The sequence below is a fragment of the Phacochoerus africanus genome, chromosome 2 (assembly GCF_016906955.1).
Source record: "Phacochoerus africanus isolate WHEZ1 chromosome 2, ROS_Pafr_v1, whole genome shotgun sequence".
In the NCBI taxonomy this organism is placed as follows: Eukaryota; Metazoa; Chordata; class Mammalia; order Artiodactyla; family Suidae; genus Phacochoerus; species Phacochoerus africanus.
In genome coordinates this window covers 173,414,988-173,703,345 of record NC_062545.1, presented here as the reverse complement: position 1 = coordinate 173,703,345, position 288,358 = coordinate 173,414,988, and the positions used below count along the sequence as shown (strand labels likewise).

General features: G+C 35.1%; 1 non-coding gene across 1 annotated transcript; it reads right to left on the bottom strand.

Annotated features, from left to right (window-relative positions):
• Positions 1-210,914: 210,914 nt before the first annotated feature.
• LOC125121815 (U6 spliceosomal RNA) lies at positions 210,915-211,021 on the bottom strand. Its single transcript, XR_007133666.1, has one exon. It is a non-coding gene; the product is annotated as a U6 spliceosomal RNA (small nuclear RNA).
• Between the last annotated feature and the right edge of the window lie 77,337 nt (positions 211,022-288,358).

The window sequence follows — 288,358 nt, the reverse complement described above, 5'->3', positions numbered from 1 at the left end:
TTAATCAAAGCTTACATACCTTTCTTATTAAGAAATATTATCAATAAATTTAAAGGATATTATTATTATTAACAAAATGGTGATATTCAGTTTGGAAAGTAAAAGGAACTAAAATCAGCTAAATAAGAGCATAAAATATTGTTAAATTGATATATCTAAAATCTAAATCACAGACAATTCAGAGTTTAAAACAGAAGATATTTCAGCCACAAGATAGCAAATTACGAAAGAAAAATGGGGAGTTCCCATTGTGGCGTAGAGGAAACGAATCTGACTAGGAACCATGAGGTTGTGGGTTTGATGCCTGGCCTTGCTCAGTGGGTTAAGGATCCAGCATTGCTGTGAGCTGTGGTGTAGTTCACAGATGCGGCTCGGATCTGATGTTGCTGTGGCTGTGGCATAGGCTGGCAGCTGTAGCTCCAATTCAACCCCTAGCAAAAGCGTGTAATTCTCAAATAAGGAGTAGATGAGTACATTCTTATATGTTAGTATTAAAAATTTTGTATGAATATGAAAACAAATGGTAACATTATAAAAAATAGAAACTGATTCACATCAAATCTAGATACAAAATAATCTATACAAACAAAAGAAAAAGACGTAAATAATTTTATTGGGAGTTCCCGTCGTGGCGCAGTGGTTAATGAATCCGACTAGGAACCATGAGGTTTCGGGTTCAGTCCCTGCCCTTGCTCAGTGGGTTAACGATCCGGCGTTGCCGTGAGCTGTGGTGTAGGTTGCAGATGCGGCTCGGATCCCGCGTTGCTGTGGCTCTGGTGTAGGCCGGTGGCTACAGCTCCGATTGGACCCCTAGCCTGGGAACCTCCATATGCCGCGGGATCGGCCCAAAGAAATAGCAAAAAGACAAAAAAAAAATAATAATAATTTTATTGAACTGTTTCCTATAATATTCAACGCACAAATTCTTTTGAAATATTTAAGAAACATAGATTTTACTATTTATGCTTTCTAGATCAAATAAATAAAGTGGAATTTTGTTCTATCAATTTTGAATATATAATAGAATCCTGGTTCAACCCTGAATGAAAACAGCATAAAAATTCTAAGCTTATAAAAATTGAATATACATATATATAAATTATAACTAAAATAAAAAATTTTAAATCATACACATAATAAAATAATAAATCTATCCACATAAAGTTTAAAACAATCAAAATTAAACTATATGGTTTAGGAATGCATATACAGCTAATAAAAGTACAAAGAAAACCTAGAAAATGAGAAGCAGAACATCTCTGCAGTTTCATAAAGATGAAATTAATTGACCTGTGCTATTATTCACAATATAATTATTTATATACACACATATTTGCATATATATATGGAAAGAGTATGCATATCTCTTGTGTTTTCTATTGTACGATAAATACAGAGAGAGAGAAAGAGGAAGGGAGGGAGCAGAACACTTAAGAATCTGCCTGCAGGTGCTCCACTCCACACAGTGCAGGCTCTGTTCCCATTCTAATTGTGACCTTTCCCATTATAGCCTACATTTCACTCTCAGATCTGACAGGCACTAGAGCAGGATGACAAAGAGCATGAACTCTTGAGGATTTCCTGCCTCCGATATCTCTGATATTTATTTATTTGTGGGGGTAGAAAAATAAATAAATACATAAATAGAAAAATAATTGATTCATGAATCATAAGATTAAGGCAATAAGAGCAGAGGCTCTGGAGCCAGTCTGCCTGGATTCATATCTTGGCTTAACTACTGATTGATCATGTCCACAGAGAAGTTACATAACTAGTAAGTGTCTCGTTTTTCTTATTTTCAAAATAAAAATAATTAAAATACCTACCTCAAAGGTTCATTCTGTGGGTTCCAAAAACTAGCATACCGATGCATTTATAACAGTCCTAGAGACAGATAAAAATTACCTGCATTTTAAACAATAATGCGCACAGATATTCTGTGGAAATCTCTAATTATAGAAATGAAGAACAGAAACTGAAGCTCATAGTGCTACAGACATATTTGTATCTCTTTATTTTCATATTTCAGGAAATTTAAGCTACTCTTTATGAAATTATTTGAGATCAGTGGTTGATCTCAATATAATAATTTTAAAATTTATATTATAAAATATATAACATATTTAACATGTATATTAAAATATATATTAATATATATTGGCATATATATTTAGCATATATAACATATATAGTTATAATTTTATTGTGATGGATATGAATATAGATTTTAGCCAATAAAAGGTACACATATATATATAATGAGCTAAGAGGACTACATGTGGGTACACTACACAATGTTAGTTTTGTTCGCAAGTAATTACCACAAAGTGATAAAATTATTCTCTTTTGGTTAAATTATTCTGATACTATGAGGAAGAGGACATTCTGCTTATCATAGTTCTCATTTCTGTGAAAAAAGAGGAAGAGTGATTTCAAATACAGCTTTTCTGCATCTTCAAGTCCAAGCTATATTCATCCTAAAGTTCCCTGGTATAGAAGTTTATTATTACCAACTTAAGTATGCCACATAATATCAAAAATGAGGCAACAAAACAAAAACAAAAGGTGTGTAATTAACTAAAGACCTCATTTATTTTGGCCATTGTTTACACAATACTATTCAATAAGAAATTACCTGGAGTGTTAAATAGCCAGCGTATAAGCAGTGCAGAACCTGTGCACCACAGCTCTTTGATATGCAAACTAAAGCCATATTTCTAGAAAGCCAGCACTGAGCAAACATGGAGATTGGCACATTAAAATGTTCCCTTACTTACAGCATTTTAATTAAAGCAAGTTCAGGGGAGAAATCTCATTTTCACAGGCATCAGTCATCTGTAAAATCCCTAGCTTTTGCCAATGCAAATTACTTCTTAAACATACATGCCAAAGATAGGTAAAGTGTAAGAAGTTTCCCAGTAGTTACAGAAGAATTCTCTGATGGTTCAGGGATGAGTAATTTTAATTCTTGAAATGTATTTTTCTAAATTACTAATTTCTCATTTATTTCTATCTAATTTCAGAATTACTAGTGCACAAGATTGTTTTGTGAATCTCTCCTTCAGTTGCTCCAAAACATTATGACATGGTAGAAAGAAAAAAAAAGTCCACCAGGTTATTGCAAAGATTTGGAGTCATGGAAATGGGAAGACATTTGGGAGAAGCAAATAAGAAAAAAGAAAACTCTTAGGCAATCCAACTCTTTATTGAATAAAAGTGGGTGTCTTTAATTTGGTTCAAATGATCTGAATTCATTAAGAAAAATTAAGAAGGCCTTCACAGAGACTTAAAAGCAATGCTCCTTACTGCAGAATGAAATATAAATACACATCCAACCACTCTTCCCTAAATTAGAAATTAGAAATTTATAGATGTTAAGTGGAAAGTTTAATGCCTTGCAGCCCTCAGTATCATCAACATTGGTCAGTTAATAAATAACAGAAAAGTGGACACTTGGATCCGTCATGCCTTTACACTAGCAGTGTTCGTTGCCAGACATGTTTTTCACTTCTTTTATTTGTAACAATCTTGATAAAATTTTACTCACCCTTTGTGATGCTGTGATTTATAATAAATATATATATTTGGTCTTCCTCTTCTTTATGGCACAGAAAACTCTCCTGGTCCTAAAACCCTTGGAATTTCTTATGTGAGGTGACTTTTAGAAATCCCCCAGGTGAGCAAAGGATGGGCTAGTTGCCAGGAGAATCAACCAGGTGATTAGCGATTTGGAACTCTCAGTGCCCTGCTCCCGCTCCTTCCCCCTGGCTTGCTGAGAAGGGAGAAAGAATTGGAGATTATGGAGAATTAATTCATCACCAGTGGCCAGTGATTTTATCAGTCATACCTATGTACTAAAGCCTCCATTAAAGACCCAAAGGACTGGGTTCAGAGAGAGCTTCTAGGGTGATGAACATAAGGAAGTACTGGGAGTATGGCATGCTTGGAGAAGGTATGAAAGCTCCACATCCCTTTTGCTATTGCTTGCCCCATGCATCTCTTCCATTGGGCTGTTCTTTAGTTATTTTTTCTTTCTTGTTTTATTATTTAATTTTTTTCCGCTATACAGAATGGGGACCAAGTTCCTCTTACATGTATACATTTCCCCCCCCCACTGTTTGTTCTGTTGCAATATAAGTATCAAGACATAGTTCTCAATGCTACTCAGCAGGATCTCCTTGTAAATCCATTCCAAGTTGTATCCGATAACCCCAAGGTCCCGATCCCTCCCTCTTCCTCCCTCTCCCCCTGGGGCGGCCACAAGTCTATTCTCTATGTCCATGATTTTCTTTTCTGGGGGAAGGTTCATTTGTGTTGTATATTAGATTCCAGTTATAAGTGATATCATATGGCATTTGTCTTTGTCTTTCTGGCTCATTTCACTCAGGATGAGATTCTCTATCTCCATCCATGTTGCTGCAAATGGCATTATGTCATTCTTTTTGATGGCTGAATAGTATTCCATTGTATATATATACTACATCTTCCTAATCCAATCCTCTGTTGATGGACATTTGGATTGTTTCCATATCTTGGCTATTGTGAATAGTGCTGCAATGAACATGTGGGTGCACGTGTCTCTTTTAAGTAGAGTTCTGTCCGGATATATGCCCAAGAGTGGGATTGTGGGGTCATGTGGAAGTTCTATGCATAGATTTCTAAGGTATCTCCAAACTGTTCTCCATAGTGGCTGTACCAGTTTACATTCCCACCAACAGTGTAGGAGGGTTCCCTTTTCTCCACAGCCCCTCCAGCACTTGTTATTTGTGGACTTCTTAATGATGGCCATTCTGACTGGTGTGAGGTGGTAATTCATGGTAGTTTTGATTTGCATTTCTCTAATACTCAGGGATCTTGAGCATTTTTTCATGTTTGCTGGCCATCTGTATATCTTCCTTGGAGAACAGTCTATTCAGGTCTTTTGCCCATTTTTCCACTGGGTTGTTGGCTTTTGTGCTGTTGAGTTGTATCAGTTGCTTATATATTCTAGAGATTAAGCCCTTGTCTGTTGCATCATTTGAAACTATTTTCTCCCATTCTGAAAGTTGTCTTGTTTTCTTTTGGGTTTCCTTTGCTGTGCAAAAGCTTTTCAGTTTCATTAGTTCCAATTGGCTTATTTTTGCCCTTATTTCTGTTGATTTGGGATACTGACCTGAGAAAATACTACGAGGTTGATGTCAGAGAGTGTTTTGCTTCTGTTCTCTTCTAGGAGTTTGATGGTGTCCTGTCATATATTTAAGTCTTTCAGCCATTTCGAGTGTATTTTTATGTATGGCGTGAAGGTGTGTTCTAATTTAATTGCTTTGCATGCAGCTGTCCAGGTTTCCCAGCAATGCTTGCTAAATAGACTTTCTTGTTCCCATTTTATGTTCTTGTCTCCCTTGTCAAAGATTAATTGACCATAGGTGTCAGGGTTTATTTCTGAGTTCTCTATTCTATTCCATTTGTCTTTACGTCTGTTTGATACCTGTACCACACTGTTTTGATGACTGTGGCTTTGTAGTATTTCTTGAAGTTTGGGAGAGTTGTGCCCCCTGCTTGGTTTTTGTTTCTCAGGATTGCTTTGGTGATTCTGGGTCTTTTGTGGTTCCATATAAATTTTTGGATTGTTTGTTCTAGTTCTGTGAAAAATGTCATGGGTAGTTGGATAGGGATTGCATTGAATCTGTAGATTGCTTTGGGTAAGCATGGCCATTTTTACAATATTGATTTTTCCAATCCAGGAACATGGAATATCTTTCCATTTCTTTACATCTTCTTTGATTTCTTTGATTAAAGTTTTATAGTTCTCAGCATATAATTCCTTTACCTCCTTGGTCAGGTGAATTCCGAGGTACTTGATTTTGTGAGGTGCAATTTTAAAAGGTATCATATTTTTGTATTCTTTTTCTAATGTTTCATTGCTGGTATACAGAAATGCAACTGACTTCTGAATGTTAATCTTATATCCTGCTACTTTGCTGAGTTTATTAATCAGTTCAAGGAGTTTTTGGGTTGAGTCCTTAGGGTTTTCTATGTATAGTTTCATGTCATCTGCATACAGTGACAGTTTGATCTCTTCTCTTCCTATTTGGATGCCTTTTATTTCTTTAGTTTGTCTGATTGCTGTGGCTAGGACTTCCAAAACTATGTTGAAGAGCAGTGGTGAGAGTGGGCATCCCTGTCTTGTTCCAGATTTGAGTGAGAAGGCTTACAGTTTTTCCCCATTGAGTATTATATTTGCTGTGGGTTTATCATAAATGGCTTTGATTATGTTCAGGAATGTTCCCTCTATACCCACTTTGGTGAGGGTCTTGATCATGAATGGATGTTGGACTTTGTCAAATGCTTTTTCTGCATCTACTGAGATGATCATATGGTTTTTGACTTTTCTTTTGTTAATGTGGTGTATGGCATTGATTAATTTGTGCATGTTGAACCATCCTTGTGAACCTGGGATGAAGCCTACCTGGTCAAGGTGTATGATCTTTTTGATATGTTGTTGGATTTGGTTGGCTAAGATTCTGTTGAGGATTTTTGCATCTGTATTCATCAAAGATGTTGTCTGATAGTTTTCTTTTGTGGTGTTATCTTTGTCTGGTTTTGGAATTAGGGTGATGGCGGCATCATAGAATGTCTTTGGGAGTATTCCTTCTTCTTCAACCTTTTGAAAGCGTTTAAGGAGGATGGGCACCAGATCCTCTTTATATGTTTGGTAGAATTCGCCTGTGAAGCCATCTGGTCCTGGACTTTTATTTGTAGGGAGTGTTTTTATACCATCTTCAAATTCATTTCTAGTGATCGTTCTGTTCAGTTGGTTTGTGGGTTTTTTTTTTTTTTTGTCTTTTTGCTATTTCGTGGGCTGCTCCTGTGGCATTTGGAGGTTCCCAGGCTAGGGGTCCAATCAGAGCTGTAGCTGCCAGCCTATGCCAGAGGCTACACAGCAACGCAGGATCCAAGCGCCGTCTGCAACCTACACCACAGCTCACGGCAATGCCAGATCCTTAACCCACTGAGCAAGGGCAGGGACCGAACCCGCAACCTCATGATTCCTAGTCAGATTTGTTAACCACTGCGCCACGATGGGAACTCCCTGGTTTGTTTCTTCTTGATTCAGTTTCTGCAGGCTGTAAGATTCTAGAAAATTGTCCATTTCTTCCAGATTGTCAAATTTGTTGGCATATAGTTGTTCATAGTATTCTCTTATGGTTTTTTTGTATTTCTGCAGTATCCATTGTGAAACCTTTTTCATTTCTAATTTTGTTTATTTGGGTTCTTTCTTTCCTCTTCTTAGTGAGTCTAGCCAGGGGTTTGTCAATTTTATTTACCTTTTCAAAGAACCAGATCTTAGTTTTATTAACTTTCTCTATTGTTTTTTGACTCTCTATTTTATTGATTTCCTCTCTGATCTTTATGATTTCCTTCCTTCTGCTGACTTTAGGTCTTTTTTGTTCTTCTTTTTCTAATTCGTTTAGGTGGAAGGTTAAGTTGTCAATTTGAGATCTTTCTTATTTTTTGAGGGAGGCCTGTATTGCTATGAATTTCCCTCTGAGCACTGCTTTTGTCATTATCGTTTGTCTCAAGGTATTTTTTAAATTCCTTCTTAATTTCCTCATTGACCCATTGGTTTTTTAGTAGCCTGTTGTTTAGTCTCCATGTAGTAGGTTTTTTCTCATTTCTTTTCCTGTGGTTGATGTCTAGTTTCATACCATTTTGGACAGAGAAGATACTTGAAATAATTTCTATACTTTTAAATTTGTTGAGGTTAGCTTTCTGTCCCAATACGTGGTTGATTCTTGAGAATGTCCCATGAGCATTTGAGAAGAATGTGTATTCTGATTTTTTTGGATGTAGTGTCCTGAAGATGTAAATTAAGTCTAACTTTTCTATTGTTTCCTTTAGGATCTCTGTTGCTTTACTGGTTTTCTGTCTAGAGGATCTGTCCATTGGTGTGAGTGGGGTATTAAAGTCTCCTGCTATGATTGTATTTCCATCAGTATCTCCATTTATGTCTGTTAATATTTGTTCTATGTATCTGGGTATTCCTGTATTTGGGGCATATATGTTGATGATGGTAATATCCACTTCTTGAATGGATCCCTTAATCATTAATTAGTGTCCTTCTTTGTCTTTCTCTATGTCTTTTGTTTTAAAGTCTATTTTGTCTGATATGAGTATTGCAACTCCTGCTTTCCTGTCATGTCTATTGGCATGAAATATTTTTTCCCACCCCTTCACTTTCAATCTATATGTATCCTTTGTCCTAAGGTGAGGTTCTTGTAGGCAGCATATTGAAGGTTTTTGCCTTTTTATCCACTCAGCCACTCTATGTCTTTTGACCGGAGCATTCAGTCCATTGACATTTAAGGTGATAATTGATAGATGATTGTTTATTGTCATTTCAGATCTTGTGTTCCAGTTGATTCTATGGTTCTCCATTCTTCCTTTCTTTTTTTGGTTGGATGGTCTCCAGTTGTTTTCAGCTTGAGTGGGTTTTTTTGTTTGTTTTTTTGTTTTTTTCATTTTTGTGAATGTAATGTTTGGTTTTGGTTTGTGGGTGCCCTGTTTTTTAAGTATGCTAACCACTTCCTATAATTGTGTGTTTTAGCCTGATGGTCCTATAGGTTCAAACCCTTCATTACTATGCTATAACTAAGAAGAGAAACAAAAAAAAAATTTTTTTAACAAAGAGTCTATTAATTTCCTTATTTCCCTTGCCCACATTTTATGATTTTGATGACTTTTTTCTTTTTAATTTTATTTTGTTTGAAACATATTCATGATTAAATCTGTATGCTGGCTTATTTGAGTGACTGCTCTCTGACTGTGGTTTCCTCAACCCTTTCTTTTTGGTTTAGAGAAGCCCTTTCAATATTTCTTTTAGCCTGGGTTTTGTATTGCTATATTCTTTGAGTTTTTGTTTGTTGGAAAATATTTTTATCTCCCCTTCTATTTTAAATGATATTCTTGCTGGATAGAGCATTCCAGGTTGCATATTTTTTCCTTTAATACTTTAAATATCTCTTGCCATTCCCTCCTGGCCTGTAGAGGTTCTGTAGAGAAATCAGCTGATAATCTTATGGGGGTTCCCTCATAGGTAACATTCTGCTTTTCTCTTGCTGCCTTTAGGATCCTCTCTTTATCACTAACTTTTGCCATTTTTATTATAATGTGTCTTGGTGTGGGTCTATTTGGGTTCAGTTTGTTTGGGGTCCTCTGTGCTTCCTGTATCTTGAACTCAGTATCCTTTAGATTTGGGAAGTTTCCCGTGATAATTTCTTCAAATATATTTTCCATCCCCTTATCTTTTTCTACTCCTTCTGGAATTCCTATTATGCGTATATTGGCCCGCTTTATATTATCCCATAAGTCTCTTATATTGCTTTCCTGTTTTTTCATTTGGTTTTCTGTCTGCTATCCTGATTGGGTGATTTCCATTATTCTATCTTCAACATCACTAATTTGTTCTTCTGCATTATTTATTCTGATTTTTACTGCCCTTAGTTCAGTTTGTATCTCTGCCAATGAATGTTCTAGTTTTTCTTGGCTCCTCCTTATATTTTCTAGTTCCTTTCTGAGGGTGTCTGCATTACTGTTCATATCTTCTCTTAATTCCTTCAGTATTTTCACTATTTCTCTTTTGAACTCCAGGTCTGTCAGACTGCAGAGATCTGTTTCATTGTTGACTGTTTTAGGTGAGTTCTCCTGTTGGTTTGACTGGGGGTGTTTTCTCAGCTTCTTCATCTTGCTTGTTGTTTTCTTTTTTCTTGTTGGAGTTGTACTCCCCATGGCTGGGCAGGGTTTGCCTGGGCACTGCTATGGAATGTTTCCTGAGGGCTGGCATTGTTGGTTGGTCTTCTTTGAGGCAGTGTGGCTTTTTATGAGGGTGGGCGGGGCTGACAGGGTCTCACTGAAGCAAAGGAGGACTTCCTGAGGTCAGACAGGACTGGGAGGTCTGCACTGAGATGGAAGCAGATTTCATGTGGCCAGGCAGAGCTTGCTCTGGTGTTTTGGGCTGTGGGGCTCTTCCAGGTGGCTGGTGGTGCTGGGCAGCTGTTCCACAAGAGTGCAGAACTCCCCCTCCCCCAAGGGTGGGATCAGATAAATGGGCTACTGAGAACCCAAGGAGCTCTTCTCCAGGGCAGCTGAATTGGGAGGACTGCCTTGGGATGTAGTCAGATGTTGCACAGCCGGGCCGAGCTTGTTCTAGTTTTTCTGGGCTGGGGGGGCTCTTGCAGGGGGCTGGCAGTGCTGGGCAGCTGTTCCACAGGAGTGCAGCACCCCCTGAGGGCGGAAGCAGCTATCTAGGCCGCTGAGAATCCTAGGGGCTTTTCCCCAGGGCAGCTGAATTGGGAGGACCACCTTGGAATGGAGGCAGATGTTGCATGGCCAGGCCGAGCTTGTTCTAGCTTTTCCAGGGGGCTGGAGGTGCTGGGTGCTGCTCCACAGGGGTGTAGTCCCTCCAGGTGGCAGGCAGGCCAGGGAAGGGAAAGCCCCTGCAGTGGTCGGCTTCCTGAAAATGGTGAGGCCATCTCTCTGGGATGGCAGACAGTCTCAGGTCTGGCGTGTAAGCATGGGGGAGGGGTGGGGGGACTGCACTGGGAAGAACAGCTTTCTGATAGCTGGCAGGCAAGTGAGCTTGCTGTGGTGTGGGGAGTATTCTATGGCAACCCACCCCTTCTCCTCTACCCTCCCAACACTGGCGCCTTGTCTCTCCTGTAGATCCAGCTCTTCTGTCAGGTTCCCTCTGATGTGGATTTCTGCTCCCCAGCCCTTAGTGTATTGCTCCCTCCACCCGTGATGCTACGCTTTCTAGACTCCCAGGCAGTCTCTGTCCTGCCAATCTGACAGACTGCTTCCTAGACCCCCGGGGAGGTCTCTTCCCTGCAAACCCAACTGACTGGTTCCTAGTTCCCCAAGCAGTCTCAGCACTGCCCACCCCAGACCATTCCTGGGGACTAACCTCTGGAGCTGAGGTCTCAGTGCCCAGTCCTCACGCAAGCACCTCCGTTTTTGGTGACTATGCCAGTAGTTCAGATGATCTGTTTGGTTCTCACTCTGCTCTTCAGATCTCAGACTTATTGCTGTACTCTTCTCTGCATCTGGAGATCCCTCTGATTCGGTTGATATTTCCGTCGAGTAGGTGAATTTCCAGTGTGTGGGATCCCTTTCTCCTTCACAGTTCCCTTTCAGGAGTGCCTGTCCAGCCCCAATTCCCCTTCTCTAACTCTCCTCTTTTCTCTTGTTTTACCCAGTTATGTCTTGCCATTATTGGAGTTTAGGTTCTTCCACCAGCGATTATTGCTGTTCTGTGCAAGTTCTTTCACCTGTAGATGTGTTTTGTTTTTGTTGTGTTTGTGGGAGAGAGCGAGTATGTCCACCTACTCTTCTGCCATCTTGTCTCTCCCCTCCTTAGTTATAACCTTTTATAGTAAAGTGATAATTTGCTAAGTAAAATGTTTCTTCAAATTCCATGAGCTGCTTTAGCAAATTAATGGAACAAAAGGAGGGGGTCTTGGAATCTCCAATTTATAGCCATTGGGGTCAGAATTACAGGTAATAATTTGGACTTGGAATTGGCATTGGAAGTGGAAGGGGAAGGGGCAGTGTTTTAGGACTGAGTCCTCAACTTCTAGGATTTGATGTTATCTCCAGGGAGATAGTGTCAACATTGAGTTAAATGGTGGGACACCCAGCTACTATTGCAGAATTATTGGTGATATGGGAAAAAAACTCCCTCCCTCCACATTAGAATGTGTGTCAGATCATTAATTGGTGTCAGAATTGGAATTGGTGTTTAGAAGTGGGATGGGGTGCAGAAATTTACCCTTCAAGGTACTTATTAGACTATAGAGGCTCGGTAAGTGTTTAGTTCATATCTTAAGAGACTGTGTAAACCTAGCACCTAGCACAACACCTGTAATATTTTGGATATTCAGTACACGTTAGGTGGATGAAGGTGCAGCTCAGATATCTACCTTATTTCTGAGTACCATGCTACTTTCACCTGCAAATTACTTCTACCTTTTCTAAACAAATGTAACAATTGTGTCTATTCTAAATTTAAACTATACCATCTTAGTGAATAAACGATGTGGAATCCATCCTCTTGCCATGTATCACTATATCCTGAGCTACTTGAGAATAAGATAGGCCTTAATCTTAGTACCTATCACAATTCCAGTAACATGATAGATTTTTCAACAAATTTCAAATTAAAATGCAAAAGAATTTTGGAAGAAAGAGTTGATTCTGGGATGATGATGGCGTAGGAAGCAATGGGAATCTGTCTCCCTACCTTGACAAAAATTGCAGTGACAAAATTTGTCTAATGCAACTATTTTGGAACTCTGGAATCTATTAAAGGCTTGCAACTTCCAGGGGAAGACTTTGACAGTTGCAATTAACTTTGTTCAATTTCAGCTCTTAGCAGAAGCACCTACCACCAGCCCCCAGGCAGGGAGCCAAGACTAGGTTCCTGATACAGCCTGCATACAACTTTCAGGAGCCAAAGTGGGCAAAAATAACCCTGTCCTCCAAATAGCAGAGATCTGAGCTCTGTATAGCTGATTTCTGCTGCCGATTGCAGAGATTGAGACAATGAAGCTGAAGACCATTATTGTTGAACCTCTCTATTGTTGCAAATATCTCCCACTCCAGCTGAAAGATTTCCAGGAGATTTAAGGGGCTGGTGTCTTTCTTCACTTTATTTTTCTCTTTTCCCTGTTTTAGGAGTCTTATGTTTTGAAAGGACACTTAAAAACATCAGCACATATGGGGAAAATTAGAAAATTGACTGTGCATTCCTAGGGAAAGGCTCAGAAAGGTATATCTCAGGTTGACCCTTGGTACAGAGAGCCCAAAATAATCAAATGAAGCAAGACAAAACAATAACAAAACCCAGAAAACTCTGGCGGGGGGGAGATGATTTCCAGAGTAATCACATTCAGCTTTCAACAACAAAAATCATAAGGCAGAAAAAGAAACAATATAATATGGTTGATTCAAATCATTTCTGGAAAAATACTGATGGCCAATTTACCAAACAAATTCTTTTTTGTCTTTTTAGGGCCACACCTATGGCATATGGAGGTTCCCAGGTTAGGCATCTAGTCGGAGCTGTTGCTGCTGACCTATACCAGAGCCACAGCAACACCAGACGCAGGCCGCGTCTGCAATCTACACCTCAGTTCATGGCAACACCAGATCCTTAACTGACTGAGCTAGGCCAGGGATTGAACCCACAACCTCAAGGTTCCTAGTCGGATTTGTTTCCACTGTGCCATGACAGGAACTCCCCAAACAAAATTTTAAAACAACCATCTTAAAGGTGCTCAAAGAACTACTGGAAGATGTAGAGAAATAAAGAAGACATTGTATGAATGAAGCGGAAATATCAAGAAAGAGAGAGAAAATCTAAAAAGATACCAAAAGAGAAATTCTGGAGTTGAAATGTATGGTAACTTAAACAAAAAATGCACAAAAGCAATTCAAAGCCAACACTATTCAATGGGGAAAGGACAATCTTTTCAATAAATGGTACTAGGAAAACAGAATATCCATATACAAAAGAAAGAAGTTGGACCTAACATCATATATAAAAATTAATTCAAAATGAATCAAAGACTCAAATATAATAACTAAAACAATAAAACTCTTAGAAGAAAACATAGGGCAAAGCTTCAGATCGTTGGATTTGGCAATGATTATTTGGATATGAAAACAAATGTAGAGGTAACAAAAGAAAAAACAGACAAATTGGACTTCATAAAATTAAAATATTTGTGCCTCAAAAGATGATCAGCAGAGTAAAGAGTTAACTGAAGAAATGGGAGAAAATATCTGCAAAACATATACCTGATAAAGAATTAATATCCATAAGATATACAGATCTCCCAAAGCTCAATAAGAACAACAAAAAACCTGATTAAAAAATATGAAAAGATCTTGAATAGGCATTTCTCTAAAGAGGATATATGGCCACAAACATATGAAAAGATGCTCAATATCACTAACTGTTAAAGAAACGCAAATCAAAACTGCCTCATGTCCAACAGGATGGTTAATATTGAACAGACAAACAGAAAACAGCAAGCTTTAGGATGGACGTGGGGAAACTGGAACTCATGCTACATGGTTGGTGTGAATGTAAAACTGTGAAAAAGTGTGACAATTTTTCAAAAAATTAGAAGTAGAATTACCATATGATCTAGCATTCCCCTTCTAGATATACATACAAAAGATTCGAAAATAGGGTCTTGAAGAGACATTTGTACACTCATGTTTGTATCAGCATCATTCACAATAACTAAAACACAGAAGTAACCCAACTGTCCATTGACTGATGAATGAATAAGCAAAATATGGTATTTAAATACAATGGAATATTATTGAGCTCTAAAAATGAAGGATATTCTGCAATATGTTATAACGTAGATGAAACCTGAAGATGTTATGCTAAATGAAGTTAAGTAAGTAACAAAAAGATAATACTTTATGATTCCACAGATATGAAGAACTTAGTCAAAATTACAGAGACAAAAAGTACTATGGAGGTTGCCAGGGACTAAGGGGAAGGTAAAATGGAGAATTATTGTTTAATGAGTGTAAGTTTGTTTTGCAAGATGAAAATAGTTACAGAGATGGACAGGGGTGATGGTTGTACAGCATTGAGACTGTATATAATACAGTACATTTAAAAATGGCTAAGAAGGTAAATTTTATGTTATGTGTATTTTACCACAATTAAACTTTTAAAAATATTCCAAATATCTTTTCAGCAACAAATATATGAAAACAATTCAAAGAATGTTATCCACATATGTACTTGCATGGGAAAGTGAGCAGTCTGAAAAAGAAATGGCAACCACAATTCCATTTACAATAGCATTAAAAATAATAAAATAATAATAAAATAATTAGGAAACTAAGCTAACTTGAAGAACTAGAGCTGAAAGACTATACAGTGAAAACTACAAATCATTGCTGACAGAGATTAAGAGGAGACCCAAATTAAAGACACATTTCCAGCCACCTCAGGAAAATATTATGTGTAAATCAAAACAAAATGAGTACTCTCTTCAGTTTTTTTATTGTTTCCCATTCACTAAAAACATATAGCTCCCTCTATATAATAACTAAATAGTTATACAGAAGTTAATCAAATATGCCTCAATATTGTTAATTAAAATCTGTATTTATAATCTACATATACTAAAAACAATCCATCTCTTTTCTTCTAATGCAGTTAATTTAAGGCAATTCTGTTAATTGCATCATTTGATATTAAATGCATATTTAATACAAAATATAAAAACTAGTAATTAAAATAACTTTATTTGAGTATTTTACAAGAAATATCATATTTCTGCACATGAATATAATCAATATAAATGACATCAACATCAATAGCATAACATCAATAATATATACACTTATTGAAATTTTAAATATTACTAATTTAGATTTGAAATGAAAATGAAGTTTCTTTTAAGAATTCCTTTTTCCCCTATAATATTTTACTTTTCAAATAATTTCCTGTCCATATATGTTTAATGAATTTTGTGTATATAAAATTTTAATAATTAAATAGCATTATGTCTTATATCAATGACTTAAATTAAAACACAACAGATATACAATGCTTTCCTTATGAAAATGACATGTAAATTAGGGAAGAATTTAAGAGATAATGTGACAAACTAAATAATCCACACTTCCAATACATTTTTTGGAGAAGCTGTTGGATTGCAGTGAAAATGGCCCAACAATCTTCAAAATAAATACAATATCTACAGTATAGTGCTAATAATAGGAGTAGAATTGAATTACAAACATGTAAAAATGAACATTTTTATCAGTGTCTTTAGATAACATTAAAAGGCATGACAGGATGGCCTATAAAAAGAGTCTGGCATTTTATTAGTGTCTAATCTGACTACCACCCACAGCTACAATCTGCAACTCTTGTGCTTATCCAAGGAAACTCAAGTTGAACAAAACTTCATGTATGTACTTTCTTAGCCCTCCAGGCCTCCATTCTCTCAAACCTCCTCCCACACAGATACTTCATCAAATGTTTCTCTCCCCTCTAATCCTGCACCACCTCTACATTGAACACATTCTATTGAAATCCACTGTTGGTTCCACCAGAAAGTAATTCCTACAAGCCAGGACAATATGGAATTATAAATGTATTCTTAATTACCACATAGACTTGGTCACATAGCAATGAAAGTATGAACTCAAGGGGTCCATTTCATAAATATAAAAATGAAAAAAAACACATGAGAGGAGTTCCCGTCGTGGCGCAGTGGTTAATGAATCCGACTAGGAACCATGAGGTTGCAGGTTCGGTCCCTGCCCTTGCTCAGTGGGTTAACGATCCGGTGTTGCTGTGAGCTGTGGTGTAGGTTGCAGACGCGGCTCGGATCCCGCGTTGCTGTGGCTCTGGCGTAGGCCGGTGGCTACAGCTCCGATTGGACCCCTAGCCTGGGAATCTCCATATGCCCGGGGAGCGGCCCAAGAAATAGCAACAACAACAACAATAACAACAACAACAAAAAAAAGACCAAAAAAAAAAACCCCAAACAAACAAACAAACAAAACACATGAGACATGGAAGCTTCATACATTTTTTTCTTCTTAATAGGATGTCACAAACTGTAGAATTAAATGACTTGAAGACATGGTGAGACGTGATTTCATGTATGATTTTCAATGTGCTATTATTGTTCATAGACACAAATTTGTATGAATGTGATCACCTTATGCAGACTGTTTAAACAAGGCATTCTATAGAAGCTCTAACACATCACATATGTATTAGTAAAGGATATAAAGAATAGTTTCAAGGCTACTAATAACAAAATGCAGAGAAATGCTAGTTATAATTTGGTGGATCATCTCAAGTCTCCCTTGAGCTCTTTAGCTACAGAATATTAGCCAGGAGCCTAGGGTTGGCTCTAGCCAGTGGCAAGGAACCACATTCTTCCCTGAAGTGGCTGCTATCCATTACTTAAGCTGGCTGTGTAACAGGTGTACATGTTGCAATGGTGGGTGTTTACTCAAATTTCTGTCTGATTGATATTGTGGATAACACTTTTATTGGCTGCTTTTTACTGACCAGGGCTCTTGTTAGAGCAGTTTCCATAGAGACTTTCTTGCTTTTTGTAGAGAATGGGAAGTAAATACTTGACTTATACTGAACTTAGGCAAATAATTTTTAAGTGTAAATGCTTTCAGTTTCCTACAACTGTGCAAGAACATGTTCTATCTCTTTCAACATATGTATCTGAACATATACTGCCCTAAACGTCACGACAGAGGGAGCAACTACCAAGCACTGGTAGGTACAGGCAACTGCATCCCTGATTTAACACATAGACACCTCTTTCTTCTACTCTTGTCCCCCTCCTTACATAAAGCTTACACAAATTCACTAGACTTTTTCCTATAATACTTTGAAATCTGAGCTTAGAATTCATAAAATGCCCCTAAAATATCTTTAAAATATCAATGTATTCTAATGTTCTAATATTTAAGGCAAAGCAGATTTTAGTCAATATTTGAAGTTTGCATTTTTCCCTACGCTAAAGACAGCTATCAATAATTATGCAGTGAAACAACACCTTCTTCTGTCTTTTAGTATTTTAAGGACAAATTTACACATTAAGTTACTGGCAGCTCATTTTGAGCTCTGTCTTCTGTACCTCTCATCAGATGTATAGCAGGATTTATCTAACTACTTTTGTAAAAGCAATATTAGACAAATATTTATGCTTATGAAAGTATAAGTAAAACTTTAAATTTGTACAAAATCATTTTGGTGGAACTACAGGTGAAGTTGATTATTTCTGTACTACAAAAACTAGGAAAACTTTAAAGATGCTAAAATGGAAAAATCTTTTTTTTTTCTTTTTAGGGCCACACTCATGGCATATGGAGGTTCCCAGGCTAGGGGTCGAATCAGAGTTGTAACTACTGGCCACAACCACAGCCACAGCAACGAGGGATCTATGTCCTACATCACAGCTCACAGCAATGACAGATCCTTAACCCAGTGAGCAAGGCCAGGGATCAAACCTGCACATCCTCATGAATACTAGTCAGATTTGATTCCGCTGAGCCACAACAGCAACTCCTAAAATAGAAAAATCTTGTATAGAGTGAACATAATTTCCATAGGACAGATTTTCTTATTGGTATTTATCCACATAATATAATGAGACATACGGGTAAAAATAAAGCTCTGCAACCAGTCTGTGATATTAGCAGTTCAGTCTCAGAACAATAGTTAAAATTTTTTCAGTTAAATATTAAAGTGTCGATTGACATAATGTTAACATGCTTTAACAATAAAAATTTTATTTCTCTTGTTATTTTCTAGTGATTATCTACCAAGTGACTTTTGTGAGATTGTTTTCATATGCTAGAAGTTTCACATTGAAAATACATTATCCATGTGCAGCTGATGAAAGTGTATAAGCCCCATTAAGGTTTAAATATCATTTGTCCATTGATTTTTGCATATAACTGTGAGGCACTTTGGTTTTAGCACCTGTTAAATTGGCCTCAGTTTCTCTACAGCAGAGATTACAGCAACCAGATGCTTCTTTTGGTTTACAATATCCACTGAAGGCACCCAAGTTGATACTGGATTTGAAGTAATATACACAATCACACATGTATACAAAAATGCACAAAAAGCACGTATGCTATTGTGCACATATATATGAACATATATGCATGCATGTTCCACAAACAACATGTACACAAATCTGTATACACACTCTGCATACTCCACTAGTTTCAAAAAAATCTTATGTCAATTTCAACGAATTAGAGTCATAGATATCCATGTAACATGTTCTGAGGGAAGCAGGTAGGAGAAGAAAATTTGGAGTAGTTTCCCTTGGGGGGTCTAGATTTTTAAAAAGTGCGTCATGGTTTCATTTATTTGTAATAGAGCTGGATATCTTACATATTAACATTGACATTTTTATCACATATCGTGAACATTAAAAACACTGTTATTGCTGGAGTTCCCGTCGTGGCACAGTAGAAACGAATCCGACTAGGAACCATGAGGTTGCAGGTTCGATCCCTGGCCTTGCTCAGTGGGTTAAGGATCCAGCGTTGCCCTGAGCTGTGGCATAGGTCTCAGGCTCGGCTAGGATCTGGCATCGCTGTGGCTGTGGTGTAGGCCGGCAGCTATAGCTCCAATCGGACCCCTAGCCTGGGAATCTCCACATGCCGCAGGTACAGCCCTAAAAAGCAAAAAATAAAATAAAATAAAATAAAATAAAATAAAATAAAATAAAATAAAATAAAATAAAATAAAATAAAATAAAATAAAATAAAATAAATAAAATAAAATAAAATAAAATAAAATAATAAAATATAAAACAGTGTTATTGCAAATTGTCTAAAAGTTTATGTGAATATTGTTGGTAATATTAACTAGTAATATTAGTTCACATCTTTCATAGTCTCCTGAAAAAAAAAACAAAAACAAAAACAAAACAGTTGCTCACAAAGACTGGCCAACTTGGCTGGCATTCTGTATTTGTTGCTATGGCAGAGTGAATTCTATGTTAGCTCTAGTAATTTAATTTTTTTTTAGGGTGACACCCAGCTAGGGGTTAAATCGAGCTGCACCTGCTGGCCTACACCACAGCCACAGCAACACCAGATCCTAGCTGAGCCTGAGACCTATGCCACAGCTCAGCCATGCTGTGACCCAGTGAGCAAAGCCAAGGATTGAAACTGCATCCTTATGGATACTAGTTGGAGTCAACCTGCTGAGCCACAGTTGGAACTCCCCAGTTTGGGTAATTTTAGACAACATATTTCATTTTTCCCTAGTCCATCTGTACATCTGATGTAACTAGAGAGCTGTTCATCAGGTACTTAAAAAGAGATTACTTAATATGTTGTTGCACACTCAGAAGGAATTTGAATCAGTCATTCAATACCCAATTCTTCTACCTCGACCTCTGGGTAAGACTACAGTACTGCACCTCCCAAGTCAACCTTCATGTCCAGACATAGAAGATTTTAGAATTTAAAGAAGACCCACAGATTTCCTCCTTTTCCAGAAAAGTCCCATCCCTCTCCCTCCTACCTCACCACAAGATTACAAAAATAATACCTATAAGTAGAAAAAGGGACCTGTACCAAGAAAAAGAAGAATTGGTTTACGCTTTCCCTCAGAAGGCTACAAAAGTAACCCCATTGTGTCTTATATACCCATTAACCTCAGCCCAACACTAGAAATCTAAGCATGAAGATACTGTTCAACTAAAAGAATATTTAAATGATTTCAATTGTCTAAGTGAACTGATTATCATTAAATTTTAAAGGTGTTTTTTATACTTGTCACGCGACATGTTTCTGCAATATTTTCTTAGCCTCTTTGCTGAAAACTCTGTCTTGTCCTGCTTTACTTTACCCCATCTTCCTGCTTGAAAAACAGTCACAGTGCTGGTGAATGATTTAAGCTTAAGCACAAAGACCTAAAGGCATAAGTTATTCATATGGTCAGCTGAATGAGGACATAATGCATTGGTCTAGGCACTCTGGACCTGTGCGGATTGGCATGTCATTTGCACAGCATGATACGTCCTCCTAAGAATAAAAGAAAGAGGAGCCTCATGGCCCCAAGGGGTTTATGAGGGGTCGTTAGCAGGATATGCATTAGCAAGGAGAACTGAGGTGCAAGTGTAGATTTGCAGATGGCTGCCTGGTAAGGTAATTAAATTTAAAGTCTTGATCAGATCTAAGTTTTCTTTTTTTTTCTTTAGGTGAAATTCTTTTTTTTTCCCTTCTTCCAGTTTTATTGAGATGTAATTGCCATACATAATTACATAAGTTAGTATACAGCATAATGATTTGACTTATATACTTCATGAAATGATTATCAGAAAAAGTTTGTTTAATATGCATCATCTCATACACATACAAAATAAAGGAAAAAGAAAAATGTTTTCCTTGTGATGAGAACTCTTAGAATTTACTCTGCTAACCACTTATAACCCAGCAATATTAATTACATCAAACAGGTTGTACATTATATTTTTAATAGTTTATAACTGTAAGTTTGTCTTTTTTTAACCACCTTCATCCAAATCCCCCCTCCCCAATGCCTGTTTCTGATAACCACAAATCTGATCTCTTTTCCATGAGTTTGTTTTTTTACTATCTTATGTGTTTCTGTTAGGAGTCCCATTATGTCTGGTGGTCTCTCTCATTTCATGCTATTGCCATCTGTATATAATACTGCCAGACACATTAAATCATTGGAAGTTTTGATATTATAATATTCTAGTTTTATTATTTCTTCTTCATATATATGCTTTGTTATTTTTATTAAAAATCCTCTTTATGATTTTTTTCTTTTTTTATCTCAGGTAGCACTCATACAGAAATTGTAGAGATTTGATTTTCCTTTTTTCTTTTTAACAAGTTTCAGAATTATTTAAAGTTTCCTTAGAATCTGCCAAATGAAATTTCATGTCTTTACTTTTTTTTCTTTTTAGAGTGTCATTATTAAATTGTGTATTCATTTTACGTGTTTCCAGCACTTACACGTACTTATATAGAGTATGTATATGTATACATGTATGACTGTATATATTTATATATAACTAATATTTTATATTTATATATAAATATATATAAATAAATAGGGATATTTATTGCTTAATTTTTGGAAGTTGACTCCTGAATCCTTTTGAAATGTCAGTTTTTATAGTTTTATGATTTTTTGATATCACATTATATTCCAAGCTCATCTTTTTTATTTCCCATCCTGTATTTGCAATTAGCAATTTATTCAAGGAGCCTGGTTCTGTCAGTGGAAACTAGTATTTTGAGACTCTATTCTGAGTACTCAATGTTATCAGGTTCATCACTGTTTCTAGGTCTTTTTTGGGAAGAGCTATGAAATATTGTTAAAGATTAAATATACCATGAGTTTATATCAAGACTTATAATACACAAGTAGGATTATATAAAGTGTTTATTTAACTTCATTAATCTTGAATTCCTATCTCCTCTCAAAAATGTTGAAAATGCTATTCTCAATAACACTAATCTAACTAGTCATTAGCTTTATTACAAAATATATATACACTACAGTCTCAAAATAACAGTATCAACATTCTCACAAACAAGATTTTTATTAAATATGGGAGGATTATTTTTTCAATTTATTTGTTTCTAGTAATATCCCACTAATAATTGTATACAGTTTAACAGTATACTTTATTTTATTTTTAATAATATAAATTTATTATTTTCTGACTAAAGTACAATGAGTTTTAAATCTTCTAAACAACCATGAAAAAATTCAAGAAAATAAAATACAAATGGGGAAATTTAACTATTACATTTCTTCTGCTTTGTACTAACCTATGCCAGGTTTAGAAAACAAACAAACAAAACTTTGAAGTATTACTAAAACACTAACTGAAGCATTTTACCATAAATCTAATAAATACATGCATTTCAAGTTTCCTCTACTAGAATTTTGCTAAGATCAGTGTAATTGTTAATAACATTTTATAATAGAGCATAAGGAGCACATGTTATTAGATGGGATCCTTGCCCCTTATCTTCAGATTTACATCAGAATAAAGCTGACAATTCTGCCAGACTCTGAACCCATAGGGCCCCCATCCCAGTCCCTGGAAGCAAAGACTATACCCTGTCACACAGCTTCGTACAAATTGTCTTAAAATAAAGTCTAAGTTTTATTACTTTTCAATAAGAAATGGTCAGTTATTTGGTAAATACTAAAGGAGTTCTAGGAATTTGTTTTATGACTTTGTTTACCAAACACATTGTATAAGAACTGCCCAATATTCCTTGAGAATTTGGTCCACAAATTCACTTAATGGTTTGGAAATTTAAAACCTGAAAAAGAAAGAAGATGTAGGGAATCCCTAACCCAAACATGTTGTAATTACCAAAGGGACATACTCACATACTAAAAAGGTTTGCTCATAGAAGGCACAAACTATGAAAGGGATATTCTTTTTTAATAAAAGCAAAAAAATTCTTTGTTTTGTGTGCACCATATCTAAGGTAAAATTAGACTTTAATGCACTGTTTACTCCTATGACTAAAATAATATTTTTTAAATTGAAAATAAGAATTTAATTTGTCTTACTATATACTTCCCAGTCATTAACTGAGACACAACTATGAAAGATTGAAATTGTCTTAAAAGGGATTGTGACAGCAGTTATCAAAGCAATATTCAAGCATGATTTCAAGGATGCTTTTAGCTTTAGAGTTAGACTTCTTTGTCAAAAATCTATTTTAAATCTCTGGGAATAGTTCTTTTCGAAGTCATGTGCCACCAGCTCAATATGAAGTAAGATTCTTTCATTTTAGTTCACTTTTTTTTTTTTTTTGGCTTTTTAGGGCCACATTCATGGCATATGGAAGTTCCCAAGCTAGGAGTGGAATTGGAGCTGCAGCTGCTGGCCTATACCACAGCCACAGCAATGCTGAATCTGAGCTGCATCTGCGACCTACACCACAGCTCATGGCAATGCTGGATCCTTAGCCCACTGAGCAGGTCCAGGGATCAAACTTGAGTCCTCATGCTTACTAGTTGGGTTCATTATTGCCGAGCCACAGTGGGAACTCCTATTTCAGTTTACTTTCAATTCTTAAGGAAGGTTTTCTTTAAAAAAATCCATTTTAGTTTTTCTTTTGAATAATGTAAAATATTTATATAATTCCAAGTTCAAATACATAAAACAAAACATATTCAGTGATGGCTAGCATATGTATCTCATCTACACTATGATCATAACTAGGCAAATAAATACGAAACTGTATAAATAACAGTTGTCTTGGAAAAGTAATTTAATAAAGTTCACCAAAAACTAATAGTCTAAACAGAGATTTTTTTTTTCTTTTCACATTCACACTTGTGGGATATGCAAGTTCCTAGGCTAGAGGTCAAATTGGCCCACACCACAACCACAGCAACACAACTGCTAGTGGCAATGCTGGATCCTTAACCCACTAAGCAAGGCCAGGGATTGAACTCACATCTTTATAGACTATGTTGGGGGCTTAACCCATGGAGCCACAATGGGAACTCCTATATAAACAATTTTTATAGAATAAGTAGAGTAAGTTGTCAAAAATATACTCTCTCATGGAGTTCCATGTGGCTAAGCCGGTTAAGAACCTGTTTTGTCACTGTAGATGCTTGGTTTGCTACTGAGGCATGGGTTTTATCTCTGGCTATGGACCTTCCACTTGCCTCAGTGTGGCCAAGAACAAACAAACAAACAAAACATATACTCCCTCCAAGAAATTATATGGCATGCGTTTATTCTGATAAGACTTTTAAAAGCATATAACTAAATCTAAGGCTATTTAATCAGGAAAAAGAAGGAAAACTACAAGATTTTTGTTTGTGAATTACTATATAGTGTTTAATGCAAATCTAATTTAAAGTTTTCCAAAATAAATGTACAGACTAGTATCACTTGTGATATTTCTCCAAAAAAGTTATGAAACAACCAATAAGCATATGTAAATACTCAACAGTATTAGTATTAGATAAATACAAATAAAAACCACCATAAGATACCATGTTAGACCTAGTAGGATGGCTATAACAACAACAACAACAAAAACAAAGAAAAAAAATAAGGTTGACAAGGATGTGTTGAAAACAGAAATTTCATATATTGCTAGTGGGATGTAAAATGGCGCAGCCACTGTGAAAATAATTTGAGAGTACCTCAAAATGTTTAACATAGAATTACCATGTGACCCAGCAAGTCCACTCCTAGGCAAAACCAAAAGAATTTAAAGCAGGGATTCAAATAGGTATTTGTACACCAAAGTTCATAGCAGCATTTTTCACAGTAGCCAAAGGTGAAAGCAATCCAACAGATAAATGAATAAAGAAATATGGTACATTTAAACAACAGAATAGTATTTAGCCTAAAAAGGAATGAAATTCTGAAACATGCTGTAACATGAAATAACCCTGAAAACATTATGCTAAGTGAAATAAACCAGACATAAAATTGCAAATATTGTATAATTCCATTCATATTAAGCATCTAGACTAGGGAAATTCATTGGTACAGAAACCTCATAGGAGGGAGAAATGGGGAAATTTTGCTTAATGAGTATAATATTATTTTTGAGTGGTAAAATAATTTTGGAAATAGTGGTGAAAAGTTGCATAACATTGTGAGAATAATTAAAGCCACTGAATTAAATTTTAAATTGCAAATGATATGCTATAGTCATTCTTATTCCCTCTTATTTTCAAAAATGCTGTGGACATTTCTTACAAAACCTTTTCCTTTAGTTGAACATTCTACTTACTTCTTAAGGCCAGAAATAATTGCTTCTCTATCAAAAAATTCTTCCTCTGCAAAGTTCAGATAGAGTCATTCCCTCTTCTCTGGTCCAAAATCTCCCTATATTTGCATTCTCATATTGTATTTATCACATTAAATTGTAAATTATGTGTGTATATCTTTGCCTTCTCCTCCAAGCTACAAACTGAAAGAAGGAACAAATATTTCTCAACTTTGCAACCAGAGCATTAAAAGAGAAGGGCATTCAAAAATATTTACCAGTTCAACAGACATTTTAAGTAAGGCCTAGGTCCATGGCCCATCATTTAATAATATAATTTTATATATTATAAAATAAAATATCATATAAAATAATTTATATATTATATAAAATATTATATAATTATATGTAATATATACCTTATATAATTATAATATACATATTATATAATTTTATCTATTATAAAATATTTTATATCTATCATTTAATAATATAATTTTATATATTATAAAATAATTTTTATATCCATCATTTAATAATATAATTTTATATACTATAAAATAAAATATATAAAATAATTTTATATATCATATAAAATATTATATAATTATATATATCATATATAATTTTTATATATGATATAATTTTATCTATTATAAAATAAAATATCATGAGTATGGACATTGATATCATCATCTAAATATTTCCACCAAAGAACTAGTTGAAGCGAGATAAAGTGTGGACTTAGAACAACATTGATTTTGCTGTAATTTCCATTGGTTGGTTACCTCTCATACTATAATTAGTAAAAACATCTGATGGAATACTTCCATTTTGAATTATAAATAAATTTTCTATATATTAATATTATGTTAGATTGTTATGTCAAGCAAACACTTCGCGGGTTAAGTATTATGGTCAGTTTACCTTTGAATCTGTCCAAAGTAGACATAAACTCATTTCTGCACTTATGGACCTCCATACCTAATGAATTAGAAAATAAAATTGGAGTTCCCATTGTGGCTCAGTGGTTAATGAATCCGACTAGGAACCATGAGGTTGTGTGTGTGATCCCTGGCCTTGCTCAGTGGGTTAAGGATCTGGCATTGCTGTAAGCTGTGGTGTAGGTTGAAGATGTGGCTCAGATCCCGTGTTGTTGTGGCTGTGGTGTAGGCTGGCGGCTACAGGTTTGATTATTGAACCCCCAGCCTGGGACTCTCCATATACTGCAGGTGCAGCCCTAGAAAAGACAAAAAAAAAAAAAGTTATTCTTACAATCAAGTGGGAAACATGGTAGATTAGAAAAAGAAACAAAGTAATACATGTAAATCCTAAGGATCATCCTCGAGGTTTTATCTTCATTGCAAATTTACTTTTGCCTGATTATACAGCTAGGCTTTTAGAATCTTCAAATAACAGGGTTTCCATCTTCTGTTAACTTCCCTGTACCAGCCTGGTTTAGCTCCTACAGTGCTTCTTGTCTGATTCTCTTCTCAGGGGTGATGGAAGCCCTAAGGAGCCTTTGCCTCTGTACTCAACAATAAAAGTTCTACTTGTTTTCAGTTCCTTTGCTTGAAAATTTAAAGCCACTCTAAGGACAGTCTATAATGTGTGTAACAGCTCCAGAATGTACATGGACATACATTTTCACACTGTTAGGTAAACTCTGCTGCCTAGAGAAATACTGGTGCCCCTCAGTGCCCTATAGTTATAATCCCCAGAATGCCTTTATAGGTTGGTCTCTGAACTACCTCCATAAGTAGGAAGGTTGTTACAAGAATTACAAATAGAACAGTTTAAGAAACTCAGCTAAAAGCCTTTAAATTAAGCAGTTTCTTTAGATGAGAACAACCATGGTGGATACAAATCAAGATTTCCTTAATACTTTTAAGGATTATTTTGACTTGTATTTTTGTTATATATGTATTCCCATTAGAACTACTTCAGATTTGTTTCCTTCAATTTCTTCTAAATTTAAAGCAGTAAAATTTATTAGCAGCATTAGTTCCATTTTCAATGATTAATGGAGTCATTCTTGCTTGTTATTTTAAAAATCATAGTATTAAAATATAATCTCAAAAAGTTACTGTAGTTTTATAACCATAAAACTTATTATTAGCAATAAATATAATAGCACTAGCCTATAAACATATGTTATTCTCAGCAAAAGTTTCCATGTGATGCCCAGAGGCACACTATATTTTTCAATGGTGGGATCAATTTCTCTCAAAATTCTCTTTGTAAAACCATAGTACTTTGTCTCTTAAGGCATTTAACATTGTCCTGGATTATGGTTATGTACATATATTTTTCTACCATATTAGATTTTTTCCGCCTTTAGGATATTATTTATTTTCAGAATTCACTACAAACAGTATACACTGAAGTATAACAAAATGTGAAGTTAGAGGGAATAAATAAAGCCAAGTTTGTATCTGTGCATCAAACAGCCCTGGGTGGGTCACTTCAACTAATTTGTATCAAGAACCTTCATAAAAGATACCATGAAAACCCTTTAGATAAAATCCTTAATGTAACCAACCTTATTCTAAATGGAGTGCATTGTACATTCATTGATATTACTCTTCTGAAATCTGATTCTACTATATGTCTTCTCTATAATCACCCTTTGTTTCTTTAAAATATTTCCTTGCTCTCTTCTAAAATATCCATTTTTCCTAGTTATCTGCCTACAACACAAAAATCTCTTCTAGTGTCTGCTGTCTGAATGTAACTTGATAATTTAACAACTACTGAGGCTCATTGTCTAATAATAGCCTGTGATGAAAAATTTTGGTTGTGCAAAATAGTATACATAAGGGTTTCAACATTAGGAAATGTCTGCATATCTTTTACATGAAAATAGCTTCATTGAAGATTAACTGTCACATGATAAATAAAAATATCTTACCATTTGGTATCCATATTTGTGGTTACTTTTTGAAGAATAAGATTTGTTCCTGACTGGTAATTTCATTGTTTAATTGTGGTAGAACTATCATGATATCAATACCAATGTAGGGTTTGATCCTCCCAAAGTTAGTTAGCTTGGCTGTGGTTCCTGCCCAATTCAACACCAGGTAGCTACATCCTAATTCTGTAGGTAAGAGGATAAAAAGCTGAGTAACACACATGAATCAAGGGAAAATGTTGGGATAAAAATGAGTGCAAGTTTTCTGACTGCTAGGGGAGAATCAGTTCTGCTGGAAGCTCTAATCTGTAGAAGCTTACTGCTCCCATTGGAGAGATGGGAATGAAGCATTTTCATTCTGCATAGAATCCTCTACCTAACAGATAGAACTATGATCAGTTAAGAATGATCATATTTATGTCATTACCTCTCCATGTTTGTTGAGTTATTTAAAATGACCACTCAAGATTCATTCGTTTTCCCATTATTAAAAAAGAAGGAAATACTGGGAGTCCTCATTGTGGCTCAGTAGAAATGAATCTGATTAGTATCCATGAGGATGCAGGTCTGATCCCTGGCTTCGCTCACTGGGTTAAGGATCTGGTGTTGCTGTGAGATGTGGTGTAGGTTGTAGACATGGCTCAGAATTGACATTGCTGTGGCTGTGGCACGGGCCAGTGGCTACAGCACCAATTTCATCCTAGCCTGGGAACCTCCATATGCAATGGGCACAGTCCTAATAAGACCAAAGTAAAAAATACATTCACTGAGCAAATGATAACTATGTGTCAGACATTGTCATTGTTCCAGATTTTGGATACACAAAAATTAAAATAAAAAAAGCAAAAATTCCTTGTCCCTTAATAACGCTTCCATTCCAGTGGGGCAGTCTTTTAGTTGGATCATTCACTATAAAGAATTTGTATATATTCTGGATAAAAGTTCCTAATAAGATATATGATCTGCAAATATTTCTTCCATTCTATTGTCTTTTTAGTTTCATATTTGATGACATTATTGGCATCATTTGCAGCACAAGTTTTGGGATTTTTTTCTATTTTGATTTGATTTTTTTTATCAGCTTGTTTTTGGTGTCATATCTAAGAAATTATTGTCAAACTCTAGATACAAAAATGTACTCCCATAAATCTGGAAATTGTTTGAAAAAGTAAAGTCTACTAATTTAAAAAAATAGGTTAATGTAAATATTCTTTATTTTTGCTTCATCAGATAATATTTCTTAGGTAATTAGGTAGGTCTATACTAAAAGAGACATATTTTTGAAGAATTACATAATTTTCAGGCTAACAAGTCCCTTAATATGAACTGTGATTTAAAAAACCCTTGATTGAAAATCAGTGTGTTGACTTGTGCTTGTTAAACGAAAAAGATGTATATAACTATATACATACATACATATGTATATGAGTGAGAGAGGAAGTAAAGTATACAGCTTAGATTTAAAGAACTCAAAAATAGAGAATCCTACTTTAACTAACCACTTTAATGGCTCAGGTCCCACCTCAATATAAAGGGATATATTCGAAGGGATATATTTACATAATGAAAAGTAAGTTAGAGTATTCATGACAGATATATTTTATACTAAATAACATTAAAACATTTTCTGCATACACACAATCATTCATTTTACATGCAAGAATTCATTCATGGTGTAGGGTATATATTAGTATTATGGTTATTTTAGTGTATATTAATATAGTGTATATTAGTGCATATATTAGTGTAGTACTTCTTTTATTCTTTATTAACAAGATTTCTGAAGCAATTTCTCCCAAAATTTGTCCCAGAGAACACTGACCCCCTAGATTTTATCTGGTTTCATGCCAAATTTTTTTTTAAAGTATTAAAATAAGTTGGCAAAATGAGTTGGAGAATCACTGAATAGTAAAATTCATTCACAGAGTTTCAATACCCATTAGCATTTTAAAGACTCTCAGCTGTCTTGCAGGAAAAACTCTTTTCCTTTGTTTAACTCAGAATTTCCAAACTTATTTGACAACAGGACACTTTTTTCTTCCCTGAAGAACACTATTACTATTTAAAGGAGAATAAGTGTTTCACAAGAACCATCAGGGAAACATACCAGATTTAGTCAATCTTCTCATTTTATTATTTGGGATATTTAGGACCCAGATAAGTTAGATAATAACCCCAGATCAGTTAGATAATTATCCCAAATCACAAAGCAAGCTAGTGACCAAAATGAGACAAAAATTTAAATCCAATTATTGCCAACTACTTCATTTTCTACTATCTCACACTGCATTTTTCATTTTTGGAATGAATGTCCTATCCCCCAACATTAGGGAGTTGAAGAATATCTAAATGCTGTTACAGTTACTTTTAAAGGTAAACTATGTATGTATATATTTATTCATAGATTAAAATATTCTATATATGTATACTTATGTATGTATATTTATTTCTGTATATATTTATGTCACTATGAGTATTAAATGTGTATGTACCTGATTATTTACATTTACTTATTTATTAATTCCTTAGCAGGAACTGAGAAAGAAAATTGGCATGTATGCAAATAACCCTAGGTATGAGTATCATTTTAAATACATTACATTTGGATGCAGTCTAGCAGGAAAATCACATAGCTCTCCAGAGTGTAGAAATAGCTTCTCTGGAGTGAGCTGGTTTATATCATTAAAACCTTGAGGACAAAGTCATCAATACTGATTCTTTCAATGTTATCAGATATTAATCCTAAACTTAAAGGATATTAAACAGAATGGAGGTGGAACAAAGAAGGTGACATATGGCTAAGACAATGACATCCCTGTTTAGTAACCAAATTCAGCATTATTCAGCAAGTGGTTCTGTATATTATATAAAGTTATTTCCCTTGGTCCATTCTCAAATCATTCTTGTTTGTATCTGCCCTTATTTTCCTAGAAAATTTAGTGTAATCCACACAATTGCAGGAGAATAGAAGATTGTCTTTGCAAAAAAGAAAATGTCAGTCTCACTTTCTCATTCTCTTTTGATAGAAAGATAAAGTATTTTAATAATACAAATACAGTTTTCTAATGTGAAATATGAAACGTTTAATATTATATCATACTTTTCTTATGAAACTTGTATTATTTTTAATAATGATTTTAGCATAAAATATTTGAATGAGGAATTCTTGAGTTACTGAGATGCCTGACCAAACTTTTAATAGTATTTCATATGAATTATAATTGGACTGTATTTCTATCCAAAGGGGAAAATCCATTTTTCTTTTGGTCCACAATTTCTAAGTTATTCTTATCTGAGAAACACACCTATAAAGGCTTCAATCAACAGACTAGTGTGGCTAGAACACCTAAGAGAATCATCTGGGCCAAAGACACACACAGAGAAATACCAATTAACTATGGTTCTGAAAAGAGAAAAGAAGGCCCTCCCTTTTGCAATAACTACTTCAAGGTATATTTCATGAACATCATTGGAGAAAATAACTGGAGTTGGAATTCATTGTTGGCAGAATTCAGTCCTCTTGGTATAGGAGTGAGATCCCTGATTTTTTGCTGGATGCTGGCTATGGGTAGTTCTCAGCTCCTAGAGGCCATCCCTTATATCTCAGCTCTGTAACTTTTAAGTAATTAACTTCATTAGAGCCAACAGGAATATCTCCAGTTCACTATGACAAGGGTCATATAAAATATAATGTAATCATGGGATAGTCCATTATCTTTGCTATATGATGGAACCTAACCAAGGGAGCAACTGTTCCATTATTTCATAAGTCCTGTCCAGCCACAAGGGGAGAAAAAATGCATAGTAGGAGTGCATCAGGTCTAGGATTCTTGGGCACCATCTTAAAATTTTGTCAGTCACACTAGTGAACAAGCTTATATTTTACAACAGGTGGGAAGAAGAAAAGCCTGGGAACATAGAAAAGGTTCAGTAATATCTGTGAAACAACACAAAACCAGAATGAAACTAATTCAGATGTCCAAACGCAGATAATAAAAGATACAGATTTTCAAACTAGGTTTATTTCCTCTTTCATCAAAGACTTAGTATTTCCTTCCATAGATGCATCAACTAAAAAATATGCACAACCTAAAAGTCAAGAATTATGTTTTATTCAGTAGGAAAAAAATGAGGCTTTAAGCCTGGGACACAGCATCTCAGATAATTCTGTGAGACTGCTTGGAGGAGGTGAAGGGGGAGCTTGGATATATAGGAGTTTTGCAACAAAAGGCCAAGTGCGCCTCAGTTATCTGGGGCCAGTATCCTGTGTTTTCATATGTTGAGGGTTCACGGTAGGCAGTGGCTACAGTCTGATGACTGTTAGAAGGCAGGGATTCTTTGTTTCCTTCCTGAGTTCCTCAGGGCTCACCAGCCTAGGCTGCAATTGCTGAGGACTGTGATGTCTTTTGTTAACTGATATGGCAGGCAATATTTTATTTCTCAGATGTCTTTTTATTTTATAAAGAATGCATACTTCTTACTTTAAAATTCAAACTATACTAAACCATTAAAAATTCAAAAATAGGTACTGTTATTCATATTAAAATTCTTTATATAAAATTTTGAATATATCATTTATAATAATTAGTATAATTCCATGTTGTTAGTTTAATCTCCCCTAATAGTTTTGTTTTCCTAAAGTCTAACCAAGATAGTCTTCATGTTCCCCTCAGATTAACTAAATTTAAGACAAGTTATCTCCTGATCATAGGACCTTCCCTCACTTCCCTTTTCTTAGGATATTTACATTAGAAAACTTGCAATTGTAAATTCTTTCTCACCCCCTTTGTAATGTAAATCTTCTAACATGCAGTAAATGTCTTTCTTGAGAACCTAGGAGCAATCTCTTTGAAAGGGTAATCATCACTCCTTTTCCCAGTTTCTGAGACAGTGCAGGAAGTTAACTTCAATAAGTGATAATTAGCAAACACAGATGGCTTAATCACATATAACAACCTCCTTCCTAACTTCCTTAGTATTTTTCCATCAACTTATCACAGATATTTAGAATTTCTTCAAATTTTTATTTCAGGAGAATCAAGTTCAATCTCTCTCCCACATTTCAATAGCTGTTACTCTCATTGCAATAGTCTTGAATAAAGGCTTCCTTGACATTTAAAGAAAGTGTCCAGTGTGATTTCTTTTGACAAATCTCAAGTTAAATAACCATGAAAATTATTGTTACTGTACAAGATAGATCTCAAATGACTATTTTATTTGGGTTTTTTGATACCAGAAAAAGACACATTATGTATACACGGAATACCCTGTAAAAACCCCACATCAGTAAAGATTACTTGTGTCTGATAGTGCCAAATACTGTACTGTTATCAACACAATCTGAACTCACATAAATGCTTAGAAAGCAGAACCTACAGCTCATGTTAGGCAATCAGCAAAGAGACTCATGATTTTACAAACTCTCTTGCAAAAAACTTTGGCTTTTGGGAAAATCAGAATCTTTAAGATTACCTCATCTCTCAGAAGCGTAAAAATTCACACTGTAGTTTTCTCATCTTGTAAACTTCCTTTTTCATCTTTATGCTAATGATACAACATGAACAAAATAAAATGCAGAGAATCTACTAGAAATACAAAAGAAAAATTGTATTACTTGGTTGAAGGTTTACTCAAATTTAGCACTATCTCAGTTTGGGGCTAGAAAAGCCTGTTTTTGAGGGGGTCATCTTATGTACTGCTTGACGATTAGCAGCATCCCTGGTCTCTACCCACTGGATGACAGTAGCGCGCCCACTCCCAGTTGTGACAACCAACAATAGCTTAATATATTAACAAGCATCCACCAGTGCGTTGGAGGGGGAAGAGGAGGGGAAGAAACCCACACCTCAGTTGAGAACCACTGCATATGTTTGGAGACATGGAAATAAAGACATTGCTGTTTGTCTATTATATTGGAATTTATATAACCCTTTGCTAATTATCTTCCTTATATTGGGAATTGTAACAAAATCAGGAGGCCATCATTTGACATTTATTCACCCATTGATCTTAGGCATGCCTGTTTAATGAGAACATTTGAAAGCTAACCTGAAACTACTGTTGGTTAGGTCCTTGTATGGTCAAATTTAAGAACAATAGGAAAAATTAATTTGTCAGAATATAAAACATATAGGGCAAACCAAAAAATATATTTTGTATAAATGAAACAAGTTGAGAATTTGAGAACTGAAATGAAGTTAAATCAATGAATCACAGGCTCTGAAATTACTTTCTCCATGTCCCTCATGCCAACAATGTGAAATAGTTCCACCAAGGGCAATGGTGCCTTATTATGGCACACAAAGGAGACAAGGTAACTTCAGACTGAAGTTATTGGAATAAATCCAAGTTAGAATAATGATATGGTGGTGCTTTACTTATACTGCATACAGAAGATATTTGTTGAATTAAAATATTGTCATCCTTCAAAATTCAGCACAAATATCACATCATCCAGGAAGTATTCTACAAGCTAAAATTTGGATTGGCATGCTCACTATAATAAAACTATAATACTATAATAAAACTGTGCATTCCTTGGTCACAGCACACACAATATGTTATAAAGGGTTATTTTCCTTTATTTCATGGGAAACAACTTTAAGAGCCAGGACTGTGGCAGAGTTGACATTGTGTTCCCAATAACATAGACCGCCTGAGATGAGGTCACGGCAGAATGAAGATGTGGTAAATTAGAAAAAAAAAATTAATCAAAATAGAACTCCTTATCAAAATAAATTAAACTACACAGTTTATGGAGAGGACTGAAATATAAAATCCATTAGGAAACAGTCTAATAAAGTCAAAACATTCCACTATATATGGTAGACTAGTACTTACTTATTCCTTCCCATTATATCTTTTCATAGAGTGAGTCCTCAAATTCCTTTACCCTAACACCCACCTCTCAATTTCTCCTTATTTAGAATCCATAACAATGAAGTCAAAGAACAAAGTATTTTTCCTCTTTCCTATTTGTTAAGACCCAAGAGTCTCATTTCTAAAACAGAAAGTATTTTCTGAGTGTATTTACGCTTCATGTGTCATATATCACTCTATCATTGGATTACTTCAAACTTTTATTAACATTAAGAAAAGCTAAGTAAAGTACTAGCTATAAAGTTTCTACAAAGTATGTGTCTCATCTGCTGCTGGAAAAAAAAAATTTTTAGAAGTTAAATGGCCATAGAAGAAACCCCCCAAACCTCAAAACTTTCAAACATAACATCCATGACTACAAGAGATTTGTTGAGGTGAGTGATTCAGTAATATCACTAACAGAAGCTTTTCTTTATAACTTGGTGCCAGATATTGTGAATGTGTATTGAGGCAAAGCTCAGCCCATAAACTTAAAAAATAAAGACATAATTTATTAATGAAGACCATTATGTGCTAGGAAATGTGATGAATAATCCATTCTCCAAATATATGTGAATTATATGCAACCCTTTTCCAGCTGACAGAGACTTATGCTGAATCCACATGAATGCTCCTTATGTATATTTAATGGAAAAGCAGGTTGCTTCACAAAGATATTCACTGAATGGCAACAAAATGAATAGAGCAATAAGAAATGAAAGCCAGCTGTCCCACAGAGTTGACTACAAAGATATCTATGGTGATAAGGGCAGAACAGAATTGAGGGAATCTAATCAAGGCAGAGACAATAACAGAGTAGGTTTTAAAAGTTGGATAGATTTTTTTTTTTTAAATAAAAATGAAGAAAACTTTTGATATAGTGAAACAGGAAAGCTAGAAAAACATATTTATGGTTCTGGAGATTGACTAGGAATTTTTTGCTTCTAGAAAAAGTATGCTAGAGCATTATTTCCTCAAACACTAGGAGACTCAGGAAGTCCTCTATTATAGTACTGAATAAAAAGATACCTATCAACAAAAGACTAGACATCAGAGGTTCAATGGAAACTCATACTTCCGTAGGACGAGGAAATTTACATATCTACTAATAAATCCTTGAAATTTTCCTTACAGAATTTTCTGTGAAGAAGGGAGATTATTGCTATATTAAGGATAAGCTTTCATGTTTGGAATAAAAAGTCTAAGAAGGAGGTCTCCTATAACTTCCCTGGATGGGGACAGCAAGTATGACATTGAAAATTAACTTTTTCTGGGTTATCATTTCCATTGTTATCACAAACAAAACATATCAGAAGATGAGTCACAAGTGTTTACCACTCAAGTGTTCATGTATTTATCTACCTCAATTGCATAATATTACTTTAAAGTCATATGTTCCCAGTGAGCTGGTCCCATCTCAATGTTCAGGAGACTGTGTGCCCTCTACCCACCTAGGATTGTTCAATAGTCTCAGGTCCCTTAAGCAGTCTTACTTTTTCAGAAAAGGTACCCTAGTCTTAATCCACCTTGGTCACAGCCATTATGCTGTGCAAATACTTTTTGATAAGGTTGTTGTTTCAAATCTCCAGGGTCTTTGCCTAGGTGGATTCTGACTCTAATTTCAAGCTTCCCTAGTCATACCCTGCAGATATTCTCATTTCCGGTCTTCTGTTTCCTCAGAACCATGTATGGACATGGAGATTGTTTTCATCTCTAGTACTCCGGAAAGATGAAAAAAAAAATCTTTCCCCCCAGGATTAGTAAAAATTCTGAACACAATAGTGAAACTTTATTTTTATTGGTAAATACTCATCCAAAGCAAATCAACAAAAAGTGTGGAAACTTTCCTTTGAGTATTTGGCAATTTCTATTTGGGAGTCCTAAAATTTAAAAGAAAACAAAACATAAAACCTCTGAGTCACTTACCAAGCTTACATGGACTCAGAACACAAAGCTTAACCACCTTTCTAGAATGATTAAAATAAAATTCCACTTATTTTTTCATAAAAATAGTAAGAAAACAATTCAAATACTCTCTATTCCTACCACAGTCTACCTGCAATTGAATTTAAAAATACAAAATATTACAAATTTGGACTTTTAAAAAGACATGTTCATTCACTACATGAAACTTTTATATATTTATGCATAAATATAAAATTCTGACATTCTGTTATTTGGGAGATCAATTCTTTTGCACTAGCAGAAACTAGGAGAAAGAAGAGACCTTCTTAACAGTGATTTGTGAATGACTGAAGATAGTCCAGATATACTTAGCAATAACTTCACAAAATATAATTTTTATATGGGTCTGAATACTATAATAACAATTTATGGAAATGACATAAACTTCCAAAATTTGGTGAAAGATTAAATATACTATTAATAGAAGCTATATTTTAAAATATTCACCCATAAAAATCATGTTAAAAAAGTTACTCTGTAGAAAAAAAAATAAAAGAGTTTGTATACTTTAAAATCAGTTCCTTCTTGGAGAAAGAATATAATAATTGTACTTAGAGAGAGACAAAAAGGGGTAGAAAACAAGATATGATTTGGGGTAGGCTTTTTCTGACCCATTAATAGATTTCCAAGTCATTTGAGGGTTTGGTTAGAAAAAAAGAAAATTTTATTATGTGCATTTCTGGTCATTTTCCAAAAAAAAAGGCTTTTTTGGTAAATACTTTTTATTATTTGCACCCTTCTATTTTATATTTTGGTCGTATTTTGGAATGAATTCACTTAAATTCTCTGGTCAGTTTATTTTACTGCAATTCCATTTTTTCCCCAATAAACACTTAGATCTATGAAGATTTGATAGGTAGGTTCAATACATTGAATGTATATTCAGTTAATTCAAATGTCAACTCCATTATCAAATCTACTTCTCCCCTTCTCAGAGATAACATGTGAGTATAAAGGGAAGTTTATAGTCATCATGGCATTTGGGATGAAGAGAAGACCTGCTATTATGCTGCAAGATACTTGTACCAGGGTATCTTGTTTTAGTCCTAAACTCATAGGTATCCACTAAGTTCCTAAGTTTGATTGATCCTATGCAACACTCTGATGCCTATTGTTGTAGTCCATGTTTAGTCAATGATATGTTCTCTTAACCAGGTCTTGGTGGTTTAGCTTTGGTATCTCACAGAAACTGGATTCCCTCCCTAATGCTACACTTAATATCTGGTAATGATTCACATTTAATCTCTGGATCCAGAGTTGGATGCAGGTTTTGTGGTTGCAGAGCTTGTATAATTTTAGGTTACTTTTTTTCAGAAAAAGAACAAAATTCTTTTGGATGCAAAATTAGATCTAGGGCCTCTGAAGAAGTCCATGCACTGAGGGGCTCTTATGTTTCAGTTCCTTTAGCTTCATGGTAGTTCACTTCCTCCAGGACCAACCATATTAGCTAGCACACAAACTTCAAAGCCATTTTGTCCCGGTGCAGTTCTTATATTACACTAACAGTAAAGGTAGTCAGTCAGACTCTTAGCTACTATACACATACTTCATTGGAATATAGAGAAACTTCTGTGTCCCTTCCACATTATGTCCAGGTTGTAGGTTCCCAGGAGAACAGCCTTAGACTATTCTATTCCGGCATGCTACATCACTGCTTAACTAACTACTGCTGATAATTTTTGTGTGGTTCTCAAACCAAGATTTTAAAGGAAAGAAAGGGAAAGTCCTTCTGATATCTTCCTCCACAACTACCTAACCTCTACCACTACCAGGATTAAAGTCTAAGGAAGGGAATGAGATCAAATACAGATTTAAGAACTTGCCACGTCTGCCAAAAATTTATTTAGTGTGAGTGAGTAGAAAATACATTTTGTTTTTCCCTGTGGCAGAAGTTTTATTTAATTGGTATTGCTTTCTTTTCTTTAATGAGGTAGCTTTAATCCTGTTCTCATCCCTGGTACAATAAAGATGGAGTAGTAAGAAAGGGGAATTTGTCCCCACACCAGTGTTGGAAAACCCATTAAGAGGTATTACAAGAATACCTCTTCCATTCCATTTACCGTACAAGTAAAATTATACGGACTCAGAAGCAACAGAGGATATTCTATATATCAGATGTGTGAAGAACTTGCATATGTAGAGAGAGTGGACATGGTACCAGTGGAGAAATAGTTGCCCAAGTTACAGAAATGAAAGGAAATAATGAAAAAAATAGAGAAAACTGTTTCAAGAAAACAGATAAGAAAATCAACAGTGACCAAAGTAATTCGTTTTTTCTGAGTTAGATTTTTATTGGCAAACAAGGAAATTTCATAGAGCTGGAATAAAAGAGAAATAGGAATCACCAACAATTAACACTGAGATTAACATAAACCTTCATATTTCACCCCACCTTTCACAAAGTCAGTGTTTTCTCCCATTGAAAACTAAAATGGCAAGAGAATGTAGATTAAGTGAATATAATCAAAAGAATGACTGAAGAAATGTCATTCAGTCTTTAGATCAGTATGTCTTCCAGTCATTTTCCTTATCAGTGAGAAACCTTATATACAAATTCTTATACATGGAAAATTAAAGTCCAGGACCTACAAAAAAAGTGACACAAAATTTAGTATTTTCTTAAAAAATGGTAAAATGTTAAATCCTTAAGGAGAGTGAACAGTATTAGATTTAGAGGAAGATATTTTTCATGCACATATTTTATAATTCCAGCTCACATCTCCTTCGCTTCCTGGTAACATGAAAGCTAAGGAAACCACTGGTACATATGTAATCAAACATAATGATTAAAAGATGATTACTTGTAAGCATAATCCAAAAATAATCAGGAAATAAAACTGAATCCTAAACTCTTACTATCAGATGATACATCTCAGAATAAAATATAAACAATTTAGATTATTTTGATTTTAATTATGTATTTCAATAGCAAATGCATTTGAGATGTGACCATAATATTCATAAGTTGGTTTTACCATGATGCTTTTTTTATGTTTAATCCCGCACTCATAAACTATATAATTTTATACCATTTAACAATCAACATTTCAGTTTAATTGCATAGTACAGACTCATATGTACTGAACAATGATCATTAAAAATGGAAACAATAAGTAAAGAAAACTATAGTCCTATTTAATTTTTTCCAAAAAGCCTTGGATGTGTAAAAACCATAAATATACACATTCTGTGCTTAAAGATGACTTATTTCAAGGAAACAAAATTACTTCCCATGTTTTTCAGTTAAAAAATCAGAAAAACTTCAAGTGAGGTTGAATTATTCCAAATTTTGTTGGAATAAACAACCTGTAAAAGCTTCCATAAATGTGTAGTCACAAGAGAGCCATCTGGCTCCATGTAATTATACCCATCTTTCATCCAATTCTGAATTCTAAATGTAAAAGTAGGTCCAGGAATATACAGATTTGTGATATACACTTGGGGACTGTCGATCTATAAACCAATTAACATATTTCATTCATATGGGTATGTTCCGGTCTTCATTGATATTACAGATCCAGAGTAGAGACTCAGAGACTGCCAAATGAGTTACTGCTAGAATGAATTATTTCTGGTGAAGTATTTCAGAGTGAAATGAAACAGAAGTTAAGATACAATAGAGTGTAAGATAAAAAGTGGAAGACAACTGACTCACTCTTTTTCACAAAAAAAATCTTTGAATCAAGTTGATAGATGCCTTGCAAGTACAGAAAAATATCTGTGGTAATTTGTTGTAAAAGATCCTTGGCTTTTGAAAGATTACTGCAAGGGATTGGATTTATTATTGGCACATTATGGCCAAATTCTCACTTATTAGTTTATATTTTGTCTAGAATATCTTTCTTTAGAATAGTACATTTTCTGAGGTAATGCAAAAAACTAAATAATTTTTAACCCTAACATAACATTATTACAGCCATACAAATTTTCTTGTATTGGTTACAAATTTTAACTTCAAATGCATGACACTGTCAATTGCTCTATTTTATACCTCTTCTTGTTCCACTATAACACCACTGTTTTTTTAGGGTATATTTAATATCATCAATCTAGATTGATGCCTTGTTCATGTGCTATTAATTGTACAGGTTGTATTATTGGAATTCATGGATTCCCTAACACCAAATTCTAATTTATGGTAAATATAAGACTATTTTTCATAAGTTTTGTTTTATATAATAAGAAATTAAGTTAGAATATTTCCCTTTGTCAAAGAAAATTATTTTCAGGATTATATCCTCATTATTTCCTGAGTTATACATTAGCTGACAATATGTATCAATTCATTTACTATAAATATATCCTTGGAGAATGATTTGAAAAATGCACAGAAAAGTATTAATAATAATATTTGTATATGATATCACCTTTTCATATAGGTAAATATTACATAGATAACTTAAAACTAACTTGTGTTCAAATCATCCTGAAACATTAAGTAGATAATGAAAATCTATCAAAATCATGATTATACTATATGTATCAGCACTGAAAAGTAATAATGTTGAGCAAAAAGCACAAAATAAAAGTATGCACAGAATGTTCTAATTTCTATTGTATATTTTAATTAGCACAGATATGTGTTACTTTGTATGCATGAACATATTCAGGATACATTATGTGAAAAATGAGGTACCAGTAAAAATATTTTCAATGAGTTACCCCAAAATAAAATACAACTCAAAGCCTTTACAATTTTAATGAATTAAAAGTTTTCTCAGGGATGTCATAAAATTAACTGTTTCCCAAATGATTTTCAACCATGAAATATTTTTCTGCAAAGCATCAGTGAGATTTTGCTATTAAGCTGAAAATATTACAGATTAAGGAGCAGATAGATGAAGAAAAGATGAGAATTAAGGAGGAGGATGTGGGAGAGGGAAAAGTAGAAGCAGAAGCAGGGTGACAGAGAGAAAAAAATTAAGAATCAAGTGAAAAACAGTTTACCTCTACTTTCCCTCCCAGGAAACACGTTATGAGGAAGGCAATTGAGTGTGTTGCTGTGGGTTCTTAGCTAGAGGCTTTTCTTCAGACTGATACCTAATACTAACCTAAGAAAACTTAAGAGGTAGCAAAGTCCTTTCTGACACTGGGAGAACAGACAAAATCTTTATGAAATACTGATTCCATTTGGACATACTTTGGGGACTTTTCCAACACGGATTATCTCATTTCTTTCCAACTTCGGTCTGCTCATAATAAGAAAAAGATCACTAACTTTTTCATTTTCTTAGAAATCTTACAAATGACTAGTACTCATCAGAAAATACATTTGTCTACAGATGATAAATGCCTTTAGAAAGGAAGAAAGGTTGTGGCCAAGGAGATTGGAAAAGTAAAAGGTGTCAGTGATTAAGGGGGTGCTGACTTAAGGCATATAATGGTAAACAAAAGCAAGTCCTGGGATAGCCAGGAAGAGGAACTCTAATATGGTTAAAAAGGATGATTTGAGAAATTTCATTGGTGAAATACTTAGGCTAATATCTGAGCATCCTGGTTCAAAGTTAGAAAATAGCATTTTAAATATTAGTGAAAAATTACCTGTCCCATTTGTCCAAAAGCAACATAATATCAACAATTCTGATGTCAGAATATAATTAGCCAGTTCAAATAACATTTATTTGACCCACTTTTTCTACTGTGTTAAACTAAAATTTAATTATAAAGAAATATGCAGCTCTCTATTTTTTACTAGTACAGACAAAATAAATTAAATGCCTCCAATTTAGCAATGGCAGTCTAGCTTATTTTATTTATCTACATTTTGAGAAATAAGATAAAGATTAATTTTAGTATTAACTATGTTCTTGGACTGGTTTGTCACAAATTTAACTAGACTAATAATTTTTCTGAAAGTCAATACAGTTTCTTGTCAGCTGGGACAAAACTGTCCTCTTGTTTAATAAGTTAATGACATATTAGTAGTAGTATAGGTTTGCTCAGTTTCCTAAATTTTATTTTGGATTTGTACATGATGTGTCATCAAGTAATACTACCAATATCTCTATTATAATCAGAAAATCAAGATCAACTGAGGAGGATATGCAATTTTTACATTATTATCACTAGTTGCACAAACCCATGGATGGCTTAAATGAATATTTTAAATTTTACCTTAAAGTGAGAAGTTAGGCTAGTTGAATAAATATTGGGAAAAGGAGAAATGCAAAGGAGAAATATATATATGTGAGGTGAGAGAGAGAAAGAAAACTAGAGATAGAAATGAGAGAGAGAGCACACATAGGCACTAAAAAGGTGGATCCACATTATTTTTTTCATTTAGTGCAAAGAGATTTTGGGGTTATTGTCAACAGGAAAATGAAATATCTGAGGTTGTAAACTATTGCTGGCATTTTCCAAAGTTTGCAAGAGTAAATAATGTTTATTAATTCTTATAGGCTCATGAATGTTGTGAGGAAGAAGAAAGAAAGCTGGAAGTCAGGAGGCTTGTTTTCCGTCTAGCTGAGTCGCTGATTGTTTTAGTGCCAGTAACTATCTTCCAAAGATGAGATCCATGCAATTAACTACCAAAACAGAACTTACCAGTCACTGCAGGATTTGAAATTTGTATTTGGCTTAGTTCCTTTTCTTCATTCTCTTAAATTTTAAGAGAGAGTAAATAATGAAATTTAGATTATTTGAATGTTTGTGATGTATTGTGTGATTTCAGGCTCACCTAATAAATGTTGAACTTTGTAAGAAGGACTTCCTTTATCCTGATTAACATTTTTTTTTGTCTTTTTAGGGCCACACCCATGGCACACAGAGGTTACCAGTCTTACAAGTCCAATCAGAGCTGTAGCCGCCAGCTACACCACAGCCACAGCAACATGGGAGCCACGTCCATGACCTGTACCACAGTTCACTGCAACGCTGGATCCTTAACCTTTGAATGAGGTCAGGCATCGAAACTGCATCCTGATGGATGCTAGTCAGATTCCTTTCCACTGAGCCACGATGGGAATGCCTGATTAGCATTCTTTAGACAGCACCCAGAAAACTCAGACCCTAAATGGCACTGCATAGTTATAAAACATTTGATGCATGTTCATAGTTTATTCTCTTTCTCATAGCTGAGGTTTTGAAAATACAATTCTTTTTTGTACCCTCTTCCTTTCCTCTGAACTCCTCCTGCCTTTTTTATCTGCTTAATTACATGTGTTTTCTCGTATAAGATTCTATGTCTTTCCCAATTCTCTAGGCCTTGGCTATATGTATGCATAATTATCAGGATTTTTGGTTGCAAGGAACAGATAATTAAACTGGTGCAAAGAAAATAAAGTTTTGTTTTGTTTTTTTTCCTTTCTTTTTAGTAATACGACTAACATCTTAGTTTCAGAGATGACTTAAAGCAGAGCTGAATCCAATCCTTCGATAATACTAGGAAGCAGTCTCTCTGTCCCTGTTATGCTCACATCTTCCTTCTGTGCGGACTGTTCTTCTCCGCAGCTCTTGCAGTATTAAAGATTCCAGCAGTTTCAGCTAGGTTTGTGCTCTCAGCTTTTGGTCCAAAGAAATATGAACTTTCCTTTACTTCTGATTTTCACACCATCCAAAGAGTGCCCTGTTGGCTGACTTGGTTTATGCTAATCACTGTGACCAGAAGGATGGAATGTTTTAATTGGCCAGATGCAGTTTACTTGTTCATACCTAATGCTAGAAGATTAGGTGTGTTTCAAACCATGTAGCCTGAAAGTAGGAAAAGGTGTTTCCCCTAAGCAAGTAAGATATGGTTACCAAAAGAAGAGAAATAGACACACCGAGGCAGTAAAAACAAATAAATGATTTCCCATACAGTGCAGCTGGGTGCACAGAAAGTATCCTCTACTCTTGCTAGTACAATATACTGTATGTGCCTTACCACATAAAGGCAAAAGAACCCAAGTTTAAACTTGTTCATTATTTTTATCTAAGCATACATCTAAGTGACTGGAGTATAGCATCTGTGAATTAAAATTAAATGCTTGCTGGATAAGTGAATAATTAGGAAAAGTAATTGTTCCTCTTTTCCAGTTGCTAGTTCCTCTTCAAATTTAATAATAGTAGTATAAAATTAGGATGGTCATATTAATGGACTAAATTAATAATTATAATAATATAATAATTACTACTGAAAAAAATGTTGTCTTACCTAAGTTGACACCTATATGTCCTTGGAATGTCCTTGACCCATAGTGAGCCCTCAATAAAAGTTAAGGGTTACCATTATCAATTATCAATCACACTACGTTGAATTGGAAGATGTCTGGAACATTAAAACTTCATACAGATCTAAAGTTGTATAAGTTCATGTTAGTAGTTTGATAATTTATTAATACAAGAAAAAATTTTTGAAATGACTAAGGTTTTGTTTCTGTAAGTAATAAAACCACTTTCTAATATTATTTTTAGGGTATTTCTCCAGAGGAAATAGTGTACTATTTTGCTCTAAATCCATGTAGGATAAACGATCTGGAGACATTAGAATGTGGTATTATGCACAAACAACTAGACAGGAATTCTATTACAGATGATTAGTCAACCATGAATACAGCACCCAGCAGATGGACAGCTCCAATGTACCACACAAATTACGTGCATCACAGCTGCGGCTCTAGTAAAATCTAAAATGCTCTTGATGAACAGCTGCAGTTTTCTTAGGATTCTAGACAAGGGATTCCAGTTAAGGTTTTTATTGCCATACGGCATTGCATAGGAAGAACTGATTACCTTGAAGAAAGGTTGTATAAAAAAGCTTTTATAGTCTGCTGTGTTAATTTTATATTTAAGGGACTTTTTGTATTTACATTTTGAATGCCTGCACTGTGTTTTCTGATGTGTATTTTATGTGCCTATAACTCAAAATGAACAATGGTCAAACTGATCAGGCTATTAGCTGTTGACAGGAGAATGTGGGACTATAAAAAGACAAAAATTAAAAGGCTGAGATATTGAGATTTTTAAAAAGTAAATTCCTTATTTTTAGCTATTGAATAAAACAAGTCTTCATATTTACTCTTGATTACAAATATTTCTATTTTCAAAGGTAATTTTAAAGATCACTGTTGCAATTTTTTCACCTCAGTAATAAGGCCTCCAACTGCTCTTGCTACATTTGCATATTGAATTAAGTAAGAGTTGAAAAATAAGCAAGGCCACAGTAGAATGATTTTAAAAATTCCTAGTACTAAGTTTAAACATATATTTTATGCTAATATTAATACGCCTATTTTGAGAAGATGATAATGCTTTCATTGAGTATAATTTCATTGAGTATAATTTACTGCACATGAAACTTAGCTTTATTTTATATGCAATGTTATGCTATTTCATGCATTTTTCAAAAAGATTTGTTTTGTTTTTATAGAATAATTGCTCTATTTTTTTCTGTAGATCCATCTCTATATACAAGGTTTCTAATAAGTATATTCTCATTGGTAAAACTTAGTTATGTTTATAATGTTTGAGGAAGAAATTCTTCCTTATTTCACATAATTTTGAGATAAGAAATGACCATCTACATATTTAATTTTATGAAGATAAAAGCCATTTATTTTCCAGGAAGAATAAAAATAAAAATGTATTTCCCTTGGAATGCCATTTAGAAAAATTTCATTAATTTATGCTATAGTAAACATCATATAATAAGAAAATGCTTCAAAATATTTAAGTAATAATAAAATTTAAAAGTGCAATTAAAATATATTGAACTATTTTTGAGTTATATTTTATTAGTTTTTTTCTCTTTATTCTAAATTAGTGGTATATACATGCTGAATATATTCATATATATAATTCATTTGAATGTTGAATATATATAGGCAGGTGTTGGATGTACACAAATGAAAAAGGATATGTTATACCACTTCAGGGAGTTATTAGTCAAATAAGGAAACAGAAAATCAGTAATATATAGCACAGAATAAAACTACCATGAAAAATATTATACTAAGTGTATGAGTAAAATATGGGGGGGACACATTTTACATACTTTAAAAAACTATGGTCTAGGAGACGGGATAAGTATGGTGGAATAGAAAGAATGGAGCTCAACTTCTCTCATAAAAACAACAAAATTACAACCAAATACTGAATAACCATCAACCAAATGGACTGGAAACTTTGAAAAAGATATCCTACTCCAGAAGACAAAGAGCAGACCACATCAAGATGGTAGGAGGGGCAATTACATGAAATGACCAACTTCATACCCACCAGGTGGGCAGCCCACAGACTGGAAAGTAACTGTATCACAGAGATTCACCTACAGGAGTGAGAGTTCTGAGCCTATCAGGTCCCCACACCTGGGGATCTGGCATTGGGAGAGAGACCCTGGAGTATCTGTCATTGAAGGACAGGGGGGTTTGTTTGCAGGAGCTCCATGGGACTGGGCAAAACAGAGACTCCATTCTTGAAAGGCACACACAGGCCTTCATGGGTACTGAGTCCCAGGGCAAGGCAGAGACTCCAAAGGAATCTGGGTTTAACCAGAACACAGTTCTTGGAGGATCTCCTGGGTAAACAGAGGGTGACTATGGCTTGTTGTGGGGGAAGGACCATTGGAGGCAAAGATCTCGGGAATATTCATCAGCCTGTGTTCCTCTAAAGGTGGCCATTTTGGGAAAATTGCCCCACACATCAGCAATGAGAAGTGACAGGCCAAACAATAATCCAGGTGGGATTGTAGCCTGACCCATCAGTAAACAAGCTGCCTAAAGGCCACCCAGGCACACAACCATCTCTAATCTCACCCAGAGACAAAGTCCTGCCCACCAGAGGGATAAGAATCAGCCCCACCTACCACTGGGCAGGCCCCAGTCCCTCCCATTAGTAAGCTTATAGGAAGCCCCTGTACTAACTTCAGCCACAAAGTGGGCAGCCATTGGAAGTAAGGCAGGCTACAACTCTATTGCCTGTAGAAAGGAGGCCACAGCAAAAACTCATAAAAATGAAAAGGCAGAGAACTATAACTCAGATAAGGGAGCAAGAAAAACCCCCAGAAAAACAGCTAAGTGATCTGGAGATTATCAGCCTCCAAGAAAAAGACTTTAGAGTGATGATAGTGAAAATGGTGTGAAACATTGGAAATAAATTGCAGGCAAAGATTGATAATTTACAGCAAATACTGAGCAAAGAAATACAAGATTTAAAATATAAGCAAGCAGAGATGCAAAATACAATAACTGAAATAAAAAATTCATTAGAAGCAACCAACAGCAGAATACAGGAGGCAGAAGTATGAATAAGTGAGGTGGAGGACATACTAGTGGAAATCACTGATGTGGAACAGAAGGGAGGAAAAAAGATTGAAAAGAAATGAAGATAGTCTAAGAGAACTCTGGGACAACATTAAATGCACCAACATCTGTTTTATAAGTGTGCCAGAAGGAGAGGAGAGAGAGAAAGGGACACAAAAAATATTTGAAGAGGTAATAGCCAAAAACTTCCCTAACATGGCAAAGGAACCACTCACTCAAATCCAGGAAGCACAACATGTACCATATAAAATAAACCCAAAGAGGAACACCCCAAGACACATATTAATCAAACTGAACAAAATTGAAGACAGAAAATATTGAAAGCAGCTAGGGAAAAGAAACAGATAACATACAAGGGAACCCTGATAAAGTTATTGGCAGGTTTTTCACCAGACCCTGCAGGACAGAAGGGAGTGTCACGATATGCTTAAAGTGATGAAAGGAAAAAAAAACTCCAACCAAGGTTACTTTTCCCAGTAAAGCTTTCATATAGTTTTGAAGGAGAAATCAAAAGCTTTACACACAAGCAAAAGTTAAGAGAATTCAGCAACACTAAACTAGCTCTATGACAAATACTAAAGGAACTTCTCTAGGCTGAAAGGAAAAGACAGCAACAGGAAACAAAAATTCCACAAATGGCAAGGCTCACCAGTAAAGGCATATATACAGTAAAGATAGGAAGTCACACACACAAAAATATGCTACCAAAATCAGAAATTGTGAGAAGAGGGTACACATACAGGACACAGAGATGCACTTGCAATTAAGAGAACAACAACTTAAAACAATCTCATATATATATAGATTATATATATATAAACTCCTATATCAAAACTTCAGGGTAACTGCAAACTAAAAATCTACAACTGATACACAAATAAGGAAAATCAACTCAAAAACAACAGTAAAGATAGTCATCAAACCACAAGAGGAGAGAACATGAGAGAAGGGAAGAAAAAAGAGCAACAAATCAAATACAAAAAAGTTAATAAAATGGCAATAAGAACATACACATCAATAATTACCTTAAATGGAAATAGGCTAAATACTCCAACCAAAAGACTGGATGAATGGATACAAAAACAAGATCCATATATATGCTGTCTTTAAGAGACCCACTTCACTTCTAGGAACACATACAAATTGAAAGTGAGAGGATGGAAAAAATATTCCATGTGAATGGGAATCCAAAGAAAGCTGGAGTAGCAATACTCATCTCAGACAGAATAGAGCTTAAAATAAAGAATATTATAAGAGACAAAGAAAGACACTACATAATGATCAAAGGATCAATCCAAGAAGAAGGTATAACAATTGTAAATATATATGCACCCAACATAGGATCACCACAATATATAAGGCAACTGCTAACAACGTTAAAAGGAGAAATTGGCAATAACACAATAAGAGTGGGGAACTTTAACACCCCACTCACAGCAATGGACAGATCATCTAGACAGAAAATCAGCAAGGAAACACAGGCCCTAAATGAAGCATTAGACCAGATGGACTTAATAGATATTTATAGGACATTCCATCCAAAAGAAGCAGTATACACATATTTCTCAAGTGTGCACAGAACATTCTCTATGATTGATCACATTCTGGGCAAAAACAAAGTCTAAGTAATTTTAAGAATACTGAAATCATATCAAGCACCTTTTCCAACCACAATGCTATACAACTGGAAATCAACAAGAAAAAAAAACTGCAAAAAACAGAAACACGTGGAAACTAAACAGCATGCTACTAGACAACCAATGGATCACTGAAGAAATCAAAGGGGAAATTAAAAAATATCTAGGCGCAAATGACAACAAAGATATGATACTCCAAAACCTGTGGGATGCAGCGAAAACCATTCAAAGAGGAAAGTTTATAGCAATACAAGCCCACCTCAGGAAACAAGAAAAAGCTCAAATAAACAAGCTAACTTTATATCTAAAGCAGCTCGAGAGAGAAGAACAGACAAGACCTAAAGTTAGTAGAAGGAAAGAAATCATAAAGATCAGAGCAGAAATCAATGAAATAGAAATGAACATAACCATAGGAAAGAATAATGAAACGAAAAGCTGGTTCTTTTAAAAGATCAACAAAATTGATAAACCCTTAGCCAGACTTATCAAGAAAAAAGAGAGAGGAATCAAATCAATGAAATTAGAAATGAAAAAGGAGAAGTAAAAATGGATATCACAGAAATACAAAGGATTATAAGAAACTACTATATATGACTATATGCCAATAAAATGGAAAACCTAGAAGAAATGGACCAATTCCAAGACTAAAGCAAGATGAAATATAAAAGATGAATGGACCAATCACAAGTACTGATATTGAAATGGTGATTAAAAAACTTCCAACAAACAAAAGTCCAGGACCAGATGGCTTCTCAGGTGAATTCCATCAAACATTCAGAGAAGAGCTAACACCTATCCTTATGAAACTATTTCAAAAAATTGCAGAGGAAGGGACACTCCCAAACTCATTCTATGAGGCCACCGTCACCCTGATACCAACACCAGACAAAGATTCCACAGAAAAGAAAACTACAGGCCAAATTCACTGATGAACATCGATGCAAAAATGCTCAACAAAATACTAGCAAACCTCGTCCAACAATACATTAAAAGGATTGTACATCATAATCAAGTGGGATGCAAGGGTTCTTTAATATCTGCAGATCAATCAGTGTGATACACCACATTAACAAACGGGAGAATAAAAACCATATGATCCTCTCAAGAGAAGCAGAAAAGGCCTTTGACAAAATCCAACACCTATTTCTGAAAAAACCCTTCAGAAAGTGGACATAGAGGGAACCTACCTCAACATAATAAAGGCCATAAATGACAAACTCACAGCTAACATCATTCTCAATGATGAAAGGCTGAAAGAATTCCCCTGGAGGTCAGGACCAAGACAAGGATGTTGGCTCTCACCACTACTCTTCCTGAGGTGAGAAGTGGAAGTCCTAGCCACAGCAACCAGGAAAGTAAGAGATAAAAGGAATCCAAATTGGAAAGGAAGAAGTAAAACTATCACGATTTGCAGATGACATGATACTATACCTAGAGAATCCTAAAGACTACCAGAAAACTTTTAGAGCTCATCCATGAATTTGGCAAAATTGCAGGATACAAAATTAATACACATAAATTGACAGCATTTCTACATACTAACAATGAAAGATCAGAAAGAGAAATTAGGGAAGCAAATCCCGTTTCCCATCACATCCAAAAGAGTAAAATACCTAGGAGTAAACCTACCTAAAGAGACAAAAGATCCATACTCTGAAAACTATAAGACAATGATGAAAGAAACCAAAGACAACACAAATAGATGGAAAGACATACCATGTTCTTGGACTGGAATAGTCAATATTATCAAAATGACTATACTACCAGAGGCAATCTACAAATTGAATACAATCCCTATCAAATTACATAGGACATTGTTCACAGAACTCCAACAAAATATTTTAAAGTTTGTTTGGAAGCACAAAAGACCCAGAATAGCCAAAGCCATCCTGAAAAAGAAAAATGGAGCTGGAGGTATCAGGTGGCCTGACTTAAGACTATACTACAAAGCTACAGTCATCAAAACCATATGGTACTGGCACAGAGACAGACATATAGATCAGTGGAACAGAATAGAAAGCCCAAAATAAACACACGCACCTACAGTCAACTAATCTATGACAAAGGAGGCAAGACTATACAATGGAGAAAAGACAGCCCCTTCAATAGGTGGTGCTGAGAAAACTGGACAGCCACACGCAAAAGAATGGAATTAGAATACTTCCTAACACCATACACAAAAATAAACTCAAAATGGATTAAACACCTAAATATAAGACCAGATACTATAAAACTCTTAGAGAAAAACATAGGCCAAACACTCTCTGACATAAATCACAACAACATCTCAGATCTACCTCCTATAGTAATGACAATTAAGAAAAAAAAACAAAAACAAATGGTACTTACTTAAAAGTTTCTTCACTGCAAAGGAAACCCTAATTGAAACAGAAAGACAACTCACAGAATGGGGGAAAATATTTGCAAATGAGGCAAATGAAAAGGGATTAATCTCCAAAATTTATAAACACCTTCTGCAGCTCAATACCGAAAAAAAGACAACCCCATCAAAAATGGGCAGAAGATGTCCAAAGAAGACATACAGATGTCAAAAAACACATGAAAAGAAGTTCAGCATCACTGATTATTAGAGAAGTGCAAATCAAAACCACTATGAGGTACCACCTTACACTGGCCAAAATGGCCATCATCAAAAAGTCTACAAATAATAAATGCTGGAGAGGGTGAGGAGAAAAGGAATCCTATTACACTGTTGGTTTGAATGTAAATCGGTGCAACCACTGTGGAAAATGGTATGGAGATTCTTCAGAAAACTAAAAATATAATTACCATTTGATCCAGCAATCCCACTCCAGGGGATCTATCCAGAGAATACCGTGACTCTGAAAGATACATGTACTCCAATGTTCACTGCAGCACTATATGCAATAGCCAAGACATGGAAACAACCTAAATGTCCACTGACAGAGAGGTGGATAAAGAAGATGTGGTACATATACACAATTGAATATTACTCAGACATTAAAATCAAAGAAATAATGGCATTTGCAGCAACATGAATGGACTTAGAAGTTATCTTGCTAAGTGAAGTCAGTCAGACAATGAGACACCAACATTATATGTTATCACTTAAATATGGAATCTTAAAAAAGGACACAATGAACTTCTTTGCAGAACAGATACTGCCTCACACTTTGAAAAACTTATGGTCTCCAAATGAGACAGGTGGGGGGCAGGCTGGGGGTTTGGGATGGAAATGCTGTAAAATTTGGTTGTGATGATCATTGTACATCTATAAATGTAATAAAATTATTAAGTAAATAAATAAATAAAATGTAGGGGGAAAATAGAGGTAATATTTTGTCTAGGAATGCCAGCAGGAATATGTGATCGGTAACTGGTAAATAAGCAAGTATACAACTCTTTCTCTGGAAATCATCCTCATACCTCAAGCATAGAATATATTAACCCTCCTTATTTGTACCACCACTGGACCCTGGGTAGAGCCTTATAATTCCACTCACAATTCTATATTTGTAAATTCTTTGATTACATATATTATTGAGCAATATGATTTTTTGAATCCAAGAAGTAATTTTTATTTATTGTTATATCCTCAAGAGATAAGGCCATGCCTGACATTTATAAATTGCTCCATATTTTCAAAATAATTTAACTGGCATTAAATGCATGCATAACTACAAATTTTAGGATTATTATAAATTTCTTTGTTTTTTACCCCTGAGAATTGTGATATCATTCAACTAAAGGATGAATCAAAGTTAACCTAAGTATTTCTATTTCCAAAACATAGAAATATCATCATGCTTGTGTAATGAGTTGATATTTTATCTCTGCTTTACCATTTAATTACAAAATGAATATTTATATATACATATGCATACATATGTGTAATAAACAAATAGTCAAAATAATTGCTATTACAGGGTATTTTTATTATGTTTTAAAAATATATTTTAGGGTATTTAGTAGGTTATATTTGCATTCTTTTGATATTCCATAAATACTTAAAATTGTATTTTCTTTTTTGTTTTCTTTTTAGGGCTGCACTTGCAGAATATGGAGGTTCCCAGGATAGAAGTCCAATTGGAGCTATAGCTGTCAGCCTATGCCACACCCATAGCAATGCCAGATCCGAGTCACATCTGCAGCCTACACCACTGTTCATGGCAATGCTGGATCCTTAACCCACCAAGTGAGGCCAGGGATCAAACTTGCAACCTCATGGTTCCCAGTCAGATTTGTTTCCACTGTGCCAAAATGGGAATTCCTTCAAATTATATTTTCAAAATTAATAGTTACATTAATTTATCCTACTACATTTTTTGGTTTTAATTTTCTTTTTTATTATTTTTTTTGATAGTTATTTCCCCAATGCAAATTTTTTTCTACTGTACAGCATGGTGACCCAGTTACACATACTTTTATGATACTCTTTTTTTCTCACATAGGTATTGTTTTCTTCTTGTTTTGATTCATTAAGTAATGTTGATATTTTTGTATATATTACATTTCATATTTAGTCTGTATTCCATATATATGTATCTTGTTTGTTGATGTTGGTCAGAGAATGGATTAAGAATAAACTATCAGGGAAAAAGAAAGTCTATTCAGCAAGCATTGCTGGATAACCTGGACAGCTGCATGCAAAGCAATGAAATTAGAACACACCCTCACACCATGCACAAAAATATACTCAAAATGGCTGAAAGACTTAAATATATGACAGGACACCATCAAACTTCTAGAAGAGAACACAGGAAAAACACTCTCTGACATCAACCTCATGAATATTGTCTCAGGTCAGTCTCCCAAAGCAATAGAAATTAGAGCAAAAATAAACCCATGGGACCTCATCAAACTGAAAAGCTTTTGCACACCAAAGGAAACCCAAAAGGAAACAAAAAGACAACTTACAGAATGGGAGAAAATAGTGTCAAATGATGCAACAGACAAGGGCTTAATCTCTAGAATATATGAGCAACTTATACAACTCAACAGCACAAAAGCCAACAACCCAATGGAAAAATGGGCAAAAGACCTGAATAGACTGTTCTCCAAGGAAGATATACAGATGGCCAGCAAACACATGAAAAAATGCTCAACATCGCTGGTTATAAGAGAAAGGCAAATCAAAACTACCATGAATTACCACCTCACACCAGTCAGAATGGCCCTCATTAAGAAGTCCACAAATAACAAGTGCTGGAGGGGCTGTGGAGAAAAGGGAACCCTCCTACACTGTTGGTGGGAATGTAAACTGGTACAGCCACTATGGAGAACAGTTTGGAGATACCTTAGAAATCTATGCATAGAACTTCCATATGACCCCGCAATCCCACTCTTGGACATATATCTGGACAAAACTCTACTTAAAAGAGACACATGCACCCGCATGTTCATTGCAGCACTCTTCACAATAGCCAGGACATGGAAACAACCCAAATGTCCATCAACAGATGATTGGATTCGGAAGATGTGGTATATATGCACAATGGAATGCTACTCAGCCATTAAAAAAGAATGACATAATGCCCTTTGCAGCAACTTGGATGGAACTAGAGACTCTCATCCTGAGTGAAATGAGCCAGAAAGACAAAGACAAATACCATATGATATCACATATAACTGGAATCTAATATCCAGCACAAATGAACATCTCCTCAGAAAAGAAAATCATGGACGTGGAGAATAGACTTGTGGCTGCCTGATAGGAGAGGGTGGGAGTGGGAGGGATTGGGACCTTGGGGTTATTGCATACAACTTGGAATGGATTTACAAGGAGATCCTGCTGAGTAGCATTGAGAACTATGTCTAGATACTCATGTTGCAACAGAACAAAGGGTGGGGGAAAAAATGTATACATGTAAGAATAACTTGATCCTCATGCTGTACAGCGGGGGGGAGGGGGGGGGAGAATAAGCTATCAAATAGGGTAGCTACTAGCAGGACACAAAGTTACTTAAATTTAAATTATACAAAATTGAAATTCACTTCTTAACCTAATTCCAAGTGCTCAGTAGCTATCTGTGACTGGTGTCTGTCCCCTTGGACAGTGTAGCTATAGAACATTTCCATCATCATATAAATTCTACAGATCAGTGATGATATAGATAAGAATTTAGTCTTAGAATATCTATTACTTAGATACTGTATTAAAGGAGGTACTTGTTATGGACTGAATGTTTGTATTCCCCCAAATTTTCAAGTTGAAGCCCTAACCCCAAATATTTAGAGATGGGCCTTTGGGAGGTAAATTAGGGTTATATGCTTTTTATGAGAATAGGGCCTTCGTGGTGGAGTTAGTGCTCTTATAAGAAGAGATACCAGAGAACTTGCTCTCTATCTTAACTATGTGAGGATAGTGAAAAAGTTGCAGTCTACAAGCCAGAAAGCATGCCCTCACCATAACCTGACCTTGTTGACATTCTGAAGTTATAATTTCAAGGTCCAAAACTATGGGAAAATAAATATCTTTTGTTTACATCACCCAGTCTATGATATTTTGTTTTAGCTCTGACTGCCATAATGACTAATACAATACTGAACAACACATATACATGATAGTAAAGAAACTTTTTATGTTAGATGACAAAGAGGATTTCCAAAGGCTATCTCTAAAACTTAGCTTAAAATATATCAAATACGGATGGAATTATATGTATGCATATGTATGTGTTTGTATGTATTTGTATGATTTTACTAATTATGAACTTAAAAAATAAATATACTTCTTTGGAATGGCAGGAGAAATCAGGAAGCAGGTTTTCCATGAAACTCATAAGCTTATGGAAATAATGAAATCTCCCAAGTTACAATAAGCCATTCTGATCTTTCCATCATTAATTAACTTGTCAACTCCAGGGACCATAAATTGTAAGAAGTTGTCCTAGTAACAGTAAGAAATATAAGGCAGCCTTTCAAAATATCATAATGTTTTTGTCTAACCTAACAGCAAACATCAATTTGAGAATATGTTAGTCAATTAATATTTTAGCACCACAATTTTGCCAAGTAATACTTAGTCAAATATTATATTTTCTCATGAATGAATTTTACATTTTCATTAAATTTTAGGCATGCCCTTAGGTTCAAAATATGAATATGCATTTTTGTTTTGTCTAAACATTCCTCAAAAAGATTACATTACTTTTAGCAAAACATTATGAAAAACATGAAGAAAAAAGTAAGAGAAATGCAAATATTATAACGTGAGAGCTAATATCTTAAATATTAATGTTAGTTAATTTTGCTAATATTAATGTTATTTATTAATATAATTAATATAAAATATTGGTAAATATTTTAAATATTAATAATACTATAAATGGAAAGTATTCCCTTTCTTCATTCCTCATTGGTAAAATCTAAATAAAAAATACGAAAGAGGAGTTCCCGTCGTGGCGCAGTGGTTAACGAATCCGACTAGGAACCATGAGGTTGCGGGTTCGGTCCCTGCCCTTGCTCAGTGGGTTAACTATTCGGCGTTGCCGTGAGCTGTGGTGTAGGTTGCAGACGCGGCTCGGATCCCGCGTTGCTGTGGCTCTGGCGTAGGCCGGTGGCTACAGCTCTGATTCAACCCCTAGCCTGGGAACCTCCATATGCCGCGGGAGCGGCCCAAGAAATAGCAACAACAACAACAAAGAAAAAGACAAAAAGACAAAAAAAAATACGAAAGAATTCTAGTTAGTTTTAAGAGTTTTGGACTTTCCCATATCCAAACTAGGATTTCACAAAGGTCTTGAAGAACTATTTGTTCTATTTAGAAAAAGAACAAATAGCTGCCCATGAGATTTGTACCTTAAATTAAAAAATCCATAACTTGTGTATAACTACAATTTGGTAAAGTTAAATCCAATGACCTCTCTAAGTTGGAGATGTTTTCCAGTTAGGATGATGTGGCCTTACCTGTTAGAGAAGCAAAAACCAGCACAACATGAAGATTTCAGGCCTGCTGAGCTGAATCACTCTTAAATCTAGTTAACTTAGCAAAACCCAGTTATTCATGTGGCCTTTTGGTCATCTGTATGTTTGCTTTGGAGAAATGTCTATTTAGGTTTTTTTTTTTTCTTTCTTTCTTTTTAGAGCCATACCTGAGGCATATGGAAGTTCCCAGGCTAGGGTTTGAATCAGAGCTACAGCTGCCAGCCTACACCACAGCCACAGCAACATGGGATCCAAGCCACATCTGTGACCTATACCACAGCTCACAGAAGTGTAGGATCCTTAACCCATTGAGTGAGGCCAGGGTTTGAACCTTCATCGTCATGGATCCTAGTTGGGATCATTAACTGCTGAACCCTGAAGGGAACTCTCTTCTGCCCATTTTTTAATGGAGTTTATTATTTTGATAATAAGAATATGAGCTGTTTGTATATTTGTCAGTAGCAGTGTTTACAAATATTTTCTCCCATTCCATAGGTTGTATTTTCATTTTGTTTATGGTTTCCTTTGCTATGAAAATGCTTTTAAGTTTAATTAGGTCCAATTCGTTATCTTTGTTTTTATTTCCATTACTCTAAGAGACAGATCCAAAGACATTGCTGTGATTTTTGTTACAGTGTTCTACTTATGTTTTCCTCTAGGAGTTTTAAGTATCTGGTTTTATATTTAGGTCTTTTTTGAGTTTGTTTATTTTTATGTGTAGTATTAAAGAATATTCTAATTTCATTCTTTTACTTGTAGCTGTCCAGTTTTCCCAGCAAGGCTTATTAAGAAACTGTCTTTTCTCCATTGAATATTCTTCCCTCCTTTGTTGTAGATTAATTGACCATAGGTCCATGGGTTTATTTCTGGGCTCCCTACCCTGTTTGAATGATCTATATTTCTTGATATCAATAATAATGAGAGACATGCAAATCAAAATTACAATGAGGTATCACCTCACACTGGTCAGAATGGCCATCATCAAAAAGTCTACAAATAATAAATCCTGGAGAAGGTGTGAAGTAAAGGAACCCTCGTACACTGTTGGTGAGAATGTTAACTAGTGCTACCATATGAACCTACAATTCCACTCCTGGGCATATATCCAGAGAAAACCAAAATTTGAAAAGATGTATGCACTCCAATGTACACTGCAGCACTATTTACAATAGCCAAGACATGGAAGAAAACTAAAAGTCTATTGACAGAGGAATCGATAAAGAAGATGTAGTACAAAAACAAAATGGAATATTAATCAGCTACAAAAAAAAAGAAACAATACCATTTGAAGCAACATGGATTGACCTAGAGATTATCATACTAAGTAAAGTATGCCAGACAGAGAAAGACAAATATAAGACATCACTTACACATGGAATCTTAAAGAAATTATACAAGTGAACTTATATATAAAACAGAAATAGAGCCACTGACATAGAAAACAAACCTATCATTAATAAAGGAGAAATAGAGGAAGGATAAATTAGGAGTTTGGGATTAATAGATACACACTACTATCTATAAAATAGATAACCAGCAAGGACCTAACAGCATAGCAAATTATACTCAATATTTTGTAATAACCTTAGAAGGGAAAATAATATGAAAAAATAGATATATACGTAAGTATAATTGAATCACTTTCTCTACACTTGACACTAACACAACACTGTAAATCAACTATACTTCAATTTAAAAAAAAGTCAGTCCATAGAAACTCAATTGCAAAATAGCCTATTCAATTAACTTACTTGTTACTTTTAATTATTTATATAGTTTTCTGTAATTCATACTAAGTATAAAGTGTACCATGATTCACATTAATTAATATAATGATTCGGCAGGATACTAGAGGTTTTGGTGAAGTTTTAGTTGACCTTACTTTGTTTTTCCTTCTAAGTAAATAGGTATTGACTCCAAAAGATTGAAGACCAAAGGGCAGAGAGAGAAACTTGTCATATATCCAAATTACTATATAGATAGGTAATGGTATAACGTTGGTGAATCTATAAGTTAGTTAAACTTAGCAAATTGGTTTTTTCAAAAGATGAAGGAGCCATTCAGGAAACTGACTTTTAGGAGATGAATATTTGAGGAATTGGCCTCCTTCCAGCTATTATCATTGATAACTGATTGCCAGGTGCCCACACAGAGCCAATTTCTGGCTTTGTCAGGATACAAGAGCAGATTCCTTGAGCAATTACTGACCTAAAAGGAAGCAAAATGCTCAGCAGGGGCAAGAGGTGCTTAAAGTTTGCCTTAAAGTAGCAAAAACATTTAACTTATCTTGATCTGTGTAGCAGAAATTAAATCACAATGTCTTTTCCTCAAAACTCAACCTTAGTGTATTCTTTTATTTGCTTCTGAGATTTAAATAGATCTTTACTTGTACAAAGAGTAATTGATTTCTTTTCTCCAACAATACTGCTAAATACCAGAAACTTAGCTGGACACAGCATTCATCAGTCTTATCAGAGGTTCTAAGGATATCTGCAAGCATTCCTATGTAATAGAAAGGAGAGATGAGAAATGCAGACACCTCTAAATTAAGCTTGTAAATATTCTTCATCTAAATACAAATTTTTAACAAGACAATTAGAATGGCTTATCAATATCATTCAAAGTACTAGTGAAGATGAAAAATGGCCTAAATTTTAGGAGGAAACAGGGTTCTGAAATAAATGAACCACACATACATGAAAAACATTATATTCTCAGTAAAATAAAAATAATATTTTCCTTATTTAAAAAAGAACAAATAATAAACAGGTAGAGATAAAAATATTAACAGATATACTAGATAAAATAAAGTTTAAATTTTAGGTAATTTGTGATTGTGACAATGAAAAAGTAATCATTGAGGAAAAAATTCAATCAATACAATCATGTATCTATTACATGTAAATAATGAGATTATAATAACTTGCAAAGAACCTATTTTTAAAGTTCCATGGCTGTTCCCCAAAAGAAAATAGACTAAATGGATAAAGTATAATCACAACATCATACTAGCTAGTTACTCAATTAAATTATCATCATTGTCCAAATTTTCTTTAAAAAAAACTCACATTTTTTTTTTTTTAGACAATAATATTTGGTTTAAGGACGATATAAGATTAAGATCCAGACACTCCAGGACAATGTCCATTAAGCTACTGCTCTTAGCTGAATAAGAAACACTTATTGTGCCCTGGCCTCTGGATTTAGTATAACTCTGCCAAGCAAGAAGAATGTAGAAAAAAATTAGATTCAGATTTTTCTGCACCATCTATCTCTAGATAGGGTGTGTAGATTTTCCAGGAATTGATAATTAGGTAGCTTTCTTTTGTTTATACAGAGTCTACTCCTAGTGTCCAAAGTCATTTTCTTTCCTTCTTGTTGTCAGGTGGAACTTCTAATTCAATGTGTATTCAAAGACTGCAACTCTCAGTATACAGCATAGATAGGATAAAGAAGAGATGGTAGGAAAAATATCGCAAGATAAGATACAACACTGCATATGCCACAGCAAAGAAAAGAAGGATGCTAAGAAGAGTTCATATTGGGTAAGATCCTGTGTGAGAGCACTGCCTTTTTTATATACTGCTTCTGGACAAAGTATAAGTGCAGAAGTATTCTTTCCAGAATTTCCAAAAGAACTAAGCAGCTTTATTATTATTATTATTATTATTATTATTATTATTATTATTTTGTCTTTTGTCTTTTTAGGGCTGCACCCATGGCATATGGAGGTTCACAGGCTAGGGGTCAAATCAGACCTGTTGCAGCTGGTCTACACCACAGCCACAGCAGTGCGGGATCCGAGCCGCATCTAAGACTTACACCACAGCTCACCGCAATGTCGGATCCTTAACCCACTGAGCGAGGCCAGGGATAGAACCTGCAACCTCATGGTTACTAGTTGGGTTCATTAACCACAAAGGGAACTCCAGAACTAAGCAGCTTTAATTGAAGACTCTAGTAAAAGGTGTTGCACAAGATAATTGTGATGTTGGTTTTGGGATAAAAGCTAGCGTGTATGGCCATTAATTTGCCCTCCAGCTTTATTTATTTACTTATTAATTTTTGTCTTTTGTCTTTTTAGGGCCGCACCTGTGGCACATGGAGGTTCCTAGGCTAGGGGTCAAATCAGGAGCTACAACTGCTGGCCTATGCCACAACCACAGCATCGTGGGATCCATGCTGCATCTGCAAACTAAACCACAGGTCATGGCAATGCTGGATCCTTAACCCCCTGAGTGAGGTCAGGGATCGAACCCACGTCCTCATGGATACTAGTTGAGTTGGTTAACCACTGAGCCATGGTGGGAACTCCTGCCCTCCGGCTGTATATCCAAGTAGGCTTTATATCCAGATTATAATTAAAAGGGTTTGTGTTGATTCTATCGAATTAATCAGAGGAGAAAACTAAGGCTTCTGTGGCTTGACAATATTCTGTCACTTAAGGTCAATATCCAAGTATGTCTCTTGGGTCCTTTTAACAAAACCAATCTATAAAGAATGTGTATACATTTTGCACAGACAACAATTTAGTAGCTGAATTCCAGCTCAAACCAACAACTATCTATAGCTGTACACTTGTTACTTCGATTTCAAAATTAAACTGTGGGACTATATAGATAACATTCTGATAAAGATTTTCATTTTGAACATAAAGGTCATACCATCTTCCCTTTCGTTGATGAGAAACTACTGGAGACTGCAAAGCACTGGGTCATAGGATGGCCAGTCATAATTGGAGGATTTTTGATGCTGATAAGAAGTACACATGCACATGTTTACATTGATGCCATTATACAATCATGAATCTGACTTTTTCAGCTCCAATCACCAGTCTGATCCATGACAACTGTCAGTGTGTACCCAGGGATTGGCAAGACACTATAGAAAAGAGAGAGCTCATCTCCCACTTCAGGGATGCTCTTTGTCCTTGACCATCTCTTAGTCTAACTGCAAGGAAGCGGTTCTAAATCTTATTCTGATAGTGGAAGACAGATGAATCCTTAATAGTTTTATAATTTATTCCATAATTAAAGCTCTGGCAATTAAAAAAAAAACGCCTATTTCCTATAGATTTTCTTTGCTCTCCAGAGTGAAAACTACTTACATACAATATAGATGCATAGTAAAATATATCGATTATTCTAGACTGATCCAAATAAAGCTAACAAAGACTTTATTTGGATGACATTGTAACTTCCTTGTAATGATGGAATAAGATTAAGAAATCAAAATTCAGCTTGAATTGCCTGTGAAAACAGGGACACATAATAAGAAAACATGAGTGATCTGTCCCTTATTAACACAAAGCTTGATTTGCTACATAAAGATGATAACACATCCTTCTGCTTCTAATGTTAACATATTAAAGCCCCACCTTTGTTGCAGTTAGTAAAATTATTACTTCAAAATGTGAATACTGGGAATTCCCATTGTGGGTCAGCAGATTAAGAACTCAACTAGTGTCCATGAGGATTGTAAGTTGGATGCCTGGCCTCACCAGTGGGTTAAGGATCCACTGTTGCCATAAGCTGTGGTGTTGGTCACAGACATGGCTTGGATCTGGTATTGGTGTGGCTGTAGTGTAGGCTGGCAACTGCAGCTTTAATTCAGCCTCTAGCCTGGGAACTTCCACATGCCACAGGTGCCGCCCTAAAAAAAAATGTGAATATTAACAGATGATTCTCATACTTGCAAAAACACTGTCAGTGGGAACTGTGACTTTATGGGCAGTTAGCACAAAATACCAAGCAACAGTTTGTTATTCCTTGGAAGACGGTTACTTGTAAGTTTTGGGGGCAAAACACTATCAAATTTGGGGGATATAGTTTTAAATATACATTCTGTCAATAGCAGCTCAAATAAGGAAACTTTGCCTTGGGAGATTAATGTGTCTGAGTACATATCTTCTTGGTACTAATGAAAGTAGTGTACATTGCTCTTGGAATCTGCCCAGTTGTGCACTGCAATAGAGTACAAAATTAAATGTTACAATTGGGGAATTTAACCCTAATTCAAAGAATTCTACAATATTTTGGTCTTCAAAAGATTCCAATTTATCTGTGCTTAAACCTAGTGAGCTAAGGCCATTTTGAATTCAAAAGGATATCTCTGAAGACAAAGTTTACCAGGGAGTGTTTGATCCTGAGGATATAGCTAAATCCTTCACATCAGAAGTTTGCCAAAGTACAGATCATAATTTCACTTACAGTTTTGCTTACAAAACTCAGAGTTTATTGATATTCAGACGAAAGTCTCCTAAAGAAACTTTTGACTGAATGCTCAGAGACAAAATTCAGTTCAAAATAACAAGTGGCTAATAGCAGAAAATAATTGTCCAATAATACCATATCATTTCATGTGCAAAAGCTCAGGCATCAGCAGAATAAAAAATAAATAAATAAAGCTTTGGGTAATGACTGGTACAATTAGTTTTAAAAGAAACATACCTGTAATTAGTGAGTTTCTTCCTACTCTATCCCAGGCACTGCCCTCTGATTTTCTCTGCTCTATGTTTATAAATCTGTGGCTGCAATCCAAAAAGAAAGAGAGTGATGATTCAGATAAAGAAAGTTATTTATTTTAATATAATGCGATTTAGATTTTGATGAAGGCACTGAACAAGAGTAGTCTAAAAGTGAAAAGAAAAAAAAACTAAGAGATGAAGGAAAATAGATACCATCTAAAAAACTGCTAAATTTTCAGAATGGGGACAGGATATTAACATGTAATTTTATGTTTCTACCCCCAAAACATTTTAAAATGTTACTGCTATTCTAAACAAAATATAAAAGATGGAAAAGAAAAGTTAGAAAAAAGAGGATGAGAAAATAAAGTACATATGAAATGAAATGAACATGGAATACACTAATATGTGGAAGCAGGTATAATAAATTTTATAAAAATCATAAATTTTAATTAAGTTTAAAAGTCAAATACTTTAAAATATCATATTGATAGTAAAAGTAAATATCTAATCAAACTAAATGTCTAATCATTAAGCTTAATTTATTGAATCTTAAATTGTAGGTTATAAAAAAAGGGGGAAGCTGAAATACATGTCTCATATAAGGGAAAATTAAATGATAGAATTTTGTTTTGTCCTCTGATAATTTATAAACATAAAATGAATTTAATTGTTTACAGATAACCGACATTGTTTAAATCACTAGCAAATATAAAAGAAAAATCAACTTGGTTTATATGAAACATAAAAAGTGGAAATTATCAGAATGCATAATATACAATGTATATTTCCAAACATTTTAATAGTAAGTAATTGCATGATAAAAATCTTCATATTAGGTTGAAATAATAAATTCCAATGATATGTTGTTTACCATTGTTGTACTTAAATATAATAAAAATGAAATAGACAAAAAATTTGTCAAGTGAATTTACCCCGAATTAAACAATAGCAGCACTGTTACTTGCAAACAAAAACTAATCCAAAGTAGAAAATTGTGTTGCATATTCTTTCACACATATGAACAATTCCATGGTCCTGATACACAATGCCATGACCCCAAAGCCTTTTCTTTAATTTTTCATTGATTTGAAATTCCCTTGTCCCTAGTAACATCTAATTGGTGGACATTTTCTTTTTTTTTCACTAAAATTTTGTTCAAGAATTACTTTCTCTTCAACGTCTGTCTAATAATGCAGTCAGTCCCCACCAAAACTTCTGGCCTTCCCAGAAACAAACTGAACCTGTCTCTCTTGTACTATCTTCATCTACATGTATTTATCAAAGTTATTATTATTTTGACCATATTCATGTGCCAGCTTATCCAAACAGACTGAGTTTCTTAAAGTTAAGATCTGAAATTTATGAATAACAAGTATCTGCACTACTCAGAATCCAATGAGTATTTTGGCTTTAATATTTTCATTGAATCTGGAGAAAAAGCTAGGTTTATACAATTAAATAAAACAATGATTTATAAAATGTATTTTATAAAATCAAAATAATCATTCATTAATAATAAAATACTCAAGTTATAAATATTTGTTAAAAATTAATTCAAATAAGAAATCATGTAAAAACTTTGCCTGTTGAAGCTAGAAGATAAGTTGTTCTTGACTTGGAGAACATTTATTAAGTCTTATAATACTCATAATTCCTTAAATTACTAGAGAATATATGGAGTCATTGCCTTATCCAAATTGCTTTCCAAAATACTGATTCTATATTGCTTTTGGTAATATTTCATTGCCAAGTTGTAATTGAGTATTTTTAAATGAAATTTATTTAATAAAATACAGGCATTTTTAGAAATCATGTTGATTGTAGTTTCTAAGGAGTATATAAAAATAAAATATACAAAATTTCTGTATTAATTATCCTTGTAATACAATATCTATCATCAAAATATCTTCTTTATGGGGATCAAGGATCAAGATAGCAGAGGAGTAAGACATTGCATTCACCTTCTCCCACAAACACATCAAAAAAACACAACTACATGTAGAATGATTTGCACAGAACATCTACTGAATGATTGCAAAAGAACTGAAACCTCCAAAAAGGGCAAGAAACCCTCCACATAACCACGTAGAACAAAAGGAAAAAAGAGATATATATATAGAAAGAGAAAAGGAATTAGGACGGGACTAGAACTCTTGAGAAGGAGATGTTAAAGAGAAAAGGAACCCACACCTTGGGAAGTCACCTTACCAAAAGGGAGATCACCCAAAACAGAGGGACCTCAAAGTCACCAAGAAAAGTACCACAGCAGGACTGAGGAGGGCAAAGCAGAGTGAGAACCACCACCCTGTACTACCACCCTGGACAGCACAGACTGAGGCACTTGGGTGGGAGATGGGCACTGACACTCAGGCTCCAGAGGTCAGTTCCAAGGAGACGGTTGGCTGCATGGCAATAGCCTAAGGGACTAGGCAGCAGTGTGTCATGGACTGGGGAGCTGAATGACACAGCTGAGACCTCCTGGGAGGAGGTCTGGGCCTGCAGGAGAAACAAGGCAACATTGTGGGGGAGGGCAAGAGGAGGAGGGGGTGGACTACCATAGGAATCTCTTTCCCTGAGTAAGCGGGGGCCCTCAAAGGGCAGGATGCCTCTGGTGTAGGCTACAGGTAGCAAGAGGCCACTTAAGTGGGCTACAGGAGACCAGGCACTTCTTGTGTGGGTTACAGATGTCCAGGCACCTCTTGTGTGGGCTGAGGGCAGTAGGGGGCTAAGCATGACACAGTGCCTTTTGTGTGATCTATAGGTGGCAGGGACAAATCACAGCTATCATCTCAGAAACCAGGGGAGGCCTGACTCACTACCACTAGGGGATTGTGAACAGTTTCTACCTGTCGCCCAATCACCTCAGAGGTCAGCAAAAAAGAGGGCACTGCAACAAAGCACCACCTGTTGTAGCTCTTACTCCCCTGAAACACATCCACCCTGCTGCTGCCACTGCCAAACACTCTAGGCAGGGCCTATGTATGCTTGATCAGTGTCACTTCCCAGGACCCTGCAACAAGGAACAGTCGGTGCACCTCCTAAGTGGGCTAAGTGGGACTGGGTGTGTCATGTGTGGTCTACAGGTGGCAGGGGGCAAACCCCCACAGTTAACTTTGATTCCAGAGGTGGTTATGACCCACCACCACTAAAGGTCAGTGAACAGGCACCACTTGTGGCCCTAATCACCTCAGAAGTCACCACAGAGGAGCACATTGTGACTGAACACCATCCGTTGTTGCTCTCACTCCCCTAGGAACTTATGTATCCTGCTACCGCCACTGACAAATAATCTGAGAACTTTCTAAATCTGCCTGATGCTCATTATCACTTTCCAGGGCCCTGAAACTAGGAGTGGCCTGTGCCACCTTCCTGCAGGTTCTTGCTGCTGTTCAGAGCCCAATGATCAAGCACTGACTACTAGCCTTACCCATTGACTCCTTCTCCCTGGAAACACATCAGGGGGATAACATCAGCCTGCTCACATTGAGGAAAGAGAGAGAAAATATCTAAACTTCCATGACAAAAATAATTAGTAATCCCCCACAAAATACAAAGGGGCACTCTTGCATAGAAATAGACTTCCAACACTATAGTCGTTGTTTTTCTGAAACTCACAGAAAAAGAAAACTATAAGAGAAATGAAGAAGTTCAGGAACCATCCCCAGTTAAAAGAAGAGGAGAATTCACCTGCAGCAACAAACAATGAAAAAGACCTCTGCAGTCTAATAGATACTGAGTTCAAAAGAGAGACAGTGAAAATATTGAAGGAATTAAGGGTGAATATGAAGAAATTAAGAGCAGATATAAATAGTAATGCAGATTTCTTTAGAAAGGAAACAGAAAATATAAAGAGGAAACAAAAAAAAATTAGAAAATTCATTTGCAGAGACATGAACTGAGTTAAAGGCACTAAAAAGAAAAATGAATAATGCAGAGGTACGAATTAGTGACTTGAAAGACAGAATAATGTTTGAAATCACCCAATCAAGACAGCAGACAGAAAACCAAATGAAAAAACATGAGAGCAGTAGAAGAGATCTATACGATAATAGAATGCAGGTCAATCTACACATAATAGAGATTCAGGAAGGAGAAGAAAAAGAGAAGGAGATTGAAAATATACTTGAAGAAATTATGTCTGAAAACTTTCCAAATCTAAAGAAAATGGATATCAAGATATAGGAAGCAAAGAGGGCCTCAAACAAGTTGAACCCAAACAGGCCCACACCAAGACTTATTATAATAAAAATGGCAAAAGTTAAAGAGAGAATTCTAAAGGCAGCAAGAGAAACACAAAACATAATTATAAGGGAACCCCCATGAGGCCATCAGCTGATTTCTCTATAGAAACACTACAGGCCAGAAGAGAGTGGCAAGATACATTCAAAGTTCTAAAAGGGAAAATTAGCAGCCTAGAATACTCTACCCAGCAAGAATATCATTTAAAATAGAAGGAGAAATAAAGAATTTCTCCAACAAAAGCTAAAAGAGTAGGGCATTACTAAACCCATTCTAAAAGAAATACTGAAAGGGCTTCTCTAAATAAAAAAGAAGCAAGAAGAAATAAGATAGAGGAAATCACTTAAATAAGCCATTATGCAGATCTAAAAGGAAAAAAAAAACCTACTGTAAAAGTGATAATAAACACAAGGAACAGCAAAAGGACAAATATGAAGATGTTAAAAAAAAAAACTTCAAAATCATAGAGTGTGGGTTAGGAAAGTTAAGAAAATCTAGACTCATTTTTAATAATGTGTTTGCCTATATGATTACTTGGCTGCTACAGCAAGCAGATATAGGAATGGGTTAATATACTTGAAAAACAGGGCAACCACAAATCAAAACCAAACATTACATTCACAAAAACTAAAAAGAAAAGTATACAAGCATAAAATAAAAAGAAATCATCCAACCAAAAATAAAGGAACAAAGAAGAAACATAAAATCAACAAGAAAACAAGGTTTAAACTTAAATACGTGCATATTTATCAATAATTACCTTAAATGTCAATGGACTGAATGCTCTAATCAAAAGACAGAGAGTGGCAGACCGGGTAAAAAACCAAAAATCTACAATATGCTGTCTGCAAGAAACTCACATTAGGGCAAAGGACACATATAGATTGAAAGTGAGAGGATGGGAAAAAGATATTTCATTCCAATGGACAAGACAGGAAAGCAGGAGTTGCAATATTCATATCAGACAAAATAGACTTTAAAACAAAAGACATAGAGAAAGACAAAGAAGGACACTATTTAATGGTAAAAGGATTAATTCAATAAGAAGATATCACAATTGTCAATACAGGAGCACCCAGATACATACAACAAATATTAACAGACATAAAAGGAAAACTTGATGGGAATACAATCATAGTAGGAGACTTTAACACCCCACTCACATCAAAGGACAGGTCCTTTGGACAGAAAATCAATAAGGCAACAGAGATCCTAAGTGACACAGTAGAAAAGTTAGACTTAATTGACATTTTCAGAACATTACATCCAAAAAAATCAGAACATACATTATTTTCAAGTGCATATGGAACATTCTCAAGGATTGACAACAAACCAGGGCCCAAAACTAAGCTCAACAAATTTAATAGTATAGAAATTACTTCAAGTATCTTCTCTGACCACAATGGCATGAAACTATAAATCAACCACAGGAAAAGAAATGAGAAAAAACCTACTACATGGAGACTAAACAACATGCTACTGAAAAAAACCAATGAGTCAATGAGGAAATCAAAAAGGAAATTAAAAAAACCTCCAGACAAAAAATAATGAAGACACAACCATACAAAATCTGGGAAGATTCAAAAGCAGAGCTTGGAGGGTAGTTCATAGTGATACATGCCTTCTTCAAAAAAATAAATAAAAATCTCAAAATAACAACTTAACCCACCAACTAAATGAATTATAAACAAACAAACAAAACCTAAAGTCAGCAGAAGGAAGGAAATCATAAAGATCATAGAGGAAATCTAGAAAATAGAGATTCAAAAAGCAGTAGTAAAAAATCAATAAAACCAAGAGCTGGTCTTTGAAAATGTAAACAAAATTGACAAACCTCTGGCCAGACTCACCAAGACGAGGAGAGAAAAAAACCCAAATAAACAAAATTAGAAATGAAAAAGGAGAACACTCAACAGACACTGCAGAAATACAAAAAATAAAATAAAAAATAAAAAAATAAGAGAATACTGTGAACAATTGTATGCCAACAAAATTAACAACCTATAAGAAATGGATGACTTTCTAGATACTTATAGCCCACCAAAACTGAATTAAGAAGAAAAAGATCAATTGAACAGATTGATCACTAGAAATGAAATTGAATATGTAATAAATTAATGGGAATATAGTACCTTTTAAAATAGTACTCCCTACAAACAAAAGTCCAGAGCCAGATGGCTTCACAGGAGAATTATACCAAACACACAAAGAAGAACTTGTACCAAACCTCCTTAAACTTTTCCAAAGGTTGAAGAAGAAGGAACACTCCCAAAGACAATCTATGAAGCCACTATCACCCTAACACTAAAACCAGACAAGGATACTGTAAGGGAAAATGACCCAACAAAAAGGTCAAAAGGAGACGCCCCAGCCATGATGACTAGGCAAAATCCAGCCAAACTGCCCCTAACCAATCAACTACCTCTAACCATCCCTCCCCTAGACATTTGCTTCTGTAAAACTCACTCCTACGTCTATTACTTCGCCAGTTCTCACTCCAGTCTGCCAAGCATGGACCCGGAAGAACTAGCCCATAAAAGCCTTGTGAAACCCCTCTTCAGTGCTCAGACTTCGGAGAGCGATCTCCTCGGAGCCCGCCGGCGGAATAAACCTGAGTTTTCCAAATTTCCGAGTGCTCGCTTGGTTTCTCGCCGGGTGAAAGAGCTGCTGGAGCTGGTACACTGCGGCCACAGAGCCGCTGGAGCTGGTACACTGCGGCCACAGAGCCGCTGGAGCTGGTACACTGCGGCCACAGAGCCGCTGAAGCTGATACACTCCGGCCTTGGGCTGCTGGCAGCCGCCATAACAATACTACTAAAAAAGAAAATTATAGGCCAATATCTTTGATGAATATATATGCAAAACTTCTCAAAAAATTTTAGCCAATTGAATCCAACAACATATAAACAAAAGTCATACACCACGACCAAGTGGGATTCATCCCAGTTTCACAAGGATGGTTTAGCATAGGCAGATCAATCAATGTCATGCACCACATTAACAAAAGAAAAGTCAAAAAGATCATCCTAATAGATGCAGAAAAAAACATTCGACGAAACACTCTTACCAAAATGGGTATAGAGGGACCATACCTTAACATAATAAATGCCATTTATGACAAACCCACAGCAAATATAATACTCTATGGAGAAAAGCTGAAAGCCTTTCCACTAAAACCTGGAACAATACAAGGATGCCCACTCTCACCACTGTTATTCAACATAGTATTGGAAGTCCTAGCCACAGCAATGAGACAAACAAATGAAATATGTATCCAAATTGGAAGAGAAGAGATAAAACTGTCTCTCTATGCACATGACGATATTTTATATAGAAAACCCTAAGGACTCAACCCAAAAACTACTTGAACTGATCAACCTATTCAGCAAAGTAGCAGGATACAAGATTAACATTCAGAAATTGGTTGCATTTTTGTATACTAACAATAAAATATTAGAAAAGGCATACAAATATACAATACCTTTTAAAATAGCACCCCCAAAAATTAAACACCTTAGAATAAACCTGACCAAGGAGGTGAAAGACTTATATGCTGAGAACTATTAAATATTAATCATGAAATTAAAGAGAATTCAAAGAAATGGAAAGAGAGTCCATGATCCTGGGACAGAAGAATTAATATCATAACAATGGCCAAATATACAATATTTGGAATACCCAAAGCAATCTTCAGATTCAATGCAATACCTAGCAAATTACTGATGATTTTTCATAGAATTAGTACAAACAATCCAAAATTTTATATGGAACCATAAAAGATCCTGAATTGCCAAAGCAATCATGAGGAACAAAAACCAAGCAGGAGGCATAACTCCCACACTTCAGGCAATATTACAAAGCCACAGTAATCAAGACTGTGGTACTGGTACCAAAATAGACATCCAGACCAATGGAACAGAACAAAGAACCCAAAAATAAACTGAGACATCTACAGTCAATTAATCTTCGACAAAGGTGGCAAGAATATAAAATGGGGAAAAGACAATATTTTCAGCAAGTGTTGCTGGGAAAACTGGACAGCCACATGTCAATAAATGAAACTAGAACACACCCTCACACCATGCCTAAAAATAAACTCAAATTGGTTTAAAGACTTAAATGCAAGACAAGACATCATCATACTCCTAGCAGAGAACATAGGCAGAAAATTCTCTGACATTAACCATACAAATGTGTAAGGTCAGACTCCCAAGGCAAAAGAAATAAAAGCAAAAATAAACCAATCAGATTTAATCAAACTGACAAATTTGCACAGCAAACAAAAAACCAACAAAACAAAACAAAAACAAAAAAGGAAAACTACAGAATGGGAGAAAATAGTTTCAATTATGCAACGGACAAGGGCTTAATCTCTAAAATATACTAACAACCTATACAACTCCACAGCAAAAAAACCCAAGATCCCAATTGAAAAATGGACAAAAGACCTGAAGAGACACTCCTCCAAAGAAGATATACGGATGGCCAACAGGAACATTAAAAAATGCTCAACAGCACTAATTATTAGAGAAATGCAAATCAAAACTACTATGAGGTATCACCTCCCACTAGTCAGAATGGCCATCATTAACAAGTCAACAAATAACAAATGTTGGAGAGGGTATGTAGTAAAGGGTACCCTCCTACACTGTTGGTGGGAATGTAAATTGGTACAATCACTACAGAAAACAGTATGGAGGTACCTCAGAAAACTAAATATAGAACTACCGCATGCCCCAGCCATCCCACTCTTGGGCATATATCCAAACAAAACTTGCCTTGAAAAAGATACATGCACCTGTATGTTCACTGTAGCACCATTCACAATAGCCAAGACATGGAAACAACCTAAATGTCTATCAACAGATAAAAGGATTAAGAAGATGTGGTATACATAACACAATGGAATACTACTCAGCCATAAAAAGAATGAAATAATGCCATTTACAGCAACATGGATGGAACTAGAGACGCTTATACTAAGTGAAGTACATCACAAAGAAAAAAATACCATATGATATCACTTATATCTGGAATCTAATATACGGCACAAATGAAACTTTCCACATAAAAGAAACTCATAGACTTGGAAAACAGACTTGTGATTGCCAAGTAGGAGTGGGATGGCCTGGGAGACTGGGGTTACTAGATGCAAACTAATGTATTTGCTGTGGATAAGCAATGAGATCCTTCTCTATAGCACTGGGAACTATAGCTAGTCACTTACGATGGAACATGATGGAGGATAATGTGAGAAAAGGAATATATATATATGTGTGAATGGGTCACTATGCTACACAGTAGAAATTGACAGAACACTGTAAACCACCTATAATGGAAAAAAATTAAAACAATTTAAGAATTTTAAAAAATCTTTATATTAAAAGACTGCTGGCAATTTTCTTTTTTTTTGTCTTTTGTCTTTTTTTGTTGTTGTTGTTGTTGTTGCTATTTCTTGGGCCGCTCCCACGGCATATGGAGGTTCCCAGGCTAGGGGCTGAATTGGAGCTGTAGCCACCGGCCTACGCCAGAGCCACAGCAACACGGGATCCGAGCCGCGTCTGCAACCTACACCACAGCTCACGGCAACGCCGGATCGCTAACCCACTGAGCAAGGGCAGGGACCGAACCCGCAACCTCATGGTTCCTAGTCGGATTCGTTAACCACTGCGCCACGACGGGAACTCCGTAATTTTCTAACTCATATATTACATTTTCAACTTCCAGTTTTGATTATTTGATTCATATTCAGTGAAATCTAGCAGTGAAGTTAGCAAAGTAGATATGAATATAAAACAATGGATCATCAGAAATAGTGGATTTGGAAAAGTGTAAGGGTAATAAAAGGAGAATTATAGAAATGTTCTGGGGCAGGAATCATGACTGAGTAGGTCCAAGAATCAGAAGGGCTCATACCATGGCTCAGAATAAAGACTTTAGAAAAGAATAAGAATACTTTGACTCATGAGGCTGAAGGGAATGGGGTTATATGTAAACACAGAGAAATTGTAGTGCTGAAAGTAGGTAGGTCTCTCATTTTATTTATTTATCTTTTTAATTTTTTAATTTTGTTTGTCTTTATAGGGCTGCACCCGAGGAACATGGAAGTTCCCAGGCTAGGGGTAGCATTGGAGCTGCAGTTGCCAGCCTGCACCACAGGCACAGGAACGCCAGATCTGAGCCATATCTGTCACCTATACCACAGCTCATAGCAACACCAGATCCTTAACCCATATAGGGAGGTCAAGGATTGAACCCATGTCCTCATGGATACTAGTCAGGTTCATTACTGCTGAGCCACAATGGGAACTTCCTCACTTTACTTAAATTGGAGATAATTTCATTTAGAGACAAGTTGGAGAAAAGGCTAAATCATCTGGGGATGTAATAGCAAAGCCATCTTAAGTAAACTGGAGGGAGAGTAGGGACCATGTACTAGTCAGAGACAGAGTCTGAATTAGACCAAAAAGAAGTGACTGGATTCAAACTAATGATGTAAAAATATCATTTGGGGGATAGTATACAGATAGATACCTACTTTGTTAGATACTTTATTAAGAGTAGTGAAAGACAGGGTTAATGATATATTTTTAAAAATATTTCAATAAATTTAAAAATTTTCTATCTTAAGAAATAAATGTAAGTATGCTTGGTCTACACAAAATTTTCCTAGTATGATGAAACAGGATTGATTGATCAGTGGTATTCTTTGTTATCTAATAAGTGCATATGAACTTTTATTTAATCCTTAAGAGGAAACTGTAAAATGGAAATGATATTTACATTCATATACAAAAGAAATATATATATATTTATATGTGAAAAGAGCAGTAATGAGTCTTTACTTCCATGCTAAACCTGGCAGAGGATTTTAGCAAATATATATATGTGTGTGTGTATATATATATATATATATATATATATATATATATATAGTAAAAACACTCTCACAGGGAAACTAAATAGTGGAAAAATAGAACCAGCATTGTGACAATAATCTTTTAAAATGCTAGGCAGACCCTAGCTTTAAGAAGTTGTATTCCTTATTGGAAGCAGTTGTAACTAAAGTAAATCACTGCTGAAACTCAGACCAATGACTTAACTTATGATGCAATTCTGTGTTTGCTATGTCCATCAGGTAGCACAGTCTCTAAAATATTGTTACAATTATACTAAAGGAAAAAAATTACCAATATACAAATCCATTAATAAAGCTGTAGATAGAGAGGAGATAAATAGAATCTCCCCTCCAAAAGAAAAAGTCATTGGATGTTGCTGTTCCTAAGAGAGGAAGTTGGTCAGACAGGTACAAAATAGGTAAAAAAAAAGGAGTTCCCTTCATGGTGCAGTGGTTGACAAATCCGACTAGGAACCATGAGGTTGCCGGTTTGGTCACTGGCCTTGCTCAGTGGGTTAAGGATCCAGCGTTGCTGTGAGCTGTGGTGTAGGTTGCAGACGCGGCTCGGATCCTGTGTTCATGTGGCTCTGGCCTAGGCCAGTGGCTATAGCTCCGATTAGACCCCTAGCCTGGGAGTCTCCATATCCCGCAAGAAGGGCCCTAGAAAAGGCAAAAAGACAAATAAAAAAAAAAGGAAAAAAATGAGATGTGGTTGAGATATTTTTAATATTGTGTGGTTTAAAATATTTGCTGCCCCTTTCCTTGGCTCACTGACATCAAGCTTAGCTATATGGCTAGCTTTAGACAATAAAAATTAATAGAAATGATGTGCAAGAGCCATCTGCTATGAAGATGATATGGGGCAGGGCATCAGCATAGAGCATGAGAAAGAAAGAAACATTTTCTCTTTAAATCACTAAGATTTAGATGTTATTTGTTACAGCAACATAACTTACCCTATGCGATAATGTGTATCGCTTTTTGCCAGAAGTTCTGACATAGACTCCATATAGCTCCCCTTATGAACAAGAGAAATACATTAGGGAAAATATTAATAAGTGCATTTGGACAAATGTCCTTTCTTATCCAAGTTATAAAGATGATCCAAGGAAAGCACTTTTTTGGGAAAGGAAACAAATAACTTTTGTAAATTAAACTCAAGCTAGGTGCTCCTTAACAGAAGGCAAAGAAGGAAATCACACAATATGGCAGGCAAAATTGAAGGATATGTAGAATAACGGGAGTCATAATTCTGATTTTTATAAATCCATTGTATGTTCCAATATATGATTCATTAATGAGTGGAATCTACATTTAGTTTTATTTTCTCTTGCTCTGTATGCTTTTTCAACAACACATGATATTTAACTGCTGTGGTGAATAATTCTCAAAGCTGGTTTCTAACTTAAAATCTACCTCTACATTTCAGAACCTCATAACCAACCAGGAAATATCTCCAGAAGATAGTACATAGGCACCTTCCCATCTTTCATTTGGGACAAAAGTAATAACTTTACTACATAGACCAAAAATTTAGGAATTATTCCAGACACTTCTATTTCTTTAACTTTCCTTTTCTTAGTGTCCCTCTTGCCTATTCTCCTCATTATTTCACCTAGAATGTTACCATTATGTCATTGTTTCTTTGCCTTGTGGCTTACTATAAGCATATTATTCCTCAACTTTATCATCTCAGAGCTATCAAAAATGTAAATTTGACCATATAAGTGCCTCTTCTGTTTGTAAACTCAACAGTGATTCTTGACTTGCTAAAAAAAAGGGATAAAATTTTGTAGCACATAATTCCAGGCTCTCCATAATCTTCTCTAGTTTTTTCTCTGAAAAAATTTTCTGTCACTTTATTCATACAACCTACACACAAAGCTTATTAACCACTTGGATTTGCAAGATATTCCTTTATCATAAAACACAAATGTAAGTATGTCAGAAATATGGTAAAGGAATACTCAAATAAAGGGGTATTCACTCTGTATTTCTTCAATAAAGCTTTTCACTTCCAAACTTCAGCAAAGCTATTTGAATTAGGTCTTTGTTTTTTTTATGCTTTTGATATATATATCCATACAAAGGTAAGTATTGATAGTGCCTGACACTATGCAAAGTCATCTCAATCACAAATAATCAGTCTAGTCTCACTGCATATCTAAGCAGATTTCAGATTTTATTTTTTCTTAACTGCACTAATGCTTCTTCTCCATTCAGTTGACATTTCTACTTAGTGTCCATACAGATACAAAAAGGAGTTGCTTTTACTTCACAGTGTGTACACAGACAGCTTGCAGAACATAGTGTTTTTAGGACAGACTCCACTCATATCTGATTCGGGTAATTACTTTAAACTGACAAAATATTTTAAAATGAATCGTTCAAGTTGTGCTCAAATAACAAATTTAGGACAAGTAGTTTATATACATGCCTCAAGCTTAAGGAACAGCTCCCTCTTCTCATTGTTTGTCACAGCAGGAGGGTTCAATGGATGAATGGCTTTGAGATCACATTAAATGCCTTGCAGTTTACCCATACTCTAGAATTGAAATGTAGAAAACAAAAATACCCTTGTGGAAATCAGTCCCTTACAAGTCTAGGTGCAAAGATCCCCTGCAGGGTGTTAAAAAAAATGCAAGGTCACTAGACCAAGCAAGGATACCTTACTCTTCTTAATCATAATTTCAGTCATCCTAAGAGTAGGATAAAGTCAGAATTCACACAACGGTAAAAGAAAATAAATGAACACACATGGCCATTTTTCAATCTCCTGGTTTCTGAGATATATTGTTAGAAAAAATGCAATTCCTACTTTCCCACACACATTAACACTGAAAGCAATGATTACATTAGTTTTACCTATGATGAAAAACACAAAAAAATTTTAAAACTTTCCAAAGTCAGAGCACATTTAGCTATATACCTTATATTAATATATCATTTTTAAAGTTTTGACTGTTACCTTTTATAACATGTAAAGCTAAATTTATCGGGTTTCCAACATGTCCTGGATATATATTTTAGGGGAAATATTTTATACTTGACTTTCTTAATAATTCTAAGCTCAATTAAATTAATTTTTACTCTTCCCTTGCCATTATTGAACCTATGCCCAGGTAACAAGATTTAGTTTTATCTAAGTCTAGGAAAATCATACTTTGGAGAATAACTATTTCATTCAGCAACACTATAGACATGTGCCAAAAACAAACATTGTTTTTTCTTAACTGCACTAATGCTTCTTCTCCATTCAGTTGAATAATTAAGTTTATGGTGCAATACCTCACTGTCACTTAAGATTACCTCAACCTACAAAGAGGCTGTTGACTCTGAATCCCCAGATAGCATTGAACATGCTAATATTGCAGAGAGCAAGAAAGAGAGAGAAATAAAAGCAATCAATCAAACAAACTAAAAGGAAAAAGTTTGTACAGTATGTGTAGATAGGAGTAGAAAAGAATAAAAGCGATATCAAGAAGTTTCTGTAAAGAGTGGTTTCCCCTATCTTCTGTCCGATTCTTTTTTCCTCAATTCATTCTAACACCTACTAAAACCTGAGTTTTCTTCTCACCAAATTTTTCTCATTTTATAAAATGTAGTACTTAATCATGAATGTCCTCATAGTTCTTAACCCCCCTACAAATTCACTTACATCCACATGCATCTATATTTTTTGTTCTGATCTGCTCTTGTAGCTTCCTGTAGACTTCGACAACGGCTTAACCTCTCGGTTTGTTCTCTTAAAACTGGTAACATACATTCATATCTCTAAAGAAAAAGTAGTTTAAAAAGTGGAAGTCTCAGAATAGCCATCCCTCTCAAATGAAACAAAGTTAGTTTAAAAAGAAGACTAAAAAGAAATAGAAAATGTCTATGCCAACAGCTACCAAATTAAAAAGAAAAAAAAGGGCCAAATATAATTTATTTAACTTCGAAAACTGGAGATCAAAGAGGTAAGGAAAAGATATCAGATTGGCACAAAGAACCAGAGAAAGATTGCATCCCTACATGCATGGACTCCCCAGAATCCACACTACTGATGTAATTAAATCTGTGAGGTTTCAGAAATATGCCAAAAATTTCAGATAAATCAATTAGACAAAAGTCTATATACATTTGGACTATTGAAATTGGCTTCTGGGAAAAATAAAGAATTTCCATTAAATTGGGGGTAATTAAAATGGAGTTTTGATAATTGAAGCACTCTGCTCCAGGGACACTGATATGTTATCATTTGTATATGATATGTTATACATAAAGTACAATTCTTCAACTATAAAGAAATCAGTGAGCAAAACAGACCCCAAAAAAATCCCTTATTTCACAGAGCTTTCATTCTTTTGGAAATATGGCATGAAATGTGTCAAGTCAGTGACAATGTCAGTTTTAGACAAATTGAGCAAGGTATTTCCTTGTTCTTCTTTGCACTTCTCTGTATTTCTAGTTTCTGGAAAACAAAAAACCAAAACCAAAAACAAAAACAAAAACCCATGAACTGGTATTTGTTTTTGCTGACTCGCTTATCACCCAAACTTTTGTTTCTCCCAAGACCACTTTTCTATTTATTGCAAATATGCTGGAACAAATTATTAAACATTTACATTGAATTTCCAAAATCATATAGGGAGAAAAGAATAACATTCCAAATGTGCATAATTTTTAAAAATAATTACCAGAATAAACTGTAGAGTAAATCAATTATTATCTGGCTATAAATATAGTAGAGAACAATTTTAGTACATGGAATGCGGAGTCAGATTCTGTTTTAAGTCAAGCCTGTGCTGCCTAATATCTGGATAATCTTGAGAAATTCACTTCATCATCCCTCACTTTGGTTTCTCTAACTACACAATTTTGTTAATAAAGTTTACCTCATAAGAATAGTATGATATAAAATATGCACTGGGCTTCATATTCTACCATAATAACTGTAGGATACAAGTTAGTTCTTAGTGCTATTTTCATTTCCAATATACTTCTCTTTTGTTTCATAAGTCAAAAACACATCTGGAAAATGATTTAAACAACAGTGGTGCTCAATACTGCATAACATTAGAATCCCTAGGGAAGCTATTTAAAAATACAGATGCCAGAATCCTATCACTGGGGATTCTTATATAATTGGTCTTGGGAGGGAATGAAGTCTCATTTTTTTTGCTTTTAATCTCCCAAGGTGATTTTTATGGGGAGCTAGGTTTGAGAACTACTTATTTAGAAACACTTCAAATGTTATCATCTGACTAGAATATTTTTAATTCCTTAAAAATGATTTTATTTACATTTTGTTGACTCGTGTCTGCCGTATAAAACATCCAGTGTCAATCAAAAAAAATCTTGGTTGATTTTACCTCCTAAGCATTTCTCAAACACATCTCCTACTCACATTCCCTCATATCAGCAGTCTAGCCTTCATCATCTTTCTCTGGGTTATTAAGTCCTGACTGTGATCTCTCTTTCCATTATTACTCTTTTCAAATTTTTTCATCTCCTAAATCTTTTCAAAGCTTACTTTTCATGCAAGATGGAACACAAGCCCTTGTCCCCCAATGTCCTCCTGCTTAACAATGAGTATCATCTCTTGCTATTCCCCACTACACAATCTGTGTTCAACTACTATCAGACTGATTGTAGTGTCATAGCACTACATGAAATGTTGTATATTCTTGCTCATCCCCATTCTGTTTCTTCTTTAAATGTCCTCCCCCCCACTTTTTTTTTTTTTGCTTTTCCAGGATTATTCTTTGAGATTTCTCAGAAATTCGTCCTCCTGAAATACTGCTAAGCTCCTTGTTCCAAGCAAAGAACTTCCCTATACTCATAAAGATTTTGTTGCATTAATCATGCTACCAAAATTATTCCATTAAATTATTCCTCAATGAAACTACCGCATCTATTTTAGCTTTGTATCCCTGAAGATTTAGCATTTTACCTAATGGTTTCAGTAAATATGATTTGACTAAGTTGGTCCAAGGAGCAGAAAAATATCCAGTACAGACTTTGTGCTTTCTAGAGTAGAAAAATTCCTCACTAGAAATGGCAATTAAAACATTTTTACTGAACTTTTAAAAAATCTTTTAGTGTTACAAATGTCTAAAACAAACTTTAGGATTACTACAGATAGTAATGAAAAAAGTGTACTACACATTTTATGGGGTCCTGATTTTTGTCCCATAATATATGGAATAAATTAATAGGATCCTCACCCCTTGAATTGTGCAGGTCACATATGGCATCCTAGGTTAACCTTCATCAATTATACTGGTACATTGAAACAGTAACTTCTAAAATTAAGGCATTTCATTATGCTTCTAAATTAATAGAAAAATATTCATCGCAAATTAAGAATTTTTTTTAATTAGGAGAATTTAAAATATCTTTTTTTTTTTGTCTTTTTGCCATTTCTTGGGCCGCTCTCACGGTATATGGAGGTTCCCAGGCTAGGGGTCGAATCAGAGCTGTAGCTGCCTGCCTACTCCAGAGTCACAGCAACATGGGATCCAAGCCGCGTCTGCAACCTACACCTCAGCTCATGGCAACACCGGATCCTTAACCCACTGAGCAAGGCCAGGGATCGAACCCGCAACCTCATGGTTCCTCGTCGGATTCGTTAACCACTGCACCACAACGGGAACTCCTAAAATATCATTTTTAAATGTTATATTCCTCAAATCTTTTTTAAAACAATGGAATTTCCCAAGGAGCCCCATTTAAAAATGAGTCATTTTTTAAAAAGGTAGTCCTTTTCTGTTCAAAAAAAAGTTTTTTTTTTTAGGGCCTCACCTGCAGCACATTATAGTTCCCAGGCTAGGGGTTGAAACAGAGCTGCAGCTGCTACCCTACACTACAGCCACAGCAACACAGGATCCCAGCCACACCTGCAATCTACACTGCAGCTTATGACAAGGTCAGATCCTTAAACCATTGAGTGAGGCCACAGATCATACCCGCATGATCATGGACACTCTGTTGGGTTGGGTTCTTAACCTGCTGAGCCACAACAGAAATTCCTGTTCAAAATATTTTTGTTTAATTATTTTAATTATGGGAAATAAATATGTGAAATGACAAGTTATCAGAAAGTAGAAATAAAAACTTTTCAACCAGTGGTGCTGGGAAAACTGGTCAGCCGCATGTAAATCAATGACAACACACCCTCACGCCATGCACAAAAATAAACTCAAAATGGCTTAAAAACTTAAGAGAAAGACAAGAGACCATCAAACTCCTAGAAGAGAACATAAGCAAAACATTCTCTGACATCAACCTTACAAATGTTTTCACAGGTCAGTCTTCCAAGGCAATGGAAATAAAAGCAAAAATAAACCAATAGGACCTAATCAAACTGACAAGCTTTTGCACAGCAAAGGAAACCATAAAAAAAAAAAAAGACAACTTACAGAATGGGAGAAAATAGTTTCAAATGATACAACTGACAAGGGCTTAATTGCTTAATCTCTAAAATACACAAACAACTTATACAACTCAACAGCAAAAAAACCCAACAACCCAATTGAAAAACAGGCAAAAGACTTGAACAGACATGTCTCCAAAGAAGATGTACACATGGCCAACAAGCTCACGAAAAAATGCTCAACATCACTGATTATTAGAGAAATGAAAATCAAAACTACTATGAGGTACCTCACACCAGTCAGAAAGGCCATCATTAATAAGTCCACAAATAATGGAAGTGAAGCAAGTAAAAAAAGAGATAGTGAAGGAGGTCAGAAAGAGAAAGACAAATACCATATGGTATCACTTATATCTGGAATCTAATATACGGCACAAATGAACCTTTCCATAGAAAAGAAATTCATGAACTTGGAGAACAGACCTGAGGTTGCAAAGGGGGAGGGGGAGAGAGTGGGATGGACTGGGAATTTGGGGTTAATATATGAAAAATATTGCCTTTGGAATGGATAAGCAATGAGATCCTGCTATATAGCACTGGGAACTGTATCTAGTTGCTTACGATGAAGCAAGATAATGTGAGAAAAAAGAATGTATATATGTATGTGTCACCTTGCTGTACAGTAGAAAATTGAAAGAACACTATAATGTCATCTATAATGGAAAAAATAAAAACCATTAAAAATTTTTAGTAATTAACCAGAATTTTTTTAGATTTAAATGGTCAACTAGAAAAAAGAGTTCTAAGACTATTCTTTCATAATTGACTTACACTGTTGTGACAGATGTATACTTCTTGAAAAGATTTTTGTCTTTGCCCTACCCTTCTGCCCTGCCTAGATATCAGTTTACCTCATACAATGACTAGCCAAGCTTCACAAGGAAAGTCTAAGTAGTATTCTACAAGCACAAACTTGCTAGGTTCACATCAATAATGGCTGATCAACAAATTTTAATCATCAGAGGCTGTTTTCCAGACCTTAATAAGAGAGTAATTAATCTTCAACTTCAGTTTGGTACATTCACAAGCAACACAAATAATCGGAGATCCCACACAAATGCCAAGCCTAAAGTATGACTTGGATGGTTTGAGAGGATGACCTGTTCTAGGCATCTAGCAGTTCCACTGTAGGGTAAGTTTTGTTGTCATGAGTTACAGTGTCAGACAGATGATGCATTCTTGATAATGAAGCCCCATAATAACCTAGATATTCCAAATGCTGTTACAGTTTTCCCAGGCTGTAAACTATTTCTTAATGCTGGTACAGAATACTTGAGAGTTTCTCCACATCTTTTACAGTTGTAAAATGGAGAATTTATTTTGATAGTACAGGCAGATATTTTGCTTCCAATGTATAAAAGAATGGTATTGTAAACATAACTGCCAAATTCCTTAGAATCCACTTTTGAATTCAACAACCCAGAGTGAATATCAGTTATAAAATGTCCTGCTTCATCATTGTGACAAAGTTTTCTTTTTGTTAGGATAGCATAGTTAGCATAATCCTTTCTGTTCCCAAATAACCACAAAGAGATATCAGACAAGTTTAATTTGAGGCTTCAGTTTATCCAAGATCCAAGCACATTCAAGGAACCACATGTCATTTTACCAGCTTCCTCCTGAAATTCATTCTCCCAGGTACTCAGGATTTCTACCACAGCCATACTCTGGTTGAACAGTAAAAGTGTACTTATCTCAGTATAAGTACGCTAATGACTAAGATATTGAGAAAAGACTGCTTAAATCAGTATTTGATTCATAATCTATTCTAAAGGGATAGTTTGATATTTGAACTAAGGTGTAAGGCACAAAGCTTTTATTACCTGTAAGAGATTAGAATAAAACTTTATAAACCCCAAAATAGGAATAATCAAATAAATCGTGATGCATTCTTATTTGAAATGTATGCTTTCATTAAAATATTGTTTTTTAAAAGATAAAAAGATATTCAAAACAACATTAAATGCCTTTGAAATAGCATTACATAGGAAAAATAGAACACGAAGTTCCCATTGTGACTCAGCGAGTTAAGAATCTGACATAGTGTACATGAGGACATCGGTTCAATCCCTGGCCTCAGTGGGTCAAGGATCTGGCATTGCCACAGGCTGTGGCGTAGGTTGCAGATGTGGCTCAGACTCAACATTGCTATGGCTGTGGTATAGGCCAGCAGCTGTAGCTCCAGTTCAACCTCTAATCTGGGACTAATAAATAAACAAATAAATAAATAAATAAAATAAGTGATTATATTTGCATAGGAAACATAGAAAATAATAAAACAATGTTATTTGTTGCTTATATCTATCAGGATATTACTGATGATTTATTTTCCCTATGTGGAATTGCTCTGCATTTTATTATTTTTTTTTTACCATAAATCAATTTTATAATAAAAATTTAGAAAAAAATTATTTCAGATCATATTTGACACTGACAAACAGAAATATGCTTTTTTTTATCTTTTAAATTATTTTGTGGTGTTTTTTAGAGGAGAGATTATATATATGAATAATATGTTTTAAAATATTAGCTCATTTAATCTTTTAAATTTATTTTTTATTAACATATAGTTGATTTACAATGTTGTGCCTAATTGTGCTGTACAGCAAAGTGATCCAGTCATCTATCTATCTATATACATTCTATTGTTTCATTATTATCCATCATGTACTATCCCAAAAGATTGGATGTAGTTCCCTGTGGTATGTAGAAGGATCTCGCTGTTTATGCATTCTAAATGTACTAGTTTATATCTACTAACTCCAAATTTCCAGTCCATCCTGCTCTCTCCCACTTCCCCCTTGGCAACCACAAGTCTGTTCTCTATGTCCATGATATTGTTTCTGCTCTGTAGATAGGTTTGTTTGTGCCGTATTTTAGATACCCCATATAAGTGATATTATATGGTCTTTTTCTTTTTGACTTACTTCACTTAGAATGAGAATCTCTAGTTGCTGCAAATGTCACTATTTCATTCTTTTTTTTATGTCTGAGTAGTATTACATTGTACATTTGTACCACATCTTCTTAACCTATTCATTTATTGATAGACATTTAAGCTGCTTCCAAGTCTTGGCTACCGTGAATAGTGATGTTTAAATATAGGGGTGCAGGTATCTTTTTTAATTTATAGTTTAAAAAATGTTATTGTAATTAATTTACAATGTTCTGTCAATTCCTGCTGTACAGCAAAGTGACCCAGTCATACATACATATATTATTTTTCTCACATTATCCTCCATCATGTTCTGCCACAAGTGATTAGATACATGGTTCCCTGTGCTGTATAGCAGGATCTCATTGTCTGTCCAATCCAAATGCAAGTTTTCATCTACTAACCCCAGACTCCCAATCCATCCCACTCCCTCCTTCTCCCCCAGCAAACACAAGTCTGTCCTACATTTTTTGTTTTGTAGATAGATCATATGTGCCATATTTTCAACTCCACATATAAGTGATATTATATGATGTTTGTTTTTATCTTTCTGACTTATTTGGCTCAGTATGAGACTCTCTAGTTCCATCCATGCTGCTGCAAATGGCATTTTGTCCTTTTTATGGCTGAGTAGTATTCCATTGTTTATATGTACCACATTTTCCTAATCCATTAATCTGCCAATGGGCATTTAGGTTGTTTCCATGTCTTGGCTACTGTGAATGCTGTGATGAACATGCAGGTGCATGTATCTATTTCAAGGACAGTTTTGTCTGGCTATATGCCCAGAAATGGGAGTTCTGGGTCATATAGTAGTTCTATATTTAGTTTTCTAAGGTACCTCCATATTGTTTTCCATAGTGGTTGTACCAATTTACATTACCACCAACAGTGTAGGAGGGTTTGCTTTTCTTCACATCCTTGCCAGCATTTGTTATCTGTAGACTTACTAATGATGGCCATTCTGACTGGCATGAGGTTGTATCTCAATGTAATTTTGATTTGCATTTCTCTAATAATTAGTGATGTTGAACATTTTTTCATGTGCCTGTTGGCCATCCATATGTCTTCTTTGGAGAAATGTCTATTCAGGTTTTCTTACCATTTTTTAATTGGGTTGTTTGTTTTTTTGCTGTTGAGTTGTATGAGTTGTTTGTATATTTTGGAGATTAAACCTTTGTCAGTTGAGTTATTTGCAAAAATTTTCTACCATTCTTTGGGTTGTCATTTTCTTTTTTTAATAGTTTCCTTTGCTGTGCAGGAGCTTTTGAGTTTAATTAGGTCCCACTGGTTTATTTGTGTCTTTATTGTCTTTATTCTAGTAGGTGAATCAAATAAGATTTTGCTGTGATTTATGTCAAAGAGTATTCTGCCTATGTTTTCCTCTAGGAGTTTTGTAGCATCTGGCCTTACACTTAGGTCTTTAATACATTTTGAGTTTACTTTTGCATTTGGTATTAGAAAACATTCTAATTTCATTTTCTTACATGTAGTTGTCCAGTTTTCTCAGAACCAGTACTTGAAAAGACTATCTTTCCTCCACTGTATGGTCTTTATTCTTTGTCACAGATTAAGTGACCATAGAGTTTGTGTTTAGTTCCTGTGCTTTCTATCCTGTTCCATTGATCTATATTTCTGTTTTTATGCAAGTACCATACTGTTTTGATCACTATAGCTTTGCAGCATAGTCTGAAGTCAGGAAGCCTGATTTCTCTAGTTCCACTTTTTCCTTTTCAATATTGCTTTGGCTATTCTAGGTTTTTTCTATTTCCATAAAAATTTTAAAATATTTTGTTCTAGTTCTGTAAAGAATATCACTGGTAATTCAATAGGAATTAAACTGAATCTGTAGATTGCCTTAGGTAGTATTGTCATTTTGTCTATATTTATTCTTCCAATCCAAGAGCATGGTATACTTTTCCATCTATTTTTGTCTTTGATTTCTTTCATCAGTGACTTATATTTTTCAGAGTACAAGTCTTTTGTCTCTTTAGGTAAGTTTATTCCTAGGTATTTTTTTTTTTTGACGAAATTATAAATGGGATTGTTTCCCTAATTTCTCTTTCCAATCTTTCATTGTTAGTGTATATAAATGCACTTGATTTCTGTGTATTCATTTTGTATCCTGTGACTTTACCAAATTCACTGATGAGCTCCGAGAGTTTTCTGGTAGTGTCTTTAGGATTTTCTACATATAGAGTCATGTCATTTGCAAACAGTGATAGTTTTACTTATTCTTTTCCAATTAGATTCCTTTATTTCTTTTACTTCTCTGATTTCCATTGCTAGGACTTCCAAGACTATGTTGAATAACATTTGTGAAAGAGGACATCCTTGTCTTGTTTTTTTCACCATTGAGAATGATGTTAGCTGCGGGTGTGTCATAAATGACTTTTATTTTATTGAGATAGTTCCCCTCAATGCCTACTCTCTGAGGAGTTTTATCAGGAATGGGTGTTGAGTTTTGTCAAAAGATTTTTCTGTATCTATTGAGACAACCATATGGTTTTTATTTTTCAGTTTGCTGATGTGGTGTATAACATTGACAGATTTGCAGATATTGATGAATCCTTGCATCCCTGGAATAAATCCTACTTGCTCATGGTGTATGATCTATTAAATATATATTTGTATGCAGTTTTGTTAATATTTTGTTGAGCATTTTTGTATCTATGTTCATCAGTGATAGTGGCCTGTAATTTTCTTTTTTTTTTTATTTTCCCACTGTTTTTTTGTGGTATCTTTGTCTGGTTTTGGTATCAAGGTAATGGCAGCTTCATAGAGTGAGCTTGGGAGTGTTCTTTTCTCTGCAATTTTCTGGAAAAGTTTCAGAAGAAGTGTTAACTGAGTGTTTGGTAGAACTCAGCTATGAAGCTATCAGGTCCTTAATTCACATTTTCAATTTCAGCACTTGTGGTCTACTTAATATTTCTAATTTCTTCATGGTTCAGTCTTGGTAGGTTGTACCTTTGTAAGGATTTGTCCATTTCTTCTAGGTTGTCCATTTATTGGCATACAGTTTCTCATAGTAGACTCTCATGATTCTTTGTACTTCTGCAGCGTCAGTTGTAACTTCTTCATTTCTAATTTTATTTATTTGAATCCTCTCCCTTTTATTTTTTGATGAGTTTGGCTATTGGTTTATCAATTCTGTTGATCTTTTCAAAGAATCAACTTTTGTTTTCACTGATCTTCGCAACTGTTTTCTTTGTCTCCGTGTTATTAATTTCTGCTCTAATCTTTGTGACTTTTTTTCCTTCTACTAATTTCAAGCTTTGTCTGGTCTCCCTTCTTTAGCTATTTGAGATGTAAAGTTAGGTTGTTTGAGTGTTTTCTTCTTTCCTGAGATAAGATTATATTGCTATAAACTTCCCTCTCAGAACTGCTTTTGCTGTATCCCATAGATTTTGGGTTGTTGTATGTTCATTGTCATTTGTCTCTATGTATCTTTTAATTTCCTTTTTGATTTCTTCAATGATCCATTGGTTGTTTAGTAGCACATTGTTTAGCTTCCAAAAGTTTGTGTTTTTTGCTGTTTTTTTTCTTGTAGTTGATTTCTACTCTCATACCATTGTGAACAGAGAAAATGCTTGAAATAATTTCAATTTTTTAGAAAATTATCAAGGCTTGATCTGTGGCCCAAGATGTGATCTATCCTGGAGAACGTTCCTTGTACACTTGAGAAGAATGTATATTCTGCTGCTTTGGTGTGAAAAGTTCTATAGATACCAGTGAAGTCTATTTGGTCTAGTGTATCATTTAAGGTCTGTGTTTCTGTCTGGATGATCTGCCCATTGCTGTAAGTGGGGTGTTAAAGTCCCCACTGTTATTGTGTTACTGTCCCATTTTATGGCTATTAGTAGTTGCCTTATATATTGTGCTGCTCCTATGCCAGGTGTGTATATGTTTACAGTAGTTATTTCTTCTTGTATTGATCTGTTGATTGTTATGTAATGTCCTCCTTTGTCTCTTGTGACCTTCTTTCTTTATTTTAAAATCTACTTTGTCTGATATGAGTATTGCTTCTCCTCCTTTTCTATAATTTCCATTTGCATGTAACATTTTTTTCCATTCCCTCACTTTAAGTCTGATTGTGTCCTTAGGCCTGAAGGAGGTCTCCTGCATAGAGCATATATTTGGGTCTTGCTTTTGAATCCATTCAGCTAGTCTTTATCTTTTAGTTAGAGCATTTAATCCATTTACATTCAATGTAATTGTGGATAAGTATGTATTTATTGTAATGTACTGAATTTTTGGGGGGGATTGCTATTTTGGGTCTTTTTGTTTCCCTTCGCCTTTTTGTTGCCTTCTCTTGTGATTTGCTGACCATGTTTAGTATTATGTTTGGCTGGGTTTTTCTTTTTTATGTGTGTGACCATTAGTTATTTGATTAGTGGTTTCACTTATATTTTAATAAATACAGCTGTATGTGTGCAGAATTGTTTATGCTTGCTGGTATCTTAATTTCAAATGTATTTTCAATGTTCTTCATTTTTCCTCTCCTTATGTTTGTTAGTTTAGATGTCATATTTGTCAATGGGTGATTTCCTACTTTTGAATTATTTTTGCCCTTACCAGTGACCTTTTTCATTTTTAATATTCTTATTTCTAATTATGGCTTTTTATTTTCTGCTTAGAGAAATTCCTTTAGTAGTTGATGTAGAGCTGGTTTGGAGGTACTGAATTCTCTTAGCTTTTGCTTGTCTGTGAAGCTTTTGATCTCTCCATCAAATCTGAATGACACCTTTGCTGGATATAGTATTCTTTGTTCTAGGTTCCACCTCTTCATTGCCTCAAATATATTTTTCCACTCCCTGATGGCTTGTTATCTTTTTGAATGAAACTTTTGTTACTTTCCAACAGTGTAGAAAGTTTCCCTTTTCTCCACACCCTCTCCAGCATTTATTTGTAGACCTATTAATGAAGGCTACTCTGACCAGTGTGAAATGGTACCTCATTGTAATTTTGATTTCCATTTCTCTAATAATTAGTGATGTTGTTAGCTCATTTAATTTTAATAACAACCCTGCTGAGGCAAGCTATATTATTATTCCTGTTTTACTAATGGGAAAACCGAGGTACAGGACACCAAATAACTAAGTAACCTATCCAAGTACATATATTCTTAGTGATAGAGCTGGGATTCTAGAATATGTGCCATTAGCTACTATGATATGTTCTCATTTATAATGACTATATAAATTTTTTCTGTTTTTTAAAGTTGACTGTTGATTGTAATTAATTGAATATTAAAATGAGCTTTGCTCAAAAAAAAACAAAATTAGCATTTATGAAACCAACCAACCAATAACCAAATTATTCTGTTACTTTATTCATGGTATCCAAACCTAACAAGCCATTTTACTTTAATAAACTTGAGGATCAATGACTCTCAAGAAGCACTTGCTCACAACGTGTGGTCATGACATTTGGATTTAAAGTGTTTTCAAGCCTATTTGGTTTTTTAGATTTCCTTAAAATGCAGCAGAATATTAATTATCATAGCCAGCATTTGTAGAATCTGGAGAAGGAATTTCTTTCACATTGGCCTCATAAGCATTTTTTGATTGAAGATACACTTTTTAAAGACTGCTGAGCTTGAGTTATAAATGATAAGTCCTCTCTTTTTAAATCAAAGCTGGTTCAGTTAATCATTCAGCACGGATAACCATGTGCTGAAATATACCTCTTCACTGTGAATATTCCTAGGCATTACTGTTGGGAGATGTCTGCATTCGTTACTTTGCAGCTGCCAGATATGCCTTGTTATATATTGCTTAAACATGAATTTCTAAGAACTATGAATAAACAGTGTTTTTGATAACAATAGCTATCACTCTCACAAAGAAGTGGCCTGTAATTTAGCAAACTGAAAATGTAAAGAAAATATGCTAAATAAGCCCCATACCAGAACAGATGTTCTTTTGCCTGGTTTCCAAAAAGTTTACATAATTTAAGTGTGTAAAGTGTTCAATAAACATATTTCCATAAACATAGATTATTTTCATTTCCAACAGCAAACATTTACTAAGTCTTGATATGTGCTGTAAATTCTACTAGATATTGTAATGCAAAAATACAGTCCCTATTCTCAAAATTGTGCTTGGGACAGGATAAATCATAGAAAAAAAACAGATACTAGATGGCTGTATGACTAGATAGGAAAATGATTAATATCTATATAAGCAGATAACATAGGAATATGGAATCTGAAATTTTAGTTGACTTTTTTCTTGACAAGGATAACTTCCTTAATTTCACAAATTCTGTAATTGCACATTTATAAAATTAGGTTAAATGATAATAAAATAATATATGTAAAACATGCCACAATACATAACAATAATGGCACCTCACTGTATGAGGTGAAAGGCAAAAGATGTGGTTCTACTCTTGTGTTCCTTGAATCTTGGTTAATTCCTGGGTTTTTGAAGGTTTATGATAAATACATGGCTTAGAAGGATGATAATAAAAAGAATAGCTTCAGGAAATCAAGAGCAGTGACAATGGCTAAAGCCCTTAAAGAAAACTTTCCCCACATGATTTAACTTGAGCTGTACATAGAGAAACATCCTAGAAATTACATAATTATTGATAAAATAGAAAGGGAAATCCAGAAAAGGACAATTTTGGAAGTAGACTTACAAAGGTTGAAATATTAACAATTGAATATAAGCTTACTTGTATTGGAAATGTGTGCAGAAATCAAATTTAGGAAATAGCTAGAGTGATAACATTATAAACATACATACTTATATATACATTTATTAAATATTTTAACATATTTATTATAATAAATATTTTAAATTTTATATTATATATTTATTAAGATATATAAAACACATTTTATATATTTTATATATTATATATTAAAATATAAACATGTTTATATATTTTATATAAATATATAATCTTTATTATATATTTATAATATGTATATTTATACTATATATTTATATAATATAATTATAATTATTTATAATAATATATATTTATACTATATACTTATATAGTATAAAGATATACATAAAACACACATATATATTTACATTATACATATTTATTTATTTTAAATATAAATATATAAAAAAACACAGTTTTTGTCCACTCATCCAGGATAGACACTTAGGTTGTTTTCATTTCTTGGTATTGTGAATAATGGTGCAATGAATACAAGAGTTCAAATATCTCTTTGAGATACTGATTCCATTTCTTTCTTGAATATACCCAGAGATAGGATTAATGGAACATACAGTAGTTCTATTTTTAATTTTTTGAAGAATTATCATACTGTCTTCCAAACAAGCTATACCAACATACATACTAACCAATAGTATACAGTAATTCCTTTATATACTCACCCTTGCCAACATTATCTATTTTCTTTTTGTTAATAGCCATCCTAAATTGTGTGAAGTGTTATATCACTGTGGTTTTGATTTGCACTTCCTTGAGAATTAGTGATGTTGAGCATCTTTTCATGTACCAGTGGGTCGTAAATATATTTTTAGAAAAATGTCTACTCAGGTCTTTTGCTTATTTTTAATCAGGTTATTCATGTTTCTGATATTAAGTTGTATGAGTACCCTAAATATTTTAGATATTAATGCTTTACCATACATATGGTTTGCCAATATTTTCTCCCAGTCTATAAGCTGCCTTTCTTTCTTTTTTTTTTGGCCACCCCACAGTATATGGAGTTCCCTGGCCAGGGATCAGATCCAAGGGGCAGTTGCCACCTACACTGCAGCTACAGCAACATGGGATCTTTTAACCCACTGTTCCGGGCCATGGATTGAACCTGTGTCCTGGCACTGTAGAGATGCTGCCAATCCCATTGCCTCACAGTGGGAACTCTGGTAGCCTTCCATCTTTTTTGGATTATTTTCTTTGCTATGCAAAAGCTCTTTAGTTACTGAATGAATTTAGAGGGCATACTAAGTGAAGTAAGTCAGGCACAGAAAGACAAACACTATATGATATTGTTTACATGTAGAATCTAACAAAAAATAAGGCAAAATAATAGAGAGTAAAATGATAGTTGCCATGGGCTCAGGAGAGTGAGGAAAATGAGATATTGGTCAAAGTGTACAAAATTTTATTTAGAAGGTGAATAAGTTCTGAGGGTCTAATGTATTGCATTGTAACTACAGTTAATAATACCATATTGTATTTTTGAAATTTACTAAGAGTAGAATTTAAGCATTCTCATAAAAAAGATAATGAGGTGATGGATATGTCAGGTAACTTTTTGTGGTAATCATTTCACAAGGTATACATATATCAAATCATCATGTTGTATACTTTCTATATAACTTTGTCAATTATACCTCAATAAAAAGTTAATATGAAAAAGAAAATAACACTATATAATAATAAAATAAGAAGTTATTAAAGTTCTGGGAATGGAAGGATAAGGTATAAAACAGTATATGAGAAGTACAAAGTAAGTGAATAGAAAAAATTAGAATCCATGAGAAAATACTAAAGCAAAAAGAAAGAAATAATTATCCTAAACAGGTCGAGAACAGCTGTATAATTAAAAGTCACTCATTCAAGAGACTGACATTCTCTTCAAATATGGAGAGGATCCTTAATGAATTTAGAGACATATTTTTCCTCAACATGGCTAAAAAATTAGAAGTTAGAATAATATGAAATGTAAGCAAAATCTTCAAGATAGAAACAGGAAAAATCAAAGGTAAGGACTACCAAAAAAATCCCTGTAACTCACTAGAAAAATTAAAACTAAACTGCATTAAATTCAATACATTAGATGACAAGTAAATTTGATAAGTGCTCACAGAATTAGAGAAAGTAAAATTAGATGTAAACAATGAATAAAGACTAAAAAGGACAGAGAAAAATGAACCAAGATAAGAAAGAGCTGTATACTGTTAGATTCTAAAAGAAAAAGGAGCAAAGCAATAATCAAGAGATTTAGAAGTAAAAGTTACTGACATTAACATTTATAGATCTATAGATCTAAGTCTTAGATCTAAGGATTTTATATATCTAAGTGTTATTGGATCAAAGTCCCACCTATCCTCTCTGTATTATTTATGTCTACTTTCATAACACTAGATTTAAGTAGTTGCAACAACGACCATATGTCTCATGAAGCCCTATCTGACCTTCTAAAGAAACAGTTTGCAATCCCAGATGTATATCAAACCACACATGATAAATAGTAGCTGTTTATCATTATCATTACCTTATTTGTATTTGAAGTATTATTCAATTGTATCCAGCTTACTTGAAAATTAAAAAAAAAATACACGGCAGCATAATAAATAAGAATAGATACTTTAACAAAATCATAAAAAATGCAATGTTCTCCAAAAATTTAGACTTTTTTTACTTGTCACACAACATAATAAAAGGAAAGTTCATATTAGTGCAAAAATTTTAAAGCAATTTGAGAATGGGCAGTAAGAGATGTTTATCCTTCCAACAAAGAAATGTCAATTTCTGAAACCTACTGTATGATTTTGGAAATAAGAAATATAAATAAAGATTTACTCTGTGAAAAATTTTTTTAAAAAATGAAAGAAAGCAAATTTGAAGGAGCTCATTTGTTGCACAGAGTACTATGGGCACATTAAAATGTTTTACAATGATTTTTAATAAAAAAATTACATATAATATATCACATTTATTCAGTTATGTGTTCATTCTCCATAATAAAACATTTATTTTATCTACGTTGTCTAGACACAAAGCTAAATATATAACAGTAAACAAGGAATATACTATTATTGTCTTCTTGGAGCTTATAATCAATCTATCAAAGGAGAAATGACATCAAATTGTCTTGCAAATATAAAATTGTAAAATGTGCTGATGTGCATAAACTGTGTTGGGAAATACAGTGCATTTAACCGTAAGTGTATCTAGAGTTCTGAAACTGAGTTAAGGAAGTAGTAAGAGAGGCATAGCATAAGAAAACTGGAAGCTCTAGCCAGGGCAATAAGAGGAAAAATTTCAAGGACTGGAAATTTTTAACTATCATTATTTGCCAAAGACATGTTGTGAATATAGATAACAAATCTGCAGACACTATAAGAATTTATAAATTAATGGAGTTTGCTGAAAACATAGTTAGTAAAGAAAAATTAGTTCCATTTCCCTATGCCAGTAACAATAGAAAATGTAATTTAACATAGGAGCCATTTTCAATAACATAATAAATCAAAGAGCTAAGAGAAATGCAGCAAACAGTATATAAGAATTCTATTTAGAAAACTAAAATGTATGATTGAGAGAAATTGAGGAATTATGAAATAATAGACTATAAGCATTACTATAAACTGTCAATTCTTTCCAAACTGATCTAAAGATTTGTTTGAAACCACAATCAAAATTTAATAAAGTTTTTGGGAAAGTAATTGATAAGCTGATCCCCAAATGTTCATGACTTGCAAAAGTTAGAGACTAGGTGAACTAACCTTGAAAGAGAACACTAGGACTGCATGACAAGATGTAAAGATTCATTAACACTACAGTAAGTTAGAAGGTGAGATATTGGCCCCCAAATAGTTGAGCTATAGAACAAAGTAGAGTCTAGATCAATAGCCAGTTGTGTGATTTATAACAAAATTTATGCTTCAATAATCATGGGAAAAGGGTGGGATTTCAATAGAGGTTGTGAAATCAACTAGATTCTCACATGCAAAAAATTAATTATGAAACTCACCATAAACAGAAACATACAGGTGAATTATAAATCTGTGTGTGAGAGGCTAAATCAACAATATTTTAAAATACATATTTAAAAATACATATATATGGAGTTCCCATCGTGGTGCAGTGGTTAACAAATTTGACCAGGAACCATGAGATTGCAGGTTTGATCCCTGGCCTTGCTCAGTGGGTTAAGGATCTGGCGTTGCCATGAACTGTGGTGTAGGTAACAGACTTGGCTTGGATCTGGAGTTGCCATGGCTTTGGTGTAAGCCAGCAGCTGTAGCTCCCATTCGACCCCTAGCTTGGGAACTTCCATATGCCACGGGTGCAGCCCTAAAAAGACAAAAAACACAAAAAAATAAAATAAAACAATAAAATATGTATATAATATATATTCTATTATATGCATCATAGAATAAATAATTATATAACTAAAAAATAAAATAATAATAAATTAAATAAATATATATTGTGTACATCTATATAATATAAATGTATTCTATTCTATTATATATTCTATGTAATATACATGTTATAGTATATAGATATTCTATACATATCTGTTGTATATAATTATTCTATTCTATATATTCTATATAGAATATTCTATTCTACACATTCTATATATTCTATTCTAGTATATATATTCTATTCTATTCTATATATAATAAATATAATATATTTTTTATTCTATTATACATATATTTTATTCTATTCTATTCTATATATATTCTGTTATATAGTGTATTATATATATTCTATATAATATATTGTATAGAATATTATATATTCTATTCTATTATATATAATATGTTCTATTATATATGTTCCATTATAATGAATTATAATATCCTATATATATTATATTATATTAATTCTATTCTATATATATTCTATTATATATATTATATACATATATAAAATATTGAAATATTCTAGTATGTTGTATTTTATATATTCTATTCTATACATTCTATATAATATGTATTATAGATTCTATTATAGATTTTATTTTATTCTATATAATATATTCTATTATATAATTATAATATCTTATTCTATTCTACATATAATAGAATACCTATATATTTATTTAATATATAATATATATTAGAATATTCTAGTATTATTGTACTTTAAATATTCTATTCTATACATTCTACATTATTCTATACATTCTATACGGTATATATTATATATTCTATTATATATTCCATTTTATTCTATATAATATATTCTATTATATAATTATAATATCCTATTCTATATATTCTATTATATATTGTATAGAAATTCTATTATAAATATTCTATATAATATATATTATATTATATATATTCTATTTTGTATATAATAGAATATCTTTATGACCTTTCCTATAGTCTTTTCCTAAACAGGGCATCAAAAGCATTCATAACAAAGAGAAGAACTGATAAGTTGGGCCACAAAAATTTAAAACTTGTTTATCAAAAATTCATTTTAATGTGAAAAGAAACTTGTTCACAGAGCAAATGTTTGGCCCAAATATACCTAAAAAAAGGAGTTTTATACAAAATATGTTTAAAATTTATATGCACTAATAAGAAAAAGCAAAATGCAAATAACAGTACATACAAATGGCAATAACTTATATCCAGATTATATATACCCCTGCAAATCTATAGGTAAAAGACATGATCTAATAGTAAAATAAAAAAGAGATATTTAGAGGAAAGTAAATTGTTTTAAAATCACAAACACAGAAAAATTACATGTATATGTTGGGCAAAAATTTAGAATACTGACAATAACTAATGTTGGTGAAGATTGTGAAAAAAATGGGACTTTATTCTTATCTGAAAAATAAAATGAGAGCACAATTTTGGAAACCATACAACGTTATCATGTGAAACTACATGCTTCTGCATTGTACTTCAAGATATATGCCCTATAAAATCTCTGCCCTATGCGAACTAAATGATGTGTACAAGCATATTCTTAGCAGTATAGTTCTTTAAAGTAAAAGAATAGAAACTATTCAAATGTCTATGCATTAATAAATAAACTATTGTTTACTTAAACAAATAATTATTAAACAGTAGTGGAAATGAATGTAGAAGATGCAGCTGACAAAAATGATGTGAGTGCTGAATGCAAATAAATCTAAACACAAACAAGAAAGGTTCACGTTTAGAATAAACTCAATTTACCCTTTCAATTTCTACACATTCCAGTCCCATCTGATACTATTCCTATGCATAATTTATTTGTTGATTGATTTACTTTTTGTCTTCCTCTTGCTGGAACTGACTTTCCATGAAAATGGAGATTTTTACCTATCCTTTTCAGTGACTGACATTGAATGAGTCAATATGCTATCATACTTAAGTTAACTATTGTTGATTTTCACATTATTGCAATCAATTTACTGTCCCCGAACCTTTGGATTTCTGATGGTGAAGGCAGCTTCTTTAGGTACAAATTAAATGACTATTGTATCCAGTGCTGATGATTTACCGTGTATTTACTTTCTCCTTCCTGTTTATTAAGATAAAAAATGTATTTTGTTTAGGTCTCTCATGTATATAGAAAGTATCTAAATATATGAGTTCCCTTACAGATATACGAACCAATGTCACACTTTTGACCAATGATGGGAGTAGAACTTGAGATAAGCATTTTAAAGAGGAAGAGACCCTATGGAACATTACATGTCTTTTCCCTATTCTCTATGTTTTCCTGCCTGGAATATACCCAGAGCATCAGGTCTATTAGAACTGTGGGATGGTAAGCTTTAAGCAAAACACTAGAGATAGGAACTAGACTAGAAGTAGGCTTGTCCCTGCTTCCAATCCAAACTTGGACTTCCTTTCCTTTTGTAATATAAGAAAATTCAACTGCTGGAAATTAATATTTCTTTGGAAAAGAGAAATGTGTGTCAGAACTTAAAGTACAAAAGGATTGAAAGGTAAATTGATAGATTCTGCAGGAAAATAAAACTAAGGATATTAAAGGAAAAAAAAGATGAAAAAGGAGAAAAAGAGGGAAAAAGAAAATAATTCTAAGTTCAATATGTGACTATTAGGATTTCCAGAAGAAAACATAAAATGTGTAGGAATAATCATAAGCAAAATCAATTGTCCATACCCGAAGGACTTTTATGTTTCTTAGTAACAAATGAATGGAAACCTACACCAATTCATATTTATTTCAGGCTTCAGAAGACTGAACTTACAACATGCTGAGTTTTGACACATGAGCTTGCATTCAGTAGTTCCCCTTATCCACCCACGTCTTCATTCCAGCGGCTTCTCTTTTTTTTTGTATGATGAGGTCTTGACAGACTCATAGAATAAATAAATATAAAAACAATATTTTTCAAATTAAGAGGCTTCAAGCACAACATTGTAAATTCTTCCTGTTTTTAAACAATTTCTATCTGAGCCAAGTATTTGAAAAGCTCAGCATAGTGTCTGGGGGTATTATTGTATGTGTGTACACACAAACATATATACAAAGGTGTATGTACCTATATATACACACACACACATATATCCATATATATTTATGTGTGCATATAATTGCATACATGTACACATATATATGTAACAAGTATGTAGATATGTGTGTATAAATATACACCTATGTATATTTACACACTATTCTATATAGGAGTCTTATTTTTAATATCATTTGTACTTTGTTATTTTTTAAAACTACTTTAAACTATTTTTATAGTGCTATAAGAAAAAAATGTCTTAACCTTCTACTTTGTTGGAAAAATCTCCCTTATGTGGAATCTCAGGGAAGACTATCTCGAAGAAGACATACTTTAGGTATGAAATTTAAGACATCCACTTGCCAGAAACTTTTATTTTCTTGAGTGTTTGATAGTTAATGCAGTATCTTTGGCCTTCTTCTGTGGTTCTCAAGTTAGCACCCCAATACAATCATCTAGTAGATATTAAAAATCCTAATGCCCAGACTTACTGGCAGACCAGTTAAGTATGAATCCCTGAGAAAGGGACCTGGGCATCAGTATTTGTTAAAACTCATCCAATGTGCCACCAAAATTGAGAACTAGAAGGCCTGAAGGGGATGAGATGAAGTACAAGAAGAGGTTTATGTGTATGTAGGATAGGCGCTCTTCATGGGCACTCAAGTACAATTCACAGGAAGACTGCATAATTACCATTCATAAATAAATTAAATAAATAGATAATTGATGATAGACAACTTTTCTCACATACACACATGAGTATATATTTTGTGAAAATAAAATAAACATCTCCATTTCACTAAAATTACAGCTCCTTATGATGTGCAAAATTCATAACTGAGAAGTTATTTTCAGAGGCTGGTGGTTCCTTCCAAATGTACCATAAGTACCTGATATGTTGATGGTCCCTGTATTTCCAATCATCAATGCTATAGAAAAATTAAGTAGATTATATATCTCCACGAAAGATAACTATAATCAATAAAATGTCTCTTCTTAAAATATAAAACTGTACTAAATAGAAATGATTCTGAATATAAATATATGAGAAAAGTTTTTATTAAAAATCGTAATGTAAATTTTATGTATAAATTTCTCAATATTTTGAATTGGTAGATTTTTACTTAACAGTTATTCCATATATCATAGATTTCTTCTGGATTAATTTATTTGGAGGTAAAAGGCAGGAAAAGTAAATTGTTCCACTTTACTATAACAGTTTCTCAAATCAGTTTCTTGGTACAACTAAATAAAGAAAAATTGTGTTTTTGACTAATTTGGCTGATATTAAGTTCAAATAAGAGACATATAAATTTTATTGCCTAGAAATCTTTCAAAATATTCAGCTTCTTTGAAAACCATGGACAGTGACAAAATGCTTCACTGTGATATTGAATATTTTTGCACACTGGAATCACCAAGTGAGCTTTAAAAAAAACCTAACTCCTTCTAACACCCAGAAAATCTAACTTGATCCTTTGGGATGTAGTCTAGACATTGGGACTTTAAAAATTCCCCATTATTTTACCTATTACATAAAGTTAGTACACAAGATTGTATGTCTTAGAATGTGATAGTTCAATATTCGGTGACTAATATTTCATATAAAAATGAACATTTTCATTGCTTTTGGAACCATGAGCTTTCCACATTTGCCTAGGAGTTATCAAGAGAAATTCCTAAAAATATAGTGTTTCTGCTGAAATCATTAAAAATCAAGAAATGGACATTGAAAGATATTTATTACATAATTTCCTATCTAAAAAAGCCCAACATGTGGCAAATCTACCTCCCCAATTCAGTCGTTCTAGCTCTAGGAGGCACTTTTGAGGTTAGCTTAAATTTAATTTTTAACAAAGAAATGGGGATGAGAATTTTATCACATGCCAAGAAACAATGTATCCACATATCTCCTTTCAAAAAAAACTGTCCTTCCCACAAATTTCTTCATTTTAGTGCCAGCCACTCCACTCTATGTGTATCTCTATTTTTTTATCTTTAAGACCACCACTATTAACCCACAATCTTTATTTTTAATAAAACCCCCAAGCCCAGGAATTACTCCTCCTACACCTCTTAGAATCAGTCTAAGAAACATCTATTACACTTAAGTATATGCTTGATGAATCTCATTGTCTGCCACCATATGTGCAACTCGAAGAAGCTTCTTGAAAAATAAAAATTAAAAAAAAAAGAAAATAAAAACTCTCAGATCTTAGTAAAGAGAATGGGAGTGAAAGAATGGAGGAAACTCAAGCTACTGGGAAAATAAAACTTTCTCCACATTGTTACCCTGGCATGAAGAATGTTTAAAACCACTTTCTGCAACCCCACCCCCAAATGATTCCATCAACCTAAGATATTCAATCCCATTTTAGTTAACGTAGTTAAAACCCTAATACAAGAGCAAAAGAGGCAGTGTAGCACTGCTGCCATTCCTGATTTATGTAGAATTTGTGTGACTAAGAATGGAAGTTTGGGTAGAAACTCCAAGTGCCTATTACTTTCAGAATCTTCAGGGAACTGTGGTTTTGGAGAACCCCTTCTAATATGCAGCCAAGTTAAGAAAGAAATGACAAAGATCTTACCATTTTCCTATTGCTGAAGCTTGCTAGGTTTTAAAAAGTGTAAATATTGTTAATTCTGTTTCAGTTATTTGAAGTCAGTTAATTCAATTCAGTTAATTTTGTTTGTTATATTCCAGGTACTTCTCTAATTGATTTATAGCGTTTGACTTTCATTTCTCAGATCAAGTATATAGGTACTGATATTATCTTTATAGAGAAGGAAACTAATGCTCATAGAGGTTGAGTAAAACAAACAAACAAAAAAATACAATTCCCAGAAACTACAAGAAGCTTCTTCAGCATTGTGGCATGAGGTGTTGCCACATGCTTCTAGTAAGCCTAGAAGCATGATTTGTGAACAGGGTGTGATATTGTGCTACCAGGCACCCTTCTCTGGTAATAACTCAGGATACTTCTGGTCTGCACCAATCAGATTGCTTCTAAGTTCCTCTAAGCAGCCATCCATGCATAAATAAATTTTTCTAGTAGGCCAGAGATCTGAAACAATCCTAAAAGGCTACTCACTAAACCATAAATGGAGAAAGAAGTCAAGAGAGCAGGCTGTCCTTGCTCCCTGTGATCTTGGCACTATGGACTTCTTGTTTATGCCTTAGTTTGGAGCAGATAATGCTAGACTTAGTGGACAAAGGGTATTTTGGTTCCTCAACTCATTTTTAAAAAATCACTCCCAATATATATCAAAACATAACAAATAGATAAGGTCTTTGTAACTGGCATAATTGGCCAAATCAGTGTTAATAAAAATGATCATGATGATAACAATAAAAGTAATTGGTCTAAACCTTTAAAATGTATTATCTCGTTTAACTACATTAAACCTAATGTTCTAATATTATACTTATTTTACAGACAAAGATTTTTGAGGCACTAACAGGTTAAGTCACCTAATTTCACACAGAGCATGTATCTTTTACTTTTTATATCTTTTATTTTATTTATTTATTCATTTATTTATCTTTTCTAGGGCTACACCCGCAGCATATGGAGGTTCCCAGGCTAGGATTCTAATCGGAGCTATAGCTGCAGGCCTACGCCACAGCCACAGCAATGTGGGATCTGAGCCTTGTCTGCAACCTACACCACAGCTCATGGCAATGCAGGATCCTTAACCCACTGAGCAAGGCCAGGGATCAAACCTGCAACCTCATGGTTCCTAGTCAGATTTGTTAACCACTGAGCCACCATGGGAACTCTGATATCTTTTATAATCATCTGTTTTCCCCCAATTTGTGATACTATATGTTTCAGTTATTTTAGTGATTCAGCAGAACAGGCATTTGCTAAGCAACAATTTATGCCTAAATTTTCAGACTCGAGTATTTTGAGTTAGTCATTCATAGAACTCAAAATATTTATATGAAGTAACCGTTCTGAAGAGCACATATTTAAAATTATGGACTCTTTGAAGACAGAAGGATCATTAGCCTCTATAGGGAAGCCTTTCCAAATGACAGCCTGTTCTCTTAACATATGGAAGTCATATTTTCTTTCCTCTCTAACCAAAAGGATTTGATATGAGACACTTCTTCTGAAATCCAGCACTGAAAAGCACTGTTGCTAGAAAAGAATCTTTATGATTCTTGGTTTACAAATCTACCTGTATGTCATTAAAATATATTTTATCAAAAATACAGATTCCTAAGTCCCATCCTAAACCTAATGAAGCTGAAACAACTTTAAGGCCTAAAATTGTTTTTTTAACAAGAAGCTAAACAGCCCAGCACTGATCTTATTGGATTCATAGAAAACTAAAGCCTTAACGATTATCAAAATGTGATCTCCAGGCCAGCAATATAAGCATAATCTATGAACTTGGACTCTGTAACTGCTGATCAGGAGTTCTCATTGTGGCACTGTGGAAAAGAATCCAACTAGTAACCATGAGGATGCGGATTCGATCCCTGGCCTCACTCACTGGGTTAAGGATCTGGCGTTGCCATGAGCTGTGATGTAGGTCACAGATGTAGCTTGGATCTGGCATTGCTGTGGCTTGGTGCAGGCCAGTAGCTGTAGCTCTGATTCAACCTCTAGGTCGCAGACGCGGCTTGGATACAGCATTGCTATGGCTGTGGGGTAGGCAGGCAGCTGCAGCTGTAGCTCTGATACAACCCCTAACCTGGTAATTTCCACATGTCATGGATGTGGCCCTAAAAAAAAAACAAAATAACAAAAAAAACCCAAAACAAAAACAATCAATAAAAACTAAAACCAAAAAAAAACCCCAAAAACATATTGAATCAGAAGTCTATAAATAGAGCCCAGCAACCTCTGTTTCAACAACTCTTCATATGATTCTGATGATGCTTAAACTTGAGAGCCATTGTTTGACCAGTACTTCTTAAACAGTAAAGTGCATATGGGTCACATGGAAATGCTGTTAAAATATAGATTCTGATAATGCTGGTCTGGAGTGGACTATGAAATTCCTCATTTTTAATATGTGCTTTGGTGATTCTGATCACCATACTATATATGCGACTATTTAAAAACTTAATATAATTTACACAGCCCCCCCCAAAAAAATTCAGGTGTTCAGCTACACACAGCTCAATGCTACCAGATTAGATAGTGCAGATATCGAATATACACACCATTGTAGAAAATCTATTCAACAGCATTGCTCTAGAGCTTCCTAAGCATGTAGCTGAAAGTGATACTATGTATCTATCTATTCAGAGAACAGAAATCCATGCACCTCTACATTTTCCCAATTTTTTATCACTAGCGTGAGGAAAGTGTCTGTTAAGGGATTTGGTAAAAGTATTTTTAAAAGTAAGTCTTTGAAAATGATCCCTAAGTCGTCAATTTGAGAAAGTCAAGTGTCATTTACATTCAACATATGATGCATGAAAAAGGCTCTTAGAGCATTTATAATATTGCTTTTCACTCTTCAGGCACTGAAGGACGCCCCAATCAAATCAATGTGGATTGAATTTGAAAACCCATCTGGGACAGTCTCAGGAATGAAAGAATGGGATTAGAGTAGTTGGATTTTTCCTTTCTTTCTTTTTTTTTTTTTGATAGTTTTCTGTATTTAATCAAAGGATGGGAAAAACATCAAGATGTTCTGTTAAAGTATGCTGGGTGTGACTTTGAACACGCACTCTGAAAATATAATGCCCAATTAACAGTCATTATATCTCTTCTGTAAAAGAAGAAAACCAAAAGTCATTAGCTTTTACTAAAAGGCTACCAACAAAAAAAAAAGTTTTAAAATGAGTTACAGGGGAAGAAAAAATCCGGCAGAATATAAAGGGGATGGTAACTCAAAATCCACCTTGTTCTGAGAATTTTAACACGAAATTGTTAAAATGAAAGTATGGGGAAATTGAAGTTGAATCTCATGATTCAATTCAATTGAATCTCATGAAATTCATCATGAGATGGGATGTAGAGAAAGATAGGAGTCATGTTTATAAATTGTTACTTGGGCAATTTTGGTTTAGCAAGAAGGTAGAAAGAATTGGAGCTAAGTTCTTATTAGTGTAAGTAAAAAATATTTCATGTTTATCATATTTCACCTTACTATCCTGAATACATTATGTATGTATTATTGTTTTGTGTGTGTGTATATATGTATACACACACACAAAACAACCTTTATAATTATATATTCAAGACAGTAGTAAACATAAACACTCAAAGCACTTATGGTTTTACTCAATTTACTAAAGGGTAGATCACTTTTATTTTTTAAACTACTTAAAATTTTTAATATCATAATGGATTTGTCTTACCTGTAATATCTTGCCTTCATCTTTCTTGTAAAGAATATATCCTCTTAGACAGGACACATAAAAGACAAATAGAACATTCTCCTGGCAAAATGATTTCATTCATCCATTCATCCTTTCATTCAACATATCAAATATTCAAGTATCGATTCAACATACAATACACCCACTGTTTTAGATGCTACAGATGCAGCAATAAACAATCCACTAAGATTCCTAACCAATGGTGTTCATTTTCTATTAAGTGGAAAGAACAATAGATGAAAATAAATAAGAGAAACTCAGTAGTGATCAGTGCCATGATTTTAAAGGAATTAACATGAATAGCACTCATTATCACTAATACCAGCTCCACATGTGCTCTTTCTGAATTTGGTTTTCTAACCCACTTTTCCAGGCTTAAAACTAGTCAGAGACTATTTCTTTTACATTTATATTGCTTGTTACCAAAAATCACTAACTGATGATCATACTATAATACCACTGAGCCCTAAATCCTTTCCATTCAATTTGAACCATTATCCCATGTCCCACAAATTCCTATGCAATGAGGGCTAAAATCTTTCCTCTGGCATGATAATTTTTTTTTTAACTTTATGGCTGCACCCATGGCATACGGAAGTTCCTGGGCCAGGGATTGAATCTGAACCACACCTGTGATCCTATGCCACAGTTGTCGCAGCAATGGATCGTTTTATCCCATTGTCTCAGTCTGGGGTCGAGCCCACACATTCTATGACATATGCAACATCTGCTGTTGTTATTATTTATGTTCAACACAAGACCTCTAAATAAAAGATCCACTTACTCTGTAACCTTCACATTCAAATCCTTAATCTTTTCTAGTCCACTGGCCTCTCAGCCCTTTGGGGCCCATTGGACTGTTTGGATGTTCTTCATAATCATCTGTTTATGTGGATGTGGGGACAAAGGAGGGCTCTAGAGGTGCTGCCTCTCAGAAGAGCTATCTCAAGCCATCTTTTAAATTCTATTCTATTGAGAAGATGCTTTGTTGTTCTGGGCACTCTTCCAATTATCCTGGTCAAAGAATTTCCAGTGGGTAAAAGGATAGAAACCACCTTTGTTTCAAAATTCCCCAAACTACCTTAGAGATTTTATTCCCAGCTTTCCAATTCATACATAATAAAAAAGGAGTAAGCCTTACAACTATCTCATCTTGTAATGGGGAACAACAAATCTGACTTCATATTGGACCTATTTCTTTTAATCTTTGTATTCTATTGCTTTTACTTCAAGTTAAGAATGTTGCCTAGAGCCTGATACAGGATAACCCATTCTCAAGGCTCCAACCTTTAAGGTATAACACTTTTCCATTCACATAATGATAAAATGTTTCATAACAGAGAATGGAGAATGACATTTCTCATGTTAAAGGTTTACAGGAACATCCTGATGTAACCTACACGGATAGCTGCAAGAACAAGAGATTCCAAACCAACAAATTTGCAACAACTGACCACACTCCCTTCCCTTTTAGTATAAAAGAAGTTTGAATTCTGAGTTTGGATAAGATGATTCTCTGGGACATTAGTCCACCATCTTCTTGGTCTGCTGGCTTTCCAATAAAGTCATTATTCCTTGCCCCAACACTGTATCTCCCAATTTACTGGCCTACTGTACAGCAAGGAGAACAAGTTTGGACTCATTAACAATTTTTGAAATTCTTCAGTCACCTCCCCGGCACAGGTAAGGATCTGACTTTTTTCCCTAATGGGGTTGGAAGTTAGATCTTTAAGTTAGATCTCACATTTATCTGTAATTAAGATTATCATTGATACATTCTCTGCTCTAGATGTCCATGCTCTGGCTTGATATTCTACTCTACAGATTTCAAAGTAGAACTACTTTCTACTTCAGTGGGTTGAGATTGATTTCAAGCCAATACTATGCCTTTGAGTTTTTAAAAACCATTGTGAATTTGAACTAACTTCTCTTTCCTAGACTATATCTGCCTTATCCCCAAAGCAGTAAAAAAGCACTGACCCAACAAATCAGTGGGGCATGGTTAACAATTTGGGAAAGAGAAAACGCCTTCTAAAATCTCCAAATTTTATTAATTACAATAACATTACATTGATGGCTGCAACTTATCAATCCATAAAGAAAACTTTTCAATTATATCCATATATATACAACAGTTGATACAAAAACCAACTGGAGATGCTTGCTTAAAATAGGCAAATGTTACTTGAAAATATACAAAGCAAAAAAAAAAAAATCCATAAAGAAAACTATTTAATGTCATATTAATAAGTAATCTGTAAGTAAATAGAAAATTATTTGTATAACATAAAATTGGTTTATCCACAGTATTGTACTTTATCCTTGACGTGGATAACCATGAGTTTATCAATTTAATAAAAAAAAAACTAAAAGTACATAGATTTATTAATTTAGTCAATGAACAGATACTGGATACCTATGTAAGAGAAGCTATGAGAGGCACTTTGTAAACAGAGCTAAACATATAAAAATATTTTGTCTTTAAATCATATTAGCTGATTATTTTAACAATAAAAATGTTGGAGTTCCCGTCATAGTCCCTCTGTGTTGCTCAGCCAGAACTGGGGGTCAGAGAGCAAAGACAATATTAACTGATCCTGCTTACTGCTTTTTCTGTGAGTAATGACTCTTTTGTTTTTTTTTTCAGGAGTCTCATATCTTCTGTCACCATCTGCACACTGGGGCAGATTGAATTGTTACCTTGCAAGTGGTGTAAAATTTTATACCCTTAAAGTTGGTGACATTTACTATGTCTCTCTTTGCAAACTTGCTTCTCCATGTTCCCATTTTTGGTAAATGAGGGTCCTATTCATTCTACAAAGAAAATTTTCAGGTATCCAAGAATAACAGTTGAAGTCCAGTGTAGTGCATAAAGGAAATTAAGTGTTCTTTTTCTTTAATTAGAGAACACTGTTCTAATTAATTTAATGTAGATTGCTACTATTCACTGAAGGACGCATCCTATAAGATTTAATGAGACACCATTCATGTTCAGGTTATGGTTAAGAGAATAATAATCACACATTTAAAAATTATATTGGCTTGAATATAACATCAGTTAATGAGCTGTCTTTTTCATTCCAATGTTTTTATTCCAATCTTACAATTTACCTTAATTAAGTATTTGAGATAAATTATAATTTAAAGAGTTTGCACAAACACAATTTAACTGTTCAGATCTTGAGTATGTTTGGTTTGAGCATAGAATCTGAGATGTGTGCATAAATTCATATGCAATAACTTCACAAAATGAAGTGCATTATATAATTATACTATCCCTGCTGGCTTTTGGCCCACTTCATTAAGCTTCCAAGTGTCCAGATGTTTCAGGAAATGCTCAGATAACTGGAGATTACACATAAAAATATCTGTGCCAAATGAAAAAATAATGTTTCTCCCAACATCTTCACAGTTGGAATGAACTCTGGTCTAGAAATAAAAATATATAGGATGTAGAATTTTAATTCTTTTAAAATTTAGTTATATAAACTTGTAAAATCAAAACCTCACTATTGAAATTATATGGCTTTTTAGTGCACAGAAATTGTAGATCATATTAAGGAATTATTCTATTTTCCTTTTATATCACCTTCACTTTAAATATACCATGAGGAGTTCCCATCATGGCTCAGTGGTTAACAAACTTGACTAGTATCCGTGAGGACACAGGGTCGATCCCTGACCTTGCTCACTGTGTTAAGGATATGGCATTGCCAGGAGCTGTGGTGTAGGTCGCAGACATGGCTTGGATCCTACATTGCTGTGGCTGTGGTGTAGGCCAGCAGCTGTAGCTCTAATTCAACCCCTAGCCCGGGGACATCCATATGACACAGGTATGGCCCTAAAAAGACTAAAGGCAAAAATAAATAAATAAAATAAATAAATATACCATGAAATAACAAAAGCCTCTTGTGTCCCAGGTATGTAACTCCTACATTATTAATGATGTATTAATAGCATTCAGCTATGTACACTACATGACTTTTTAAAAATTATAGTTGATTTACAATGTTGTGATAATTTCTGCTGTACACCAAAGTGACCCAGTCATACATATACATACATTTCCTTTCTTATATTATCTTCCATCATGGTCTATCCCAAGAGACTAGATATAGGTCCCTGTGTTATAGAGTAGGACCTCATTGCTTATCCAGTCTAAATGTAATTGTTTGCATCTACTAACCCCAAACTCCCAGTCCATCCTACTCCCTCCTTCCTCCCTTTTTCAATCACATGTCTGTTCTCTATGTCTGTGAGTCTGTTTCTGTTTTGAAGATTGGTTCATTTGTGCTATATTTTAGACTCCACATATAAGTAATGCCATATGGTATTTGTCTTTCTCTTTCTGACTTACTTCACTTAGTATGAGGATCTCTAATTGCATCAGCCATACATGTTATTCTTGACCTTGAAAGTACATGAAAAATGATTTTGTGCAAGTTCATTTATAATTTTACTTAAGACCATTCTCTATATTGGTTTTTCAATTAAAACTATTCATTGTACCATATAGAGGAGAATTCTAGCATAATTACTACAAGGAATAAAGTAGTCCTCTAAAGATAAAACAAACATCTATAATCCATCAAGCAAACAAAGACCCACTTGTATTTCCATTGATCTAAATATCTACCTGGAATAATCCTCTAACTAGAAAAGAAAATGCCACGTGGGTTGCAATAGATTTCATTTTTGGTAGTTCTGAAACTTTAGGTGTTCACCTATGTTCCCATAATTTGACTCCTATGCCCAGCAATTCCTCATTTTAACAAACAAGAAACAAATTCCACCACACAGAAGCATTTTATTTTATGGAAATTGGAATTGAATGAACAAAGCATTTTAATAACTTAAGGATTTCCTTTTATCAAAGCTCAGTTATTGTCTCCCAAAATGATTCCCTTGCCTAATATGAATTTCCATAATTGAAAGCAAAGAATAGACAACTTTAACTATCCATGTTGCCTGGCATCTGTGGTAATACCATTTGCCAGGAATTTTTCATGGGGATATAATAGATATTGTCATATGGAACCAATTTTTATGTCAACCACAGTGTGTCCCATAATTAAAAAGATCGGTCACAGGTGTAAACTGGAGTACACAAGAAAAGCAGTTAAAAAAAAAACAACAAAATAACAGATTTTTAATCACTGAAGCAGTGGTACAAAGGATAGGATTTGAGTGGGCATGCATTATAAAGGAAAAACAGCTGCACACCTGCTTCATGGTTTTATGAGCATCATGAGTATATTTGATGCTCAATTAAATCATCATAATTATAATTTAGGGGCCACCCTCAAGAAGAATATCTTAACTTTAATTATCTGTCCAGGAGTTACATGTCTGTTTTGCATCTATATATGGGCAATTATGTTTAATTATAACACAACAAACCAAATTTTTAAACTTTCTGGAAGACATGTTTGAAAATAAGTAATAGAGCCATTCATGCAATGTAATGTTTATCTACTTTTATTTTTATAAGAAGCTCTTACATTGATTATATATATATGCCAAATTATCTTATATCACTGGTAAATGATGAATAGAAATTTTTCACCATTGAGGAAATTTTCATTTCATTTAAAAAAAGGAACTTGAATAGTGTGTAAATGACATATGCTACTGTTACTAACGTCTACATTTTATTAGTTTTCTTTCACTAGAGTTTCACCATAAAATAGTTTGTAACCCTGGTCAAATTCCTAAACCTCTGTCTTAATTTCTCATTAATAAAGTGAGAATGATAATAAATCTATTATTAGGAAAATTTTAAGAAGTAATTTAATTGATAAAGGTAAATTTCCTAGAGTAATCCTTAGCACATAGTAAGAAATTAATGTGTAGCTATGTTTTGAAGATAAAACCAAGAAATAGAAAAGCTAAGTTATTTATCCAAGAATGAGATAGTTTAAAAGTAATATTCAAGTACAACCACTATGGAAAACACTTAGAAAAGTAAATATAGATCCCATTCCTAGCCATATATCCAGACAAAATGTTCACTACAGCACTATTCACAATAGCCAAGACATGGAAACAACCCAAATGCCCATTGACAGATGAATGGATTAAAAAGATATGGTACATGCATAAGATGGAATACTACTCAGCCATAAAAGGACAAAAATAATGCCATTTTCAGCAACATGGATAGAACTATATATTCTCATAAGTGAAGTCAGAAAGAGAAAGATAAACACCATATGACATCACTTATATGTGGAGTCTGAAATATGGCACAATGATTTATCTACAAAGAAGAAACAGATCATGGACATGGAGGGCAGACTTGTGTTTGACGGGGACAGGGGTAGTAGGGAATGGACAGGGGAGTTTGGGGTAGGTAGATGCAGACCATTACATTTAGAACAGATGGGTGATGGCATCCTGTTGTATAGCATTGGGAACTGTTTGGTCTCTTGGGTTAGAACATGATGGAAAATGAAAAAAAAGAGAAGAATGCCTGTGTATGGGTGGCTGGGTCACCTTGATGTACAGCAGAAGTTGAAGGAACATTGTAAATCAAGTACACCTTAATTAAAAATTAAACTAAAATGAAATAAATAAATAAAAACAATATTCAATTTTGAGTTTATAACCTAGGCTGATTATGCTAAAACTAATTATATATAATGCTTTTTTTTTTCTTAAACATTTCTTGAATTTTTTTTAGAATGAATTATTCACAAGAGCTTCCATTAACAAAAAAGTAAATGTTAAGCATTAGAGAAAACAGACTAATATATGAAAAACAGTGACAAGTCTCATGTTATGTTTAGTTATTTGACTTTGTACTAGTAGGGCTTTGGGTAATTTTATCACCACAGAGATCACAGAAAGAGGAAACTAAGATCCAGAAAGTGTAATGAGTTCCAGATATATATTCTGATGTAAAGTTCTGTAGTTTTTCTTATATTTAACTACAGACTTCTTTATTGAACTCTACCACATCCTTACTAAGGTCCAATAAAAAGACACAGCACACAAACACATATACATACAGACATGCATGTACACAAGCACAAATACTTCCTCCCACACACATATATTTTTCTGCATTTATGGCATTGGACTTTTATACATTTATGTCCTGAATCATCCACTATTTTCCTCTGTTACTCGTGATGCAGGTAACACCCAGACTGTTTGCTGAAACAGCACCAAAATAGACACCCCAATGATTAGTTAAATTCTTTTTTTTTTTCTTTTTTGGCTGCACCAATGGCATGTGGAAATTCCTGGGCCAGGAACTGAACCTGTGCCACAGCAGTGATCCAAACTGTTGTAGTAATAATGCTGGATCCTTAACCTTCTGTGTTACAAGAGAACTCTGGTAAAATTCACTTTTTTTTTTGTCTTTTTGCCATTTCTTGGGCCACTCCCGTGGCACATGGAGGTTCCCAGGCTAGGGGTCTAATCGGAGCTGCAGCCACCAGCCTACGCCAGAGCCACAGCAACTCGGGATCCGAGCCGAGTCTGCGACCTACACCACAGCTCACGGCAACGCCGGATCGTTAACCCACTGAGCAAGGGCAGGGATCGAACCCGCAACCTCATGGTTCCTAGTCGGATTTGTTAACCACTGCGCCACGACGGGAACTCCCAAAATTCACTTTTAAAACAACTTCTTATAGTCTTCATTCCATAATGGAAATCAAACAAAGATCAATAACAAGACCTCATTTCAGTTGACAAAGACACAACCTGATTTATTCCCTATTCAAAATGAGAACTCTTTCTTCATTTGAAAATGTTTAATCCTATACATCAGAGGTCCTCTTTAATTTCACACTACCAGTAAATCATGTCTTTCAAAAGCTAACATTCTTTTTTCTTCAGATTAACTCTAACCATCATAACATGTTGCCCATACTATAATCTATATTTGTTTATACCAAAGGATCTATAACACTTCATTATGTTTATTTAGATATCTATCTCACATTCCTAAATAGTGATCTCCTTTTATGTACCACTGACTTTGTGTATTTAGCACATAGTATAGAGAGTGGTGCATAAAAGATATTTTTGAATGAAGGAATAAATGCATGAAAACATAAACAGAATGTTAAATAAATTGATATCACTTTGATATCAATTTTGATATCAGATTGATACTTGATATCAAAAAGTATAAGGTTATAAAAAACTTTCCTGAAGATATTATATAGCTATTTAGCCTTCATATGTAAAAAGAAAGTAGTAGTAATGAAAGTCTCAAATGATGGTTATACAGAACAAAAGAGGTATATATATAGGTATGTGTGTGTGTGTGTGTGTATATATATATATATAAACTCTGGAAAACTGAACATTATGCAAACATGAGTTTTTTATATATATTTTCTATTAACCTTCTGATGAAGAGGGGTTTTTCCCTTTTAAAATATAGTTCTAAGTAATTCTACTTTTCATGATCTCCACTGACTCCATTCTAGTCCAAGATGTCATCAGGTCTCCAATGCCTGAACATAAACAGTGAGTCACAGATTATTATTATTATTATTATTATTATTATTATTATTATTTGCTTTTTAAGGCCACACCCATGGCATATGGAGGGTCCCAGGCTAGGGGTCAAATTGGAGCTACAGCTGCCAGCCTACTCCATAGCCAAAGCAACGCAGGATCTGAGCCGTGTCTGCGACCTACACCACAATTCACTGCAATGCTGGATCCTTAGCCCACTGAGCAAGGCCAGGGATCAAACCTGCAACCTCAAGACTCCTAGTGGGATTTGTTTCCTCTGCGCCATGATGGGAACTCCAAGTCACAGATTATTATACCTACTTCAGCTGAATTGGGAATACAAGAAGTTTTGGATACATTGATCTTTCTTACCAGAAATATTTTCAGTTACATTTACTTTCCAGTCTCTTCTCTCTTTTTATATTACCTCATACAAGTTCATAATATGTATTAACTAAATAAATTAGGTGCATTACAATAAATTGTCTTAATATATTTTATAACATTCTCGTTACAGTCAAAAACTGGATATTCCTTGTGTTTCCTTTAATGAATTATTAACTTAACCACCCTGCTTCGTTCATTTATACCTCTCCCCAGGTGTGAACTTCTCCATACTCTGCAGAGAAATTTTATACTTTGGAAGCACCCAAACTTACTCCCCGATTGTTGACATTGTAATGAGGTTATTTGAGGAAAATTTTCCAAAGGAAGACAAAGAATCATTTGTGTTACAATATGCACTCCGTTCTGAACTCCCCCACATGCATATCTAAAATAGCATATCATCTCACATACTAAATGAATTAATTAAATTTGAAAGACTTGATTTGATGATGAAAATAACTGTACTTGAATCAACACTGCTTCTATCATCTTATCCCAGGGGTTCACAGAGAATACGTCATGCAACTGCTTTGAAATATTTAGCAGCAACGGGGCAGATGGAAATAAATCCTTTCTTTTATTTATTTTTTAAAAATGTCCTCCATTCTTATTTTAAAGAAAAAAACTAATCTTAAAACATTTATCACAGACATTGAAAAACTAATGGTCTCTGGAGGAGACAGTTTGGGGGGTGGGGGGATATGCTTGGGCTGTGGGATGGAAATCCTGTGAAATCAGATTGTTATGATCATTATACAACTACAGATGTGATAAATTCATTTGAGTAATAAAAAAAATTTAATTTAAATTGTACACACACACATATGGTGAAATTTCTGGAAAATAGATATGACCTTTTGGGAATTAACTAATTTATTAAAATATTTGCATTTGCTCATTGAACAAGACATATAAATACTCAAAAATTTAAAAATAAACTAAAAGAAAAATTTGAAGATAAGGCATTCTATTGGAGAAATGAAATGACATCAAATGAAAGGTCTAAAAGAAGTAGTTAGTGTAATTTATCTGTAGATAAAGCTCAGAGTTTTAGGCTTCTATACTTACCCTGAGGCACTAGTCTCATTAGGGAGGGAGAAATTAGTGCCCTATATTTCAAGTTACTCCTTTGAAAGTACATATTTTTGTCTCATGGATCTAAAATAGTAAATGCAATTTTACACCTAAAGTTTGCTTCCCATTTGAATATTTTAAATTTGTCAGTATGTTCAATTAAGTCAAATCATACTGTATCTCATATGTTGTCATAGTTCCTATATATTTTAAAGTCTCCTTAATAATAATAGCCATAATAAAAGAAAATCTGTGACTATGTTATTACTGAATTTGAATGAATTCAGGATAACTCTAAACTTACATTCAACCACAACTATTTATTATATTTCAGCAATTCAAAATTATAACTCAAATTATTTGTTAATTCTCTAAGCCAAAATGCAAGAATATATTGATATTTCATTACCTCATGAAACATCCAGCTGCTAAAAATGAGAAATATATTCACATATCAGGCTTATAATTCCTACTTGGTTAAATTTATACAAAAGGTGTCACTTGACTAGTTGTTTAAAAAAATTCTAGAACCTTCATTCCTCTTGGAAATCAAAAGCGCATATCCCTGTACCTTCCTCCCTCCACACACCCCCAACAAATGCAAGTAGAGCTTATTACCTTTGTATTTGTTTTTGGATTGTTCAATACAGTTAAGTCATCACAATAGGCACTGAATCATGATAATGAAAATTCTAATAATAATAAGCTAACATTTGATGAATATTAAGCTCTAGGCACTGTGTGAGGTGCTACATACTTATCACTCAATGTTAATACTTATAACAACTCTGTGAGCTAAATATTATTATCCCTGTTTCAAAAATAAGTAGACAGGGCTTAGAGAAGTCAGGTAACTTGCTTAAGGTCATGAAACTAATAAATGACAGCTTTGGTATTCAAAGTTGGATCTATTTTAACTACTATGTTATACTGCCTCTCTATTATTTAAGAATAAAGCCCGTTGCTAAGTTGAAGCCTATGAGAACTTAGATCTTTTCTATTTCATCAGTGTGCTCCCTGTGCCCCAGAACAGAGTGTGCTGCTCAATAAACATCTGTAGAATGTATGTGAGTATCCAGTATATCGAATCTAAAATATTCTATCAATCAGAAAGCCAGGGTTACTAGGTCCTGGGAATCTAAAAGCTGAAATCGTGATGGTGTGGTGTCCACCTTTTTTTTTTTTTTTTCTTCTCTAACTCATCCCCTTGAGCTAATCTTACTGTAATACAAAATTTTCTCCCAAGATCACTCTTGCTATTTTTGGTACTCTATTTCACCTTTGAGCAGGTCTTCATTGTCTCATGCTTCCTACATTGTAACTCTGGCTTCACTCTCTGGAAATTTACTCACATTCTCAGTAATCTTTGGCAAGTCAGTCACCATTTAACTTTTTAAGAGGAAAACAGAAATGTCTATTTTTTTTTTTAATTTTTCCACCTGAAGGAAATTTCTGCATTCACTGAGGAATAGAAAGCACTTCATCATCCATCATCCACAACTAAAGAACTGTGCTTTGAATTCCTTCGCAGGAGGAGATAAATTAGTAGAGGGAAGTTTCAGGAGTAGACAAGATTTTCCTATGCAGTAAGATTTTTCAGTGTGGTAGAATGCATGGCCTTTGAGCACGATTATACTTTATAAGGACCAGAAAAAACTTTGCCTGGAGTTCCCATTGTGGCAAAGCAGTAGCGAACCCAACTAGTATCTGTGAGGGTATCTGTCAGGGTTCAATCCCTGACCTTGCTTAATGGGTTAAGGATCCGGTGTTGCCATGAGCTGTGGTGTAGGTCACAGATGCGGCTTGGATCCAGAGTTGCTGTGCCTATGGAGTAGGCTGGCAACTGTAGCTCAGATTTGATCTCTAGCCTGGGAATTTTCATATACCCTGGGGGACAGCCCTAAAAATCAAATACATACATACATACATACATACATGCAAAGAAAAACCTTTGCATGACATCACTTTTTCCTTCATCTTTGTCTTTTCTCTATTTTCCTTTTCTCCCCCTCTTTCCTTTTTTCCTTGCTTCTAGTTTCTTTATTCTGACACCCTAGAGTGGTAACCCGAGGTTTCTCTCAGTTTCTGACTCTCTTTCTCTACTGTGTGTGTGCCTTTAACTACTTTTAGTCCATTCTGACCAACTTTTATTATTATTATTATTATTTGTCTTTTTAGGGTTGCACCTGCAGCATATGGAGGTCCCCAGGCTAGGGGTCGAATGGGAGCTGTAGCTGCTGGCCCACCACAGCCACAGCAATGTCAGATCCAAGCCGCATCTACAACCTACACCACAGCTCATGGCAACACTGGATCCTTAACCCACTGAGCAAGGCTGGGGATTGAACCTGCGTCCTCAAGGATGCTAGTCAGATTCGTTTCTGCTGAGCCATGACAGGAACTCCTAACCAACTTTTAGACTTACAAAAACAAAACTCAACATTCCACCAAAAAAAAAAAATTGCATTAATCTTTCTAACTGGCTTTATGAGTAGTACTTATAATTGTGTTCCAAAATAAAAAATCCATGTAAGAGAATAAAAGCATTTTTTCATTCCAAATCAATAATTAAGATCAAAGTTTAAATATTGGCAGAAGTCAACAAATTACTAAAATTCATTTATACTGATACATTAAATAAGATTCAACAAGAAATATCTGTCTACACATCTATAATCTTAGTTGTGTAACCATGTTCAAAATCATGTCCTAGACTTAATAACGATTCCTATACCCTATACTTCTAATGAGTTCTCCTCTCCTTACCAAACTACCCACTGAGAATCCTGTTGATTAATATTTTCTAGACCCTCCAACAGCAATAATGTGGGGGGAAAAAAAAAACTTCCTGAGTTGAATTTATTGTCCAGTTCTTCCCAAATATCTATTCCTACCAGTGGCACTAAAAGACTTCTTTTTTTTCTTTTGAAATAGATTCTTTGCTGAGATATACATAAAATATTGTTATGCTAAGTTAAATATTATTACCTAGCATAATTATGCTTCAATAATATTCTGCAGTTTTTTCCCATTGAGTCCTTATAGAACTTTGCTATATTAATCTATAGGGTTTTTGTTTTTTTTTTTACTATTTATCTTGCATATGGACTCTTTTCTTTGTTGTATTCCCTGTAAATTAAAAAAAAAAATCCTTCCTTTTCTTACTGTGTTCTTCTAATTGGCAAAACTTCTATGTGCTCAGTAATTGTAACAGCTGTTTTCATCTACAAATTCCCTTGGATTTTCTACATAGATACTCAAACCATCTGAAATGAGACTAATTCTTTCTTTCCCACTCTTAACCTCTTATTTGCTTGACTAAGTCCAATTTGCTTGTTTGCTCTCAGATCAATTTGCTGGTTGCTCTTCTTTTCTGCTCCATGCACAGGAATCTCTGAAAACTTCATTTCACAGGCATCTATGCCAACTGGCTATTATCTTCCTTGAGCCAAAGTGAGACACTGAGATGAGATGAGATTAAATACTAAGAGAATCTAGGGACACACGCAACTTTATCTCTGGTTTGTACTGTGTCTCTGGGAACAACTGCTTCTCCTCTGTAATTCCAGCTTCTACCAGGGAGCCATCTCTCAGGGGTGGCAGCTCCCACAGATGCCACCTTGGGTCTAAGTTTCATTTGATGGCTCAAGATCTTTGTCTCAAATAAAACCATCCCTTCCCTTTGTCTGTCAAGTCTTAGCCCTAGGAGTGGCTCTCTCTGGGTTGTTTCACCATGTTTTGGGGGTTTTTTGGTTTTGTTTTTTGGTATTTTTTGGTTGGTTTGCTGGCTTATTTTTTCTCTTTTCAATGCTTTATACAAGTTTGTGACTATTTCACCTTTTTAAAATGTCCTCTATAGAGTTATCACAGAGATAGTTGAGTTTATTCTCCTACTGACCCTTGACTGATTCAGAGGCACCTTGTTGGCTTGTTATCTTAGCTTGGATCCTAAAAAGCAGAGCATAGGACAAGGACTTCTGCAGCTGTTTCATTTGAGAGGTGACCCCAGGAAACTAGAATAAGAGACTGTGGAGAGTAAAACAGTAAATCAAAATACAGGTTAACTTTTGAGGTCACCAGTGTGGGCAATGAGACTCAGTTTTGCTAGGACCTCCAGAAACTTCCAGAATGCCCTCAGTAGTTGTCTGACCCTCATCTCCCTTTGGTCATGGATCACCCCAGGGGTGTTAATTCTGTCATCAGTCTGCACCAGCACAATTGCTGCACACATTATCACTAGCATCTGTGATTTTAGAGGAAGCCTGAGCAGAAAATTAAGACATCAGGCATATGCTTCAAGCATGATACTACAAGAGCATAAAGAGTCAAAACCATTGCAGAACTGCCTACCCTGATTTCTGGTAGACATTACGGTTTTAATCACAGGAATGTAGGCAGAGCACCAGCAGTGTGTGGTGTGTCTGTAACAAGCTGTTTGATAAATATGCAATATAAAATAAAATTCCTTTCTATTCTTGGTTTTACAAGGCATTCTTTTAAAAATGATTATTGATTTTTGAAAGGTTTTAAAAATTCTGTGATAATTAAGATTATTGGAGTTCCCGTCGTGGCGCAGTGGTTAACGAATCCGACTAGGAACCATGAGGTTGCGGGTTTGGTCCCTGCCCTTGCTCAGTGGGTTAACGATCCGGCATTGCTGTGGCTCTGGCGTAGGCTGGCGGCCACAGCTCTGATTAGACCCCTAGCCTGGGAACCTCCATATGCCGCAGGAGCGGCCCAAGAAATAGCAAAAAAGACAAAAAAAAAAGATTATTATTTATGTATATTTCCTTTATCAAATGATGCATTACAATTATAGGTTTTCTCATGTCATACTACATTTGCATTCCTAGGTTGAACCCAATATGTTTATGATACACACATATGCACACAAAGTTGATAAGAACTGATGAAATTTTAAAAAGATTTTTGCAAACCAATACTCAGAACTTAGATTATGTGCAGAATAGTACCAACCCTTACCTCAGGATAACCACATCCTAATCCTCAGAATAAATGTGTTATTTCATACAGAGGAGACTTTGTATATTTGATTAGGTTAAAGATCTTGAGAATAGGGAGATCATCCTAGATTACTTAGGTGGGATCAATCTAATTAAATGGGTCCTTTCAGAAGGAAAGACAAGGCTGAATAGGTAGGTAGAAGCTAGGTCATGAAAAGCATTGTGTACTCTGCTATGTGGATCATAGTAGCGTCTTAAGAAGAGGGACTGTTTTCTAGAGAATATTTTAAAATGTTAACAATTTTCCTCATGTCTTTCTCCCAATATTTTGTCCTTATTCAAGAAGAAAGCTATTTTCTACATACTGTCAAAATAAAGGAAGGTAACCCCACTTCCTAGGTAGAGAACCAGGGAAGCATGAATATTCCAGAAACAGAAGATGCTTTTTGGTATGTTTATAAGATAGCATTACTGAGATCCTTGGTGCTTTTGTATGACAGAAGAGCAGCAGCATGATTGCTGAGCATGCAGGAACAAGCAAAAACATGTACAATGTTCTGCTAGACCTAAAAGAATCTCATAGATAGGGTCTTGAGGGCATCTCCAAAGATACTTGCCCAGACAGATAACACAGAAGACAAGATACCCCTGACCTTTAGTAGTCTTGAATATATGTAAGTAACATCAGCTTCTACAATTCAGCTTGCTGTCTTTATTCAGATTATAAACAACTTCAGTTCTTTCAAAAGGTAAAAAATCCAATAACAACACAAAAATCCTCCCTTTGATTCTACCTTTTCTTGAAAGAATGGCTATATTTATTTTATCACTGCTCATTCAACTCACTAATGTGTTATATAGATATTCCTTCGTATACAAACAAGAAGGAAGTCTTCTAATAGATACAGAGAACAAACTGGTGGTTGTCAGAGGGAAGGGGTGGGAGGATGACTGAAATAGGTGAAGGAGATTAAAAAGTTCAGACTTCTCATTACAGAACAAATGTGTCATGGGGACATAATACATAGCATAGGGAATATTGTCAACATTGTAATAAATTTGACAGTGACAGTAATTAGGCTTAATTGTGGTGATTATTTTGTAATGTATAAAAATATTGAATCACTACGTTGTACACCTGAAACTAATACAACATTGTAAGTCAATTATAATTCAGAAGAAAAGAGAGAATGAAAAGCTGTTTCCCCTGGGTTGGTAGATTGAAAATGGAGGTAGCAGGTGCCTGCAGCTGTTTTTCCTCCTCACATGACGAAGAATGAAGTAAACACAGAGGGTAGAACCAAGAACTAGAGAAAGTAAAAGAACAAGACTAAACATTTATTTGGGTGCCTAGATCCAGCCTTACCTTAAGCTAGTAGCCCTGGAAAAAAATTTTTTTTTTTCAGATTTACTAATAAATTTTTTTGGCTTAAATACAGAAGTGAGTCTCTCATGAAGAGGAACTATTTTAGCAGAGTTTAATTGGATAACTGTGTAGGTAAGATGGTTTTTGTCCCACTGAAAGGAAGAATGAATATTAAAATATCTTCAAAGAGATTATATAGTATATATCCCTCTATAATATTTCTCAGTGCAATGATCAAGTATTTATGCGATAAATTGTTTATTGCAAGATAAAGGGCAGCTTTGAAACTCTGCAGTTGAGTTCAGGTAGGGGCACAACAAGGGACAGTCAAGCACATCTTCCCTAATGGGCACTTGAGTAACACCAGAAGACTGGTAGTGGCCACCTCATTCTCCAGGTCAGTGCCTGGGGGTGGTGTGGGTTCTGGATGACCTTTGCTCAGAGTTTTTGTAGAAGGGTTCCTAGAGTCAACTGCCTCACCAAGTACACAGACAAGGTGCAATTCTGTCTCAACTCAGACAACTAGTTGACCACAGTGGTATTGAGAATAGTGACCAAGAATCCAGCCAGGGGTGTAATTCTGATGGGACAGCTGGGCCTCTTGGGATCAGCCCCATTCTTGGTAGGAGGGACAGTTAACCCAGCAGGGGGGCACAGTTTAAAAGTCAAATAAAACATCTCAGAGTTAATACTGATGGGGCACTATCTGTAAAAATGGTCTAATATTGAAATGCAAATGTCTTTGACACATAAGGAAAATTGTGATTATTCTTTTCCTTTTTATGTCTCCCTTCACATCTGAAGATATAAGTTGATAATACATTATAAAATGACCTTCACAAATCCAAAACAGTGACTGCCTAGACCAGATTACAATGTTATGGATTACCAAATGAATGATGATCAGTTCTAATGAAAAGGTATAGTGAAACTTATTCAACCCTGCCACTTCTATATGTCCTTCCAAAAAGTCACAGTAATATCTCAGTCCATTCATTTTCCTTAACTTACTGATTTCTAATTTAGCACATCTGTATCAATAAGGGGAAAAAAATCTCTGGAAACTTTAATCCTAATTAATAAAATTAGGCTAAATGGTAAGGCAAAGCAGTAAAATTTCACTGACAATAGTAAAATTAGAACCTGATTTATTTGCCAAACCAACCACAGAATGAAAGCGAGAGAATGCCTGTGTATTATTTAACCAAAAATATGTTAAAGAAAAAAAATCATCTTTATCAAAATAATTAAAATAGTTGTTTTCCCTAGAAAACTTTTTTTTTTTTTTGGTCTTTTTAGAGCCACACTCACGGCATATGGAGGTTCCCAGGCTAGAGGTCAAATTAGAGCTGTAGCTGATGGCCTACGCCACAGCAACAGCAATGGGGAATCCCTACACCACAGCTCATGGCAAGGCCAGATCCTGAACACACTGAGCAAGGCCAGGGATGGAACCCACAACCTCATGGTTACTAGTAAGGTTCATTAACCACTGAGCCATGACGGGAACTCCAGAAAACAGTTTTTTTTTTTTTTTGGCTTTTTTAGCGCTGCACCCGTAAGATTTGGAAGTTCCCAGGCTAGGGGTCAAATTGGAGCTACAGTTGCTAGCCTATGCCACAGCGACAGCGACGCAGGATCCGAGGTGAGTCTGCAACCTACACCACACCTAATGGCAAGGCCAGATCCTTAACCCACTGAGCAAGGCAGGGATCGAACTCTCGACCTCATGGTTCATAGTCAGATTTGTTTCTGCTGCTCCCCAATGGGAACTCCAAGAAAACATTTTTAAATGGAGTTTAATCATAGAAAAGTTGAGACATCCTGACAAAATTTAATCGCTTTGAAAGATATATTTCTAGGACTAAGCAATCAATGGACATTTGACTATTTCAATTTACTAAAGCATCTATTTGAGCAAATTCACTATAGTTTGAGCTTATGAAATCACATAGGTTTTATAACTGTCTAAGATATTAATGAACTTTATAATTGTAGCAATAACATCAAAATAAAAATTAGTAAGTCAAGATCATGATATTTCATGTTAATACTTTTTATAGTGTCCTAAAAGTTAAGAAACTGTATCAAATTCCACATGTATGATTTGCCTCAACTGAAGTGCTAAAGTGAACTCAAGCTAACTTTCCTCTCTGAAAGGTGTCAATATTTTTTCATTTTTGCTATAGCAAAGACGGATTCATATTTCACCTTTCTATGTCATATTGCCAATACCCAATTTTTATTGTCTCCTCTACTATAAAGCATGTCCTCTTCTTGTCAAGCTCAAAAGGGCACTATGATGAACCTTGCATTTCATTGGCTCATGATCATTTTCCTGTCAACATCTATCATAATACCTCAGAAAGAGTGATTTTCCTACAGTTACCTCATAAGGTTATTATATGATCAGCACTTACTATTGCCTGAATATCACTGTTCAAAATTTCATTTATCAGGAAAAATTTAAAGCCTGCCTGTTCATAACGAGATATATACATATATAACATCAAGTAATTATACTTCAGAAGAACCCCACATTTAAAAGTACATTTGCTGAATTATTCAAAATATAAATAAACACCAAGGATAAAACTCATGTGAGTCAACTTCAAAGCTGAATCAAAACATTGCTTTATAGTTTTATAAAGCCAGTGGGATTTTATGCCTTCAGAGTAAGCTGATACTATGAGTAACTTAATGGGGGAAATTGATGAAGAAAGTTCAACAAGATTATAAACTGCAAATAAACCAGATGAACAAACTAGTGAACTATTAAGAGATTATGCTCTAAGGAAACTGAAAGACTAGTCTTGAAACATAGTCAGTTTGCCAAGTGAATATCCTGTGTCAGAGATACAGAAAATCAGAGTCATTCCTCTTCATCTCTCATTTTTTGGGTGACCTGAAAAGGCTCAGTCTTGAAATTGGACTGCCCTGGGTTCAGTTTTGTGCTCTGCTGCTTTCTTACTAGCAATATGACACTGTGGCTATAATTTATATTGCTTGTTCTTTAGTTTCATCATTCTTCAAACCATGTAAGCTTGTTGGGTCAATTAGAGGTGTTTTGTTTTTTATAAAGTACATAGGTTACTTCTGGTGATTTTTAAATCTGATGATAAAAATGGACATGAAGATAGTTTAAATGATAAAATTGATGAGACTAGTACAGCAATTCCAGTCTCTTGTCCAAGAGCCTTCACTGATTTTAGAGTTACATAAAGAATCATTTAGAGACACTCCTGGGTAGAGAGATTTCTAAATGGTCTATTCCCTAAGTGAAAACCATTCCTTCAAGATTGGATAAAAGTGCTTCTTATGTGCATGTAGAGAGGAATTTTTTTCTTTTTATATTTATGTAGAGGTTATGTTTCCCATGTAAAACTGAGAGCAATTTCATCCTCATAAAGCCAAGAAAGATATCAAAGACAACTAAAAAAGAAACAATTCCAAGTAAAGAAAGGAGAGTTGGTTTTTGTCTGAAGCAACAAAAACCCAATTGAAGTAAATTTGGAATTGACTATTTCAAAATAGTCAAAGCAGCTACCACTTAAGAGATAGAGATGAACATTATCAAGCCTCCCTTGCTGTTTTTGTTTGTGATCTGTACATTTTTCGGGTTCTCAATCTTCTATTTTAAATTCAGTTTTCTAACTAGAAATAAAACCATATTCTAGGTTTTATTTCTGGGCTCAAATACTTCTAGCAACATTGCACAGGAGAAAATCCCGCCTTTCAGTATTAAAACTCCTAAGGACAGTTTCTAATTGCCCTGAATTAGGTCAATTTACCAGCCCTGGGAGAATTATTAAAACCAAGTGTTTGAAACACCAGAAATGTCCCACACTTGGATCATTTGACTCTAACTGTCAGTGATTAGAAATCCGTTTTTCACATTCCACCCAATAGAAGAAATTTTTACCTAAAAAAGATTCATTCCCCTGGAGTATAAAGTACTAGTACCAATAAATAAGAGAAAATATATTTTGTGTAATAAGAGCACAAAATGTTGTATTTTATGTATATATTAGCATATATTAATATGAATGCATAAAGTGAAAATCCATTTTATGTTAATATTCATCAATGAATATATCTCTATTCATCATGAAGGGATATGTTCAAATAATATATAGTGAAAAACAACATAATTTATAGAAATGATGATCATGAAAGGAAAGACAGTAGAAGCAATAAGTAAAGATGGGTTAAGGCAGAAAAGAAACAAGATTGATTTAGTGACTTTTACATTCAAATTTGCCTTTTTTTCCTTACAACTCCACATCCCTCGATGGATTTACATATGTATATGGTTTATAAATTAGCAAAATTACTCTTTTAATACATCTATTTATGTAACTAAAATCAAATTGAAATGCATTTGTTCTTAAAGGACAGATTTAATAAATTTTCCATAAATTGCCTTAAAGAATAGTTTCCTGTACATGCTTATTCTCAGAGGGTCAATGATTGTTATTACCTAGTCAGATGCTATACTATATAAACATTATTATTAATTAAGGTATGTCAGCCACAAATAGCAGAAAACATTACAAACAACGACTTAGAAAAAATGAGTTTATTTGTCTTAACACAACAAGAAGACCATGGGTGGACAATACACATTGGTGTGGAAGCCACAGCCATGTCACCAGGCACCCATGCTCCTTCCATTGTCCCACTCTGTCACCTTTGGCTGTGACTTTCATTCCAATGTTCACAACATGTCAGTCACCCTTCCAGGTGTCCAGTTACCATGTCAAAAAAGACAAGAGAAAAAAGGGAAAGGGTAAATACCAAATAAAGATAGAGCCAACAAGCTGCATTTCCTTTTATAAAGGATTTCCACTTTCCTGGAATTCTAACCCTGCAACTTCTTGAAGTGCATTGGCCATAACTGCATTATAATGGCCTTCTATGGCCTCAGGTTAATGTGAGAAAATAAATACTATTAATTATCATATTTTACCCAAGGAAGATTAGAGTTCTTTTTAGTCAAGGAAGAGACAGAGTCAACTGGATAAGCAACTACTTATATTGAGTGTTATTATGACATAAACATATCACCTATAATTTTTTCCCACATTGGCATTAGACACATTTGGTATTACAAATAATAAAAAATGATGGTAGTTACAGCCAATTAATACCTAAAAAATTTTTTAATAAAAAATAAATTGCCAATTCCTATGGGCAAATTTAAAGCTGGGTGTCTGAAGAATTTTTCAATTTGTTATATATTCCATGTCTTTTTAAAATTCCATGTAATTTATGATATAGGCATATCTTTTTTATAGATTAGAAAGCCAACTTTCCTAGAGTTCAAGTAATTTCCCCAAGAAATCAGGGTCAAGAGTTTAACCCAAATATTTTAAAGTTCACAATTCTCTTTTATCTACCATGCTTTGCTGTCCATTCACAACTTTAGGCTAAACTATTTTGCCTTTTGTTTCTTCCTCAGGTGTACATTGATGTTCATTTCAACCAAGAACAAACTTTTAAAAAAGATGTAGAGTTTAGGGTGTAGCTTATTGTAAAACTGGTTTTAGGCTTGAAATCATTGGGAAATAAACCTGGAAAACCTCAATACATTAACTGTTTCTAAAAATAATAAACATAACAATAAATAAATATATTGTAGTTAATTAATTAATATGATACTGCACTAATGTGCTAAGTGTAACTGATGAAGAAAACATTTTAATCTACCAACACAAGCATATCTTTGGCAGAGATAAGTGTTTTAAAAAGGATAGTTTTATCACAGTGATAGATGGAGTTTTAAATATATATAAAGGTCTTTGATTAATTCTGACAGGAAAAGTGTTTCTGAATGAGAATGAAATCTCTGAAGAAATCTTTGAAGCAAAACACAAAAGTTCTTAAAGTTAATTAAAATTCAGTTTTACTAAAGGTTTCATATATGGCTCTCACTATGGAAGTTTTGTGGAAATCCACAATTGTTAATGGAAAACTTTCCATTTAAGAAATAACAAACCAGAACCCTTCATGACATCATAAAATAATTTAAAAATTTTGTATTTAAAAAGGAAAATAAAATAGATAAAACTAAGTATTAAAGATAAAAGCCATAAAAATGGGATAAAGTATAGAGTAAATTTCCTATTTGTCTCAGCACATTTTCCATTCCACTTCTCCAGTGGGAGTCACTTAATCTTTTTCTTAAGATCCATGATATAATAATCTGTGTGAATATGATTGTGTTTAAATGTATGTTTTTTATTCTGTAAAAAATAAAAATTAAAAATTAAAAAAAAGGAAAATAAGAAAAGTTACTTTATTTAGCACTCAGTCTTATCCCCATCCTTTGCTAGATAATATATGAGTAAATTATCTATGAATAATATTAACTATACATTGCTGTCATTGACATACAAAGGCAGATTGTGCTTGATCTTCTCTACTGATGGTATTAGAGAAGAAATTACTTGCCACATAAATGGTGGTATACCTATCAAGAACTAGAAGTTTTGTGTTTTATCTACTCTGATAAAAATATCAAATTCCATGTAGCTGCTGCAGCTGGGGCTTATGTTTATGGCACTCTACTTCCATTTTCCAATATCCATCTAGTTTTCTTGGCCTGATTAAACAGCAATAGGACTGCCTCCACTATACCTTTAAGTATTTTATGATAGCACTAACCTCTAAATTCCATCTTCTTGCAATGCTGTTCCTAATTAGCATATTGGCTGGAGTGGAAAAGGTCAATTTCAGGATTTTCTTCTTTACTCTCCCTAACTTAGTCTTACTTCCTTTTTCTTCCTTCCCATTGGTTTAAAGGAAGCATTTGGTACTAGATTTTCAAGTTCATGTATCCAATTTTTCCTATCTCAGATCTTGAAAATATAAATTTAGTCTCCTTTGTAGCTCTTCCAACTTTACAATTAGATCTAAAGATCTAATAAAAGCTGCAACTGAATAGTTGAAGGGCTTTGATTAGATCTTTAGAGTTGAGAACTGGCTGCCCTGGGCCCACTTGTTAATTTTTCTAAAACTTCCAGTATTTACAACAGCAGCCATCCTGATCCAGTGTTACGATTATCATTGTTCCAATATCTCTTATTTACCATGTTCTTAGCATTTCCTTACACTTCATCTTGCACCTGTAAACTATTCCAATTAACTACAAGTTAAAGCCTTGGAACTGTGATGCCACTAAATCCAAAGGATTATTTCCACCCCACTTATCATCAGATATAAAATCCTAATTGCCATACTAGTGAAAAAAAAAATCTGTCAGTAAATCTTCTGAACAGGGGTTGCTTTCTAGGGTCATGCTAGTTCCAACTATATTAATCTTAGTTTCCATGTCAGTAGAACATGAACCAGAGGATTTTTTTCTCCTACTCCATTCAGGCTCGAAATCCCCTAGAACAGAAATCAGAGGAACGATCAATGTGGCAGAGTAGTAGGACATGTAGCTCACCACCTCCCCCAGATAAATCAAAAACACACCTACATATGGGATGATTCTCACAGAAAATCTACTGAACACTGGAAGAATACTTCAAACTGCTGAAGGTGCAAGAAAAACTCTGCATAATCAGACAGAACAAAAGAAAAAAGAGAAAGGAAAGTGAGAAAGGAACTGGGACAGAATCTGTACCCCTAGGATGGAGCTATGAAAGAAGAAAGCCTCCTATACCCTGGTAAGTACTCTGGTACTCTTGATGGGAAGATCAGCTGAGACAGAGGGAGAACTGAGATGCACATCTACCAGTGTGGGTGAGGGCTGGGTACTGAAGTTTGGGCTTTACAGATCAGACCCATATGGAGGGGTTAGGGGAAAGGCTGGGGTTGGCTGCACAGAAACAGCCTGAAGGGACTGGAGTCTAGTGTGACCATATCTGAGGGTGTATGTGGAGGAAGCCCAGGGCACCTTAGAGGTCAGGTACCATTGTTTGGCTGTGCACAAGGGATGGGACGTGTCATTACAGTATTGTTCCATAAGCACACTCTCAGGCAGCAGGACACTGTCTACGCAAGCTCCAGGAGTGGTCGTGACTGCTGCCCTCCCAGACTCCAGAAGTGATCATGAGCCACCACCTCTGCCCTCCTGGGTTTCAGGAGCAGTCACAAGCCACCGCCATGATACAGGAGCAGTCATGGGTTGCTGTCAAGCTTCAGGAGTGGTTGGGAGCTGCCAGAGCCCTCTGTACTCCAGGAGTTGTTACCAGTTGCCTCCACTTCCATCACATGCTCAGGGGGAACACATGAGCTGCCACTGTCACCAAAAACCCCAGGACTAGGCAGCAGCCACCACATCTGCACATCTACTGTCAAGAGGGTAACAAGTCATCACTTGCTGAGGAAAGAGATGACATACTAAAAACAGCCCTTGAACTGAAAATTTTGAACCCACATGAACTATACAGGGATACTGCCACATATAATTAGCCCTCCAAGACCAAAATAGAAAGTTGTTTCTCTTAAACTCATAGAATAAGAAAAATATAAATAAAAAGAAGTAGAGGAATCACTCCCAGTTAAATGATCATGAGAATTCCCCTGAAAGAACAATGAAACAGATGTTTTCAGTCTAATAGACACTGAATTCAAAAAGGAGATAATGAAAATACTGAAGGAAGTAAGAAAGGCTATCAGTATAAATGCAGAGTACTGTAAAAAGGAGTTAGAAACCATAAAGGGAAACCAAGAAAAATTATAAAATTTTTCATTTGTTGAGACAAAAGTAGAACGAAAGCCAAAGAACAGCAGAATGCACAATGCAGAGGTATTAGTAAGTGACCTGGAAGACAGAACTGAAATAACCCAATCAGGACAGGAGACAGAAAGCTAAGTGAAAAAAATATAAAAGTAATATAAGAGATCTATGGGATAATATAAAACATGCCAATCTACAAATAATATGGATTACAGAGGGAAAATAGAGGGGGGATTAAAAATGATTTTTAGAATAAAAAATATATTTTTGAAAAATACATTTTGAAGAAATTATGGCTGAAATCTTGTCAAATCTAAAGAAGGAAACAGATATTGTGTACGGGGAGCATAGAGGGTCTTAAAGAAGGTGAACTCAAGAAGACATATACAAAGACATATTATAATAAAGAAAGAAAAAGTTAGACAAAGAGAGGATTCTAAAAGAAGCAAGAGAAAAACAAAGAAATGGTGCAGAACAGAAGGGTTACAAGATATACTCAAAGTTCTGAAAGCAAAACATTTGCAACCTAGGACACTCTACCCAGCAAAATTATCACTTAATATTAAGAATACATACAGAATTTCTTAGACAAGCAAAAACTAAAATACAGCAACACTAAACCTACTCTAGTGGAAATATTGAAAGGTCTTCTCTACATAGAAAAGAAATAAGAATCTATAGGAAAGAGAAAATCATAATCAGAAAGTAAATCAGCTAAAGAAATCAGTACACAGATGAAAAAGAAGATGCAATGAAAAAAATTTTGTGAAAGTGATCATAACCTCAAACAACAACAAAAGGATGAAGATGAAGATATAAAAGGGGGCATGAAAACCATAAAATGTGAGGGAGGAGAGTATGAAAATCTAGATTTTTTTTCTCTTGAGTATGTTTGAGCCTATATGATTACCAAATAGTCTAAGGCAGTAGAGATAGGAAGGGTTAACATACTTGAAAAACAGGGTAACCACAAATCAAAAACATACAATAGATTCACAGAAACCAAAAGGATGAGAACATAAATATAATACAAAAGAAAATCATCAAGCCACAAAAGGAAAAAACAAGCTTCCTGATATTTAATGGACCTGGAGAGGCAGAGGCCTAAGTCAGAGTGAAGAAAAATTGCTGAAGACCATCCAATAAGGAGATGTAGGAAGGGTTGCTGATATATCAGTGCCTTAGTCAAGGCTTCCAGGTGAAGGAGGCTTCAAATGAGGTGTTTGAGGTAGAAATGCATACATACACACGCGCATACTTGGCCAAAGTAAGGCGGAGCCTGAGCCCTTCACTTTAATTTGCTCTAGAGACAGCAATGTATTTGCTATGTTTCAAGTGTGCCTGTGGGGAAGGCAGTTCTCCCGCATGACACCTGTCAGGCTCGCTCTGTAATTACCTTTGGTCAGGCTGAAAGATTGTACATAGGATCTTGGCCTGGAGCCAGACTCACGAAAGTTCTGATCACCAAAAATTATGTGATACCTTAGGAACAATAATTACACTTCATGTTCTGGAAAACAGGTGAATAGTAGATATGAAAGAGTTATTTTTTTATTACATACAATCTGGCAAATGATATAATGAAGATGGTTATCAAACTAGTACCCAGAGGAACATTATTCTTATTAAGGGCTCCAAGAAAGGTAGTATTGGTACAGCAGATTATCATAGGCAGCCCACAAACAGCAGCTAAAGAACTTGAGTGAAACTTTTCTACACACAGGTGAGATTCTGGAGATACTCCGAGACAAATTTGAGGATAAGTTTGTATAGATTATGGTGATGCCAAGCACAGTGAGATTTAAATACCATAGGACTCAAAAAAAAAAAAAAGTGGTTTGGGGAAATAGCTTAGTGTGAATTGAAAGAGTTGTTTCCACTGCTAGCTGCAAAATGTATGGCACAGCCAATTGATATTCCTCAACTGATATTTGGGGATGGAAGAGACTATCCTTTCCCATTTCAGGGGGCCAGCTAGTACCTAGTAAATCGGCTGAAATCTACAGCTGTATTAAAGCCAGTATGTATGAGGAAAGGGACCAAAAATAGCTTTCTTTGAGGTCTTTTCTGGTTTAATCCATAAAATCTTAGACCATATGGTATTAACCTTGCCAGATTCATTGCTCTATTTTTGTGTGGCAGAAGAAGTAGTGGCACCTGATCTCAAACTCTCTGCCTGAACCACAGGTGTCGGGGTGCTTGACAAACCCAGACCAACAGCTGGGGATGAACAGATTGAGAAATCTGATTTTTAAAATTTGCAGAAGGGCAGAAGCTGCAGAACATGCCTTGGAGGATACCCAGGTCATCAGATGTAGTTAAATACAATCAGAATGGATACAAAAGATGTATAAAACTCTAGGATGCTAGGAATTCCTAGAAAAATATCTGGAGTTCCAGCTGGTCAATATGGGAGATTTAGAATATTTGAGTTAGAATAACCTAGAAGATGCGCTGAGATAGTAAACAACCCTAAAATCTTAAGAGTTAATATAATCAAAGTTTATTCTTAGCTTAAGCAAAGTTGGCTGAGGCTCTAAGCAACTCTCCAGGGCAACTGCTCTCTGTAGCAACTCAGAGATCCTGGTTACTGAAGTCTCCACCACTCTGTAGACACTCTGTGTTCTAGAGAGAGTAGTTCTCCCCGTGTATGTGGAAGAAAGAGTCAGTGTGGAAATCTTTCCCTCTATTAATTAAAGACTTTGGCCCTGAAATGACACATCACTTCCACTTACCAAGCCATTGGCAATTCTGATCACCTGACACCATCTAACTACAATGAGAAATCATGTGTGAGCAGTGGGAGGTCTATAATGCAGAGTATCAAGCATGAGATATTGTAAATGGGAGCTAATTTGTACTCAGAGTGGCAGAGTTTAGAAATACTACTAGAAGGTATATCTTCCACATTAAAGAGATTTGTGGGGGTGGAGTAGAGATGATTCACCTGCTCTCAGAGTTCTTTCTCCACTAAATGGCTCTCTTCTCCTGTTCATGCAGATTAATATTTCTTACCATTTGAGGTTATAGCACAAATGATTCCAATTTGATATCCACTGTCTTAGGAGTCATTGTTCTAGCAGAAATAAAAATATATTTATGACTAGAGCTAACCTGTGGTGGATTCTTTGGCAAAAGTCATAACTGGATTCTAGAGGATAACTTCCCTCCCCAACAGATAAAAAGCTTTTTTTTTAAGTTTAGAATTTTTAAAGTTTTAATAATTATCACTTAAAATTGATTGAATAAGCCAACAATCATAATTCTACTATGATTCACCTTTGTATCGACTTTCATTAATATAGAGAAGGTAATATGAACTGAAAAATGAGAACAAATTATGTATGGTTACCTTAGTCACTTGGTGTCAAGACTGTTAAACAAGTCATATTTATTAACTTAAATGTGTCTCCTAATTATTTTTCGATCATCATTCTTCTTTTCTCTTTTGAGGAGGAAATTTTATGGAAGTTGTTCTGCACAGCTGTTATTTTCTCTCATTAATAATTAGCTCATTGTAAAATTCAATGTGTTGTTACTTTAAGCCCAGCTATTTCATTAAGTCATCTGCAGAAAGCATTACGTAACTTAACTTATTCATGTTTATTTTTGAAAATGGTGTGGAAGTACATTCTTTCTGATATCAGCACAACTCACTTTTGTTTTTAATGATTTTTATCTGCCTGTCTTTTGCTTCACTTTCACTCCTATCTGCATGGTATATCACTCATTCAGTACTTTAGGGGATCGTATTAATTTTGTGCTTGTAAATATTAAATGTCTTGCAATTCCTCAGTGTTCCATTCTCATCTGTTAGTATAGTGTTTAGTCTTGATTGTGGGGAAAACTAGACATAGGAGAGAGATGCCTGAACAGGATGGAATAAGTGAATACAGTGCATCCAGGGGGAAGAATGGCTTGGGCCATGAAGGGATATTGAGACATAGATAAACCCCCTTCTACCACGCAAAAGGAAGGCTATAATGTGCTATATACATTTCATCTTTATCTCCAATATTCAAACATTTCTCTGACTGTAATTATTTTCTTTCCATCACAGACATGATTGTAGCATGGTAATGCTTGATCACAAGTGACAAATAGCCAAGGATATAAAGTAAACTACAGGATGCAAAGTCTATAAAGGATGTGTGTGTGTGTACACACTAACACAGCATGCCCATGTTAGTGCAGTGGCACATTAACACCATTAACCACATTAACACCATCCACATATAAACCTAGCACACACACAACATACCACATACTCACACATATAACACACAACACAAACCATATTATCCACTCCACTCACCACACTCACATATGTAGCAGCTACCCTACCCTCACACACAACACTCATACTCAGAATCCTGAAATCCACAAAATTTACATTGCTAGAACAGGCATATATAAGGTATCATGGCCCTTTACCATTCTTTTTCTGTTGCACATGTGTTAAAAAGAAAATTTTGTTGTTCCCTAGTAACACCTAAAATATTTTAATCTTCATGTTTACATATTGTTATGTATGCCTTTGTTTTTTTTTTAAAAAAGATTTTTTAATATTCTCTTTGGAGTATCCTAAGAGTACAATATTTGTTTATAACATTTTGTAAAGAAAAAGTTAATTTCCTTTTCCAGTAGTTTATTTTTCAAAAAAGCAGCTAATTATTTATAACATTGTTAAAAGCGCCACATTAAAACAATAAAATAATTAGTTGTTAACCTCATAAATGACTTTTACATGATATACTTTAGTACTGACATTGCAAAAATAAAAGTTATCTTAAGATGAAATTATTATAAATATTAAGTTTAAAATATTGGCCTCTGTTATTAGATATTTGTTTCCACACATTTATGGATACATAGCAATAAAAATGTAATTATGGACTTTTGAACATAGGCATCTTTATTCTGATGTTACTAAAATCATATTTTATATCTACTACTTCACCAAAGAGTCAGAAAACATTAAAAAAAAATACTGTGAGGGCTATGATCACTGAATCAACTATGTATTTTGTGCAAACCTTAATATTGATCATCTGCCCTCTCTCAAGAAGAAAAATTGAGAGGGTGTGGATAGACAGAGAAAAAGAGAAGAAAACAGGCAAGAGGACATTAAGAAGTCTGCTGGGATAAAGGAAATGATAGATATAATTTTTGAAAAAAGTATAGAAAAACAGACTAAATTAGAGGGGAAAAGAGGCCTACTTTTGCACCATTGTATCGCAGCAGTTTGTCTAGCGAAACTGAATGCTTAAAATTATAGAATATTAGTAACTGATACAGCAGCTCTAAAGGCTCAGAAATCCATATATGTACACATGCACACATGTGCACATATACAGATACTTCCAGACATAAGCAGAGAAGCAAAGGAATGTGATAAAAGATGGTAAAAGGGCACATGAGAGAATAACTTAAAACACAATTTTTCTGAAAGCATCCATGACTATGGCTCAGGTTCTCTTCTACTGTTTTCAGTAGATTCTTGTTTTCTGAATGTATACAATACTCCTAACATGTGTTTTTCTACCTTTATGCTCTCAATGAAGTGTTCTCTCTACTGCCATATAGGATGACTTATAAGAATGGCACAATTAATCTTAATGATCAAAGAGGTAAAGATGTCTATGATAATCCATTCCTGGAGCTCACAGAAATCTCAAATATTATTAAATTAAATGACAGAAAAAGCCTGTGTTGTGCAGTCTTGAAGTCTTTTATCTGAATGTGTCGAATATATAGATGGACCATGAATCCTCCATGCCTGCCAGATATAATTGTGAGGAAAACAGCTCACAATTTTATTTTAGTTACCTTTATTTTTTTCCCCTCTCCACAACATCATTACATTTCTATTTCTCATTCTGTATGTTTTTCTCGGCAAATCAAGCCTTTCCCTCAAAAAGCTACAGAGGTCTATCCTGGAGAATGTTGCACTAGCTGGAAAGTAAATACATAAGTACAGCTCAGGAGGGATTCCCGAATTCTGAAATAGATGAGAACTTGGAAAAAATACAGACATACCATTCATATTAGCAGCCAATTAAACCAGTTTAAATCTTTTTTTATAATATAAAGAAAATCAAGTAGAAGTGCAAATCACTCAGATCAAACTGCTGACTAATGCTTCTCAAGCATCTGACTGACTTACTGAGTTCATTACTTATCTCAGAATTGGAAAAACAGTAGACTAGGAAAACAGCATGGCCAGTGGAGCAAATGCCACTTCTAACTCAAATCTCTACAAAGGTTCACAGTAAACTCCCAGCACTGTAAGAAAAGTGGGAAAGTGGGGAAAAACAAGTACACACACACACGTATATATATATATGACTGGGTCACTATGCTATACAGCAGAAATTGACACAATACTATAAATCAACTATAATAAAAAATAAAGCTAAAGAAAAAAGTGTGGAAAAGTAACTGGTATTAAAAAAATTACTAACTACAACCACTCAGCATTCTGTAATGGGGAGGATTTTGTCTCATTATACAACAATCTCAAGAGGACTGGATTGATTTACATATTAGAGGAAAGGATTTTTGAAGCTTTATGTCTATGTTTTCTGGTTTGCTGCCTTGAAGAGTTCTGAATGGATAAATGGATTCGGGGATGAAGAAAGTGCTTGGTAAGTTTTTCACAGGACCAGAAAAAGGAGGTAGGGACCTAGATAATTAACCACCAGTAAAGATGGATATGCCCCCCAAATTTTGGTAAAAGTAATGGCAGTGCTTCTTCAAACTGGTTCTTGTTCTATGCTCTAATTTCTTTCTATGATAGCCACCATTTCATAAAAATTTTGTACCATGTAACACATTGTTTAATGATGAGTTGGAAGATGAGTCCTTATTCATACACAGGTAAAGGGGACAAGAGAGAGAATTCAAGGTGACTGATAAATAAACATGATGTAAACTTTCAGAACAAGATTAGATAGGTGGCCAACGAGAGGGTCAGCATTTACAAAATACAAATGTGTGAATTCTAAGAACCATTAGAGGAATCCTGGGCTTTGAGCAAACACATTGTACTGTTGGTCCTCTTATGAGAGACAGCTATGTCATCTGCAGAAATCGATCTAGAATTCTAGCCATACACGGAATTTTGCCAGCCTCCTTTACAGTTAGGTACGGAATTATTTCCAATGGAATGTGATTTGTAGTGAAGTCAAATTGTGGCACATCAAAATCTAAAACACAGTTTATCATCTTTTTCCTTCCACTAGCTGCGTGCAAATATTTATGTGTTCCTAGGGGAGGACACCGTCACCAAACATAAGGAGCATTAGTTCCTAAGTCAGCACATGAAGAAAACCCATGCCTCTATCTTGAGTACACTCAACTGAGACTATGGACTAGAAAAAAAAAACTTATTATTATATAAGCTACTGAAATATTGGGATGTGTTTTTCTTTCTGAGTCTAATCTCTCCTAACAAACTACCCCAAGTTCCACTTTGTTAAGAACAGGAGGAAGCGGAATGTTTACATTGTCTCTGTTATCAGTACAGATATGTAATATATAAGAGGTTTTGACATATTTCCAGAAGTTTTGTATGTATATTTTTATCAATCCCAAAATAAATAAAATGAGCCTCATACTTTTTTGAGACTGAAGATAAAACTGTAGCAAAGATCACACAGTCAAACTAAATAGGTAGAGAGGTAATTAAATAAGCCAATGCAATACATTGTGAAAAATTCTATGATAAGAAAAGTAAACCTTAGAGGAAATAAAAGTTGAAAATAAGGGAGAAGTGATATCAAAGATGAATCTGGAGGGCTTGGATGGAAAGGACATTCCAGATAGTGGGTGATGCAAGTGTGAAGTTTAAAAAAAAAAAAGAGAGAGACAGAGAGCATGGTATTTTCCAAACACTGAACATAGTTAAAGAGCTTTAAGAACAGCATTACTGAGGTCAGAGAATGATCCATTAGGGTTACTTTGTGAGCTAGGGATGGTATAACTTGACCAAAAGTCGGCACTCTTATCTTAAATGCTGTGGGAGGTACTGCAGAATTTTAAGCAACAAAGTGATGCTGTTGCATACTCACCAGTGAGTAGAAAGATCACTGGTGATCACAATAAAGGTAAATTAGAGGAGGAGGGACAAGATTGATGGCAGTGAATGACAATTAGGAAGTTGTTGCATTCATCCAGATAAGAAATAATGAGGCCTGAATTATGTCATGGCAGTGGGGATGAGAGAGAACAGTTTGGAAAGATGTCGAGGTGTTTCCAGGAGTTGGATACATCAAACCTAACACCAGCAGCTTACTTTTTAGGTGCTACCTTATTTACTTGGTATGAAAATCTTCCCTGAGTCATTCCTGAAGGAAAAATATATCTGAGATGAAATTTCATTTGGTAGTCAAGCCAACTTCTGCTGGCTTTAAACACTAGATGATGACAAATTACTGGATTCATTACTTTATTATCTTAGTGATCCCAAAAGAAAGTTACAGTTGGCCTATAGTAGCTACCATGTGTTCCCTTCAAAGAAATAGCAAGTAAAGGAAATAAAATTGCTCTGAGAGCTAAAATATAGAATTATCATAAAAGTGCTGAGACAAAGTCACTTTGAAAAACAGAAGTATCTCAAGCCACCAAATTTGACTGAAACTAGATTGGTATTTTTTTCTGTACAACTCTGGTAACAAAGATCTGTGTTTATGTTTTAAAATCAGTTGTTTGAGGCTGCTAAGTATGCATTTACATCTGAGCTGACAATTTAGCAGTTTGAGATGTTTGATCCATGTGCACATCTAAAGGTTAGTTGAGGGAGGATTGGCTCTATTATTTGCTTAGTCTTCAGCATTTTTCATTTTTGTCATCTCCAAGAAACATAAGGAATTCCCTTTGTGGTTCAGCGGAAACCAACCCCAACTAGTATCCATGAGGATGTGGGTTCAATCCATGGCCTTACTCATTGGGTAAAGGATCTGGCATTGCTGTGAGTGGTGGTATAGGTCACAGAGGCAGCTCAGATCTGGTGTTGCTGTGACTGTAGTGCAGGCCAGCAGATCAGCTCTGATTCTACCCCTAGCCTAGGAATTTACACATGTCACAGGTAAGGCCCTAAAAAGCAAAACAAAACAACAACAACAAAAAAAAAAGCGCAAAAAACAAAAAAAAAAAAAAAGAAGGAGGGAAGGAAGGAAAGGAGAGTGGGAGGGAAGGAGAAAGAAAGAAAGAAAGAAAAATAAAATTCGAGTAAAGTCAGTGTTTCTGTTATGTAAAATAAACCTCAGCTTCGAGATAAGTTCTATAGAATCCAGCAGTAGTCCACTAGAGATTGCTCCCTCAAAAGTTCTCTTTTAGAGAAATTATACAACAGCCCAATTAATTCATCTGGTAATGCTTATGACCAGAATCCCTCCTATGGGGAGTTCAATAAGGTAATGACATCAATGAGACTCCAGAGGACACAGCCAACTTGCCTTTCCTGTTGGTTACCTTCTTTCATGTTCAACCTTCTTCAAATGCCTGCATAATTTAATAAAAGTAATTGCTCTATAATTTGTACAATGGCCATGTTTTATGCATACCTCTTTCAGTTCCTTTTAATACAGAATTTAAAACTGGAGCAGGGAGGAACACTGGAAGCCAATAATGTAAGTTGCTATTACCATGACCTCACCATATCTTCTTCCACACTGTATTTCTGGCAAATCACAAAGTAAAGACAGTGTGGAAGAAGTAAATTTATAAAGAGCAGAGGCTAAAGAGTCAGTGACACCTTCTGTGATGCTAATCCCAGGCTCCTAAATTAGCAGTGGCTTTGCTTTAGTAAAATGTAGAACAGAAAGAGCATGTAAATAATTCTGATTTTCATCAACTGGGAAAGTGATGACTCTTATTACATCTCATCAGTACTAAATGCTAAATACCATGTTAATTTTTTTTAATAATTTTTTTAATTTTCCCACTGTACAGCAAGGGGGTCAGGTTATCCTTACATGTATACATTACAACTACATTTTTCCCCCACCCTTTCTTCTGTTGCAACATGAGTATCTAGACAAAGTGCTCAATGCTATTCAGCAGGATCTCCTTGTAAATCTATTCTAACTTGTGTCTGAGAAGCCCAAGCTCCCGATCCCTCCCACTCCCTCCCCCTCCCATCAGGCAGCCACAAGTCTCTTCTCCAAGTCCATGATTTTCTTTTCTGAGGAGATGTTCATTTGTGCTGGATATTAGATTCCAGTTATAAGTGATATCATATGATATTTGTCTTTGTCTTTCTGGCTCATTTCACTCAATATGAGATCCTCTAGTTCCAATTTTTTAAAAATACTTTGAATTATCAAATATAAAATGAGAAAGGATGAGAAATAAACGTTAACTCAAAAATATGACTAAGACATCTATATTTCTTAGTAGAGCAAAGGCTATGTTAAATCCAGGGACAGACACAATTCAACTACTCACTGAATGAAAAACATTATGGTTCTATCAAGAACACTATATTAGTTTCCTTTTGCTATTATAACAAATTACCACAAATTTAGTGACCTAAAACAACTTAAATTTATTACCACATATTCCAGAGGTCAGAAGTCCAAAATGGGTCTCTCTAGGCTAAAAGTAAACTGTCAACACAGCTAATATTCCATGTGGAGAATCTACAGGAGAACTGGTTTCCTTGCTTTTTCCAGCTTCTAGATGCTGCCAAATTTACTTGGCTCAAGGCCTCCTTCCAGATATAACTGCATCATTCCAACCTCTGCTCCCATCATCACATCTCTTCCATTTATTCTCCTGTTTCTTCTTTCCCTTATAAGGACTCTTGCAATTATATTGGATCCCCACTCAGATAACCTAGAATAAACTCCCCCTCTCAAGATCTTAATCACATCTAAAAAGTCCCATTTTTCATGCAAAGTAACATCCATAGGTCTCAGAGATGAAGACGCAGGCCTTTTTGGAGGACCATTATTCAGCCTACCACAAAGAATACACTGTGTTCCTAGTTAAATACTAGCCAGTCAGAAATTGACTTCCTGTATTTGCTGTTACTCTTAGATGAAAGGAACTGTTATTGTCATAAGCTAAAGTCGTAGACGATGACACTTTTCACAATTATCATTATTAAATTTACATATTTGTCATAGGACACGCCACAGCTAGTTTCCATTTTGTCTTCATACTTACACAGAATTGGTGAGGAACAAAAAAGGAAGAATATGATTTTAGGGAGCTCCCATTGTGGCTCAGTGGTAATGAACCTGACTGGTATCCATGAGGATGTGATTTTAAATCCCTGGGCCCCTTCAGTGGGTTAAGGATCCAGCATTGCTGTGAGTTGTGGTGTAGGTTACAGGCATTGCCATGGCTGTGGAGTAGGCTAGAAGCTGTAGCTCCTATTCAGCTCTTAGCCTGGGAACTTCCATATGCCATGGGTGCAGCCCTAAAAAGACAAATAGATATATATTGTATGACTTTATTCTAACAAATGCTCAAGACTGGTCACCCTTTTTGGAAATGAGAGACAAATTGTAATGTTGGGTTACAAATGTCACAAGACACTATATCTTTTCATATTCAGTATAAAATAAGATAGAAAATTGTACACACAAGGAAATATGCTTACTTGTAGAATATGGACAGATTTTAATATCCCTGGTTCCAGTCTATCTGCAAACAAGGAACTTAAGCTACAAGATACTAGCAGTCAATCCAGGTAAATACTAGTCTCTGTCCCTGGATATATTTTAAGATAGAATTTCTCAGTATTTCTTTTTCTTGTTTTCTTTCATTCATAAGCTGGTTCTTCTATATTTATATAAAACACTAAAATAATAGTCTCTGAGATATTATCTTGACTGTGCCATTTGAGCAGAACTATGTAGGTTTAGCCAAGTTACTTTGACATAGGCTTGGATATCTATAACCATCAAGTCAGTGAAAAACAATCGTTTTTCTAGAAATACAAACTTCTGAAAATAAAGTCAGAATGGAAGTAATATATTCAAGAAATGTTCTCTATGGGGGTTAAGATAATTTTTAATAAATATTCTCTTGTCCCTGACCATCAATTATACCTTTAATTTTGACAGTTATCTCCAAAATGTGACTCTCAGACTCTAGAGAGAATTTTTTTGACATTAGATAATGATATTTCCACATGCTCATCATTTTGTTCAAAAAGAACTAGGAAAGTATGAGTGTGAATTTGTATTACCAACTTCATATAACAACCAATAAGAAGGGAATCAGGTTATAATAAAAGTAATGATAATGCTAATTGAGTACCAACATATGCCAGGCTCTGAACTGACAATTTTAAGTGCATGAGTTATTTAATTTTTATAACAAATTTATAAGGAATCATCATTATCATTTTGCATTTACAGTTTAGAAAATTAAGGTTTAGAGAAGTAAGTTTTCCAGGGATGTTCAGTTGGTAAAAGGAAAATCTTAGATGAGAACCCACAATGTGGAGCCAGCACATCTAACTGTGCTACAGTCTGTCTATAGTTTAAAGATCAACTTGAAAGAGTGAGTGCAAACAGAAAGCTTACCACCAGGACTGATTTCTAGTTGGCTATCTATTTAGAAAAGAAATTAAAAGGCAGAAATAACCCTCATTACCATGTGGTTTAGTCTAACAATATCCTTATCTTAATCAATCTCTAGCACTCCAGCTAGGCAAGAGCCACTTGAGGTTTCTAAATAAGACACACAGGTTATTGACATAGGACAGCTGAGATTGAAAACTATTACAACTATCTCAACTATCTCAGCAAATTAAGCCTTTAATGAGTAGCTTTCATTGTATTTTTTTTTAATCTTTTTGTCTTTTTAGGGCCACACCCAGGGCATATGGAGGTTCCCAGGCTAGGGGTCAAATCAGAGAAAAGCTGTAGCGGATGGCCTACACCACAGCCACAGCAACACCAGATCTGAGCCGCATCTGCGACCTACACCACTGCTCGTGGATACACCAGATCCTTAACCACTGAGCAAGGCCAGGGATCGAACCAGCAACCTCATGGTTCCTAGTCAAATTCGTTTCTGCTGCTCCATGACCGGAACTCCTTGTTATATCATTTTTCTCGAGTATACTGACATAGTTTCCTGAAGGCCCATGAAAGGGATAAGTATGTTAATGTTAAAATAATATCATCGTGTAGTAGTTTAGGCTTGAGTTCTATAATCAAACTGGTTTTCCTGTTTTGCCCCAACATTTCCTGAATTTGAGAGGTTGCTTATATAAAATAAAGATTAAGTCACATGCCATATTATAATCATTTAAATTTAATTCTTCCTAAAAGTTTTAATTCTTAAAACTCAGTTTCAGAATTAGTATACTTTGGAATCTGGAATTTCCAAGATGTCTGTGTGTATATTTACACACACAAACACTTTTTTAAAAACAAAAAGTTTTTAAAGTTTTTGGAGTTCCCGTCGTTGTTCAATGGTTAACAAATCTGACTAGGAACCATGAGGTTGAGGGTTCGATCCCTGCCCTTGCTCAGTGGGTCAAGGATCCGGCATTGTTGTGAGCTGTGCTGTAGGTCACAGATGTGGCTCAGATCTCGATGGCGCAGGCCAGGAGCTACAGCTCTGAATAGACCCCCTAGCCTGGGAACCTCCATATGCCGCAGGAGTGGCCCTAGAAAAGACAAAAAAAAAATTATTTTTGAAAAATATAAACTATATCATCACTGAGGAGTTCCCATTGTGGCTCAGTGGAAAAGAATCCAACTAGTATCCATGAGGATGTGGGTTTGATCCCTGGACCCACTCAGTGGGTTAAAAAGATCTGGCGTCGCTGTAAGCTGTGGTATAGGTCGTAGATGTGGCTCAGATCTGGCACTGCTGTGCCACAGGCCAGCAGCTACAGATCAGATTTGACCTCTGGCCTGGGAAATTTCATATGCCATGGGTGTGGCCCTAAAAAGCAAAAAATATATAAATAAAAAAATATATCTATATCATCACAGATATGAATGATATGAATTTAGATTTTAAAATAGATCATAGTATATATCAATTTTTTAAAACTATTGTGCCTTGATAAAATGTTTCTACCAATGCCTAAATAAGTTTATGATTTTAAGTTAGGTACTTAAGAGAGGTATATTTTTGCAACTACTTAAAAGTTACATTAACATTTTTACATGATTAATTATTATAAAGCCTTAATAATCTTAAAATATTTCTAACTTAACCAAGAAGCTTATAGGTGTTCCTCATTACAAGTAGTTCTTTTTCTTTACATAAAAATATAAATTCTTAAAGAACAAACATTGGTTTAAAATTTATTTGATCACTCTAGATTCATTCCAATAGACATGTAATTAGTGAGCTTCAAAGAATATTTGAAATATCATATTTCTAAAAGTTAATTTAGTTTTCATAAATACATTCATTTTATAAAATATCATATTTGTTGTGGGAGAATTTGAAACCATGTAGAATTCTAATGCCATGATGAAGATTATTTGATAGAAAAGGATATTCTTCAACACTTAAAACTGTCAGTATAAATTCAATAAAAGATTAAAATATTACATATATACACATATATATGTATATAAAACCACCTATTAAAAAGATTTTGTTGCTGCAAATGGCATTATGTCATTCATTTTTATGGCTGAGTAGTATTCCATTGTGTATATATACACATCTTCCGAATCCAATCATCTGTCGATGGACATTTGGGTTGTTTTTGTGGCTGCCTGATGGGAGGGGGAGGGACTGGGAGGGATCGGGAGCTTGGGCTTCTCAGACACAAGTTAGAATAGATTTACAAGGAGATCCTGCTGAATAGCATTGAGAACTTTGTCTAGATACTCATGTTGCAACAGAAGAAAGGGTGGGGGAAAAATGTAATTGTAATGTATACATGTAAGGATAACCTGACCCCCTTGCTGTACAGTGGGAAAAAAAAAAAGATTTTGTATATATATCCATTATATAAAGTGTGATACAAAGTGCCCATGATTCATATTTTGTTTCTTGGAATCAGAAGTTGTGTATGAAATTTAAGAGAATTTCCTATAGTTAGATAGGAAGGAAATAAGTTAACTCTTGGTATCTTTGGGGGATGAGTCCATAAGCCCCTGAGGATAACAAAATTTGCAATGCTCAAGCCCCCTATATAAAATGTCATAGTATTTGTGTGTGTAACCTATAAACACGCTCCTGTACTTTAAATCATCTCTGGATTATTTAGAATACCTAACACAATGTAAATTCTCTATAGATAGTTGTAATTACAACATGAATACTACATAGATAATTGTCAAAGAGCAGCAAACACAAGTTTTGCTTTTGGGAACTTTCTGGATTTTTAAATTTTTAATATTTTCAACACACAATTGGTTGCATCCCTGGATGCAGAACCTGTGGATACATAGGGCCGGCTATAGTCTCAAGACCAACAAATGGTGGTAATGATGATAATGATGATGGAAATAATGATAAAGATAATAGTGTATACTAGTTTAAGAATGGCAAGTAGCTCCTTTTAAGAGTGTGAAATTTCTTTTGAAATTGGACCGTTATGAAAGAAAAATTGAATCTGAGTTACTGCTTTCTAAGAGGTCTGTTAAAAAAATAAAAACATAATTTACAACTGTAAAAATCAGAATATCATTATAGTGTGAAAATAATTCAAATGTTCTGTCTTAGTCCTTTAAATATTTAGCTTAACTGTAGTGTCTAAGCAGAAGTTATTTCCCTACATGTTATCACATGTTAAATTAGAAAAATGCAGAACAAAGCTGAGTTTTGAACCATTAATGATTTTAAACTGCTTTGTGATAAAGGGGATGATTCCTTCCATCCTCCTTCCACAGACATTATCAAGGTGAACACATCACAGTTTGTTATGATTTTATTGTTTTATTTAAAAGTGGCTTTAATAAATAATTGGTCCTGTTCTGAAACTGTGTCAGCAGGAATCATATAAGAACATTAACTCTTAAACCAAAATCATCGTCTTTACTATATATTTTCCAAAATTTAATTGACTTAAAAATCGACATCTTTAAAGAACTGGTCAACCCTCACAGACTTTCTAACGAGGGAATCTGGCAATTTGCAGGGGCAGAGCAGGGGAAGATAAGTTTACAGAGCATGAGAGTATTTAGTGGAAATACTGATGGAATTTTTTATTACTATGTGGTAATTTTATTTACCTCCTCTAAAATATGTTCAGGTTAGACTTTACTCAATATGATAGATTAAGCTGGCATGGAAAGACCATTTTTTAACCCCAAGATTCTTTCCAAAGTGCTTCAAAAACCACTTCTAGGGAATTAAGTGCTAGCTTTATCCCTTTCTTTATATTGATGGATAAAATAATTACACTCATTTAAAAAAAAAAAAAGCCTGAAAAAGAAATAGTCATTCTTACTAAATTTTTAGTATAGGTAGGTATTTAAAGATATTTTCCACTATGTTAAGAATGGTTTGGGACATTATACCACCATCAATGTTCAACTGCTCTCAAGCTACTATTCTAGAAGCTTCTATGTTTCCCCTGTATTGACTTCTGCTACACAATGATATGTTCAATCCTGTTAGTGCTATAAGATACAAATATCTATGCTAGCCAGTGTAGTTGCATTTTACCTGCATTATTATTGCATTTAATACTTGCTGACCCACATCTAACAACTGTAATTAAATGCAAATCTGACTGGCAAAATCTGAGGCCCTTAACTAATTTTTGTGTTCTATGTTTTCCTGTTAACTAAAATGTATAATAGTGGGTTATAAATACATCGTTACATGAGCAATTTATTTCACTTCTTTTGTGGACTAGTTCCTCTCAAATAAGAAAAATATTTCCTTGTGGAAAATAATTGGACCAAGTCCTTTAAACTGTTGACTTATCAAAGATTAGACTCCTGGATATGGGATTTGGGTTGATATTGGGATGATACTCAGTCCATACCAGGAGGCAGGGTTTCCAGGAACCATCCTCCCTTTCTTCTTTTCTTTTTAAATTCATGAAATAGCCTATTATTCTTTTGGATTTAAGTTTCCTAGCCCCAGGATATCAAATAATATAGGTTTTTGACAGTCCAATCTTGGATTCCCTCTAAAAATTTAACTTTGTGGTCTTAGGAATAGTTCAATACTGCACAGCTCTAGATTTTACAAAGCAAACTTAAGGAGACCTAAATAGTAAATTATCATTCTTTTATACCTATGTAATTATCAGTCCAAACTTAATGTAACCAGCCTCATTTTGTGTTTAAGAGTCACATTTCTTTGGGATTATTATCGTCACAAGTTGGAGATGCGTGGCTTGTGAGGACTTTGAAATGTGTAAAATAAGACTAGTAGGTGTACTGTACAGATCATTTCACTGCATTAAGCTATTTTATAACTCTATAATTCAGCAAATTGATAAAAGTGCAAAGTATTATTGATTATAGAACTTCCAATTAATTGTGTCCTGGATAATGCAACTGATTATTGCCCTGTGGCTATCCATTCTGCACCTTCTTGTAAATTTATTTCAAAATTCCCGATTGCTAATATATGTTTCTGCTCTCCAAATTCTTGTTGGTATCAACTGTGTAAGCAGCTTTTGACAGGAAAGAGCTTTCTGCATGGGGTCCCATGCTCTAAAGTTGCCCAAGCACAACTTTCAAATCCATTGATCACACAGCACTTTGCCTAAATGTTGATTCTTTCTGTAGAACAAAGAACTAAAAATGAAGAATAAGTAATTAGCAGATGACTAGATCTCTTCCCTAGTTTCCCCTTCAGTAATATCATGAACAAACCGTGTGAACAGATAGAACCTAAAGAAAGATCATGAGGAGTCAGCCAACCTACATGCAAAGGAAAATGATGCAGAGCTTGACCTCCTGCTTCAATGATTATTTAACTGAGGTTATGTCCCATTTTCCCTTCAAAATTTTTTCAAAGCTGAGCAAAATCTTCGGAGTTGGTCTGGGGACATGGCTCTGCCTTCTCCCCTGGTTGCCAGCTTTTCTGATTAAAGTAACTTTCCTTTCTACTAATACTTACCTCTTAAGTACTGCCTTTTGAAAGGCAAGGTGCCAGCAGCCAAATCTGAGTTCAGTAACATTGGTATATAATACATTACCAGTTCCCTTCTTTGTAAATAAGCGAAATAAAATTTTTGGCGTATGTTCATTTTGAGCAGGTAAAATAATTACAATTATACACTTTTAACAGTTTTCATATAATGTGATAAATATATCAAAGAAAACTATAAATTAGACATTATATTTTAAATATAACTTAATGAAAACTTTACTGTAAAATTCTATTACTCAAATGCACAGAGAATAAGCTCATACACTATTGAGAATATATAACCCACCTAATGAATAATCTTCCGCATTTCAAAAATAATCACTTTTATCAATTAAACCGAGCTGGTTCTTTAAAAAGGTAAACAAAATTGACAAATCACTGGCCAGACTCACCAAGCAGAGGAGAGAAGAAATCCAAATAAACAAAATAAGAAATGAAAAAGGAGAAATTACAATGGATACTGCAGAAATACAAAAAAAAAAAAAACCCAAAAAACAGAGAATGCTATGAACAATTGTACTCCAACAAATTTGACAACGTAGAAGAAATGGACAACTTTCTAGAAACTTACAGCCTGCCAAAAACTGAATCAAGAAGAAATAGATCAAATGAACAGTCTGATTACTAGAAAAGAAACTGAATATGTAATAAAAACACTCCCTACAGGATTAGATGGCTTCACAAGTAAATTCTACTAAACATACAAAGAGGAATTTATACCCATCCTCCTTAAACTTTTCCAAAAGGTTGAAGAAGAGGGAACACTCCCAAAGACATTCTATGATGCCACCATCATCCTAATACCAAAACTAGACAAAGATAACATGAACAAAGAAAACTATAGGCCAATATCTCCAATGAATATAGATGCAAAAATTCTCAACAAAATTTTAGCCAACTGAATCCAACAACCTATAAAAAAGATCATAACCCACGACCAAGTGGGATTCATCTCAGTTTCACAAGGATGGTTCAACATAAGCAAATCAATCAATGTCATACACCACATTAACAAAAGAAAATAAAAAACCACATGATCATCCCAATACATGCAGAAAAAACATTTGACAAAGTCCAACATCCATTCATGACAAAAACATTTATCAAAGTGAGTATATAGAGAATATACCTTAACATAATAAAAGCCATTTAGGACAAATCCACAGACAATGTAAGAGTCGATGGAGAAAACTTGAAAGCCTTCCCACTAAAATCTGGAACAAGACAAGAATGCCCACTCTCACCACTGTTATTCAACATGTACTGGAAGTTCTAGCCACAGCAATCAGACAAACAAAAGAAACAAAAAGCATCCAAATTGGAAGAGAAGAGGTAAAACTGTTACTGTATGCAGATGACATGATACTATATATAGAAAACCCTAAGGTCTCAACCCAAAACTACTTGAACGTATCAACAAATTCAGCAAAGTAGCAGGATATAAGATTAATATTCAGATGTCAGTGACATTTCTGCATACTAACAGTGAACTATTAGAAAAGGAATACAAAAATACAACACCTTTTAAAATTGCACCCAAAAAATTCAAATATCTGGGAATACACCTGACCAAGGAGGTGAAAGACTTATATGCCAAGAAGTATAAAACATTAATCAAGGAATTAAAGAGGATTCAAAGAAATGGAAAGATAATCCATGCTCCTGGGTTGGGAAAACTAATATTGTAAACATGGCCATACTACCCAAAGTAATCTACAGATTCAATGCAATCTCTATCAAATCACCCATGACGTTTTTTCACAGAACTACCACAAAAAATCCAAAAATGTATATGGAAGCACAAAAGACCCAGAATTGCCAAAGCAATCCTGAAGAACAAAAATCAAGCAGGAGGCATAACTCTCACAGAGTTCAGGCACTATTACAAAGCCACAGTTATCAAGACAGTGTGGTACTGGTACCAAAACAGACATACAGACCAATGGAACAGAATAGAGAACCCAGAAATAAACCCAGATGCCTACAGTCAATTAAACTTCAACAAAGGAGGCAAGAATATAAAAATGGGTAAAAGATAGTCTTTTCAGTAAGTGTTGCTGGGAAACCTGGGCAGCTGCAGGTGAATCAATGAAACTGGAACACACCCTCACAGCATGCACAAATATAAACTCAAAATGGCTTAAATAATTAAAGACACCATCAAACTCCTGGAAGAGAACATAGGCAAAACATTCTCTGATATCAAGCTGATAAATGTTTTCTCAGGTCAGTGTCCCAAAGCAACAGAAATAAAAGCAAAAATAAACCAATAGAACCTACTCAAACGGACAAGCTTTTGCACAGCAAAGGAAACCAAAAAGAAAACAAAAAGACAACTTACATAATGGGAGAACATAGTTTCAAATGATACAACTGACAAGGGCTTAATCTCTAAAATATACAAACAATTTATATAACTCAACAGCAAAAAAGTCAATGTCCCAATTGAAAAATGGGCAAAAAACCTGAATAGACATTTCTTCAAGGAAGATACACAGATGGCCAACAGGCACATGAAAAAATGCTCAACATCCCTGATTATTAGAGGAACGCAAAAAACTACTATGAGGTACCACCTCATACCAGTCAGAATGGCCATCATTAATACGTCTACAAATAACAAATGTTGGAGGGGGTGTAGAGAAAAGGGAACCCTTCTACGCTGTTGGTGGTAATGTAACTTGGTACAACCACTATGGAGAACAGTATGGGTGTACCTTAGAAAACTATACATAGAAGTACCACATGACCCAGCAATCCCACTCTTGGGCATATATCCGGACAAAAGTTTCCTTGAAAAAGACACATGCACCTGTATGTTCATTGCAGCACTATTCACAATAGCCAAGACATGGAAACAACCTAAATGCCCATCGGCAGATGAATGGATTAAGAAGATGTGATATATATACACAATGGAATACTACTCAGCCATAAAAAAGAACAAAATAATGCCATTTGCGGCAATATGGATGGAACTAGAGTGAAGTAAGTCAGAAAGAAAAAGACAAATACCATATGATATCACATATCTGGAATCTAATATAGGGCATAATTGAACCTTTCCACAGTAAAGAAAGTCATGGATATGGAGAACAGACTTTGTGATTTGCCAAGAGGGAGGGAAGTGGCTGGGATGGACTGGAAATTTGGGGTTAATAGATGCAAACTATTGCCTTTGAAATGGATAAACAATGGGATCCTGCTGTACAGCACTGGGAATTATGTCTGGTTACTTGTGACGGAGCATGATAATATGAGAAAAAAAGAATGTATACATGTATGGGTAACTGGGTTACCTTGCTATGCAGTAGAAAACTGACAGAACACTGTAAATCAGCTATAAGGGAAAAAATAAAAATCGTTATAAAAAACAGCAATCACTTTTGCAACAAAACCAAATCTCAAAGATCATATTGATGACGGCATCTGTTAGGGTGATATAATTCTTACTATCAAGAGGATAATCTCTTGATTGGAATAGAATAAACGTGTAAAAGCAAACAGTCAGAAACGATCTGATTTTTTTAAAAGATTCTACTTTTACTATAGGAGTCAGATCAGGCTAGAAAGTCTGAAAAGGTAGTTAGAAGATCATTATACTCACTACAAACCCTGCTTTCCCTAGAATTACTGCAAAGATGCTTAGAGGTTTCCAGAGCTAATTAAAAATGCTAAGAAGCAAATTAACACTTTCTCTCTAATAAACTGTAAACACACAGTTAAGTCCCTTTAATAATGCTCCCAAACCCCCTAAAACAGCTGGAGCAATCCCAAACAGATTGAAGTAGACAAAGCAGGAAATGCAAAATAGGGGCAAAAATGCCTTGGGAATATAGATGGCCTAAGACTGAATGGAAGAAAGTTAAAGGTCCATCCAGAATGAGAAAATGAGGAAGGTGGAGTAGAACAAATCGAAATTGATAAAAATAGAAATCTAGTAACCTATTCTTTCTTTGGGTATTTGATCCATACCATTTGTTGATTTGCATCACTATAGTTTTTTTTAAGTTTTTTTTTTACTTTATATAATGATTTTTATTTTTTTTCCATGATAGCTTGTTTACAGTGTTCTGTCAATTTTCTACTTTACAGGATGGTGACCCAGTTAACACACACATGTACACATTCTCTTTTTTCTCACATTATCATGCACCATCATAAGTGACAAGACATAGTTCCCAGTGCTAATTATACACAGAACTACCACATTACCCAGCAATCCCACTCTTGGGCATATATCCAGAAAAAACTTTCCTTGAAAATGCATCACTATAGTTCTTTTCTTTGTTACTATCACAACCTGTCATTTTCTCCATGTAAATCATACCTCTTGCTTTTTATTGATTTTCTAGCATTCAGCAGAGTGCAAGACCAGAATAGAGCTCAATTGTTTTAATACATATATGAGTAAGTTAAAGAATGAATGTATTGATAAAAAGAAATGGGTTAGGAAAAGCTAAGAAATACCAAGAAAATATTTATAATTTAATTAAAAATAAAATATTTTTATTTGTAATAATTTATTCCCACATATAAAAATGAACTTGTTTGTATGTCTTCTTTTCCTGTCATCTGTTTCAGATGTCTTCTTTTTAAAACAATATGCAGATCACACCCATCTCCCATTTAATAATCCCCAATGTTATCTTATGATAGTTAAACTACATTGAGATTTAACCCTCCACCACAAAGTCCCTACTCCTACTCATCTTTTAGTCACTTTTCTTTTTCTTTTTAGGGCTGCCCCTGAGGAATATGGAAGTTCCCAGGCTAGGGGCTAAACTGGAGCTGTAGCTACTGGCCTACACCATAGCCACAGCAATGCCAGATCCAAGCTACCTCTGCAGCCTACCCTGCAGCTTAAGGCAAAGCTGGATATTTAACCCACTGAGCAAGGTCAGGGATCAAACCCAAGTCCTCAGGGACACTAGTTGTGTTTTTAACCCGCTGAGCCACAACAGGAATGCCATCTTGCTCACTTCCACTCCACTTACTTACCTGGCTTCAGCCCACTAGCCGCCCTGTGTGTCTCCAGTATTAAAAGACTCCTTTTTTCCTCAAAGTCTTTGATTTTGCTTATTCTTCCACATGGAATGACCTTCTTCCCTGATTTTATTCAGAACTCTAATTAAATATCAATTTATTAGAAAGATCCTTCCCAAGCATAATGTCTAAAAAGGCTCCTCGTCCATCACTATTCCTTTACCTCTCTTTAGTTAAGGTTGAATTCTTTACTTTACAAACCTGTGTATCCATGGATATTTGATATAGGGAAGGTTGGGATCATTTGTGAGAAAACATGTAAGAACATCATGTTTTTAAAAATTGACTTTCCATAGGAGTAAAAAACAAATAAAACTAGAATTACTACTGAAAGTAAATTCTAATGGATCAAAGACCTTAATGTGAATTAACAACACTTTATAACAAATAAAAGTAAAGTAAAACAACTTTATGACCTTGAAGTAGAAAAGTCTTTCCTAATGAAGAAAAAGAAAGAATATACCAAAAAGGAAATAACAGGTAAACTGAGCTACGAGAAAATTTAAAACCTCTGGACAGAAAAAATTCCATTAAAAAAAAGTTAATGGATATGCAACAGTCTGGGAAAATATACTTGCCATGTGAGATCAATTTTCAGAACCCCAATCAATCAATCAAAAGATAATAAATCCAGTTCAAAAATGGGTAAAGGATAAACACAAGCACTTCATACAAGAGGAAGTGTGAATAAATCCTGATTTTAAATAAACATATTTATAAACAAAATCATCATTATTAACTATGCTTGAACTTACTTAGCTGTAACACTATCAACATACTCAATTAAAGCTCTTACCTGTATCAGAGAGATAACCCTTCCTTTTAAAATTTTTTTTTATTAAACTGTGGTTTATTTACAATGTTCTGTCAATTTCTGCTGTACAGAAAAGTGACCCAGTCATACATATATACATACACATTATTTTTCTCATATTATTTTCCATTATGTTCTACCAAAAGTTCCCCTGCTATACCGGTAGGATCTCACTGCTTTTAGTCTGTATCCTACAGATCCTTTCCCAATGATCTAGAGCTCAGCCCCAGAGGCTAATTAGCTCATATTTTAACTTTTGGGGTGAATTCGCTGGTAGTTGAAATTACTTACTGACTTCTACTTCAACTAAAATTATCATAGGTATATGAGTTCCCTGGCACAAAGGTCTTTCACAAGGACACTTTCTAAAAAATACCACCGTTCATTCTGATAGTTTTGTAAGTGACGTTCTGAGTATAATGGAAATTTGTGCAAAGATGTTCATCTTATACCATCTAACAGTTCTATTGAAATCGCAATTTAATATTGAAATTAGGAAAAATCTTCATTCATTCTAGGAAACAGAGGTGGGTAGCAATCACTTGCTGGAAGAATCAAATATTTTTAAGCCATATATATTGAACCCACATCCTCGTGGTTTAAAATATAGCCTATGAAAACCAGAGCAACAACAACAACAACAAAAAAAAACAAAAAAGTACTTTGCCTTCATTCTTCTCAACAAGTATGAGAGTCATAATTTTTTAAAAGTGTATAATGATAAAAACAACCTTCATAATCCTTTGCCTCTCTTATCTCTGGGAATAACTGTTACTCAAAGGTAGGACGCATTTTCCAAAGTTACAGTTTGTGCATGGCAGAATCAAGATTAAGCCCATATCTGCCTTTGAAAGCCAAGATTGTTGACTAGTGCCTCTACAGAGCTTTGTGTGAAAAAGGTTGAAACTCAAAATCCTATCTTCAGCAAATTGTTTTTCCAATTAAATTACAGGAAAATATATTTACACATATCCATATTTTTAAAAATAAACTTTTCATACAGACTTGCAGGTGTGAGAAAAATGCTCAAAGGTATACCTCTTTAAGTAAGATAAACAATTCAAGAATAGAAAAATCGGGAGTTCCCATTGTGGTTCAGTAGGTTAAAAACCCAACTAGTATCCATAAGGATGCTGGTTCAATCCCTGGCTTCATTTAGTGGTCAGTCATTGCTGTGAGCTGCAGTGTACGTGGCAGACATGGCTCAGATCCTGCACTGCTGTGGATTCAATTCAACCAATTCAACCCCTAGCCTGGGAACTTCAATATGCCACACATGTGGCCCCAAAAACTCAAAAAAAAAATAAAATAAAAGAATGTAGAAATAAGGTACAAAATCAGTGATGATTAACAAAAATATATATATTTTAAAAATCATAAAACACAGAATCAATTCTAAAATGATAGTTCTTAAATTTTAATATAAATATCAAAGTAACTTCTTTGAGAAAAATTCAGTTAATATTAATAAAACTATTCTGCATCTAAAATTGAGATTATATTTTTAATAGGAAAATTAAGTGAAGAAGAAAAGGAGGAGAGAAAATTGTACTAAGTTTTTGATGTAAAACTGTTTCAATCTTTATACAGGTAATCAGAAAAATGTAGGTCTAAATATATATTTGTATTCTTCATTTTAAGTAATCACAAGAGGATTAAAATAGAATGTGCCTCCAAAAGATCTGAGTTATGAAGTATCTACCTCATCCTCTTCAGAAATTTAGGAGTAGATTTGTCCCTCTGTAACTGCTAGGGATTGGTTCCACGACACATGCGGATACCAAAGTCTGCGAATGCTCAAGTCCCTTTTATAAAATGTCATAGTATTTGTATGCACATCTTCCCATGTACTTTAAACCATCTCTAGAGCACTTGTAATACCTAATACAATGCAAATGCTACGTAAATAGGTTCCAGTGAGTGGCAAATTCAAGTTTTGCTTTTGGAACTTTCTGGAAGTTTTTTGTTTGTTTGTTTGTTTGTTTTTTTCCCAAACATTTTTGATCTGCAGTTGGTTGAATCATGCAGAACCCACAGATAATGGGGGCCACCTGTACAAGCTCTTTGGCAAAATACACTGTCCCATTAAATTTCTTTCGACTTCCCTAATCTCTCTTAGCCTGCTCCTCTCCTCAAATAAGGATCTTTTTCTTGTTATTTTGATTTGGAGCCCTAGCTATGATTTAGTTTGACTTATTGCATGCATTTTCCTCTGCAAGAAGTATTTATTTCGTTTACACACATACATTTCATTTTGTGAAAATTTAAAATACATTAATTCTATGTATCTCATGGAAGAACTAAACATTGTAGTTATGTATTCAAAAGCTAATTGCAGTTTGTTGACAAATAGAAGTCTGCCTGGCCTTCACAGAGGAATATTTTCATCTGAAGTAAAAATATTGAAGAAAATGACTAAGAAATTGAACTCAGTAACACTGATTATTAGCATGTTTATAAACTACTCCTCAGTCCAAACTGGGGGCCAATACCATTTTCAGTGGTCACCCACGATCTTCTTTTCTCTAGGCACTTAACCATTTCTAGAATTAGTGTCCTAGATCTGATGGAAATTCATTGCTCTTCATACTTAACCCAATAATATGTTTTATGACACAGAACTAATCAGGAGAATACAGGGAACTGTGAAAGTTAACCTGCACTGAAGTCCATCCAAACTGTATTATCAGTACTGAGAACTGCTAAGCACCTTGTTGCAGGTGTCTTTCAGGGCATATACCTCACTCCCAAGAGATCAGACATAACAATGCCAGTCATAATAAGTATAGTCCCCATTTCTTTATTATTACAAGATCAGATATCCAAAAGTCCACAGTAAATTTAGTGAGTTATTACAAGATTTATATATGACAACCTTTGATCTATAAATCATTAGGATAACATTAAATCCCTCACATGGAAATGGTGGAGAAAATATATGTGTATGAGTATGTTCATGTATGTGGATATGTGCATGCATTTGAACCCAAAATAAAGGCAATTTTCTTGTGTACCTAACCGAGAATGACCACTAAAATAGGACACTATCAGAAGAGGACCCAGTGGATCACCTGAGTACCAACAATATTCCTCCCTGGCTCAATTAAGAGGTAGCATCTTATCTCTCGTGATGACCCGAGTCAATTACCTTTGACAGTGATAACTCCTTCTGTTCCTGATGGCCTACCACCATGAAAAGTCCTACACAAACAGATGGAAGCCAAGGCTTTAAGTTTAGTGGGATTCTTATCCTGTTAGAACTCCATGCATTAAAAGACTTCCAAATACCCCAAGCCTAACATGGAACTATAATTATGCTAATTTCCTATATATCAGTATCAACTCAGATCTTGTTTCCAATAACCTTAAAAAGTCAGGGTATTCTATTCCATCCATCCTTGATCTTATCTCTCTCTATAGAGCACATATGTAGGGGATAAATATGCCAAACATATATATTCTATAGGTAAGGAAAAATCAAGCAAGAATGATCTGAAAGTTGAGGTTAGCATTCTCTGCATATGTGCCTACATATACATCTATATATGTATACTTCTACATGAGATTAAGAACATATGTATATACATGCATATAGATATAAAAATATGGGGAAATACATAAAAATGCAGTTGTATAGGTAGATATAGATAGATATGGATGTAGATGTAGATATAGGTATGGATATCCTTGCTGGCTGCCCATATATTTGCTCCTATAAATACCAGATTCTCTTTTTTTTTGTTTTTTTGGCCATGCCTGTGGCCTATGGAAGTTCCCAGGCCAGGGATTGAATCCGAGATACAGCTGCAGCAATGTCAGATCCTTTAACCCACTGTGCCAGGCTGGAGATCGAACCCACACTTCCAGAGTGACATGAGCCACTGCAGTCGTATTCTTAACCCATTGCACCATGCTGGGAATTCCTCCCCTATAGTCTGATCACAGCAGTTATGGCATCATTTCATGTATGCTATTACTTTTATAAAATCTCCAAAATCTATCCAAGCAGTGGATTAGAATAGCCTCCTTTCTAGGATTTAAATCCTATGTCACAAGAAAGAGCTCCCCTATGAACAATCTCACAATTTTGGGAAAATCACAACATAACCCAACTGGGCTTACAAATAAACAAACTCTCCTCCCTTTATCTCTCCTTTATATAGCTTTTTAAAAAAATTATTTATTTTGCTATTCAATCCAGGCCTTTCAAGATCTATTCTCAAGTTCTCAGGCAGATTCTCACAGTTCCTGCTGGTAACATGAGCTGGATCCTACAGCTTCTTTAGCACATGACCCCTCTCTTTCTTCAATAGGCCCAGAAATATTCCATTTACATTTTGCTGAGATTTTCCTCTCACATATGACCACTTTCCTCATAGGTCCCTGACTTATCATGGCTAAGTGATAAACCTTCTTTGAAATTCTGCCACACCTAAAATTAACATTCCACTTCATCTGCTATCCAGATACCAGATAGGGGACTCTCAGAATGCTGCCAAGGAGGCCCTCTCACTCTCACACTTCACATGAAATGTGCAAACTGAAATAATGTGGTATCATCTAATAACAAAATATGAGTGAAAATTAAAATACTGCTGACGTTTATTATTGGCACAGACACAGGCAAAACGAATTTGCATGTCTTGCTATTATTAATTATATATTGAGAATGTAGATTGATATTATTCACATTCATTTGAATAGAAACATGGGAACGAAGTGATAAATTAGATTATTGTTCAGCAAATATTTACTCCTCCTTCCCTTCCAATCTTTACAAAAGGAGCATGTTTCACCATGACTTTGCTATTGGGCTTGTCCAGTGATTTGCTATTGTCAGTGAGAGGCTAGCAAGTGTCATGTGAGCAGAGACTTCAAATATGTTTAATAATCTGTTAAAGGGAAATGAGTAGGATCAAGTAGCTATATTACCTTCCACATTCAGAAGAATTGCAGATTCCGTAATGTGTTAAAAATGAATGTTAACTTCATTTTCCACTTGCTGTTGTCATAATTATTTGCAATTTTGTTATCCTCTACAGAGCTTTGTAACCTTTTTGAGAATAAGATAAAATTTTTAAAATTTTGAAGGGATTGTTTTTATCCCCAAATCCTGCTGCCAACTAGTATAGGCTGTCATCTAGTGCAGTAGGAAAAGACTACAGTTTGGTAACTGAAAGGCCTTGGGTTCAAATCCTTGTTTTGTTAGGTGGCTCTAGACAACTCACGTTCAACCACAGTACATATATGAGTGACATTGTAAAGATGACATGAGATAATAAAGTCTAAAATGCAAAAGAAAAAAGAAAAAAAAAACAACGAATACGCTTGATCTCTAAGGTCCTTCCTTGTATTACAATGAGAATATGTGTAAGGTAGTTGTTGATCCAAGGAAAAAAAAAGAAATGTGGGAAGGACTTTGACTCAACACTCAGCTCAGGGCAAAGCCCTGGCAAATATAACCTAGATCAACTAAAGAGCAACCCAGTTTGCAGACACATGAGTGAAAAAATACATGTCTGCTGTCCTTATGGCACTGAATTCTGCAGTGATTTGTTATACATCATTGTGATGGAAATGAGTGATTAATATAACTTCTTAAGTGGAAGATGTACACTTTGGCCTGGAAAGTCCATTTATGTTTATTGTAGAAAAATCGTGTGTATAAGGAACTATGTAAAATGATGTTCACAGAAGTACTATTTGTTCTGCAGAAATTGCCTTACCTCCCAGTTTAACATTCTTTATGCTGTATTGCCTTTTGAAACATGGGAGCCAGCCAGCACTAGTCAAGAAGGACTTATCATTTTTCTGACTCTGAGTAATGTGATCATAAATTTCTTTGGCTTTCAGCCTTGCAACAATGCTGTCCACTCTGCTTTTTAAAAACTGGTTGCCATCTCATGAATCCATAAATTTAGCCACATTTCTACCTTTTCTGTGGCTTCATAACACACAGTAGATGTTACCTAAGAAATTTCCAAAGTGGTCTCATGTATAATCAGCAAATTTCCTCTTTCCTTTTCTTGATATACCATATTTTTGACTCTGGGTTTATGGTCCACAGGACTATAACCCATGCCTGTGAAACCTATCAAATATACATATTTTCTCTATAAGCCACATAATGGTCTTCTTGCACTTGGTAACACTGGACAGCAACTCAGTACTACACTGGGAGCTATTTTAAATGGCATACTTCCAGAAATGAAAAAAACAAACTTTTTTTTAAAAGTATCACAAACTACTAAAATGACGCTTGTTTACAGTATGGCAGAGTGTCATCCTGTTCAACCTGAGTTGAACAAAGTGCATCAGGCAACTCAAAATGTTTGTGCCTCTGTGCAAGTCAGTAAGTAACCAAGAAAGTGACGTGAGTATTGATTTTGGCATTATAGTACACTTTAGTGTGTAGACAAATTTGCAAATACTCACACCATGTATAATGAGGGGTGACCAAATTTAGTTTTAGTAAAATGTAAAAATACACACAGGAATGGTATTACCAAATCACAATAGTTTTACATTTTGTGAGAAAGGGAAAAAAGATGTTCATGTGGGTATTAATTTTATCTTTAATAGAAAAAAGATTTTAAATAAATGTTGCAAAATGTTGGTGTCTTTATAATCTCTAATAAGTATAACTGCTTCTAAGTTTTGGGATATTTTAAATACTTTCTAGCTTCATATATTAAATTTGAAGTATATTTATAAATTCTCTTTGAAGAAGAACATTCATGGGAACTGGGAACTTGAGCTAGGCAATTAGTCTTGGCACAGAGTACAGATGCTGAAACATCAGCTAGTCAAAGCACAAATCTGGTAAATGAAACCACGGAGGTGCAGATCTCCATTGATTCCAGAAAGGGTCTCTTACCCTATGTTTAGAAACCATTCAATTGTAGTTTTCAAAGAACAGTTTGAGCTTGGGCTACTAATAAATTTAGCATTCGGTTTCTTTAAAAGCTTAAACCCATTAAAGTATCCTGAGAAAGGCAAGCAACCTCTGACTTATTGATGTCATGGTTTTCACAGATATTTCCCACAAACTGGACCAAATCCAAAATGGTGACCCTCTCCTCCTCATAAAGCACTGACATGCTTCTTTTCTGAATATTCCAATCAAATAGAAAACCAGCCATTTTCCTGGTCAGGGGGTAACCTGGAATTACTAGTTGAATACTATGACTGAAGAGCAGGATAGCTTTAGTTACTGTTTTTCCAAAGATTACTGGTTATATTTTCCTATGAACTCCCCCAGGAACAACAATTTTGATCTTCTGTATTAACCTTTTCTAGCCCTTGTCTATGTGGCTAGAAATAACATTTATTGCCTAATCCACCCAAGCTCAAAAAAGGCCATGGTTATTGTCAACACTCAGAAACTGCAGCATATACTATAGCGCAGATTCAGATTTGAGAGGAATATTTCTTTTTTTTTCAAGTTTTATTTTATTTTATTATTTATTTATTTATTCATCTTTTTACCATTTCTTGGGCCGCTCCTGCGGCATATGGAGGTTCCCAGGCTAGGGGGCCAATTGGAGCTGTAGCTACCGGCCTATGCCAGAGCCACAGCAATGCAGGATCCGAGCAGCGTCTGCAACCTATATCGCAGCTCATGGCAATGCCGGATCCTTAACCCACTGAGCAAGGCCAGGGATCAAACCCGAAACCTCATGGTAGCTAGTCAGATTCGTTAACCACTGAGCCACAATAGGAACTCCCTGATAGGAATATTTCTTAGATTGAACAGATAGAAATTTCAAGAGGTATAAACAGGTTTTTATTCTTTTTCCTTAAAAAATATTTATTAACCATCTTTTGCATAATTTGTATAATGCTCTTCTGTTATAGGTAACTGATCAATCTATAGTCATTAACACGCAGGTAATTACATACTGATAACTGTATAGCAGTAAAGTCAAGCTTTTCCCCTGAATCCTAAGAGGTAACCTCTAAACGTTTGGAATTTCCCCAGTAATAGGAGTGTCTTTTTTTTTTTTTTTCCCCATGGTGGGCTCCTCACACCACACATGATATTTTATGCTGCTGTGATGACTAGGCTAGCCCCATGTGACAGTCTTAGGATAGAAGCTGGTCGTGCCAGAGTGACAAACCATATGCTATTGGATGGCTGATCTGGGTTTTGTGACATCATCTCACCTCTGGGGATTGAGTAGGCTAAGACTGAGTTCAACCATGTGGGCAGTTACTCAGTCAAGCCTTCCTCAGAAATGAAGCCTCTATAAAAACTTCGGACACTGAAGCTCAGTGAGAGTCAGCTTCCTGACTCTGTATTTATTATCACTTACAAATACTGATGGGAATCCATCCTGATGATAAAGAAAGCTTAAACTCTGTCTATGCATCTCTTCCCTTAACTGATTTTAATGTATCCTTTTCCATGAGTACAATAATTTTCAGAGTTCTGTGAGACCTTCTAGAAAATTATTGAAACTGAGGGTGGTTTCAGGAAATTCCTGAACTTCTATCTTGGGTAGACTTTGGCAGTCTGGAGGACTGTGTCCTTAACCCCAAAGTCTGGCTAACTTGAGTAATAATAAAGAATTCTGTTTCTATAAGTAGATGCAATCTGAAAAGAAAACTAACAATTTATTTTCTAACAGTTGGTACAAAGGGCTATAGATCAACTATTCCTAAACCAAAATAAATCTTATTATATATTTTAAAATATTTCATTAATTTATAAATACTACATTCTAATAAAACAGCTCATTGCTTTGTATGTATTACTCAAAAGTACCCAGAATTGTTGTAAAATAATATTGCCCAAATTGACATTCTCTCTACATGCATACTTTATGCAGATTTTTTTAGGTTGAGATGGCATTGGATTACCATGAACTTAAAAACTTATAGCCATCTTGTGTTGCGAAAGGAACTTTAGAGTATCAGTTGCTCATTCTTTTATAAACTGGAACAAAAGAAAATAAAGCAATTATCTAAGTAGAATCAAGACTCTTTCTGATACTAAGCTCACCTAAGGCCAAAAGAAGAAACAAATTCTATTCCAATACCTATAGTAGCCAGGCATCTTTTTTTCTATTAAAAGCAGAAGAGGAGTTTCCATTGTGGCTCAGCAAGTTAAGAACCCAACACAGTGTCCATGAGGATGTGAGTTCAATCCCTTTTACCTCAGTGGGTAAAAGGATCCAACATTGCTACAAGCTGTGGTATAAGTCACAAATGTGGCTCCAATCTGGCATTGCTGGTAGCTGTGGTGTGTAGGCTGGCAGCTGCAGCTCTGATTTGACCCTTAGCCAAGAATTTCCAGATACCATAGGTGCAACCCTTAAAAACAAACAAAAAGCAATGATGTTAACCTACTTTCAGCTTGACTGTTTGTTCAAGAAAACACATCTGTACAACTAATAACACAGAACAACTCTTAACCAGTATCTGTTAGTGAATATGCTTTTAAGCTAACAGTCAGAAAATCTTAGTTAATAGAAATAATGATTATATTATATAAACCATATGTTATATATCTGTCTTTTGGTATTTTAAAATACATCCTAGATCCAGCCATACCCACCAAGAATATAATACTGTGACAGTATTATTATTATTATTGTACACAACCACAAAGCAAAACAAAACAAAACCCCTGATTTTTAAGTGGAAACATCACTCTGGCCAGGATCCACACTACAGGCTCTATTCCCTTGGCCCTCAGTGTGCCTATGTGATAGAGGATTTCTTTTTTTGTTTGTTTTTTTAGGGCTACACCTGCAGTATATGGATGTTCCCAGGCTAGGGGTCAAATTGGAGCCCTAGCCTCTAGCCTACGCCACAGTCACAGCAACGCCAGATCCGAGCCACATCTGCAACCTACACCAGAGCTCACGGCAACACCAGATCCTTAACCCATGGAGTGAGGCAAAGGATCAAACCTGCGTCCTGATGGTTGCTAGTCAGATTTGTTTCTGCTGAGCCATTGTGGGAACTCCGTGATAGAGGATTTCTTAGTGGTAGCCTGAGAAGAATAAAACAGTTACCTTGGCAGCTAAAGATACAAGTAAGGAGTCAAAGATGGGAATAACATGGTGCCATATCACCCAAGCCTTTTTTTTTTTTTTTTACCAGATGGCCTCCAAATAGTTGCTACAATTTTGGATTAGAGGAGAGGCTAGAATGGAGGAGAGTGGATGGAGTACAATCAGTTTAAAAAGATCACAGTTTTCAGACTCGAACGCTATCTAGGCAACATCTCTAGCTTTGCTCATTTACATATAGTCTGAAACCTAAGTTTTCAGATAATTACTTTGACAGAGAACCAATCTAGACTTGCAAAAGATAGTAATTGCTCAACTCCAAGAGCAACACCTCTCCATTCCTCTTCCCATAATTCATACACACACATACCAGCTGAATCACCAGGATGCTGGATATGATATCGTGTAGTCCCTAAAAAGAACGTTCTTGACAACGTTCACTTGAGATATGACCAAAGAAGAAGATAGTCAAAGAGGAGCTCCCCAGAGCATTAAGGACTACCAGGTGGTCTAACCAAAGAACTTTTACTTTATAATTTACAGACAGTAAAATTTGATTATTGCTCTAGACTCAGAATTGCTATGTATCTATCATTCTCCTTTTCTCCAAATGAGAAGTTCATGCTTATTTTATGCATATGCTGGGGCGAGAAAACAATGCCCCACAGGCCAAATCCAGTTTTCCTGTTTGTGTAAGTAAAATTTTATTGGAACACAGCCATGGCCATCTGTTTTTATATTTGGTTGTTTTCACCCTTTACTGACAGCTGAAAAGTTGTAATAGAGACAGTATGGTATGCAAAGCTGAAAATGCATACCATCTTGTCCTTTACAAAGAAAGTTTGCTACCCCCTGGTCCATGTCATCATTTTATACTGAGCATGCTAAGAGCAAATGCCTTTTCTTTTAAAAATTAAGACTAACTGTATCAGACTTAAGAGAAAAGATTACACATCTACTAAAGATCATGGGCTTTAAGCTGGATACAATAGCTGAATGAAATTTTGCCTTAGAGAAGGGATGACACAGAAGGAAATATGTGGAGATCATTAATAAGTCCATGCTGGAGGGGGTGTGGAGAAAAGGGAAACCTCTTGCACTTTTGGTAGGAATGAAAGCTGGTACAACCATTATGGAGAACACTATGGAGGTACCTTAGAAAACTAGAACTACCATATGACCCAGAAATCCCACTCTTGGGCATATATCCGGACAAAACTTTTCTTGAAAAAGACACATGCACCCGCATGTTCACTGCAGCACTATTCACAACAGCAAAGACATGGAAACAACCCAAATGTCCATTGACAGATGATTGGATTAAGAATACGTGCAATATATACACAATGGAATACTACCCAGCCATAAAAAAGAACAAAATAATGCCATTTGCAGCAATATGAATGCAACTAGAGACTCTCATACTGAATGAAGTAAGTCAGAAAGAAAAAGACAAATACCATATGATATCACTTATATCTGGAATCTAATATATGGCACAAATGAACCCTTCCACAGAAAAGAAACTCATCGACTTGGAGAATAGACTTGTGGTTGCCAAGGGGGAGGGGGAGAGAGTGGGATGGATGGGGTGTTTGGGGTTAATAAATGTAGACTATTGCCTTTGGAATGGATTAGCAATGAGATTCCGCTGTGTAGCACTGGGAATTATGTCTGGTCACTTATGATGAAGCATGATAATGTGAGAAAAAAGAATTTATGCATGTATGTGTAACTGGGTCACCATGTTGTACAGTAGAAAACTGACAGAACACTGTAAACCAGCTATAATGGAAAAAAATAAAAATCATTATTTAAAAACAAAAACAAAACAAAAGAATAAATAAATAAATATGTACTTATATAAATGTAAAAAAAAAGAAGTGCACAGAGAATTGAGTGTCCAAAAGGACAGAGAAAATATTCCTTATTTCTTTTTCTTATAGAAAGTAAAAACTTGTACAAGATAACAAACTGCATGTTTTTTGTCCCTTGAAAAATGAGTTCTCTAACTATTCTTTTAAATGATGACATCTGCTACTATTGAAGATTTTTGTAAGAAATAATCATATGAGATTTTTAATTGGGTCTATTATAAAGACATGATTAAGATTGTTTATTCATGATGTCATTATCATACCATGCTTTCATCTGTTCCAAGCTAAAGGATCATGGTACCTAGTGATGTTTAAAGTATCCCAGCTCCATTCCCCTGCAACCTGGTTTTTCACTCTTCTTTTCACTCTATTTTTAATTTATCTAGACACTTTATATAGAATTATAAGCCACCTGACATCTTTCCTAGAATGAGCAGACAAAAAAATACACCATCCATAAATCAAAAAATCTCATTTAATCCTATATGTAACTTTTAAGCTTCATTATCTACATTTTACAGGGAAAAGACAAACTAAGTAATATTTAAAGGCAATTAAAAAGTAAAGACTCTATGATTTAAAATACACATAACTAGAAATTATAATTTTTTTCCATTTTATCATGTTGTTTTCCTTAGGACTAAAGATGGTAATAGAGTAATATGTTTCTAAAGTCTAGATCAAATTAAATAAAAATTGAAATAGGCGTGAGGATGAGTTCTAAAACCTTGAATTTAAAGAGTCTCATTTTTACGGCTGACAATGTTGAAGAGATTAGTATGTGTATTGGGGGCTCTAAAAACCTTTAAGAAAACTTAGTTAAAGAATTGGTGGATTTAGAGATTTGCAAACTATTCCAAAAGTCCATGACATGTAATGATGTTTAATATTGCTAAAACTGTGAAATATATATATAATTAGGCTAATAAGGGATAGAGGCCCATAGCTAAAGAGGAAGACTGGTCTATTTTCCATTATCCAACTTTCAATCTGGTTTCCGTATCCTCTTTTAATTTTTGTGTAGGCAGTAATTCATGAAAATAAAAATACTATTTTCAAAGACTAAAAAGAAAACAAAATAATATTTTGAATATAAGGTGAAGAAGCCTAAAATTATTCAGAAAAAATTTTTTGAATAAAGAATAGCAAATTCTCAAAGAATCCAGATCTATGACATTTAAAATTATAAAATATACTAACTCAGTAAAAACTGTTTATGAAGTTTTACCCCCATTGCAATAGTTTCCTAATAATAGTGACAGAACTAAAGTGAAATTTTAAAATGCAACCACTTGTCCTTTGAAGTGATATAGTCCCAGGAAACATGGGACTATTTCAGAGCTCTCTGTATTTGTGAAAGTATGAGAGAGAAGAGAGATAGCATTAGTGTTTCTTCCAGAGTGACATGCATTTGGGGTGGGGAGTGGATGTCTCAGAAAGGAAGGGATATAAGTAGGAACGAGAGTTCAACAGTGAGGAAATTCACCTTATTTTATAGCAAAATGTCTATGAAAGGGGATTAACATGGCTAAATGCAGCAAAACACATGCTGATTCCTATATCATTGCAGTGTGGAATATTTGAGATACACCTTTTCTATAGTCATGTTAATCTCAATTCAAAACAAAAAAAGAAAAAGAAAAATCTCAATCTTCCATTCAGATAGTCTCTTAAAGCATTCACACAATCAGATAACAGCACAGTTTTTCATTTAACATGATTTCACAAACTGTATCTGTGCTTAAGTGGTAATTCACAAATGTGAGGTCTTAAAAAAAGATTATAAATGATTTTCCTTATGAATGTCAAAATTCTACTTTTGGCAAACCTACTGAAGCTGAAATGATCCCTAGCCAACTGACATCTTATCCATAACCAGTCTTCAAACTATTTCAACAATCTAACTTAAATCTAGCTGGCTCATGCTCAATTATGATAAAAATCCAAAATGTTGCTAAGTGACTAGGGAACAGAATTTGAAATTCTGACAAGAAATATTTCCTCACCCTTGATTGAAGGAAGCAGCACACAGATGGTCAAGGTGACGCAGATTCTTGGGCCTTTCAAAGATTAATTTCTTCTCAATTCCTACGTAGAAAGAATGCTTAATTTTTTAAAAAATGTGCCATATTTAATCTCTGATTTAAAGTGTCCATTGTTAACTCCCACTATAATTTCAGTTTTTTACTGCAGCATTTACCATTCCCTCTAGTTCAGATCACTGTATGTACTTCTAGTTCTACTACAAGCAGAAGTTTCTGTGGCAATTACAGTTCTTTAAAAGGACAAGAACACCGAGGTCACATCACATCAGTACTTCCTGCCCTATACTGATGCTGATCAAATTCTGAAAATAATTTAAGGTTTTGGCCCTTAGCCTTAGGGCACAAAACTTGATAGAATCTAGCAGTTTGAGGAACTTTATCATGTTCAACACCACATTACTCATAGCAACTATTTTCAACAAGCAGTCTGTACTATTGATCCTAAAACTGAAATGAATAAAAATTCGAGGTCAGAATATTCCCTTAAAATCAATGAAATTGTGGATATTAGTTTGAAAACTTCTATCAGGATATTAGAACATTTTCAAAGAACTTGGCAACAATTTAGCAGGTTCATTCTTTCTTTTACTTATCAAAATATCTATCTCCAAGCCATAGCTTTACTCAGTTTCCTCTCCCTTCCTCCATGTATGCAGCCTTAACTCTCCACAATTTTACCTCATACTTTACTGGAAAGACATAACATCAGGAACACCCTAGATTTCTGGCCCTTTATCCCACCCAATTATTTTTTAAAATTTTTGTATTTTTTTGGCTTTTTAGGGTCACACCTGAGGTATATGGAAGTTCCCAGGCTAGGGGTTGAATCCTAGCTACAGCTACTGGCCTATGCTACAGCCACAGCAATGCCGATCCGAGTGGTCTCTGACCTATTACTCCACAGCTCATGGTAATGCCAGATCCCTGAAACACTGAGCAAGCCCAGGGATCAAACCTGCATCCTCATCGATACTAACAAGATTTGTTTCCATTGCGCCACAATGGGAACTCCCCACCCAATTATTTCTATATTCAAGTGAGTGTCAAGATTCATGTTTGAAAATAACAATCCATTTAAAATAGTTTTGAAACTGGGAGTAACGATTAGTCAAAATCCATTTCACTTGCCTTCGCTAGTCAAGGTCGCTTTAAGACTTGCGTGTCCTCCAAGCAGCACAGAACTTAAATGATGAGATGTTTGCCTGAGTTGTTTTCCAGGAACATGAAATCGTCTGAGTTTAGTTAAGCTGAGCTGAGAGTCAGCTGTGTCTAGTTTGAGTTGAGCTGATCAAGACTGCATAGGACCACTGACCCTTCAACTGAGCATGTGCGAGGGTCCTGTTTGGTGACCTTTTGAACTTTCAGAGGCCTGCAGCTCAGTTAATGCCTGCGCCGGATATTGAATCACATGTTTTTCTAGTCACCTTTCCCCATGCTCCCCATGCCTCAAACCATCCTTCTTTTTTATTCATTATCCCACCAATACCCCAGCTCCCTGCCTATGGAGAAGTGGATTTCAGATTTTTCTTCCATCTCTGCCCTTGGCCTACTTGCAATAATATACTCTTTTGGCTACAAACCCTAGTTTCTCAGCATTTGGCTTGATGTGCTCTAGGCAAGTTGAATCCACTTCTGTAATAGTTTAGGTAGCAAAGCTATTTATTAAAGAGATATTAACTCAATTTCTCTCTTTCCTTGTTTTTCTTTTTCCCCTTTCTTACAAATTAAATAAGAAAAAGGAAGCATGAGCCATAATTGTCACTGGCAATGATCTTTTAATTGCAAAATGAAGCTAGACTTAGGCTAAAACCAAAAATAAGGACTGGCAAATAAGCAGACAGACAGAATGTTTAAGAGGCGACTCCTGGATCTCAGAATCACTCTGGTAATAGGAATCCATCTTACTCCAGAAAACTGTGTTCAGACCAAACTTATCCTATTCCACAGAGTGGATTTTGAGGAATTGTAAATAATATCCTGAGACATTACTAGGAAAAGTACACTGGTTAGGGTGGTTCTTGGAAAGTTTTACTCATTCTTAAAGACAAAAAAGTAAAAAAGAGTCATCTGCTTATATCAGTGAGAATAGAGTCAGAAAAGCAGAACTATACATATACTTAATTTTTTAATGGGGGGAGGGGCAATGCTCTCAACAAACTAGGAACAAAAAAAAACCTTCAACCTATGAAAAAATCAACAAAAATCCTACATGCCACATCAACCATGAAATAATAAATTTTCTCCCCGAGAATAAGGCAATATGTCAAATTTTACTTCTAATTCTGTATTGTACTGGAGATTCTACCAGTGCAATACATATCCATATATATATAAAATGTACATAATAAACATGTATTTATTCATGGATGTTATGATTATGCAGGATTTCCAAAGGAATGTACACACAGGTGCATGCACACACTAAGACTAATAAACAAGCCTAGCAAGGTTTCGTATACAAGAAAATATACCACAAAAGAAGTGACAATTTGTACACTGAAAACTAAAAACATTGTTGAGGAGTGGGGCAGGGGGCAGATCTAAAGGAAAGGAGAATCCATTTTCATGGATTGGAAGACAATATTATTAAGATGGCAATTCTCCCCAAAATAATTCAATGCAATTCCTCTCAAAACCATTGCAGATATTTTTACCAAAATTAACAGTCCAATACTAAAATATATATGGGAGATAAAGGACCCAGAAAAGTCAAAACAATCTTGGGAAAAAAAAAGAAGTTGGATGATTTATATTCTTTTATTTCAAGCTTTCTACTAAGCTATGAAAATCAAGACTGTGTGGTGCTGGCCTAAATATACAAGTATTATATAAATATAAATATATGAATCTGTAGAACAGAATTGATATTCCAGAAACAAACCCTTACATTTATGGTTAATTGATTTTTTGGCAAAGCTTCCAATATTTCATTGAGGAAAACATGGAGTTTTCAACAAATGGTAACTTTTCATCTCTCTACTGATTTGGAAGTTGTCAATTCTAGTTTATATCTTCATGACAGGTCTAGATAGTTTACTATATTTGCCAGACACAAAGACTGCTAATTTCTTTCTTTTTTTTTTTTTTTTGTCTTTTTGGTATTTATTGGGCCACTCCCACGGCATATGGAGGTTCCTAGGCTAGGGGTCAAATTGGAGCTGTAGCTGCTGGCCTACGCCAGAGCCACAGCAACGCTGGATCCAAGCCGCGTCTGCAACCTACACCCCAGCTCACGGCAACGCTGGATCGTTAACCTACTGAGCAAGGGCAGGGACCGAACCCGCAACTTCATGGTTCCTAGTCGGATTCATTAACCACTGAGCCACGACCGGGAACTCCAAGACTGCTAATTTCTAACCAATATATATATATTTTTCAATCTCTGTTTCTAAAAGTAACTTCATCTAGTTGGGGGGTGTTTGAAAGCTCTACTCTTCAATTTCCTATGAAGTTTCAGCAAACGTGATTAAGTATACAGCCAGTATAATATAGGTGGAAATTTTGGGTTGGGCTTTCTGTGAAAGCTTTCTGAGTTAACCATGAGACCATTCGCCTTTGACACATTCTTACTACCTATGTCTTTGTCTTGGTGCCTGGCAATGGGAGAAATTGGCCACCAAGGGAGAAGTACAGTAACTGACTTCCAACCCAATGCAAAACATAGGGCAGAGAGTCTGGATATCTAAAGCAATATGGAGCAGTCCTCTCTGCCGTAGACTGCCTGCCTTTCTCTTATTTTATATGATAGAAAATAAATTCCTAAACTGTTTAAGGCAGTCATTTTTGGATTTCTGTTACAGGAAGCCAAACACAATTTCTAATAATGATAAATAGATTTTATATTTAATTACTATCATAACACTCCTCTCCAAAACAGCACCTTAAAACACATTAAATCTAATTCTCATCTTCTAATGTAGGCTATGGTTATGGTTGGCTATCATTTTAATTCTATCTATTTTTTAGGTGTTTTTTTTTAAAGCCCACAAATTAGACATCTTATTATTGCTTTATAACTTAATATTTATTTGTATTTGCATGCACATTTGTAAAATATGTTTTAATTATCATTCCTTCTCAACCTCAGACCTAATTTATGGTTAATTTCCTTTATTCCTGAAGTACATTTTTTGTACTTTTTTTGCTGTGCTGATAGTAGCCAGATTTAATTCTTTTGCAAATGGCTGTCCAGGTTTCTCAGTAGCATTTATTGAAGAAACTATCCTTTTCTCTATTGTATATTCTTAGCTCCTTTAAGAATTAATCGACCACACATGCATGGGTTTACATTGAACCTGTTGATCACTTGGAGGGCATAAATATTGCAGTCTACTAAAGTGCCTACCAATTCTCTAAATTTAGTATCAGTCCATTTCACACTATTCAGAACTAGAGTGATTGTTTACATCATCATCACAATTACAACCAAGTAACTTGTGGCCGTAGGATGCATTATAACCTGGGAAAAATATGTTAGCAATATTTCACTTTATTAATTTCAATTTCTCTTACACTTAAGACTCTCACCTATAAAATAGACTCTGAAATACAATGTTTTACTAGTTTGCCTTTCTGCAATAAATTGTGTTTTGAACAAGTCATGATTTTTGTGAAACTGCTAGAAATGACAGTGATTATTTTAAAATGCAACAGTGGCAGCACTAGGGTAAAGTGGCGACTGGTAATATGAATTTGGTGGCTGATTCCTTCTAATGTACTGTATCTATTGGCCTCAGATGATTTACATGAGGACAAGTTGCTTCTTGCAAAAGAACTCAGATGGACAATGATTGATGTTGAGGCTATGTCTAAAAAGAAAAAGAAAATCTGTGTTGGTGTTGGATGGCAAGAAGCATGGAAAGACTGAGATCCAGCAGTGCCACTGGGGAAAGAGTAACTTCAACAGGTGTGTGTGTGTGTGTGTGTGTGTAGAACACCTGAACCTTAGTGCACTTAAACACACACACACGAGAGAGAGAGAATTTATCCATGGGGAATTTAATTAGTCCCTGACTGTCAAGTAAACAATGAATTAGATAGGAAGGCATTTTCCCTTGTCAATGAAGCTTTGGGTTTAAAGTGGGTTTGGAGAGGACCTTAGCTGTGTTGAGGAACATAAAGAAAATAGAGCTATGTTCATAAGTAGGACAAAGTGGTACTAACTAAAGCAACATCAGCCCAGGGGAAACAGTTGGAGATTGAAGCGCCCTCTTTCTGGGAAGCAAATAAGAAAGGAACTGAATTTAGAATATTATATAGTCAGCTGGCATGCTAACGTAATGATGAAGAGACAAAATAGGTCGTAGAATTTAGATGCATTGCTTAAGGTAATGGTTTTCAAAGTGTGGGTCCTGAAAGAGGAGAATGAGCATCAACTTGGAACTTGTGCTCAAGAAATGAAAATTCTTGAGACTTCATCCATATTTATCAAACTGAAACTCTGAGGATGGATCAGCAACTTAGCTCTTTGGGTGATGTAGATGCACGCTGAATTTGAGAAACACTGTCCCAGAGATTTCCAAAATATTTTTCAAAAAGTATATGTATCTGGAAAAAAGACTGGATTTTTCAGCGGCTAAATGGAATGATAGCTTTGAAGTGAAAGTCAGTGAAATTCTGTTTTGAAGTTACAGATTGATAAGGTTTGGGTATCAAAATTATATATGTTAATATGACTGCATTTAAATCCATGTCTGATTACTTATGATGACATTTTTATTGCAGAAAGTTACTATTTTCTGATTTAAGAAATTATTCACTAAAATTCCTTTTTCAAATACAAAAAGCAATTATTTTAAGAAATATAAATTTATATTACAGTAAAAGTTCAAACTAGTAAAACAGAGACAGACTTCTGAAGTCTAATTTTACATTTCTATAAATGAATTCAGCATCTCCCAAAATTTATTTAAATTCTGTTTCTGCAGTAAATGTAGGCCCATAAAATCATGGCAGCTTGATCATTAACTATTTGCTCAACTCAATTTAATTGCTGTTTAGACCAAAGATAACATCTAATAAACACATATTTTAAAACAGCTTTACAAATCAGTATTGCATTTATTGGTCACAAGAGACATCTTAAAAACAGACTATAGAAATAAATAGCAGAGTTCCGACGTGGCGCAGCAGAAATGAATCCGAATCCGCCTAGGAACCATGAAGTTGTGGGTTCGATCCCTGGCCTCGCTCAGTGGGTTAAGGATCTGGTGTTTCCATGAGCAGTGGTGTAGGTGGCAGATGCGGCTCAGATCTGGCATTCTGGGGCTCTGGTGTAGGCCGGCAGCAATAGCTCTGATTAGACCTCTAGCCTGGGAATCTCCATATGCCACGGATGCGGCCCTAAAAACACAAAAGACAAAACAAAAAACAAAATAATGCAATCTGCAATTAAAAAATCATTCAATAAATCATCAATAAATAAATAACTAGCTAACTATGAGTCTCTTAAAAGTGCCTTTACAAATGGTTAAAATGTGAAAGTTGATTTTAACATAGTAAAATCAGAATCAGGTGCTAGGTTTTATTACACTTGCCAAGTTATTTCAGCTGTACTCATTTCATGAAGTCCCACTCAGATAAAATATTAGTAGCAACTCTCCCTTCTGTTTACCAACCAACAGATAACCTGGCTAGATACCTTTTATCTTCTCCATTTGCATCCTTCTTTCAGTGTGATTTCCGTCTTAAATAATTTTTAAGCTTTGTGAAAAGTTTTATTCCAAATACTACTACATATTTCCTTTTATGTAAAGTGGCTATTATACAAGTAATTTAGCTTAATAAAACTAAATCCAGAGTTCCCACTGTGGCTCAGCAGGTTAAGAACCCAATATAGTGTCTGTAAGGATATAGGTTTGATCCCTGGCCTCACTCAGTGGGTTAAGGATCGAGCATCCTACAAGCTGTGGTGTAGTTCGCAGATCAAATCCAGCATAGCTGTGGCTGTGGTATAGACCTGCAGGTGTAGCTTTGATTCAACCCCTAGCCCAGGAACTTCCATATGCCTCTGGTACAGCCGTAAAAATGAAACAAACAAACAAATCCCCTAAATCCAAAGCTATTAATTTAACAAAATATTCCTAAACTAGGATTCTAGGTAATGGAAAGTATTTGATGGAATATAATTAACCTCTCTTTTTCTTATGTGAAATTATTAATACACTCTAATCAGATTTTAGGGTTTTATACTTTTTTCTTTACTAACATCACAATATTTATTATACCATCTGCATTGAAAAATTCAGATGATATTTTTAAATCTTAGACGTTTTTAAGGCAATAATCACTTTTGCAAAAACTCAAATACAATATCTCAGTGTCTGTCATGGCCAAAAAATCCTTATCTTGTACAAAATCATTTTTGGCTGAGTTCATTTAAAATTTAATGCAATCAAGCATAAATAAAAATGGCATATGCATCAAAAATGGACCATCATAATTATTTTGAAACTTACTTACTCTATATCTTGGATTAGTAACAAGATAATAGTTTGCATTGTCATCAATACTATCAGATTGCCTTGTAATTAGCCATTTTTATCACCCAATCTCATAATAGATAAACACTAATAACCTATTTTGCTAAGTTGTCTGGAAAGATGTAATTCATTCATAGACAGTACAGTTGAAAAAGGCACAAGAGGGGAGGGAGAGGGAGTGGGATGGACTGGGAATCTGGGGTTAATAGATATAAACTATTGCCTTTGGAATGGATAAGCAATGAGATCCTGCTGTATAGCACTGAGAAATAAATTAGTCACTTAGGATGGAGCATGATGGAGGACAATGTGAGAAAAAGAATGTATATATGTATGTGTGACTGGTCACTTTGCTGTACAGTAGAAATTTACAGAACAAACTGTAAATCATCTATAATGGAAAACATAAAAATCATTAAATTTTTTTTTAATTTTAAAAGGCACATGACATTGATACACCAAATGCTAATTGAGCAATACCATTAATTTGCTAAAATATGCCTAAATTAACTCATCATAAATGAAATAAGCATAATATCAATGAGGAGAAAGCAAGGTAAGAATCAGAAACATTGTCTTTTCATTATATTTACTGTCCACCCGAGCTGATTATATTAGAAACATATTTGAAAGTTCTTTTGTTATTATCTGATGTCATGACATGCAGTAAATATATCTGTATAATTCTGCATCCAACACAGAGCCAGGTAACAGCATTTAACTTCCCTGCAACACACAAAATCTGACAGGTTGCATTGTTTTTCAGGTCAACCTGGAGCCTCTGATGTATCTACATAATGAACAAATATTCAAAAATCATGCTGCAGAAAACTTTTATTCATTCTGTTATCTGCCTGACACAAGGGAATGCTATGCTGAAACTTAATATGGCATATAAGGGGTGTTAAAATAATGTCCTGATTGCCGAATTCATATTATTCTCTCACTAGGGAGCCATCAGCCTCATAGATTAAATAAAAATAAATAAGAGAAGAATCCATTCTTGTGGTTGCCAGCTGCAAATAAATTAAAAGCTGCTTCCTTTTTAACTATGTTCAATTGTCCTTGTCCACAGGGACCATGCTTTGGAAATGTAAAAGAATATATTTAGTTCCTGATGAAAGAATAATAATTTGGTAATTTCTCCTAGAAAAAAGGAAACATTAAAGCTATGGTTATACAAAACCATTTTCTTGTCTATAAAAAATTTCAGATTTAAGACTAAAATGCTTTGGAAAAAATTATCGCAACACCCCAGTGGCACAATGTTTTAAATACCTCATTTAGAAAGAAGAAACAGAAAAAACTGAAGCATACATATGCTAACAGGCTTTTCTGATCTCCCAGAAGTCAGCAGTGGAACTGAAACTGTAATTCTTGATATCTCGGTGATCTTCCCAGCATAATGTTTTTTTCAATCAGAAGTAATCTGAAGAAGAAAGCCAAATTTTCACTTTGGAAAGTATAAAATAAGCTTTACATTAAAAGATAATAGTATAAGATGATCAGTGTTATTATGCAATATGAATTATTCTGGATTTTTTTTTACTATCATTACTTTTTTTGTTTTAAAATAAACAAATAGGAAATTATGGCTTTGTTGACCTCAAAAGGAGTTTCAAGTAATAAAAAACAAATAAAGGAAAAAAAGAGCAATTTTTATTTTTAAACTGTACTAAAGTAAATAACTTCATATGAGTCCAACTACATAATATAATTAAAATTTATATTAAAAATTCACATTACTTTCATTGTAGCATTCTTAATTACAAAACTATTGAAAAACATAAGTAGTCATCAAAATATAATCTTTACCTGGAAATAAGGTGAATCTCTGTTCTTAAACAAGATCTTTCCAGATCTTGAATCAAGCCAACCTAGTTTTTTTCTTTTATTAATTTTCATTTGCACTCTAAAATATCTGTAATACGTCTTTACATTTAATTGCAAACCTTAAATGTTTTCACATACACCTACAATTCAGAGTGTATATGTGCAGACTTTTTTCTAGTACCTATAGAACTCATATTCCTGTGCTATTTCCCTGTATTTGGTATAAAGCAAGGTTAACGAACATTCAGTTTGGACAGAGGGTTGGATATTATTGCTTGTATTCCCAATTAAAATTACATCATCGGTTATTCACAGTCAGAAGATGTTGACATACCTTCCCAAGGAATGTAAACTGACTACAGATCCCTCTTTTTCCAACTAGGTATATGAATTTTCATGCAGATTGTCAAAAGGGGCCTGTGAGATTCATTCCTCTAGAATACTGCTTACAACTTTGAGAACAAGAAATTGATGTACTTGTCACATATAATAAACATTATAATAAATACTATTAATTAGAATTTGCTACTCACTCTATGTATTTTATCTCAATACATAATGACCCTGCACTGTAGGTATTATTATTCTTATTTAAAAAGGTAAATAAAACTGAAGCTCAGGGAATTAAAGTAGTTTGATTGATAATAAGTAGCTTCTAAATAGTACATAAGTACAACCTAATACTATTTGAAAACAAACTACATGCCACTCCAAATAGATATTTAGCTTCACCCAAAGTCGATTTTCTGATCATTGACATGAATTATAATTTCCTCTGATTTGTCCAAATTATAATTGTTCTATAGAGGCTCTTCTCCCTCAAAAAATTACCTCATTATCACCACTGAATACACGATACCCTTGGATTCCAATATAATAATACCAAACACATACCAAACATATACCAGAGCTGGTTCTATTGACTTAGCAGTTTTAATGTTTTCCGGTACATGAAAACTTTTAAGAAAACTAATCAAATTCTATTTTATTTCATATGACCAGCCAATGGTCCAGAAATTTCACTTGTAGGTATTTATTAAATAGAAATAAATAAAGCACTAGCATTTCCATAAAAAGATTTATACGATAATACTTCATATCAGCTTTATTCATGATATGCAAAAACCAGAACCAACCCAAATCTCTATAAAGGGTAAAATGATTAAAGAAAGGAGGTTTTTCATCAAACAGTAGGATAACACTTTACATATTTAAAAAAGAAAATTGCTAGTACAGTAACATCAAGGATAATTCTTAAGACATCAAGTTGAGCAAAATAAGTCAGACAGGGAAGTCCCATTGTGGCTCAGGGAAATGAATCTGACTAGCATCCATGAGGACGCAGGTTTGATCCCTGGCCCCTCTCAATGGGTTAAATGATCCGGCATTGCCATGACCTGTGGTGTAGATCACAGACATGGCTCAGATCTGGCATTGCTGTGGCTGTGGTGTAGGCCAGCAACTACAGCTCTGATTCAACCCCTACCCTGGGAACCTCCATAAGCCATGGGTGCAGCCTTAAAACAACAACAAAAAGACAACAACAAAAAAATTCAGACACAACAAAAAAGCACATAGTATGATTTCACTTGTATGAAAATCATTGTTCTAAGAATTGTGCTTGGATCCTAGAGTGTGATTCTGACTAGAAAGAAACACAAGGAAAGAATAAGAAACATGTTTTATATTGATACTTGAATGATGGTTACCCAATAGTATATATTTGTAAAAGCTGACCAATTTGTGAACTTAAAAATCTATGAACGTAGCCATGTATTAAATACAACTCAAGAAAAATATGTGTCTTATTTTAGTAAACAATGTGCCCACGTCATGGTCCTAACATTCATTTCATCTCTAACATTTCTTATACATCAAGAAAAAAGTTAAAATCTGTAGGGAGTTTGAGAGTTTCAATTATCCATATGATTTATCAATAAAATAAGTTGAAAATTTTACAATTTTACAATTTTGGTTAGGATAATCAGGTGATGGTACTGCAAAAAATGTCAATGTGACAAAAAAGCTGCATCAAGACTTCCTGCTCTTCTCAGTCAACATCTAGGGAGTTATGTTAATCCCTAAAGATACCTTTGCTACTAACTCTTTTGAGTTAAAAGTCTTTAAAATACTGGAGTAGATCATAGAGTTTATTGATCCCTGACTCAGTTCTGAGAGAAGAGTAAGAAAGTCCTCTTAGTAGAGCAAATATACTGACATTATTTCCAAATACATCACAATGAATCCTCGTTTAAAATCTGTGTTGTTATTTTTCCAAGTGAAAACAAAGTCACTCAACAGAAATTTTTTCAGAGGAACAGTATCACAATTTTTTTTTGGTAATCATTGATAATTTTTACCAGGGAAATACTGCATGGATGAATATTACACTAGATTATATTTTATACGCAAAACAGAGTTAAACTAATACATCACTGTGAGCAGGAATTCTGTGCCCTGAACAATCCACCAAAAAACTATTTTTTTTTTGTCCATGGCTTGTAAAATGTTTTATATTATATAAGTATAGATACAGAAATAAAGAATTTTCTGTTACATCATCACAATGCCATCTTCAAGCAGGCTGGCTGCATTTAATAAGAGTTGTTACAAAATAGTTAAGCACCAACATTTTTTTTTTCCCTAACAGAAATTGAATAAGGCTAAAAAATTTTTTTCTTTATTAGTTGATTACCTTAGCAAAAAGTGGACAGGAAGACTATTAAAATCTGTAAGATTCTCAGGAGTGCCATTGCTGTTACTGAATGTTTTTTCACAGAATTATACTGCTAGCATATTTTGTTCTCTTACTGTTTCATGATAATAGGGGTTTTTTTTGTAGCTATATATGGGGTTTTGAAAATGTATATGTATGTATACACACACACACCATGAGGACATGAAGAATAAAATATTCTTCCTGTGCAGTTTTATGCAGATATTATAAAATCTAGAATGGTTCCAATAAATAAGTAAACTCTAGGACATCTTATTTATTAAAGCTTTTATACCCTGCAGGGGATAACTAATTTAATCTGACACTCTCCCCAGGGAAGGTGAAGAGAACAGTTAAAAAAAAAAAACTGAATAAGAATAAATAAATTAACAGGCATATAAGAGAGATAATCTGTCATATATTAAATTGCATGCAATTTTCATTAAATAAAGTATTACTTCACATTTATTATGCTTTTATTATTTATATTCTACCTATTCCCTCTAACTACTAAAAAGAATTTTAGTCAACTTAAAATGAAACACATAGATAAAATTAAACTGTATGATTTAAGTTTATTGCATGTTAGAGTTCCCATCATGGCTCATTGGTTGGCAGATCCGGCTGGGAACCATAAGGTTGTGGGTTTGGTTCCTGGCCTTGCTCAGTGGGTTAAGGATCTGATGTTGCTGTGCGCTGTGGGGAAGTCTGGTGGCTCCAGCTCCAATTAGACCTCTAGCATGGGAATGTCCATATGCCATGGGCGTGACCCTAAAAAGCAAAAAAAAAAACAAGTTTATTGCATGTTCGTCCTTTGCTCTTTCATATTGAATCACAATTTTAGCAATGAAAAGATTTAAAAAATCATCAACTTTGAGATCAAACTTGTGTACACACAGAAGTTAAAGTCTTGCTGCAAAATCCACAGTTACTAGTAGTCAGGACTAAAAGTCAGTTTCAAACTTCTAATTTAGGATTCTCGAAAGTTGAATATTTTCTTATAAATTCAATTTTACTCTAGCAATAAAATTCATGCAATTACACTTGATTTTTTTACATAAATTCTCCCAAATAGCTCAATGGAAGCATTCCCCCACCCTAATTCAGGCATCAATATTATCAAACATCTTGATTTTCTGTATTGAGAAAAAATTTAGTTATAGAGTTTATTCACTTTGTATGTCAATTGCTCAGCCTACTACTATAGAATCAAAAAGGCATATTCTTGTATACTCATTTAAAAAGCACTCACATTGGCTTCTCACATTTCAAAATATTTTAAAATAGTATTTTTCATAACTACAAAAATATTATTTATATACTCGAAGATAAACAAATTATATTTAGATGCCAATTGAGCACTAGAATAGGCTGAAAATTATAAATTAAGAAAAATAAATATCAATTCACCTATATCTAATGGAATCTAATGAAAAATGATACAAAAGAACTCATTTATAAAACAGAGGGAGTTCCCGTCAAGGCTCAGTGGTTAATGAACACGACTTGTATCCATGAGGGCGGGTTCTAAGCCTGGCCTCCTTCAGTGGGTTAAGGATTCAGCATTGCTGTGGGCTGTGGTGTAGATCTCAGACGTGGTTCAGATCCCACGTTGCTGTGGATGTGGCTGTGGCCAGCAGCTATAGCTCCGATTCGACCTCTGGCCTGGGGCCCTCCATATGTTGTTGGTGCAGCCCTGAAAAAATAAAATAAAATAAACAAAAAACCAGAAACAAACACACATTTTGAAGTCAAACTTATGATTACCATGGAGGGGAGGGTAAATTGAGAGGATGGGATTAACACACGCATATACCACTATATCTAAAATAGACAACAAGGACCTACTATTTGGCACAGGGAGTTCTACTCAATGTTCTGTAATAACCTATATGGGGAAAAAAGAATGGATAGATGTGTATATACAACCACTTCATTTTGCTGTTTACCTAAAATGATTACAACATTGTAAATAAACTATACTCCAATAAAATTTAAAAAAATAAAAAGGGAAAAAGAGGAAAGAAGTTTCTAAAAAATTCTTTGACTTTAAGATGCTTAAAATAGAGCAGGGTAAATAAAAATGTCTCAAATAGAAATACAAAAATCATCACTTCATTAAACAGTAACTAACATTTTATTTAATACATACATATTGGGTGCTTACGCAATATCCATGTGTACCCAGATTCAAACATACAGAAGTAAACAGGAAAAATTTTTTTTTTCCTATAAAGGCTACATTATGATGGAAGAAAAGCCAGATGAATGAGCAAATACATTGCAATGTGACAAATGCTCACAAGGGGTTACCTGTGCTTTTATAGTATAGGGAACTGAGTAAATGATAGAGTATCTAATCCACTGTGCAGAGAACATGCAAAGTCCTGGGGAAAAGAGATGTCTAAGGATGGCTTAGAAATGCCAGATGAAAGCAGTGAAGAATGATGAGAGTTCCTGGCACAAAGAATGACATAAGAAACGCCTCAAACTGAGAAAGAGCAGAAGAACATTTGGAGAAGAACAAGTGAAGTCTGAGCAGTTAAGCAAAGCAAGGCCTACTATTATTAACTTATTTAACATTTTAAGAACTGTGTTTTTTATATGTGAAATAGAATCAGGGTATCTTGGTTAAGGTCTACGGGCTTCACAAGAGATTTAGAGATAGAGGAAGTCTGTAGTTAGACATTGAATTTTGAGATGAATCTTGAAATAATAACACTATTTTGATAGGCAGGAATGGGAGCAGAAAGAAGTGAGGTTGCTTGAGAAAAGACTAAACATAATTAACATAAAAAAATCTTAAGAGAAAGTCAAATACCATATGATATCACCTATATGTGGAATCTAAAATATGCCACAGAGGAACACTTCTGCAGACAGAAACAGACTCACAGACATGGAGAACAGATTTGTGGTTGCCAAGGGGAAGACAGGAGAGAGTGGAATGGACTGGGAGTTTGGAGTTAGTAGATGCAAACTATTACATTTAGAATGGATAAGCAATGAGGTCCTGCTATATAGCAAAGGGAAATATATACACTCTCTTGGGATAGAACATGATGGAAGATACTATGAGAAAAAGAATTGTGTCTACCTATGACTAGGTCACTTTGCTGTACAGCAAAATTGGCACAATATTGTAAATCAATTACAGTTTAATTTTTTTAAAGTATCTAAAATTGCATAATTCATTACTCTTTCAATAGAAATATGAGAAAAAAATTATGAGAAATATAAGAAAAAGTTGAAAATAATTCCTAAAACACATACTTGAGCATATCTAAAGGCTCTTAAATAGGCAGGTTGATGAACTGTATATCAGAAGAGCTCATAGTATTTCCTGATTAAAAAAGTAATTCACTGACATATTGATTTAAATTTCAACATTAATAACGTTCTTAACATTTTTACAGACACACACACACGTATCAGAGGGGAAAAAAAACAGGATTCATACCCACCTTTAACATTCTCTAAAGGTCATCTCGTCCACTACATCATGATACTTTTCAAGCTAAGTGAATACTGAAAGTTCAAAAATACTAAAAGTATTCCTCATTTTCTTTTAGCCTAGATAGAGGTTACCCTATAAGATAAACTCATGAAAAGGACATAAATATAAGTAAGAAGAATATAAATATTCTTATTAATTACAAATAACAATACAAATGTAAAAAGCAATTTTATAAAAAACTCCCTCCACAATTCTGTAGATTCTATCTCATTTTGGAAAGTAATACTATGACATAGTCTTACACACTTCAGCATATTTAAAATATCCTTTTCTATTAAAACAATAAAACTAGTATTGTCAGCAAGAAATACAAAGAGACATGAAACAGTGAAGTCAAGTGTCTTTCAATAAGATACTGTTTGCTAAACTGGGTTTAAATTAAAAAAAAAAAATGGGACAGCAGTTCCTGTCATGGCGCAGCAGAAACGAATCCGACTAGGAATCATGAGGTTTCGGGTTTGATCCCTGGCTTCACTCAGTGGGTTAAGAATCTAGCATTTCTGTGGCTGTGGTGTAGGCCAGCAGCTACAGCTCCAATTCGACTTCTAGCCTGGGAATTTCTACATGCCAGAGGGTGCGGCCCTGAAAAGCAAAAAAAAAAAAAACCTTGGACGAATCACTGCCATTTATGAACATGTAATTTTAGTGGAAGAATGTTACTAAAAATGAAAGCATCACCTGTGTGTAAAAAGAGAAAAGCATTTTTTTTCAGTTTAGTGGTTTTATTTTAAGACTGCACATCATAGCAATGAACACAGAAACCTCAGTCGCAACACTTGGCCATGTGTACAAATACGAAATAATGAAACCACTGGTAATAGATATCATGATGGAGTTGGAAATGGATGGCATTAATGGCAGCCCACAGGTATTGCTGTATTTATACCTCTTCTGCAGGTATGGAGATTGTCAATCCTGTATGGTCTTAACTCAAATCTCAAACCCTCATCATTACTCAGCTATGATCTCAGTTACTGCTGATCTTCTGGGAGAATGTTTCATTACCTATTCACCAACTTCTGGATATTTCACTCTCTATGCTCTACCTTTTCTCTATCAGAAGGTTAGTAGTTAATAATACTGGCTTTGGATTTTGACTTGGTGAGCCTGAACCCTCGCTCTTTGGTATCTAAGCTGTGTGACCAGTAAGTAGCAAGTTGCTTTTCCCATCTGTTCTTCTTTTCCAAAAAATCTGAAAATGAAGACAGTATTACCAGAGTTTAAGGATATTAGGTATAAATGACTTAATACATGAAAAAAGACAACAGTGCCTGACACATAGTAAGCATTAAATAAATTTAGTTGTTTTTAATTCATAATTCTTAAAGAATGGCTTGTTTAAAGTATCTCTTTCTTCCTACTTCATCACAACCACTCACTGTCATGGCACCTCCTCTAACTCATAAATGTTTCATTTCTGTCTCTTTTGCTATACCTTCAGAACAATTTCTTAACAATTTTTGATTTCACTGCACTTAAAAATCAGGGAATAATTCTTTTTATTGGTTTATCTGCTTAACACTTAATTTCATGCTTTAATTTCCTCTTTCTTGTACTGATGTTTTATTTAGCTGTAATAATCCCTAGATAATTTTTGCTGAAAGGGTTTTTAGGAGGCAATCAATTCTCTGTCATTTTTTTTTAACAATGATTTTTATTTTTTCCATTATAGTTTACAGTGTTTTTGAAAATTTATACTACACAGCAAAGTGACCCAGTCACACACACATATATACATTTTTATCTTACATTATCCTACATCGTGCTCCATCATAGTGACTAGATACAGTTTCCTGTGCTATACAGCAGGATCTCATTGCTTATCCATTCCAAAGGCAATAATTTTGTTCTATTAACCCCAGATTCCCAGTCCATTCCACTCCTTCCTCCTCCCCCTTGGCAACCACAGGTCTGTTCTCTGAGTCCATGAGTTTCTTTTCTGTAGAAAGACTCATTTGTGTTGTATACTAGATTCCAAATATAAGTGATATTATATGGTATTTGTCTTTCTCTTTCTGACTTACTTCACTTAGCATAAGAGTCTCTAGTTCTATCCATGTTGCCGCAAATGGCATTATTTTATTCTTTTTAATGGCTGAGTAGTATTCCATTGTGGAAATATACCACATCTTCTTAATCCAATCATCTGACAATGGACATTTAGGTTGTTTCCATGTCTTGGCTATTGTGAATAGTGCTGCAATGAACATACGGGTGCATGGGTCTTTTTCAAGGAAAGTTTTGTCTGGATATATGTCCAAGAGTGGGATTGCTGGGTCATATGGTTGTTCTATGTATAGTTTTCTGAGGTACCTCCACACTGTTTTCTGTAGTGGTTGTATCAATTTACATTCCCATAAACCGTGCAGGAGGGTACCCTTTTCTCCACACCCCCTCAAGCATTTGTTATTTGTGGACTTTTTAATAATAACGTTTCTGACTGGTTTGAGGTGGTACCTCATGGTAAGTTTTGATTTGCATTTCTCTAAAAATCAGTGATATTGAGCATTTTTCATGCGCCTGTTGGCCATCAGCATATCTTTGGAGAAATGTCTCTTCAGATCTTTTGCCCATTTTTCAATTGGGTTGTTGGCTTTTTTGCTCTGAGCTGTATAAGTTGTTTGTATATTTTAGAGATTAAGCCCTTGTCAGTTGTATCATTTGAAACTATGTTCTCCCATTCCGTAAGTTGTCTTTTTGTTTTCTTTTTGGTTTCCTCTGCTGTGCAAAAGCTTGTCAGTTTGATTAGGTCCCATTGGTTTATTTTTGCTTTAATTTCTGTTGCCTTGGGAGACTGACCTAAGAAAACATTTGTATGGTTGATATCAAAGAATGTTTTGCCTATGTTCTCTTCTAGGAGTTTGATGGTGTCTTGTCTTACATTTAAGTCTTTAGCCATTTTGAGTTTATTTTGGGGCATGACGTGAGGGTGTGTTCCAGTTTCATTGATTTACATGTGGCCATCCCTGTCCAGTTTTCCCAACACCAATTGCTGAAAAGACTGTCTTTTCCCATTTTATGTTCTTGCCTCCTTTGTTAAAGATTAATTGACCATAGGTGTCTGGGTTTATTTCTGGGTTCTCTATTCTGTTCCATTGGTTTGTATGTCTGTTTTGGTACCAGTACCACACTGTCTTGATTGCTGTGGCTTTGTAATATTGCTTGAAGTCTGTGAGAGTTATGCCTCCTGCTTGATTTTTGTTCTTCAGGATTGCTCTGGCTATTCTGGGTCTTTTGTGGTTCCATATATATTTTTGGCTTGTTTGTTCTAGTTCTGTGAAAATGTCATGGGTAATTTGATAGGGATTGAATTGAATCTATAGATTGCTTTGGGTAATATGGCCATTTTTATGATACTAATTTTCCCAACCCAGGAGCATGGATTTTCTTTCCATTTCTTTGAATCCTCTTTAATTTCCTTGATTAATGATTTATACTTCTCAGCATATAAGTCTTTCACCTCCTTGGTCAGGTTTATTCCCAGGTATTTGGTTTTTTGGAGTGCACTTTTAAAAGGTAATATAATTTTCTATTCCTTTTCTAATATTTCATTGTTAGTATAGAGAAATGCAACTGATTTCTGAATATTAATTTTATATCCTGCTACTTTGCTGAATTTGTTGATACGTTCAAATAGATTTTGAGTTGAGACCTTAGGGTTTTCTATATATAGTATCATGACTTCTGTATATAGTCACAGTTTTACCTCTTCTCTTCCTATTTGGATGCCTTTTATTTCTTCTGTTTGTCTGATTGCTATGGCTAGGACTTCCAGTACTATGTTAAATAAAAGTGGTGAGAGTGGGCATCCTTGTCTTGTTCCAGATTTTAGTGGAAAGGCTTTTGGGTTTTCTCCATTGACTATTACATTGGCTGTGAGTTTGTCCTAAATGACTTTTATTATGTTAAGGAATGTTCCCTCTAAACCCACTTTGGTAAGAGTTTTTATTATGAAATGTTTTTATCAGAAATGTTTTTTCTACATCTATTGGGATGATCATGTGGTTTTTGACTTTTGTTAAAGAGGTATAAGATGTGGATTGATTTGCGTATGTTGAACCATCCTTGTGAACCTGGAATGAATCCCACTTGGTCGTGGTGTATGAGATCTTTTTTATATGTTGTTAGAAAAGGATTTAGATAATGAAAGCATATAGAAGAATTTCCTTTTGAATGCATAAATAGACCTATTTCACATAGGCACCAACATGTGCTCTAATGTTTGTATCTGCTAGCCATAAGGATGCTTGGCTTCCTTTTAAGGTTGTCTTCCAATTAAAAATAGCAAAATGACTCAACAATACTACCTTTTAATATACTGGTGAAGTGAAACACAGGATATTATCCAGAAAAATTGAGGGAAGAGAAGAATTGTCCAGATGTGGAAACAAAGAAAAGGAATGCTGAGCTCTTGAAGTAGGACAACAGGTTTAATATTCATTCCATGTGGAATACTCCAAGTCACATGAAAAAGCAACACAAAGTGTTCTAGAATGCTGTAAATAAGTTCAAGAAAATGCTGATTATAGGTGTTCAATCGTTAATCTCAAATGTCAGTGGTAGTCAGTGACTCTTTGTTCAGAAGTACAAAGCCAGCCATGTGTACACATGGTCTCTATCTGTTGCAAATATGGTTTTCTTGATGTATGAATCAAAGAAATCATAGAAACCCTTCTGAGGATCATAAAAACTGAGACACCAATTCCATTGACTTATTTGGCCACAAATGACCAGAGAGAATAACTCCAATACCCCTTTCAAGTGACTAGAATCTTATATACAGTAGAAAGAAATTTTGACTAGGAAACCATTATTCCTTGCCACTGAGTGTCATGAATGGTGAGTAAAGAGTAGGTTATGCGATGGTGTAAAATAACCAATTTGGTTTTCTAGACAAGGGATTCTAGTAAAAAAATAGAGTGAACTCAGAAAAATTAGGGGGAAAGATTAAAATGTTCAGATAAAGATAAAATTGCATTCTATACATAAATATAGGCCAGACATATAAAGAATGATGGCGGAGGAGGTACTCAATGACTCTAATCGCTAAGAGTGTATAGGAGTCCTAGAAAAAGGTTAGAATTTACTGTTGTAAAACTTTAGTTACTGAACTCTTGTGTAGTGTTACTTTTCTGCTGTTTTCTTTATTGCTGACAACCAAGACATATGATAGATGAAGGTTACATGTAAAACAAACCCCTATAGGCATTTCCTGATCGGAATTCCTAGCATAATTCTATCCTTTGTCATACAGATAAGAAATATACTAGTACAAAAATCTATGAAAAACAGCATTATAAGTACAATCTTGATTCTCAAAGTTATTAAAGAAGTAGACATTGTCGATTCTTCTGCCATATCTTCAACATTTTTCAAACACTCCAAGTTTTTGCATCTCAGGACTTTTGAAAATTCGGTTTCCTTTAACTTAATTTTACTCCTCTCCTATATCATTTAGGTATCAGTTAAAATATCCCCTCCTCAGGAGTTCCCGTCATGGCGCAGTGGTTAACGAATCCAACTAGGAACCATGAGGTTGCGGGTTCGGTCCCTGCCCTTGCTCAGTGGGTTAACGATGCAGCGTTGCCATAAGCTGTGGTGTAGGTTGCAGACACAGCTCGGATCCTGCGTTGCTGTGGCTCTGGTGTAGACTGGCAGCTACAGCTCCGATTAGACCCCTAGCCTGGGAACCTCCATATGCTGCGGGAGCGGCCAAGAAAAGGCAAAAAAGACAAAAAAAAATCCCCTCCTCAGATGAGCCTGCATTTACCAGCTACATAAATCTGATGCAGCCTAATATTAATTATAAAAATAGCCTTTTGTTTTCTCTAGTGGAACTGTCATAATATGAAATATGCCTAGTTAATATTTTTGGTTGTCTGTGTCCCATTTATCTAATTCTAAATTTCATGAGTATAAGGATTACATCTGTTTTGATAATCACCCTAGGAGTTCCTGTTGTGACTCAGCAGGTTAAGAACCCAGTGTTGTCTCTCTGAGGTTGTGGCTTCAATCCCTGGCCTAAGTGGATTAAGGATCCAGCATTGCCATAATCTGTGCTATAGGTTGCAGATTTGGCTCGGATCCTGCATTGCTGTGGCTGTGATGCAGGCCTGAAGCTGGAGCTCTAATTTGACCCCTAGCCCAGGAACTTTCATATGCTGCAGGTGTGGCAATTAAAAAAAAAAAAAAGATAATCACCCTATCTATAGAACATATGACTGTACATGACAATTTATTATTTTAACCTGATGCATACTTAGGGTATTATTTATGTCATTTTTTAATCCTTAAATAAATTTAATAGTAATTTGGCTATTTAAAAATAATTAATGTATTAACCCTTAAATTTATCATCAAATTTATGCTATAAAAATCTTTCCTAATTCTCTTATTTCTACTTTCATCAATTTATCTCTCCTGACTCCTTTTATATATCTTGTCTATTTACCTTCTTTGGGTGGTTTATATTTAGTTTCTTCATATTTGTTTTTGTCTTTGTTCATCCCTACCTTTCCTAATAATAAACATATTACCTTTTTATAATAAAAAATTTATCTTATTCCTGTCATCTTGCTTTATCTGTTATTATGTATTTCCTCTTATTGTATGTTACTGTTAACTTCATTTCTGGTGCTTGTATATTTAGTCAATTAATGCTTATAAAGTACTCAGTGTTTTGTGTGGATATATTAAAGTTACTCTTCCTAAAACATCCTGAACATGCATTCTTATAAATACCATTATTCAGAAAGAAATTCAATCTCCTTTTATCTTCTACACTTTACTCCCAAAATAATATTATTATCCATATTATGCTTTCCACTAAGCTGCCATTTCAAAAATAATTTTGGAATTTTTATAATGAGATATATAACTATAAGCCTCTTTATTAGTGCAGAGTACAAATCTGATATATATATTATTATTTCTGTTTCCCAAGTCTGCTAGCTGGAAGTCTCACATCTCCTCTCTGAAGTCTTTGCCATATGATATTAATAAACTTACTAGAGCCAATGGGAATGAAATCTTTCTGTGAACAGCAAGCTGAGAGAGCAAAGTGGAGCCCAATGCTGTTAGTGCTGTGGTCTCGCTTCTTACTGACCTACAGAGCCATATGGTCAAGCCCAGATGTACAGACACGTACAGGACCTAGAGCAGTACATCTAGGTCCTGCCCTCCTTAGCTTGTAGCTGTGCTCCATGTTGGCTGCCAGGTTTAAAACTGTGTTTTGTTTACATACACATGTTCTTCCAGAGATCTACTGTGGCAAGTTGGCTTGGTATGGAGAAACTTCTAGCATCGTCTTTACTGTGCAGAAACCAGACTTCTGATATGAACTTTTAGGTCTTTGTTTTAAACCAAGTTCAGAGACTAGACTCCTCATACCATCAGAGGTTTTGTTGCCCTTATTTATCTCTAGAACTTGATAAAACCATTATTATTCATTCTAACATGTCCCTCTATATAATCTATCATAATGTAAGAATTTGTGACCTTATTCCCTTCAGAGAAAGTCCTCCTGGAAAATAAAATCCTGGACTTCTTTAAAATAACATCAGTTAACAGAGCCAGAATATACTAAGACTACTGTGTAACAGATGTTAGTCTTAGCATTTTATGGGCATTCTCTCATTTAATCTTTATTATTATTTTTCAGATAAAGAAACCGAAGCACAAATAAATTGAGAAACTCACTCAATTTCATACAGTTAGTAAGAGATGGAACCAAGATTTCAACCAAGCTCTGACTCTGGACACCATGTGCTTAACTAGTAAACAATACACTATACAAATACAAATCAGTGTAACCTGCTTGTCAGATCCCTACAGAACAAGAGAAACCTCAGCTCTGAGTGAATTCCACAGGGTAAAGGATTCATTTATCTAAGACAATAGATAGCCTACTATTTTTTACACTTTTTAACCAAAAGAGCTACAGAAGTTACCTTTTCAAGACAATTAAAATTTACTTAAAGTCAACCTTCCCCACTTACCAACAGAAAAATTACATAGAACTTTTTATTTAATTTACAAATGAATTTAGTTGAAGTCAGTATATTTATATCCTGACACTCCTATTTTTGCTTTCTTTCAAATAATTAGAAATAATGAATTTATATATACATGTGTTTTAATTGTAGTAAGAAAACTTAGAATAATCTTTATGACACATACACTTAACAAACACACACTTAAGGGCTCTTAATAAATTTTTCTTCTTAACAAGTGGATAAAGTGGCATTTAAAAGAGGTTTAACTCTAGCGATGACAGAAGATGGTGATGATTGATGGATAGATAGATGGATAGATAGATCTCAAGTGGATCCAAGGTTTTATTTAAGCCCAAATCAAAGCAAATCATGCTTATAATCCTCTCTTTTGTGGCATCCCCTCAGACATAGCAAGCTACTCATCAAAAATTTCTGTGCCTACAGGATGGCAAGGATGAAAAATGGAAGGAGTCTTGATTCCTGTATTATAGTTCCTCTTCTATTCCTATCATCCCCTCAATCCAAACACGGAATAATTAGGCATAGTGCCTTCTCTTGGGGTCATTCAGACTCCACCATTTGTTTCCCCATCTCCACAAAGCATTCAAAGCTGTGATAAGGTCCCAAGATACCTTTCATAGGTCAGCAAACTCTCCCAAGTCAAAAGTGGCTTCCGTCACTTTTCTGGATTTCCACCTTCTGCTGAGCTTTGACCAAATAATGCTTCTCTGTCTTATTGGATCTGTGATATTTTCATAAAATCATTGTTTCTTAAATATTTTATGGTTTTGTTTAATGAAAGATTGATTAATTAATTCATTATTATTAAAAGTGAAAGAAAGATTCACTCGAAGGAAATTTTTGTACCAGATACTGTTAGAGCAAGTATTTTGTCAAGGTTGAATACCTATTGATTGATTGATTGATTGATTGTTAGGGCACACCTTTGGCATATGAAAGTTCCCAGGCTAGGGGTTGAATTGCAGCTGCAGCTGCCAACCTACAACACAGCCACAGCAATGCAGGATCAGAGAGGATCAGAGCCTCATCTGTGACCCACACTGCAGCTCACGGAAATGCCGGATCCTTAACCCACTTAGCAGGGCCAGGGATCAAACCTGCATCCTCATGGATACTAATTGGGTTTGTTACCACTGAGACACAGCAGGAACTCCCATTTTGTCAGTTTTTTAAAGTGCTATATATCCCATTACGAAAATAAGACACTTTAATCAATGTTTGCTAAATGAAAGAATAAAAATTGTAAATCTAGTATATAAACCATTTACAACTCAGCAAGAACCCAATCTCAATTTTCAATTAATCAAACGTAGAGAGAAGCCACTTTAGTTCCAGTGTTGACATAAACCCTTAACAAATTAAAGACATTTAGAAACTAGAATAGGCTTTCTTGTGAAGTAGTAGTTTGAAATATTTGTCTCAATTTTATTGTACCTTTTATACAATGAGTACAAAAATAAGCATCTTCAAATCTAGAGAAGTTTTATTTCTTACCAAGTTATAAAATATTCAATCATTTATCAAAGATAAAATTGGAATACCAGGCACACACACCTCCACATAGAAAGAGAGGGGGTGGGGAGAGAGAAAGTGAAGGAGACTAAGAAGAGTTGAGTTGGAGTTCCTGTTGTGGTGCAGTGGAAACAAATCCGACTAGAAACCATGAGGTTGCAGGTTCAATCCCTGGCTTCAATCAGTGGGTTAAGGATTCATGAGCTGTGGTGTAGTTCGCAGAGGTGGCTCTGATCTGGTATTGCTGTGGCTGTGGCTGTGGCCTATGGCAATAGCTCTGATTCATGAGCTGTGGTGTAGTTCGCAGAGGTGGCTCTGATCTGGTATTGCTGTGGCTGTGGCTGTGGCCTATGGCAATAGCTCTGATTCAGCCTGGGAACCTCCATATGCCATGGGTGCAGCCCTAAAAAGACAAAAGACAAAAAAAAAAGAGAGAATAGTCGAGTATTAGTGCCTTTTTAAAAGTCATTCAGAGAAAAATAGTATGCTCTTTTTATTACATGGCTCATACTTGTTTTCATTTCATTACAGACCTCAAATCCAAGAGAAAGAGAAAGATGTTGAGTGTGAACAACAACAGCAGAGCTATTCTCATGTAACAAATGTCCCTCTGAATTGACTATAAATGGGTACATTATTGTCAAAGGCTTAACCATTTATTATTTCCAGTCACCAATCTTCTGTAACCATACCAATTAGAAAACAAAATACGTAATCCCTTATTCAAAAAAAATTTTTATTTACTCTCTTCACAAATACTTGTTGAGTTTCTCCATGTTCCAGGCACAATTCCAAACACTGAAGATACAGAGGTGAATGAGGAAGACAACGCTGCCACTCCTAGGAAGTTTGCATTCAAGTGTCCACAAGCAGACTGAGCAAACGAACAGACAAATGAGCTACTTAAAACCAATAATAAGTGGCAGGAAGAAAATAAATCAACATGAGGTGACAGAGAAGACAAGGGGACAACTTTATATTTGGTAGTCAAGAAAAGCCTCTTTTAGGAAACGACATTCAAACGCCAAGAGAGCAAACCATGCAACAATCTAGAGCATGAGTATATTAGGAAAAGGAAACATGAGATGATGCAAAGCTCTAAAGGAGAACAGGCTCTGGAAAACAGCAAAGGCTTCTCTGACTGAAGCATCCAGGACAACAGCACAATGTACATGGTAAAATTAGAGAAACAGGTAGGGATCACAGACAGCTTTGCCAGCCATATTTAAGGGTTTAGATTTTATTCTAATTGGAATGGGAAGCAGCCGGAGGGTTTCTGTAGGGGAGGGTTATAATCTGTTTGAGACTTGTACAAATTTTCTCCAGCTGCTGTGTGAATAATCAATAGGATTGTTCATTGGCAAGACTGGAACCAGACAAGATTGTTGTTGCCTAGATCCTTCTGATCAACTGAAACAATTCCTACTAATGAAAATGTAACATTCATGAGAATAACTATAAAATTTAGGCATGAATTCATTCAGTCCCATCAGGGTCAATTGCGATTCTTATTAAAAGATTCCACTTTTTTCAACTTCAGCATATCCCTTACCTGAAATGACTTAGCATCATAAACAAAGCTAAGGTTTCTCTACTATTAGCGTAAGCCAATATATCTATCTTTAAACATTAAAAAAAATTACATTCTCTCTCTAATTGGCTAACTTCCTTATTTTGTCTTTTGCTTTAGAGACCACTGAGAGAAAATTTTCTTAACATTTTAAGTGCTTATGGATTCTTTCTTCAAAAAATGCACATGCACATGAAAATTTGCTTGTAGTTTCAAAGGCCTCGTGCTTAAATTACATTTATGAAGTCAGTCAGCCCCCAAATTAGCAATCCTGCTATAAATATCTGCCATGATCCTCTCTTAGTCTTGTCTTTTATTTGTTAAAAAACAAAATTCCACTGAGTACATTTTAAAGATCTTATTGGCTTTATTTAGCAATTCATGAATCAGGCAGTACACAATCTAGCAAATAGAAAGGAACTTTGAAGAACTATACAAGAAAAGACATATTACAAGATACAGGGGGAAAGAATACAGAAATTTGGATTGGGCAAAAAAGATGTTTGGAGATCCCAAACAGGGTCAGCAGTGTCTCTGCAACACCAGGATACAAGTTTGATTCCCAGGCCAGCACATTGTTTAAAGGATCTGGCATTGCCACAGCTGCAGCTTAGGTTGCAGCTATGGCTTGTAACTGATCCCTGGCATGGTAATTCCATATGTCTTGGGACAGCAAAAAATGGAGGGGAAAAAAAAAAAGAGGGATTGGTTATCCTAAGGTTATTTTTCTTAAGGCAGAGGGTTATCAGGAAGAGTATCCAACCAATGCTGGTTAAGTGTGTCCTGATTAACTGGCTTAAGTTTTTATTTCTGGGAGAGGCCAGAACTATAATTAAGTCTTGATTTGATGACATGAAGCTTGGCATAAGTGACTTTATTTGGGGCTATTATCTTGTATTTAACACATTAAAAAAGTTAAAGTGTTATTTTATACTTTAAGATAATAAATTTAAATTTATAGTGTATAGGTGCCTCCAAAATTAACATGATAAAACACATGATTCAGATAATATAGGATGATCAAAAAGCACAGTGGATTATACTGGAATCAGTAGTTCTTATATTGCTTATCATGCACATCACATGTTTGTCTTCATATCAAAGTGTTTCAAAAGAATAATAGAACATAAAGAATAAGCTTTGATTGTCAGAATAATATAAAAGTTGAATTCTCCTCTTATACTTCAGTAAATCTGGACCAAATTCTGTGATTTACTGGTAACCATATTTTGCTGAAGTGATTTTGAAAGATGAGAAATAATACAATGTGACCACACTTTCTAAATTTGATGATTACCTCAAAAATAAAGCACAGGGACTAATGAGTAACTCTGGTGATGGGATCATTCCTATAAGTATCAGATGTTACAGGTTTCCTGTAGATTTGATAAATAGCATAATGTAACCATATTGTCAAGCTTCTGGATTAGAAATCATAAGGCTGAACTGTTTTGAAAGAAAAGCCACAAAAATTAATACTTAGAAGAAAAAAAGGACTCTATTTGCCCATATTTAAAAAAGAGTTTTTATTTCTTATATAAGTATGACTTAATAAGAACTCCCATTTTAAGTCTTCAAATAGATCTCTTGGCATATATTTATGTTTAATAATCATCTAGCCAAGATGCATCATTTAAAAACAAAAATTAGATATATGATAGCAAACAGAGAAAAGATTCAATTCAATACACACCATGGAACAGACCTCAATCTCTCAGAGAAAAATTGAAAACCAAAATTGCATGAACCATAGTTATTAGGCTTTCATGAACTCTGTAAGTGCCATTATTGGGCTATTTTGATGTATTCTGTAATATTTCAAATATCGTAATTCAAAAAGTAAAAGACAGATAGCCCTACCCATTTCCCTCAATACTATATAAAATAATAATCTGAAAATTTTCTTTGCCATAATCAAACCATTAAAGGACTATGTGAAGGTCAGTGAATAGTGAAAAATATATTCATATATAAATGGTGGAAAATTTTACTTATATATCAACAAATAAAATAAATATTTAGTCTTGGTACACAAAATAGGCTTTTTACAAAATTATATAAATTAGAATTTTAAAATCAAGCATATAATTTTAAATGCATTAGAGGAGATGGCTTTGTAAAAACAATACCACTCTGAAAAACTCATAGAAAATGAGCACCTTTTCATAAGCAGATGCACTGAACCTTCCTAGTCCACCTATAGTTTAAGCAAAGGATATTTTTAAAAGGAAGCCACCAAGAACAGTAGCAGTATTTGCAAAACAAGAAAAAGTATGAATATTCACTCTTAAAAAAATTCCATAGGATGCCTTAAATCAAGTATTATTTGTGGAATTCCCTCATGGCTCAGAGGGTTAAGGATCCCATGTTGTTACTGCTGTTGCTCTGGTTATAGCTGCAGCACGCAACAGTTAGAAACCTCCATGTTGGCTGTAGGTGCATGGGTTGAATTCTGGGTTTTCTATCCTGTTCCACTGATCTATATTTCTGTTTTTGTGCCAGTACCACACGGCTGTGATGACTGTTGCTTTGTAGTATAGTCTGAAGTCCGGGAACCTGATTCCTCCAGCTCCATTTTTCTTTTTCAGGATGTCATTGGCTATTCTGGGTCTTTTGTGCTTCCAAACAAACTTTAAAATATTTTGTTTGAATTCAACCCATGCACCTACAGCCAACTAATCTATGACAAAGGAGGCAAGAATATACAATGGAGAAAAGACAGCCCGTTCAATAAGTAGTGCTGGGAAAACTGGACAGCCACATGGAAAAGAATGAAATTAGAACACTCCCTAACACCATACACAAAAAGAAACTCCAAATGGATTAAAGACCTAGATATAACACCAGACACTATCAAACTCTTAGAGGAAAACATAGGCCAGACACTCTCTGACATAAACGACAGCAACATCTTCTCAGATCCACCTCTTAGAGTAATGACAGTAAAAACAAAAATAAACAAATGGGACCTAATCAGACTTAACAGTTTCTGCACAGCAAAGGAAACCCTAAACAAAATGGAAAGACAACCCACAGAATGGGAGAAAATCTTTGCAAGTGATTCAACTGACAAGGGATTAATCTCCAAAATTTATAAACACCTCCTACAGCTCAATACCAAAAAACAAACAAGCCTATCAAAAAATGGGCAGAAGATCTAAACAGACAGCTCTCCAAAGAAGACGTACAGATGGCCAAGAAACACATGAAAAGATGTTCAACATCACTCATTATTAGAGAGGTGCAAATCATAAACCACTCTGAGGTACCACCTTACACCAGCCAGAATGGCCATCATCCAAAGTCTAAAAACAATAAGTGCTAGGGAGGATGTGGAGAAAAAGGAACCCTAGTACACTGTTGGTGGGAATGTAAATTGGTGCAACCACTGTGGAAAACAGGATGGAGACTCCTCAGAAAACGAAAATTAGAACTACCATTTGATCCAGCAATCCCACTCCTGGGCATCTATCCAGAGAAAACCACGACTCGCAAAGACACATGTACTCCGATGTTCATTGCAGCACTATTTACAATAGCCAAGACATGGAAACAACCTAGATGTCCATCGACAGAGGAGTGGATCCAGAAGATGTGGAATGGAATATCTCTCAGCCATCAAAAAGAACGAAATACCAGCATTTTTTGCAACATGGATGGACCTAGAAATTATTATGCTAAATGAAGTCAGCCATACAATGAGACACCAACATCCAATGCTTTCACTGACATGTGGAATCTGAAAAAAGGACAGACTGAACTTCTTTGCAGAACAGATGCTGACTCACAGACTTTGAAAAACTTATGGTCTCCAAAGGAGACAGTTCAGGGGGTGGAGGGATGTGCTTGGGCTGTGGGATGGAAATCCTGTGAAATCAGATTGATATGATCATTATACAACTGCAAAGGTGATAAATTCATTTGAGTCATAAAAAAAAAGTAAAAAAAAAATAGAAACCTCTGTGTTAAATTAATTGAACAAGGAAGCCATTAGGTTGAGGTGGTTCTAAGGACCTGGGGGTCAACATGGCAAATCAAAATCAAAGCCTTTAAATGTTTCAAGGTAATGGAATTGAAACCTAAGGACAACCAATCACAGTCATCCAGGCTTTAAGCTGTAGCCAATAAAAATTTTCCCTATTTTGCTTCTACATTTCTTCTGCAAAGGTCCCTCCCCAGCTCCTTGGGTGGTGTACTCCTAACCACTTCCTGATTGGTGCTCCCCAATTTGAATGGATTTTTACTCAAATAAAAAATTTTAATAAGCCTCAGTTTGTGTATTAACAGTGTATGTATTTTGAGACAAAGTACAATTGTATGTAGTTTTTTTTTAAAGTAATACCAATTTTTTATTTCACAAAATTTAGTTAGTGCCTTCTGTGTTCATAATATCTAGATGAATGAAATGGAAAACCCCACTATCAGAAAGTATCATCTTCAAAAAAATACACTAAATATATTTTAAAAATACACTTCACATATAGAAATTGTTCCATGTCTGTTCCTTAATTTTTCTACCAAGTCAGCCTAAAATGGCCATCATTCTGGTCCCTTTCTCTACCTCCCCATGAAATTATTTATTCATTTTACACATCCCCGCTGAACCTAACTCTCAGAAAATAGATTCAATTTGTGTTTGGCAATGGAAAGGGAGGGTGTTAGTCTTTCTCACCCTTCCAGGTAAAATATCTCCAAGACAAATAAACCTTTTGCTTGCTAATACAGACCATATCTGAATTTGATATATACTTTAACAGGGACTATGTCTCTTTTCTCTGTTGGATCAAAGATGGTCTCCCTAGAATGGGAAAGGGAAAAGGACATAGACAGAAATCGGAGGAATTGATCTTGCCACTTAATTTCAGTCACTGCATACACCGTGATGACTGTGAAGTGAAATGAGGGAGAGGGGCTAAAAGGTAATCGAAGTACAGTCTGTCCCCAAGAAAAGGTCATGGATCAATCAGTGAGCAAATAATTAAAATTCATCTTGACAAATTGTTATATAAGAGGAAGTGACAGGCACAGTCACTTCTGCTGTGAAAGACTCATGAAAGTTTTAAAGAAAATAACAGACCTAAAGCATTAAGGATTCTTGAACTAACCCTGAAGAATCCATGATTTATGACAAAGAAAAGTATGGAGTTCTCATTGTGGCACAGTGGGTTAGAACCCTACACTTTCTCTGTGAGGAATGAGGATAAGGGTTCAATCCCTGGCCTTGAACAGTGGGTTACAGATCCAGCATTGCTGCAAACTGTGGCATAGGTTGCAGATGTAGCTCAGATTCTGTGCCTGTGGCAGAGGCCAGCAGCTGTAGCTGTCAATTGACCCCTAGCCTGGGAACTTCTATATGATGCACAGTCACCCATAACAGGGGAAAAAAAAAGGAAGCAAAGTCACAACATTACAGATCACAGATCATAAGATTATTAGGGGAACTTTTAATATGTTCTGAAATTAAATAGCAGATTCCAAAGGCAATAAACTTCAAAGAAACATCCACTCTCCTACATGTGTTTTCCAGAGGAGCAAAGGTCTTTACCAAACAGAAGATACACAGCCAGCCCTAATGCATGAGACCTGCTCAGTACATTGAACACACCTAGTGATTCCAATCCTCATTACCTCCTTTTCTATGTCCATTTAAAACTAAAACTGCAGGAGTTCCTGTGGTGGCTCAGAGGAAGCAAATCTGACTAGCATCCAGGAGGACTCAGGTTCAATCCTTGGCCTCGCTAAGTGGGTTAAGGATTCCACATTGCTGTGGCTGTGGTGTAGGCCAGCAGCTACAGTTCGGATTCAACCCCTAGCCTGGGTACCTCTATCTGCCATGGGTGCAGCCCTAAAAAGACAAAAACAAACAAGCAAGCAAACAAAAAAAACCTAAAACTGCATGTAAAATAGCCATGAGTACACATATCTGATAATTAGGATGTTATGTCATTAAAACTATCAATGTAAAAAATGACTCATTTTATTTTTAATGGCAAGGAAACAAACATTCAGTTTATCCAATTTTTAAAAAATATCTGTAAATCATTAAGATCAAAACCTAAGAGAAGATAATTCAAAACACTGTTCCCAAAGTGACAAAACTGACATTGCTATCTGATCTATCATGACACTATACCTATTCTTTACCCTATGGAAGATTCTCTAGAAGCAACAGGGGTTCCTTGATGAGCTCACTCAGCTCTTGTTTAGTTTCAGCTCACAGATTCAAAGGTAATACAAGCAACAAAAAAATATGATGCTACCCTTAGCACATTTACACAATGTAGAGAGTACAACAGACAGCTGTGTAATAATCAAACCTAAAAATGTCTGCTAGCCTATTATATTAATAGTGTGAGAAATCCATGAGAAAAATTTAACAAGGAGGAAATTGGCAAAAAGTTCAGATATAATGCTCCATTAAGTAATGGAAATATGTTTTGAGGGGAAATGTGATTTAAAAGAATGATATATATGAAACTGTTGATCAATGTTCAGATCATCCAAGCAAAATAACAAAGTAGAAGAGTCCCATTCCAAGGAGATATATTAAATATATAAAGTAAACAGCATTGTCAATGGTGTATGGCAGGAATTTTTTTTAAATGTTATCTCCCATACAATTAATACTTATAATCTTGTTTTTGATCATTAAAAAATAGTTTTAGGCATAGCACAGGTTTATTATTAATTTTAAACCATATAATTAAAAAAAAACAATGGGAATCTTTGTTTAAGTAGGAAAGTTTACACAAACTTATTAATATACTGAAAGTGGAGGGAAGGGAGAGAACAGTTCTGATAGATGGAAATTGTTGCACATCTATGTCTGTCTGTAAGGAAACAATCATTGCTTAATTCAGAAAAAAAGATATCTAAAATAAATGAAATTTCCACTGTTATAAGACTTCCCATTATTTTATATGATAAAGACATTTCTAAAATGTAAAATTTATCATTTTATTCATTCATGAAAAAATATTTACTGTATTTCTGCTACATGCCATGAACTTTACTGGACACTAGAGATACAAAAGCAAGATTTTAAAAATCTAACTTCTTGGGGCATATGGTTTACATAGCTCATAATTTATGAAATAGATAAAAATAAAAAATTAACCAAATATAAAAATGCTGGTTTTATGACTGTGACAAAAGAGAATCAGGTGATGCCATCAGTACTTCTAGTAATAAGATCTAAATTATAGAAGTATAATGTTGCTATAACAAATTACCAGAAATTTAGTGGCTTAAAACAGCAAACATTTATTATCTTACAGCTCTGGATGCCAGAAGTCTAAGATTAATTTCACTTGGGCTAAATTCACAATTTTGGGAAGGCTGTTTCCTTCTGGAGGCTGTAAGGGGAAAATTCATTTCTATGCTTTTTTTAGCTTCTTATGGCCTCCTATATGCCTTGAATGTGGCCTCTTCCCCCATCTTCAACAGCAATCACTCTAATCTCTACTTCTGTCATCACATAGCCTTCCTCTGTGACTCTTACTGACTCCCTTCCCTCTTACAAGGATCACTGTTATTATACAAACAATCTAGGATAATCTCCCCATTTCATTATCTTCAACTTATTTATATTTACGAAGTCACTTCTGCAATATAAGGTAATATTCACAGGTTCTGGAGATTTAGGCTTTGGATGTATTCAGGAGACCATTATTCAGCTAACCACAGATGATAACAGAAAACTCTGCCGGAATGAAGTTTGATCTTAGATCTAATGGATAAAATGTTAACCAGAGCAAGAAGACAGTATTCTGCACTTGATGAAAGGAAAGATGTTAATTTAGATAATGCTAGTATAGACTACAGGGAGAGGATTTTTCCAGATAATCCAGGAAAGACTGGACTCGATTTATAATCTAAACAGAAGTCTTGGGTGCAGCATAGACAAGTTTTTCCTTGTGAGATAGAGCACATGCTTATGGGGGAGTGGAGTGGAGGCAGAAAAGTAACCAAATAGGAGTTTATTTCCGTAATCTGTGCAAAAGATATTGGTGGCTCTGATTTAAGTTGGTGTGATAAAGTAAAAGAAAACCATACAGTAGATTGGGGATTATTTAAATGAGAGGTAGGGAGAATGACTGTGTATTTTATTTCACAAGTTAGGAAAATTTTGAGAGCGAAAGAGAGCTACAAGTAACTTACACAGTATGTATATATACATGGAGATTAGGAAGGTTCTGAGCATGACCTAAAAGATACCGAATATAAACAAAACCTGAAAGGTTTAGAAAAGCTATAGATGTTAGGTGGGATCTTTTGGAGGCTGATCCCAAAGATATACTTGTAATTACATTACATTTCAAAACAGTTAAAAGAAGGATAAACCCATTGTAGAATTAAAAAATTATTGAACATATTTAGACAGAATTCAGGTGTACATCCTAAAGCAAATATGATTCTGGTTCTCTTCATTTTCTGTAAATTGCCTGAGGCTAAAATGAAGCCTCACAGAAGACTACACTCAAGTTTTGACACAAAAAACAGATTTGGACCCAGAATACACTAATTCTTGGCAAATAAAATAAATAGATACTCATATCATCAAAAGAAAAAGGTACCTTTAAATATAGTAAGCTGAAAGGACATTGGAAAAACAATTAGCCCATATTACCTAGCTATGTGACTAACATATATAATATCATATGTGTGTGAATATATGTATATATATCTTTATTTTCTCATAATATTATATATTATAATGACTCACATTTATATATAACATACATCTACATATACAACACAATATCTATTTTTATGAGGAAACATAAAAATACTCTGAAAGGAAGCCCCATACCTAAGTTCCAACTTTGCCCTTAAACTAAAATGAAGAGAAATATTTCTAAATATTGCAGAAGATAATTTAAACTTTAATTGTATTGTTATTGAGACTACAAAATTATCTTTAAATAATTCTATTGTCATACAAATTCTGTCTCTCTCAGACAGACATTAAATAGCTTTGTAACAACTTGCCACTAATTCAGAAATTTCACTCCCACATCACTCCCAAACATTAGGAATGATAAAAGAACAAATGGAATTCTCAAACTAAAATACCAAAGGTCAGAGACACTTATAATTCCATGGCACAAGGTAATGCCATTAGCTTTATTGACAAGCTCAACCTGTCTGCAATTTATTGACTCTCTCATGGTTAAGTAATAAGCCAACCTATGAAATAGAAATGGTTGACTACTTTAAGGCAATAGATTGCATATATTGACATTGGTATGTTAGTATTATGAAATATATCATGTCTGATCATCAGTCTTTCTTCTCCATCTTCCCAAACACTTTTATATGAACTAAATCTTGATGATCTAGTCTTTTAGAAGAGATACCAGACAAAGATAGCTCTTGAACTGCAGTTGAAAGGACCATTTCAGGTAATGTCAACAATTTGAAAATCAGTAAAATTACAGAAATTTGACCTTTGGGTCCACGATTTTCCATAAAAGAGACATAAGTCATCCTTAGATCAGTGGAAGAGTATCTCAATTAGACAACTTAAGCTGAAGATTTTTAGGAATCAAAAGCAGATGATCTTTGGCTAACAAATAACTTACACTCAAGACCTACAGAATAAGATAAACATGAATGGTACCACAAACTATCAAGTTTCAATACACATGCATATGTTTATTTTTATAGCTATTTTCTTGCCTATTTATTGGTTTAATATCCTGGAGAAAGATTCTTTTATGATTGGCTAGAGAACACAATCCAACCAAATAATGGATTTGTGCCTGATCCCTTTTAGGGTCGACCTAGCTCCCTTTAGTACAAGATCCTTTTAATAAGTGAGTTTGTTTCCTAGGCAATTGGATTTACCTCAAATGTAATTTTTATGAGAAAACATCATAGGAGGCCAGATATCCCAAATCCTAAAATCTGCTATTATGTAACACCAAAGGAGAGATAGATACATCTACTAAAATCATACTTGGGTACCTTTTAGACTTTGTAGACTTTATAATTGACTTACACAGAAATAGAGATTAGAAAAGGTCCTCAGGAAAATGATATATATGTGGAAGCTGATTCACTTTACAAAGATGTCTCACCACCTAAACTCAATCTCATGTTCTGCTTTGATCTGATAATCTCTGTACTATAAATCTTATCACTTGTGTACCAGTTCATTTTTTAGGGGCACCCTATCTGTTCAATACAATTCAGAAATCCCATAAAGGTATTTTGGCCAAAATCAGATAACTGGGTGCCCACACCCCATTAAGTGGTCATAGATTTGATACAGAAAAGCCTATTCTACAAAAACCTACTGGCCAAAAGGATGTCAGTGATGAGTTTCTTAGTATATTGATGTATGAATTCAATTCAATTTTTGATTTTACCTAGAGTCCACTTTGGCTCATCAACTTTTCCTATTAGCAAAGGAAATTATCTTAAGATAATTAAATTGAAGAAAGAAAACATTGGTTTCAGTTTGAGACTCCAAATTGTAGCACTGAAAAGGAATGTCATGTCAATTTATTTTGTCTTCCAGAGCCGTTAATGCTTATATAAGGCCTGAAAATTGGGTTGGGGGGGGAATCCAATGTGAATTTTGCATGGAATATAGACAATGCCACAAAAGCCATAAATTTTCCCACCCTTAAAACTCACTAGGTTGGACACATTGTGCTTCAAGAGGAGTTCTAAATATAACATTATCTTTCAAGGTAAAATCTGAGTGATCTTGCACTGATCAGGGCCCTGTGGGGTTCCTGGGCACAAAACCCTTTCTGTGTCCCCATTTCTTGTTTTTTTTTTAGGAAATGAGCCTCATTCAGCCTCCATGGCCTTTCCCAAGTTCCAACGGGGTAGGTTCAGGCAGTTGCTGATTGGGGAAGAGAGATGAAAGAGGAAAGGAAAGGATGGAAAGATAAGGGAAGAATAGTCAGGCAACAATAGTACAGCCTTTGGACAGAACCCTAGTTCCCCCTCAAGGGATACACGTAATGATGTAGGCATCTTATACTGCTAAGAGAAAAGTTATATTCATTATGCTTCTTTTAGAAATGAATACTTTAAATCTAAATAGCTTGAGGCCCTTCCTTGTGCTTCTCTCTCATTTGATTGTATCCTAAACACAATCACCTATAAGCAAAGATTAGGCACCCTGAACACAATTGCCTGTGGGTTAAAGAATATTAACACATGATGTTTTTAGGAACTTTCCTAGTTTGTTCTAATCTCTGATCAAGAGGCACTTTTCGCAAGTACTGTTATTCTATGCAATAACCCAGAAGACCACCACCAGGATCATGCAGAGAACTCCTGATACCAGCCTCAATGACTAATATCCCCCAAAAGAAAGAAGAATGCCCCAATACTGATCCTTACCCCAAACCCTGCTTTTCTCCTTTTTTACTATAAGACTCCCTGCAACTCCTCACCAAAGGAGGACACAGTCTCTAAGGCATAAGCCTGTTGTGGCCTCCTCTGCCTGGCAAAGTAATAAAAGCTATTTATTCCACATTTTTATTTGGCACCAAAGGCCAAGTTTTGGCAACAACCTTAGACAAAGAACGTTGCACCTAGTCTCTAGAAATACTCTTGTATCTTTACTATTACTAAAAATATTCAGAAAACAAAGAAATCAGGAAAATAGGTAAATTGTCTAGTATTCCCAAACTGTTTTCCTCAGGGTGGTTCAAACCAGGAATTGGATCCATTATCTTGGGTTAATATGGGCATGTTAGTGTGCTAATTCAATGTACACAATCCTTTGACAAAATCCAAAACCCATTTCTGATAAAAACCCTTCAGAAAGTGGACATAGAGGGAACCTACCTCAACATAATAAAGGCCATATATGACAAACCCACAGCGAACATCATTCTCAATGGTGAAAAGCTGAAAGAATTCCCGCTGAGATCAGGAACAAGACAAGGATGTCCGCTCTCACCACTACTCTTCAACATAGTTGTGGAAGTCCTAGCCACAGCAATCAGAGAAGTAAAAGAGATAAAAGAAATCCAAATTGGAAAGGAAGAAGTAAAACTATCACTATTTGCAGATGACATGATACTATACTTAGAGAATCTTAAAGACTCTACTAGAAAACTATTACAGCTCATTCATGAATTTGGCAAAGTTGCAGGATACAAAATCAATACACAGAAATTGATGGCATTACTATACACTAACAAAGAAAGAGCAGAAAGAGAAATTAGGGAAGCAATCCCGTTTCCCATCACATCCAAAAGAGTAAAATACCTAGGAATAAACCTACCTAAAGAGACAAAAGACCTGTACTCTGAAAACTATAAGCCACTGATGAACGAAATCAAAGATGACACAAACAGATGTAAAGACATACCAGGCTCCTGGATTGGAAGAAAAAATATTATCAAAATGACTATACTACCTAAGGCAATCTACAGAATCAATGCAATCCCTATCACATTACCAAGGACATTTTTCACAGAACTCAAACAAAATATTTTAAAGTTTGTTTGGAAGCACAAAAGACCCAGAATAGCCAAAGCCATTCTGAAAAAGAAAAATGGAGCTGGAGAAATCAGGCTCCCACACTTCAGACTATACTACAAGGAAACAATCATCAAAACCATATGATACCGGCACAAAGACAGACATATAGATCAGTGGAACATGATAGAAAGCCCAGAATTAAACGCACGCACCTACAGCCAACTAATCTATGACAAAGGAGGCAAGAATATACAATGGAGAAAAGACAGCCCGTTCAATAAGTAGTGCTGGGAAAACTGGACAGCCACATGGAAAAGAATGAAATTAGAACACTCCCTAACACCATACACAAAAAGAAACTCCAAATGGATTAAAGACCTAGATATAACACCAGACACTATCAAACTCTTAGAGGAAAACATAGGCCAGACACTCTCTGACATAAACGACAGCAACATCTTCTCAGATCCACCTCTTAGAGTAATGACAGTAAAAACAAAAATAAACAAATGGGACCTAATCAGACTTAACAGTTTCTGCACAGCAAAGGAAACCCTAAACAAAATGGAAAGACAACCCACAGAATGGGAGAAAATCTTTGCAAGTGATTCAACTGACAAGGGATTAATCTCCAAAATTTATAAACACCTCCTACAGCTCAATACCAAAAAACAAACAAGCCTATCAAAAAATGGGCAGAAGATCTAAACAGACAGCTCTCCAAAGAAGACGTACAGATGGCCAAGAAACACATGAAAAGATGTTCAACATCACTCATTATTAGAGAGGTGCAAATCATAAACCACTCTGAGGTACCACCTTACACCAGCCAGAATGGCCATCATCCAAAAGTCTAAAAACAATAAGTGCTAGGGAGGATGTGGAGAAAAAGGAACCCTAGTACACTGTTGGTGGGAATGTAAATTGGTGCAACCACTGTGGAAAACAGGATGGAGACTCCTCAGAAAACGAAAATTAGAACTACCATTTGATCCAGCAATCCCACTCCTGGGCATCTATCCAGAGAAAACCACGACTCGCAAAGACACATGTACTCCGATGTTCATTGCAGCACTATTTACAATAGCCAAGACATGGAAACAACCTAGATGTCCATCGACAGAGGAGTGGATCCAGAAGATGTGGAATGGAATATCTCTCAGCCATCAAAAAGAACGAAATACCAGCATTTTTTGCAACATGGATGGACCTAGAAATTATTATGCTAAATGAAGTCAGCCATACAATGAGACACCAACATCCAATGCTTTCACTGACATGTGGAATCTGAAAAAAGGACAGACTGAACTTCTTTGCAGAACAGATGCTGACTCACAGACTTTGAAAAACTTATGGTCTCCAAAGGAGACAGTTCAGGGGGTGGGGGGATGCGCTGGGGTTGTGGGATGGAAATCCTATAAAACTGTGTTGTGATGATCTCTGTACAACTATAAATGTAATAAATTCATTAAAAAAGAGAAATTGATTAAAGTTATATTTTAAGAAACTAGTCAATAATAAAATCCATAAGTTATACAAAAAAAAGTACACAACCAACTGTAATCATAAACCTTTTCTTCGAATGTGTCCATGTTACTATCTTTGCTCAGGCTGATGTGACAAACTACCATAGATATAGACTGGGAGTTCCTGTTGTGGCTCAGCAGTAACTGTCTCCATGAGGTTGCGGGTTTGATCCCTGGCCTCACTCAGTGGTTTGAGGCTCCCACATTGCTGTGGCATAGGCCAGCAGCTATGGCTCTGATTTGACCCCCAGCATGGACCTTTCATAAGCCACAGTTGCAGCTGTAAAAAAAAAAAAGACAAAACAAAACAAAACAAAAAAAACCATAAACTGGATGGCTTAAACAATATTTATTTCTCAGTTCTAGAGACTAGGCAGCCCAAATTCAAGGTGCTTGCTGTTTGACTAATCCCATCATGAGAGTCTCACCCCCGTAATTTAAATCTAATCACCCAAAGGCCATCCTCTGAATACCATCAAATCGAGGGATTAGGGCTTCAACACATTAGTTTGCGGTGGGGGGATAAAAACATTCAGTCCATCATAGTCACAGTGATCAAAATGTTGCACAGAATTTGTTTCATCAAAAGATGGAGAGAGAGGGAGAAAAAGAACCATATCAAAAATACTTGATAATAGATAGGAAAACAACGATTCTCCAAAACATGATACATGATAATGATGCCTCACACACCAGTACAAATTTGGATTAATCAAGTTAATACCATAATTACATCCTCCAGCTTATTCTGGAGAAGGATTAAAATTGTCACCAGCGAAGCCCATTTACAACTTCTGGGAAGTAAAAATAGAATTTAGGTAATAAAATAAAGTCTAACCTTTTTTTCCTTTTTTTATGCTTCATCTGGTTTCACATGCTCTTAGGTGGCCATGAGCGGAGGCTGCACCTGCCAGAGGCTCTGTGGTCCAAAGTTCCTAGAGTGAAATGGTTGCGCCCAAGACTTCAGCCCTGCAGACCAAGTGCAGAGAGGCATGACCTCTTCTGGAATAGGAGCAGTGCAGCTCTGCGAGAACTGGAAGAACTCTGCTTGCTCCCTTCCCCGCTGAGGAGATCCCTGTAAATAAATAAGCCCTGCCCACAGCACATTGAGGATAATGGAGAGTATGCACTCTAGAGTGTGAACTCATCCCTCTCCACTTTTTTTTTAAATAGGGAATGCTTCATGAGTTTGCGTGTCATCCTTGTGCAGGGGCCATGCTAATCTTCTCTGTATCGTTCCAATTTTAGCATATGTGCTGCCAAAGCGAGCACATCCCTCTCAATTTTTGATGAAAGAATAAAACTGCTTCTGAATCCATTTCAGTACTGCTCTTACTCAGCTGGCTCCAAGGATGTCTGGCAGGAGGACACTTGTTCTGGAATGACATAAAAGGGTCAGTAACAAAATGAAGGTCTGGAAAATGAAACAATTTGTAACAACATAAGCAAACTGATATGACCAAAAACTAAGACTATCTATATCAATTCATAGCAGGAAATTCTTGTCCAGGAAGATGAGACTTCAAACCAATAAATAACTTTACTATTTATACTAGGAAATCAATATACCTAACAAGCGGTCAGCAATCTTTTCAATAAAACAAATTACTCAAGACTTACCTTAAGACTTTCTCCTCCTGTCCTCCAATGCTGAACTGTTTTATGTTCACCAAGTCCTAATCAATCTACCCCTTCAAAAGGCCAACCTTAACTTCTTGAGCCTAAACAAGAAAACTCTGAAAATAAATTGACCTAACTTGTATCTGTTGAGTTACTTAAATACCAAAGTGGAACTATTTCTTGCTGTGGTAAATTTAGTGAAGTAATCTTTTCTTGACCAACAGATTTTTCTGCAGGGAGAACACAATAGTATCTATTTCACGATTCTCAAATTTGGCATTTAGCAATGTATGGAGACATTTTTTTGATTGTCGCAATCTGGGAGGGGGTTCTATAGACATCTATGGCATCCAGCAAATAGAACCATGGATATGGTTAAACAACTTAATGAACAAAAATCTCCTTCTTCCCAACCCAAAAAAAGATTATCTGGTCCAAAATGTCAGAAGTGCTGAGGTTGAGAAACCCTGATTTACTTCATTTGGTTGCTGTAAAGATTAAATATGATAATACTTTTAATGTTTTGGCATACACCCATCATTAAATATGTTGATCATTATTGTTATTATTCTTATTGGTCTGTTTATCAGAGCATTTAAGAGGATTCTTGGCATTCCCTAGTGGCTCAATGGGTTACTGCTGTGGCATGTGTTTGATCCTGGGCCCGGGAACTTTCACATGTTGTGGGTGAAGATACTTTATAGACATTTAAAAGCTATAAAAATAAAGAAGAAAAAAAATTTTTAATTCAACAGCATAATACTACAAACGCTCTCATCACTGAAAAATACAAGTAAGGCACAGTGGAAAGCTATTTCCATGACTGCAAGTGCCCACTACATAGCACTTACCAGTTTTAAGTGGGAAATGTCAAAATAGATATAACTTTGAAAAAATTTTAGGCATCAAATAGTTTATTTTCCCACAAATGTTTAAGCATTTTCAATATGATATATATTACATATCACTATATTTGGTATTGTTATTCAGTAGAGGCTCTCAAAACTACTTTCAGTTTTCTTACATATTTATTCATAATTGGCACAAAATCATTTTAGAATTGAAATACCTGTTCACTCTACAATTTCTTAAATGTATTTTACTCCCTTACTCATGAAGGAGAGTGCTCTTTTCAAGATTTAGTAGTATTTTTAGTTGGATTTAGTCCAAAGTCTAGTATGTTTTGGAGAGTCCATGGAAACCAGGATCCAAAAATAAATCTTAAATAATTGACCATATTATCTAAACCTAGTAGCAACTGTGTAATAATAAGACCAATAGCCCACTGATCATATCTTCTATTTTCTTTCAGTATCAATTAATCCTGAGTTATCACTGTTCAAAATTCCACAGTGTTCTGGTGACGCTGTCATTCTCTCTCCTTGAAAATGATCAAATTCTCTCCCTCCCTGGAATGTGAATCTCAAGCATCACTGCAAAAAGACAGAAAGCCATTCGACATGTCTTTCCATTATCAATGGGGAAGAGACTAGGGGTCATCAGTTCTTGATTTTCAATCTGGTTTATCCTCATTGTTACACAGGTTATTCCGACATTAAAAAAAAAAAAATTCTTTGTGGTTCCTAGTGTCTTGAAAACAAATTTATTTTCATTTAGACTGGGTCATATTCTGTTACTTACAACCAGAGGTTTCTCACTGATACGTTATTAGCATGTGTGTCCCTGACATATGCTCATTCCAAAAGCCTTCTAGGTTCTGAATTAATTTCTGAAAAAGAAACAGTTCAAGCTGTATCACCCTTAGTGAATTGTATCAGCAGCTGCAGACCAAAAGGTGCTCTTTAACATTCTAACACCATAGAAAAAGCTGCTACAAAAGGCTCTGGGTTTTCAACCACACCCAAAACCTGGAATGATAACACCAGTCACAGAATCATCCTCAAACACAAAGGAGACAATGTATTTCATTATTAATGTCTTTCTCACATCTTATTCTTAACAAAAGTTTAGGAATAGAAACTCCTGGCAGAGAAAACCCTAACCTGATCTACTCCTTACTCCCTAAAGCTGTACCCTGCATAAAATGAGTATTGGAGCACTCATACAATCAGGGCTATAAATATTCATTTCGGAGGTGACTACAAGGAAACTTGAAGGAAGAGAAAAAAGCAGTGACTATCAACAGAGCGAAAAGGCTAGCTCTTGGCAAACTGGCTAAAATGACTAAACTACTTAAAATATCTATTTACATAAAAAAAGAAATGACAAAAAGGTTAAGAAGGTTTAGGCTAGTTATTCAGATAAGATTTCCTATTTTTAAAAAAGTTTTATTGAATTATAGTTGATATACAATGCTGTGAAAATTTCTGCTGTACAAAGTGATTCAGTTTTATATATATATAATCTATGTTTTCCAACATATTGTTTTTTAATTTTTCAGTTTACAACCTTCTCTAACTACTTCTATGCAGAATCATGACTAGAATATGAGTTAGTACAGCTAAAGCCAGTTAAAGTCTTGAGTATAGATTAGTGCCATGACTTTATGCTTCTTATCTCTCCACAGCCTGATGCTTTTAAGTCTTGGCCTAACTTTGTTCAAACTTTGAGCCTCAGGGCCTGTGCTAATTTACATAAGGATCTGGAGAAGAAACACTTCATAAAATTTCCATGTATAAATTGAAAGACTTCTATGAAATGCAATAGTTAAACTTGGTGGTAAATTTCTTTTACCATCCATCTGGTTTAATTCTGTGAAATGCAATGTAGTCTCCATGACAAAAAGAAACAGAAAGTACTAGAAGGGATATATATTTTTTTTAACTCAGAAAATATAAGTTGACAGATTTTGCAGGGTTCCTTATAAAAGATCTCCTGGTATTTTTCACTTACAGGCTTGCTTTGTTAAATTACTTAAGAGTGAATACATGAATAAATAGCAAGATACTGGTAGATGTTAGAACTAAACTGATTCGAATGAATGATTAGTTCCTTAAACAGAGTTGGAAGGATGAATTAAGTTCTTACAGGTGTTTACGTTGTGGTGCAGCAGAAACAAATCTGACTAGTAACCCTGAGGTTGTGGATTCGATCCCTAGCCTCCCTCAGTGGATTAAGGATCAAGCATTGCCATGAGCTGTGGCATAGGTCACAGATGCAGCTCAAATCAGTTTGCTTATGTTGTTACAAATTGTTTCGTTTTCCAGACCTTCATTTTGTTACTGACCCTTTTATGTCATTCCAGAACAAGTGTCCTCCTGCCAGACATCCTTGGAGCCAACTGAGTAAGAGTGGTACTGAAATGGATTCAGAAGCAGTTTTATTCTTTCATCAAAAATTGAGAGGGATGTGCTCGCTTTGGCAGCACATATACTAAAATTGGAACGATACAGAGAAGATCTCCTCAGTGGAGCAGAGTTCTCCCAATTCTCGCGGAGCTGCACTGCTCCTATTCCAGAAGAGATTATTCCTCTCTGCTGTGGCATAGGCCACTTTCCTTCCAGCCTCTGATTTTCTTACAGGGCTTACCATTAGATACACCTAATTGGGAAGCATAGGACAAGGCAGATTTTGTTTTACCATGCCCGAGGCATGTGGAAGTTCCTGGGACAGAGATCAAATCCATGCCACAGCAGCAACCCGAGCTGCTTCTGTGACAATATTGGATCCTTTATCTGCTGCACCATAAGAGAACTCCAGGCAAGTTTTCTTTTTTTTTTTTTTTAATGACATCCCTAAAGTTAAGCCTTCTCAAACACAAAGCAGGCTGAAACAAGATGAAGTGTGGATCTTGAAATAACAGAGAGTACACAGCAGTGTCCAACACATTTTTCTGTCAGTACCTAATCTTGTCATTTGTCTCAATGAAAATACCAACCTTCATAATAAAAAATTGCATGACCCATCTATCTAGGGCCCCACTTCTATGATGAGGTAGAAATGGATCACAAAGCTGGCATCACCAGACTTCCTTTGCTGGCACTTTTAACAGTAAACAGTAAGCCACGAAAACATTTTGTGTTTCTGATGATTAGTAGTTCAGAACTAGTATCTAATACCCTACAGAAAGTCTCAGCATTTCCCTTTCTCCAGTGCACAGTCACTCTGGCAAATGGTAAAGTCTTGAGAAAAAGTCGTAGTGTATTCTTTTGGCTGTATTTCAGGGTTCTTACTCAAAGTACTCTGACCTCTCCCCCCACCATGTGAAGGGCTTCAAGTCTATGAATAAACCTATATGCTACAAAACTCAGAAAAAAATCTTTGAATCTTCACTATGGTGATTCAAGTTAGGTATCTTCCTAGCAAGTAAATGTACAAGTTCTCCCATCAAGAGGTGAAACCTAATAGTCTGCATTCACCAACCCCAAACTTGGAACAGATGGGTGATAGGGTCCTGCTGTACAGTGCAGAGAACTATAACTAGTCTCTTGGGTAAGAACCCAATTGGAAAAAAAAATTTTAAATAAACAAATATGCTATAAAATTGGGTTGTGATGATTGTTGTACAACTATAAATGTAATAAAACTCATAAAAATAAACAAAAATGGGCTTGTGTGGGTGGCTGGGTCACTTTGCTATGCAGCAGAAACTGAAGGAACATTGTAAATCAACAATACTGTAATAAAAATTAAAAAAAAAAAGAAGTGAAGCCTAATTCTCCTCCCCTTAGGAATGGGCTGTTTCTCAGTTATTTAACTTCTAACAAAAAGAATATGGCAGAAATGATACTGTATGACTTCTGAAACTAGATCATAAAAAGAATTTGGGTTTCCTCTTCAGCGACTTTCTTGGATCATTGTTCCTGGGGGAGTCAGCTTCCAGGTCATGAAAGAAACACAAGCAGCCCTACAAAGAGGTCTGTGTAGCAAGGAACTAAGGCCTCCTGCCAACAGTTAGCAAGGAACTTAGACCTTCTGCCCATAGCCATGTATGTGGATTATCCAGATTCAGTCAAGCCTTCAGAAGAAATTTCTAGGTGATATTTACTGCAGCCTCATGAGAAACCCACACAGCTAAGCTGCTCAGATATTCTTGACTCCCAGAAATTGTGAGTTAATAATGCATGTTGTTTTAAGCTGCTAAATGATAGGGTAATTTGTTAAGCAACAAAAAGTCATTAACACAGCACTTATATATGTCAAGTATCATCTACTTTATTTTGAGATCTATTTGGAATGAATTTGCCATTGCTAAAAATTTTAACGGGTCAGAAATCTATTTATTATTTTGTTCCTGTGGCTTACTTTTATAATTGTGTCTCCACTTAATTCTATCCTTTAGGTCTCATTACTTCCATTGAGGTTAGGGAAAATGCCACAGTTAACTCTGGCTTCCCATGACAGCCACCACAACCCATCAAGGCCCCTTCATGATTATGATTAATTATATCCTGGCAAAGAGCATATCCTCTAGGTCCTAGTGAAGAATAGCTGAGGGAGTAGTTGAACAATTAGTTCATAATATCTTCTAAAATTATCATCTTCCTAAGCATTCATACTTCTTTTTCAGCATATCAGTGAAAGTTTAGCATTTCACCTTCATTAACTATAAGGCCATCAATGAATTTAGGCATCAATGAATCAATTTAATGAATTATTAATACCATTCCCAAGTGCTCAAATTACCATGCTAAACCCTGAATCCCAAGTGAGTGCATCCATGAATTTAACTCCAACTAACCTGATATTTCAATTCCCTCACTTAATCTATTCCCTGTATTAGTTTTCTACAGTTGCTATAACAAAGTACCAAAAACTGGATGGCTTAAAATAACAGAATTTATTGTCTCATAGATCTGGAGGCTAAAAGCCCAAAATCAAAGTGTTGGCCAAGCCATAGTTTTTGATGGTTCTAGGGCATTGTTCTTGCTTGTCTCTTTTAGCTTCTGGTGTTTGCCTGCAATTTTTGGTGGTTTTTAGCTTCATCATATCAGTAACACAGCTATCCTACCCTGTGTGTCATCACATCATCTTTCCTCTATGCATGTCTGTTTCTGTGTTCAAATTTCCCCTCTTTATAGGAATATGAGTCATATTCAATTAAGACTTCAATTTAAATTGATTACCTCTGTAAATACCATTTCCAAATAAGGTCACGTCCTGAAATCCTAGTGGCTAGAACTTCGACATATCTTTTTGGGAGGACACATTTCAACCTATAACTCCTCAGACGCCTACTAATACTACTAATTGGTAAAGCTCCACACTTCTTGCAGCATATAAGCTATATTTTTCATACAGTTTCAGTACTTTGCTTTTGTCTAGCTAAGATTTAACTTCCAAGGACTTGGAGAAGATGGAGATTTGTTTCAAGGAAAATTGACATCCTCTTGTGGGTTAACAGCTATAGCTGAAATCTTTAATGGGACAAAGGGATATGGTATTGCCTCAATTAGCAAAGTTCAGGGATTTGGGATTTCAAAATTCTCAACTTTTTCTGTGACTGTCAGTTCTCTCCCCTGTACCATGTACAATTTACTCTTCCATCAGTAGTTTGTGAGAGTTCCTGTTGCTCTGTTTACTCACTAAAACTATGATTGCCCTTACTAAATTTGAATCATGTTGGTGGGTTGATAGTGGCTTCACACTGTTATTTTAATTTGCAGTTCCTTGACTGCTAAGGAAATTTAATGACTTTTTTTAAGGTTTATTGACCACTTGGATATCTTCTTTAATGCCTCATTAGAGTTCTTGCCAGTATTTTCTCTCATTATTTTTCACTTTTCCTTATTAATTTCAGAAGTTCTTAATAAGTGCTTCAAATTTAATTTCTCACACTATAGCTTAAATTTTCAATTTCTAAATATCTTCCAAGAAAATAGAATTTTTTATTTGAATTATAGTCCAGTTTATAAAGCTTTTTGTAGTTAGTCCTTTTTTTATAAAGTGTAATATAAGTTTTTATGTACACTAAGGTAATTTATGCATCACTTTATATTCTAGGAAATTTATGTTTTAACATATGGAAACAGTTTGGGGGATGGTGTGAGGTAAGGTCTAGTTTTAATTTTTTTTTTTCCATATTGCTCCTACACCATTTCCTTTCCCCACTGTCCTACATTAGCACAATTTTCATAAATCAAGTTTCCACATATACATGGGTATATTTGGGGGCTTAACTCTTCTACTCTATTTGACTACCCTTGCATAAATATCATATTGTGTAATTACCAGACATTTATAAGTTGTGTTAGCCAAGAATAAAAGTTGTTCCACTTTGTTTTTCAAGAATGTCTTGGCTTTTCTGGAAATGTTTATTTTGGGGAAGGCTTGCCAATATTAAATTTCTTTTGGAATTTTAACTGGGATGGTAGTGAATATATAGATCATTTTGAATAGAAGTGACATCTTTAATTGTAATGGTCAAGTCATAAACATCATGAGCAGGGCATATCCTGTCAATTATGTAGGTCTGCTTTAATATCTCTCTATTCTGTTTTAAGCTTTTTGTTTAGAGATTTTACATGAAATTTCTTAGACTTATTCTCTGTTGTTTGCTATTTTCTGTGGCTATTACAAAGAGCTCCCTTTTATAAAAATGTTATTTCTCATATATGTTCATATTAGACTTGCTGTTGACTTTTACACAAAACTTATATCCAGCAAATTTGCTGAACTCAATTTTTAAGGTAGCGTTCCTGTCAAATTTATTAGAAAACATTAAAAGGTAAGAGGAATGGGAATTTTAAGATTAAAAAAATGGAAAATCCAAATTAGCCAAGTGTATCAATTTTAATGTCTGCTTTTTATTGTCAGAGACCCACCTAACCACATCTGAATAAAGATATTCTGAAGTATATTTCAATGGTCAGAACTTGGTCAAAAGAACTTTAATCAGAAGTGAATCTGGATCTGTGAAGGTGTGTATTATTTTTTTTTAATTAGGTGTATTTCCAACCTGAACAAAAGATAATTTTAGTGAATATGAAGGGAAGAAGAAATGAGTAAGAAAATAGTTATAACTACCACACACAAAATAAAATCTAAATTTAAGAGCTTTTCTCATTTTTCCCCTATTTGTCACATTTTCATTAGATTTTATATGATAAAACCAAATTTTTATGATCACCTAAAAGGCAATTGGACTCCCATTCAAAGTTCAGTTCAGATATCAAGACTGATAATACCACACATCAGATGTGTGCCCAGAAGGTATGAAAAGCTATACATAATTCAGCAGAATGTGAAATAGTTTCAGAGTGCAAGAAAAAGGAACACATCAGTGTGTTTTTGTGGCTAGGGGGTAGGGCCAGGGTGAGGGGTCCACCCAATGAGAGAAGGGGCTTTTGTGGTTTGAATCTCCCACATTTGCCAAAGGAGGGAGCCCCAAGCCTTTCTTATTAATGGGCAGAGATGTGGGGCAGAGAAAGAGGGAGAGTTGAGCCTTAAGAGATGTCAGTGGTCAATTAACCAAAAACAGAGTCAGATTCCTCACTAAAGCATGATACCAACTTTACTGCTCTCCAAACCCCCTATGAAAGGTTTCTTTCTGATTGGCAACCACATCCAATGGCACTGAGAGACTTATCTTACCAATTCCAAGAAGATTCAAAGGGTTCACTATCCTTCAGTCAGAGATGCCTTCAAATACCCATTTTTCTCTTTCTTTCTCTCTTGCCCCATCTATAGCATTCACCACTCAGCTAGTGAACTAGAATTTTATAGTTAAAAAAACAAAAAGCTCCAAAAGAGAGCATACAATCTGTGCCACATGATCTGGATTCTGGAAGGTTTGCTGGTTTTTCTGTCTTTGCTTTATCATTAGTTTTTTTTGTTGTTGTTTTTTTTTTTGGTTTCGTTTTGTTTTGTTTTGATGTGCTGAAATGTTTTCTATATTTATTCTAATAGCTTTATTGAGATGTAATTTACATACCATAAATTAACCTATTTTATTGAAATGTACAACCCAATGATTTTTGTTAAATTTGCAAAGTTGTGCATGTATCAACAGAAACCTGTTTTAGAACATTTTAAGTACCCTATCAATAATTCCTACATGTCAACAGTCAATTACTGCTTCTCCTCAGGCCCCAGGCATCCATTAATTTGCTTTCTGTATTTACGGATTTTTTTCTGGATATTCTAGATAAACAGACTCATACAATATTTGTAGATTTTTGCATCTGGTTTCTTTTACTTAGCATAATGTTTTTCAGATTCTTCCATGGTGCAGCATGCATCAGTACTTCATTCCTTTCTTACTGATGAATAGTATTCCATTGTATAGATATGTCACAGTTTGATAAACATTTGCATTTGTTCCATTCTTTGGATGCTATAAACAATGTTGCTATGAACATCACAGTCAAGTCTTCTGTGAACCTATTTTTCTATTTTTCTTGGATGGTTACTCAGAAGTGGAAATTTTATATCACATGGTACACTTCTATTTAACTTTTTAAACACTGCCAAACCATTTTCCGAGAGGCTGCGCTATATCACATCAGAAATGTAGGGGATTTTCAGGTTCGCCAGGTTTTCAATGACTTTTTATTGTGTGTCTTTTTGTGTACAGCTATTTTATTAAGTGTGTAGAGATGCCGTTTTTATTTCAATTTTCATTTCTGTACAAATGATATTGAGCTTCTTTTCTCTTCGATCTTCACTTGGACACTTGAAATTTCATCTGGATTGTCCCTCTGGTATTTTTGTTGTTTACACAATTTCAACACGCACACACACACAAACAGCTTGTTTGATTTAAAATCCATTATTGGTAAACTGTTGTTCTCTGTGGGTATTTTGCTTTTCTAGTTCAATTATCTTCTTATAAAAACAGCTCCTGCTATTTTCCTACATTTTCTATGGCAAATTCTTTAGATCCAGCAGTCACCGATGGGAGTATTTTGAAGTACCCAACTACAAACTCTAGGAGTTATTCTTCTTAGAAGTCAGGTTGTTTTATTAAGCATTTCATTTTCTATTAACTGTTGCTATGCATTTTAAACAAATTTTTCTTAATAGTTGTAATGTACCTATTTATTTAGCACACAGGTGTTGTTTATTTAATAGCTGGTCTCATGAGGAAAAAAATAATCCTCGGGAAAGTTTGTTTTTGACTTTAACAAGAAATTGTCTCCAAATCAGATTGGAGTTGGTTAAAATCAAGTGAGGAACTCGAAAATTTTACTCTAGGAAGCCATTTTACAAGTTTGGGAATTACTATTATTATTATTGGTTAAAGTCCTAGTCCTAAATTCATTTATACCGTTCTTTTAGTGGACATTCTCCAAATTGTTTCTTAACATATTTCCAATTGATCACGGGGGAACTCTGAAAAGGGACTGGGATCAAAGGAGAGAAGAGTAGTGGGTCTGCAGCGCATTGTGTGTGCCTGTGCCTGAGGGCATGCTCTCCCCTGCTGGAGGATGATGATAGGTTGCTCATTATTTTCCCAAATTACAAATGAACTCCCTACTTTTTTCTAATCTATGAAACACCAAACAAAATGTCAATTGGAGCCAATCACATAAAGTAATGGTGTCCCTAGAGGAGACTACGGGAAGAAAACACATAATTAAAATGATAGGATAAAGCAAAATGCTTTTATTAGCGACAAAAAGAAAGAATATGTGTAAATTCCCAATGCAGGTCTTGGATTTAAAATGTCTTTACACCTAATATAAACAAAGGAGCCCATTTCTGAGGACTCCCAAATGTACCATCATGTAGTTAAATAAAAACATTTTTCAAAGGCATTCCATTAGCTTGCTTTGTTGGAAAAAAGATTCTCACCGAAGTCCCCTATGCCAAATAAATTCGGTAACATTTTCTCTTAAATAAAGAAAGCCTGGTGGGATTATATTTAAGTTATACAAAGGAAAGAGAGTCTCTATATGAAGTACTAGACTATATAAAATAAAATTAAGGATGTACTTCCTTTGATATTCACGATCTAATGAAATTTAGCTTTAAAAAGTGGTGTTAATTTTGAAGATATTTTGAGAATAGAAACTGAGTTCCCTTGGAATTAAAATGACCCGCTAATGGTCACACTCTAGTAAATTGTGCTATGATTCTTTTTAATAGTTTTTAAATGCAATACTAGTTTTCCTTCCATCATGGCTGTGTTCCCCTTTGTACTGGAGACAGTATCTCTTGGATTCCTTTATAGAGGCAGAGGGACACTGCCCATCATAACTAGCTAACTTTCAGCTTAATAAGTGGTTAATAAATCCAAAAGATGTCTCATTCTTCAGGGTCATTAAAGATAAAGTCAAACTTCTGTTATGACTGAGCTTTTTAAAGAGATTTAATATTTATTATTATGAATACTGTCACTTTTCAGCAGCACAGCATCACAAAGGATCCTGAATTAAATTTTTTAATGATAAAAAATGATTTATTTCTTAGTAACTTCATTCATCAATACATTGCATAGCTGAAGAGGAAAAAGCTTCTATTCAGAGGAAAAAACAGATTTTTGCTTTTTGTTTTCTTCAATTCACTGAATATTTTTGTACTCCAAATGCATGGGTTTTCGACACCAAGCAGTCTGCGACACCAGTTAGGTACCCTATAATTTAAGTTAATTTCTGACACTATCTATCTGAAAATAGTGTCAGATTCCACACGTTAAGGGCTCAGTCCCACAAGATTACCTTCCAGCTTCAGATGCCTATTGCAAGTTGGGGTTATCATGTGGGCTTTTGGCGAACCGACTCTCAGGCAGAGGTTCCCATGACTGCCATCTCTACCCCCAGTGATGTTACATCGTTAGCTAGAATGATTCACAAAACCCAGGCAACCATTTTCTTACTAGATTAATGGTTTACTACAAAGGATATGACTCAGGAACAGACAGTTGGAGGAGATATGATGGGTGAGGTATGTGGGAAGGAACACAGCACTTCTACATCCTCTTGGGTGCACCATGGTCCCAGCACCTCCACATGATCACCAACCTGGACACTCTCCAAAGTCCTAGAGTTAGGGTTTTTTGTATGAAGGCTTGATTACATAGGCACAACTGATTAAATCATCGGTCGTTGGTGATTAATGCAATCTTTAGCACCTCCCCCACCCCAGAGGTTGGGGCAGGGGCTGAAACTTCCAAACTTCAAGTCACATAGTTGGTTCCCCTGGCAACAAGCCTCAACCCTTATGGGCTTTGCAAAAGTCACCTCATTATCATAAGCTCAGATGTGGTTAAAAGAAGGCTGTTATGTACAAAAAAAAAAAAAAAAAAGGCCACTTTTATCTTTTATCACTCTGGAACTATTTCAGGAACTCTAGCTTTTGAAGACAAAAATACCTTGAAAATATTATAACAAAAGTTACTCCATTACTCTCATTGCTTAGGAATTATAAATTTTAGAAGCTATATACCAGGATCAGGGAGGAGGACCAAATAAATATTTCTTAGTATAAATCACAACATCACAATAGCTTAATGCCATCACTTAAAACTAAGAATGTTTCTACCTATGGCCACAATTTTACTCTGAATATCTAACTTTGAAGAACTTTCTACCATACTCAAGATGTCCCATATCTTAATTGCATCATTTAGTATTTTTAAAAAAAGATTACAACCAAATGTCCACCAAAAATCAAGGTCTAAATTAAATTTGGTGCATTCTTGCTAATTTAATACAAAGTATATAAAAATGAAAATTCAATTTACATAATTTAAGTATTCTTAAAAAGGAAAAAACAAACAAAAGAAACTCTCCTATGCAGTCTTAAAGACACAATTTACCTGAAAAAAATGTAGAAAATTATATAAAATATTATCTCTAATTTTTATAATGTTTTCACTATATAGCAAAGCTCAAAATCAATCAGGCATGATTTTAAAAAGTTATGATTATCTCTGGTGTAGAAAAGAGGTGACTAGGATCTGAGATGATGATTAGGGAGTAATTTTAATTTTATTAGTAATATGCATAAGTTATAAGAAAGAACAAATTCACTTTATAATTAAAATTTAATAAAATTGGATAACTATTAAAATTTAATACTCATTAAAATTTATGAATGATTTCTTTGGCAACTGTTAAGTAAATATCTTGTTTGTCTTATATTCACAGACTTATATTAAGGATTAAGATATATTTCCTCCAGTGAAAATAGCTTCAGTAAAAGAACTATTTTTGTCAAGTTTGTATATCCCAGGTAAAAGTATATTGTTGTTTTTCATTTCCTTTGTGCCAAGATAAAACATCTATGTAATCACAAGTATTTGTAGCTATCTATGAAGAAACTGCATTCCTCAAATTGAATGTAATGACTAAAACGTTAGCATTATATTTTTATAATAATGCTAACAGTGATGTTGCATGTACGATGTGGCCTACCCTTTTATTAGACCATCTGCTTGAATTATAATGAGCTATATTTCATTTTATATGGTTCCTCGAGTTATGACAATGAAGAGTTATATGCTGCCATGTCTGGGTCGTTGAGAAGATCTCCAAAAAGAAGTCAAATCAATCCTCCCACAGTTTTGATTCCAGAAACCTACTGACTAATATAAATTATTATTATTATTATTATTAATTTTAGAGCCACCCCTGAAGCATACAGAAGTTCCCAGGCTAGGGGTCAAACTGTAGCTGCAGCTGCCAGACTATACCAGAGCCACAGCAATGCCAGATCCGAGCTGCATCTACAATCTACACCGCAGCTCAGGACAACAGCACATCCTTAACCCAAAGAGCAGGGCCAGGGATTGAACCTGAATCCTCATGGACACTATTCTGGTTTGTTACTGCTGAGCCATGAAGGGAACTCCAATATAAATCATTCTATAAAATTATCTTGATAACATTCTATTTTAACAGCTATTTATAAATTTGCAAGGGATTGTTTAAACTTGTCCTGGATCATGACCAAATCCAGGAGGGATGAGTTAAGTTTGAAAGTGCAAGGCAGCTATACTATGGATCCAAAAAAAACAGAGGTGAGAAAAAAATGTGGGGGTGGAGGGAAGGTAAAAGCTCCTGGGTAGGTTTCTAGGAAGGATGATCTTACATATTCTGCTGCACGGAAGTTCTTTAGTCTAGAGCCATGAGTAATAAGTATATACATATTAAAAAATGAATTCTATTTTTCTAAGAAAATAGATGAATTTCTCTTTAAAGAAAACAAAGTAGTAAAGCTTCTGTTTAGATTCATTTCTGTGTGCTTTATCAAGTATGGGATATTTCACAATAGGGCAAAGTAGAAATATATTGATTAAAAAAAACTTTAAAATCAATCTTGTCAGTCCAACAGGTAATATTTTGACATGTCTATAAATATCATTGAAACATTAGAGTAGCAGAGTAGCTCACAGTCCAAAAACATATATCTGTAAAATAACATACACAAATTTTAATTTTCTCTCTGGTACAATTAGAAGGTTTACTCTCAATTTTATTCATAACACAAAAAAATAAAATATGGGCTTTTGATTCTATAAAATGTTTCAGATGTATAGAAAACTAAAAAGATCCTGGAGAAAGAGAGTCGGATGCCACAACTATGGGAAAGGATAAGAAAGAGCTTTTGATGTGTCCCTTTTCTTGCACACCATTGCCTCGATGGGTCAGTGTTTACTCCTTTGCTTTTCAAAAAGCAGCAGATGTCAGCCAAGGGTGGTGGGGCAATAACATGACTATATTAAGTCAGCTTGGTATTGTGCTATTAGAAAATAACCAGTGCAGACTAGCATGTTGACAATTCTCTTCGACTTTATCTTTTAAACAATATGATTTTAACAGAATGAATCAATCTTTTGCAAAAAGCAGTTTTTAGAGCATGTATAAAATAAAACCTAAAAGGAGTTCAAGTGGCAATGATGTCTGAGAACTTTGGTTTTCAGATTTACAGCCCCAATAACAAAGAGAGTATAACTAGGCTATGCTGAAAAACAATAGACTATTCAATCTATTAGCTTTTAGCTATTCGACATCCTTACACTCTGTTTCAATACTTAAATTTTCACATAACAAAATGACAACAAAATGACCTTTGCTTAATACAAATTCCTTCTACAAATGAAGCCAGGCTTGCTCAATCAGCAAGAGAACACTCAGTTCCAAGCAGTTACTGAATCCACGCATGATGATAATTCCATTCGAGTTCAGTCAATTCCTACCTGAAAATTCTGTAATGTAATGCTTAGTTTGTAAAAGAAATCACCAACCACACTCCTTATATAGAAGAGTAGGAAAAAGATGGAGAAGACATACATTGATGTGTGTGTGTGTGTGTATTTACATAAAATATGCATACCTATTATAGTCCTTGTTTCTCCATCTGATCAGGAGGCCATGGTTGATATTTTTGCCTACCTTCCTACTCTACACATTGCTCATTCAGTCATCTCAATGAGATGGGGTAACCCAAGTTTATACCCTGAAGGATCTCACTCTGCAGTGCTTTGGCTTTATCAGAAACAACTGGAAGACAGGCACACAATGGGCTTTCTCACCTATTGAAAACTGAGCACTTCCTTTGTCAGGAGAGACCTTTGGTGCATCTTTGTATAGGATACAAATATTGGCAGAGTCTAGGTGCATTCTGACTCATCCATTCTATTCCTCTTATCCACTCTCCTTGACACACTCTTCTGTATATTTTTTTAATCAACTCTTTGGCCATTCTGCCAAACTCTTGACTGTTCCTGCAATATTGGGATTTATACAAGAAACACATATTTGGTTTTTATCCCTGTTTCTAGCACGAAAGTCTTAAAATCCTTGGAATTTCCTAAGTGATAAGATGCCTTTTGATATGATAATGAGATAACTTTGGGACTGTACCTACTGATCGGAGTTCACAGCCTGAAGAGCCAACCATGCGATTAGAGGGTTGAAACTTTTAGTTTAATTCCCTGGGCCTCCAGAAAAAGGAGAGAGGCTGCAAGTTGGATCAACTGCCTATGGACAATGATTTAATCAATTGTGCCCATGAAATAACAAAAGCTTTTGAGTTGGTGAACACTTGGAGATTTGGGGAGAATGATGGGTCTGGAGCGGGCATGGATGCTCCATGCCTCTTTTCCCTGCTTTGCTCTATGCTTCTCTTCCATCTGGCTATTCTTGAGTTATACACTTTAATGATAACTGGTAATCTAGCAAATAAAATGTTTCTCTGAGTTCTATAAGCTGGTTGAGAAAAATTAATGAAACCTGAGGAAGGTGTTGCAGATACCTCTGATCTATAGCCAGTTGGTCAGTAACACAGGTATCAACCTGGACTTATAATTGGCATAGGTGGTGATGTGTGTTGTAAGACAGCCTTTAATCCATGGAATCTAATGCTATTTCTCTATACATAGGGTCAGAATTGAGCTGAATTTGGGGACATCCAATAAGTGTCACAGAGAATTAATTGCTTATTGCTATGGAGGACTCCCCCGGCCCCCCCAAAAAATACTGGAATTGAGTTTAAGAACACAAAATTGTTGCTGTCATGAAGTGGTAGTTGCCAGAAGGGCCCTGGCTCATGGAAACATGTGGTTTGGGAAGAGATAGGATGACAGGGTGGAAGATCAGGAAACTTTGATTCCTGGAAGGCCATGTGGTCACCTATGGTATAGAGTAACAGGCATGCTAAAATCAGTTACTGAAGTAAACATTAACAATGAAATTTAGAGATAGATCTTACTCACAGGGAATTGGTTCACTAAATACATAAGGAATTGCAGATTCATTTTGTTTCAGGAAGCAAACTATGCTCAGAGACCAGGATTATTTTTGCCAATATTTTATTTACACAGGTTTAGGTTTACTGTGTATAATTTCGCAAGCCAGTAGCACACAAGCTAATGTCTCTTAATAAACCAGTAAAGAAATAATATACTCCAGACAAATGATAGGTTAATCACACCATTGTTCTAGACAAAGATAGATGACAGAAATAAAGTATGAATTAAGTTGAGGTGTACCTTTTATATGAGACTACTTTCTCAGAAGAGCCTGCTAACAGACCTGGAGCTGACTTTCAGCCTCCAGTGCAAAATAAAATCCCTTGTTGCTAGAGCATATTTCTAGGGAATGAAGGTGTTGGCAGGCAAGCTAGGCTACTCCAAGGGAGATTTTTCCAGAGACCTTTGCAAGCTTGCACCACTGTCAAGGAAGAGCCCTTCTCCAGAGGCAGAAACAGATGGGTGCTGTAATGTTTGGTTTATTTTTTTTATTTTTATTTTTTTTGTCTTTTTGCTATTTCTTGGGCCGCCCCTATGGCATATGGAGGTTCCCAGGCTAGGGGTTGAATTGGAGCTGTAGCCACCGGCCTACGCCAGAGCCACAGCAACACGGGATCCGAGCCGTGTCTGCAACCTACACCACAGCTCACGGCAACGCCAGATCGTTAACCCACTGAGCAAGGGCAGGAACCGAACCCTCAACCTCATGGTTCCTAGTCGGATTCGTTAACCACTGCGCCACAATGGGAACTCCTAATGTTTGGTTTATAATTGCATTTTTTGGTGCATCTCTATATAGTGATTTGGTAGTATTTTGTAAGGTCAATTCAAAGTCTATTAATGGAACCAAAGTATTTTTATGTGTTTTTTTATAGCATCATATTAATAATTTATATCCCTTAGTTAACGATATGAAAGATCCAACAATGTCTGGTCCTGCAGAAACACTTAGTATAGTATCAGACGGCAAAAAGAGAAATTGCATAGAGGAATTCATAACACTTTACTTGGCCAGACTTCATTCTTCATTACTGTGTAAACATTTGTCTGTGCATGTACTACTGGTCTTTTCCTTGGATTACTAGGTGGTTTTACTTTGATTGTATTTCCTGGTCTACAGTCATCTCTATAGTGTTTGTTAAAGATAAGAAATCTTTCTGTAGTACACTGTGACATGACTTTGCTCTCTGAATATTCTGATGAGTATTTGAACGGGGTTTGATATCTGTATGTCTTATAATCTAATTTCATCAAGACTAATGGGAAAATTCTGTGTTGCTTATTCAGCTCTAACTATGAAAGAGAATCATATGTCTTAAAGAACATGTAAGGGTTAAAGAATTTTGCTAGAAATGCAGCAATAGGTGTTTCATATATAGTTAGACTGTCAGAAGGGAACATGTTAGATAATTCTGTAACTTCTTTGCCATCAGTGGTACTGACATGGGACTCTTAAGTATAGATTTTGTTTGTATGGAAGTAGAGATAGTTTGTATTTTATTTCAGGTATCTTCCTGGTGGAATCAATAAATGCCATTCAGTATATCAATGGGTATGGTGGGTATCTGCAAGGTGTGAATCGTACTATACTCATTACAATTATCATTTTTATAATAAAAATCTTCATTATCATCATGGTTCCCCATTAATATATCCATTTCCACATAGCTAAATGATATAATCTTTTGCATGATAGCTCTACCAGCCACACGACCTGAGAGTATCTAGTTGTGGTTCTACACTTGTCTTTAGCATTGTTATTTTTTTTTTTTTCTGCCAGCTGACAACATGTTTAGAGAGAATCCTGCAAGTGTAAGGCATTGCTATGTTTCTATAATATCTGGTCATATTCCACCAATTTGGCAGATGAAAATTTCTTTGTATTACAAGCTTAATCCTTCCAAAGCATGGCATATGGTGGTGATACATTTCTCTGCAGAATGGTTTAAATAGTTTTTCTAGTATATCCTTATTAGTATGTGTATATATAGGCAATTTTGTGATTTCTTCTAGCCATGCTTGGTCTATTGCTTAGGCCAAATATTTGCCTTTGTATTGCATAAGATTTTGATCTACCAGGTTAGAATCACTGGTGATGTTAATAGATAAAATATGTGTAGAAGATGTAGCTGCTTTAGATCTGGGTGTGTGTACATTTTTTTCACATTAAACATAAGTTAATAAGCAATTTAAGCAGCACACAATGCTTGGGGTTTCCAAATGTGTGAATACCATCTGAATGAGCAAGAGAAGCAAGTTGGACCAGTATATGAGCAACCATGAGATTTGGAATGTGTCTCGTCTGTAGGTACCCAAGTGCCCATTCTTTATATTTTGGAGCTGTGCTACTGCAACAGTAAGGTGAAATGCTTAGTAGGTCAGAAATCAGATCTGGATTGTTTGCAGTGAGCCCTTAAAATATGTTTAGTGAAGCTCCTAATGGACAAAGATAGGGTAAGCTCTTGTACAGGAGTAGATAAAATGGTCAATGGGTTAGAGAAGAGATGGGAGCCCCATGGGTTGTGGTATCAACATCTATTGACAAAGCCCCAATTCGGGCTACAAATAGATGGAGAGAATGTAAAAATGTAAGAGTTGATAGGATTGTGAAAGTTGGAATGTTTCAGAAGTTGTGTCCACTTTACCTGAATGTTTTTTGGGGATGAAAACTGTATGTGACTCTGTATCTGACTGGGGAACATTTCCCCAAACTAGTTTTGTAAAACAGAAGGCATGTAAATCAGTTCTTCAACTGCTATTAGTTGGACAGGCTAAATGGGAATCAGTGAAATGCCTGAGCCCACATTAGTACTGTGTGCTGGTAGAGACAAATTCTCTGTGCAACAGCCCTATGTGGAGCGTAAACTGGAGATTATGACAAAATCCTGTGATGTCATCCCAGCAATGATTTCTGGGGCTTTGGACTAGAGAATTTCTCTGGGATAGGCATTTACTACCCTGCGATATGACATTACTCATTAGAGCTACTCCAAAGACTGATGGACATAACGTGATCTTGAAACCTAAAATACAACATCTTGAGGAATGGCAGTGCCCAGAAGAGTCCCATGATGAAATGGAAATGGTTTATGCCTGGGGAATGCAAAGAGGAAATATTCAAAGTAGGGGGACTCCTTCCTCTTTGAAACTGCATGAGAACTTCTGGATTCTGCTGTCACTTGGACAATGCCCTATAATCTGCTCTTGACTGATCAACAAAAAGCTGCTTGGTTTGTGGATGGCAGTTCCAAGGTAAATGGACAGCATCCTGTTTGGAAGTTGACTCTCTGATAAAAGAAGGTAAAAACATATCAGCTCGGTGGACTGAAATTATATGATGTTTTCTTAGCAGCTATGGAATAAGTGAACAATGGAAAAAGCTCCTATGTTTGGTTTTTTGCCTACTCATAAGCAGTAGCCAGTGGTCTGGCCATATGGTCAGGCAGGAGGGCAAAAGAAATTTGGCATGTTAAAAAAACACCCATGTGGGGAATATGGCCCTATGAATATTTGAGGAAAACATTGAAGTAGTACCTGATGATGCACATTAGAAGAACCCCCAACCATGTTTGGAAAATAATTGAAATAAACAAGCAGCTATCCCTCCATGACTCCTTGAGATAGCCACTTGGGTCCATGAAATCAGTGGATCTGAGGGCACTGAAACAATGCACAGATGGGCTAATCTAGATATATCCCTTTTCTATCCTCAGAGGCATGAAATGCCTGTAAGAACTGTTCTGTATGCAAACAAAAGAGATAGAGGCTACAGATGGCCATGTGGCAGGTTCCCTGGGGGTAAAGCCTCAATCACAGCTGGCAGGTCAAACTGATGCCAGTAGCTTTAGGGGTGGCTCTGAAGATAGGTCTTGAAGGGAATAGACACTGACTCTGGACTGGGCTTGACTTACCTGGTAGTAGATGCAAATGTTCAGAGTATTATTATTTTAAAAAAATGGGCATGGAAAATAAATGTACCATTTTGGACACTGACTGTCATTTCTTTAGATCAAATAGCTTGAAAGAGAATTGGGACAGGCAATTAAAACACTGATTTTTTTTTCTAAATCAGAAGGACTAGCTTATAAGCCTTCACTAGTACATGCCCATAGGCCATGTGAACATGAGTGGGACTGAAGAAGTGTCCCCACTGAATAGATTTCTCTGTTCTTCTAGTAGATCTGGGGAAGAGAAAGTGGGGAAAGTGTGGGTATTCTTTTTTTCCACATATCACCACAACCTCTTTTTCCTACTTGATGCAGTGGTGACAGGATCAGGGTTGCAACTACAAGGGCTGGATTCAGGAGTGATTCCTAAGAAAGAAATTTTAACTATGTTTTTAATCTTTATATCAGACAGAATTCCTAAAGGCCTGATGGAGCTAAATATGCTTTCACCACATCTGGCAAAATTTGGATTAACAGGAATGTAGTTATATAAACTGGTATTAAAGAGACCCCACTGGTTCTGCTCCTATGTAGCCTCACCCTACACAAACAGGAGGGAACTGAGGGGGAGGCACTGCTGCCTGCTATCTCAACCAGCACAATGGCCAAAACTAATGTCCCTTCCAAAGGTGGGAAAGTTTGGGTACAAATAAGAGAAAGAAAAAGGAGTAGCTATGAGTAAAGGAATGATTAAATGGGTAATGTAATGATGAAAATCCAATATTAAGTTAATACCTCAAAAGAGGTTCAGAGAAAAAGATGATGTTGTCTCTCAGTTTAATTATGTTAGATGCTTACAAGGATGAAGCCATTGTCGATATGACTCTTGCTTTCGGAACATAAAAAGATCACATGAAAGCCTGTAAACCTGAATGGCCTCACATATATTTTTATATGATCTGATAGTGGATGAATATTTATTAATGACTGAATGCAATTCTAGCAATGTACCAGTATCTTTTGACTTTAATAACTGCTTTGCTTTTTTTTTTAGGGATCCTTGCTCAAAAACCAGGGGCTAGACTGTGACTTTGTGATTTATAATAGGAAATAAATACATTTGGTCTTCTTACTTGTTTCTAGCACAGAGCTCTTAAAATCCTTGGAATTTCCTAACTGATAAAAGCCACAATGGTGTCTTTTATATGCTAATTAGATGGCTTTAGGATTGCACCTAAGGATGGGGACCAGTGCCTGGGGAGCAACTAGGTGATTAGAGAGCTGAAGTTTTCACCTCCACAGCCCTGGCCTCCAGGGAGGGGAAAGAGTCTGGATCTTGGCTCAGATGCTAAGGATTATGATTCAATCAATCATGCCTATATAATGAAGCTCCATATAAACTCAAAAGGAAGATTTGGAGAGTTCTTGATTGTTAAACACTTGGAGAAGGCATAGAAGCCCTGTGCCTTTTCCCTGTGTATGTTTTCCATCTGGTTATTCCTGAGTTATAGCTTTTTTTAATAAGCTGGTAATTTAGTAAATAAAATGTTCCCCTGAGTTCTGTGAGCAGCTCAGCAGCTCAGTCATTTGAAAGAAGTCTATAGTTTGATCTGTAGCCAGTAGATCAGAAGCATAGGTAACAACCTGGACTTGTGACTAGTGTCTGAAGTCTGTGTGTGGCAGGGGTTGGAGGTAAGGAAATCTTGTGGACTGAGCTCTTAACCTGTGGGATCTGATGCTACCTCTGGATAGATATTGTCACAATTGAGTTGAGTTGAATGACAGGATACCCACCTGGTATATAGCCAATTGTGGGCATGGAGAAACCACCCTCCCACACATTGAAATTGGTTTCAGAACCATAAGAATTTAGTTCCCATGAATTAGGGTCAATCTGTTCCTTTGACCCTTCTCCAATTCAGACATACGGGACATCCGAATGCAAGGTTAAAAGTATTAACTATCTTAACTCTCTGATCCTTCCCTGAAAGCATTTGTTCTTATTGCAGGGAACAGCAAAAGAAGGGTTGTGGGTGGAGGGGGGACAGGCATTCTGTTTTCCCCTATCTTCCACAGCCAAGGCCACCTCAAAGCCTGTTCTAATGCTAAAAAAAAAAAATCTCTTATGGGATTGTATAGAGCAAAAATATCTATCATTTATTTCGCCACCAACTGGACATAAAAAAACCTTCTAAGTTACACTTATAACATATAGATGTTAATGAAGGAGAAATACAAGCAATATAAATAGAGTCTGAGAATTTGACCTGTTTGCTTATGACACTTGCGTCTTCCACTATCACTTGAAAATACAGTGCTGCTATATACCTAATGTCATGGCTATGTGAATCAGAAAAAGTCTAATTTATGATGAGTAGCTCCAGTTACAATGCCATTTAGTGTTTGTTGCAAGGTCAGGACTCAAGTGCTCTATCAAGGCCCACTAGAAATAAGGGTAGTTATTTACAGATGTTTATATGCTTTTTTCCACAAATTCCTTAATGCCATAGGCCAGGGATAAATAAACATTTTCTATAATGGACAAGGTAGTTAATATGTTAGACTTCAAAGACCGTATAATTTCTGTCACAATTACTCTACCTATGTATTGGAAAAGCAGATCTAGAAAATATTAAATCAGATGAGTGTTTTCCAGTAAAATTTTATGTACAAAAATAGGTGAGGAGCTAAATTTGGCCAGCAGGTTTTGATTTTCCAACCACTGTCATAGACACTTAAAGTCATGACATCCAAACAAAAGGGAGCTTACAATGGTCTGAACTTGCTGCAGAGCATTCCCTTAATTTTGGCCTCTGCAAACTACAAGTTTTATGGGCTGCTAGGTACATAACTCAGAAAAGCACATTCAAATGTGTATATGTTTCTTAAAAAAAAAAATCCACCAGACATTGGGAGTTAACTTGGTGATAGAGGAAGCAAGGTTCAGCTTGCAGCAGACTATTGTATCTCTGACGGCTTCACAAAGGGGGCTGGTCCTGGATGTTTATGAAGTTTTTCTACCTATCTTTTGTCATTCAGATAATTTACTTCATCTTCCAGGACAGCTGCTTCTTCCTCTTCACCACATCTAATGAGCATTATGTTTTCTGAGGAAAAAGATAATGTTCTTTGGGATATTGAGACAATAAATGGTGCTTATTGACTAAAATCTGGCACAAAAAACACATTTAATATACCTTACAGGTAAGATCAGGAAACTACATTGCTGTGGAAGTGTGCCTTTCACTATCATGCAAGATAAAACTGATTTTAGTTTCTCTAAAAATGTGATGATAAATTTTATCTGTTCACCTGACTGAGCAATAGGTTGCTCAGATATTTAGTTAAACATTATTTTTGGGTTGTCTATGAAAATGTTTTTGGATAAGATTAGTATTTAAATGGGTAGAGTGAATAAAGCAGATTTCCTTCCCCAAAATGAGTAGGCATAATCCAGTCAACTGAGATTCTGAGTAGAATCAAATGTGGAGGAAAGGAGAGCTTGCTCCCAGCCTGACTGATGAGATGGGACATCAGTCTTCTATACCATCATTTCTCCAGGGTCTTCAGCTTGCCAACTAAAGATTTGTGACTACTCAGCCTCCATACCTGCCTAAGTCGATTCCTTATTTTATATGTATATATAATAGATAGATATTGGTTCAAAATCTTATTGGTTCTAGTTCTCCAGAAAGCCCTGAGAGTGAATTTTTTAAAGATAAGAGATAATATGTTAAATAGCAAATGAAAGATTAAGTTATGATAAGCTGCACACCTTGAAAAGTCAATCAAGGGGGGAGGAGAGAAGATGGCAGAGGAGCAGGAGGTGAGGATCAGCTATTGCACAAATACCCTGAGAGTGCATCTACATGTGGAACTGTTTGCACAGAAAATTTGCTGAACATGGACAAAAACCTCATGATTCTGATAGAGGAAGAAAAATTTCATGAAACCAGGTAGGACAAAAGGAAGAAGAAAGAAGAAAAAGAGAGTGAGAATGAGAAAGAAACAGGATGGGATCTGCACCCCTAGGAGGGAGCTGGAAAGAGGAAAAGCTCCTGAACCCTGCGAAGTACCCCCATCAGATAGGAGATCAGCCAGGACAGAGGAGGAACTTTATAGTATTGGAGGAGAACACAGCAATGGGTGTGAAGCAGTTAAAATGGAAACAAATGGTCACTACTATTGCCCTGCACTTCCCAGCAGTATGCTGGTATGGGCAGGGGTCAGAACCCAAACTCCGGCTTTTGAGATCAGACTCAGAGAGAGAGCTGGGGCTGGCCATGTGGGAAAAACCTGTGATTAGTCATGTGGAAACAGCCTGGAGGGACGATCATATTTGAGGGTGTAAGCTCAGGAAACCCAGTCAGGCTTAGAGGCCAAGCATCTTTGATTGGGATGCTGGAAGGTAGGGGCATGATCTACCACTAAAGCTTTGTTATCTGAGCATTCTCAGCCTGCAGGACTGACCCCACCTCCAGGAGCCACCTGAGAATGGCTCCTACCTAGCAACATCTAGGGAGCAGCCCGTGCCCTTAGGGCTACAGAGAATGTGCTGGTGGAATGACCTCAGGAACAAAATAAGTGCCAGTGGCCTGCCACGGGACTGCAGGAGCAGTGCACATTCCACAGCTAGCTACAGGAGTAGCACAAGAAGTGCATGTTCTGAGGTTGGCCACAGGAACCACTAAGTCTGGCAGGCAGGTGGAGTGACTGTGGGAATAGCACAAGCTCCATGGTACCTACAGAAAGCATTCCTGCCAGCAGCCCAGCATGGGGAGGGAGTGCAGGAACTAGGCATGTCCTGTGGCTATAGGGACAGCCTTTTAGCAAGTGTTAAGGATCAGCCCCCGCCCTTGGGGCTATAGAGAATGCTCCCTAGAGTGGCCAAACAAAGGGAGTGGAAAGGCATCTAACCTTGCAGCTACTGAGAGTAGTCCAAAGAGCCTCCCCAGCAAAGGGAGGGACTGCAGGAGCAGGAACTGGCATTGCCAGCTACAGGAAATGGTCCTGAGAGGTGCCTGGTAGTGGAATAGGTCCATAGAAGCCACTGCTGGCCCCCATTTCTAGCAGCCACCTGGCTTCTGGAGAGGTAGCATGATACTGCTGCCTTCAAGTGCTCTGGGTGCACATGAGCCACTACCACCTCTGAGAACTCAAGGAAAAGGCACCAGCTGCTGCGTCTACATACCTGTTAAGGGCATGGTAACCATAGAAAGGTAGACAATATGATACTACAAAGAAATAGCTTTCAGACAAAGGAACAAGATAGAAACACAAAAGACCAACTAAATGAAGAGAAGATAAGCAATCTACCTGAAAAAGAATTCAGAATGATGATAGTAATGATGATACAAGATATCTGAAAAAGAATGGAGACACAGATTGAGAAGTAACAAGAAATGTTTAACAAGGATCCAGAGGATTTAAAGAGCAAGCAAACCAAGATGAATATCACAGTATCTGAAAAGAAAAATACACTAGAAGGAATAAACAGCAGGATAATGGAGGCAGAAGAATGAATAAGTGAGGTGGAAGACAGAGTGGTGAAAATCACTGCCACAGGAAAAAAAATAGAGAAAAATCAATGAAAAGAACAGAGGAGAATCTAAGAGATCTCTGGGGCAACATTAAATGTACCAACATTTACATCATAGGGGTTCCAGAAGAAGAAAGGACCAGAGAAAACTAAACAACAGAAATACAAACAACCCAATCGAAAAATGGGCAGAAGACCTAAACAGACATTTCTCCAACAGGCATGCAAAAAAAATGCTCAACATCACTAATTGAGCATTGCCAACAGGCATGCAAAAAAATGTTCAACATCACTAATTATTAGAGAAATGCAAACCAAAACTACAATGAGGTACTCCTCATACCAGTCAGAAAGGCTATCATTAATAAGACCATAAATAACAAATGCTGAAGAGGATGTGGAGGAAAGGGAACCCTTCTATACTATTGGTGGGAATGTAAATTGGTACAACCACTATGGAAAACAGTATGGAGGTTCCTCAGAAAAGTAAATATAGAACTTCCATATGATCCAGCAATCCTATTTCTGGACATATATCTGAACAAAACTTTCATTCAAAAAGACACATGCACCCTTATGTTCATTGTAGCATTATTCACAATAGCCAAACCATGGAAACAAACTAAATGTCCATTAACAGATAAATGGATTAAGAAGAAGTGGTACAGATACACAATAGAATACTACTCAGCCATAAAAAAGTACAAAAAAAAGCCATTTGCAGCAACGTAGGTGGAACTAGAGATTCTCATACTAAGTGAGGTAAATCAGGAAGAGAAAGACAAATACCATATGATATAACTTATATGTAGAATCTACAAAACAAAAAGGCACAGATGAGCCTATCTACACAACAGAAACAGTCTCATAGACCTGGAGAGAAGACTTGTGGTTGCCAAGGGGGAGGGGGATAGAATGAGATGGACAGGGAGTTTGGGGTTGGTAGATAAAAGCTATTACATTTAGAATGCATAAACAATGAGGTCCTACAGTAGAGCACAGGGAACTATATCCAATCTCTTGGGATAGAACATAATTGAAGATAGTATGAGAAAGAGAATGTAGATATCTGTATGACTGCATCACCATGCTATAGAGCAGAAATCAAGACAACACTGTAAATCAACTATACTCCAAAAATGAAATTTTTAAAAAATAAGTTTAAAAAAAAAAAAGGCATCCAGCATTGCCACAGCTATAGCATAGGTTGCAAATGTGCTCCAATTCAAACCCTGGCCGGGGAATTTCCACGTGCTATGGGTGAGGCCATAAAAACAAATAAACAACAACCAAAAAAAATTGAAGAATGGGTAGAAAATTCAAATAAACATTTTTCCAAAGAAGACATACAGATGGCCAAAAGACACGTAAAGAGATCCTCAACATGACTAATCATCAAGGCAATGCAAATCAAAACCACAATGAGATATGTCTTTATACCTGTTAGAATGGCTATTATCAAAAAACAAGAAATAGTAAATGTTGGCAAGGATGTGAATAAAAGGGAACACTTTTGCACTGTTGATGGAAATGTAAATTGGTGCATCCACTATGGAAAACAGCATGGAGTTTCCTCAAAAAATTAAAAATAGAACTACCCTATGATCCAGCAATTCCACTCCCGGATATTTTTCTGAAAACAAAAACACTAATTCAAAAAAATATATGTACCCCTATGTTCATTGCAGCATTATTTATAATAGCCAAGATACAGAAGCAACCAAGATACAGAAGCAATTTTGTATATATATATATAAAATTCAACCATTAAAAAAAATTCAATCGAATAAAATAAATAAGGAAATGATACGAGTCTCCATTTCAATTCCTGTTCCTGTCAATGTGGTTACACTTCATTCTGCCATTCCCCTAAGAATGGGCTATCACTTTTGGTTCACAATGTTGCAAGGAATGTCAAGTTCCACAGATCATTCCCATCAAAAATGCCATTCTTCAGTTGGTTGAAAAGTCAGTATTTGGATGCAAATTCTGCACAAGAAAATAGAAGCATAGTTCCTAAACAATCCTTTAACTAAATGAAATCAACAATGAATTTACAAGGTAATATACTGCGATCAAATCGAGTTTATCCCAAGAATGCAAGAATGATTTAGCACCGGAAATGTGTCTATGGAAACCACTTCACTTATGGATTTAAGAGAAAAATATCAAAGGCAGTAGGAAAGGCATTTGGTGAATTATGTTTCATTAAAATAAAAATAGAAATAAAATTATTGAATTTAAAAAATCTATCACAAAATACTTTAAGGTAAATTTTTTTCTGTATAATATACAATAGTTTTAAGAACTATGAAAGAGCTGAGATTTTAGTCTTCTTGAAAACCTACTTTTTAGCCTGCCGCAGTTTCATAGAAGCTGATAGAAGAAGTGAAACTCTTAGATCAGAGACAAAGGGCTGTATTTGTCATAGTATAGCTAGCGCAATGAGCATCAACCAATAAGTGGGCCCAGATGGATTCCTCTACATGCGGTGGGCTATGTTACAGGTAAAGAACTCTGAACTTAGGAATCTAAGTCCTTTATTCAGTAAGCCTAATGCTCTTTTCTTCAGCACGAGACAATAACTTTCTTACACTGGACAATAAGAATGCCCTCCCTTTGCTTTGGAGAAATACACTATCTGTATTCCAAGGCTCTTTGTAAGCAAACTCACTCTTTGTTTCCTAGAGATTGACTATGTCTAACTTCTAAGATTGGTTGCATTATAAACATACTTGAAAAGTAGTTCTGAACAAAGGCAGTCATGGGTTCCTTTCACAAGGCATGCAGAGACATGACAGACCCTTGAAGAATTATCTCCCAACAACACGCACCCCTCAGTCATAAACCTATCTTAGCTTCACATTAATTTTCCCATGAGGACTCCACTCTGGTGGTTACTGATTACTCTGACAGAGGCTAGTACCAAATCTATTCCATTTGTTTCATATAATGCTTAATTAAGGTTACCATTAGTAGGGCTCTAAGCAGTGAGAAGAGGCCAACCTGCAGTACTGAACTCAAATATATCCCCAGGGTTCTGGCACCAAGCCGTTGAGGATAACCATGAGGGCTTTCCTCCTTTCAGTTTTTAACTGATCTTTCCACTTGGTTTGATCTATTAATTGCATTAACTCTTGCACAGACACTGCCTTGATCCAAAAGTGGGAATTCTAGGGCAATTTTATCATTCATCTCTAACATGGCCAGTGAGCAGAGGCTGACATCCATGCCTTCTGTGACTGCAGTGGTTTCATTTATTACTTCAGCTTTTCTCATTGGATCCTTCCCATTTTAGGAATAATGAGTCATTGAATGCTCTGGTTTCTCCTGGGAATAAATAAGAAAACAAGGACAGCATTTTTTTTTTTGAGCTGAGCTCCCAGGTTTCCCAGGGTCGTCATTCAGGCTCCCTGGTCAGATGAGGCCAGAAGTTAGTCTACACAGTTGGTTATGGCTACTGGTGTGGCTCTCTGGCTGAGATGCCTGCAGGATGGACTCCTCATCTTCCCAGGCTTTCTGGTTTGGCTGCCTGGTCAGCCAGGTCCAAAGGATATGCTCCACAGATGGGGAGAACTGCTGGCTTGGCTCCTTGCCCAGGATCAGCTCCACAGCTAGAATGGTCCAGCAGTTAGAGACCCAAGCTGACCAGAACTGCCAACCAAGCTTTTAGGCCAGATGGGGCCCCAGCTTGGCTCTGCAGATGAACAGAACCACTGACAGTGGCTTGGATGTCACCCACATAAGGAATGCAGACTGCCAAGATCCATGTGCTCCTTGCTGTGAGCCCCCAACTCCATAAAGCAATATTTAAGAAGGCCTCCCAGGAAGTGCTTGGGAATGTTGGGGAATTGAATCTCCACCTTAGATTCCCATGTTTCCACTGCAGAAGCTGTCGGTCCAGAAGGACTTCCTCAGGGCAGCACTGCACCACTGCACCACTGCATCAGGTGGGGATGGGCAATGAAGTCAAAGTTAAAAAATCTCCTCTTACCATTCTCATTTAGGTTTCCGGGTTTTGTGGGAAATTCCCAGGGATGTTTCAGCTTCACCCCCAGGTTCTAGGATCTTCACAAAGGGATCCTGTTTATGGATAGATCCTAGTCACTCTTCTTGTGAGGAGGACAGAAATCAGAAACCATCTATTTTGCCATCTTGCTGATTTCACTCATATATTGTCTTATTCATTATGTCACACTCCATCTATTCCTTGCTATAGAGGTTTATGTTCCCCCTTACACAATAAGAAAGACCAATTAAGAGTGAGAAGAAAAGGAAAAAAAGCAGAAAAAAATCATTCTATAAAATAAAATTTTACATGATAAAGCAAACACAGCATATGGCACAATGGATATTGGGAAGCTATCATTTTGACATCCAAATTTCCTCTAAGTTTGCCAATATGCAAATAGAAATTGCTTATTTTCCCCATCTGCCAAATTTGGGGTATCTTAATCACTAATTTCTAGTAGCCTTCAAATCTTTACATCTTTGGCTTTTCAAACTAAATTCTCCTGCAATTTAATAGATATACTTTAAGGGACTTGCCCAGTTGCTGAAGAATAAGGCCCATAAATTAATACTTACCCTTCAAACTAAGTTATTTCATTTTTCCCTTACAGACCACATGAATCATTTGTTCTCTTATGTGTCTGTCTGAATCAGGCTCTTTGAGCTTACTGCCCCAATTCCCAGCAATGCAGACAGGAAAGGGCATTAAGAGTCTTTTTTTTTTTTAATGGTAAATTGACATAGCATAATGGAATACATACATTCTTATCTCAGCAATTTGCATTTTTAAGGCAAAATGTTGTTCATTGGTCAAATCAGACATGCTTTAAAATTGCTATATTAAGAAACAAAAAAATGAGTGGAGGAATGGGGTAATGAAAGAACATCAGACCACAATAAAACATTCTGGATGAAATGTATTTTATTTAACTAATTAATTTTTTTTAGGTGTTCAGTGTGTGTGTGTGTGTGTGTATGTATAAAGCCACCATTAACTAACACCTCTATCATGTTCCATATTTATAGGTTTTTTTTTGGGGGGGGTGAGAACATTTAAGATACACCATCTTAGCAACTTTGAAGTGTTCAGTACAGTTTTTGTTAACTCTAATCACCATGCTGTGCATTAGCTCCCCAGAACTGATTCATCTTCTAACAGGAAGTCTGTATTCTTTAATGAACTTCTCCCCATTTCCACCACCAGCAGCCCCTAGGAACCAGTTCTACTTGCAACTTCTACAAGTTTGGCTTTTTTAGATTCCACATGTAAATGATATTGTTCAGTATTTATTTTCCTCTGTCTGACTTCTTTCACTTAATGCAATGCCCTCGAGGTCCATCTATGTTGTCACAAATGGCAAGATTTCATTCTTTTTTATGGCTTAATAATATTTCACTCTATATGCCATAGCATCTCTATCCATTCATCCACTGATAGACACTTAGATTATTTCAATATCTTAGCTATTATAAATAATGGTGCAATGAACACAGAGGATGAATGCATTTTTTGAGTTCGTGTTTTTATTTTCTTTGGATAATATCAGAAGTGGAACTGCTGGATCACATGGCAGTTCTATTTTTAATTTCATGAGGAACCTCCATACTGCTTTCCATAGTGACTGAACCAATTTATGTTCCCACCAACAGTGAGGAGAATTCCTTTTTCACCAGCACTTTTCACCTCATGTCTTTTTGCTGATTACCATTCCAACAGATATGAGGTTTTATCTCATTGTGGTTTTGATTTGCATTTTCCTGATGATTAGTGATGTTGAGCATCTTTTCATGTACCTGTTGGCCATGTATATGTCTGCTTTGGAAAAAATATCTATTAAGTTTCTCTGCCCATTCAAAAATTGTTTGTTATTATTGGATTGTATGAGTTCTTTATATATTTTGGATATTAAACCCTAATCTGACATATGGTTCACAAATATTTTCTCCCACATCATAGGCTGATTTTTCATTTTGTTGATTGTTTGATTTGCTGTGCAGAGGCCTTTTAGTTTCGTGTAGTCCCACTTGTAGATTTTCAGTTTTGTCGCTGGTACTTTTAGCATCATATCCAAAAAAATCATTGCCAAGACTAATGTCAAGAAGTTACCCTGTGTTTTCTTCTAGGAGTTTTACAGTTTCAGGTCTTATATTCAAGTATCTAATACATTTTGAGTTAAAACTTGTGAGTGGTATGAAGATAGTGGTTCAATTTCATTTTTCTGCATGTGGTTATCCAGTTTTCCCAATGCTGTTTATTGAGGAGACTACCCTTTCCAAGTTTTTTGACTCCCTTGTCACATATTAGTTGATCATATTAGTTTATCATATATGCATGGTTTTATTCTTGAGCTCTTAATTCTGTTCCATTGGTCTATAGTTTTGATTACTATGGCTTTGTAGTATAGTTTGAAATCAGGAAGTATGATGCCTCTAGTTTTCTTTTTCTTTTTTTTAAATTATTTTTACTGTTATTTCCCCAATACATTTTTTTTTCCACTGTGCAGCATGGTGACCCAGTTACACATACATGTATACATTCTTTTTTCTCCATCATAAGTGACCAGACATAGTTCCCAGGGCTACACAGCAGGATCTCATTGCTAATCCATTCCAAATGCAATAGTTTGCATCTATTAACCCCAACCTCCCAATGCATCCCACTCCCTCCCCTTCCCCCTTGGCAACCACAAGTCTATTCTCCAAGTCCATGATTTTCTTTTCTGTGGTTCATTTGTGCCGTATATTAGATTCCAGATATAGTGATATCATATGGTATTTTGGATGACATGTATTTTATAATATTGAGGAGAATCTCAAGCTAATATAAAGGGCAACAACTCCTCTTATGTGTTTTACTGAAATATTTCCATATGTGATCTGCACTAATATTTTCCCTGATAACAAAGATAGAGTAGACCTGTAAAGAAGACCACCAGAAGATTGGAAATTTGACATAAACATCAAATAAGCCTTCTAAAATAGAAGCCCTCTAAAATACGAACCTTAAAGAAACTAGTACTTAATTTCAAAAATTTGAAAGAAACCTTCTCAGCAAAGGATATCAAGGAAAACTGGCTAAAAGCTTGCCTCGTTGATCTCAGAAAGTATAGGGAGCAAAATTTCCCACCCTAAATTGTATCTCTTTGGCCTGTGGGTTATTTCTAGCTGGAAATAATCAAGGGCCAGAACACTCAGAAGAAACTTTGACCTTCTCCCTAACTGCCTAAACATATGTTTTAGATAGAGGACCCGTTACAGGTCCAGTGACCATAGATAACTATATGGTTCCACTCACCACAGATAACTATAGTATGAACTAGGTTTTAGACAGAGAGAAACCCCGCAAAATCTGTTTGTGAAAATTAATCTCTGTGTCCCATTGTTTCTGCATGGCCCAGCAAATATTTATTTATCAAAAATTTTCTTTTCCATCTCCATGTGAATTGTCTTCCTCCCCTATGAAATCCCAGATCACTACCCTCAAACATTCTCTTTTGTCTTTAGCTGAAGATGATATTTAAGGTGAGGATTTTGACTGAGTTTCTCAGTTTTCTGGAGTCTCTACCATGTATACATATTATTAAACATTTTTTGGATTTTTTTCCTGTTCATCTGTCTCGTGTCAATTTAGTTCTTAGGTCAGCCAGATGATCCTAGAAGGGTGGAGGAATATTGCCTCCTTTCTGACATAGGTTTTCATGGGAAAAACCCTTGGGTTGGTGGCAATGATGTCAGGTTTTGAAGGCCCCCAAATTGGGGCTTATCACAACTGTCATACTCCTCAAAAACATTACCTGAACTTCAGCATAAGTATGGCCTTTTATGGTTACAAGCATTGCTTTTGCAGGAATATAGTAATGAACAGTTCATAGCATGCAGAGTCAGTTACCTAAGGGGTGTGTTCAAATACATTATCCCAAGGATCTGAATGGCAGATATCAAGAATTTAAGATAGAGTCCAGCAGTAAAAATATTCAATATGATGTGAGGAGTTTTCAAAAATTCATTAGACAGTTGATGCTTGAACACTACAGTTTGAAATGCACGGGTCCACTTACACGCAGATTTTTTTCACTAAATACTTACTATGTGATCTGTGGTTGGTTGAATTTTTGGGTGTAGAATGATAGGTATGGAGGGCCTGATGTAAAGTTATATGCAGTTTTTGACTGCATAAAGGGTCAGTGCTCCAGACCCTCATACTGTTCAAAGGTCAACTATACTTTTCTGTACTCAGTTAACATTGTAAACTGAAAATACATTTTTCTTCATCAAGGATTTTAGGAGTTGAGTTTCATTATCTAACAAGAGGGGAATGAAAAATATTTGTCTTCTTATTTTACAAAATCTTATGTATGGCTCAGATAACTCAATTCTATTAGGGAATTATTTTACTGCTTTATAATAACAGCTATACCTTTAGAGGTACATGAAATGTGTAAAACCATTTTTGTCATATTTAGCTAACATTAACTGAGTTCTTACCATGTATCATTTTCTAGCTAGTTGCACTACATTTATTACTTTACTTTATTGAATACTCATTAGAATATTCTCATTCTCATTTTATAGATTAGACACCTGAAACAGAGAAATGTAAAAAAATTTAAAAATTGTTATTACACTGCTGATGTGTGGCGGATGTGAGCCACTGATTACAAAACATCTGCATACTAATAAGTGTATATACAGTTATCATGCTAAATGGACTCTGTTGTCTTTATAAGGTAGTTTAAACTATTTTTATAGTATTCTATTTTGTAACCTATTATTCAGCAGATGAATACATATATACACACACATGTGTGTGTATTTATACACACATATCAGCAGTCACAATATATGCATGATAAAAAGGATGTGTGTCTCTTTGGATATATAAATGTTTGTGTGCATGTGTGTATAAGTTTGTGAATATACATATATATGTGCATTTTCCCTTGCAGTATAATAGGTTAGAAAAAAAAATTTAATATTAAAATAGACAAGATTGGCGTTCCAGTTGTGACACAGCAGTAACCAACCTGACAAATATCCATGAGGACATGGTTTCGATCCCTGGCCTCACTCAGTGCATTAAGGATCCGCCATTGCCAGTGAGCTGCAGTGTAGGTTGCAGACGTGACTTGGATCTGGTGTTGCTGGGTTTGTGGCATAGGCCAGTAGCTGCAGCTCCAATTCAACCCCTAGCTTGGGAACTTCCATATGCAGTTGCAGCCCTAAAAAGACCAGAAAAAAAAAAAAGGATGAAATTACTTTTTAAAGGACAACAAAGTCCACTTACTGTGAGAATTTTATCCATAGTATGTGCTTTTATATATACACTAGTTAGTAGTTTTACTAACACACACACATACATATGCACAGTTATATATAAATCCATTCATTCTCTTTAGTGTTGGAATGCTAAATAACAAAGCTTGTTGATGAGACTCTTGGACTAAGAAGGTTTTATTTTTGAGCTCTAAAATATATAATTTGAGTTTCAAGTATGTATTTGAACAAGCAGAACAAAAGGCCATTAACAACTCTTTTCCCTTATACTTTCACAACTGTTCTCCAGAGTGTTTAGGTTTTACAAACATATCCTATGAATAGGTATAATGGTGTTAATGAAATTCATGGATTATCTTCAAAAATATATTTTAGAAACATCCTGTCATAATACAAGGAGAAATTTTTTGGAAAGTATGCTCACCCTTAATAGTTCAACCTCAAGATATTATATGCATTAGATCATAGTAGAATGAATGGGATATCAAATATTTTCATATTAATCATTTCTTTTTAAAAAAAATTTTATTGGAGTACAGTTTATTTAATGTTGTATTAGTTTCAAGTGTAGTCATTTCTTAAACATATGTACTAGTCACTTCTTAAGTCTATTTTTTTTTTACTATGATGAAGTTTTCCTGTGTACACTTTAAAATTATATATAGATAAGGGAATAAATATGAAAAACATTTTATAGATAGATTGGCATTGCTGAAAGAGCATATCCTACCTTACAAAAATTTCTTTAAAGAGACAATATTTCACTTTCTCACCTAGTTAAAAGGGCATTCATCACTACTTGACACACAGATGCTGTGAAATAAATGTACTGCCAAAGAACTCGATACCTAGTTCAATTTCCTCCTGACAGTAGCTTTCAAATTATTTTCCAGTTAACTTTTGTGGGTCGACAGATAACACTGTCGAAGTGCTAATTGACAGACATATTCCCCAAGTGACAGATGGTAACAGACCCAATTGTCAGAGTGCAATAATGTTAACTGTCAAAAATGAGAAACAAACACATGAGAGATCCTTGTTTTACAAGCACACCGCACTAAACTATAGATAAGAAGTTCATGTGACAGAAGCAAACATTACCCTCAAGACTTAAAGCTAAAGGACACTGGATCAAAATTCTATCCTAGAGACTTCCCTAAAAAAGATGATAACTTCTCATAATAGTACATAAGGTGACTTTAGGTAGAAGAAATGGTTTTGACAACAATTTCACAAAACTTAGTCACACTGTTAATATATGTTTAACTTTCCTTAACCATGATTCACTAAAGCTTTCCTAAGATAGAAAACAAAAACTTCTGTGCACCATATCACTTCTAAATAAATATTTTGTGCCTGATTTCCAACTGTATTTGAAGGGGAGAGAATAAGTGAGTATGAAAACCAAAGGATTAAGGTTTTATATATAATCGGGTTATATTTTAAACTTAAATGTATTCTCAGAGGTGGAGCAAGATGGCAGAGGAGTAAGAGGTCGAGCTCGCCTTCTTCCACAAACACATCAAAAAAATACACCTACATGTAAAACAACTCACAGGGAACATCTATTGAATTCTGGCCGAAGAACTCAGACCTCCAAAAAGGGCAAGAAATTCTTGACATAACTGGGTAGAACAAAAGGAAAAAAGAGTGAGGGAGAGAGAAAAGGAATCAGAATGGGAATAGCATTCCTGAGAGAAAGCTGTGAAGGAGAAAAGGAACCCACACCCTGGGAAGCCACCTGACCTACCAGGAAATCAGCCAAGACAAAGGGACCTCAGGGTCACTGAGAAAAGTGCAGCAGCTGGACTGGGGGAAGCAAAGTAGAGTGAGAGCCACACAGATCATCTGCATCACCGGCCAGGACACCACAGCATGAGATGCTTGGGTGGGGGCTGGGCACTGAGACTTAAGCTACTGAGGTCAGTCCTGGGGGAGAGGACTAGGGTTGGCTGTGTGGGGATAGCCTAAGTGGCTAAGGAGTGGTATGCCACAGGCAGGGGAGCAGCATGCTACAGGCTAGGGAGTAGAATGCCACAGAATAGGGAAACTTGGAGAAGGTCTGGGCCTGCAGAAGCAAGGCACCACTGTCGGGGAGGGCAAGAGGAGGAGGGGTGGACTGCCACAGGAAAATCCCTGCACAAGTGCAGGCAGGTTCTCAGATGGTGGAGAACCTCTGATGCAGGCTACAGATGTGGAGAAGCCACTTGCTCGAGCTATGAGAGACTGGGTACTTCTTGTGCAGGCTATGGATGGCCAGGCACCTCTTGGGTCTCTGAAGTGAGACAAATTGTCTCTTGTGTAATCTACAGGTGGCAGGAAGGGACCGCAAAGGTTTCTTGAAGGCCAAAGGGAGGCATGGCCTGCCACCACTGAGGGTATGTGAGTGGGCTCCACCTTTGGGCCCAGTCACCTTAGGGGTTGAGAAAAAAAAAAGGAGGGCACTGCAACCAAGCCCGACATGTTACTGCTCTCACGCTGCTGGGAACAAACACGTCCTGCAGCTGCCACTGCCAAATGCTCTGGGCAGTGCCCAGAACTTGATCACAGTTTCTTCCCAAGAACCTACAACTAGAAGCAGCTGGTGAAGCACTTCCTGTGTGGGCTAAATAGGACGGTGTGGTTCTTGCGTGGTCTGCAGGTGGCAGGGCAAACCACTGCAGTTATCAATGACTCCAGAAGTGAGCATGGACTGCTACAACTAGGGGACACTGAACAGGCACCACTTCTGGCTCCAATCACCTCAGAGGAGGGCACTGCAACTGAACACTAACTGTTGTTGCTCTCACTCCCCTGGGAACTCACACACCATGCTGCTGCCACTGCCAAATGCTCTGGGCACCTTGTCAATCTGCCCAGGCTCATTACCTCTTCCCAGGGACCTGCAACTAGGAGTAGCCTGGCCACCTTTCTGCAGGTCTTTGCTTCTGTTAAGAGCCCAGCAACCAGGCACTTACTATTAGCTCTACCACTGCCTCCATCTCCCAGGAAAAAACACTTGGCACCCTGAGGATAACAGCCTGCTCACACCAAAGAGAAAGACAGCAAATATCCAAACTCCCATGCCAAAAATAAATAGTAACCTCCCACAAAATACAAAGGGGTGCTCTTGCATAAAAGCAGCCCTCCAATACTACAGTTTGGCGTCCCTAAACTCGCAGAAAAACAAAACCGCAGACAATATGAAGAAGCTCAGAAACCATTCCTAGTTAAAGGAACAGAATTCACATGAAGCAGCAAACAATGAAAGAGACCTCTGCAGCCTGAGAGACATGGAGTTCAAAGAGGAAACAGTGAAAATACTGAAGGAACTAAGGCTGAATATCAAGGAATTAAGAGTAGATATGAACAGTAATGCAGAAAGGAACTAGAAGATATAAGAAGGAACATAAAAAAATTATAAAATTCACTTGCACAAATACAAACTGAACTAAAGGCACTAAAGAGCAGAATGAATAACACAGAGGAGCGAATTAGTGACTTGGAAGATAGAATAATGGAAATCACACAATCAGGACATCAGACAAAAAAACAAAATGAAAAAACATGAAAGCAACATAAGAGATCTATGGGATATTATAAAGCGGGTCAATCTGTGCATAATAGGAATTCCAGAAAGAGAAGAAAAAGAAAAGAGGATTGAAAATATATTTGAAAAATTATGTCTGAAAACTTCCCAAATCTAAAGGAAACTGATATCAAGATACAAGAAGTTGAACCCAAATAGGACCACAACAAGACATTTGTAATAAAAATGGCAAAAGTTAAAGAGAGGATTCTAAAGGCAGCAAGAGAAAAGCAAAGCTTTAATTAAAAGGGGATCCCCATAAGGCAGGCTATCAGCTGATTTATCTACAGAAGCACTACAGGCCAAAAGAGAGTGGCAAGATACATTTAAAGTTCTGAAAGGAAGAAATTTGAAGCCTAGAATATTCTATCCAGCAAATCATAAAGATCAGAGAGGAAATCAGTAAAATAGAGATTCAAAAAACAATAGAAAAAATTAATAAAAACAAGAACTGGTTCTTTGAAAAGGTAAACAAAATTGACAGACCTCTGACTAGACTCACCAAGAAGAGGGGAGAAAAAAACCAAATAAACAAAATAAGAAATGAAAAGGCGAAATCACAATGGATACTGCAGAAATTTTTTAAAAAATAAGAGAATACAAGGAATGATTGTATGTCAAAAACTTTGACAATCTAGAAGAAATGGACAACTTTCTAGAGACTTATAGCCTACCAAAACTGAATCAAGAAGAAACAGAGCAACTGAACTGACTGATAACTAGAAATGAAATTGAATATGTCATCAAAACCCTCCCTACAAATAAAAGCCTAGGACCAGATGGCTTCACAGGGAATTCTACCAAACATACAAAGAGGAGTTTATACCCATCCTCTTTAAATTTTGCCAAAATGTTGAAGAAGAAGGAATCCTCTCAAAGACACTCCATGATTCCACCATCATCCTAATATCAAAACCATACAAAGATACCACAGAAAAAGAAAACTATAAGCCAATACCTTTGATGAATATAGACACAAAAATTCTCAACAAAATTTTATCCAATCAAATCCAACAACATATAAAAAAAGATCATACACCATGACCAAGTGGGATTCATCCCAGTTTCACAAGGATGGTTCAGTATATGCAAATCAATCAACCTCATGCACCACACTGACAAAAGAAAAATCAAATTCCACATGACCATCTCAATAGATGCAGAAAAAGCATTTGACAAAGTCCAATGTCCATTCATGATCAAAACTCTTACCAAAGTGGGCATAGAGGGAACATACCTTAACATAATAAAAACCATTTATGACAAACCCACAGCAAGTATGATACTCAATGAGAAAAGCTGAAAGCCTTCCCACTAAAATCTGTAATAAGACAAGGATGCCTACTCTGGCCACTGTTATTCAACATAGCACTGGAAATCCTAGCCCATAGCAATTAGACAACCAAAAGAAATAACAGGTATCCAGGAGTTCCCTAGGTAGCTCAGCAGTTAACGAAATTGACTAGGATCCATGAGGTTGAGAGTTTGATCCCTGGCCTCGCTCATTGGGTTAAAGATCTGGCATAGCTGTGAGCTGTGGTGTAGGTAACAGACATGGCTCTGATCCTGCATTGCTGTGGCTGTGGTATAGGCTGGCAGCTACGTCTTTGATTTGACCCCTAGCCTGGACACCATTTGTTGCAGGTGTGGCTCTAAAAAACGCCAAGAAAAAAGTACCCAAATTGGAAGAGAAGAGGTAAAATTGTTAACTGTATGCAGATGACATGATACTATATATAGAAAACCTTAAGGTCTCAACCCAAAATCTACTCAAAATGATCAACAAATTTAGCAAAGTAGCAGGATATAAGATTAACATTCAGAAATCAGTTGCATTTCTGTATACTAACAATGAAATATTCAAAAAGGAATACAAAAATACAATACCTTTAACAATTGCATCCCATAAAATCAAATACCTGAGAATACACCTGACCAAGAAGGTGAAAGACTTATATGCCAAGAACTATAAAACATTAATCAAGGAAATTAAAGAGGATTCAAAGAAATGGAAAGATAATCCATGCTCCTGGGTTGGAAAACTTAATATTGTAAAAATGGCCATACTACCCAAAGCAATCTACAGATTCAATGCAATCCCTATCAAATTACCCATGACATTTTTCACAGAACTAGAACAAACAAACAATACAAAAATGTGTATGGAACCACAAAAGATCCAGAATTGCCAAAGCAATCCTGAGAAACAAAAAATAAGCAGGAGGCATTACTCTCCCAGACTTCAGGCAATATCACAAGGCCATGGTCATCAAGACAGTGTGGTACTGGTATCAAAACAGACATATAGAGCAATGGAACAGAACAGAGAACCCAGAAATAAACTCAGACACCTATGGTCAATTAATCTTTGACAAAGGAGGCAAGAACACAAAATGGGAAAAGACAGTCTTTTCAGTAAGTGGTGCTAGGAAAACTGGACAGCTGCATGTAAATTGATGGAAGTGGAACACACCCTCACAACATGCACAAAAACAAACTCCAGCTGGCTTAAAGACTTAAACATAAGACAAGACACCATCAAACTCCTGGAAGAAAACATAGCAAAAACATTCTATGACATCAACTTTATAAATGTTTTCTCAGGTCAGTCTCCCAAAGCAACAGAAATAAAAGCAAAAATAAACCAATGGGACCTAATCAAACTGATAGGCCTTTGCATAGCAAAGGAAACCATACACACACACACACACACACACACACACACACAAAAACCAAAAAACCAAAAAGACAACTTACAGAATGGGAGAACATAGTTTCAAATGATACAACTGACAAGGGCTTAATCTCTAAAACATACAAGCAACAACTCATACAACTCAACAGCAAAAAAGCCAACAACCCAACTGAAAAATGGGCAAAAGACCTGAAGAGACATTTCTTCAAAGATATACTGATGGCCAATAAGCACATGAAAAAATCCTCAACATCACTGATTATTAGAGAAATGTAAATCAAAACTAATATTAGGTACCACCTCACACCAGTCAGAAAGGTTATTATTAAAAAGTCCACAAATAACAAATGCTAGAGAGGGAGTGGAGAAAAGGGTACCCTCCTGCACGGTTTATGGGAATGTAAATTGGTACAACCACTATGGAAAACAGTATAGAGATACCTCAGAAAACTATACATAGAAGTATCCTATGACCCAGCAAATCCCACTATTGGGCATATATCCAGACAAAACTTTCCTTGAAAAAGATACATGCACTCATTACGTTCATTGCAGCACTATTCACAGTAGCCAAAACATGGAAACAACCTAAATGTGCATCAGCAGATGACTGGATTAAGAAGTATATATATAATGGAATACTACTCAGCCATAAAAATGAAAAAAAATAATGTCATTTGCAGCAATATGGATGGAACTAGAAACTCACATATTAAGTGACGTAAGTCAAGAAGAGAAAGACAGAGACAACATGATATCACTTATATCTGGAATCTAATGTATTGCACAAATGATCCATTCCACAGAAAAGAAATTCATGGACATGGAGAACAGGTTTGTGGTTGCCAAGGGGTAGGGGGAGGGAGTGGCATCGATTGGGAATTTGGGGTTAATAGATGCAAACTATTGCCTTGGGAATGGATAAGCAATGAGATCCTGCTGTACAGCACCAGGAACTATATATAGTCCTTTATGATGGAGCATGATAATGTGAGAAAAAAGAATGTATACATTGTATGTGTGACTGCATCACCTGGCTGTACAGTAGAAAATTGACAGAATACTGTAAACCAGGTATAATGGAAAAAATAGAAATCATTATAAAATAAAAAAATGTATTTTCAGAATTCTGAGAAATCTCAACTGGTATGCTGTACACTGTGCTATTTTTAAGAATTTATTTTAAAATGTAAATGCTTTAATAAGTCAGCAAAAATTTGAGACTTGTGAAGGAGACAAGAGTTATATAAAGAACCATCAAAAGACACAGGAAAAGTAATCTTTATGATCTCTCACTTTCATATTTTGGTCCCAAAGAAACTTCAATCTTTCTCCTATATTCCATTTTATGAGTAAGATTATTAAATTGGAATGAATTTTAGATAATGAACCTGAAGATAATTTCCTTATTAAGACTAAACTCATAGAGCACTCCGTTAAAAATGTTGACCAGAACAATGAATTAACAATACCTACTGAGGAATTTTATATTTCTGTCTTTTCTATTTTAAGAGACTATGGCTTTAAGTACAGTAGTAAATAGGAAAAGTAGGTCTCAGATTCCCTTTCCAAAAATTCACACTCATAGCTCATAAAATGCATATCTGTTTGACTTGGAGGCATTATAATCCCACTGATGATATTGGTTTAAAAGCAATTTTGGGGTAGTTAATGTATTGCTAAGCATAGTTAAATCAAGAGGATTCAGTTTCTCTTTTGGTAACTAAGAAAAAATATTGGAATTTGCATTGAAGACACTTGCTTTTGATTAAGATAGTGGACAGAACAAAAAAAGTTCATTTTCTTTAAGCCACAGTAAATTGATAGATTATTTTTAAGGCATAAATACATAAGTACAAAAAGAACAGGAGATATAATAAGAGACACAAATATAGGAAATTGTAAACTAAAAGGTAGGTGACAGCTGCTTGAACAATCCAAGGAGGTCATATGTTAAACATGATTGCAATATTCAGCAAAGCAAACAGAGGATGCCCAGTGAAATTTGAATCTCAGAAAAACAGCAAACATTTATCCTAGAATAAGTATGTTCAAATTTAGCTGAGAGTCCTGTATCTTATCTGGTAACTCTAAGTCTTCAGTGGGAGAAGGTGAAAAGCAAGAGGACTAAAATGGAAAACATAAAAATCCTCAGGAATGTTTGGCAACAGGTGCCTCTGGAAGGGAGATTGAAGGAGGGACATAAAAGAGAAACAGAAGACGAAAGTTTCAATGAAACAACATACCGATTTAACATAACCAGCAGAAGACTAGAGGATTACTCTCTGGGAAGAACAAAACAAAGAGGATGTGATGTTTAGAAGACTCAGACCCAACTGAGGTTAAATATGATAGCGAAAACTAGGATTACGTTAAACAGGTTCCATATCCACCAGGCCTCTTCCAAACTTTACCCTCAGAATACTGGCAGCAAGGTTTATTCCACCCAAGCTAGGGATTAAAGGAAGCTTCTTTTGAAATTTGAACACTCAAGAGAAACAACCTGTAGATACTGGCAGGGAATTCACAAATGAAACAGCCACCCATCCACATCCTTCCACACTGATGGTAAGAGGTGTTGGTCATACACACATGCACAGAGATTCCACTCAGTCTATTATTGCCTTCATTTTTGAGTAACAATCAAGTACAACTAGATAGGTGAAGAAAGTGTCTAAGAAGAAATACTGACGTCAGGAGTTTTCATTGTGGCACACAAAACAAATTTGACTAGGAACTGTGAAGATTCAGGTTCAATCCCTGACCTCGCTCAGTGGGTTAAGGATCTGGCGTTGCCGAGAGTTGTAGTGTAGGTCACAGATGCGGCTTGGATCCCACGTTGGTGTAGGCTGGCAGCTGTAACTCTGATTTGACCCCTAGCCTGGGAACCTCCATATGCCATGGGTGTGGCCATAAAAAGCAAAACAAAACAAAACAAAACAAAACAAAAACAAAAAAAATAACAACAAAACCATAAATCAAAAAGCAGATAATAGAAACTTGGAGGAATAAGAAGCTGTGCAAGGTGAAAACAATTTCAAAATCTCAGGAAATAACTGAATAAACTGCAGCCATGAACTTAGAACAGTGCTTTGGGAAATGTACATTAGGGAAAAAAATGGCATGTAAAAAATGAAATTATGGAATAATTCAATACGCATTTAAGTAAATATGAGGAGATATCAAAAGTTAAAGCAAAAATACAATGAAGTGAAAATTAGAAGAAAATGGCTTTTAGAACTAATTCCAAGAGTAACAGTTTCTAAATAAGAGTTTTAAAAGTGAAGCTGTAGAAAAAATAATAATAATTGACATGTAAAGAAAAATCCATGTTAAATTGTTTGCATTTCCAATGGAAAGATACTGTCAAATATTCAGTATGATGGATACAAACAGATGAACATCAAGTCTTAAGTCATCACAAAATCTTTTCTAGAAGACATCGTATGTACTATACATTAAAACCAATTTGCTACAAATGATCAACCACAGAATGAGTTGGGACATTTTAAGTGCAACATTAGAAACTAAAGCCAATGAAACAATGACCTAAAACTCTGAGGAAAATAAGGATTTTCTACTTAGAATTCTATACTAAACTTAATGGTTATATGTATAAAACAACATTAAGGCTTTGCAGACCTGCAAGATTTTAATGCATTTTGTCTTCCACCCTCATCTCCTTTTCAGGAAACTACTAGACCTGATGCTTCCCTAAGATGAGGGAATAAAACAAGAGAGAAGCCTTGAGATCTAAGAAAGAGTTGATCCAACCTGCAAGAGAAGTGATATAAATCCTCAGGTTTAAGGTTAAGGACAGCCTAAATGACATCTGTGCAGCAGATCTCTGGAGTAACACAGCTATGCTAAGCAAGTTAGAGATTCTTTATTTTTGAAGAAGATAAATTTGATAGAATACTCCATATGTTCTAATGTGTTGACTCTCTCTCTCTCTCTATATATATATATATATATAAACAATTAGGACATGGTTTAGAGATGAATTAGCTACAAAAATAGATGAAATGAAACTGATGAGAACAATACCAAAGGGTTTACTAATAAAAAGAGAAGGAGTTCCCATTGTAGCTCAGCAGGTTAAGAACCTGACATGTCTGTGAGGATACAGGTTCCATCTCTGATCTTGCTCAGTGGGTTAAGAATCCAGCATTGCCACAAGCTGTGGCATAGGTTACAAATGTGGCTTGGATCTAGCATTGCTGTGGCTATAGTGTAGGCTGGCAGCTACATCTCTGATTTGACCCCTAGACCAGTAACTTCCATATGCCATGAGTGTGGCCATAAAAAGGAACAAAAAAAAAAAGGAAAAAGGAAAACAAAGGGAAAATTAAAATTTCTGAAAAGAACAAAAATAATCATAGTATAATGTATTGATTTTGTGAATTACATTTATATATATATGACCATAAAATTACCTAATGTTGATTCATGTGTATGTGTATACACACACATATATATCACATTTATATATAGGGGATATGGGGAACAGGGAACTTATATGGAGGATGGTGAATGGATATGTGAGTAAAGTTCATTAAATACTCATTTCCCTGGTCAAGATAACTGATCAATAGTTAAAGGCAGAAGCTAAAAATTTAAGAAATGTGGTACAAGAATATTTCGTGGATATGAACGTAAATACTTAAATAAGCCACTTAATATAATCTGACTGATTTGGAAATAGGAAAATGGTATCTGATGTTGAGGAGAGGTGAGCCCCAAAATATAACAGACTATACAAAACAATTAACCTACTACATGCTGAGTAATTTTCCAGCTAACATGCCTCTTCAACCTAGAACAGCCCAAATTAAGTTGACGTAGATCTTCTAAGAGTGGGCTTCTTAAAAATATATCCACATATAAATGGTCAATTGATCTTTGACAAAGGTGCCAAGAAAACACGATTGGAAAGGATAATTTCTTCAACAAATGGAATTGGGAAAACAACATTCCCATGTCATAGAATGAATCTGAATCCTCATCTTAAACAATACACAAAAAGAAATTCAATATTTACTAAAAACCCCTAGAAAAAAAACAGGGGAAAAACTTTATGGCATGGGTTTAGTGAATGAATTCATGGATATGATATCAAAAGCATAGGTAACAAAAGCAAAAGTAAATGGGATGTCATAAAACTAAAAAGCTTCCTACAGCAAAGGAAACAACAGAGTGAAAAGGTAGCATTGGAATAGAAGAAAATATTTGCAAACCTTATATCTGGTAAATATTTCCAAAATTTATAAGTAACTCCTCCAACCCAGTAGCAAAAAAAAAAAAAAAAAAAAAGACCCAATTAAAAAATGGATTAAAGACTTAATAGACATTTCTCCAAAGAAGATATATAAATGGCTCATCATCACTAATCATGAAAAATATGCTCATCAAAACCACAATGTGATATTACCTCATACCTGTTAGGTTGGAACTCTTGTATAGCATTGTTGAGAATGCAAAATAGTTCAGCCACTATAGAAAGTAGTATGGAGGCATTTTAAAAAATTTAAAAAAATAGAACTACCATATGATCCAGCAATCCCACTTCTGGATATCTATCCAAAAAAATTAAAATCATGATCTCAAAAAGATATTAGCACTGTTCACTGCAATGCTGATCACAATAGCCAAGATGTAGAAACAACCTAAAAGTCCTTCAGTGATCAAATGAAGAAAATACAGTTGACCCTATAAAAGGAGGTTAGGGCACCAACCCTCCTAGCAATGTAAAATCACATATAAGTCTACAGTCAGCTGTCCATATCCATGGTTTTGAATCGGATTCAACCAACCCCAGACAGCATAGTAGGTGTTTACTGAAAAAAAAAATCAAACGGACCTGTGCAGTTCAAATCCATGTTGTTCGCAGATCAACAGTATATACAATGGAATACTATTCAGCCTTAAAGAATAAAAAAAATGAAAGGAAGGAAATCATGAGATTTGTGACATCATGCATGAACCTGGAAAACATTATATTAATTAGAACAAGCCAATCACAGAAGGTCAAACAATGTATGATTTCACTTACATGAGGTATGTAAAATAGTGGAATTCATAGAAGCAGAGAATAGGATCGTGGTGTAAGGCGATTGGGAGAGGGAGAAATAGAGAATTTCTAATTACCCTGTATAAATAAGGCAAGATGAGTAAGTTTTAGAGATCTGATAATGACATTGTACCTACAAATAGTGGTACGGTTATTGTACATTTAAAAATAAGTTAAGAGTGTCCATCTTCTGTTAAATGTGCTTAGTAAAATATTTTTAAAAGAGTATGATTCTGGAATCATTTTTCAATGCACCTGGCACATAAATTCAAGTGTTAGAGCAATGAGAAATATGAGCTATTACTCTTCTGTGTAGATAATGTTTTCTGAGGAATCCACATAGTTTTGCAAAGCTACACACTCTTGGAAATACTTGGAGAAAGCTGAAGCATGCTCTGGCTGGGGTTAGACAATTGTATCTTTGTTGATAGAGTGAAATTAAAAAAAAAATTCAGTAGCAGCATAGGATGACAGAATCAAGAACTTTCTCTGCTATTCTATGTCAGAGGACCAGGATTTGGGGTTAGGAATAATGTTATCTCAAGACAGCAGAACTGCAGTTATCACAAGGAATTGACTAGAATATTCCATGTATACCTGCCTTCTTGCTGTGACTATAGATCTGAGGGGAGATTTGATTAATAACCAAGTAAAGAAAGATGGGGAATGAGTGTACTGTATGTCTCAGCCTATTACAGAACACTAATTTTAGCTATTTTCTCAACTGAAGGATAGTCTAAAAAGGTAGTTCAAAGTAGCTTAACATATTTAAGGGGAAAAAAATCAATGAACCAAGAACCTAAATGCAAAATATGATTGTCTTATAAAATTATAATAAACATTTCATACACCAAATTGGGTGAAATGTTACCTACTATGTAATGAAATCTAGACTTGTCTTTGATTCCTGTTTCCTATTCAGCAATTAATGCCAGAAGTCAGCATGGTGTCAAGTACTGGGGTCAGAAATGATAGCTATTCATTGGGGATTTACTATGTATCTGACAGTTTTTCCACAGCAAAAGCCCTGTCAGGTAAGAACTAGTATTATTATCTCTCCTTAATAAGTGAGGAAATTGAGGCACAGGTGGATTAAAATTCTTATCTAAGAATAAATCTTATAGTCATTGTCATTGGAATTACAACTGGGACCTCAGGCCTTATAACAGGACTCTTGGGCTGTGCTGTCCTCTTCCAAAATATGGAATCAAATAATTTTAATACTTATATAAGAAAAAGTAAATAATGTTTTAAAATATGCATAAATTCAGAAAGTACATCATCTTCCTGACTCAAAAAGGAAATAAGATTAGAACATGGAAATGAGAAAGATGGGATATAAAATAATGGACTGAGATAATTTAAGCCAGTTAGGCACAGAAGACATATAAAACATATGAATTGAATAATAATATTATGCATCTAAAACCCCAGCTATTTTAACACATCAGACAATGTGGTAGGTTTTGTTCCATGCTTAATAAAATAGGCTAAAATTCTGGCTTTACAAAGAGAAACTTTTATAAAAATTATATTCATCTTGAAATTTGATAATTATATTCAAGTGAACAGATATACAACTGAAAATTTCAGAACTGTTCAATTAAATATAGTAGATTTCAATATACCCATATATTATACATTGGAGCAATAAATTGATATAGATAATATCAATTTTAGCATATATGGACACTTCAAATAATCTATTACAAAACTGACTCGCTTATCAACGGTCAAAAGATGGAAATGTCAATCTGGTTAGTTGCATTATTATTAGAATGTTTGCACATGTCAGTTGGGAATATATTTATCACGCAGAATGAAATCATAAACATGGCAATGACAAATCACATAACCAAAAAAACAAAAAAAAATGAAGATAACGTAACAACATGCTCATACTCAGAAATGTGTCACTGGTGGCTAGGGAATATAAATAATTTTCTTTGTAGGTAACTAAGGACATTTTCATTATTATCATGTTGTATGTCATGTGATAGGCATTGTTTGATGTAAAACCTGAACCATTTGGTCAGTTGGACTGAAACTGAAAAACGAATAAACCATTTATTTCTTCACCATAAAATCAGAATGATACAGTATTCATAAGAACTTTCTCAGCATATTTTAGTTGAGAAAGAAAAATGGAAGAAATTTCTTCACATTTCTGTTGCTATGCTTTGGAGTTAACAAAGAAGATTTTACTATTACTATTCCAAGGGTGTTACTTGCTGTCAATTACATACACAATCTAGGAAATAGCATGACATTTACTACTTTTTTCATAAAGGAAATAGAAGATACTCATTAGTTCTGGTTAAACACTCTAATCCTTTCTGTCTGAGTGACAAGACAAGGTCTCTTGGATTCACGGTAACAAATCCTGTAACAAAAGAGCCCTGAAAAGTAATTAAAAAGGGCTAAAGAGCAATTGGATCTTATCTAAGAACCTCAAAAAGGGACATGGCACAATTATGCAGGAAATGGCAGAGCCAGTCAATTTGTCAGTCTTCTGTCTTGAACTACCTTCTGTGTTGTAAGTGGAAGAAGAGCTGTGGAGAGGGCACTGAGCACCTGTCACTGTGACACTTCACCCATTATCATTTTCCTGAGATTGACTTACTTCTGCCTGGGACCTTCATTTTTTGTCTCAGGCATCTCTACTTATGTAAGTGGTGAGGTATGTATAGCATCTATTCAAACTTTTAAAATATAAGTATTAAGCTTTGTCTTTTGAAATCTGCCCACTGCAGAACATAATTCCATTCCCACTTTTAAGAAGCTAGAGTTGACATTTCAATTTCATAGCCATTATTAAATGACTCTTTCAATGCATGAATGTTGAATATTTTCAGTTAAATAAAGATAAATGAATAAATGCTTTGCCAAAAACATGTGATTTATTTTTATTTATTTTGCTAAAGTTTTATTGAAGTATATAGTTTCTTTTTAATAGTGTTTTTGTTTGCATGCGTTAAATTATTTTCACATTATAAAGCAATGGCTTAAGATACTATAAAATAAAAGGCCTTAAGGAAAAGAATAAAATATTGATCTGTTTATAGTTAATTTCTTGATTTGCCTGCTAAGAGACAGGTGCAAAATGATTCTAGAATAGTAGTATAGAACAATTGATTTTAATGTATGGCAAAAGTATAAGCTTAAATATAATTTCTATTTTGAGTTATATGGTGTTATTATGTACTATGACCTCTATAAAAAGGCAATTTTTCTGGAAAATTATGTATATGCCTATGTGAAAATTTTCCATTACTCTAGTGTTAAGGATTTCTATTCTTCCTTAAGGTTACATTCTTTCAACTAAGGTGACAAAACAAAATTTTATTCAGAGTCTGTCTTATAAATATACATTATACTCAGAAAGAAAGTAGTAGTTGACAACCCTGAGTCGGAGACTCACTTTCTACATTCAAAAATCTCCAAAGTATGATCTGCACTTAGCTTTAGCAGCCAGGTGGCTTCAACCAAAGAATGATATATATTATGTCTCTGTGTCGTACATTCTGAAGTTAGCAGTCTAGACCAGATTAAACTATCACACTTTCCATCTTCCTTCTTCCATTATTAGTTCTTCCTGAGTCAGAAGGAAGAACTGCTTTTTCAGACATTCCTTCATGGCCCTTTTCTTAAGCGACGTTTCCAGGATACAGTTAGTTTTTCCAAACAGAAATTAGTGACTTGGAATAAATGATAAAGCCTAACAAGCTCACTCATAAGATCTAATTATTTTCTTCTCTAGTAATTTTACTAAAAGACAATTTTTACCGGATGCTTTCTATGTGTAAGGATTTAGTCTAGGGGCTAGGAGATCAGTGAAAAATAAGACATGATCTCAATGAGTTGATGGCACCTCTGGGTTATCTCAGAGAGAAACTGTTCTTTAAGAAAATTGTCTCTAGAATTCAATACTGCAGTCATGTAATAAATTCAAATGTTGTCTTGATAAAACACATGTACTTCTATACTTCTAGATTTTGGTTTATAAATGTTATATTATACATAATTGAATGTCAAATTTATTTTTCATATTTAATATTCACTTGCTGATTTAGCTAAATTAAAGTACTCTGATGTTTTACATTTTATTCTTTCCTGACAGAATTCACGGGGCCCTTTTTAAAAGTTCACTCTGGGAATGAGTCATATGCAAAATTTGATGAAGCAGATTATTCTTTGCCATATGTATCTTCTTAATTGTAGAGAGAAATGTTCCACATAACAACTCTAAACAGATAGTATTAATATGAGTATGGCTTTCCAAAGCAGTGTTTTCTGACAGGTTATCACTTATGTGTCTTGATTTGCATTATCAACAACTAAGAGGAAATGGAAGGCAAGAAAACCATGGGTAATATATTATAAGCTTGATTTACAAAATTTCCACAGGCAAGGCTGTTTGCTGGACATTAAATTAGCAACATGGGTAAGATGTAATTTATAATTGCTTTCAGGCAATGTAGAGATAAAATGCTTAATTATTTATTAATGAAGGCTTAATTAATCTTCTGAAATGCTTTTGTGTGGATGAGAAACAAGGGCTTTATCTTAAAAGGCAAAATATCAAGTAATTAGCAATATAAAAATTGTACCCTCCTGCAAATTTAAATGTGCACCTGATGTCCCCAATCTCTATGTATTAATACTAACACCTACTGCATTGATTATTTAATATCCTTCACTGACAGAATTGATTTAGAATTTACTAATGAGGGCATAGCTTTATGACCTAATTATTTTTAAATAGTTCTTAGGCCTCCATTTACTTCACAGCTTTAAATTAAGACTGGCTACATATTATATTTTAATTAGATTTCAGGACAATGGATGAATTTCTGCTATCATTTCTGTCTCAGATAATGATATTCATTATAGAAAAATGTCAGAATAAACAGACTGATATGAGTCTATGGAGAAAAATTTTTATCATGAGTAAGATATAACATATTTTAACATATATAAAACATGCATAACTTCCTTGACTTAATAAATATATAGGCTGTTAAATATTAAAGTAATTTAATGCTCCTTTAAAATGTGTCTTTCCAAAACATTCCTTTTAGAAGATCAAGTTCAATTTCATCAAAGAAAATGTTGAGATTTTATAGATGAAGAAATGATTTGAATAAACCTGTCTGAGGTGACAGTCTAAAATAGTGTCAAATTAAGACTTGCAACCAGGGAGTTCCTGTTGTGGCTCAGTGGTTAACAAAGCTGACTAGTATACATGAGGACATGGGTTTGATCCCTAGCCTTGCTCAGTGGGTTAAGGAACCGGCATTGCCATGAGCTGTGGTGTAGGTTGCAGACAGGCTTGGATTCTGTGTTGCTATAGCTGTAGCATAGGCCAGGGGCTACAGCTCTGATTCAGCCCCTAGCCTGGGAATTCCCATATCCCTCGGGTGCAGCCCTAAAAAGACAAAAGCCAAAAATAAAAATAAAAAAGAAATTACAACATAATGTGTCACTGTATGTGTATATATCTATAATTCCTAGAAGATAGAGGGAAACTTATGGAGCTGATGGAGTTTGCTTATGTCCTTGAAAAAAAGGGGTGGGGGGACAGAAAGAATTTTCCTTGTAGTGCCAATGGTGGGCACAGTGAAAGCTGAGTCAGGGTAGGATAGGCAAACACAGCAGGCCTTCCACTGAAGATAAAGAGTATGTGCAATGAAACTGAAATTGTCTGTTTATATATTATAGAACTTTTTTCCCCATAGCTCCTCTTTGTGTGTGATTAAGGTTAAGAGAAAGAAGAGCTGATCATTACAAATTTGGCATAATTTTGGTTGTTGCACTTAGTAATCATTATTTTATCTCTGTTTACTGTCCCCCTCTTCCTTCTTTCAGTGGCAGTCTCTTCCTAAAGTAAGGAAGTAAAAAATGAATTGTCACTTTTCCTCTTTAGGTCAATGAAGTAGAGGTTTTGATAGAAGAAAACAGAGACATATTTCAGTGTAGCACCGAATTTGTAAGGACAGAGTATATGTATATATGACTATATAACATAAAAATGTAAGCAACAGCAGCAGTATACTAAGTGCTTTAAACGTACTGTTGCATTTAATTTCCACAACACTCCATTATTGGTACTATAAATATTCCTACCTTGTGATACAGGGAAATAAGTTTTAAAGACTAATTTTCACAGTGAAAAGGGTGAAGTCAAGAATTAAACTAAGTAATCTGTCTCCTAAAACTGCATTGCATTAAGGTATATTGCTTCAAAGAAAGAAAACATACAAAGCCCTGTTCTATCCACAACTGTTATTGTTATTATTAGTATATTTTAAGGAAAAATCACATAGAGTGAGAAGGAGTGGAATTGCTATATCATATGATAGTTCTATTTTTAGTTTTTTGATGAATTTCCACACTGTCTTCCATAGTAGCTGCACCAATTTACATTCCTACCATTCATACTGAATGAAGAAAAGAGTAAATACATATTAATATGGAAGTTTGTATGAAACCCAACTATACATACAACTTTATATTTTTGTAATTGAGACATATGTCATTAAAATTAAAATATTGAAACATAGCTCAGTAATGTCAGATCTCTGAAACATTTTAATGATGTATAATATTTGGAACAGGTGAATGAGTTGCTTTACTATACCCACTGAAGAGGTTTTTTTTTTCAGTAAAATGCTTATGTATATTTTATCACATTGAAATCTTTTTTTTTTTTGTCTTTTTGTCTTTTGTCTGTTGTTGTTGTTGTTGTTGTTGTTGCTGCTATTTCTTGGGCCGCTCCCGCAGCATATGGAGGTTCCCAGGCTAGGGGTTGAATCGGAGCTGTAGTCACCGGCCTACGCCAGAGCCACAGCAACGCGGGATCCGAGCCGCTTCTGCAACCTACACCACAGCTCACGGCAACGCCGGATCGTTAACCCACTGAGCAAGGGCAGGGATCAAACCCGCAACCTCATGGTTCCTAGTCGGATTCGTTAACCACTGCGCCACGACGGGAACTCCGAAATCTTTTTATAAAGGAAATTCTATAGGTAAAAAATTAATATTATTTGCCTTTGGTAATTAAATCCATTGTCAGTTTTAAAATAGTATGACTTAATGGCTATGATTATTATCACTGGTAATTTATTACTTTTGGGCTTCCTTGAAATGAATCAAATATATAAAACATATCAGGTATTTTTCAAAGTTGTGAGGGCCTAATCACATTTCTTAATCTCATTATATTTCAGATTCCTTGTTTGTAAAATGGGAAGAGTATCACTTTTATGTGTGGAGGTTTTGAGGACAAATGAGACAATAAAACACATAAGAGATTGGAATGGGGCCTGTCATCACATCAGCTGTGCGGACCTTAGCTATGCCAACTACCGTAGCTCTTGATTCTGAAACTCGATGCATAGCACTATTTTCTTTGATAAATATATGCTTTTTTTTTCTTTTTTTTTTCTTTTTAGTGCCACACCCCTGGCATATAGAAGTTTTGGCTAGGGATTGAATCTGAACTGCAGCTGCTGGCCTACGCCATAGCAACACCAGATCTGAGCCACATTTGCAACCTCTGCCACAGCATTCAGCAAAGCCGGATCCTTAACCTATTGAGCAAGGCTAGAGATCGAACCCCCATCCTTATGAGTAATTGTCGGGTTCTTAACTTGATGAGCCACAACGGGAACTCATGCATATATGCTTTTACATTCATTGGGATGAATGTGATATTAAATTTCTCTGAAAAAAAATATTGCAACCATGTGTCAGAATTATGTTTGAAACTTGAAGTAAGAGAGAAGGAAAAAGAGCCCTGGCTAGGGGGTGGGGAGAGGGGAAATGGGATGGAGAGAGTATAAATAAGGAGGACTATATGTCTGCCTAAAGACACTAAACTAACCTATTAGTAACTAGGCAATCCTAACTTCCCAGAAGGTGTTTTTAATCTCATTAAAGTCTATCAGAATATCATGCAAGTATTTAATTCAGAATGCCAATTATGTCCACAAATGGCTGAATTACATGATGCAACATTTTTCTGTGTCCAAGAGGTTTAGGACAATTTTCTTTCTTCAGTTCCAGGGAGGAAATACCTGCTTAATTGTGTTTTTAATAGAAAGTTATTAAGCGGATTTGTTGCTCATTTGATTGTTTTGAAAATTCCGTATAGATCCTGAAAATCAGCCACAGGCTCATTTATACTATAAATATATACATATATACATATACACAATCATAATTACCAGTAATATTGTACGCACATCAATAAGATTCTTTTAAATAAATGTCTTAACCTTAGGGAAAAACTTCCAAACAAAACTTCTTTGTGGTTCTATTTCCATGGTAGATATTTCAGGTAGCCTTTGGATCTGGAATTTTATATTTTTCATGTTTGAATTTATTCACCTTGTTCTTTACGCCCCTAGCTCCTCTTCTATCTCTTCTGTAAGTGCAATAAGGAGCACCAACACACATAAACTTCCTGGTGTGGTTTGGTTCTAACATAACTGATGCATACAAACTAAGGTAAAAGAATTAACTTCTGTCAGGACAATTCCTAAAAATAAGCATTCAGAGCTATATTTTTGATTACTTCTGTTTTCTCAGAAATTATACCAATATTGATTTACTGCCCTATCACCACCTCCTATGTTTAGAGGATAGAGAATAAGAAGCCAGTGTTTCCTCTCAAGATCTTCCCATAGTTTATTAATGTGAGGTCACATATCTAGAACTGGGAGTGAACTAAACTATAGAATAAATTCTGGATAAATATCCTGGTCCTGATAGGATATTTTAGGCACTTATATTTGAAGGGTTGATCTTGTTCCATAGTAGTAGCTTGTCATACCTAATAAAATGGAATTTATCTGTAATTGTGGCTTTCCTCACAAACTGAAAAAAAAAAAAATCCATGTACGAAGGAAGATTCACTCTTGTTGAAGCTATGAACACAACTATATTTCAATTAAAGATGAAATAAGCCAATAAAGAGACTTCAAATAATATTGTTTCTATTTATGTATGGGAAAAAACCCATGATTTTCACACAATAATTTTAGACCCTGACAGGGACACTACCTAAAAACGTTTAATGGTTTTCGAATGTGGAGTGGTTAAAAATAGTGAAATTTAATGCAATGTCTTTCATCAAGGTGGTTGTGATTTTTCTAAGCTTGATCAGAGGAATAAAACACTCCTATGAATTCCAATTATTACCAGTATTGTGCTTCAGTTCTCCTGAGAAATATTTGCTTGTGTTAGTAATTTTTCACATTAAAGCTTACTTCAGGATAATTTCCTCTTTTATGATCCTACCCAAGAAAATCTATGTATTTCCTTGATTCTGATGGGCTGAGACCCAGACATTTTTAAGGTGAATTCTGTGAAGTACCTGTTAAGACAACAAAACCATGAAAAAAGTATCTATAAAAAGCCAATAGCTGAAGTATTTTAAGTTATTGAATCCTTGTGGGGTTTTTTTGAGGGTTTTTTTTTTTTTTTTTTTTTGGTCTTTTTAGGGCTGCACCTGTGGCATATAGAAGTTCCCAGGCTAGGAGCCCAATCCGAGCTGTAGCTGCCAGCCTACACCACAATCACAGCAAGGCCAGACCTGAGCCACATCTGTAACCTGTGCCACAGCTCGTAGCAACACTGGATTGTTAACCCACTGTGTAAGGCCAGGGATTGAATCTGTGCCCTCATGGATATAAGTTGGATTTGTTACCATTGAGCCACAAGTGGAAATCCTAAATCATGTTTTTTAAGAAAGAGTGTTCATTTGAGGTTATTTATGTATACCTCAAGAAAAGGAGGGTTAAAGATAAAGAGGGAACAAAATGATAGGGGTTTTATTAAGCATTAGAAATTATAATGTTGAAAATAGAGACAAATATTTTATCAAAAAAAAAGGGTTTTTTTTGTTTGTTTGTTTGTTTTTCAGGGTTTCACCCAGGCCAATGTAGTTAAGTTTTGCTCTTTTGACCTAGGAAAAGCAGAACAATCTCCTTCTCAAAGTCATATGCTTCTAACTAAACTATTTCAAGACCCTCTGGGTCTTTTAGTTGTTTGTTTCATTATGCTGTTAGCTTATTCTGGAAGCATTTTCCCCTAAATTATCCTCTGCAATATTAACAACTGAATGTACCTCATACAGTGGGTTTCAGAAGGTCTATAGCTCATAGAAGGAGATTTTATGTAGATTAAGAGACTAAATACCTCAGATTTATAATTTATATGAGCATTTAAAAATCCAAATTGAAAACAGGAGAATCCCTTGAGAGTGTATTATGTAATTCCACGTGCTTATGCATAGGAAGTTTATAAGAGTTAGCTGATGGTTATGGTGAGGAGTAGAATGAATTAAAAACAGGGACAGAGATTTTTCTGTAATTTTCAAGCTTCACCAGAGATACCTCAGATATTCTAGGACAATATCTGATATTTTGAGATGCAAAATCAATTTTGACTTTACAAATCAATGTTATTCATAAAACTGCTACACAGTTGTATCCCATAAACATAGGTAATTTAATAAACTCTATTTTTTTGTGATACCCATCAAAACATATATTACATACCACATGAGTGAGGATATTTCTTTCCATAGTCAAAAAAGGCTTAATCCTCAAAATTAATTCACACAAGTGATAATTAAAAAACAATTTTCCATATACTGAATACTGGCTTTGTATGTACTTTTTTTATTTTTTTATTTTTTTGCCAGTCACAATAAAACACATCATGATACAATCACTGGCCTCGCTATAATTTAATGACCTGGGATCCATTCACCATACATTCTTCTACTCCCCACAAATTAGCTATGGCTATTTAAATTTTTGAAATTACTTACAGAAAATAAATCTATATCATACATGTAAAAACTGCAGCTGGAAATCATAGTAGCCAAGTCAATGGTTATCTTCTGCCAAATTCCAATAACACCAAATCAGTATTGTCGCAGACATGTTTCTCTGAAAACTCCATCTTGTCCTTCTTTACTTTATCCCATCTTCCTGCTTTACTTTGTCCAATCTTCCTGCTTCAAAAATGGTCACAGTGCTGGTAAATGACTTAAGCTTAAGAACAAAGGCTGTTATGTGCCTAAAGGTCAGAGTAAAAGCTTAACCTTTTACCAGCTAAGTGGCTTTTAAAATAGTAAAAGGACTTATAAAATAGTAAACAAACCCTTATATCCCCCATACACATAGCCCCTCCTCACTTGATCTCATCTAAAGAGCACAATAAAAGCAGTATGGTTGAGGCAGTGCTCTTGGTCCCTGAGACCTTGAGTCTCCCGGTTCCCACCTTTACTGTCTCTGTGTCTTGTTTTATGTTAACTTTTTTCCTTAAGTTTCACAGCACCCGTTCTTCAACCCCATCCTGCTGAGCTGGTCTCGGCACAGTATGAAAAAAACAAAAACATATTCCTCCATGAGAATATGCCAAAGCAATCTACTTTCATTCTCCTTCAAAAGTATACAACCAGCAGCAATTTATACTGGCCGCTTTCTGCTTTGGCAAAGATGTTTGTTTTACAAAGACCCTTTTCATTTTTCTCTATGAGCTCTTCAATTTAGGTCATTCCACAAATTATTACTCAGTGATTTAGGCTTCACTAGTTAGACTTCACTAGTTAGAGACCAAATCTAATAACTGGCTCTCCAACACATATCCAGGAGTATATTTCAACTATGTGAAAGTTGAAGCATTATATCCTATGGCCCAGAGTGGCTCTGTTCAATATATTTGGAAACAAAAAGTCTCAGAGAAGTAAGTGGGATGACTTTGGCCCTTGACCTGTGTAATATAAGCAGAGAGTTGAGACATCATATCAATTTTGACCACAGTTCTTCTGAAAAGTACCTAAAATGCTCACCACCTCTAGGCTTCTTGCAAGGTATATGTTTAATAAATTGTTATTTCACAGTCAGTTACTACTAATATTAATACATGCCATTTATTTAGTATTTACTATGTGCCAGACAGTGTTCAAGCCCTTGAAGCTACACTATTTCTAATTACCTCTTCTGTGATGGTTAATTTTATGTGTCAATTTGACTGGGCCATGAGATATTCAGATATTTGGTCAAACACTATTTTGGATGTTACCGTGAAGCATCAGACTGAGTAAAGCAGATTATGCTCCATAATGTGTAGGCCTTGTCCAATCAGTTGAATACCTGAATAGAGCCAAGAGTCTGATACTTAAGGGGGAATTCCTCTTCTCTGACTGCCTTCTAGCTGAGACACCATTTTTTTTCTTGTTTTCTGAATCACACCGAGAAATTGATCCTTTCTGAGTATCAGGCCAATCAGACTTGAGAGTGGAACTACACCATCAGCTCTCCATCTCCACTTTGGGACTTGTCAGCCTCCATATTGATATAAGCTGATTCCTTATAATAACCTCATTATATATGTTTGTGTGTATACATAGCCTCTTGGAAAACTCTAATACACCTACAAATCTTTAAATACTTTTGTTATTGTTTTTGTTTTTCTGTTGATTCTTTCTTCAAACATTTTTTTTGTATTGTTTTCCACAAAGATACTGAGAATGTGAGGTTAAATTACTTGCCCGAGTCCACACAATTAGTGAGTGAAGAAGCATAGCTACACAGCCAACTGTGTTGAACTTCATAAGCACAGCCTATCCATTACGCAATAATCTGTATTCTCAAGGAGAATTTTTGTGGAAATTTCATTTGCATAAATCCCTTAGATATTCATAACTTGAAATAAAAAACTGAAATAACTTTATAGATTTTTAAAAATAATTTATGCACTTTATCTAAATAAGGCTCAACTGTAGCTAATGTTTTCTCAGAAACACATCACTAAAAACTCAGTTGAATGCTTCCATTTCCTGGTGACTATAAAATATTTAAGATTGCCTCTATACCATATAAAGCATATTAATGAATAATACAAAACAAAATTAATGCATTTTCATTCAATTATGTATATTATATATATATACACATTAAATGTATATATATTTTTTCATTTAAGTGTAAAAAAAGATAGAAATGAAATTCAAGGACTCATTTGTATATGCATAGTTTAATTAAACTATGCAAAGTTATGGTAGGAAAATGACTGCCTATTACGCACAAGATTCATAAGACAAAAGAACAGTGCCATAAGGAATATTAACTTTTTGCCTGAAGGAAAGAAAAATGTTTTACTCATTTACTACTCATATAAATGTAAGTTAAAGTTGTGAATTTATTCATCTATTTTCTATTCACATGCAGTATGAAAACATATAAATGTCATGTTTAAATCTCTCCATGTTTTCAAATACATTGTGAAAGTGACACTGACAGATATCACAAAGTTGTTACTTCATTTGTTCAGGGATCAGTGACTGAAAAGTTGCATATTGAGTTAAACGAAAAATAATAATACAGTAGGGTTCATTTTCTGGATTGAAATATGCATCTTAAAATTATGAGAAGCTCAACAATCTATTGAATATAATTATTTTATAAATACTTTTTTCTCTGTTGTTACAAACGTATCTCTTGATCAATGTTTTCTGCTTTACCAATTCCTATTAATAGTCTTAATTGTATTTTTTAGACATCAGAGTTAATATTTCCTCCCTTTATGAATTTAAAAAGTCTAAAATGTGATTATTTTTACATTTGCTTTTATTATATAGTAGGTATCAACCATTTTCAGAAAAGTTTTTATGAACATTAAATGCTAAATTTAGACATAATTCAAGGAGCATTGAAATAAATTTACTTTAATCTTCCATAGTTAATTCTTCACTGAGCAGTCGCAGAAGTCTTTTAAAAATATGTCAGATCATATGATTCATACATCTTTCAGTAACCATTTGTGCATCTAACTCTTAATCAAAAAGATAATGAAAAATACATATCAACAAAAAATTCCTTCAAACATACTCTGCTTTATCAGCAAATTGCTCAAGTCAGAAAAATATTTTTACTTTAGAGGGTAAAAGGCAATGTATAACATCTTTTTCTGATACTACTTGATACTTAGGGTTTTTCAGACACAAATCAATTTTAGTTTCAGGTTTGTTGGATGACATTCTCCCTACCTGTTGCTGGTTCTCTTTTTGAATTGGTGTCTCTGGAAGTTTTCTATGTGTTTCCCGTGTACAGAAAATGTACCCATGCTTAATTTTTTAAAAAAGATTACTTTTTTTTTTCTGTTTTCTTTCATTTATGTTGGCAGCTAGAATTGTATTTAAAATTCCACAGTAAAATAGATTAAAACTTTTTTTTTGTCTTTTTGCTATTTCTTGGGCCGCTCCCCCAGCACATGGAGGTTCCCAGGCTAGGGGTCGAATCAGAACCACAGCCACCGGCCTATGTCAGAGCCACAGCAACATGGGATCCGAGCTGCGTCTGCAACCTACACAACAGCTCACGGCGTTTTCGTTAACGCACTGAGCAAGGGCAGGGACCGAACCCGCAACCTCATGGTTCCTAGTCGGATTCGTCAACCACTGCGCCATGACGGGAACTCCCAGATTAAAACTATTTTAATGGATAGTTATTGAGAACATCTAAAAAAAAATTTTTAGCCTTGGGAATGCAGTCTTTTTGCTTTGACCTGATACCAGACCCAGACTGTTTTAAAGTTCATATAAACTATTTGTTTTATTTGTTTATTTATTTAATTTTTGTCTTTTGTCTTTTTAGGGCCACACCCTTGGCATATGGAGGTTCCCAGGCTAGGGGTCAAATTATAGCTACAGTTGCCAGCTTATGCCACAGCCACAGCAACACAGGATCCGAGCTGTATCTGCGACCTACACCACAGCTCACAGCAACAGCTGAGCGAGGCCAGGGATGGAACCTGCGTCCTCACGGATACTAGTCAGGTTCTTTAACCACTGAGCCACCATGGGTAAACTCCCTATTTGTTTTATTTATAATCCATTATCTTGATGAAATAGATTTCCTACCAACTGGAGTGAAGCCTGAAGATACAGTAAACCACAAAAAATATTCCAGAATAGAAGTGTCAACTGCACTGATCAATAAGATAAATGAGCAAGCCTATGGGGATGATTAAATTAAATTGTATTGAAATCCACTTGGTATAAAGAGACTACACTTGTGTTCTATATCCTCAGTTCTTATCAGCACTGGGGAAGCCAAATCTTGAGCGCATTTTCCAGAAACTACATTTTAGAAACAAAAGATGTTTTACTTATTGGATGATAAAACATTCCATAAATCAATGAATCATTGATGGAATATGTAATCAACAGATGTTTCGAAGAGGCAAGGAAAACTGATCTATTTCAAAGGGATTTTCTCCATCTATCCTCTCTGCAAAAGAGAGTAACATTTGGGATTGATAATTCAGCCACATTGCCAAGAAATAGTAGCAAAGTTATAAAGTGAGTATAAGTGCTTAGTTTTTTACTATTTTCAAATCAAATGATTTCTATCAGAAGCAATTTTTTATTAGTCTTTTCTTAGAAGTCTAGTTCTTGTGCATATAAAGTCATCATATCAAGACTATGTTTTAACCACCTGTTTTACAACGCATTTTCATTGACTCATTCTGTTCATACTTAGGCAAACACTAGGATTATGAAAGCTACCAAACTGACAAATATCAGTTATCAGAGTGCATAGTAAGAATATCAAAGAAACATATTTTTATTTTCAGTGCCAAACCAATGAAGAGGAAATTTAGAAGAGTTACTTTAAAAAAATCCCTTAGAACCTTTAACCTATGGGACACAACTGTCCACAGTGCAGCAGGTTTTCCTTTTGCTTTCACTAGGCAAAACCAGTCTCATTGTATGGCACAAGTTTGGCTTTCCTTTTAGTTCATCTTACCATTAGATAGTTTTCATGACTATTTCACTGAAGAATTATAAGTAAATTGAATAAGAAAGCATAGGAAATGTTTCATATCTCCTGAATCATCCCCCCCTTTTACTCAGTTTTAATTGATCAGTTTTATCCTACATTTCAAGGCAAGACAAAGAATGAATTTGTAAGCTGAGCAATAAAATTAATAACATTTATTTACCTTATTGCTTATAAGAATTTTTCCTACATTAAAAAATATTCTGCAATACTGTAGCCACCTGATATTTAAAAAACTGTTAAAGTCTATCATGATATTTTAGTAATAATTTTAAATGAATAGTTGAGAATCAAAAAGCAACATCATAATTCAATTTAGTGAATTAAGGATATTCATAAAGAATATCCTGGGGGAATACATGAAATAGTTTATCGTCTTGCTCAATTTTTATATTTTGGGGATAATAGGACTATCTGATTAACTGTATAAAATTGCCATTTCTGTAAGTAAAAGCTGGTTTATTATAAGTGTTTGTTTTCTTTGGCTACATAACAAATTACCACAAACTAATCAACTTAAAACCACACCCAATTATTATTCCATTATTTGCTCACTATTTATTACTCTATAGATCAGCAGTTTGGGTTGCCTGAGCTTAGTTCTGTGCTGAGTGTCTCATGAGATCAAGTTCAAGGTTTCAGCCAAGCTAAGTTCTCATCTGGGGAAGAATCTGATTCCAAACCCTTTCATTTTATTGGGAGAATCCAATTTCTTGTAGCTATAGATCTTGCTGTCAGCAAAGGACTGCTCTCTACTCCTAAAGGCCATTCACATTTCTTCTCCTGTGCCCCCTCTTCACCTTTAAATTAGCAATGGTGCATCTAGTTTTCTCCCACTTTAAATTGTTGTGATTTCCCCTTTAGTTACTAGTAGAAGAAAACTGTTTTTAAGCTACTAATGTGATTAGACTACATTTGCCCAGATAATGTTCCTACCTTAAGGTCAGCTATGATATATAACATTAACATAATCATGGAAGTGGTATCAGACTCACAAGTTCTGGCAATTATGGTGGGATAATTTGTGGGAGTCCTTATAGGAATTCTGCCTATTACCGTAGGAAATTAACTTAAAGGTATTGTTTAACTCAATCTAACTGGAAAGATGAAATGTGAGATCTTTCCTACTTTCGCAAAATAAAAATCAAGTATGAACAGTGCCATGGGAGAAGAAATCAAGAGCAAACATATAGCCAAAACAAGCTTAGCATTCTGTTGAATACAATGGAATTATATTCTATATTTTAGATGCTATTGTTTCCCTTGATTCTATATGCAGACAGTACTGGTTACATAATTTGTCAGAGCCATTGGAAAATCAAAATCAGTTGCTTCATCTTCAAAAAGTAGGAACATAGTATATAGCTAAATGTACTAAAATATTAAGTTTTTCTCCTGTGTTCTCTTTCTCAGCTTTTAATGGTGGCTTTGATTTGCTAGTTTAATGTTGTCCTAAGCAAGGAAAAATTAGAATTTAAATTTTTAATATGAATTTTACTCTTCTATATTGTGCAATGATAATTTTAAATGCAAATATAAGAACATTTATCTTATACATGAAATCAAAAAATTACACTGAAATAAATTCTTATTTTATAGCTTATATACACATATGTATATTTTTCTTACCAGGTCAACAGAAATACTGCACAAAGTAAACTTAACTGTTTTTATTTTACTTCTTGATATGTACATATTCTACCAGTACTCTCCGCCTTTGTCTTACTGATGAGTAAGAAAGGACTGAAGGGAAAAGAAACTATGGGTTCTCTTGTATCTTCCTTTCCATCTATGTCATCATTCTCAGCATAAATAATTGGCTAATAAACGAAAGGAACATTAGTAAGAGAACATATGATTGGGTTCCCTCATTATTTGTGTTGCTGAGATCCCAATTATCTTCTTTGAGTTTGAAGTAAGCTCTGGTTCAAATAGAACACTGCCTGTCAATGGTAAGAGCAGACATCCATGGCTTGTTCCTGGTATTAGGAGGAAAGAACCCGACTTCACCATTTAGCACAGTGTTAGCTATGGATTTTTTGTTCTTGTTTTAACAAGTTAAGGAAATTCCCTTGAAAAACACAACTGTGAAAGCTTACAAAAGGAAAAGCAGATATAAACAGACTAGATCTTTACAAGAAATTGGATCAATAATTAAGGACTTTCCAAAGCAGAAAATGCCAAGATCACTAGAGAATTATACCAAACACTGAAGGAAAAAAAATTGTACCAATTCTCAGCAATTTCTTTCAGAAAATAGAAGCAGAGAGAGCACTTCCTAATTCATTCTATAAGGTAAGCATTACTCTATATCAAAAACAGACACACCATTACCAAAAAAGAAAACTACAGACCTATATATCTCATGAACATAAATTTTAAAATCCTCAACAAATTAGTAAACTTAAAAAATTATATACCATGACCAAGTGGGATTTCTCCTAGGTGTGCAAGCTGAGTTCATTAATTGATTCAAAAATCAATTACTGTAATCCATCATATCAATAGACTAATACAGAAGAAAATCATGTGATCACATCAGCAGATGCAGAAAAAGCATCTGATAAAGCCCAACATCTATTCATCATAAAAACTCTCAGCCAAGTAGGAACAAAGGGAGTCCTTCTCATTTGATCAAGACTATCTCTAAAATCCTTACAGCGACATCATATTTAAGGTGAGAAAGTTGAAGCTTTCCCACTAGGATCGGGTATAAGTCAAAGTTATCACATCTCACTACTCCTTGTCAATTATGGAAGTCCTTGCTAATGCAGTAAGGTAAGAAAAGGAGGTAAAAGATATAGAGATTGGGAAGGAGGACGTAAAACTATATTTTTGCAAATAACATTATCATATGTGTAGGAAAAAAGAAAGAAGAGACAAACATATTTCTAGAACCTAATAAATAATAAGAGCAAGGTTGTAGAATAAAAACATTGATATACAAAAGGCAATTGCTTTCTATATACCAATGATGAACAAGGAATTTGAAATCAAAAACATAACACCATTTACATTAGCACCCTAAAAATGGAATACTTATGTATCAATCTAACAAAATATATGCAGGATTTGTATGAGGAATACTACAAAACTCTGATGAATGAAATTAAAGAACTAAATAAGTAAAGAGGTATTCTATGTCTGTGGATAGAAAGACTCAATATTGTCATGATGTCAGTTTTGGAGTTCCTTTGTGATATAGCAGGATAGGGATCTGGCATTGTCACAACAGTGGCTCAGGTTGCTGCTGTGGTGAGGGTTCAATCCCTAGTTCAGGAACTTCCACATGCTGCAGGCATGCCCCCTTACTGCCCCCCCCCCCAATTTCACTTCTTCCCAACTCTATAAATTCTCTTCAATCCCAGTCAAAATTGCAGCAATTATTTTATGGGTATTAACAAACTGATTTAAATGTTTATAGGGAGAAACAAAAATCCAGAAGAGACAAAAATAATGTTGAAGAAGAACAAAGTTGGAGGACTGACACTGACCAATTTCTAGACTTGTTATAAAGCTACAGTAATCAAGTAAGTGTAGCATTGGCAAAAGAATAGATAACTAGATCAGTGGACCAGATTAGAAAGTCTATAAATACATCCCCATAAATACCAGTCAACTAATCCTTAACAAAGGAGTAAACACAATATAGTACAGAGCAAAAACAGTCTTTTCAACAAATGACGCTAGAACTAGACATCCACAACAATAAATAAATAAATAAATCATTTTAAAAAATAATGTAGATGCACATTTCCCCAAAATTAACTCAAAATTGATCAAAGATCTAAATGTAAAATGCAAAACTATGAAAATTCTAGAAAACAACATAGGAGAAAAACTAGATGACCTTGGATATGATGATATCTTTTTAAATACAACACGAAATATATGATCCATGAAAGAAATAATTGATAAGCTAGACTTAATTAAAATTAAAAATCTCTTCTCATGAAAGGCAATGCCAAAAGAATGAGAAGACAAGCTACAGACTGGAAGAAAATATTTGAAAAAGACACATTTGATAAAGGACTGTTATCCAAAATACACAAAGAATACTTGAAATGTAAGAATAAGAAAAAAAAATGACCATATTAAAAACTGAGCCAAAGATTTTCACAGACATTTCACCAAAGAAGGTAAACAGGTGGGAAATAAGCATATGCAAAAATGCTCCACATTATATATCATCAGGGAAATAAAAATTAAACTGACTACTACTACACCCTTATTAGATAACACTACACAGCTATTAGAATGGCAAAATCCAAAGCACCAACACCAATTCCTGATGAGAATATGGATCAAGAGAAACTCTCATTCACTGGTGGTAGGAGTGCAGAACCATACAGTCACTTCAGAAGACATTTGGCAGTTTCTTACGAAACTAAATACACTTTTACCATACTGTCCAACAATCACCCTTCTTGGTGTTTTACCCAAAGGAGCTGAAAAACTGCGTATGCAAAAAAATCTGCACAGAAATATTTATAATCCTTTATTCATAATTGCTAAAACTGGAAGCACCAAGATATCCTTCACCACGTAGGTGTATGGAGAAACCATGGTATGTGCAGAAAATGGGACATATTATTTTCAGTGCTAATTTTTTCAGGATAGTTTTCAGTGCTAAAAATAAATGAGCTATTAAGCCATGAAAAGACATGGAAGAACTTTAGATGCATATTACTAAGTGATAGACTTCAATGTGGAAAAAACTACATATTGTATGAGTCCAACTGTTTGCCATTATCAAAAGGCAAAACTATTAGAGACAGTAAAAGATCAGTTGTTGCCAGAGTTGTAGGAAGAGAGAGATAAACTGGCAGAACACAAAGGAATTTTAGGGAATTCAAAATACTCTCTGTGATATTCTAATGACAGATATATGTTATTACCCATTTGTCCAAATTTATAGAATGTATAACACCAAGAGTGGATTGTTAGGTAAACTATAGACTTTGAGTGATTATGTCGTATCAATGTAGGTCCATTCTTGTTAAAAAATGTTTTATGGTGGCTCAATGAGTTAAGGATTTGGCATTATCACTGCTGAGGCTTGGGTCACCACTGTGTTGATGGTTTGATCCTTGGCGTGGAAACTTCTACATGCCACAGGTGCAGCCCCCCAAAAAAGTGCCACTCTGACAAATGACGATAGTGTGGGAGGCTATGCATGTGTGGGTTGGGCAGAAGGTATATGAGAAATCTTTGTAACTTCCTCTCAGTTTTGTTGTAGACTTAAAAACACTCTACAAAAATAAAGTCTTTTAAAAACCAATTTATTTAAAGGATCTTTTCATATTGGTGAGTTGTAGTTTTTTCCCATTTATAAGAAAACAGTTAATTTGATCCAAGTTGCCAAATTCATGTGTATAGAGTTATAGATAGTATTCCATTACTTCTTCTGTCAGCAAGACTACTATTAAGAAGGATGTAACTTTTCACATTTCTTCCAGTAAGTAAACATTTCATAATTTAATACAATTCTCCTTCTTCTACATTTTTCTCACTTTGATAGATTTACATTTCAATTCCTTTATGTTCTTGTTTGGAGTCATTGATCACCACTTTCTCTTGGAAAATGTGTGGTGTATTCTCTAAATTCTTGCATATTCAGAAATATTTACATTCCAAAATAACAATGAAAATATGTTTTGGCTGGGTGTAGGGTAGTTATGTTTCACTCATCAAATTTCTCTTAATAGAGTTTAGATAATATTCTAATGTTTTCTGCTTGCGTGTTTCAGAATGTATGGTGGTGGATACTTTGGTATCTTCTTATTTACCTATTTCAATTTTGCAAATATGATGTTTTCTCTTTACCCTTGGAATTGCTTTTTTTTTTTCCCCAGGAACTCCATGAAATTTTCAAACTTAGACATGAATCTTTCAGATAAAAATAATGTTTTTCTAATAACTAACCCCTTTTCTCATATATTACATTTTCATCTTTTAAACTTATTATTTTCATGTTAGTTTTTTTCTGTATTTTTCAAATAAGTTGTTGAGACTTTCTCATATATACTAATTCTCTTTTTGTTTTTGCTCTTATTCCAGCAAAATTCTCCCACTTAATATTCCTAATCTACTACTTCAGATCATTGACTATATGTAGTATATAGTATTTAATATCAGATCTTTAAAGATAGCATCAATTTATTCATTAAATTATTTTCCTGAGAAAATCAAATTACCATCTACTTCCCTACAGCAGCTCTACTTTATGAATTTTGTGGCTTGTTTTTCCCATCTGATATCACTCCATGGTGCTGCAAGTCCCTGACAGAGGGCAGTTATTTATTTGTATGTTTACTTACTCATCTATTCATTTATACACTGGGGCTCAGGTCTTTATTATAGATCATTCTAGGTATCTTCAGTCCTGAAAGTGGAGGAAGGAAATCTCTCCCCACCATGAGCCAACTGTGTAGAGTAACAATGCCTCCAGCCTCTGGCTAAAATCTCTTGCAGTAAGCTTCATTCTTCTCTAATCACTGTGCTCTCCAACACTCAGGGACAAGAGTGACTTAGTACATACATCCAATCTGCAATTCTTGTCATGTGTACTTTCAAGGAGAGCAAAGTCAGTTATTTGTGATGGTCAAAGTGAAAACAGTACCAGACATTGTAAGGAAGACCTTATTCAAGGCTATGAAAACAGGGAACAGAAATCAAAACATAGCCTGAACTCAACTCCATTGAAACAAAATATGGGGGAAATTATAAGAGCTGAGGTGGAAATACTAAGCCATCTACTTTCTCATCGGAGTTACCCAAAAGAAAAGTAAACTTTCTCCTATCTTCACAAAAGGATGTAAGTTGGAGCAAGGTGCCTACCTATTAGGCTCCTGTCCTCCCATGAGACCAGGAGATGCAGTATTATCTTCTTTGAAGATTACATTTCAAAGGGATGGCTCCCAGATCCTTGAGAAAGTCCTGAGTCCTGGGTTATAAAACTGATAAGATTTTTAAATGATTTATATATATATTATATATATATATATGTATATGTATATACACACATACATATTGTAAATGATTTATGTATATATATACACATACACACACATATGAAAGAAAGAATTTACAATTATAAGTTTTCTAAGTAAAAGTTTTCTAAGTAAATGCTCTAAGGGTTGGAAGAGACTTCTGTAGTTAGGCCATCTGGATTCTGTGAGAGGAAGATCAGGGATCTAGAGGCACGAAGAAGTCTGTCTAAAGTTCAGCTTAAGGCTGTCTTTATCACCACTAAATTCCCATCTAATATCAAACAAGCATCTGAAAAGAGGCTAATGTTTGGAGCTAGGAATGGAAGAGGGGAAGATATACTCAGAGTGCCATTTGCTAGAAATTCTGAATATTAATTCAATCACCAGCCTCATTATTTATTTATTTATTTATTTATTTTAAAGAGGAAATCTCGAGGTTTTTATCGGGTGCTAAATGTAAAAGATTCTCAGTGGCAGTGTTGAGTCCTTAAAAGCTAGGCCACTAGGGAACTCCTTCTTAAACTAAGAAACATATATTTCCAGTGGACATAGATCTAAATTTAATGGCAAAGTAATCTTGCATGGGCAATGACTATTGTAACCTAGAATAATCGCCTAAAAAAATGTCACTACCATCAACAAAGTATATTTTAACAACATATGGTATTTTTTTTCTTTTTTTCCTTTTATGGCCACACCTGAGAAGGGCCAGGTATTGAACCTGCATCCTCATGTATACTAGTCAGGTTTGTTACCGCTGCGCCACTATGGGTGCTCTCAACATATGGTATTCATCTGTATGTTTAGATGATAGAGTTCTCACTTCCTATGGCTGATTTAACATTTTGATTACAAAACAGTGGCTTAGTTAAGGACATATTTCACTCCTCTTAATTTTCTAATAACTTGATTATATATGCTTGCTAATGTCCTGTTCTTTATTCTCTTATAAATGACTACCCTACTATGCACATAATTTTAATATTTAATTCAAGAAAATGACATTCTTAGATTTATACTATACTGTGCAATGATTAAATTATGCAAATATAACAAGACAGGAATCTTGTTACTTGAAAAATGCTGACTCACTCAAAAATGCTAATGTCCAATTGTTAAAAACTTCCTCTGAGAATAGCTTTCATGTAAAATTAACTGTTCTAACAAGATCTGACGTAAATGAAATCTTCAAATGAATGAATAATTTATAGGTACTGTATTGAATGCCAGAAGTTTCCTGGTAGATTTGCTCATTCTAAACTGCCAAGATATGATCCTCATGGAAAATTAATCTCCAATCCCCAACAAAGTGCCTGTTACCTCATCTACTTAATGACTGAATTTAACATATATATTTGTTCACCCTCTTATCACCTTATACTCTGAGACAAACAATTTAATGAGAACAAAATTCATTATTTTTGAAATCACCAAATTATTACTCTGCTAGGCTAATTGAAATATTGGATAAAAATAGATGAAAGGTCATGAATGAGCGAGCTTGCTGATTGCAAAATGGCCTCAACAGTGTTTAAAGGAGGTAATTTTTATGATAGAATCTTTAGTGATTCCACTAAAGAAAAAAAAATGCAGCCATCTGTCACTTTGGTCTCTTAAAATCTGTACCAAGAGGACAGTAGACTCAGTAAATAAAACATCCTACCCTAAATTTTTTAAAGGAAAAGCTGATTTGCTCATTAAAGTACTTTTAGGGATTTCCCATTGTGGCACAGTGGAAACAAATCTGACTAGTATCCATGAGGATGTGAGTTTCATCCCTGGCCTTCTCAGTGAGTTGGGGACTGGGTGTTGCCATGAGCTGTATTACAGGTTGTCAGATGTGGCTTGGATCCTGCATTGCTGTGGCTGTGGTGTAGGCCAGCAGGTGTAGCTTTGATTTGACCCCTAGCCTGGGAACTTCCATATGCCTTGGGTGAGGACTTGAAAAGCAATAAAATAAATAAAATAAATAAAATAAAATAAAATAATAAAATACAATACTAAAATAAAATACTTTTAGAACACATAGAAATGAAAAGGTAAATGATGACAATGTAATATTTTATCAGTAAACTTGATAAAAATCTAGATAAAAATGGAGGGGGCAAATATGAATTACAGGTTTATAGTGAATGTGAAGTCTTATTTTATATAGTCTGCTTCTAAGATAAAAATGTGTATTGTGTTTTTCTAATCAACCCTCTTTGTGAAGAAAAAAATTTTAAATAAAATGGAATTGACAAGGAGTTAGTACAACTTGCCACATTCCATGGGCATTTCTAATGGGGTAGGGTGGTAGCCAAGTCACAGAAGTGGAAATTCTGGCAACACCTCCTCATCAAACACAGTGATAAAAGAGAACAATCCTAATAAGAGTGATTCATCAAAGTCATTGGTAATTTTCATCCACAATATAAAACATAATTTCAGTATTTTCTTATCCTTTACTTTTAAGGAATGCTATATTCAAATAAACCTTGAATTTCTTTTCAAAATACATTCTTGGGAGATAAAATATTCTATGTATAAGATGGTCATTGGAGACAGCAATACTTATTTCAAAATTACCTGGGACTGCACATTAATTAGTGGCATTACATATTTATGAACCAATTACAATATTTATACAAACCAAGCAGATCCTGGTTCATTTAATTATAATTTGATAACTCTTTTGAATAAACTTAGCAACAGTGGCAAAACCCAATAGATTATATTAGCATTTTACAAATGAATTACACGTTATGAGATAGAAAATTATTTTTTGTGACTTTGGGGTCATAATCAAACTCCCATGTGCCTGAAGACAGGAATAAGTGTGATGTCTTACCAGTTGTCATATACATGGGTAAAATAAATTATTTTACAAGCCATGCTTCATATTATTATTATGCTGTGACCCAATTATGTTACCATCACATTGTTTATTTGGATGTATTTTAAATATCTGATAAATAGGAAAGGAGTCATTCATTTGAGACTTGGTATATTTCAATATTTATTTATATTATGATCTTTAAAAATTTCTTTTCTGAAAATTTATAGGAATTAATAATCCATTAAAACCCGTATTTGTATGGGATAAGCAATACTGGATATAATCATATAGTGATTTAAATATATCATTTTATAATCTGTATATTTAAATAAAACTATTAAGACCTTATAAGAAAGTTCCCATTGGAGGAAATCTTGGGGTGTATTTATTTTGTCCTTTTTGACTTTTGCCTACTTTATCCCTGAAACAACATTTTGTTTTACTATTGAGTGCCTTTAAAAAAAAATGTTAGCATGCTCTATCTGGCTCTATTCCTTTGCTTTTAATCTGTCTTTATATAAAAAAGAGTTCTTATAAACAATAAATCATATCTTGACAATGGTTACTTTTCCCCTCCTCCTGCCAGGAATAAAAGGGTATTTTGGCTCTTCAGTGGGAGAACCCACAAATGTGTTAGGGACTCCTAAGACTGCACCTCCCTGGGAGTGTCCCCTGATTAAAACAGTCCATATTCAGCCTCCAGCAATTTGTCATTATCCCTTAAGTGTTCCACCAGATTATGGGTCTAGCAGCTTCTTTTTCAGGTAAACTAGTCTCGGACAGATATACCTGTCTCCCCAAATTTCAAGGTGACGGTTTGCTCTATGTTTTCAATTTTTTGATGATGCAAGAAAAATAATAACTTTTAAGTTTGTTCAGGTTTTGGTTTTCATTCTACTTCTGGCACAGAGTTCCTAAAACTTCCTGTGAGGAGAGCAATGAAAGTATCTTTTCCTATGTTGATGAGATTTCCTTAGAAAGCCCTAAGGTCACCTAAGCATGGAGGCTAGCTGCCAGAGGAGCCAAATATGTAATTAGAGCCTTGGAACCTCCATTCCCCAGCTCTCCAAACCACCTACTGAGTGGGGCTAGGGTGTGGAAATAGATTTCAGTAACCTAGGGCCTGTGATTTAAACAAGTGTGCCTATGTAATGAAGCCTCATAAAAACCCAAAAGGAGAAGGTTCAGAGAACTTCTGAGTTGGTGAACATGTGGCGACATGGGGAGAGCAGAACACTGGAGAGGACATGAAAGCTCTGAGCTCCTGCCCATGTATCTTGCCTATGTGTCCCTTCCATCTGGCTGTTCCTGAGTTATATCCTTTTATAATACACCAGTAGTCTAGTAAGTTAAATGCTTCTCTGAGTTCTGTGAACTGCTCGAGCAAATTAATTTAACCCAAGGAGGGACTCATTGGGACCTCCTATTTATAGTCAGTTAGAAAGCACAGGTAACAACCTAGACTTCCAACTGGCTGGCTGAAGTGTGGGGGGTCAGGGTTGGCAGTGGGAACGTAGCACGTTCCTTTAGGACTGAGATCTTAACCTATGGGATCTGATGCTATCTCCCAATAAAGTGTCAGAATTGCACTGAATAAGACACCCAGCTGTCAAAGAATTACTTGTGGGAATTCCCCTCCTACTGATCCAGACAGAGTAAAAGGACAAAGCAGGTGATTAGATTGTTAATCTCAGTAGGGGATTGTAAATAGAAAAAAAAGCATTGAAGACCTCTGTAAATTAAGGATCACTCAGGAAGGCAGACTTGCTTAATTACAAAACAAAGCAGGCTTGCTTAGCAACCAAACCATGAAGCCAAACCGAAGTCCTGCCCCTAAACAATAAAACAATGGTGGAATGAGACCCACATCCTGCCCAGTGAGGTTCATAAATTAATGAATCCTAGGATATGCCTGTCTGCACAGATTAAAAACAAAAATATAGGAAAAGGTGACATTATAGTGACCGTGTAGGAACAAGAAAACTCATCTGTCCAACATGGTGAGGAGCTGACGATGGAAGCTTGAAGTCTAATCAAGAATAAGGAAGAAGGTAGTCTTCTCCCCCTCCCCATTCTTCCTTTGATTATAAAACTGTAGCCTGCAAGGTTCTTGTGGTGTGGCACTCCCTTGCCTGCTTGGTTATATTTCTCACAAGCCTTCTACACTAAAAAATTCTGTCCTGACCTGTCATTCTGCCTCTTGCTGAATTCTTTCTGCACCAAGACAGAGGAACCTACACTTCACTGTTACCAGAATCCAGGTTCTTGTTCATAAAGCCAAGTATGATATTATACTTACTGCATCCTAAAATACTTTTTCAAATTAACAGTATTTTTTAAAGCTTTTGTCATATCAGTTCAAAAGAAGTCTTTCCATATGTTTGGCTTCTGATTCTGATAGCATTTTGTACCATGCATCTTTGAAATGGAGCAGGATCCTATGCAGGCTTTCCAAGACAGACCACCCCTCCCCCATGTCCTCCACCTGACTCTTGTCCCTAGGAAACCATTAGCCAAAAAATAAATTTAATCAAAGAAATGAGAAAATGCAGAAACAAAGGAAAAGCAGTCATATAGGACAAAGTATTAATAGTTTGTTATTAAGCAAAGTCAAGGACCTTTCTAATATTCTGAGCCATACCCTTTTGATAGGGATGGAGTAGGCACAGGTAGCTGGAGAAGTTCCAATAAGGGACCATAGATAGAGAGGGAAACCTAGGGGACTTTGGGAGATCACTGTAAGTTAATAACTGCTCAAGAGGGCCATCAGAACAAGGCATGCTGGCTTGACTAGTGGAGGTGCAAAATATGCCTCAGGTCATTGGGTGGGGGATGGGGTGATGCCTGCATTCAGGTTCAGACTAAGGGTAGGAGTTTGAGGACCACCCTTCTGCTGATTTGAATAAGCACCATGATGGTCCTAGTCTGACATTATAGGGTCAAATGCTCTCTTACTGTTTACCAAGGAGGAGCTATTATTCAAAGAAAGAGGATGAGGCTGTCTTTTCCCACCCCCACTCCCCTTGGATGATAAAACCATGGCCCACCTAATCCTGGGAGCATAGCCTCCTTGCCTGCCTGCTTGCATCTTTAACAAGGGTCCCATCTTAATAAATCTATTTTTTGCCTATTACTTTGTCTCTTGCTAAATTCCTTCTGCATGAAGATATAAAGAACCCAAACTTCAGTAAGTCCAGACACTGGGTGAGTAATTCTAATTTAAAACTGTGGGTTCAAGTCCCAATCTGGGTTTAAGCTGGGTTTAATCCTGTCTTGTGGGTTCATGTCTCAAGATAGGTTCAGGCCATTAGTGCTGTCAGTTTCACTTTGAGCTATTTTGTAGATACCAAAACCCTCAGCATGTGGAAGAAGGTAGTTACATGATGATCCAACTGTAGCCATAACTTAAGCTGCCAAAATTCTGAGAACTGGCATCAAAAAAATGAGAACAAACTGATCCTGGAACTAGAGGTTAACTGTACTCAAAACAATCAACATGACAGTGATTGCATCATACACTACATCGTTACAGCTCTCTACATTATTACTTCTGGTTCTTGCCCACACACAGCAAGGAACTGAAGTGGCTGGAGTTAGGGATGTAAATAAACCCTTTAGGTGTGACAGTTCCAGCTGGGAAGTGCTGCACTGGCCCCAGGATAGAGGCAGTGGTCCGGT